This window comes from Hypanus sabinus, chromosome 23 (assembly GCF_030144855.1).
Source record: "Hypanus sabinus isolate sHypSab1 chromosome 23, sHypSab1.hap1, whole genome shotgun sequence".
Classification (NCBI taxonomy): Eukaryota; Metazoa; Chordata; class Chondrichthyes; order Myliobatiformes; family Dasyatidae; genus Hypanus; species Hypanus sabinus.
The window spans coordinates 54,218,902-54,507,259 of NC_082728.1; positions in this window are offsets into that span (position 1 = coordinate 54,218,902).

Sequence of the window (288,358 nt, forward strand, 5' to 3'; positions counted from 1 at the left end):
ATAACTACTATGTGCTAACATGATCTAAACATTGTTAGCACACTAACCATATGATTTAGAGTTGTCGGCAACCAATTTTATCAGTGTGCTACCTATGCTGCAGAAGTTACTTTCAGTAACATTACCTTCTCTACACAGTGGAACTTTAGCCTTTGCAGAACTAAACCAAGTCAATGGCTGTTCCACTGTAAATGGTACCAGGTAGGTTACTGAATTCAGCTTGCATTGGGGTGTTCCATTGCACTGAGCACTCCACATGCAATATCTATACAGTTCCAAACCACCCAGAGTAGTTATGTACATAACCTTACCACAGAATGCATTGAACAGAAAGTAATGCATTCAACTCAAAGGAGTGTACAGTTCAATTTTGCTGATAACTACTATGTGCTAACATTGTCTAAACATTGTTAGCACACTAACCATATGATTTAGAGTTGTCTGCAACCAATTTTATGAGTGTGCTACCTATTCTCCAGATGTTACTTTCAGTAACTTTACCTTCTCTACACAGTGGAACTACAGCCTTTGTAGAAGTAAACCAAGTCAATGGCTGTTCCACAGTAAATGGTACCAGTTAGGTTACTGAATTCAGCTTGCATTGGAGTATTCCATGGCACTGAGCGCTCTACATGCAATATCAATACAGTTCCAAACCACCCAGAGTAGTTATGTACACAATCTTAACACAGAATGCATTGAATAGAAAGAAATGCATTCAACTCAATGGAGTGTGCAGTTCAATTTTGCTGATAACTACTATGTGCTAACATGATCTATACATTGTTAGCACACTAACCATATGATTTAGAGTTGTCTGCAACCAGTTTTATGAAAGTGCTACCTATTCTACAGAAGTTACTTTCAGTAACATTACCTTCTCGACACAGTGGAACTTTAGCCTTTGCAGAAGTAAACCAAGTCAATGGCCGTTCCACTGTAAATGGTACCAGGTAGGTTACTGAACTCAGCTTGCATTGGAGTATTCCATGGCACTGAGCACTCTGAATTCAATATCTATTCAGTTCCAAACGACCCAGAGTAGTTATATACACAACCTTACCACAGAATGCATTCAATAGAAAGTAATGCATTCAACTCAAAGGTGTGTGCAGTTCAATTTTGCTGATAACTACTATGTGCTAACATGATGTAAATATTGTTAGCACACTAACAATATGATTTAGAGTTGTCTTGAACCAATTTTATGAGTGTGCTACCTATGCTGCAGAAGTTACTTTCAGTAACATTACCTTCTCTACACAGTGGAACTTTAGCCTTTGCAGAACTAAACCAAGTCAATGGCTGTTCCACTGTAAATGGTACCAGGTAGGTTACTGAATTCAGTTTGCATTGGAGTATACAATGGCACTGAGCACTCTACATGCAGTATCTATACAGTTCCAAACCACCCAGAGTAGTTATGTACACAACCTTACCTCAGAATGCTTTGAATAGAAAGTAATGCATTCAACACAATGGAGTTTACAGTTCAATTTTGCTGAAAACGACTATGTGCTAACATTGTCTAAACATTGTTGGCACACGAACCATAAGATTTAGAGTTGTCTGCAACCAATTTTATGAGTGTGCTACCTATTCTCCAGAAGTTACTTTCAGTAACATGACCTTCTCTACACAGTGGAACTATAGCATTTGCAGAAGTAACGCATGTCAGAGGCCGTTCCACTGTAAATGGTACCAGCTAGGTTACTGAATTCAGCCTGCATTGGAGTATTCCATGGCACTGAGCACTCTACATGCAATATCTATACAGTTCCAAACCACCCAGAGTAGTTATGTACATAACCTTACCACAAAATGCATTGAATAGAAAGTAATGCATTCAACTCAATGGAGTGTACAGTTCAATTTTGCTGATAACTACTATGTGCTAACATGATGTAAACATTGTTAGCACACTAACAATGTGATTTAGAGTTGTCAGCAACCAATTTTATGAGTGTGCTACCTATGCTGCAGAGGTTACTTTCAGTAACATTACCTTCTCGACACAGTGGAACTTTAGCCTTTGCAGAAGTAAACCAAGTCAATAGCCGTTCCACTGTAAATAGTACCAGGTAGGGTACTGAATTCAGCTTGCATTGGAGTATTCCATGGCACTGAGCACTCTGAATTCAATATCTATTCAGTTCCAAACGACCCAGAGTAGTTATATACACAACCTTACCACAGAATGCATTGAATAGAAAGTAATGCATTCAACTCAAAGGAGTGTACAGTTCAATTTTGCTGATAACTACTATGTGCTAACATGATCTAAACATTGTTAGCACACTAACCATATGATTTAGAGTTGTCTGCAACCAATTCTATGAGTGTGCTACCTATGCTGCCGAAGTTACTTTCAGTAACATTACCTTCTCGACACAGTGGAACTTTAGCCTTTGCAGAAGTAAACCATGTCAATGGCTGTACCACTGTAAATGGTACCAGGTAGGTTACTGAATTCACCTTGCATTGGAGTATTCCATGGCACTGAGCGCTCTACATGCAGTATCTATACAGTTCCAAACCACCCAGAGTAGTTATGTACACAACCTTACCTCAGAATGCATTGAATAGAAAGTAATGCATTCAACTCAATGGAGTTTACAGTTCAATTTTGCTGAAAACGACTATGTGCTAATATTGTCTAAACATTGTTAGCACACTAACCATAAGATTTAGAGTTGTCTGCAACCAATTTTATGAGTGTGCTACCTATTCTCCAGAAGTTACTTTCAGTAACATGACCTTCTCTACACAGTGGAACTATAACATTTGCAGAAGTAACGCATGTCAGAGGCCGTTCCACTGTAAATGGTACCAGCTAGGTTACTGAATTCAGCCTGCATTGGAGTATTCCATGGCACTGAGCACTCTACATGCAATATCTATACAGTTCCAAACCACCCAGAGTAGTTATGTACATAACCTTACCACAAAATGCATTGAATAGAAAGTAATGCATTCAACTCAATGGAGTGTACAGTTCAATTTTGCTGATAACTACTATGTGCTAACATGATGTAAACATTGTTAGCACACTAACAATGTGATTTAGAGTTGTCAGCAACCAATTTTATGAGTGTGCTACCTATGCTGCAGAAGTTACTTTCAGTAACATTACCTTCTCGACACAGTGGAACTTTAGCCTTTGCAGAAGTAAACCAAGTCAATAGCCGTTCCACTGTAAATGGTACCAGGTAGGGTACTGAATTCAGCTTGCATTGGAGTATTCCATGGCACTGAGCACTCTGAATTCAATATCTATTCAGTTCCAAACGACCCAGAGTAGTTATATACACAACCTTACCACAGAATGCATTGAATAGAAAGTAATGCATTCAACTCAAAGGAGTGTACAGTTCAATTTTGCTGGTACCTACTATGTGCTAACATGATGTAAACATTGTTAGCACACTAACCATATGATTTAGAGTTGTCTGCAACCAATTTCATGAGTGTCCTACCTATTCTCCAGAAGTTACTTTCAGTAACATGACCTTCTCTACACAGTGGAACTATAGCATTTGCAGAAGTAACGCATGTCAATGGCTGTTCCACTAGTAAATGGTACCAGGTAGGTTACTGAATTCAGCTTGCATTGGAGTATTCCATGGCACTGAGCACTCTACATGCAATATCTATACAGTTCCAAACCACCCAGAGTAGTTATGTACATAACCTTACCACAAAATGCATTGAATAGAAAGTAATGCATTCAACTCAATGGAGTGTACAGTTCAATTTTGCTGATAACTACTATGTGCTAACATGATGTAAACATTGTTAGCACACTAACAATGTGATTTAGAGTTGTCAGCAACCAATTTTATGAGTGAGGTACCTATTCTCCAGAAGTTACTTTCAGTAACATGACCTTCTCTACACAGTGGAACTATAGCCTTTGTAGAAGTAAACCAAGTCAATGGGTGTTCCACTGTAAATGGTACCAGGTAGGTTACTGAATTCAGCTTGCATTGGAGTATTCCATGGCACTGAGCACTCTACATGCAATATCTATACAGTTCCAAACCACCCAGAGTAGTTATGTACACAACCTTACCACAGAATGCATTGAATAGAAAGTAATGCATTCAACTCAAAGGAGTGTACAGTTCAATTTTGCTGATAACTACTATGTGCTAACATGATCTAAACATTGTTAGCACACTAACCATAAGATTTAGAGTTGTCTGCAACCAATTTCATGAGTGTCCTACCTATTCTCCAGAAGTTACTTTCAGTAACATGACCTTCTCTACACAGTGGAACTATAGCATTTGCAGAAGTAACGCATGTCAATGGCTGTTCCACTAGTAAATGGTACCAGGTAGGTTACTGAATTCACCTTGTATTGGAGTATTCCATGGCACTGAGCACTCTACATGCAAAATCTATACAGTTCCAAACCACCCAGAGTAGTTATATACACAACCTTACCACAGAATGAATTGAATAGAAAGTAATGCATTCAACTCAAAGGAGTATACAGTTCAATTTTGCTGGTACCTACTATGTGCTAACATGATGTAAACATTGTTAGCACACTAACCATATGATTTAGAGTTGTCTGCAACCAATTTTTATGAGTGAGGTACCTATTCTCCAGAAGTTACTTTCAGTAACATGACCTTCTCTACACAGTGGAACTATAGCCTTTGTAGAAGTAAACCAAGTCAATGGCTGTTCCACTGTAAATGGTACCAGTTAGGTTACTGAATTCAGCTTGCATTGGAGTATTCCATGGCACTGAGCGCTCTACATGCAATATCTATACAGTTCCAAACCACCCAGAGTAGTTATATACACAACCTTACCACAGAATGAATTGAATAGAAAGTAATGCATTCAACTCAAAGGAGTATACAGTTCAATTTTGCTGGTACCTACTATGTGCTAACTTGATGTAAACATTGTTAGCACACTAACCATATGATTTAGAGTTGTCTGCAACCAATTTTATGAGTGAGGTACCTATTCTCCAGAAGTTACTTTCAGTAACATGACCTTCTCTACACAGTGGAACTATAGCCTTTGTAGAAGTAAACCAAGTCAATGGGTGTTCCACTGTAAATGGTACCAGGTAGGTTACTGAATTCAGCTTGCATTGGAGTATTCCATGGCACTGAGCACTCTACATGCAATATCTATACAGTTCCAAACCACCCAGAGTAGTTATGTACACAACCTTACCACAGAATGCATTGAATAGAAAGTAATGCATTCAACTCAAAGGAGTATACAGTTCAATTTTGCTGGTACCTACTATGTGCTAACTTGATGTAAACATTGTTAGCACACTAACCATATGATTTAGAGTTGTCTGCAACCAATTTTATGAGTGAGGTACCTATTCTCCAGAAGTTACTTTCAGTAACATGACCTTCTCTACACAGTGGAACTATAGCCTTTGTAGAAGTAAACCAAGTCAATGGGTGTTCCACTGTAAATGGTACCAGGTAGGTTACTGAATTCAGCTTGCATTGGAGTATTCCATGGCACTGAGCACTCTACATGCAATATCTATACAGTTCCAAACCACCCAGAGTAGTTATGTACACAACCTTACCACAGAATGCATTGAATAGAAAGTAATGCATTCAACTCAAAGGAGTGTACAGTTCAATTTTGCTGATAACTACTATGTGCTAACATGATCTAAACATTGTTAGCACACTAACCATAAGATTTAGAGTTGTCTGCAACCAATTTCATGAGTGTCCTACCTATTCTCCAGAAGTTACTTTCAGTAACATGACCTTCTCTACACAGTGGAACTATAGCATTTGCAGAAGTAACGCATGTCAATGGCTGTTCCACTAGTAAATGGTACCAGGTAGGTTACTGAATTCACCTTGTATTGGAGTATTCCATGGCACTGAGCACTCTACATGCAAAATCTATACAGTTCCAAACCACCCAGAGTAGTTATATACACAACCTTACCACAGAATGAATTGAATAGAAAGTAATGCATTCAACTCAAAGGAGTATACAGTTCAATTTTGCTGGTACCTACTATGTGCTAACATGATGTAAACATTGTTAGCACACTAACCATATGATTTAGAGTTGTCTGCAACCAATTTTATGAGTGAGGTACCTATTCTCCAGAAGTTACTTTCAGTAACATGACCTTCTCTACACAGTGGAACTATAGCCTTTGTAGAAGTAAACCAAGTCAATGGCTGTTCCACTGTAAATGGTACCAGTTAGGTTACTGAATTCAGCTTGCATTGGAGTATTCCATGGCACTGAGCGCTCTACATGCAATATCTATACAGTTCCAAACCACCCAGAGTAGTTATGTCTTCAACCAATTTTATGAGTGTGCTACCTCTGCAGCAGAAGTTACTTTCAGTAACATTACCTTCTCTACACAATGGAAATTTAGACTTTGCAGAATTAAACCAAGTCAATGGCTGTTTCACTGTAAATGGTACCAGTTAGGTTAATGCATTCAGCTTGCATTGGAGTATTCCATGGCACTGAGCGCTCTACATGCAATATCTATACAGTTCCAAACCACCCAGAGTAGTTATGTACACAACCTTACCTCAGAATGCATTGAATAGAAAGTAATGCATTCAACTCAATGGAGTTTACAGATCAATTTTGCTGAAAACGACTATGTGCTAACATTGTCTAAACATTGTTAGCACACTAACCATAAGATTTAGAGTTGTCTGCAACCAATTTTATGAGTGTGCTACCTATTCTCCAGAAGTTACTTTCAGTAACATGACCTTCTCTACACAGTGGAACTACAGCATTTGCAGAAGTAACGCATGTCAATGGCTGTTACACTGTAAATGGTATCAGTTAGGTTTCTGAATTCAGCTTGCATTGGAGTATTCCATGGCACTGAGCACTCTGAATTCAATATCTATTCAGTTCCAAACGACCCAGAGTAGTTATATACACAACCTTACCACAGAATGCAATGAATAGAAAGTAATGCATTCAACTCAATGGAGTGTGCAGTTCAATTTTGCTGATAACTACTATGTGCTAACATGATGTAAATATTGTTAGCACACTAACCATATGATTTAGAGTTGTCTTGAACCAATTTTATGAGTGTGCTACCTATGCTGCAGAAGTTACTTTCAGTAACATTACCTTCTCTACACAGTGGAACTTTAGCCTTTGCAGAACTAAACCAAGTCAATGGCTCTTCCACTGTAAATGGTACCAGGTAGGTTACTGAATTCAGCTTGCATTGGAGTATTCCATGGCACTGAGCACTGTACATGCAATATCTATACAGTTCCAAAGCACCCAGACTAGTTATGTACAAAACATTTCCACAAAATGCATTGAATAGAAAGGAATGCATTCAACTCAAAGGAGTGTACAGTTCAATTTTGCTGATAACTACTATGTGCTAACATGATGTAAACATTGTTAGCACACTAACCATGTGATTTAGAGTTGTCAGCAACCAATTTTATGAGTGTGCTACCTATGCTGCAGAAGTTACTTTCAGTAACATTACCTTCTCGACACAGTGGAACTTTAGCCTTTGCAGAAGTAAACCAAGTCAATGGCCGTTCCACTCTAAATGGTACCAGGTAGGGTACTGAATTCAGCTTGCATTGGAGTATTCCATGGCACTGAGCACTCTACATGCAAAATCTATACAGTTCCAAACCACCCAGAGTAGTTATATACACAACCTTACCACAGAATGAATTGAATAGAAAGTAATGCATTCAACTCAAAGGAGTATACAGTTCAATTTTGCTGGTACCTACTATGTGCTAACATGATGTAAACATTGTTAGCACACTAAACATATGATTTAGAGTTGTCTGCAAACAATTTTATGAGTGAGGTACCTATTCTTCAGAAGTTACTTTCAGTAACATGACCTTCTCTACACAGTGGAACTATAGCATTTGCAGAAGTAACGCATGTCAATGGCTGTTCCACTAGTAAATGGTACCAGGTAGGTTACTGAATTCACCTTGTATTGGAGTATTCCATGGCACTGAGCACACTACATGCAAAATCTATACAGTTCCATACCACCCAGAGTAGTTATATACACAACCTTACCACAGAATGAATTGAATAGAAAGTAATGCATTCAACTCAAAGGAGTATACAGTTCAATTTTGCTGGTACCTACTATGTGCTAACATGATGTAAACATTGTTAGCACACTAACCATATGATTTAGAGTTGTCTGCAACCAATTTTATGAGTGAGGTACCTATTCTCCAGAAGTTACTTTCAGTAACATGACCTTCTCTACACAGTGGAACTATAGCCTTTGTAGAAGTAAACCAAGTCAATGGCTGTTCCACTGTAAATGGTACCAGTTAGGTTACTGAATTCAGCTTGCATTGGAGTATTCCATGGCACTGAGCGCTCTACATGCAATATCTATACAGTTCCAAACCACCCAGAGTAGTTATGTCTTCAACCAATTTTATGAGTGTGCTACCTCTGCTGCAGAAGTTACTTTCAGTAACATTACCTTCTCTACACAGTGGAACTTTAGCCTTTGCAGAACTAAACCAAGTCAATGGCTGTTCCAGTGTAAATGGTACCAGGTAGGTTACTGAATTCAGCTTGCATTGGGGTGTTCCATTGCACTGAGCACTCTACATGCAATATCTATACAGTTCCAAACCACCCAGAGTAGTTATGTACACAACCTTACCACAGAATGCATTGAACAGAAAGTAATGCATTCAACTCAAAGGAGTGTACAGTTCAAATTTGCTGATAACTACTATGTGCTAACATTGTCTAAACATTGTTAGCACACTAACCATATGATTTAGAGTTGTCTGCAACCAATTTTATGAGTGTGCTACCTATTCTCCAGATGTTACTTTCAGTAACTTTACCTTCTCTACACAGTGGAACTACAGCCTTTGTAGAAGTAAACCAAGTCAATGGCTGTTCCACTGTTAATGGTACCAGTTAGGTTACTGAATTCAGCTTGCATTGGAGTATTCCATGGCACTGAGCGCTCTACATGCAATATCAATACAGTTCCAAACCACCCAGAGTAGTTATGTACACAACCTTACCACAGAATGCTTTGAATAGAAAGAATGCTTTCAACTCAATGGAGTGCACAGTTCAATTTTGCTGATACCTACTATGTGCTAACATGATGTAAACATTGTTAGCACACTATCCATATGATTTAGAGTTGTCTGCAACCAATTTTATGAGTGTGCTACCTATGCTGCAGAAGTTACTTTCAGTAACATTACCTTCTCTACACAGTGGAACTTTAGCCTTTGCAGAACCAAACCAAGTCAATGGCTGTTCCACTGTAAATGGTACCAGATAGGTTACTGAATTCAGCTTGCATTGGAGTATTCCATGGCACTGAGCACTCTACATGCAATATCTATACAGTTCCAAACCACCCATAGTAGTTATGTACACAACATTTCCACAGAATGCATTGAATAGAAAGTAATGCATTCAACTCAAAGGAGTGTACAGTTCAATTTTGCTGATAACTAATATGTGCTAACATGATCTAAACATTGTTAGCAACACTAACCATATGATTTAGAGTTGTCTGCAACCAATTTTATGAGAGTGCTACCTATGCTGCAGAAGTTACTTTCAGTAACATTACCTTCTCTGCACAGTGGAACTTTAGCCTTTGCAGAAGTAAACCAAGTCAATGGCCGTTCCACTGTAAATGGTACCAGGTAGGTTACTGAATTCAGCTTGCATTGGAGTATTCCATCGCACTGAGCACTCTGAATTCAATATCTATTCAGTTCCAAACGACCCAGAGTAGTTATATACACAATCTTACCACAGAATGCATTGAATAGAAAGTAATGCATTCAACTCAAAGGAGTGTACAGTTCAATTTTGCTGATAACTACTATGTGCTAACATGATCTAAACATTGTTAGCACACGAACCATATGATTTAGAGTTGTCTGCAACCAATTTTATGAGTGTGCTTCCTATGCTGCAGAAGTTACTTTCAGTAACATTACCTTCTCTACACAGTGGAACCTTAGCCTTTGCAGAAGTAAACCAAGTCAATGGACGTTCCACTGTAAATGGTACCAGGTAGGTTACTGAATTCAGCTTGCATTGGAGTATTCCATGGCACTGAGCACTCTGAATTCAATATCTATTCAGTTCCAAACGACCCAGTGTAGTTATATACACAACCTTACCACAGAATGCATTGACTAGAAAGTAATGCATTCAACTCAAAGGAGTGTACAGTTCAATTTTCCTGATAACTAATATGTGCTAACATGATCTAAACATTGTTAGCACACTAACCATATGATTCAGAGTTGTCTGCAACCAGTTTTATGAGTGTGCTACCTATTCTCCAGAAGTTACTTTCAGTAACATTACCTTCTCTACACAGTGGAACTTTAGCCTTTGCAGAAGTAATCCAAGTCAATGGCCGTTCCACTGTAAATGGTACCAGCTCGGTTACTGAATTCAGCTTGCATTGGAGTATTCCATGGCACTGAGCACTGTACATGCAATATCTATACAGTTCCAAACCACCCAGAGTAGTTATGTACACAACCTTACCACAAAATGCATTGAATAGAAAGGAATGCATTCAACTCAAAGGAGTGTACAGTTCAATTTTGCTGATAACTACTATGTGCTAACATGATGTAAACATTGTTAGCTCACTATCCATGTGATTTAGAGTTGTCAGCAACCAATTTTATTAGTGTGCTACCTATGCTGCAGAAGTTACTTTCAGTAACATTACCTTCTCTACACAGTGGAACTTTAGCCTTTGCAGAACTAAACCAAGTCAATGGCTCTTCCACTGTAAATGGTACCAGGTAGGTTACTGAATTCAGCTTGCATTGGAGTATTCCATGGCACTGAGCACTCTACATGCAATATCTATACAGTTCCAAACCACCCATAGTAGTTATGTACACAACATTTCCACAGAATGCATTGAATAGAAAGTAATGCATTCAACTCAAAGGAGTGTACAGTTCAATTTTGCTGATAACTAATATGTGCTAACATGATCTAAACATTGTTAGCAACACTAACCATATGATTTAGAGTTGTCTGCAACCAATTTTATGAGTGTGCTACCTATGCTGCAGAATTTACTTTCAGTAACATTACCTTCTCTACACAGTGGAACCTTAGCCTTTGCAGAAGTAAACCAAGTCAAAGGACGTTCCACTGTAAATGGTACCAGGAAGGTTACTGAATTCAGCTTGCATTGGGGTGTTCCATTGCACTGAGCACTCTACATGCAATATCTATACAGTTCCAAACCACCCAGAGTAGTTATGTACACAACCTTACCACAGAATGCATTGAACAGAAAGTAATGCATTCAACTCAAAGGAGTGTACAGTTCAATTTTGCTGATAACTACTATGTGCTAACATTGTCTAAACATTGTTAGCACACTAACCATATGATTTAGAGTTGTCTGCAACCAATTTTATGAGTGTGCTACCTATTCTCCAGATGTTACTTTCAGTAACTTTACCTTCTCTACACAGTGGAACTACAGCCTTTGTAGAAGTAAACCAAGTCAATGGCTGTTCCACAGTAAATGGTACCAGTTAGGTTACTGAATTCAGCTTGCATTGGAGTATTCCATGGCACTGAGCGCTCTACATGCAATATCAATACAGTTCCAAACCACCCAGAGTAGTTATGTACACAATCTTAACACAGAATGCATTGAATAGAAAGAAATGCATTCAACTCAATGGAGTGTGCAGTTCAATTTTGCTGATAACTACTATGTGCTAACATGATCTATACATTGTTAGCACACTAACCATATGATTTAGAGTTGTCTGCAACCAGTTTTATGAAAGTGCTACCTATTCTACAGAAGTTACTTTCAGTAACATTACCTTCTCGACACAGTGGAACTTTAGCCTTTGCAGAAGTAAACCAAGTCAATGGCCGTTCCACTGTAAATGGTACCAGGTAGGTTACTGAACTCAGCTTGCATTGGAGTATTCCATGGCACTGAGCACTCTGAATTCAATATCTATTCAGTTCCAAACGACCCAGAGTAGTTATATACACAACCTTACCACAGAATGCATTCAATAGAAAGTAATGCATTCAACTCAAAGGTGTGTGCAGTTCAATTTTGCTGATAACTACTATGTGCTAACATGATGTAAATATTGTTAGCACACTAACAATATGATTTAGAGTTGTCTTGAACCAATTTTATGAGTGTGCTACCTATGCTGCAGAAGTTACTTTCAGTAACATTACCTTCTCTACACAGTGGAACTTTAGCCTTTGCAGAACTAAACCAAGTCAATGGCTGTTCCACTGTAAATGGTACCAGGTAGGTTACTGAATTCAGTTTGCATTGGAGTATACAATGGCACTGAGCACTCTACATGCAGTATCTATACAGTTCCAAACCACCCAGAGTAGTTATGTACACAACCTTACCTCAGAATGCTTTGAATAGAAAGTAATGCATTCAACACAATGGAGTTTACAGTTCAATTTTGCTGAAAACGACTATGTGCTAACATTGTCTAAACATTGTTGGCACACGAACCATAAGATTTAGAGTTGTCTGCAACCAATTTTATGAGTGTGCTACCTATTCTCCAGAAGTTACTTTCAGTAACATGACCTTCTCTACACAGTGGAACTATAGCATTTGCAGAAGTAACGCATGTCAGAGGCCGTTCCACTGTAAATGGTACCAGCTAGGTTACTGAATTCAGCCTGCATTGGAGTATTCCATGGCACTGAGCACTCTACATGCAATATCTATACAGTTCCAAACCACCCAGAGTAGTTATGTACATAACCTTACCACAAAATGCATTGAATAGAAAGTAATGCATTCAACTCAATGGAGTGTACAGTTCAATTTTGCTGATAACTACTATGTGCTAACATGATGTAAACATTGTTAGCACACTAACAATGTGATTTAGAGTTGTCAGCAACCAATTTTATGAGTGTGCTACCTATGCTGCAGAGGTTACTTTCAGTAACATTACCTTCTCGACACAGTGGAACTTTAGCCTTTGCAGAAGTAAACCAAGTCAATAGCCGTTCCACTGTAAATAGTACCAGGTAGGGTACTGAATTCAGCTTGCATTGGAGTATTCCATGGCACTGAGCACTCTGAATTCAATATCTATTCAGTTCCAAACGACCCAGAGTAGTTATATACACAACCTTACCACAGAATGCATTGAATAGAAAGTAATGCATTCAACTCAAAGGAGTGTACAGTTCAATTTTGCTGATAACTACTATGTGCTAACATGATCTAAACATTGTTAGCACACTAACCATATGATTTAGAGTTGTCTGCAACCAATTCTATGAGTGTGCTACCTATGCTGCCGAAGTTACTTTCAGTAACATTACCTTCTCGACACAGTGGAACTTTAGCCTTTGCAGAAGTAAACCATGTCAATGGCTGTACCACTGTAAATGGTACCAGGTAGGTTACTGAATTCACCTTGCATTGGAGTATTCCATGGCACTGAGCGCTCTACATGCAGTATCTATACAGTTCCAAACCACCCAGAGTAGTTATGTACACAACCTTACCTCAGAATGCATTGAATAGAAAGTAATGCATTCAACTCAATGGAGTTTACAGTTCAATTTTGCTGAAAACGACTATGTGCTAACATTGTCTAAACATTGTTAGCACACTAACCATAAGATTTAGAGTTGTCTGCAACCAATTTTATGAGTGTGCTACCTATTCTCCAGAAGTTACTTTCAGTAACATGACCTTCTCTACACAGTGGAACTATAACATTTGCAGAAGTAACGCATGTCAGAGGCCGTTCCACTGTAAATGGTACCAGCTAGGTTACTGAATTCAGCCTGCATTGGAGTATTCCATGGCACTGAGCACTCTACATGCAATATCTATACAGTTCCAAACCACCCAGAGTAGTTATGTACATAACCTTACCACAAAATGCATTGAATAGAAAGTAATGCATTCAACTCAATGGAGTGTACAGTTCAATTTTGCTGATAACTACTATGTGCTAACATGATGTAAACATTGTTAGCACACTAACAATGTGATTTAGAGTTGTCAGCAACCAATTTTATGAGTGTGCTACCTATGCTGCAGAAGTTACTTTCAGTAACATTACCTTCTCGACACAGTGGAACTTTAGCCTTTGCAGAAGTAAACCAAGTCAATAGCCGTTCCACTGTAAATGGTACCAGGTAGGGTACTGAATTCAGCTTGCATTGGAGTATTCCATGGCACTGAGCACTCTGAATTCAATATCTATTCAGTTCCAAACGACCCAGAGTAGTTATATACACAACCTTACCACAGAATGCATTGAATAGAAAGTAATGCATTCAACTCAAAGGAGTGTACAGTTCAATTTTGCTGGTACCTACTATGTGCTAACATGATGTAAACATTGTTAGCACACTAACCATATGATTTAGAGTTGTCTGCAACCAATTTCATGAGTGTCCTACCTATTCTCCAGAAGTTACTTTCAGTAACATGACCTTCTCTACACAGTGGAACTATAGCATTTGCAGAAGTAACGCATGTCAATGGCTGTTCCACTAGTAAATGGTACCAGGTAGGTTACTGAATTCAGCTTGCATTGGAGTATTCCATGGCACTGAGCACTCTACATGCAATATCTATACAGTTCCAAACCACCCAGAGTAGTTATGTACATAACCTTACCACAAAATGCATTGAATAGAAAGTAATGCATTCAACTCAATGGAGTGTACAGTTCAATTTTGCTGATAACTACTATGTGCTAACATGATGTAAACATTGTTAGCACACTAACAATGTGATTTAGAGTTGTCAGCAACCAATTTTATGAGTGAGGTACCTATTCTCCAGAAGTTACTTTCAGTAACATGACCTTCTCTACACAGTGGAACTATAGCCTTTGTAGAAGTAAACCAAGTCAATGGGTGTTCCACTGTAAATGGTACCAGGTAGGTTACTGAATTCAGCTTGCATTGGAGTATTCCATGGCACTGAGCACTCTACATGCAATATCTATACAGTTCCAAACCACCCAGAGTAGTTATGTACACAACCTTACCACAGAATGCATTGAATAGAAAGTAATGCATTCAACTCAAAGGAGTGTACAGTTCAATTTTGCTGATAACTACTATGTGCTAACATGATCTAAACATTGTTAGCACACTAACCATAAGATTTAGAGTTGTCTGCAACCAATTTCATGAGTGTCCTACCTATTCTCCAGAAGTTACTTTCAGTAACATGACCTTCTCTACACAGTGGAACTATAGCATTTGCAGAAGTAACGCATGTCAATGGCTGTTCCACTAGTAAATGGTACCAGGTAGGTTACTGAATTCACCTTGTATTGGAGTATTCCATGGCACTGAGCACTCTACATGCAAAATCTATACAGTTCCAAACCACCCAGAGTAGTTATATACACAACCTTACCACAGAATGAATTGAATAGAAAGTAATGCATTCAACTCAAAGGAGTATACAGTTCAATTTTGCTGGTACCTACTATGTGCTAACATGATGTAAACATTGTTAGCACACTAACCATATGATTTAGAGTTGTCTGCAACCAATTTTTATGAGTGAGGTACCTATTCTCCAGAAGTTACTTTCAGTAACATGACCTTCTCTACACAGTGGAACTATAGCCTTTGTAGAAGTAAACCAAGTCAATGGCTGTTCCACTGTAAATGGTACCAGTTAGGTTACTGAATTCAGCTTGCATTGGAGTATTCCATGGCACTGAGCGCTCTACATGCAATATCTATACAGTTCCAAACCACCCAGATTAGTTATATACACAACCTTACCACAGAATGAATTGAATAGAAAGTAATGCATTCAACTCAAAGGAGTATACAGTTCAATTTTGCTGGTACCTACTATGTGCTAACTTGATGTAAACATTGTTAGCACACTAACCATATGATTTAGAGTTGTCTGCAACCAATTTTATGAGTGAGGTACCTATTCTCCAGAAGTTACTTTCAGTAACATGACCTTCTCTACACAGTGGAACTATAGCCTTTGTAGAAGTAAACCAAGTCAATGGGTGTTCCACTGTAAATGGTACCAGGTAGGTTACTGAATTCAGCTTGCATTGGAGTATTCCATGGCACTGAGCACTCTACATGCAATATCTATACAGTTCCAAACCACCCAGAGTAGTTATGTACACAACCTTACCACAGAATGCATTGAATAGAAAGTAATGCATTCAACTCAAAGGAGTATACAGTTCAATTTTGCTGGTACCTACTATGTGCTAACTTGATGTAAACATTGTTAGCACACTAACCATATGATTTAGAGTTGTCTGCAACCAATTTTATGAGTGAGGTACCTATTCTCCAGAAGTTACTTTCAGTAACATGACCTTCTCTACACAGTGGAACTATAGCCTTTGTAGAAGTAAACCAAGTCAATGGGTGTTCCACTGTAAATGGTACCAGGTAGGTTACTGAATTCAGCTTGCATTGGAGTATTCCATGGCACTGAGCACTCTACATGCAATATCTATACAGTTCCAAACCACCCAGAGTAGTTATGTACACAACCTTACCACAGAATGCATTGAATAGAAAGTAATGCATTCAACTCAAAGGAGTGTACAGTTCAATTTTGCTGATAACTACTATGTGCTAACATGATCTAAACATTGTTAGCACACTAACCATAAGATTTAGAGTTGTCTGCAACCAATTTCATGAGTGTCCTACCTATTCTCCAGAAGTTACTTTCAGTAACATGACCTTCTCTACACAGTGGAACTATAGCATTTGCAGAAGTAACGCATGTCAATGGCTGTTCCACTAGTAAATGGTACCAGGTAGGTTACTGAATTCACCTTGTATTGGAGTATTCCATGGCACTGAGCACTCTACATGCAAAATCTATACAGTTCCAAACCACCCAGAGTAGTTATATACACAACCTTACCACAGAATGAATTGAATAGAAAGTAATGCATTCAACTCAAAGGAGTATACAGTTCAATTTTGCTGGTACCTACTATGTGCTAACATGATGTAAACATTGTTAGCACACTAACCATATGATTTAGAGTTGTCTGCAACCAATTTTATGAGTGAGGTACCTATTCTCCAGAAGTTACTTTCAGTAACATGACCTTCTCTACACAGTGGAACTATAGCCTTTGTAGAAGTAAACCAAGTCAATGGCTGTTCCACTGTAAATGGTACCAGTTAGGTTACTGAATTCAGCTTGCATTGGAGTATTCCATGGCACTGAGCGCTCTACATGCAATATCTATACAGTTCCAAACCACCCAGAGTAGTTATGTCTTCAACCAATTTTATGAGTGTGCTACCTCTGCAGCAGAAGTTACTTTCAGTAACATTACCTTCTCTACACAATGGAAATTTAGACTTTGCAGAATTAAACCAAGTCAATGGCTGTTTCACTGTAAATGGTACCAGTTAGGTTAATGCATTCAGCTTGCATTGGAGTATTCCATGGCACTGAGCGCTCTACATGCAATATCTATACAGTTCCAAACCACCCAGAGTAGTTATGTACACAACCTTACCTCAGAATGCATTGAATAGAAAGTAATGCATTCAACTCAATGGAGTTTACAGATCAATTTTGCTGAAAACGACTATGTGCTAACATTGTCTAAACATTGTTAGCACACTAACCATAAGATTTAGAGTTGTCTGCAACCAATTTTATGAGTGTGCTACCTATTCTCCAGAAGTTACTTTCAGTAACATGACCTTCTCTACACAGTGGAACTACAGCATTTGCAGAAGTAACGCATGTCAATGGCTGTTACACTGTAAATGGTATCAGTTAGGTTTCTGAATTCAGCTTGCATTGGAGTATTCCATGGCACTGAGCACTCTACATGCAATATCTATACAGTTCCAAACAACCCATAGTAGTTATGTACACAACATTTCCACAGAATGCATTGAATAGAAAGTAATGCATTCAACTCAATGGAGTTTACAGATCAATTTTGCTGAAAACGACTATGTGCTAACATTGTCTAAACATTGTTAGCACACTAACCATAAGATTTAGAGTTGTCTGCAACCAATTTTATGAGTGTGCTACATATTCTCCAGAAGTTACTTTCAGTAACTTTACCTTCTCTACACAGTGGAACTTTAGCCTTTGCAGAACTAAACCAAGTCAATGGCTGTTCCACTGTAAATGGTACCAGGTAGGTTACTGAATACACCTTGCATTAGAGTATTCCATCGCACTGAGCACTCTACATGCAAAATCTATACAGTTCCAAACCACCCAGATTAGTTATGTACACAACCTTACCACAAAATGCATTGAATAGAAAGGAATGCATTCAACTCAAAGGAGTGTACAGTTCAATTTTGCTGTTAACTACTATGTGCTAACATGATTTAAACATTGTTAGCATACTAACCATATGATTTAGAGTTGTCTGCAACCAATTTTATGAGTGTGCCACCTATTCTCCAGAAGTTATTTTCAGTAACATTACCTCTACACAGTGGAAATTTAGACTTTGCAGAATTAAACCAAGTCAATGGCTGTTTCACTGTAAATGGTACAAGGTAGGTTAACGAATGCAGCTTGCATTGGAGTATTCCATGGCACTGAGCACTCTACAAGCAATATCTATACAGTTCCAAACCACCCAGAGTAGTTATGTACACAACCTTACCTCAGAATGCTTTGAATAGAAAGTAATGCATTCAACACAATGGAGTTTCCAGTTCAATTTTGCTGAAAACGACTATGTGCTAACATGATGTAAACATTGTTAGCACACTAACCATGTGATTTAGAGTTGTCAGCAACCAATTTTATGAGTGTGCTACCTATTCTCCAGAAGTTACTTTCAGTAACATGACCTTCTCTACACAGTGGAACTATAGCATTTGCAGAAGTAACGCATGTCAGAGGCCGTTCCACTGTAAATGGTACCAGCTAGGTTACTGAATTCAGCCTGCATTGGAGTATTCCATGGCACTGAGCACTCTACATGCAATATCTATACAGTTCCAAACCACCCAGAGTAGTTATGTACACAACCTTACCACAAAATGCATTGAATAGAAAGGAATGCATTCAACTCAAAGGAGTGTACAGTTCAATTTTGCTGATAACTACTATGTGCTAACATGATGTAAACATTGTTAGCACACTAACCATGTGATTTAGAGTTGTCAGCAACCAATTTTATGAGTGTGCTACCTATGCTGCAGAAGTTACTTTCAGTAACATTACCTTCTCGACACAGTGGAACTTTAGCCTTTGCAGAAGTAAACCAAGTCAATGGCCGTTCCACTGTAAATGGTACCAGGTAGGTTACTGAACTCAGCTTGCATTGGAGTATTCCATGGCACTGAGCACTCTGAATTCAATATCTATTCAGTTCCAAACGACCCAGAGTAGTTATATACACAACCTTACCACAGAATGCATTGAATAGAAAGTAATGCATTCAACACAATGGAGTGTGCAGTTCAATTTTGCTGATAACTACTAAGTGCTAACATGATGTAAAGATTGTTAGCACACTAACCATATGATTTAGAGTTGTCTTTAAACAATTTTATGAGTGTGCTACCTATGCTGCAGAAGTTACTTTCAGTAACATTACCTTCTCTACACAGTGGAACTTTAGCATTTGCAGAAGTAACGCATGTCAATGGCTGTTCCACTAGTAAATGGTACCAGGTAGGTTACTGAATTCACCTTGTATTGGAGTATTCCATGGCACTGAGCACTCTACATGCAAAATCTATACAGTTCCAAACCACCCAGAGTAGTTATATACACAACCTTACCACAGAATGAATTGAATAGAAAGTAATGCATTCAACTCAAAGGAGTATACAGTTCAATTTTGCTGGTACCTACTATGTGCTAACATGATCTAAACATTGTTAGCAACACTAACCATATGATTTAGAGATGTCTGCAACCAATTTTATGAGTGAGGTACCTATTCTCCAGAAGTTACTTTCAGTAACATGACCTTCTCTACACAGTGGAACTATAGCCTTTGTAGAAGTAAACCAAGTCAATGGCTGTTCCACTGTAAATGGTACCAGTTAGGTTACTGAATTCAGCTTGCATTGGAGTATTCCATGGCACTGAGCGCTCTACACGCAATATCTATACAGTTCCAAACCTCCCAGAGTAGTTATGTCTTCAACCAATTTTATGAGTGTGCTACCTCTGCAGCAGAAGTTACTTTCAGTAACATTACCTTCTCTACACAATGGAAATTTAGACTTTGCAGAATTAAACCAAGTCAATGGCTGTTTCACTGTAAATGGTACCAGTTAGGTTAATGCATTCAGCTTGCATTGGAGTATTCCATGGCACTGAGCACTCTACAAGCAGTATCTATACAGTTCCAAACCACCCAGAGTAGTTATGTACACCACCTTACCTCAGAATGCATTGTATCGAAAATAATGCATTCAACACAATGGAGTTTACAGTTCAATTCTGCTGAAAACTACTATGTGCTAACATTGTCTAAACAGTTAGCACACTAACCATATGATTTAGAGTTGTCTGCAACCAATTTTATGAGTGTGCTACCTATTCTCCAGAAGTTAATTTCAGTAACATTACCTTCTCTACACAGTGGAACTTTAGCCTTTGTAGAAGTAAACCAAGCGAATGGTTGTTCCACTGTAAATGGTACCAGGTAGGTTACTGAATTCACCTTGCATTAGAGAATTCCATCGCACTGAGCTCTCTACATGCAAAATCTATACAGTTCCAAACCACCCAGAGTAGTTATGTACACAACCTTACCTCAGAATGCATTGAATACAAAGTAATGCATTCAACTCAATGGAGTTTACAGATCAATTTTGCTGAAAACGACTATGTGCTAACATTGTCTAAACATTGTTAGCACACTAACCATAAGATTTAGAGTTGTCTGCAAGCAATTTTATGAGTGTGCTACCTATTCTCCAGAAGTTACTTTCAGTAACATGACCTTCTCTACACAGTGGAACTATAGCATTTGCAGAAGTAACGCATGTCAATGGCTGTTCCACTGTAAATGGTATCAGTTAGGTTTCTGAATTCAGCTTGCATTGGAGTATTCCATGGCACTGAGCACTCTACATGCAATATCTATACAGTTCCAAACAACCCATAGTAGTTATGTACACAACATTTCCACAGAATGCATTGAATAGAAAGTAATGCATTCAACTCAAAGGAGTGTACAGTTCAATTTTGCTGATAACTAATATGTGCTAACATGATCTAAACATTGTTAGCAACACTAACCATATGATTTAGAGATGTCTGCAACCAATTTTATGAGTGAGGTACCTATTCTCCAGAAGTTACTTTCAGTAACATGACCTTCTCTACACAGTGGAACTATAGCCTTTGTAGAAGTAAACCAAGTCAATGGCTGTTCCACTGTAAATGGTACCAGTTAGGTTACTGAATTCAGCTTGCATTGGAGTATTCCATGGCACTGAGCGCTCTACACGCAATATCTATACAGTTCCAAACCACCCAGAGTAGTTATGTCTTCAACCAATTTTATGAGTGTGCTACCTCTGCAGCAGAAGTTACTTTCAGTAACATTACCTTCTCTACACAATGGAAATTTAGACTTTGCAGAATTAAACCGTCAATGGCTGTTTCACTGTAAATGGTACCAGTTAGGTTAATGCATTCAGCTTGCATTGGAGTATTCCATGGCACTGAGCACTCTACAAGCAGTATCTATACAGTTCCAAACCACCCAGAGTAATTATGTACACCACCTTACCTCAGAATGCATTGTATAGAAAATAATGCATTCAACACAATGGAGTTTACAGTTCAATTCTGCTGAAAACTACTATGTGCTAACATTGTCTAAACAGTTAGCACACTAACCATATGATTTAGAGTTGTCTGCAACCAATTTTATGAGTGTGCTACCTATTCTCCAGAAGTTAATTTCAGTAACATTACCTTCTCTACGCAGTGGAACTTTAGCCTTTGTAGAAGTAAACCAAGCGAATGGTTGTTCCACTGTAAATGGTACCAGGTAGGTTACTGAATTCACCTTGCATTAGAGAATTCCATCGCACTGAGCTCTCTACATGCAAAATCTATACAGTTCCAAACCACCCAGAGTAGTTATGTACACAACATTACCACAGAATGCATTGAATAGAAAGTAATGCATTCAACTCAATGGAGTGTACAGTTCAATTTTGCTGATAACTACTGTGTGCTAACATGATGTAAACATTGTTTGCACACGAACCATAAGATTTAGAGTTGTCTGCAACCAATTTTATGAGTGTGCTACCTATTCTCCAGAAGTTACTTTCAGTAACATGACCTTCTCTACACAGTGGAACTATAGCATTTGCAGAACTAAACCAAGTCAATGGCTGTTCCACTGTAAATGGTACCAGGTAGGTTACTGAATACACCCTGCATTAGAGTATTCCATCGCACTGAGCACTCTACATGCAAAATCTATACAGTTCCAAACCACCCAGATTAGTTATGTACACAACCTTACCACAAAATGCATTGAATAGAAAGGAATGCATTCAACTCAAAGGAGTGTACAGTTCAATTTTGCTGTTAACTACTATGTGCTAACATGATTTAAACATTGTTAGCATACTAACCATATGGTTTAGAGTTGTCTGCAACCAGTTTTATGAGTGTGCTACCTATGCTGCAGAAGTTACTTTCAGTAACATTACCTTCTCTACACAGTGGAACTTTAGCCTTTGTAAAGTAAACCATGTCAATGGCTGTTCCACTGTAAATGGTACCAGGTAAGTTACTGAATTTAGATTGCATTGGAGTATTCCATCGCACTGAGCACTCTACATGCAATATCTATACAGTTCCAAACCACCCAGATTAGTTATGTACACAACCTTACCACAGAATGCTTTGAATAGAAAGAATGCTTTCAACTCAATGGAGGGCACAGTTCAATTTTGCTGATAACTACTATGTGCTAACATGATGTAAACATTGTTTGCACACTAACAATATCATTTAGAGTTGTCTGCAACCAATTTTATGAGTGTGCTACCTATGCTGCAGAAGTTACTTTCAGTAACATTACCTCTACACAGTGGAAATTTAGACTTTGCAGAATTAAACCGTCAATGGCTGTTTCACTGTAAATGGTACAAGGTAGGTTAACGAATGCAGCTTGCATTGGTGTATTCCATGGCACTGAGCACTGTACATGCAATATCTACACAGTTCCAAACCACCCAGAGTAGTTATGTACACAACCTTACCACAAAATGCATTGAATAGAAAGGAAAGCATTCAACTCAAAGGAGTGTACAGTTCAATTTTGCTGATAACTACTATGTGCTAACATGATGTAAACATTGTTTGCACACTAACAATATCATTTAGAGTTGTCTGCAACCAATTTTATGAGTGTGCTACCTATGCTGCAGAAGTTACTTTCAGTAACATTACCTCTACACAGTGGAAATTTAGACTTTGCAGAATTAAACCAAGTCAATGGCTGTTTCACTGTAAATGGTACAAGGTAGGTTAACGAATGCAGCTTGCATTGGAGTATTCCATGGCACTGAGCACTCTACAAGCAATATCTATACAGTTCGAAACCACCCAGAGTAGTTATATACACAACCTTACCACAGAATGCATTGAAGAGAAAGTAATGCATTCAACTCAAAGGAGTGTACAGTTGAATTTTGCTGATAACTACTATGTGCTAACATGATCTAAACATTGTTAGCACACTAACCATATGATTTAGAGTTGTCTGCAACCAATTTTTTATGAGTGTGCTACCTATTCTCCAGAAGTTACTTTCAGTAACATGACCTTCTCTACACAGTGGAACTATAGCATTTGCAGAAGTAAACCATGTCAATGGCTGTACCACTGTAAATGGTACCAGGTAGGTTACTGAATTCACCTTGCATTGGAGTATTCCATGGCACTGAGCACTCTACATGCAATATCTATACAGTTCCAAATCACCCAGAGTAGTTATGTACACAACCTCACCACAAAATGCATTGAATAGAAAGTAATGCATTCAACTCAATGGAGTGTACAGTTCAATTTTGCTGATAACTACTATGTGCTAACATGATGTAAACATTGTTAGCACACTAACCATATGATTTAGAGTTGTCTGCAACCAATTTTATGAGTGTGCTACCTATTCTCCAGAAGTTATTTTCAGTAACATTACCTCTACACAGTGGAAATTTAGACTTTGCAGAATTAAACCAAGTCAATGGCTGTTTCACTGTAAATGGAACAAGGTAGGTTAACGAATGCAGCTTGCATTGGAGTATTCCATGGCACTGAGCACTCTACAAGCAATATCTATACAGTTCCAAACCACCCAGAGTAGTTATGTACACAACCTTACCTCAGAATGCTTTGAATAGAAAGTAATGCATTCAACACAATGGAGTTTACAGTTCAATTTTGCTGAAAAAGACTATGTGCTAACATTGTCTAAACATTGTTAGCACACGAACCATAAGATTTAGAGTTGTCTGCAACCAATTTTATGAGTGTGCTACCTATTCTCCAGAAGTTACTTTCAGTAACATGACCTTCTCTACACAGTGGAACTATAGCATTTGCAGAAGTAACGCATGTCAGAGGCCGTTCCACTGTAAATGGTACCAGCTAGGTTACTGAATTCAGCCTGCATTGGAGTATTCCATGGCACTGAGCACTCTACATGCAATATCTATACAGTTCCAAACCACCCAGAGTAGTTATGTACACAACCTTACCACAAAATGCATTGAATAGAAAGGAATGCATTCAACTCAAAGGAGTGTACAGTTCAATTTTGCTGATAACTACTATGTGCTAACATGATGTAAACATTGTTAGCACACTAACCATATGGTTTAGAGTTGTCTGCAACCAGTTTTATGAGTGTGCTACCTATGCTGCAGAAGTTACTTTCAGTAACATTACCTTCTCTAAACAGTGGAACTTTAGCCTTTGTAAAGTAAACCAAGTCAATGGCTGTTCCACTGTAAATGGTACCAGGTAAGTTACTGAATTTAGATTGCATTGGAGTATTCCATCGCACTGAGCACTGTACATGCAATATCTATACAGTTCCAAACCACCCAGATTAGTTATGTACACAACCTTACCACAGAATGCTTTGAATAGAAAGAATGCTTTCAACTCAATGGAGGGCACAGTTCAATTTTGCTGATAACTACTATGTGCTAACATGATGTAAACATTGTTTGCACACTAACAATATCATTTAGAGTTGTCTGCAACCAATTTTATGAGTGTGCTACCTATGCTGCAGAAGTTACTTTCAGTAACATTACCTCTACACAGTGGAAATTTAGACTTTGCAGAATTAAACCGTCAATGGCTGTTTCACTGTAAATGGTACAAGGTAGGTTAACGAATGCAGCTTGCATTGGTGTATTCCATGGCACTGAGCACTGTACATGCAATATCTACACAGTTCCAAACCACCCAGAGTAGTTATGTACACAACCTTACCACAAAATGCATTGAATAGAAAGGAAAGCATTCAACTCAAAGGAGTGTACAGTTCAATTTTGCTGATAACTACTATGTGCTAACATGATGTAAACATTGTTAGCACACTAACCATATGATTTAGAGTTGTCTGCAACCAATTTTTTATGAGTGTGCTACCTATTCTCCAGAAGTTACTTTCAGTAACATGACCTTCTCTACACAGTGGAACTATAGCATTTGCAGAAGTAAACCATGTCAATGGCTGTACCACTGTAAATGGTACCAGGTAGGTTACTGAATTCACCTTGCATTGGAGTATTCCATGGCACTGAGCACTCTACATGCAATATCTATACAGTTCCAAATCACCCAGAGTAGTTATGTACACAACCTCACCACAAAATGCATTGAATAGAAAGTAATGCATTCAACTCAATGGAGTGTACAGTTCAATTTTGCTGATAACTACTATGTGCTAACATGATGTAAACATTTTTAGCACACTAACCATATGATTTAGAGTTGTCTGCAACCAATTTTATGAGTGTGCTACCTATTCTCCAGAAGTTATTTTCAGTAACATTACCTCTACACAGTGGAAATTTAGACTTTGCAGAATTAAACCAAGTCAATGGCTGTTTCACTGTAAATGGAACAAGGTAGGTTAACGAATGCAGCTTGCATTGGAGTATTCCATGGCACTGAGCACTCTACAAGCAATATCTATACAGTTCCAAACCACCCAGAGTAGTTATGTACACAACCTTACCTCAGAATGCTTTGAATAGAAAGTAATGCATTCAACACAATGGAGTTTACAGTTCAATTTTGCTGAAAAAGACTATGTGCTAACATTGTCTAAACATTGTTAGCACACGAACCATAAGATTTAGAGTTGTCTGCAACCAATTTTATGAGTGTGCTACCTATTCTCCAGAAGTTACTTTCAGTAACATGACCTTCTCTACACACTGGAACTATAGCATTTGCAGAAGTAACGCATGTCAGAGGCCGTTCCACTGTAAATGGTACCAGCTAGGTTACTGAATTCAGCCTGCATTGGAGTATTCCATGGCACTGAGCACTCTACATGCAATATCTATACAGTTCCAAACCACCCAGAGTAGTTATGTACACAACCTTACCACAAAATGCATTGAATAGAAAGGAATGCATTCAACTCAAAGGAGTGTACAGTTCAATTTTGCTGATAACTACTATGTGCTAACATGATGTAAACATTGTTAGCACACTAACCATATGATTTAGAGTTGTCTGCAACCAATTTTATGAGTGTGCTACCTATGCTGCAGAAGTTACTTTCAGTAACATTACCTTCTCGACACAGTGGAACTTTAGCCTTTGCAGAAGTAAACCAAGTCAATGGCCGTTCCACTGTAAATGGTACCAGGTAGGTTACTGAACTCAGCTTGCATTGGAGTATTCCATGGCACTGAGCACTCTGAATTCAATATCTATTCAGTTCCAAACGACCCAGAGTAGTTATATACACAACCTTACCACAGAATGCATTGAATAGAAAGTAATGCATTCAACTCAATGGAGTGTGCAGTTCAATTTTGCTGATAACTACTAAGTGCTAACATGATGTAAAGATTGTTAGCACACTAACCATATGATTTAGAGTTGTCTTTAAACAATTTTATGAGTGTGCTACCTATGCTGCAGGTTACTTTCAGTAACATTACCTTCTCTGCACAGTGGAACTTAAGCCTTTGCAGAACTAAACCAAGTCAATGGCTGTTCCACTGTAAATGGTACCAGTCAGGTTACTGAATTCAGCTTGCATTGGGGTGTTCCATTGCACTGAGCACTCTACATGCAATATCTATACAGTTCCAAACCACCCAGACTAGTTATGTACACAACCTTACCACAGTATGCATTGAATAGAAAGTAATGCATTCAACTCAAAGGAGTGTACAGTTCAATTTTGCTGATAACTACTATGTGCTAACATTGTCTACACATTGTTAGCACACTAACCATATGATTTAGAGTTGTCTGCAACCAGTTTTATGACTGTGCTACCTATTCTCCAGAAGTTACTTTCAGTAACTTTACGTTCTCTACACAGTGGAACTACAGCCTTTGTAGAAGTAAACCAAGTCAATGGCTGTTCCACAGTAAATGGTACCAGTTAGGTTACTGAATTCAGCTTGCATTGGAGTATTCCATGGCACTGAGCGCTCTACATGGAATATCAATACAGTTCCAAACCACCCAGAGTAGTTATGTACACAATCTTAACACAGAATGCATTGAATAGAAAGAAATGCATTCAACTCAATGGAGTGTGCAGTTCAATTTTGCTGATAACTACTATGTGCTAACATGATCTAAACATTGTTAGCACACTAACCATATGATTTAGAGTTGTCTGCAACCAGTTTTATGAATGTGCTACCTATTCTACAGAAGTTACTTTCAGTAACATTACCTTCTCGACACAGTGGAACTTTAGCCTTCGCAGAAGTAAACCAAGTCAATGGCCGTTCCACTGTAAATGGTACCAGGTAGGTTACTGAACTCAGCTTGCATTGGAGTATTCCATGGCACTGAGCACTCTGAATTCAATATCTATTCAGTTCCAAACGACCCAGAGTAGTTATGTACACAACCTTACCACAGAATGCTTTGAATAGAAAGAATGCTTTCAACTCAATGGAGTGCACAGTTCAATTTTGCTGATACCTACAATGTGCTAACATGATGTAAACATTGTTAGCACACTAACCATATGATTTCGAGTTGTCTGCAACCAATTTTATGAGTTTGCTACCTATGCTGCAGAAGTTACTTTCAGTAACATTACCTTCTCTACACAGTGGAACTTTAGCCTTTGCAGAACTAAACCAAGTCAATGGCTGTTCCACTGTAAATGGTACCAGGTAGGTTACTGAATTCAGCTTGCATTGGAGTATTCCATGGCACTGAGCGCTCTACATGCAATATCTATACAGTTCCAAACCACCCAGAGTAGTTATGTCTTCAACCAATTTTATGAGTGTGCTACCTATGCAGCAGAAGTAACTTTCAGTAACATTACCTTCTCTACACAGTGGAAATTTAGACTTTGCAGAATTAAACCAAGTCAATGGCTGTTTCACTGTAAATGGTACCAGTTAGGTTAATGCATTCAGCTTGCATTGGATTATTCCATGGCACTGAGCACTCTACAAGCAATATCTATACAGTTCCAAACCACCCAGAGTAGTTATGTACACAACCTTACCTCAGAATGCATTGTATAGAAAATAATGCGTTCAACACAATGGAGTTTACAGTTCAATTCTGCTGAAAACTGCTATGTGCTAACATTGTCTAAACATTGTTAGCACACTAACCATATAATTTAGAGTTGTCTGCAACCAATTTTATGAGTGTGCTACCTATTCTCCAGAAGTTAATTTCAGTAACATTACCTTCTCTACACAGTGGAACTTTAGCCTTTGCAGAACTAAACCAAGTCAATGGTTGATCCACTGTAAATGGTACCAGGTAGGTTACTGAATTCAGCTTGCATTGGGGTATTCCATGGCACTGAGCACTCTACAAGCAATATCTATACAGTTCCAAACCACCCAGAGTAGTTATGTACACAACCTTACCACAGAATGCATTGAATAGAAAGTAATGCATTCAACTCAGTGGAGTGGGCAGTTCAATTTTGCTGATAGCTACTATGTGCTAACATGATGTAAACATTGTTAGCACACTAACCATGTGTTTTAGAGTTGTCAGCAACCAATTTTATGAGTGTGCTACCTATGCTGCAGAAGTTACTTTCAGTAACATTACCTTCTCGACACAGTGGAACTTTAGCCTTTGCAGAAGTAAACCAAGTCAATGGCCGTTCCACTGTAAATGGTACCAGGTAGGTTACTGAACTCAGCTTGCATTGGAGTATTCCATGGCACTGAGCACTCTGAATTCAATATCTATTCAGTTCCAAACGACCCAGAGTAGTTATATACACAAGCTTACCACAGAATGCATTGAATAGAAAGTAATGCATTCAACTCAATGGAGTGTGCAGTTCAATTTTGCTGATAACTACTATGTGCTAACATGATGTAAATATTGTTAGCACACTAACCATATGATTTAGAGTTGTCTTGAACCAATTTTATGAGTGTGCTACCTATGCAGCAGAAGTTACTTTCAGTAACATTACCTTCTCTACACAGTCGAACTTTAGCCTTGGCAGAACTAAACCAAGTCAATGGCTCTTCCACTGTAAATGGTACCAGGTAGGTTACTGAATTCACCTTGCATTGGAGTATTCCATGGCACTGAGCACTCTACATGCAAAATCTATACAGTTCCAAACCACCCAGAGTAGTTATGTACACAACCTTACCTCAGAATGCATTGTATAGAAAATAATGCATTCAACACAATGGAGTTTACAGTTCAATTCTGCTGAAAACTACTATGTGCTAACATTGTCTAAACATTGTTAGCACACTAACCATATGATTTAGAGTTGTCCGCAACCAATTTTATGAGTGTGCTACCTATTCTCCAGAAGTTAATTTCAGTAACATTACCTTCTCTACACAGTGGAACTTTAGCCTTTGCAGAACTAAACCAAGTCAATGGCTGTTCCAGTGTAAATTGTACCAGGTAGGTTACTGAATTCAGCTTGCATTGGGGTATTCCATGTCACTGAGCACTCTACATGCAATATCTATACAGTTCCAAACCACCCAGAGTAGTTATGTACACAACCTTACCACAGTATGCATTGAATAGAAAGTAATGCATTCAACTCAATCGAGTGTGCAGTTCAATTTTGCTGATAACTACTATGTGCTAACATGATGTAAACATTGATAGCACACTAACCATGTGTTTTAGAGTTGTCAGCAACCAATTTTATGAGTGTGCTACCTATGCTGCAGAAGTTACTTTCAGTAACATTACCTTCTCTACACAGTGGAACTTTAGCCTTTGCAGAACTAAACCAAGTCAATGGCTCTTCCACTGTAAATGGTACCAGGTAGGTTACTGAATTCAGCTTGCATTGGAGTATTCCATGGCACTGAGCACTGTACATGCAATATCTATACAGTTCCAAACCACCCAGAGTAGTTATGTACAAAACATTTCCACAAAATGCATTGAATAGAAAGGAATGCATTCAACTCAAAGGAGTGTACAGTTCAATTATGCTGATAACTACTATGTGCTAACATGATGTAAACATTGTTAGCACACTAATCACGTGATTTAGAGTTGTCAGCAACCAATTTTATGAGTGTGCTACCTATGCTGCAGAAGTTACTTTCAGTAACATTACCTTCTCGACACAGTGGAACTTTAGCCTTTGCAGAAGTAAACCAAGTCAATGGCCGTTCCACTCTAAATGGTACCAGGTAGGGTACTGAATTCAGCTTGCATTGGAGTATTCCATGGCACTGAGCACTCTGAATTCAATATCTATTCAGTTCCAAACGACCCAGAGTAGTTATATACACAACCTTACCACAGAATGCATTGAATAGAAAGTAATGCATTCAACTCAAAGGAGTGTACAGTTGAATTTTGCTGATAACTACTATGTGCTAACATGATCTAAACATTGTTAGCACACTAACCATATGATTTTGAGTTGTCTTTAAACAATTTTATGAGTGTGCTACCTATGCTGCAGAAGTTACTTTCAGTAACATTACCTTCTCTACACAGTGGAACTTTAGCCTTTGTAGAAGTAAACCAAGCGAATGGTTGTTCCACTGTAAATGGTACCCAGTAGGTTACTGAATTCACCTTGCATTAGAGAATTCCATCGCACTGAGCTCTCTACATGCAAAATCTATACAGTTCCAAACCACCCAGAGTAGTTATGTACACAACATTACCACAGAATGCATTGAATAGAAAGTAATGCATTCAACTGAATGGAGTGTACAGTTCAATTTTGCTGATAACTACTATGTGCTAACATGATGTAAACATTGTTAGCACACTAACCATATGATTTAGAGTTGTCTGCAACCAATTTTTTATGAGTGTGCTACCTATTCTCCAGAAGTTACTTTCAGTAACATGACCTTCTCTACACAGTGGAACTATAGCATTTGCAGAAGTAAACCATGTCAATGGCTGTACCACTGTAAATGGTACCAGGTAGGTTACTGAATTCACCTTGCATTGGAGTATTCCATGGCACTGAGCACTCTACATGCAATATCTATACAGTTCCAAATCACCCAGAGTAGTTATGTACACAACCTAACCACAAAATGCATTGAATAGAAAGTAATGCATTCAACTCAATGGAGTGTACAGTTCAATTTTGCTGATAACTACTATGTGCTAACATGATGTAAACATTGTTAGCACACTAACCATATGATTTAGAGTTGTCTGCAACCAATTTTATGAGTGTGCTACCTATTCTCCAGAAGTTATTTTCAGTTACATTACCTCTACACAGTGGAAATTTAGACTTTGCAGAATTAAACCAAGTCAATGGCTGTTTCACTGTAAATGGTACAAGGTAGGTTAACGAATGCAGCTTGCATTGGAGTATTCCATGGCACTGAGCACTCTACAAGCAATATCTATACAGTTCCAAACCACCCAGAGTAGTTATGTACACAACCTTACCTCAGAATGCTTTGAATAGAAAGTAATGCATTCAACACAATGGAGTTTACAGTTCAATTTTGCTGAAAACGACTATGTGCTAACATTGTCTAAACATTGTTAGCACACGAACCATAAGATTTAGAGTTGTCTGCAACCAATTTTATGAGTGTGCTACCTATTCTCCAGAAGTTACTTTCAGTAACATGACCTTCTCTACACAGTGGAACTATAGCATTTGCAGAAGTAACGCATGTCAGAGACCGTTCCACTGTAAATGGTACCAGCTAGGTTACTGAATTCAGCCTGCATTGGAGTATTCCATGGCACTGAGCACTCTACATGCAATATCTATACAGTTCCAAACCACCCAGAGTAGTTATGTACACAACCTTACCACAAAATGCATTGAATAGAAAGGAATGCATTCAACTCAAAGGAGTGTACAGTTCAATTTTGCTGATAACTACTATGTGCTAACATGATGTAAACATTGTTAGCACACTAACCATGTGATTTAGAGTTGTCAGCAACCAATTTTATGAGTGTGCTACCTATGCTGCAGAAGTTACTTTCAGTAACATTACCTTCTCGACACAGTGGAACTTTAGCCTTTGCAGAAGTAAACCAAGTCAATGGCCGTTCCACTGTAAATGGTACCAGGTAGGTTACTGAACTCAGCTTGCATTGGAGTATTCCATGGCACTGAGCACTCTGAATTCAATATCTATTCAGTTCCAAACGACCCAGAGTAGTTATATACACAACCTTACCACAGAATGCATTGAATAGAAAGTAATGCATTCAACTCAATGGAGTGTGCAGTTCAATTTTGCTGATAACTACTAAGTGCTAACATGATGTAAAGATTGTTAGCACACTAACCATATGATTTAGAGTTGTCTTTAAACAATTTTATGTGTGCTACCTATGCTGCAGAAGTTACTTTCAGTAACATTACCTTCTCTACACAGTGGAACTTTAGCCTTTGCAGAACTAAACCAAGTCAATGGCTGTTCCACTGTAAATGGTACCAGGTAGGTTACTGAATACACCTTGCATTAGAGTATTCCATCGCACTGAGCACTCTACATGCAAAATCTATACAGTTCCAAACCACCCAGATTAGTTATGTACACAACCTTACCACAGAATGCTTTGAATAGAAAGAATGCTTTCAACTCAATGGAGTGCACAGTTCAGTTTTGCTGATAACTACTATGTGCTAACATGATGTAAACGTTGTTAGCACACTAACCATATGATTTAGAGTTGTCTGCAACCAATTTTATGAGTGTGCTACCTATGCTGCAGAAGTTACCTTCAGTAACATTACCTTCTCGACACAGTGGAACTTTAGCCTTCGCAGAGGTAAACCAATTCAATGGCCGTTCCTCTGTAAATGGTACCAGGTAGGTTACTGAACTCAGCTTGCATTGGAGTATTCCATGGCACTGAGCACTCTGAATTCAATATCTATTCAGTTCCAAACGACCCAGAGTAGTTATGTACACAACCTTACCACAGAATGCTTTGAATAGAAAGAATGCTTTCAACTCAATGGAGTGCACAGTTCAATTTTGCTGATACCTACAATGTGCTAACATGATGTAAACATTGTTAGCACACTAACCATATGATTTCGAGTTGTCTGCAACCAATTTTATGAGTTTGCTACCTATGCTGCAGAAGTTACTTTCAGTAACATTACCTTCTCTACACAGTGGAACTTTAGCCTTTGCAGAACTAAACCAAGTCAATGGCTGTTCCACTGTAAATGGTACCAGGTAGGTTACTGAATTCAGCTTGCATTGGAGTATTCCATGGCACTGAGCGCTCTACATGCAATATCTATACAGTTCCAAACGACCCAGAGTAGTTATATACACAACCTTACCACAGAATGCATTGAATAGAAAGTAATGCATTCAACTCCATGGAGTGTGCAGTTCAATTTTGCTGATAACTACTATGTGCTAACATGATGTAAATATTGTTAGCACACTAACCATATGATTTAGAGTTGTCTTGAACCAATTTTATGAGTGTGCTACCTATGCTGCAGAAGTTACTTTCAGTAACATTACCTTCTCTACACAGTCGAACTTTAGCCTTGGCAGAACTAAACCAAGTCAATGGCTCTTCCACTGTAAATGGTACCAGGTAGGTTACTGAATTCACCTTGCATTGGAGTATTCCATGGCACTGAGCACTCTACATGCAAAATCTATACAGTTCCAAACCACCCAGAGTAGTTATGTACACAACCTTACCTCAGAATGCATTGTATAGAAAATAATGCATTCAACACAATGGAGTTTACAATTCAATTCTGCTGAAAACTACTATGTGCTAACATTGTCTAAACATTGTTAGCACACTAACCATATGATTTAGAGTTGTCTGCAACCAATTTTATGAGTGTGCTACCTATTCTCCAGAAGTTAATTTCAGTAACATTACCTTCTCTACACAGTGGAACTTTAGCCTTTGCAGAACTAAACCAAGTCAATGGCTGTTCCACTGTAAATTGTACCAGGTAGGTTACTGAATTCAGCTTGCATTGGGGTATTCCATGTCACTGAGCACTCTACATGCAATATCTATACAGTTCCAAACCACCCAGAGTAGTTATGTACACAACCTTACCACAGTATGCATTGAATAGAAAGTAATGCATTCAACTCAATGGAGTGTGCAGTTCAATTTTGCTGATAACTACTATGTGCTAACATGATGTAAACATTGATAGCACACTAACCATGTGTTTTAGAGTTGTCAGCAACCAATTTTATGAGTGTGCTACCTATGCTGCAGAAGTTACTTTCAGTAACATTACCTTCTCGACACAGTGGAACTTTAGCCTTTGCAGAAGTAAACCAAGTCAATGGCCGTTCCATTGTAAATGGTACCAGGTAGGTTACTGAACTCAGCTTGCATTGGAGTATTCCATGGCACTGAGCACTCTGAATTCAATATCTATTCAGTTCCAAACGACCCAGAGTAGTTATATACACAACCTTACCACAGAATGCATTGAATAGAAAGTAATGCATTCAACTCAATGGAGTGTGCAGTTCAATTTTGCGGATAACTACTATGTGCTAACATGATGTAAATATTGTTAGCACACTAACCATATGATTTAGAGTTGTCTTGAACCAATTTTATGAGTGTGCTACCTATGCTGCAGAAGTTACTTTCAGTAACATTACCTTCTCTACACAGTGGAACTTTAGCCTTTGCAGAACTAAACCAAGTCAATGGCTCTTCCACTGTAAATGGTACCATTTAGGTTACTGAATTCAGCTTGCATTGGAGTATTCCATGGCACTGAGCACTGTACATGCAATATCTATACAGTTCCAAACCACCCAGAGTAGTTATGTACAAAACATTTCCACAAAATGCATTGAATAGAAAGGAATGCATTCAACTCAAAGGAGTGTACAGTTCATTTTGCTGATAACTACTATGTGCTAACATGATGTAAACATTGTTAGCACACTAATCATGTGATTTAGAGTTGTCAGCAACCAATTTTATGAGTGTGCTACCTATGCTGCAGAAGTTACTTTCAGTAACATTACCTTCTCGACACAGTGGAACTTTAGCCTTTGCAGAAGTAAACCAAGTCAATGGCCGTTCCACTCTAAATGGTACCAGGTAGGGTACTGAATTCAGCTTGCATTGGAGTATTCCATGGCACTGAGCACTCTGAATTCAATATCTATTCAGTTCCAAACGACCCAGAGTAGTTATATACACAACCTTACCACAGAATGCATTGAATAGAAAGTAATGCATTCAACTCAAAGGAGTGTACAGTTGAATTTTGCTGATAACTACTATGTGCTAACATGATCTAAACATTGTTAGCACACTAACCATATGATTGTGAGTTGTCTTTAAACAATTTTATGAGTGTGCTACCTATGCTGCAGAAGTTACTTTCAGTAACATTACCTTCTCTACACAGTGGAACTTTAGCCTTTGTAGAAGTAAACCAAGCGAATGGTTGTTCCACTGTAAATGGTACCCAGTAGGTTACTGAATTCACCTTGCATTAGAGAATTCCATCGCACTGAGCTCTCTACATGCAAAATCTATACAGTTCCAAACCACCCAGAGTAGTTATGTACACAACATTACCACAGAATGCATTGAATAGAAAGTAATGCATTCAACTGAATGGAGTGTACAGTTCAATTTTGCTGATAACTACTATGTGCTAACATGATGTAAACATTGTTAGCACACTAACCATATGATTTAGAGTTGTCTGCAACCAATTTTTTATGAGTGTGCTACCTATTCTCCAGAAGTTACTTTCAGTAACATGACCTTCTCTACACAGTGGAACTATAGCATTTGCAGAAGTAAACCATGTCAATGGCTGTACCACTGTAAATGGTACCAGGTAGGTTACTGAATTCACCTTGCATTGGAGTATTCCATGGCACTGAGCACTCTACATGCAATATCTATACAGTTCCAAATCACCCAGAGTAGTTATGTACACAACCTAACCACAAAATGCATTGAATAGAAAGTAATGCATTCAACTCAATGGAGTGTACAGTTCAATTTTGCTGATAACTACTATGTGCTAACATGATGTAAACATTGTTAGCACACTAACCATATGATTTAGAGTTGTCTGCAACCAATTTTATGAGTGTGCTACCTATTCTCCAGAAGTTATTTTCAGTAACATTACCTCTACACAGTGGAAATTTAGACTTTGCAGAATTAAACCAAGTCAATGGCTGTTTCACTGTAAATGGTACAAGGTAGGTTAACGAATGCAGCTTGCATTGGAGTATTCCATGGCACTGAGCACTCTACAAGCAATATCTATACAGTTCCAAACCACCCAGAGTAGTTATGTACACAACCTTACCTCAGAATGCTTTGAATAGAAAGTAATGCATTCAACACAATGGAGTTTACAGTTCAATTTTGCTGAAAACGACTATGTGCTAACATTGTCTAAACATTGTTAGCACACGAACCATAAGATTTAGAGTTGTCTGCAACCAATTTTATGAGTGTGCTACCTATTCTCCAGAAGTTACTTTCAGTAACATGACCTTCTCTACACAGTGGAACTATAGCATTTGCAGAAGTAACGCATGTCAGAGACCGTTCCACTGTAAATGGTACCAGCTAGGTTACTGAATTCAGCCTGCATTGGAGTATTCCATGGCACTGAGCACTCTACATGCAATATCTATACAGTTCCAAACCACCCAGAGTAGTTATGTACACAACCTTACCACAAAATGCATTGAATAGAAAGGAATGCATTCAACTCAAAGGAGTGTACAGTTCAATTTTGCTGATAACTACTATGTGCTAACATGATGTAAACATTGTTAGCACACTAACCATGTGATTTAGAGTTGTCAGCAACCAATTTTATGAGTGTGCTACCTATGCTGCAGAAGTTACTTTCAGTAACATTACCTTCTCGACACAGTGGAACTTTAGCCTTTGCAGAAGTAAACCAAGTCAATGGCCGTTCCACTGTAAATGGTACCAAGCAGGTTACTGAATTCAGCTTGCATTGGGGTGTTCCATTGCACTGAGCACTCTACATGCAATATCTATACAGTTCCAAACCACCCAGAGTAGTTATGTACACAACCTTACCACAGTATGCATTGAATAGAAAGAAATGCATTCAACTCAATGGAGTGTGCAGTTCAATTTTGCTGATAACTACTATGTGCTAACATGATCTAAACATTGTTAGCACACTAACCATATGATTTAGAGTTGTCTGCAACCAATTTTATGAGTGTGCTACCTATTCTCCAGAAGTTAATTTCAGTAACATTACCTTCTCTACACAGTGGAACTTTAGCCTTTGCAGAAGTAAACCAAGTCAATGGCCGTTCCACTGTAAATGGTACCAAGCAGGTTACTGAATTCAGCTTGCATTGGGGTGTTCCATTGCACTGAGCACTCTACATGCAATATCTATACAGTTCCAAATCACCCAGAGTAGTTATGTACACAACCTAACCACAAAATGCATTGAATAGAAAGTAATGCATTCAACTCAATGGAGTGTACAGTTCAATTTTGCTGATAACTACTATGTGCTAACATGATGTAAACATTGTTAGCACACTAACCATATGATTTAGAGTTGTCTGCAACCAATTTTATGAGTGTGCTACCTATTCTCCAGAAGTTATTTTCAGTAACATTACCTCTACACAGTGGAAATTTAGACTTTGCAGAATTAAACCAAGTCAATGGCTGTTTCACTGTAAATGGTACAAGGTAGGTTAACGAATGCAGCTTGCATTGGAGTATTCCATGGCACTGAGCACTCTACAAGCAATATCTATACAGTTCCAAACCACCCAGAGTAGTTATGTACACAACCTTACCTCAGAATGCTTTGAATAGAAAGTAATGCATTCAACACAATGGAGTTTACAGTTCAATTTTGCTGAAAACGACTATGTGCTAACATTGTCTAAACATTGTTAGCACACGAACCATAAGATTTAGAGTTGTCTGCAACCAATTTTATGAGTGTGCTACCTATTCTCCAGAAGTTACTTTCAGTAACATGACCTTCTCTACACAGTGGAACTATAGCATTTGCAGAAGTAACGCATGTCAGAGACCGTTCCACTGTAAATGGTACCAGCTAGGTTACTGAATTCAGCCTGCATTGGAGTATTCCATGGCACTGAGCACTCTACATGCAATATCTATACAGTTCCAAACCACCCAGAGTAGTTATGTACACAACCTTACCACAAAATGCATTGAATAGAAAGGAATGCATTCAACTCAAAGGAGTGTACAGTTCAATTTTGCTGATAACTACTATGTGCTAACATGATGTAAACATTGTTAGCACACTAACCATGTGATTTAGAGTTGTCAGCAACCAATTTTATGAGTGTGCTACCTATGCTGCAGAAGTTACTTTCAGTAACATTACCTTCTCGACACAGTGGAACTTTAGCCTTTGCAGAAGTAAACCAAGTCAATGGCCGTTCCACTGTAAATGGTACCAAGCAGGTTACTGAATTCAGCTTGCATTGGGGTGTTCCATTGCACTGAGCACTCTACATGCAATATCTATACAGTTCCAAACCACCCAGAGTAGTTATGTACACAACCTTACCACAGTATGCATTGAATAGAAAGAAATGCATTCAACTCAATGGAGTGTGCAGTTCAATTTTGCTGATAACTACTATGTGCTAACATGATCTAAACATTGTTAGCACACTAACCATATGATTTAGAGTTGTCTGCAACCAGTTTTATGAATGTGCTACCTATTCTACAGAAGTTACTTTCAGTAACATTACCTTCTCGACACAGTGGAACTTTAGCCTTTGCAGAAGTAAACCAAGTCAATGGCCGTTCCACTGTAAATGGTACCAGGTAGGTTACTGAATTCAGCTTGCATTGGAGTATTCCATGGCACTGAGCACTGTACATGCAATATCTATACAGTTCCAAACCACCCAGAGTAGTTATGTACACAACCTTACCTCAGAATGCATTGTATAGAAAATAATGCATTCAACACAATGGAGTTTACAGTTCAATTCTGCTGAAAACTACTATGTGCTAACATTGTCTAAACATTGTTAGCACACTAACCATATGATTTAGAGTTGTCTGCAACCAATTTTATGAGTGTGCTACCTATTCTCCAGAAGTTAATTTCAGTAACATTACCTTGTCTACACAGTGGAACTTTAGCCTTTGCAGAACTAAACCAAGTCAATGGCTGTTCCACTGTAAATGGTACCAGGTAGGTTACTGAATTCAGCTTGCATTGGGGTATTCCATGGCACTGAGCACTCTACATGCAATATCTATACAGTTCCAAACCACCCAGAGAAGTTATGTACACAACCTTACCACAGAATGCATTGAATAGAAAGTAATGCATTCAACTCAATGGAGTGTGCAGTTCAATTTTGCTGATAACTACTATGTGCTAACATGATGTAAACATTGTTAGCACACTAACCATGTGTTTTAGAGTTGTCAGCAACCAATTTTATGAGTGTGCTACCTATGCTGCAGAAGTTACTTTCAGTAACATTACCTTCTCGACACAGTGGAACTTTAGCCTTTGCAGAAGTAAACCAAGTCAATGGCCGTTCCACTGTAAATGGTACCAGGTAGGTTACTGAACTCAGCTTGCATTGGAGTATTCCATGGCACTGAGCACTCTGAATTCAATATCTATTCAGTTCCAAACGACCCAGAGTAGTTATATACACAACCTTACCACAGAATGCATTGAATAGAAAGTAATGCATTCAACTCAATGGAGTGTGCAGTTCAATTTTGCTGATAACTACTATGTGCTAACATGATGTAAATATTGTTAGCACACTAACCATATGATTTAGAGTTGTCTTGAACCAATTTTATGAGTGTGCTACCTATGCTGCAGAAGTTACTTTCAGTAACATTACCTTCTCTACACAGTCGAACTTTAGCCTTTGCAGAACTAAACCAAGTCAATGGCTCTTCCACTGTAAATGGTACCAGGTAGGTTACTGAATTCAGCTTGCATTGGAGTATTCCATGGCACTGAGCACTCTGAATTCAATATCTATTCAGTTCCAAACGACCCAGAGTAGTTATATACACAACCTTACCACAGAATGCATTGATTAGAAAGTAATGCATTCAACTCAAAGGAGTGTGCAGTTCAATTTTGCTGATAACTACTAAGTGCTAACATGATGTAAAGATTGTTAGCACACTAACCATATGATTTAGAGTTGTCTTTAAACAATTTTATGAGTGTGCTACCTATGCTGCAGAAGTTACTTTCAGTAACATTACCTTCTCTACACAGTGGAACTTTAGCCTTTGCAGAACTAAACCAAGTCAATGGCTCTTCCACTGTAAATGGTACCAGGTAGGTTACTGAATACACCTTGCATTAGAGTATTCCATTGCACTGAGCACTCTACATGCAAAATCTATACAGTTCCAAACCACCCAGATTAGTTATGTACACAACCTGACCACAGAATGCTTTGAATAGAAAGAATGCTTTCAACTCAATGGAGTGTGCAGTTCAATTTTGCTGATAACTACTATGTGCTAACATGATGTAAACATTGTTAGCACACTAACCATATGATTTAGAGTTGTCTGCAACCAATTTTATGAGTGTGCTACCTATGCTGCAGAAGTTACTTTCAGTAACATTACCTTCTCTACACAGTGGAACTTTAGCCTTTGCAGAACTAAACCAAGTCAATGGCTGTTCCACTGTAAATGGTACCAGGCAGGTTACTGAATTCAGCTTGCATTGGGGTGTTCCATTGCACTGAGCACTCTACATGCAATATCTATACAGTTCCAAACCACCCAGAGTAGTTATGTACACAACCTTACCACAGTATGCATTGAATAGAAAGTAATGCATTCAACTCAAAGGAGTGTACAGTTCAATTTTGCTGATAACTACTATGTGCTAACATTGTCTAAACATTGTTAGCACACTAACCATATGATTTAGAGTTGTCTGCAACCAGTTTTATGAGTGTGCTACCTATTCTCCAGAAGTTACTTTCAGTAACTTTACCTTCTCTACACAGTGGAACTACAGCCTTTGTAGAAGTAAACCAAGTCAATGGCTGTTCCACAGTAAATGGTACCAGTTAGGTTGCTGAATTCAGCTTGCATTGGAGTATCCCATGGCACTGAGCGCTCTACATGCAATATCAATACAGTTCCAAACCACCCAGAGTAGTTATGTACACAATCTTAACACAGAATGCATTGAATAGAAAGAAATGCATTCAACTCAATGGAGTGTGCAGTTCAATTTTGCTGATAACTACTATGTGCTAACATGATCTAAACATTGTTAGCACACTAACCATATGATTTAGAGTTGTCTGCAACCAGTTTTATGAATGTGCTACCTATTCTACAGAAGTTACTTTCAGTAACATTACCTTCTCGACACAGTGGAACTTTAGCCTTTGCAGAAGTAAACCAAGTCAATGGCCGTTCCACTGTAAATGGTACCAGGTAGGTTACTGAATTCAGCTTGCATTGGAGTATTCCATGGCACTGAGCACTGTACATGCAATATCTATACAGTTCCAAACCACCCAGAGTAGTTATGTACACAACCTTACCTCAGAATGCATTGTATAGAAAATAATGCATTCAACACAATGGAGTTTACAGTTCAATTCTGCTGAAAACTACTATGTGCTAACATTGTCTAAACATTGTTAGCACACTAACCATATGATTTAGAGTTGTCTGCAACCAATTTTATGAGTGTGCTACCTATTCTCCAGAAGTTAATTTCAGTAACATTACCTTCTCTACACAGTGGAACTTTAGCCTTTGCAGAACTAAACCAAGTCAATGGCTGTTCCACTGTAAATGGTACCAGGTAGGTTACTGAATTCAGCTTGCATTGGGGTATTCCATGGCACTGAGCACTCTACATGCAATATCTATACAGTTCCAAACCACCCAGAGTAGTTATGTAGACAACCTTACCACAGAATGCATTGAATAGAAAGTAATGCATTCAACTCAATGGAGTGTGCAGTTCAATTTTGCTGATAACTACTATGTGCTAACATGATGTAAACATTGTTAGCACACTAACCATGTGTTTTAGAGTTGTCAGCAACCAATTTTATGAGTGTGCTACCTATGCTGCAGAAGTTACTTTCAGTAACATTACCTTCTCGACACAGTGGAACTTTAGCCTTTGCAGAAGTAAACCAAGTCAATGGCCGTTCCACTGTAAATGGTAACAGGTAGGTTACTGAACTCAGCTTGCATTGGAGTATTCCATGGCACTGAGCACTCTGAATTCAATATCTATTCAGTTCCAAACGACCCAGAGTAGTAATATACACAACCTTACCACAGAATGCATTGAATAGAAAGTAATGCATTCAACTCAATGGAGTGTGCAGTTCAATTTTGCTGATAACTACTATGTGCTAACATGATGTAAATATTGTTAGCACACTAACCATATGATTTAGAGTTGTCTTGAACCAATTTTATGAGTGTGCTACCTATGCTGCAGAAGTTACTTTCAGTAACATTACCTTCTCTACACAGTCGAACTTTAGCCTTTGCAGAACTAAACCAAGTCAATGGCTCTTCCACTGTAAATGGTACCAGGTAGGTTACTGAATTCAGCTTGCATTGGAGTATTCCATGGCACTGAGCACTCTGAATTCAATATCTATTCAGTTCCAAACGACCCAGAGTAGTTATATACACAACCTTACCACAGAATGCATTGAATAGAAAGTAATGCATTCAACTCAATGGAGTGTGCAGTTCAATTTTGCTGATAACTACTAAGTGCTAACATGATGTAAAGATTGTTAGCACACTAACCATATGATTTAGAGTTGTCTTTAAACAATTTTATGAGTGTGCTACCTATGCTGCAGAAGTTACTTTCAGTAACATTACCTTCTCTACACAGTGGAACTTTAGCCTTTGCAGAAGTAAACCAAGTCAATGGCCGTTCCACTCTAAATGGTACCAGGTAGGGTACTGAATTCAGCTTGCATTGGAGTATTCCATGGCACTGAGCACTCTGAATTCAATATCTATTCAGTTCCAAACGACCCAGAGTAGTTATATACACAACCTTACCACAGAATGCATTGAATAGAAAGTAATGCATTCAACTCAAAGGAGTGTACAGTTGAATTTTGCTGATAACTACTATGTGCTAACATGATCTAAACATTGTTAGCACACTAACCATATGATTTAGAGTTGTCTGCAACCAATTTTATGAGTGTGCTACCTATGCTGCAGAAGTTACTTTCAGTAACATTACCTTCTCTACACAGTGGAACTTTAGCCTTTGTAGAAGTAAACCAAGCGAATGGTTGTTCCACTGTAAATGGTACCAGGTAGGTTACTGAATTCACCTTGCATTAGAGAATTCCATCGCACTGAGCTCTCTACATGCAAAATCTATACAGTTCCAAACCACCCAGAGTAGTTATGTACACAACATTACCACAGAATGCATTGAATAGAAAGTAATGCATTCAACTGAATGGAGTGTACAGTTCAATTTTGCTGATAACTACGTGCTAACATGATGTAAACATTGTTAGCACACTAACCATATGATTTAGATTTGTCAGCAACCAATTTTTTATGAGTGCGCTACCTATTCTCCAGAAGTTACTTTCAGTAACATGACCTTCTCTACACAGTGGAACTATAGCATTTGCAGAAGTAAACCATGTCAATGGCTGTACCACTGTAAATGGTACCAGGTAGGTTACTGAATTCACCTTGCATTGGAGTATTCCATGGCACTGAGCACTCTACATGCAATATCTATACAGTTCCAAATCACCCAGAGTAGTTATGTACACAACCTCACCACAAAATGCATTGAATAGAAAGTAATGCATTCAACTCAATGGAGTGTACAGTTCAATTTTGCTGATAACTACTATGTGCTAACATGATGTAAACATTGTTAGCACACTAACCATATGATTTAGAGTTGTCTGCAACCAATTTTATGAGTGTGCTACCTATTCTCCAGAAGTTATTTTCAGTAACATTACCTCTACACAGTGGAAATTTAGACTTTGCAGAATTAAACCAAGTCAATCGCTGTTTCACTGTAAATGGTACAAGGTAGGTTAACGAATGCAGCTTGCATTGGAGTATTCCATGGCACTGAGCACTCTACAAGCAATATCTATACAGTTCCAAACCACCCAGAGTAGTTATGTACACAACCTTACCTCAGAATGCTTTGAATAGAAAGTAATGCATTCAACACAATGGAGTTTACAGTTCAATTTTGCTGAAAACGACTATGTGCTAACATTGTCTAAACATTGTTAGCACACGAACCATAAGATTTAGAGTTGTCTGCAACCAATTTTATGAGTGTGCTACCTATTCTCCAGAAGTTACTTTCAGTAACATGACCTTCTCTACACAGTGGAACTATAGCATTTGCAGAAGTAACGCATGTCAGAGGCCGTTCCACTGTAAATGGTACCAGCTAGGTTACTGAATTCAGCGTGCATTGGAGTATTCCATGGCACTGAGCACTCTACATGCAATATCTATACAGTTCCAAACCACCCAGAGTAGTTATGTACACAACCTTACCTCAGAATGCATTGTATAGAAAATAATGCATTCAACACAATGGAGTTTACAGTTCAATTCTGCTGAAAACTACTATGTGCTAACATTGTCTAAACATTGTTAGCACACTAACCATATGATTTAGAGTTGTCTGCAACCAATTTTATGAGTGTGCTACCTATTCTCCAGAAGTTAATTTCAGTAACATTACCTTCTCTACACAGTGGAACTTTAGCCTTTGCAGAACTAAACCAAGTCAATGGCTGTTCCACTGTAAATGGTACCAGGTAGGTTACTGAATTCAGCTTGCATTGGGGTATTCCATGGCACTGAGCACTCTACATGCAATATCTATACAGTTCCAAACCACCCAGAGTAGTTATGTAGACAACCTTACCACAGAATGCATTGAATAGAAAGTAATGCATTCAACTCAATGGAGTGTGCAGTTCAATTTTGCTGATAACTACTATGTGCTAACATGATGTAAACATTGTTAGCACACTAACCATGTGTTTTAGAGTTGTCAGCAACCAATTTTATGAGTGTGCTACCTATGCTGCAGAAGTTACTTTCAGTAACATTACCTTCTCGACACAGTGGAACTTTAGCCTTTGCAGAAGTAAACCAAGTCAATGGCCGTTCCACTGTAAATGGTAACAGGTAGGTTACTGAACTCAGCTTGCATTGGAGTATTCCATGGCACTGAGCACTCTGAATTCAATATCTATTCAGTTCCAAACGACCCAGAGTAGTAATATACAAAACCTTACCACAGAATGCATTGAATAGAAAGTAATGCATTCAACTCAATGGAGTGTGCAGTTCAATTTTGCTGATAACTACTATGTGCTAACATGATGTAAATATTGTTAGCACACTAACCATATGATATAGAGTTGTCTTGAACCAATTTTATGAGTGTGCTACCTATGCTGCAGAAGTTACTTTCAGTAACATTACCTTCTCTACACAGTCGAACTTTAGCCTTTGCAGAACTAAACCAAGTCAATGGCTCTTCCACTGTAAATGGTACCAGGTAGGTTACTGAATTCAGCTTGCATTGGAGTATTCCATGGCACTGAGCACTCTGAATTCAATATCTATTCAGTTCCAAACGACCCAGAGTAGTTATATACACAACCTTACCACAGAATGCATTGAATAGAAAGTAATGCATTCAACTCAATGGAGTGTGCAGTTCAATTTTGCTGATAACTACTAAGTGCTAACATGATGTAAAGATTGTTAGCACACTAACCATATGATTTAGAGTTGTCTTTAAACAATTTTATGAGTGTGCTACCTATGCTGCAGAAGTTACTTTCAGTAACATTACCTTCTCTACACAGTGGAACTTTAGCCTTTGCAGAAGTAAACCAAGTCAATGGCCGTTCCACTCTAAATGGTACCAGGTAGGGTACTGAATTCAGCTTGCATTGGAGTATTCCATGGCACTGAGCACTCTGAATTCAATATCTATTCAGTTCCAAACGACCCAGAGTAGTTATATACACAACCTTACCACAGAATGCATTGAATAGAAAGTAATGCATTCAACTCAAAGGAGTGTACAGTTGAATTTTGCTGATACCTACTATGTGCTAACATGATCTAAACATTGTTAGCACACTAACCATATGATTTAGAGTTGTCTGCAACCAATTTTATGAGTGTGCTACCTATGCTGCAGAAGTTACTTTCAGTAACATTACCTTCTCTACACAGTGGAACTTTAGCCTTTGTAGAAGTAAACCAAGCGAATGGTTGTTCCACTGTAAATGGTACCAGGTAGGTTACTGAATTCACCTTGCATTAGAGAATTCCATCGCACTGAGCTCTCTACATGCAAAATCTATACAGTTCCAAACCACCCAGAGTAGTTATGTACACAACATTACCACAGAATGCATTGAATAGAAAGTAATGCATTCAACTGAATGGAGTGTACAGTTCAATTTTGCTGATAACTACGTGCTAACATGATGTAAACATTGTTAGCACACTAACCATATGATTTAGATTTGTCAGCAACCAATTTTTTATGAGTGCGCTACCTATTCTCCAGAAGTTACTTTCAGTAACATGACCTTCTCTACACAGTGGAACTATAGCATTTGCAGAAGTAAACCATGTCAATGGCTGTACCACTGTAAATGGTACCAGGTAGGTTACTGAATTCACCTTGCATTGGAGTATTCCATGGCACTGAGCACTCTACATGCAATATCTATACAGTTCCAAATCACCCAGAGTAGTTATGTACACAACCTCACCACAAAATGCATTGAATAGAAAGTAATGCATTCAACTCAATGGAGTGTACAGTTCAATTTTGCTGATAACTACTATGTGCTAACATGATGTAAACATTGTTAGCACACTAACCATATGATTTAGAGTTGACTGCAACCAATTTTATGAGTGTGCTACCTATTCTCCAGAAGTTATTTTCAGTAACATTACCTCTACACAGTGGAAATTTAGACTTTGCAGAATTAAACCAAGTCAATGGCTGTTTCACTGTAAATGGTACAAGGTAGGTTAACGAATGCAGCTTGCATTGGAGTATTCCATGGCACTGAGCACTCTACAAGCAATATCTATACAGTTCCAAACCACCCAGAGTAGTTATGTACACAACCTTACCTCAGAATGCTTTGAATAGAAAGTAATGCATTCAACACAATGGAGTTTACAGTTCAATTTTGCTGAAAACGACTATGTGCTAACATTGTCTAAACATTGTTAGCACACGAACCATAAGATTTAGAGTTGTCTGCAACCAATTTTATGAGTGTGCTACCTATTCTCCAGAAGTTACTTTCAGTAACATGACCTTCTCTACACAGTGGAACTATAGCATTTGCAGAAGTAACGCATGTCAGAGGCCGTTCCACTGTAAATGGTACCAGCTAGGTTACTGAATTCAGCGTGCATTGGAGTATTCCATGGCACTGAGCACACTACATGCAATATCTATACAGTTCCAAACCACCCAGAGTAGTTATGTACACAACCTTACCACAAAATGCATTGAATAGAAAGGAATGCATTCAACTCAAAGGAGTGTACAGTTCAATTTTGCTGATAACTACTATGTGCTAACATGATGTAAACATTGTTAGCACACTAACCATGTGATTTAGAGTTGTCAGCAACCAATTTTATGAGTGTGCTACCTATGCTGCAGAAGTTACTTTCAGTAACATTACCTTCTCGACACAGTGGAACTTTAGCCTTTGCAGAAGTAAACCAAGTCAATGGCCGTTCCACTGTAAATGGTACCAGGTAGGTTACTGAACTCAGCTTGCATTGGAGTATTCCATGGCACTGAGCACTCTGAATTCAATATCTATTCAGTTCCAAACGACCCAGAGTAGTTATATACACAACCTTACCACAGAATGCATTGAATAGAAAGTAATGCATTCAACTCAATGGAGTGTGCAGTTCAATTTTGCTGATAACTACTATGTGCTAACATGATGTAAACATTGTTAGCACACTAACCATGTGATTTAGAGTTGTCAGCAACCAATTTTATGAGTGTGCTACCTATGCTGCAGAAGTTACTTTCAGTAACATTACCTTCTCGACACAGTGGAACTTTAGCCTTTGCAGAAGTAAACCAAGTCAATGGCCGTTCCACTCTAAATGGTACCAGGTAGGGTACTGAATTCAGCTTGCATTGGAGTATTCCATGGCACTGAGCACTCTGAATTCAATATCTATTCAGTTCCAAACGACCCAGAGTAGTTATATACACAACCTTACCACAGAATGCATTGAATAGAAAGTAATGCATTCAACTCAAAGGAGTGTACAGTTCAGTTTTGCTGATAACTACTATGTGCTAACATGATCTAAACATTGTTAGCACACTAACCATATGATTTAGAGTTGTCTGCAACCAATTTTTTATGAGTGTGCTACCTATTCTCCAGAAGTTACTTTCAGTAACATGACCTTCTCTACACAGTGGAACTATAGCATTTGCAGAAGTAAACCATGTCAATGGCTGTACCACTGTAAATGGTACCAGTTAGGTTACTGAATTCACCTTGCATTGGAGTATTCCATGGCACTGAGCACTCTACATGCAATATCTATACAGTTCCAAATCACCCAGAGTAGTTATGTACACAACCTCACCACAAAATGCATTGAATAGAAAGTAATGCATTCAACTCAATGGAGTGTACAGTTCAATTTTGCTGATAACTACTATGTGCTAACATGATGTAAACATTGTTAGCACAATAACCATATGATTTAGAGTTGTCTGCAACCAATTTTATGAGTGTGCTACCTATTCTCCAGAAGTTATTTTCAGTAACATTACCTCTACACAGTGGAAATATAGACTTTGCAGAATTAAACCAAGTCAATGGCTGTTTCACTGTAAATGGTACGGTAGGTTAACGAATGCAGCTTGCATTGGAGTATTCCATGGCACTGAGCACTCTACAAGCAATATCTATACAGTTCCAAACCACCCAGAGTAGTTATGTACACAACCTTACCTCAGAATGCTTTGAATAGAAAGTAATGCATTCAACACAATGGAGTTTACAGTTCAATTTTGCTGAAAACGACTATGTGCTAACATTGTCTAAACATTGTTAGCACACGAACCATAAGATTTAGAGTTGTCTGCAACCAATTTTATGAGTGTGCTACCTATTCTCCAGAAGTTACTTTCAGTAACATGACCTTCTCTACACAGTGGAACTATAGCATTTGCAGAAGTAACGCATGGCAGAGGCCGTTCCACTGTAAATGGTACCAGCTAGGTTACTGAATTCAGCCTGCATTGGAGTATTCCATGGCACTGAGCACTCTACATGCAATATCTATACAGTTCCAAACCACCCAGAGTAGTTATGTACACAACCTTACCACAAAATGCATTGAATAGAAAGGAATGCATTCAACTAAAAGGAGTGTACAGTTCAATTTTGCTGATAACTACTATGTGCTAACATGATGTAAACATTGTTAGCACACTAACCATGTGATTTAGAGTTGTCAGCAACCAATTTTATGAGTGTGCTACCTATGCTGCAGAAGTTACTTTCAGTAACATTACCTTCTCGACACAGTGGAACTTTAGCCTTTGCAGAAGTAAACCAAGTCAATGGCCGTTCCACTGTAAATGGTACCAGGTAGGTTACTGAACTCAGCTTGCATTGGAGTATTCCATGGCACTGAGCACTCTGAATTCAATATCTATTCAGTTCCAAACGACCCAGAGTAGTTATATACACAACCTTACCACAGAATGCATTGAATAGAAAGTAATGCATTCAACTCAATGGAGTGTGCAGTTCAATTTTGCTGATAACTACTAAGTGCTGACATGATGTAAAGATTGTTAGCACACTAACCATATGATTTAGAGTTGTCTTTAAACAATTTTATGAGTGTGCTACCTATGCTGCAGAAGTTACTTTCAGTAACATGACCTTCTCTACACAGTGGAACTTTAGCCTTTGCAGAACTAAACCAAGTCAATGGCTGTTCCACTGTAAATGGTACCAGGTAGGTTACTGAATACACCTTGCATTAGAGTATTCCATCGCACTGAGCACTCTACATGCAAAATCTATACAGTTCCAAACCACCCAGATTAGTTATGTACACAACCTTACCACAGAATGCTTTGAATAGAAAGAATGCATTCAACTCAAAGGAGTGTACAGTTCAATTTTGCTGATAACTACTATGTGCTAACATGATGTAAACATTGTTAGCACACTAACCATGTGATTTAGAGTTGTCAGCAACCAATTTTATGAGTGTGCTACCTATGCTGCAGAAGTTACTTTCAGTAACATTACCTTCTCGACACAGTGGAACTTTAGCCTTTGCAGAAGTAAACCAAGTCAATGGCCGTTCCACTGTAAATGGTACCAGGTAGGTTACTGAACTCAGCTTGCATTGGAGTATTCCATGGCACTGAGCACTCTGAATTCAATATCTATTCAGTTCCAAACGACCCAGAGTAGTTATATACACAACCTTACCACAGAATGCATTGAATAGAAAGTAATGCATTCAACTCAATGGAGTGTGCAGTTCAATTTTGCTGATAACTACTATGTGCTAACATGATGTAAATATTGTTAGCACACTAACCATATGATTTAGAGTTGTCTTGAACCAATTTTATGAGTGTGCTACCTATGCTGCAGAAGTTACTTTCAGTAACATTACCTTCTCTACACAGTCGAACTTTAGCCTTTGCAGAACTAAACCAAGTCAATGGCTCTTCCACTGTAAATGGTACCAGGTAGGTTACTGAATTCAGCTTGCATTGGAGTATTCCATGGCACTGAGCACTCTGAATTCAATATCTATTCAGTTCCAAACGACCCAGAGTAGTTATATACACAACCTTACCACAGAATGCATTGATTAGAAAGTAATGCATTCAACTCAAAGGAGTGTGCAGTTCAATTTTGCTGATAACTACTAAGTGCTAACATGATGTAAAGATTGTTAGCACACTAACCATATGATTTAGAGTTGTCTTTAAACAATTTTATGAGTGTGCTACCTATGCTGCAGAAGTTACTTTCAGTAACATTACCTTCTCTACACAGTGGAACTTTAGCCTTTGCAGAACTAAACCAAGTCAATGGCTCTTCCACTGTAAATGGTACCAGGTAGGTTACTGAATACACCTTGCATTAGAGTATTCCATTGCACTGAGCACTCTACATGCAAAATCTATACAGTTCCAAACCACCCAGATTAGTTATGTACACAACCTGACCACAGAATGCTTTGAATAGAAAGAATGCTTTCAACTCAATGGAGTGTGCAGTTCAATTTTGCTGATAACTACTATGTGCTAACATGATGTAAACATTGTTAGCACACTAACCATATGATTTAGAGTTGTCTGCAACCAATTTTATGAGTGTGCTACCTATGCTGCAGAAGTTACTTTCAGTAACATTACCTTCTCTACACAGTGGAACTTTAGCCTTTGCAGAACTAAACCAAGTCAATGGCTGTTCCACTGTAAATGGTACCAGGCAGGTTACTGAATTCAGCTTGCATTGGGGTGTTCCATTGCACTGAGCACTCTACATGCAATATCTATACAGTTCCAAACCACCCAGAGTAGTTATGTACACAACCTTACCACAGTATGCATTGAATAGAAAGTAATGCATTCAACTCAAAGGAGTGTACAGTTCAATTTTGCTGATAACTACTATGTGCTAACATTGTCTAAACATTGTTAGCACACTAACCATATGATTTAGAGTTGTCTGCAACCAGTTTTATGAGTGTGCTACCTATTCTCCAGAAGTTACTTTCAGTAACTTTACCTTCTCTACACAGTGGAACTACAGCCTTTGTAGAAGTAAACCAAGTCAATGGCTGTTCCACAGTAAATGGTACCAGTTAGGTTGCTGAATTCAGCTTGCATTGGAGTATCCCATGGCACTGAGCGCTCTACATGCAATATCAATACAGTTCCAAACCACCCAGAGTAGTTATGTACACAATCTTAACACAGAATGCATTGAATAGAAAGAAATGCATTCAACTCAATGGAGTGTGCAGTTCAATTTTGCTGATAACTACTATGTGCTAACATGATCTAAACATTGTTAGCACACTAACCATATGATTTAGAGTTGTCTGCAACCAGTTTTATGAATGTGCTACCTATTCTACAGAAGTTACTTTCAGTAACATTACCTTCTCGACACAGTGGAACTTTAGCCTTTGCAGAAGTAAACCAAGTCAATGGCCGTTCCACTGTAAATGGTACCAGGTAGGTTACTGAATTCAGCTTGCATTGGAGTATTCCATGGCACTGAGCACTGTACATGCAATATCTATACAGTTCCAAACCACCCAGAGTAGTTATGTACACAACCTTACCTCAGAATGCATTGTATAGAAAATAATGCATTCAACACAATGGAGTTTACAGTTCAATTCTGCTGAAAACTACTATGTGCTAACATTGTCTAAACATTGTTAGCACACTAACCATATGATTTAGAGTTGTCTGCAACCAATTTTATGAGTGTGCTACCTATTCTCCAGAAGTTAATTTCAGTAACATTACCTTCTCTACACAGTGGAACTTTAGCCTTTGCAGAACTAAACCAAGTCAATGGCTGTTCCACTGTAAATGGTACCAGGTAGGTTACTGAATTCAGCTTGCATTGGGGTATTCCATGGCACTGAGCACTCTACATGCAATATCTATACAGTTCCAAACCACCCAGAGTAGTTATGTAGACAACCTTACCACAGAATGCATTGAATAGAAAGTAATGCATTCAACTCAATGGAGTGTGCAGTTCAATTTTGCTGATAACTACTATGTGCTAACATGATGTAAACATTGTTAGCACACTAACCATGTGTTTTAGAGTTGTCAGCAACCAATTTTATGAGTGTGCTACCTATGCTGCAGAAGTTACTTTCAGTAACATTACCTTCTCGACACAGTGGAACTTTAGCCTTTGCAGAAGTAAACCAAGTCAATGGCCGTTCCACTGTAAATGGTAACAGGTAGGTTACTGAACTCAGCTTGCATTGGAGTATTCCATGGCACTGAGCACTCTGAATTCAATATCTATTCAGTTCCAAACGACCCAGAGTAGTAATATACACAACCTTACCACAGAATGCATTGAATAGAAAGTAATGCATTCAACTCAATGGAGTGTGCAGTTCAATTTTGCTGATAACTACTATGTGCTAACATGATGTAAATATTGTTAGCACACTAACCATATGATTTAGAGTTGTCTTGAACCAATTTTATGAGTGTGCTACCTATGCTGCAGAAGTTACTTTCAGTAACATTACCTTCTCTACACAGTCGAACTTTACCCTTTGCAGAACTAAACCAAGTCAATGGCTCTTCCACTGTAAATGGTACCAGGTAGGTTACTGAATTCAGCTTGCATTGGAGTATTCCCTGGCACTGAGCACTCTGAATTCAATATCTATTCAGTTCCAAACGACCCAGAGTAGTTATATACACAACCTTACCACAGAATGCATTGAATAGAAAGTAATGCATTCAACTCAATGGAGTGTGCAGTTCAATTTTGCTGATAACTACTAAGTGCTAACATGATGTAAAGATTGTTAGCACACTAACCATATGATTTAGAGTTGTCTTTAAACAATTTTATGAGTGTGCTACCTATGCTGCAGAAGTTACTTTCAGTAACATTACCTTCTCTACACAGTGGAACTTTAGCCTTTGCAGAAGTAAACCAAGTCAATGGCCGTTCCACTCTAAATGGTACCAGGTAGGGTACTGAATTCAGCTTGCATTGGAGTATTCCATGGCACTGAGCACTCTGAATTCAATATCTATTCAGTTCCAAACGACCCAGAGTAGTTATATACACAACCTTACCACAGAATGCATTGAATAGAAAGTAATGCATTCAACTCAAAGGAGTGTACAGTTGAATTTTGCTGATAACTACTATGTGCTAACATGATCTAAACATTGTTAGCACACTAACCATATGATTTAGAGTTGTCTGCAACCAATTTTATGAGTGTGCTACCTATGCTGCAGAAGTTACTTTCAGTAACATTACCTTCTCTACACAGTGGAACTTTAGCCTTTGTAGAAGTAAACCAAGCGAATGGTTGTTCCACTGTAAATGGTACCAGGTAGGTTACTGAATTCACCTTGCATTAGAGAATTCCATCGCACTGAGCTCTCTACATGCAAAATCTATACAGTTCCAAACCACCCAGAGTAGTTATGTACACAACATTACCACAGAATGCATTGAATAGAAAGTAATGCATTCAACTGAATGGAGTGTACAGTTCAATTTTGCTGATAACTACGTGCTAACATGATGTAAACATTGTTAGCACACTAACCATATGATTTAGATTTGTCAGCAACCAATTTTTTATGAGTGCGCTACCTATTCTCCAGAAGTTACTTTCAGTAACATGACCTTCTCTACACAGTGGAACTATAGCATTTGCAGAAGTAAACCATGTCAATGGCTGTACCACTGTAAATGGTACCAGGTAGGTTACTGAATTCACCTTGCATTGGAGTATTCCATGGCACTGAGCACTCTACATGCAATATCTATACAGTTCCAAATCACCCAGAGTAGTTATGTACACAACCTCACCACAAAATGCATTGAATAGAAAGTAATGCATTCAACTCAATGGAGTGTACAGTTCAATTTTGCTGATAACTACTATGTGCTAACATGATGTAAACATTGTTAGCACACTAACCATATGATTTAGAGTTGTCTGCAACCAATTTTATGAGTGTGCTACCTATTCTCCAGAAGTTATTTTCAGTAACATTACCTCTACACAGTGGAAATTTAGACTTTGCAGAATTAAACCAAGTCAATCGCTGTTTCACTGTAAATGGTACAAGGTAGGTTAACGAATGCAGCTTGCATTGGAGTATTCCATGGCACTGAGCACTCTACAAGCAATATCTATACAGTTCCAAACCACCCAGAGTAGTTATGTACACAACCTTACCTCAGAATGCTTTGAATAGAAAGTAATGCATTCAACACAATGGAGTTTACAGTTCAATTTTGCTGAAAACGACTATGTGCTAACATTGTCTAAACATTGTTAGCACACGAACCATAAGATTTAGAGTTGTCTGCAACCAATTTTATGAGTGTGCTACCTATTCTCCAGAAGTTACTTTCAGTAACATGACCTTCTCTACACAGTGGAACTATAGCATTTGCAGAAGTAACGCATGTCAGAGGCCGTTCCACTGTAAATGGTACCAGCTAGGTTACTGAATTCAGCGTGCATTGGAGTATTCCATGGCACTGAGCACTCTACATGCAATATCTATACAGTTCCAAACCACCCAGAGTAGTTATGTACACAACCTTACCTCAGAATGCATTGTATAGAAAATAATGCATTCAACACAATGGAGTTTACAGTTCAATTCTGCTGAAAACTACTATGTGCTAACATTGTCTAAACATTGTTAGCACACTAACCATATGATTTAGAGTTGTCTGCAACCAATTTTATGAGTGTGCTACCTATTCTCCAGAAGTTAATTTCAGTAACATTACCTTCTCTACACAGTGGAACTTTAGCCTTTGCAGAACTAAACCAAGTCAATGGCTGTTCCACTGTAAATGGTACCAGGTAGGTTACTGAATTCAGCTTGCATTGGGGTATTCCATGGCACTGAGCACTCTACATGCAATATCTATACAGTTCCAAACCACCCAGAGTAGTTATGTAGACAACCTTACCACAGAATGCATTGAATAGAAAGTAATGCATTCAACTCAATGGAGTGTGCAGTTCAATTTTGCTGATAACTACTATGTGCTAACATGATGTAAACATTGTTAGCACACTAACCATGTGTTTTAGAGTTGTCAGCAACCAATTTTATGAGTGTGCTACCTATGCTGCAGAAGTTACTTTCAGTAACATTACCTTCTCGACACAGTGGAACTTTAGCCTTTGCAGAAGTAAACCAAGTCAATGGCCGTTCCACTGTAAATGGTAACAGGTAGGTTACTGAACTCAGCTTGCATTGGAGTATTCCATGGCACTGAGCACTCTGAATTCAATATCTATTCAGTTCCAAACGACCCAGAGTAGTAATATACAAAACCTTACCACAGAATGCATTGAATAGAAAGTAATGCATTCAACTCAATGGAGTGTGCAGTTCAATTTTGCTGATAACTACTATGTGCTAACATGATGTAAATATTGTTAGCACACTAACCATATGATATAGAGTTGTCTTGAACCAATTTTATGAGTGTGCTACCTATGCTGCAGAAGTTACTTTCAGTAACATTACCTTCTCTACACAGTCGAACTTTAGCCTTTGCAGAACTAAACCAAGTCAATGGCTCTTCCACTGTAAATGGTACCAGGTAGGTTACTGAATTCAGCTTGCATTGGAGTATTCCATGGCACTGAGCACTCTGAATTCAATATCTATTCAGTTCCAAACGACCCAGAGTAGTTATATACACAACCTTACCACAGAATGCATTGAATAGAAAGTAATGCATTCAACTCAATGGAGTGTGCAGTTCAATTTTGCTGATAACTACTAAGTGCTAACATGATGTAAAGATTGTTAGCACACTAACCATATGATTTAGAGTTGTCTTTAAACAATTTTATGAGTGTGCTACCTATGCTGCAGAAGTTACTTTCAGTAACATTACCTTCTCTACACAGTGGAACTTTAGCCTTTGCAGAAGTAAACCAAGTCAATGGCCGTTCCACTCTAAATGGTACCAGGTAGGGTACTGAATTCAGCTTGCATTGGAGTATTCCATGGCACTGAGCACTCTGAATTCAATATCTATTCAGTTCCAAACGACCCAGAGTAGTTATATACACAACCTTACCACAGAATGCATTGAATAGAAAGTAATGCATTCAACTCAAAGGAGTGTACAGTTGAATTTTGCTGATAACTACTATGTGCTAACATGATCTAAACATTGTTAGCACACTAACCATATGATTTAGAGTTGTCTGCAACCAATTTTATGAGTGTGCTACCTATGCTGCAGAAGTTACTTTCAGTAACATTACCTTCTCTACACAGTGGAACTTTAGCCTTTGTAGAAGTAAACCAAGCGAATGGTTGTTCCACTGTAAATGGTACCAGGTAGGTTACTGAATTCACCTTGCATTAGAGAATTCCATCGCACTGAGCTCTCTACATGCAAAATCTATACAGTTCCAAACCACCCAGAGTAGTTATGTACACAACATTACCACAGAATGCATTGAATAGAAAGTAATGCATTCAACTGAATGGAGTGTACAGTTCAATTTTGCTGATAACTACGTGCTAACATGATGTAAACATTGTTAGCACACTAACCATATGATTTAGATTTGTCAGCAACCAATTTTTTATGAGTGCGCTACCTATTCTCCAGAAGTTACTTTCAGTAACATGACCTTCTCTACACAGTGGAACTATAGCATTTGCAGAAGTAAACCATGTCAATGGCTGTACCACTGTAAATGGTACCAGGTAGGTTACTGAATTCACCTTGCATTGGAGTATTCCATGGCACTGAGCACTCTACATGCAATATCTATACAGTTCCAAATCACCCAGAGTAGTTATGTACACAACCTCACCACAAAATGCATTGAATAGAAAGTAATGCATTCAACTCAATGGAGTGTACAGTTCAATTTTGCTGATAACTACTATGTGCTAACATGATGTAAACATTGTTAGCACACTAACCATATGATTTAGAGTTGACTGCAACCAATTTTATGAGTGTGCTACCTATTCTCCAGAAGTTATTTTCAGTAACATTACCTCTACACAGTGGAAATTTAGACTTTGCAGAATTAAACCAAGTCAATGGCTGTTTCACTGTAAATGGTACAAGGTAGGTTAACGAATGCAGCTTGCATTGGAGTATTCCATGGCACTGAGCACTCTACAAGCAATATCTATACAGTTCCAAACCACCCAGAGTAGTTATGTACACAACCTTACCTCAGAATGCTTTGAATAGAAAGTAATGCATTCAACACAATGGAGTTTACAGTTCAATTTTGCTGAAAACGACTATGTGCTAACATTGTCTAAACATTGTTAGCACACGAACCATAAGATTTAGAGTTGTCTGCAACCAATTTTATGAGTGTGCTACCTATTCTCCAGAAGTTACTTTCAGTAACATGACCTTCTCTACACAGTGGAACTATAGCATTTGCAGAAGTAACGCATGTCAGAGGCCGTTCCACTGTAAATGGTACCAGCTAGGTTACTGAATTCAGCGTGCATTGGAGTATTCCATGGCACTGAGCACACTACATGCAATATCTATACAGTTCCAAACCACCCAGAGTAGTTATGTACACAACCTTACCACAAAATGCATTGAATAGAAAGGAATGCATTCAACTCAAAGGAGTGTACAGTTCAATTTTGCTGATAACTACTATGTGCTAACATGATGTAAACATTGTTAGCACACTAACCATGTGATTTAGAGTTGTCAGCAACCAATTTTATGAGTGTGCTACCTATGCTGCAGAAGTTACTTTCAGTAACATTACCTTCTCGACACAGTGGAACTTTAGCCTTTGCAGAAGTAAACCAAGTCAATGGCCGTTCCACTGTAAATGGTACCAGGTAGGTTACTGAACTCAGCTTGCATTGGAGTATTCCATGGCACTGAGCACTCTGAATTCAATATCTATTCAGTTCCAAACGACCCAGAGTAGTTATATACACAACCTTACCACAGAATGCATTGAATAGAAAGTAATGCATTCAACTCAATGGAGTGTGCAGTTCAATTTTGCTGATAACTACTATGTGCTAACATGATGTAAACATTGTTAGCACACTAACCATGTGATTTAGAGTTGTCAGCAACCAATTTTATGAGTGTGCTACCTATGCTGCAGAAGTTACTTTCAGTAACATTACCTTCTCGACACAGTGGAACTTTAGCCTTTGCAGAAGTAAACCAAGTCAATGGCCGTTCCACTCTAAATGGTACCAGGTAGGGTACTGAATTCAGCTTGCATTGGAGTATTCCATGGCACTGAGCACTCTGAATTCAATATCTATTCAGTTCCAAACGACCCAGAGTAGTTATATACACAACCTTACCACAGAATGCATTGAATAGAAAGTAATGCATTCAACTCAAAGGAGTGTACAGTTCAGTTTTGCTGATAACTACTATGTGCTAACATGATCTAAACATTGTTAGCACACTAACCATATGATTTAGAGTTGTCTGCAACCAATTTTTTATGAGTGTGCTACCTATTCTCCAGAAGTTACTTTCAGTAACATGACCTTCTCTACACAGTGGAACTATAGCATTTGCAGAAGTAAACCATGTCAATGGCTGTACCACTGTAAATGGTACCAGTTAGGTTACTGAATTCACCTTGCATTGGAGTATTCCATGGCACTGAGCACTCTACATGCAATATCTATACAGTTCCAAATCACCCAGAGTAGTTATGTACACAACCTCACCACAAAATGCATTGAATAGAAAGTAATGCATTCAACTCAATGGAGTGTACAGTTCAATTTTGCTGATAACTACTATGTGCTAACATGATGTAAACATTGTTAGCACAATAACCATATGATTTAGAGTTGTCTGCAACCAATTTTATGAGTGTGCTACCTATTCTCCAGAAGTTATTTTCAGTAACATTACCTCTACACAGTGGAAATATAGACTTTGCAGAATTAAACCAAGTCAATGGCTGTTTCACTGTAAATGGTACGGTAGGTTAACGAATGCAGCTTGCATTGGAGTATTCCATGGCACTGAGCACTCTACAAGCAATATCTATACAGTTCCAAACCACCCAGAGTAGTTATGTACACAACCTTACCTCAGAATGCTTTGAATAGAAAGTAATGCATTCAACACAATGGAGTTTACAGTTCAATTTTGCTGAAAACGACTATGTGCTAACATTGTCTAAACATTGTTAGCACACGAACCATAAGATTTAGAGTTGTCTGCAACCAATTTTATGAGTGTGCTACCTATTCTCCAGAAGTTACTTTCAGTAACATGACCTTCTCTACACAGTGGAACTATAGCATTTGCAGAAGTAACGCATGGCAGAGGCCGTTCCACTGTAAATGGTACCAGCTAGGTTACTGAATTCAGCCTGCATTGGAGTATTCCATGGCACTGAGCACTCTACATGCAATATCTATACAGTTCCAAACCACCCAGAGTAGTTATGTACACAACCTTACCACAAAATGCATTGAATAGAAAGGAATGCATTCAACTAAAAGGAGTGTACAGTTCAATTTTGCTGATAACTACTATGTGCTAACATGATGTAAACATTGTTAGCACACTAACCATGTGATTTAGAGTTGTCAGCAACCAATTTTATGAGTGTGCTACCTATGCTGCAGAAGTTACTTTCAGTAACATTACCTTCTCGACACAGTGGAACTTTAGCCTTTGCAGAAGTAAACCAAGTCAATGGCCGTTCCACTGTAAATGGTACCAGGTAGGTTACTGAACTCAGCTTGCATTGGAGTATTCCATGGCACTGAGCACTCTGAATTCAATATCTATTCAGTTCCAAACGACCCAGAGTAGTTATATACACAACCTTACCACAGAATGCATTGAATAGAAAGTAATGCATTCAACTCAATGGAGTGTGCAGTTCAATTTTGCTGATAACTACTAAGTGCTGACATGATGTAAAGATTGTTAGCACACTAACCATATGATTTAGAGTTGTCTTTAAACAATTTTATGAGTGTGCTACCTATGCTGCAGAAGTTACTTTCAGTAACATGACCTTCTCTACACAGTGGAACTTTAGCCTTTGCAGAACTAAACCAAGTCAATGGCTGTTCCACTGTAAATGGTACCAGGTAGGTTACTGAATACACCTTGCATTAGAGTATTCCATCGCACTGAGCACTCTACATGCAAAATCTATACAGTTCCAAACCACCCAGATTAGTTATGTACACAACCTTACCACAGAATGCTTTGAATAGAAAGAATGCATTCAACTCAAAGGAGTGTACAGTTCAATTTTGCTGATAACTACTATGTGCTAACATGATGTAAACATTGTTAGCACACTAACCATGTGATTTAGAGTTGTCAGCAACCAATTTTATGAGTGTGCTACCTATGCTGCAGAAGTTACTTTCAGTAACATTACCTTCTCGACACAGTGGAACTTTAGCCTTTGCAGAAGTAAACCAAGTCAATGGCCGTTCCACTGTAAATGGTACCAGGTAGGTTACTGAACTCAGCTTGCATTGGAGTATTCCATGGCACTGAGCACTCTGAATTCAATATCTATTCAGTTCCAAACGACCCAGAGTAGTTATATACACAACCTTACCACAGAATGCATTGAATAGAAAGTAATGCATTCAACTCAATGGAGTGTGCAGTTCAATTTTGCTGATAACTACTATGTGCTAACATGATGTAAATATTGTTAGCACACTAACCATATGATTTAGAGTTGTCTTGAACCAATTTTATGAGTGTGCTACCTATGCTGCAGAAGTTACTTTCAGTAACATTACCTTCTCTACACAGTCGAACTTTAGCCTTTGCAGAACTAAACCAAGTCAATGGCTCTTCCACTGTAAATGGTACCAGGTAGGTTACTGAATTCAGCTTGCATTGGAGTATTCCATGGCACTGAGCACTCTGAATTCAATATCTATTCAGTTCCAAACGACCCAGAGTAGTTATATACACAACCTTACCACAGAATGCATTGATTAGAAAGTAATGCATTCAACTCAAAGGAGTGTGCAGTTCAATTTTGCTGATAACTACTAAGTGCTAACATGATGTAAAGATTGTTAGCACACTAACCATATGATTTAGAGTTGTCTTTAAACAATTTTATGAGTGTGCTACCTATGCTGCAGAAGTTACTTTCAGTAACATTACCTTCTCTACACAGTGGAACTTTAGCCTTTGCAGAACTAAACCAAGTCAATGGCTCTTCCACTGTAAATGGTACCAGGTAGGTTACTGAATACACCTTGCATTAGAGTATTCCATTGCACTGAGCACTCTACATGCAAAATCTATACAGTTCCAAACCACCCAGATTAGTTATGTACACAACCTGACCACAGAATGCTTTGAATAGAAAGAATGCTTTCAACTCAATGGAGTGTGCAGTTCAATTTTGCTGATAACTACTATGTGCTAACATGATGTAAACATTGTTAGCACACTAACCATATGATTTAGAGTTGTCTGCAACCAATTTTATGAGTGTGCTACCTATGCTGCAGAAGTTACTTTCAGTAACATTACCTTCTCGACACAGTGGAACTTTAGCCTTTGCAGAAGTAAACCAAGTCAATGGCCGTTCCACTGTAAATGGTACCAGGTAGGTTACTGAACTCAGCTTGCATTGGAGTATTCCATGGCACTGAGCACTCTGAATTCAATATCTATTCAGTTCCAAACGACCCAGAGTAGTTATATACACAACCTTACCACAGAATGCATTGAATAGAAAGTAATGCATTCAACTCAATGGAGTGTGCAGTTCAATTTTGCTGATAACTACTATGTGCTAACATGATGTAAACATTGTTAGCACACTAACCATGTGATTTAGAGTTGTCAGCAACCAATTTTATGAGTGTGCTACCTATGCTGCAGAAGTTACTTTCAGTAACATTACCTTCTCGACACAGTGGAACTTTAGCCTTTGCAGAAGTAAACCAAGTCAATGGCCGTTCCACTCTAAATGGTACCAGGTAGGGTACTGAATTCAGCTTGCATTGGAGTATTCCATGGCACTGAGCACTCTGAATTCAATATCTATTCAGTTCCAAACGACCCAGAGTAGTTATATACACAACCTTACCACAGAATGCATTGAATGGAAAGTAATGCATTCAACTCAAAGGAGTGTACAGTTCAGTTTTGCTGATAACTACTATGTGCTAACATGATCTAAACATTGTTAGCACACTAACCATATGATTTAGAGTTGTCTGCAACCAATTTTTTATGAGTGTGCTACCTATTCTCCAGAAGTTACTTTCAGTAACATGACCTTCTCTACACAGTGGAACTATAGCATTTGCAGAAGTAAACCATGTCAATGGCTGTACCACTGTAAATGGTACCAGTTAGGTTACTGAATTCACCTTGCATTGGAGTATTCCATGGCACTGAGCACTCTACATGCAATATCTATACAGTTCCAAATCACCCAGAGTAGTTATGTACACAACCTCACCACAAAATGCATTGAATAGAAAGTAATGCATTCAACTCAATGGAGTGTACAGTTCAATTTTGCTGATAACTACTATGTGCTAACATGATGTAAACATTGTTAGCACAATAACCATATGATTTAGAGTAGTCTGCAACCAATTTTATGAGTGTGCTACCTATTCTCCAGAAGTTATTTTCAGTAACATTACCTCTACACAGTGGAAATATAGACTTTGCAGAATTAAACCAAGTCAATGGCTGTTTCACTGTAAATGGTACGGTAGGTTAACGAATGCAGCTTGCATTGGAGTATTCCATGGCACTGAGCACTCTACAAGCAATATCTATACAGTTCCAAACCACCCAGAGTAGTTATGTACACAACCTTACCTCAGAATGCTTTGAATAGAAAGTAATGCATTCAACACAATGGAGTTTACAGTTCAATTTTGCTGAAAACGACTATGTGCTAACATTGTCTAAACATTGTTAGCACACGAACCATAAGATTTAGAGTTGTCTGCAACCAATTTTATGAGTGTGCTACCTATTCTCCAGAAGTTACTTTCAGTAACATGACCTTCTCTACACAGTGGAACTATAGCATTTGCAGAAGTAACGCATGGCAGAGGCCGTTCCACTGTAAATGGTACCAGCTAGGTTACTGAATTCAGCCTGCATTGGAGTATTCCATGGCACTGAGCACTCTACATGCAATATCTATACAGTTCCAAACCACCCAGAGTAGTTATGTACACAACCTTACCACAAAATGCATTGAATAGAAAGGAATGCATTCAACTAAAAGGAGTGTACAGTTCAATTTTGCTGATAACTACTATGTGCTAACATGATGTAAACATTGTTAGCACACTAACCATGTGATTTAGAGTTGTCAGCAACCAATTTTATGAGTGTGCTACCTATGCTGCAGAAGTTACTTTCAGTAACATTACCTTCTCGACACAGTGGAACTTTAGCCTTTGCAGAAGTAAACCAAGTCAATGGCCGTTCCACTGTAAATGGTACCAGGTAGGTTACTGAACTCAGCTTGCATTGGAGTATTCCATGGCACTGAGCACTCTGAATTCAATATCTATTCAGTTCCAAACGACCCAGAGTAGTTATATACACAACCTTACCACAGAATGCATTGAATAGAAAGTAATGCATTCAACTCAATGGAGTGTGCAGTTCAATTTTGCTGATAACTACTAAGTGCTGACATGATGTAAAGATTGTTAGCACACTAACCATATGATTTAGAGTTGTCTTTAAACAATTTTATGAGTGTGCTACCTATGCTGCAGAAGTTACTTTCAGTAACATGACCTTCTCTACACAGTGGAACTTTAGCCTTTGCAGAACTAAACCAAGTCAATGGCTGTTCCACTGTAAATGGTACCAGGTAGGTTACTGAATACACCTTGCATTAGAGTATTCCATCGCACTGAGCACTCTACATGCAAAATCTATACAGTTCCAAACCACCCAGATTAGTTATGTACACAACCTTACCACAGAATGCTTTGAATAGAAAGAATGCATTCAACTCAAAGGAGTGTACAGTTCAATTTTGCTGATAACTACTATGTGCTAACATGATGTAAACATTGTTAGCACACTAACCATGTGATTTAGAGTTGTCAGCAACCAATTTTATGAGTGTGCTACCTATGCTGCAGAAGTTACTTTCAGTAACATTACCTTCTCGACACAGTGGAACTTTAGCCTTTGCATAAGTAAACCAAGTCAATGGCCGTTCCACTCTAAATGGTACCAGGTAGGGTACTGAATTCAGCTTGCATTGGAGTATTCCATGGCACTGAGCACTCTGAATTCAATATCTATTCAGTTCCAAACGACCCAGAGTAGTTATATACACAACCTTACCACAGAATGCATTGAATAGAAAGTAATGCATTCAACTCAAAGGAGTGTACAGTTCAATTTTGCTGATAACTACTATGTGCTAACATGATCTAAACATTGTTAGCACACTAACCATATGATTTAGAGTTGTCTGCAACCAATTTTTTATGAGTGTGCTACCTATTCTCCAGAAGTTACTTACAGTAACATGACCTTCTCTACACAGTGGAACTATAGCATTTGCAGAAGTAAACCATGTCAATGGCTGTACCACTGTAAATGGTACCAGTTAGGTTACTGAATTCACCTTGCATTGGAGTATTCCATGGCACTGAGCACTCTACATGCAATATCTATACAGTTCCAAATCACCCAGAGTAGTTATGTACACAACCTCACCACAAAATGCATTGAATAGAAAGTAATGCATTCAACTCAATGGAGTGTACAGTTCAATTTTGCTGATAACTACTATGTGCTAACATGATGTAAACATTGTTAGCACAATAACCATATGATTTAGAGTTGTCTGCAACCAATTTTATGAGTGTGCTACCTATTCTCCAGAAGTTATTTTCAGTAACATTACCTCTACACAGTGGAAATATAGACTTTGCAGAATTAAACCAAGTCAATGGCTGTTTCACTGTAAATGGTACAAGGTAGGTTAACGAATGCAGCTTGCATTGGAGTATTCCATGGCACTGAGCACTCTACAAGCAATATCTATACAGTTCCAAACCACCCAGAGTAGTTATGTACACAACCTTACCTCAGAATGCTTTGAATAGAAAGTAATGCATTCAACACAATGGAGTTTACAGTTCAAGTTTGCTGAAAACGACTATGTGCTAACATTGTCTAAACATTGTTAGCACACGAACCATAAGATTTAGAGTTGTCTGCAACCAATTTTATGAGTGTGCTACCTATTCTCCAGAAGTTACTTTCAGTAACATGACCTTCTCTACACAGTGGAACTATAGCATTTGCAGAAGTAACGCATGGCAGAGGCCGTTCCACTGTAAATGGTACCAGCTAGGTTACTGAATTCAGCCTGCATTGGAGTATTCCATGGCACTGAGCACTCTACATGCAATATCTATACAGTTCCAAACCACCCAGAGTAGTTATGTACACAACCTTACCACAAAATGCATTGAATAGAAAGGAATGCATTCAACTCAAAGGAGTGTACAGTTCAATTTTGCTGATAACTACTATGTGCTAACATGATGTAAACATTGTTAGCACACTAACCATATGATTTAGAGTTGTCTGCAACCAATTTTATGAGTGTGCTACCTATGCTGCAGAAGTTACTTTCAGTAACGTTACCTTCTCGACACAGTGGAACTTTAGCCTTTGCAGAAGTAAACCAAGTCAATGGCCGTTCCACTGTAAATGGTACCAGGTAGGTTACTGAACTCAGCTTGCATTGGAGTATTCCATGGCACTGAGCACTCTGAATTCAATATCTATTCAGTTCCAAACGACCCAGAGTAGTTATATACACAACCTTACCACAGAATGCATTGAATAGAAAGTAATGCATTCAACTCAAAGGAGTGTACAGTTGAATTTTGCTGATAACTACTATGTGCTAACATGATCTAAACATTGTTAGCACACTAACCATATGATTTAGAGTTGTCTGCAACCAATTTTTTATGAGTGTGCTACCTATTCTCCAGAAGTTACTTTCAGTAACATGACCTTCTCTACACAGTGGAACTATAGCATTTGCAGAAGTAAACCATGTCAATGGCTGTACCACTGTAAATGGTACCAGGTAGGTTACTGAATTCACCTTGCATTGGAGTATTCCATGGCACTGAGCACTCTACATGCAATATCTATACAGTTCCAAATCACCCAGAGTAGTTATGTACACAACCTCACCACAAAATGCATTGAATAGAAAGTAATGCATTCAACTCAATGGAGTGTACAGTTCAATTTTGCTGATAACTACTATGTGCTAACATGATGTAAACATTGTTAGCACACTAACCATATGATTTAGAGTTGTCTGCAACCAATTTTATGAGTGTGCTACCTATTCTCCAGAAGTTATTTTCAGTAACATTACCTCTACACAGTGGAAATTTAGACTTTGCAGAATTAAACCAAGTCAATGGCTGTTTCACTGTAAATGGTACAAGGTAGGTTAACGAATGCAGCTTGCATTGGAGTATTCCATGGCACTGAGCACTCTACAAGCAATATCTATACAGTTCCAAACCACCCAGAGTAGTTATGTACACAACCTTACCTCAGAATGCTTTGAATAGAAAGTAATTCATTCAACTCAATGGTGGGTACAGTTCAATTTTGCTGATAACTACTATGTGCTAACATGATGTAAACATTGTTAGCACACTAACCATATGATTTAGAGTTGTCTGCAACCAATTTTATGAGTGTGCTACCTATTCTCCAGAAGTTACTTTCAGTAACATGACCTTCTCTACACATTGGAACTATAGCATTTGCAGAAGTAACGCATGGCAGAGGCCGTTCCACTGTAAATGGTACCAGCTAGGTTACTGAATTCAGCCTGCATTGGAGTATTCCATGGCACTGAGCACTCTACATGCAATATCTATACAGTTCCAAACCACCCAGAGTAGTTATGTACACAACCTTACCACAAAATGCATTGAATAGAAAGGAATGCATTCAACTCAAAGGAGTGTACAGTTCAATTTTGCTGATAACTACTATGTGCTAACATGATGTAAACATTGTTAGCACACTAACCATATGATTTAGAGTTGTCTGCAACCAATTTTATGAGTGTGCTACCTATGCTGCAGAAGTTACTTTCAGTAACGTTACCTTCTCGACACAGTGGAACTTTAGCCTTTGCAGAAGTAAACCAAGTCAATGGCCGTTCCACTGTAAATGGTACCAGGTAGGTTACTGAACTCAGCTTGCATTGGAGTATTCCATGGCACTGAGCACTCTGAATTCAATATCTATTCAGTTCCAAACGACCCAGAGTAGTTATATACACAACCTTACCACAGAATGCATTGAATAGAAAGTAATGCATTCAACTCAAAGGAGTGTACAGTTGAATTTTGCTGATAACTACTATGTGCTAACATGATCTGAACATTGTTAGCACACTAACCATATGATTTAGAGTTGTCTGCAACCAATTTTTTATGAGTGTGCTACCTATTCTCCAGAAGTTACTTTCAGTAACATGACCTTCTCTACACAGTGGAACTATAGCATTTGCAGAAGTAAACCATGTCAATGGCTGTACCACTGTAAATGGTACCAGGTAGGTTACTGAATTCACCTTGCATTGGAGTATTCCATGGCACTGAGCACTCTACATGCAATATCTATACAGTTCCAAATCACCCAGAGTAGTTATGTACACAACCTCACCACAAAATGCATTGAATAGAAAGTAATGCATTCAACTCAATGGAGTGTACAGTTCAATTTTGCAGATAACTACTATGTGCTAACATGATGTAAACATTGTTAGCACACTAACCATATGATTTAGAGTTGTCTGCAACCAATTTTATGAGTGTGCTACCTATTCTCCAGAAGTTATTTTCAGTAACATTACCTCTACACAGTGGAAATTTAGACTTTGCAGAATTAAACCAAGTCAATGGCTGTTTCACTGTAAATGGTACAAGGTAGGTTAACGAATGCAGCTTGCATTGGAGTATTCCATGGCACTGAGCACTCTACAAGCAATATCTATACAGTTCCAAACCACCCAGAGTAGTTATGTACACAACCTTACCTCAGAATGCTTTGAATAGAAAGTAATTCATTCAACTCAATGGTGGGTACAGTTCAATTTTGCTGATAACTACTATGTGCTAACATGATGTAAACATTGTTAGCACACTAACCATATGATTTAGAGTTGTCTGCAACCAATTTTATGAGTGTGCTACCTATGCTGCAGAAGTTACTTTCAGTAACATTTCCTTCTCTACACAGTGGAACTTTAGCCTTTGCAGAAGTAAACCAAGTCAATGGCCGTTCCACTGTAAATGGTACCAGGTAGGTTACTGAACTCAGCTTGCATTGGAGTATTCCATAGCACTGAGCACTCTGAATTCAATATCTATTCAGTTCCAAACCACCCAGAGTAGTTATGTACACAACCTTACCACAGTATGCATTGAATAGAAAGTAATGCATTCAACTCAAAGGAGTGTACAGTTCAATTTTGCTGAAAAAGACTATGTGCTAACATTGTCTAAACATTGTTAGCACACGAACCATAAGATTTAGAGTTGTCTGCAACCAATTTTATGAGTGTGCTACCTATTCTCCAGAAGTTACTTTCAGTAACATGACCTTCTCTACACAGTGGAACTATAGCATTTGCAGAAGTAACGCATGTCAGAGGCCGTTCCACTGTAAATGGTACCAGCTAGGTTACTGAATTCAGCCTGCATTTGAGTATTCCATGGCACTGAGCACTCTACATGCAATATCTATACAGTTCCAAACCACCCAGAGTAGTTATGTACACAACCTTACCACAAAATGCATTGAATAGAAAGGAATGCATTCAACTCAAAGGAGTGTACAGTTCAATTTTGCTGATAACTACTATGTGCTAACATGATGTAAACATTGTTAGCACACTAACCATATGATTTAGAGTTGTCTGCAACCAATTTTATGAGTGTGCTACCTATGCTGCAGAAGTTACTTTCAGTAACATTACCTTCTCTGCACAGTGGAACTTTAGCCTTTGCAGAACTAAACCAAGTCAATGGCTGTTCCACTGTAAATGGTTACAGGTAGGTTACTGAATACACCTTGCATTAGAGTATTCCATCGCACTGAGCACTCTAGATGCAAAATCTATACAGTTCCAAACCACCCAGATTAGTTATGTACACAACTTTACCACAGAATGCTTTGAATAGAAAGAATGCTTTCAACTCAATGGAGTGCACAGTTCAATTTTGCTGATAACTACTATGTGCTAACATGATGTAAACATTGTTAGCACACTATCCATATGATTTAGAGTTGTCTGCAACCAATTTTATGTCTGTGCTACCTATGCTGCAGAAGTTACTTTCAGTAACATTACCTTCTCTACACAGTGGAACTTTAGCCTTTGCAGAACTAAACCAAGTCAATGGCTGTTCCACTGTAAATGGTACCAGGCAGGTTACTGAATTCAGCTTGCATTGGGGTGTTCCATTGCACTGAGCACTCTACATGCAATATCTATACAGTTCCAAACCACCCAGAGTAGTTATGTACACAACCTTACCACAGTATGCATTCAATAGAAAGTAATGCATTCAACTCAAAGGAGTGTACAGTTCAATTTTGCTGATAACTACTATGTGCTAACATTGTCTAAACATTGTTAGCACACTAACCATATGATTTAGAGTTGTCTGCAACCAGTTTTATGAGTGTGCTACCTATTCTCCAGAAGTTACTTTCAGTAACTTTACGTTCTCTACACAGTGGAACTACAGCCTTTGAAGAAGTAAACCAAGTCAATGGCTGTTCCACAGTAAATGGTACCAGTTAGGTTACTGAATTCAGCTTGCATTGGAGTATTCCATGGCACTGAGCGCTCTACATGCAATATCAATACAGTTCCAAACCACCCAGAGTAGTTATGTACACAATCTTAACACAGAATGCATTGAATAGAAAGAAATGCATTCAACTCAATGGAGTGTGCAGTTCAATTTTGCTGATAACTACTATGTGCTAACATGATCTAAACATTGTTAGCACACTAACCATATGATTTAGAGTTGTCTGCAACCAATTTTATGTGTGTGCTACCTATGCTGCAGAAGTTACTTTCAGTAACATTACCTTCTCTACACAGTGGAACGTTAGCCTTTGCAGAACTAAACCAAGTCAATGGCTGTTCCACTGTAAATGGTACCAGGCAGGTTACTGAATTCAGCTTGCATTGGGGTGTTCCATTGCACTGAGCACTCTACATGCAATATCTATACAGTTCCAAACGACCCAGAGTAGTTATGTACACAACCTTACCACAGAATGCTTTGAATAGAAAGAATGCTTTCAACTCAATGGAGTGCACAGTTCAATTTTGCTGATATCTACTATGTGCTAACATGATGTAAACATTGTTAGCACACTAACCATATGATTTAGAGTTGTCTGCAACCAATTTTATGAGTGTGCTACCTATGCTGCAGAAGTTACTTTCAGTAACATTACCTTCTCTACACAGTGGAACTTTAGCCTTTGCAGAACTAAACAAAGTCAATGGCTGTTCCACTGTAAATGGTACCAGGTAGGTTACTGAATTCAGCTTGCATTGGAGTATTCCATGGCACTGAGCACTCTACATGCAATATCTATACAGTTCCAAACCACCCATAGTAGTTATGTACACAGCATTTCCACAGAATGCATTGAATAGAAAGTAATGCATTCAACTCAAAGGAGTGTACAGTTCAATTTTGCTGATAACTACTATGTGCTAACATGATCTAAACATTGTTAGCACACTAACCATCTGATTTAGAGTTGTCTGCAACCAATTTTATGAGTGTGCTACCTATGCTGCAGAAGTTACTTTCAGTAACATTACCTTCTCGACACAGTGGAACTTTAGCCTTTGCAGAAGTAAACCAAGTCAATGGCCGTTCCACTGTAAATGGTACCAGGTAGGTTACTGAATTCAGCTTGCATTGGAGTATTCCATGGCACTGAGCACTCTGAATTCAATATCTATTCAGTTCCAAACGACCCAGAGTAGTTATATACACAATCTTACCACAGAATGCATTGAATAGGAAGTAATGCATTCAACTCAAAGGAGTGTACAGTTCAATTTTGCTGATAACTACTATGTGCTAACATGATCTAAACATTGTTAGCACACTAACCATTTGATTTAGAGTTGTCTGCAATCAATTTTATGAGTGTGCTTCCTATGCTGCAGAAGTTACTTTCAGTAACATTACCTTATCTACACAGTGGAACTTTAGCCTTTGCAGAAGTAAACCAAGTCAATGGACGTTCCACTGTAAATGGTACCAGGTAGGTTACTGAATTCAGCTTGCATTGGAGTATTCCATGGCACTGAGCACTCTGAATTCAATATCTATTCAGTTCCAAACGACCCAGAGTAGTTATATACACAACCTTACCACAGAATGCATTGAACAGAAAGGAATGCATTCAACTCAAAGGAGTGTACAGTTCAATTTTGCTGATAACTACTATGTGCTAACATGATCTAAACATTGCTAGCACACTACCCATATGAAATAGAGTTGTCTGCAACCAATTTTATCAGTGTGCTACCTATGCTGCAGAAGTTACTTTCAGTAACATTACCTTCTCTACACAGTGGAACTTTAGCCTTTGCAGAACTAAACCAAGTCAATGGCTGTTCCACTGTAAATGGTACCAGGTAGGTTACTGAATTCAGCTTGCATTGGGGTGTTCCATTGCACTGAGCACTCTACATGCAATATCTATACAGTTCCAAACCACCCAGAGTAGTTATGTACACAAACTTACCACAGAATGCATTGAATAGAAAGTAATGCATTCAACTCAAAGGAGTGTACAGATCAATTTTGCTGATAACTACTATGTGCTAACATGATCTAAACATTGTTAGCACACTAACCATATGATTTAGAGTTGTCTGCAACCAATTTTATGAGTGTGCTACCTATTCTCCAGAAGTTACTTTCAGTAACTTTACCTTCTCTACACAGTGGAACTTTAGCCTTTGCAGAAGTAAACCAAGTCAATGGCCGTTCCACTGTAAATGGTACCAGGTAGGTTACTGAATTCAGCTTGCATTGGAGTATTCCATGGCACTGAGCACTCTGAATTCAATATCTATTCAGTTCCAAACGACCCAGAGTAGTTATATACACAATCTTACCACAGAATGCATTGAATAGAAAGTAATGCATTCAACTCAAAGGAGTGTACAGTTCAATTTTGCTGAAAAAGACTATGTGCTAACATTGTCTAAACATTGTTAGCACACGAACCATAAGATTTAGAGTTGTCTGCAACCAATTTTATGAGTGTGCTACCTATTCTCCAGAAGTTACTTTCAGTAACATGACCTTCTCTACACAGTGGAACTATAGCATTTGCAGAAGTAACGCATGTCAGAGGCCGTTCCACTGTAAATGGTACCAGCTAGGTTACTGAATTCAGCCTGCATTTGAGTATTCCATGGCACTGAGCACTCTACATGCAATATCTATACAGTTCCAAACCACCCAGAGTAGTTATGTACACAACCTTACCACAAAATGCATTGAATAGAAAGGAATGCATTCAACTCAAAGGAGTGTACAGTTCAATTTTGCTGATAACTACTATGTGCTAACATGATGTAAACATTGTTAGCACACTAACCATATGATTTAGAGTTGTCTGCAACCAATTTTATGAGTGTGCTACCTATGCTGCAGAAGTTACTTTCAGTAACATTACCTTCTCTGCACAGTGGAACTTTAGCCTTTGCAGAACTAAACCAAGTCAATGGCTGTTCCACTGTAAATGGTTACAGGTAGGTTACTGAATACACCTTGCATTAGAGTATTCCATCGCACTGAGCACTCTAGATGCAAAATCTATACAGTTCCAAACCACCCAGATTAGTTATGTACACAACTTTACCACAGAATGCTTTGAATAGAAAGAATGCTTTCAACTCAATGGAGTGCACAGTTCAATTTTGCTGATAACTACTATGTGCTAACATGATGTAAACATTGTTAGCACACTATCCATATGATTTAGAGTTGTCTGCAACCAATTTTATGTCTGTGCTACCTATGCTGCAGAAGTTACTTTCAGTAACATTACCTTCTCTACACAGTGGAACTTTAGCCTTTGCAGAACTAAACCAAGTCAATGGCTGTTCCACTGTAAATGGTACCAGGCAGGTTACTGAATTCAGCTTGCATTGGGGTGTTCCATTGCACTGAGCACTCTACATGCAATATCTATACAGTTCCAAACCACCCAGAGTAGTTATGTACACAACCTTACCACAGTATGCATTGAATAGAAAGTAATGCATTCAACTCAAAGGAGTGTACAGTTCAATTTTGCTGATAACTACTATGTGCTAACATTGTCTAAACATTGTTAGCACACTAACCATATGATTTAGAGTTGTCTGCAACCAGTTTTATGAGTGTGCTACCTATTCTCCAGAAGTTACTTTCAGTAACTTTACGTTCTCTACACAGTGGAACTACAGCCTTTGAAGAAGTAAACCAAGTCAATGGCTGTTCCACAGTAAATGGTACCAGTTAGGTTACTGAATTCAGCTTGCATTGGAGTATTCCATGGCACTGAGCGCTCTACATGCAATATCAATACAGTTCCAAACCACCCAGAGTAGTTATGTACACAATCTTAACACAGAATGCATTGAATAGAAAGAAATGCATTCAACTCAATGGAGTGTGCAGTTCAATTTTGCTGATAACTACTATGTGCTAACATGATCTAAACATTGTTAGCACACTAACCATATGATTTAGAGTTGTCTGCAACCAATTTTATGTGTGTGCTACCTATGCTGCAGAAGTTACTTTCAGTAACATTACCTTCTCTACACAGTGGAACGTTAGCCTTTGCAGAACTAAACCAAGTCAATGGCTGTTCCACTGTAAATGGTACCAGGCAGGTTACTGAATTCAGCTTGCATTGGGGTGTTCCATTGCACTGAGCACTCTACATGCAATATCTATACAGTTCCAAACGACCCAGAGTAGTTATGTACACAACCTTACCACAGAATGCTTTGAATAGAAAGAATGCTTTCAACTCAATGGAGTGCACAGTTCAATTTTGCTGATATCTACTATGTGCTAACATGATGTAAACATTGTTAGCACACTAACCATATGATTTAGAGTTGTCTGCAACCAATTTTATGAGTGTGCTACCTATGCTGCAGAAGTTACTTTCAGTAACATTACCTTCTCTACACAGTGGAACTTTAGCCTTTGCAGAACTAAACAAAGTCAATGGCTGTTCCACTGTAAATGGTACCAGGTAGGTTACTGAATTCAGCTTGCATTGGAGTATTCCATGGCACTGAGCACTCTACATGCAATATCTATACAGTTCCAAACCACCCATAGTAGTTATGTACACAGCATTTCCACAGAATGCATTGAATAGAAAGTAATGCATTCAACTCAAAGGAGTGTACAGTTCAATTTTGCTGATAACTACTATGTGCTAACATGATCTAAACATTGTTAGCACACTAACCATCTGATTTAGAGTTGTCTGCAACCAATTTTATGAGTGTGCTACCTATGCTGCAGAAGTTACTTTCAGTAACATTACCTTCTCGACACAGTGGAACTTTAGCCTTTGCAGAAGTAAACCAAGTCAATGGCCGTTCCACTGTAAATGGTACCAGGTAGGTTACTGAATTCAGCTTGCATTGGAGTATTCCATGGCACTGAGCACTCTGAATTCAATATCTATTCAGTTCCAAACGACCCAGAGTAGTTATATACACAATCTTACCACAGAATGCATTGAATAGGAAGTAATGCATTCAACTCAAAGGAGTGTACAGTTCAATTTTGCTGATAACTACTATGTGCTAACATGATCTAAACATTGTTAGCACACTAACCATTTGATTTAGAGTTGTCTGCAATCAATTTTATGAGTGTGCTTCCTATGCTGCAGAAGTTACTTTCAGTAACATTACCTTATCTACACAGTGGAACTTTAGCCTTTGCAGAAGTAAACCAAGTCAATGGACGTTCCACTGTAAATGGTACCAGGTAGGTTACTGAATTCAGCTTGCATTGGAGTATTCCATGGCACTGAGCACTCTGAATTCAATATCTATTCAGTTCCAAACGACCCAGAGTAGTTATATACACAACCTTACCACAGAATGCATTGAACAGAAAGGAATGCATTCAACTCAAAGGAGTGTACAGTTCAATTTTGCTGATAACTACTATGTGCTAACATGATCTAAACATTGCTAGCACACTACCCATATGAAATAGAGTTGTCTGCAACCAATTTTATCAGTGTGCTACCTATGCTGCAGAAGTTACTTTCAGTAACATTACCTTCTCTACACAGTGGAACTTTAGCCTTTGCAGAACTAAACCAAGTCAATGGCTGTTCCACTGTAAATGGTACCAGGTAGGTTACTGAATTCAGCTTGCATTGGGGTGTTCCATTGCACTGAGCACTCTACATGCAATATCTATACAGTTCCAAACCACCCAGAGTAGTTATGTACACAAACTTACCACAGAATGCATTGAATAGAAAGTAATGCATTCAACTCAAAGGAGTGTACAGATCAATTTTGCTGATAACTACTATGTGCTAACATGATCTAAACATTGTTAGCACACTAACCATATGATTTAGAGTTGTCTGCAACCAATTTTATGAGTGTGCTACCTATTCTCCAGAAGTTACTTTCAGTAACTTTACCTTCTCTACACAGTGGAACTTTAGCCTTTGCAGAAGTAAACCAAGTCAATGGCCGTTCCACTGTAAATGGTACCAGGTAGGTTACTGAATTCAGCTTGCATTGGAGTATTCCATGGCACTGAGCACTCTGAATTCAATATCTATTCAGTTCCAAACGACCCAGAGTAGTTATATACACAATCTTACCACAGAATGCATTGAATAGAAAGTAATGCATTCAACTCAAAGGAGTGTACAGTTCAATTTTGCTGAAAAAGACTATGTGCTAACATTGTCTAAACATTGTTAGCACACGAACCATAAGATTTAGAGTTGTCTGCAACCAATTTTATGAGTGTGCTACCTATTCTCCAGAAGTTACTTTCAGTAACATGACCTTCTCTACACAGTGGAACTATAGCATTTGCAGAAGTAACGCATGTCAGAGGCCGTTCCACTGTAAATGGTACCAGCTAGGTTACTGAATTCAGCCTGCATTTGAGTATTCCATGGCACTGAGCACTCTACATGCAATATCTATACAGTTCCAAACCACCCAGAGTAGTTATGTACACAACCTTACCACAAAATGCATTGAATAGAAAGGAATGCATTCAACTCAAAGGAGTGTACAGTTCAATTTTGCTGATAACTACTATGTGCTAACATGATGTAAACATTGTTAGCACACTAACCATATGATTTAGAGTTGTCTGCAACCAATTTTATGAGTGTGCTACCTATGCTGCAGAAGTTACTTTCAGTAACATTTCCTTCTCTACACAGTGGAACTTTAGCATTTGCAGAAGTAAACCAAGTCAATGGCCGTTCCACTGTAAATGGTACCAGGTAGGTTACTGAACTCAGCTTGCATTGGAGTATTCCATGGCACTGAGCACTCTGAATTCAATATCTATTCAGTTCCAAACGACCCAGAGTAGTTATATACACAACCTTACCACAGAATGCATTGAATAGAAAGTAATGCATTCAACTCAATGGAGTGTGCAGTTCAATTTTGCTGATAACTACTAAGTGCTAACATGATGTAAAGATTGTTAGCACACTAACCATATGATTTAGAGTTGTCTTTAAACAATTTTATGAGTGTGCTACCTATGCTGCAGAAGTTACTTTCAGTAACATTACCTTCTCTGCACAGTGGAACTTTAGCCTTTGCAGAACTAAACCAAGTCAATGGCTGTTCCACTGTAAATGGTTACAGGTAGGTTACTGAATACACCTTGCATTAGAGTATTCCATCGCACTGAGCACTCTACATGCAAAATCTATACAGTTCCAAACCACCCAGATTAGTTATGTACACAACTTTACCACAGAATGCTTTGAATAGAAAGAATGCTTTCAACTCAATGGAGTGCACAGTTCAATTTTGCTGATAACTACTATGTGCTAACATGATGTAAACATTGTTAGCACACTATCCATATGATTTAGAGTTGTCTGCAACCAATTTTATGTCTGTGCTACCTATGCTGCAGAAGTTACTTTCAGTAACATTACCTTCTCTACACAGTGGAACTTTAGCCTTTGCAGAACTAAACCAAGTCAATGGCTGTTCCACTGTAAATGGTACCAGGCAGGTTACTGAATTCAGCTTGCATTGGGGTGTTCCATTGCACTGAGCACTCTACATGCAATATCTATACAGTTCCAAACCACCCAGAGTAGTTATGTACACAACCTTACCACAGTATGCATTGAATAGAAAGTAATGCATTCAACTCAAAGGAGTGTACAGTTCAATTTTGCTGATAACTACTATGTGCTAACATTGTCTAAACATTGTTAGCACACTAACCATATGATTTAGAGTTGTCTGCAACCAGTTTTATGAGTGTGCTACCTATTCTCCAGAAGTTACTTTCAGTAACTTTACGTTCTCTACACAGTGGAACTACAGCCTTTGTAGAAGTAAACCAAGTCAATGGCTGTTCCACAGTAAATGGTACCAGTTAGGTTACTGAATTCAGCTTGCATTGGAGTATTCCATGGCACTGAGCGCTCTACATGCAATATCAATACAGTTCCAAACCACCCAGAGTAGTTATGTACACAATCTTAACACAGAATGCATTGAATAGAAAGAAATGCATTCAACTCAATGGAGTGTGCAGTTCAATTTTGCTGATAACAACTATGTGCTAACATGATCTAAACATTGTTAGCACACTAACCATATGATTTAGAGTTGTCTGCAACCAATTTTATGTGTGTGCTACCTATGCTGCAGAAGTTACTTTCAGTAACATTACCTTCTCTACACAGTGGAACGTTAGCCTTTGCAGAACTAAACCAAGTCAATGGCTGTTCCACTGTAAATGGTAGCAGGCAGGTTACTGAATTCAGCTTGCATTGGGGTGTTCCATTGCACTGAGCACTCTACATGCAATATCTATACAGTTCCAAACGACCCAGAGTAGTTATGTACACAACCTTACCACAGAATGCTTTGAATAGAAAGAATGCTTTCAACTCAATGGAGTGCACAGTTCAATTTTGCTGATATCTACTATGTGCTAACATGATGTAAACATTGTTAGCACACTAACCATATGATTTAGAGTTGTCTGCAACCAATTTTATGAGTGTGCTACCTATGCTGCAGAAGTTACTTTCAGTAACATTACCTTCTCTACACAGTGGAACTTTAGCCTTTGCAGAACTAAACAAAGTCAATGGCTGTTCCACTGTAAATGGTACCAGGTAGGTTACTGAATTCAGCTTGCATTGGAGTATTCCATGGCACTGAGCACTCTACATGCAATATCTATACAGTTCCAAACCACCCATAGTAGTTATGTACACAGCATTTCCACAGAATGCATTGAATAGAAAGTAATGCATTCAACTCAAAGGAGTGTACAGTTCAATTTTGCTGATAACTACTATGTGCTAACATGATCTAAACATTGTTAGCACACTAACCATCTGATTTAGAGTTGTCTGCAACCAATTTTATGAGTGTGCTACCTATGCTGCAGAAGTTACTTTCAGTAACATTACCTTCTCGACACAGTGGAACTTTAGCCTTTGCAGAAGTAAACCAAGTCAATGGCCGTTCCACTGTAAATGGTACCAGGTAGGTTACTGAATTCAGCTTGCATTGGAGTATTCCATGGCACTGAGCACTCTGAATTCAATATCTATTCAGTTCCAAACGACCCAGAGTAGTTATATACACAATCTTACCACAGAATGCATTGAATAGGAAGTAATGCATTCAACTCAAAGGAGTGTACAGTTCAATTTTGCTGATAACTACTATGTGCTAACATGATCTAAACATTGTTAGCACACTAACCATTTGATTTAGAGTTGTCTGCAACCAATTTTATGAGTGTGCTTCCTATGCTGCAGAAGTTACTTTCAGTAACATTACCTTATCTACACAGTGGAACTTTAGCCTTTGCAGAAGTAAACCAAGTCAATGGACGTTCCACTGTAAATGGTACCAGGTAGGTTACTGAATTCAGCTTGCATTGGAGTATTCCATGGCACTGAGCACTCTGAATTCAATATCTATTCAGTTCCAAACGACCCAGAGTAGTTATATACACAACCTTACCACAGAATGCATTGAACAGAAAGGAATGCATTCAACTCAAAGGAGTGTACAGTTCAATTTTGCTGATAACTACTATGTGCTAACATGATCTAAACATTGCTAGCACACTACCCATATGAAATAGAGTTGTCTGCAACCAATTTTATCAGTGTGCTACCTATGCTGCAGAAGTTACTTTCAGTAACATTACCTTCTCTACACAGTGGAACTTTAGCCTTTGCAGAACTAAACCAAGTCAATGGCTGTTCCACTGTAAATCGTACCAGGTAGGTTACTGAATTCAGCTTGCATTGGGGTGTTCCATTGCACTGAGCACTCTACATGCAATATCTATACAGTTCCAAACCACCCAGAGTAGTTATGTACACAAACTTACCACAGAATGCATTGAATAGAAAGTAATGCATTCAACTCAAAGGAGTGTACAGATCAATTTTGCTGATAACTACTATGTGCTAACATGATCTAAACATTGTTAGCACACTAACCATATGATTTAGAGTTGTCTGCAACCAATTTTATGAGTGTGCTACCTATTCTCCAGAAGTTACTTTCAGTAACTTTACCTTCTCTACACAGTGGAACTTTAGCCTTTGCAGAAGTAAACCAAGTCAATGGCCGTTCCACTGTAAATGGTACCAGGTAGGTTACTGAATTCAGCTTGCATTGGAGTATTCCATGGCACTGAGCACTCTGAATTCAATATCTATTCAGTTCCAAACGACCCAGAGTAGTTATATACACAATCTTACCACAGAATGCATTGAATAGAAAGTAATGCATTCAACTCAAAGGAGTGTACAGTTCAATTTTGCTGATAACTACTATGTGCTAACATGATCTAAACATTGTTAGCACACTAACCATATGATTTAGAGTTGTCTGCAACCAATTTTATGAGTGTGCTTCCTATGCTGCAGAAGTTACTTTCAGTAACATTACCTTCTCTACACAGTGGAACTTTAGCCTTTGCAGAACTAAACCAAGTCAATGGCTCTTCCACTGTAAATGGTACCAGGGAGGTTACTGAATTCAGCTTGCATTGGAGTATTCCATTGCACTGAGCACTCTACATGCAATATCTATACAGTTCCAAACCACCCATAGTAGTTATGTACACAACCTTACCACAGTATGCATTGAATAGAAAGTAATGCATTCAACTCAAAGGAGTGTACAGTTCAATTTTGCTGATAACTACTATGTGCTAACATTGTCTAAACATTGTTAGCACACTAACCATATGATTTAGAGTTGTCTGCAACCAGTTTTATGAGTGTGCTACCTATTCTCCAGAAGTTACTTTCAGTAACTTTACCTTCTCTACACAGTGGAACTTTAGCCTTTGCAGAACTAAACCAAGTCAATGGACGTTCCACTGTAAATGGTACCAGGTAGGTTACTGAATTCACCTTGCATTGGAGTATTCCATGGCACTGAGCACTCTGAATTCAATATCTATTCAGTTCCAAACGACCCAGTGTAGTTATATACACAACCTTACCACAGAATGCATTGAATAGAAAGTAATGCATTCAACTCAAAGGAGTGCACAGTTCAATTTTGCTGATAACTACTATGTGCTAACATGATCTAAACATTGCTAGCACACTACCCATATGAAATAGAGTTGTCTGCAACCAATTTTATCAGTGTGCTACCTATGCTGCAGAAGTTACTTTCAGTAACATTACCTTCTCTACACAGTGGAACTTTAGCCTTTGCAGAACTAAACCAAGTCAATGGCTGTTCCACTGTAAATGGTACCAGGTAGGTTACTGAATTCAGCTTGCATTGGGGTGTTCCATTGCACTGAGCACTCTACATGCAATATCTATACAGTTCCAAACCACCCAGAGTAGTTATGTACACAAACTTACCACAGAATGCATTGAATAGAAAGTAATGCATTCAACTCAAAGGAGTGTACAGATCAATTTTGCTGATAACTACTATGTGCTAACATGATCTAAACATTGTTAGCACACTAACCATATGATTTAGAGTTGTCTGCAACCAATTTTATGAGTGTGCTACCTATTCTCCAGAAGTTACTTTCAGTAACTTTACCTTCTCTACACAGTGGAACTTTAGCCTTTGCAGAAGTAAACCAAGTCAATGGCCGTTCCACTGTAAATGGTACCAGGTAGGTTACTGAATTCAGCTTGCATTGGAGTATTCCATGGCACTGAGCACTCTGAATTCAATATCTATTCAGTTCCAAACGACCCAGAGTAGTTATATACACAATCTTACCACAGAATGCATTGAATAGAAAGTAATGCATTCAACTCAAAGGAGTGTACAGTTCAATTTTGCTGATAACTACTATGTGCTAACATGATCTAAACATTGTTAGCACACTAACCATATGATTTAGAGTTGTCTGCAACCAATTTTATGAGTGTGCTTCCTATGCTGCAGAAGTTACTTTCAGTAACATTACCTTCTCTACACAGAGGAACTTTAGCCTTTGCAGAACTAAACCAAGTCAATGGACGTTCCACTGTAAATGGTACCAGGTAGGTTACTGAATTCACCTTGCATTGGAGTATTCCATGGCACTGAGCACTCTGAATTCAATATCTATTCAGTTCCAAACGACCCAGTGTAGTTATATACACAACCTTACCACAGAATGCATTGAACAGAAAGTAATGCATTCAACTCAAAGGAGTGTACTGTTTAATTTTGCTGATAACTACTATGTGCTAACATGATGTAAACATTGTTAGCACACTAACCATATGAAATAAAGTTGTCTGCAACCAATTTTATCAGTGTGCTACCTATGCTGCAGAAGTTACTTTCAGTAACATTACCTTCTCTACACAGTGGAACTTTAGCCTTTGCAGAACTAAACCAAGTCAATGGCTCTTCCACTGTAAATGGTACCAGGTAGGTTACTGAATTCAGCTTGCATTGGAGTATTCCATTGCACTGAGCACTCTACATGCAATATCTATACAGTTCCAAACCACCCATAGTAGTTATGTACACAACCTTACCACAGTATGCATTGAATAGAAAGTAATGCATTCAACTCAAAGGAGTGTACAGTTCAATTTTGCTGATAACTACTATGTGCTAACATTGTCTAAACATTGTTAGCACACTAACCATATGATTCAGAGTTGTCTGCAAACAGTTTTATGAGTGTGCTACCTATTCTCCAGAAGTTACTTTCAGTAACTTTACCTTCTCTACACAGTGGAACTACAGCCTTTGTAGAAGTAAACCAAGTCAATGGCTGTTCCACAGTAAATGGTACCAGTTAGGTTACTGAATTCAGCTTGCATTGGAGTATTCCATGGCACTGAGCGCTCTACATGCAATATCAATACAGTTCCAAACCACCCAGAGTAGTTATGTACACAATCTTAACACAGAATGCATTGAATAGAAAGAAATGCATTCAACTCAATGGAGTGTGCAGTTCAATTTTGCTGATAACTACTATGTGCTAACATGATCTAAACATTGTTAGCACACTAACCATATGATTTAGAGTTGTCTGCAACCAGTTTTATGAATGTGCTAGCTATTCTACAGAAGTTACTTTCAGTAACATTACCTTCTCGACACAGTGGAACTTTAGCCTTTGCAGAATTAAACCAAGTCAATGGCTGTTTCACTGTAAATGGTACAAGGTAGGTTAACGAATGCAGCTTGCATTGGAGTATTCCATGGCACTGAGCACTCTACAAGCAATATCTATACAGTTCCAAACCACCCAGAGTAGTTATGTACACAACCTTACCTCAGAATGCTTTGAATAGAAAGTAATTCATTCAACTCAATGGTGGGTACAGTTCAATTTTGCTGATAACTACTATGTGCTAACATGATGTAAACATTGTTAGCACACTAACCATATGATTTAGAGTTGTCTGCAACCAATTTTATGAGTGTGCTACCTATTCTCAGGAAGTTACTTTCAGTAACATGACCTTCTCTACACAGTGGAACTATAGCATTTGCAGAAGTAACGCATGTCAGAGGCCGTTCCACTGTAAATGGTACCATCTAGGTTACTGAATTCAGCCTGCATTTGAGTATTCCATGGCACTGAGCACTCTACATGCAATATCTATACAGTTCCAAACCACCCAGAGTAGTTATGTACACAACCTTACCACAAAATGCATTGAATAGAAAGGAATGCATTCAACTCAAAGGAGTGTACAGTTCAATTTTGCTGATAACTACTATGTGCTAACATGATGTAAACATTGTTAGCACACTAACCATATGATTTAGAGTTGTCTGCAACCAATTTTATGAGTGTGCTACCTATGCTGCAGATGTTACTTTCAGTAACATTTCCTTCTCTACACAGTGGAACTTTAGCCTTTGCAGAAGTAAACCAAGTCAATGGCCGTTCCACTGTAAATGGTACCAGGTAGGTTACTGAACTCAGCTTGCATTGGAGTATTCCATGGCACTGAGCACTCTGAATTCAATATCTATTCAGTTCCAAACGACCCAGAGTAGTTATATACACAACCTTACCACAGAATGCATTGAATAGAAAGTAATGCATTCAACTCAATGGAGTGTGCAGTTCAATTTTGCTGATAACTACTAAGTGCTAACATGATGTAAAGATTGTTAGCACACTAACCATATGATTTAGAGTTGTCTTTAAACAATTTTATGAGTGTGCTACCTATGCTGCAGAAGTTACTTTCAGTAACATTACCTTCTCTGCACAGTGGAACTTTAGCCTTTGCAGAACTAAACCAAGTCAATGGCTGTTCCACTGTAAATGGTTACAGGTAGGTTACTGAATACACCTTGCATTAGAGTATTCCATCGCACTGAGCACTCTACATGCAAAATCTATACAGTTCCAAACCACCCAGATTAGTTATGTACACAACTTTACCACAGAATGCTTTGAATAGAAAGAATGCTTTCAACTCAATGGAGTGCACAGTTCAATTTTGCTGATAACTACTATGTGCTAACATGATGTAAACATTGTTAGCACACTATCCATATGATTTAGAGTTGTCTGCAACCAATTTTATGTCTGTGCTACCTATGCTGCAGAAGTTACTTTCAGCAACATTACCTTCTCTACACAGTGGAACTTTAGCCTTTGCAGAACTAAACCAAGTCAATGGCTGTTCCACTGTAAATGGTACCAGGCAGGTTACTGAATTCAGCTTGCATTGGGGTGTTCCATTGCACTGAGCACTCTACATGCAATATCTATACAGTTCCAAACCACCCAGAGTAGTTATGTACACAACCTTACCACAGTATGCATTGAATAGAAAGTAATGCATTCAACTCAAAGGAGTGTACAGTTCAATTTTGCTGATAACTACTATGTGCTAACATTGTCTAAACATTGTTAGCACACTAACCATATGATTTAGAGTTGTCTGCAACCAGTTTTATGAGTGTGCTACCTATTCTCCAGAAGTTACTTTCAGTAACTTTACGTTCTCTACACAGTGGAACTACAGCCTTTGTAGAAGTAAACCAAGTCAATGGCTGTTCCACAGTAAATGGTACCAGTTAGGTTACTGAATTCAGCTTGCATTGGAGTATTCCATGGCACTGAGCGCTCTACATGCAATATCAATACAGTTCCAAACTACCCAGAGTAGTTATGTACACAATCTTAACACAGAATGCATTGAATAGAAAGTAATGCATTCAACTCAATGGAGTGTGCAGTTCAATTTTGCTGATAACTACTAAGTGCTAACATGATGTAAAGATTGTTAGCACACTAACCATATGATTTAGAGTTGTCTTTAAACAATTTTATGAGTGTGCTACCTATGCTGCAGAAGTTACTTTCAGTAACATTACCTTCTCTGCACAGTGGAACTTTAGCCTTTGCAGAACTAAACCAAGTCAATGGCTGTTCCACTGTAAATGGTTACAGGTAGGTTACTGAATACACCTTGCATTAGAGTATTCCATCGCACTGAGCACTCTACATGCAAAATCTATACAGTTCCAAACCACCCAGATTAGTTATGTACACAACTTTACCACAGAATGCTTTGAATAGAAAGAATGCTTTCAACTCAATGGAGTGCACAGTTCAATTTTGCTGATAACTACTATGTGCTAACATGATGTAAACATTGTTAGCACACTATCCATATGATTTAGAGTTGTCTGCAACCAATTTTATGTCTGTGCTACCTATGCTGCAGAAGTTACTTTCAGCAACATTACCTTCTCTACACAGTGGAACTTTAGCCTTTGCAGAACTAAACCAAGTCAATGGCTGTTCCACTGTAAATGGTACCAGGCAGGTTACTGAATTCAGCTTGCATTGGGGTGTTCCATTGCACTGAGCACTCTACATGCAATATCTATACAGTTCCAAACCACCCAGAGTAGTTATGTACACAACCTTACCACAGTATGCATTGAATAGAAAGTAATGCATTCAACTCAAAGGAGTGTACAGTTCAATTTTGCTGATAACTACTATGTGCTAACATTGTCTAAACATTGTTAGCACACTAACCATATGATTTAGAGTTGTCTGCAACCAGTTTTATGAGTGTGCTACCTATTCTCCAGAAGTTACTTTCAGTAACTTTACGTTCTCTACACAGTGGAACTACAGCCTTTGTAGAAGTAAACCAAGTCAATGGCTGTTCCACAGTAAATGGTACCAGTTAGGTTACTGAATTCAGCTTGCATTGGAGTATTCCATGGCACTGAGCGCTCTACATGCAATATCAATACAGTTCCAAACTACCCAGAGTAGTTATGTACACAATCTTAACACAGAATGCATTGAATAGAAAGAAATGCATTCAACTCAATGGAGTGTGCAGTTCAATTTTGCTGATAACTACTATGTGCTAACATGATCTAAACATTGTTAGCACACTAACCATATGATTTAGAGTTGTCTGCAACCAATTTTATGTGTGTGCTACCTATGCTGCAGAAGATACTTTCAGTAACATTACGTTCTCTACACAGTGGAACTACAGCCTTTGTAGAAGTAAACCAAGTCAATGGCTGTTCCACAGTAAATGGTACCAGTTAGGTTACTGAATTCAGCTTGCATTGGAGTATGCCATGGCACTGAGCGCTCTACATGCAATATCAATACAGTTCCAAACCACCCAGAGTAGTTATGTACACAATCGTAACACAGAATGCATTGAATAGAAAGAAATGCATTCAACTCAATGGAGTGTGCAGTTCAATTTTGCTGATAACTACTATGTGCTAACATGATCTAAACATTGTTAGCACACTAACCATATGATTTAGAGTTGTCTGCAACCAATTTTATGTGTGTGCTACCTATGCTGCAGAAGTTACTTTCAGTAACATTACCTTCTCTACACAGTGGAACGTTAGCCTTTGCAGAACTAAACCAAGTCAATGGCTGTTCCACTGTAAATGGTACCAGGCAGGTTACTGAATTCAGCTTGCATTGGGGTGTTCCATTGCACTGAGCACTCTACATGCAATATCTATACAGTTCCAAACCACCCAGAGTAGTTATGTACACAACCTTACCACAGTATGCATTGAATAGAAAGTAATGCATTCAACTCAAAGGAGTGTACAGTTCAATTTTGCTGATAACTACTATGTGCTAACATGATCTAAAGATTATTAGCACACTAACCATATGATGTAGAGTTGTCTGCAACCAGTTTTATAAATGTGCTACCTATTCTACAGAAGTTACTTTCAGTAACATTACCTTCTCGACACAGTGGAACTTTAGCCTTTGCAGAAGTACACCAAGTCAATGGCCGTTCCACTGTAAATGGTACCAGGTAGGTTACTGAACTCAGCTTGCATTGGAGTATTCCATGGCACTGAGCACTCTGAATTCAATATCTATTCAATTCCAAACGACCCAGAGTAGTTAAGTACACAACCTTACCACAGAATGCTTTGAATAGAAAGAATGCTTTCAACTCAAAGGAGTGTACAGTTCAATTTTGCTGATAACTACTATGTGCTAACATGATCTAAACATTGTTAGCACACTAACCATTTGATTTAGAGTTGTCTGCAACCAATTTTATGAGTGTGCTTCCTATGCTGCAGAAGTTACTTTCAGTAACATTACCTTCTCTACTCAGTGGAACTTTAGCCTTTGCAGAAGTAAACCAAGTCAATGGACGTTCCACTGTAAATGGTACCAGGTAGGTTACTGAATTCAGCTTGCATTGGAGTATTCCATGGCACTGAGCACTCTGAATTCAATATCTATTCAGTTCCAAACGACCCAGAGTAGTTATATACACAACCTTACCACAGAATGCATTGAACAGAAAGGAATGCATTCAACTCAAAGGAGTGTACAGTTCAATTTTGCTGATAACTACTATGTGCTAACATGATCTAAACATTGCTAGCACACTACCCATATGAAATAGAGTTGTCTGCAACCAATTTTATCAGTGTGCTACCTATGCTGCAGAAGTTACTTTCAGTAACATTACCTTCTCTACACAGTGGAACTTTAGCCTTTGCAGAACTAAACCAAGTCAATGGCTGTTCCACTGTAAATGGTACCAGGTAGGTTACTGAATTCAGCTTGCATTGGGGTGTTCCATTGCACTGAGCACTCTACATGCAATATCTATACAGTTCCAAACCACCCAGAGTAGTTATGTACACAAACTTACCACAGAATGCATTGAATAGAAAGTAATGCATTCAACTCAAAGGAGTGTACAGATCAATTTTGCTGATAACTACTATGTGCTAACATGATCTAAACATTGTTAGCACACTAGCCATATGATTTAGAGTTGTCTGCAACCAATTTTATGAGTGTGCTACCTATTCTCCAGAAGTTACTTTCAGTAACTTTACCTTCTCTACACAGTGGAACTTTAGCCTTTGCAGAAGTAAACCAAGTCAATGGCCGTTCCACTGTAAATGGTACCAGGCAGGTTACTGAATTCAGCTTGCATTGGGGTGTTCAATTGCACTGAGCACTCTACATGCAATATCTATACAGTTCCAAACCACCCAGAGTAGTTATGTACACAACCTTACCACAGTATGCATTGAATAGAAAGTAATGCATTCAACTCAAAGGAGTGTACAGTTCAATTTTGCTGATAACTACTATGTGCTAACATGATCTAAAGATTATTAGCACACTAACCATATGATGTAGAGTTGTCTGCAACCAGTTTTATAAATGTGCTAACTATTCTACAGAAGTTACTTTCAGTAACATTACCTTCTCGACACAGTGGAACTTTAGCCTTTGCAGAATTAAACCAAGTCAATGGCCGTTCCACTGTAAATGGTACCAGGTAGGTTACTGAACTCAGCTTGCATTGGAGTATTCCATGGCACTGAGCACTCTGAATTCAATATCTATTCAATTCCAAACGACCCAGAGTAGTTAAGTACACAACCTTACCACAGAATGCTTTGAATAGAAAGAATGCTTTCAACTCAATGGAGTGCACAGTTCAATTTTGCTGATATCTACTATGTGCTAACATGATGTAAACATTGTTAGCACACTAACCATATGATTTAGAGTTGTCTGCAACCAATTTTATGAGTGTGCTACCTATGCTGCAGAAGTTACTTTCAGTAACATTACCTTCTCGACACAGTGGAACTTTAGCCTTTGCAGAAGTAAACCAAGTCAATGGCCGTTCCACTGTAAATGGTACCAGGTAGGTTACTGAATTCAGCTTGCATTGGAGTATTCCATGGCACTGAGCACTCTGAATTCAATATCTATTCAGTTCCAAACGACCCAGAGTAGTTATATACACAATCTTACCACAGAATGCATTGAATAGGAAGTAATGCATTCAACTCAAAGGAGTGTACAGTTCAATTTTGCTGATAACTACTATGTGCTAACATGATCTAAACATTGTTAGCACACTAACCATTTGATTTAGAGTTGTCTGCAACCAATTTTATGAGTGTGCTTCCTATGCTGCAGAAGTTACTTTCAGTAACATTACCTTCTCTACTCAGTGGAACTTTAGCCTTTGCAGAAGTAAACCAAGTCAATGGACGTTCCACTGTAAATGGTACCAGGTAGGTTACTGAATTCAGCTTGCATTGGAGTATTCCATGGCACTGAGCACTCTGAATTCAATATCTATTCAGTTCCAAACGACCCAGAGTAGTTATATACACAACCTTACCACAGAATGCATTGAACAGAAAGTAATGCATTCAACTCAAAGGAGTGTACAGTTCAATTTTGCTGATAACTACTATGTGCTAACATGATCTAAACATTGCTAGCACACTACCCATATGAAATAGAGTTGTCTGCAACCAATTTTATCAGTGTGCTACCTATGCTGCAGAAGTTACTTTCAGTAACATTACCTTCTCTACACAGTGGAACTTTAGCCTTTGCAGAACTAAACCAAGTCAATGGCTGTTCCACTGTAAATGGTACCAGGTAGGTTACTGAATTCAGCTTGCATTGGGGTGTTCCATTGCACTGAGCACTCTACATGCAATATCTATACAGTTCCAAACCACCCAGAGTAGTTATGTACACAAACTTACCACAGAATGCATTGAATAGAAAGTAATGCATTCAACTCAAAGGAGTGTACAGATCAATTTTGCTGATAACTACTATGTGCTAACATGATCTAAACATTGTTAGCACACTAACCATATGATTTAGAGTTGTCTGCAACCAATTTTATGAGTGTGCTACCTATTCTCCAGAAGTTACTTTCAGTAACTTTACCTTCTCTACACAGTGGAACTTTAGCCTTTGCAGAAGTAAACCAAGTCAATGGCCGTTCCACTGTAAATGGTACCAGGTAGGTTACTGAATTCAGCTTGCATTGGAGTATTCCATGGCACTGAGCACTCTACATGCAATATCTATACAGTTCCAAACCACCCATAGTAGTTATGTACACAACCTTACCACAGTATGCATTGAATAGAAAGTAATGCATTCAACTCAAAGGAGTGTACAGTTCAATTTTGCTGATAACTACTATGTGCTAACATGATGTAAACATTGTTAGCACACTAACCATATGATTTAGAGTTGTCTTGAACCAATTTTATGAGTGTGCTACCTATGCTGCAGAAGTTACTTTCATTAACATTACCTTCTCTACACAGTGGAACTTTAGCCTTTGCAGAACTAAACCAAGTCAATGGCTCTTCCACTGTAAATGGTACCAGTTCGGTTACTGAATTCAGCTTGCATTGGAGTATTCCATGGCACTGAGCACTGTACATGCAATATCTATACAGTTCCAAACCACCCAGAGTAATTATGTACACAACATTACCACAGAATGCATTGAATAGAAAGTAATGCATTCAACTGAATGGAGTGTACAGTTCAATTTTGCTGATAACTACTATGTGCTAACATGATGTAAACATTGTTAGCACACTAACCATATGATTTAGAGTTGTCTGCAACCAATTTTTTATGAGTGTGCTACCTATTCTCCAGAAGTTACTTTCAGTAACATGACCTTCTCTACACAGTGGAACTATAGCATTTGCAGAAGTAAACCATGTCAATGGCTGTACTACTGTAAATGGTACCAGGTAGGTTACTGAATTCACCTTGCATTGGAGTATTCCATGGCACTGAGCACTCTACATGCAATATCTATACAGTTCCAAATCACCCAGAGTAGTTATGTACACAACCTCACCACAAAATGCATTGAATAGAAAGTAATGCATTCAACTCAATGGAGTGTACAGTTCAATTTTGCTGATAACTACTATGTGCTAACATGATGTAAACATTGTTAGCACACTAACCATATGATTTAAAGTTGTCTGCAACCAATTTTATGAGTGTGCTACCTATTCTCCAGATGTTATTTTCAGTAACATTACCTCTACACAGTGGAAATTTAGACTTTGCAGAATTAAACCAAGTCAATGGCTGTTTCACTGTAAATGGTACAAGGTAGGTTAACGAATGCAGCTTGCATTGGAGTATTCCATGGCACTGAGCTCTCTACAAGCAATATCTATACAGTTCCAAACCACCCAGAGTAGTTATGTACACAACCTTACCTCAGAATGCTTTGAATAGAAAGTAATGCATTCAACACAATGGAGTTTACAGTTCAATTTTGCTGAAAACGACTATGTGCTAACATTGTCTAAACATTGATAGCACACGAACCATAAGATTTAGAGTTGTCTGCAACCAATTTTATGAGTGTGCTACCTATTCTCCAGAAGTTACTTTCAGTAACATGACCTTCTCTACACAGTGGAACTATAGCATTTGCAGAAGTAACGCATGTCAGAGGCCGTTCCACTGTAAATGGTACCAGCTAGGTTACTGAATTCAGCCTGCATTGGAGTATTCCATGGCACTGAGCACTCTACATGCAATATCTATACAGTTCCAAACCACCCAGAGTAGTTATGTACACAACCTTACCACAAAATGCATTGAATAGAAAGGAATGCATTCAACTCAAAGGAGTGTACAGTTCAATTTTGCTGATAACTACTATGTGCTAACATGATGTAAACATTGTTAGCACACTAACCATATGATTTAGAGTTGTCTGCAACCAATTTTATGAGTGTGCTACCTATGCTGCAGAAGTTACTTTCAGTAACATTACCTTCTCGACACAGTGGAACTTTAGCCTTTGCAGAAGTAAACCAAGTCAATGGCCGTTCCACTGTAAATGGTACCAGGTAGGTTACTGAACTCAGCTTGCATTGGAGTATTCCATGGCACTGAGCACTCTGAATTCAATATCTATTCAGTTCCAAACGACCCAGAGTAGTTATATACACAACCTTACCACAGAATGCATTGAATAGAAAGTAATGCATTCAGCTCAATGGAGTGTGCAGTTCAATTTTGCTGATAACTACTAAGTGCTAACATGATGTAAAGATTGTTAGCACACTAACCATATGATTTAGAGTTGTCTTTAAACAATTTTATGAGTGTGCTACCTATGCTGCAGAAGTTACTTTCAGTAACATTACCTTCTCTACACAGTGGAACTTTAGCCTTTGCAGAACTAAACCAAGTCAATGGCTCTTCCACCCTAAATGGTACCAGGTAGGTTACTGAATACACCTTGCATTAGAGTATTCCATCGCACTGAGCACTCTACATGCAAAATCTATACAGTTCCAAACCACCCAGATTAGTTATGTACACAACCTTACCACAGAATGCTTTCAACTCAATGGAGTGCACAGTTCAATTTTGCTGATAACTCCTATGTGCTAACATGATGTAAACATTGTTAGCACACTAACCATATGATTTAGAGTTGTCTGCAACCAGTTTTATGAGTGTGCTACCTATTCTCCAGAAGTTACTTTCAGTAACTTTACCTTCTCTACACAGTGGAACTACAGCCTTTGCAGAAGTAAACCAAGTCAATGGCCGTTCCACTGTAAATGGTACCAGGTAGGTTACTGAACTCAGCTTGCATTGGAGTATTCCATGGCATTGAGCACTCTGAATTCAATATCTATTCAGTTCCAAACGACCCAGAGTAGTTATGTACACAACCTTACCACAGAATGCATTGAATAGAAAGTAATGCATTCAACTCAAAGGTGTGTGCAGTTGAATTTTGCTGATAACTACTATGTGCTAACATGATCTATACATTGTTAGCACACTAACCATATGATTTAGAGTTGTCTGCAACCAATTTTATGAGTGTGCTACCTATGCTGCAGAAGTTACTTTCAGTAACATTACCTTCTCTACACAGTGGAACTTTAGCCTTTGCAGAACTAAACCAAGTCAATGGCTGTTCCACTGTAAATGGTACCAGGTAGGTTACTGAATTCAGCTTGCATTGGAGTATTCCATGGCACTGAGCACTCTACATGCAATATCTATACAGTTCCAAACCACCCATAGTAGGTATGTACACAGCATTTCCACAGAATGCATTGAATAGAAAGTAATGCATTCAACTCAAAGGAGTGTACAGTTCAATTTTGCTGATAACTAATATGTGCTAACATGATCAAAACATTGTTAGCAACACTAACCATATGATTTAGAGTTGTCTGCAACCAATTTTATGAGTGTGCTACCTATGCTGCAGAAGTTACTTTCAGTAACATTACCTTCTCTACACAGTGGAACTTTAGCCTTTGCAGAAGTAAACCAAGTCAATGGCCGTTCCACTGTAAATGGTACCAGGTAGGTTACTGAATTCAGCTTGCATTGGAGTATTCCATGGCACTGAGCACTCTGAATTCAATATCTATTCAGTTCCAAACGACCCAGAGTAGTTATATACACAATCTTACCACAGAATGCATTGAATAGAAAGTAATGCATTCAACTCAAAGGAGTGTACAGTTCAATTTTGCTGATAACTACTATGTGCTAACATGATCTAAACATTGTTAGCACACTAACCATATGATTTAGAGTTGTCTGCAACCAATTTTATCAGTGTGCTACCTATGCTGCAGAAGTTACTTTCAGTAACATTACCTTCTCTACACAGTGGAACTTTAGCCTTTGCAGAACTAAACCAAGTCAATGGCTGTTCCACTGTAAATGGTACCAGGTAGGTTACTGAATTCAGCTTGCATTGGGGTGTTCCATTGCACTGAGCACTCTACATGCAATATCTATACAGTTCCAAACCACCCATAGTAGGTATGTACACAGCATTTCCACAGAATGCATTGAATAGAAAGTAATGCATTCAACTCAAAGGAGTGTACAGTTCAATTTTGCTGATAACTAATATGTGCTAACATGATCTAAACATTGTTAGCAACACTAACCATATGATTTAGAGTTGTCTGCAACCAATTTTATGAGTGTGCTTCCTATGCTGCAGAAGTTACTTTCAGTAACATTACCTTCTCTACACAGTGGAACTTTAGCCTTTGCAGAACTAAACCAAGTCAATGGCTGTTCCACTGTAAATGGTACCAGGTAGGTTACTGAATTCAGCTTGCATTGGGGTGTTCCATTGCACTGAGTACTCTACATGCAATATCTATACAGTTCCAAACCACCCAGAGTAGTTATGTACACAACCTTACCACAGAATGCATTGAATAGAAAGTAATGCATTCAACTCAAAGGAGTGTACAGTTCAATTTTGCTGATAACTACTATGTGCTAACATGATCTAAACATTGTTAGCACACTAACCATATGATTTAGAGTTGTCTGCAACCAATTTTATCAGTGGTGCTACCTATGCTGCAGAAGTTACTTTCAGTAACATTACCTTCTCTACACAGTGGAACTTTAGCCTTTGCAGAACTAAACCAAGTCAATGGCTGTTCCACTGTAAATGGTACCAGGTAGGTTACTGAATTCAGCTTGCATTGGGGTGTTCCATTGCACTGAGTACTCTACATGCAATATCTATACAGTTCCAAACCACCCAGAGTAGTTATGTACACAACCTTACCACAGAATGCATTGAATAGAAAGTAATGCATTCAACTCAAAGGAGTGTACAGTTCAATTTTGCTGATAACTACTATGTGCTAACATGATCTAAACATTGTTAGCACACTAACCATATGATTTAGAGTTGTCTGCAACCAATTTTATCAGTGGTGCTACCTATGCTGCAGAAGTTACTTTCAGTAACATTACCTTCTCTACACAGTGGAACTTTAGCCTTTGCAGAACTAAACCAAGTCAATGGCTGTTCCACTGTAAATGGTACCAGGTAGGTTACTGAATTCAGCTTGCATTGGGGTGTTCCATTGCACTGAGCACTCTACATGCAATATCTATACAGTTCCAAACCACCCAGAGTAGTTATGTACACAACCGTACCACAGAATGCATTGAACAGAAAGTAATGCATTCAACTCAAAGGAGTGTACAGTTCAATTTTGCTGATAACTACTATGTGCTAACATTGTCTAAACATTGTTAGCACACTAACCATATGATTTAGAGTTGTCTGCAACCAATTTTATGAGTGTGCTACCTATTCTCCAGAAGTTACTTTCAGTAACTTTACCTTCTCTACACAGTGGAACTTTAGCCTTTGCAGAAGTAAACCAAGTCAATGGCCGTTCCACTGTAAATGGTACCAGGTAGGTTACTGAATTCAGCTTGCATTGGAGTATTCCATGGCACTGAGCACTCTGAATTCAATATCTATTCAGTTCCAAACGACCCAGAGTAGTTATATACACAACCTTACCACAGAATGCATTGAACAGAAAGTAATGCATTCAACTCAAAGGAGTGTACAGTTCAATTTTGCTGATAACTACTATGTGCTAACATGATCTAAACATTGTTAGCACACTAACCATATGAAATAAAGTTGTCTGCAACCAATTTTATCAGTGTGCTACCTATGCTGCAGAAGTTACTTTCAGTAACATTACCTTCTCTACACAGTGGAACTTTAGCCTTTGCAGAACTAAACCAAGTCAATGGCTGTTCCACTGTAAATGGTACCAGGTAGGTTACTGAATTCAGCTTGCATTGGGGTGTTCCATTGCACTGAGCACTCTACATGCAATATCTATACAGTTCCAAACCACCCAGAGTAGTTATGTACACAACCGTACCACAGAATGCATTGAACAGAAAGTAATTCATTCAACTCAAAGGAGTGTACAGTTCAATTTTGCTGATAACTACTATGTGCTAACATTGTCTAAACATTGTTAGCACACTAACCATATGATTTAGAGTTGTCTGCAACCAATTTTATGAGTGTGCTACCTATTCTCCAGAAGTTACTTTCAGTAACTTTACCTTCTCTACACAGTGGAACTTTAGCCTTTGCAGAAGTAAACCAAGTCAATGGCCGTTCCACTGTAAATGGTACCAGGTAGGTTACTGAATTCAGCTTGCATTGGAGTATTCCATGGCACTGAGCACTCTGAATTCAATATCTATTCAGTTCCAAACGACCCAGAGTAGTTATATACACAACCTTACCACAGAATGCATTGAACAGAAAGTAATGCATTCAACTCAAAGGAGTGTACAGTTCAATTTTGCTGATAACTACTATGTGCTAACATGATCTAAACATTGTTAGCACACTAACCATATGATTTAGAGTTGTCTGCAACCAATTTTATCAGTGGGCTACCTATGCTGCAGAAGTTACTTTCAGTAACATTACCTTCTCTACTCAGTGGAACTTTAGCTTTGCAGAACTAAACCAAGTCAATGGCTGTTCCACTGTAAATGGTACCAGGTAGGTTACTGAATTCAGCTTGCATTGTGGTGTTCCATTGCACTGAGCACTCTACATGCCATATCTATACAGTTCCAAACCACCCAGAGTAGTTATGTACACAACCTTACCACAGAATGCATTGAACAGAAAGTAATGCATTCAACTCAAAGGAGTGTACAGTTCAATTTTGCTGATAACTACTATGTGCTAACATGATCTAAACATTGTTAGCACACTAACCATATCATTTAGAGTTGTCTGCAACCAGTTTTATGAATGTGCTACCTATTCTACAGAAGTTACTTTCAGTAACATTACCTTCTCGACACAGTGGAACTTTAGCCTTTGCAGAACTAAACCAAGTCAATGGCTGTTCCACTGTAAATGGTACCAGGTAGGTTACTGAATTCAGCTTGCATTGGGGTGTTCCATTGCACTGAGCACTCTACATGCAATATCTATACAGTTCCAAACCACCCATAGTAGGTATGTACACAGCATTTCCACAGAATGCATTGAATAGAAAGTAATGCATTCAACTCAAAGGAGTGTACAGTTCAATTTTGCTGATAACTACTATGTGCTAACATGATCTAAACATTGTTAGCACACTAACCATATGATTTAGAGTTGTCTGCAACCAATTTTATCAGTGTGCTACCTATGCTGCAGAAGTTACTTTCAGTAACATTACCTTCTCTACACAGTGGAACTTTAGCCTTTGCAGAACTAAACCAAGTCAATGGCTGTTCCACTGTAAATGGTACCAGGTAGGTTACTGAATTCAGCTTGCATTGGGGTGTTCCATTGCACTGAGCACTCTACATGCAATATCTATACAGTTCCAAACCACCCATAGTAGGTATGTACACAGCATTTCCACAGAATGCATTGAATAGAAAGTAATGCATTCAACTCAAAGGAGTGTACAGTTCAATTTTGCTGATAACTACTATGTGCTAACATGATCTAAACATTGTTAGCACACTAACCATATGATTTAGAGTTGTCTGCAACCAATTTTATCAGTGTGCTACCTATGCTGCAGAAGTTACTTTCAGTAACATTACCTTCTCTACACAGTGGAACTTTAGCCTTTGCAGAACTAAACCAAGTCAATGGCTGTTCCACTGTAAATGGTACCAGGTAGGTTACTGAATTCATCTTGCATTGGGGTGTTCCATTGCACTGAGCACTCTACATGCAATATCTATACAGTTCCAAACCACCCAGAGTAGTTATGTACACAACCTTACCACAGAATGCATTGAATAGAAAGTAATGCATTCAACTCAAAGGAGTGTACAGTTCAATTTTGCTGATAACTACTATGTGCTAACATGATCTAAACATTGTTAGCACACTAACCATATGATTTAGAGTTGTCTGCAACCAATTTTATCAGTGGTGCTACCTATGCTGCAGAAGTTACTTTCAGTAACATTACCTTCTCTACACAGTGGAACTTTAGCCTTTGCAGAACTAAACCAAGTCAAAGGCTGTTCCACTGTAAATGGTACCAGGTAGGTTACTGAATTCAGCTTGCATTGGGGTGTTCCATTGCACTGAGCACTCTACATGCAATATCTATACAGTTCCAAACCACCCAGAGTAGTTATGTACACAACCGTACCACAGAATGCATTGAACAGAAAGTAATGCATTCAACTCAAAGGAGTGTACAGTTCAATTTTGCTGATAACTACTATGTGCTAACATTGTCTAAACATTGTTAGCACACTAACCATATGATTTAGAGTTGTCTGCAACCAATTTTATGAGTGTGCTACCTATTCTCCAGAAGTTACTTTCAGTAACTTTACCTTCTCTACACAGTGGAACTTTAGCCTTTGCAGAAGTAAACCAAGTCAATGGCCGTTCCACTGTAAATGGTATCAGGTAGGTTACTGAATTCAGCTTGCATTGGAGTATTCCATGGCACTGAGCACCCTGAATTCAATATCTATTCAGTTCCAAACGACCCAGAGTAGTTATATACACAACCTTACCACAGAATGCATTGAACAGAAAGTAATGCATTCAACTCAAAGGAGTGTACAGTTTAATTTTGCTGATAACTACTATGTGCTAACATGATCTAAACATTGTTAGCACACTAACCATATGAAATAAAGTTGTCTGCAACCAATTTTATCAGTGTGCTACCTATGCTGCAGAAGTTACTTTCAGTAACATTACCTTCTCTACACAGTGGAACTTTAGCCTTTGCAGAACTAAACCAAGTCAATGGCTGTTCCACTGTAAATGGTACCAGGTAGGTTACTGAATTCAGCTTGCATTGGGGTGTTCCATTGCACTGAGGACTCTACATGCAATATCTATACAGTTCCAAACCACCCAGAGTAGTTATGTACACAACCTTACCACAGAATGCATTGAATAGAAAGTAATGCATTCAACTCAAAGGAGTGTACAGTTCAATTTTGCTGATAACTACTATGTGCTAACATGATCTAAACATTGTTAGCACACTAACCATATGATTTAGAGTTGTCTGCAACCAATTTTATCAGTGGGCTACCTATGCTGCAGAAGTTACTTTCAGTAACATTACCTTCTCTACTCAGTGGAACTTTAGCCTTTGCAGAACTAAACCAAGTCAATGGCTGTTCCACTGTAAATGGTACCAGGTAGGTTACTGAATTCAGCTTGCATTGGGGTGTTCCATTGCACTGAGCACTCTACATGCCATATCTATACAGTTCCAAACCACCCAGAGTAGTTATGTACACAACCTTACCACAGAATGCATTGAACAGAAAGTAATGCATTCAACTCAAAGGAGTGTACAGTTCAATTTTGCTGATAACTACTATGTGCTAACATGATCTAAACATTGTTAGCACACTAACCATATCATTTAGAGTTGTCTGCAACCAATTTTATGAGTGTGCTTCCTATGCTGCAGAAGTTACTTTCAGTAACATTACCTTCTCTACACAGTGGAACTTTAGCCTTTGCAGAAGTAAACCAAGTCAATGGCCGTTCCACTGTAAATGGTACCAGGTAGGTTACTGAACTCAGCTTGCATTGGAGTATTCCATGGCACTGAGCACTCTGAATTCAATATCTATTCAGTTCCAAACGACCCAGAGTAGTTATATACACAATCTTACCACAGAATGCATTCAATAGAAAGTAATGCATTCAACTCAAAGGAGTGTACAGTTCAATTTTGCTGATAACTACTATGTGCTAACATGATCTAAACATTGTTAGCACACTAACCATATGATTTAGAGTTGTCTGCAACCAATTTTATCAGTGTGCTACCTATGCTGCAGAAGTTACTTTCAGTAACATTACCTTCTCTACACAGTGGAACTTTAGCCTTTGCAGAACTAAACCAAGTCAATGGCTGTTCCACTGTAAATGGTACCAGGTAGGTTACTGAATTCATCTTGCATTGGGGTGTTCCATTGCACTGAGCACTCTACATGCAATATCTATACAGTTCCAAACCACCCAGAGTAGTTATGTACACAACCTTACCACAGAATGCATTGAATAGAAAGTAATGCATTCAACTCAAAGGAGTGTACAGTTCAATTTTGCTGATAACTACTATGTGCTAACATGATCTAAACATTGTTAGCACACTAACCATATGATTTAGAGTTGTCTGCAACCAATTTTATCAGTGGTGCTACCTATGCTGCAGAAGTTACTTTCAGTAACATTACCTTCTCTACACAGTGGAACTTTAGCCTTTGCAGAACTAAACCAAGTCAAAGGCTGTTCCACTGTAAATGGTACCAGGTAGGTTACTGAATTCAGCTTGCATTGGGGTGTTCCATTGCACTGAGCACTCTACATGCAATATCTATACAGTTCCAAACCACCCAGAGTAGTTATGTACACAACCGTACCACAGAATGCATTGAACAGAAAGTAATGCATTCAACTCAATGGAGTGTACAGTTCAATTTTGCTGATAACTACTATGTGCTAACATTGTCTAAACATTGTTAGCACACTAACCATATGATTTAGAGTTCTCTGCAACCAATTTTATGAGTGTGCTACCTATTCTCCAGAAGTTACTTTCAGTAACTTTACCTTCTCTACACAGTGGAACTTTAGCCTTTGCAGAAGTAAACCAAGTCAATGGCCGTTCCACTGTAAATGGTATCAGGTAGGTTACTGAATTCAGCTTGCATTGGAGTATTCCATGGCACTGAGCACCCTGAATTCAATATCTATTCAGTTCCAAACGACCCAGAGTAGTTATATACACAACCTTACCACAGAATGCATTGAACAGAAAGTAATGCATTCAACTCAAAGGAGTGTACAGTTCAATTTTGCTGAAAAAGACTATGTGCTAACATTGTCTAAACATTGTTAGCACACGAACCATAAGATTTAGAGTTGTCTGCAACCAATTTTATGAGTGTGCTACCTATTCTCCAGAAGTTACTTTCAGTAACATGACCTTCTCTACACAGTGGAACTATAGCATTTGCAGAAGTAACGCATGTCAGAGGCCGTTCCACTGTAAATGGTACCAGCTAGGTTACTGAATTCAGCCTGCATTGGAGTATTCCATGGCACTGAGCACTCTACATGCAATATCTATACAGTTCCAAACCACCCAGAGTAGTTATGTACACAACCTTACCACAAAATGCATTGAATAGAAAGGAATGCATTCAACTCAAAGGAGTGTACAGTTCAATTTTGCTGATAACTACTATGTGCTAACATGATGTAAACATTGTTAGCACACTAACCATATGATTTAGAGTTGTCTTTAAACAATTTTATGAGTGTGCTACCTATGCTGCAGAAGTTACTTTCAGTAACATTACCTTCTCTGCACAGTGGAACTTTAGCCTTTGCAGAACTAAACCAAGTCAATGGCTGTTCCACTGTAAATGGTTACAGGTAGGTTACTGAATACACCTTGCATTAGAGTATTCCATCGCACTGAGCACTCTACATGCAAAATCTATACAGTTCCAAACCACCCAGATTAGTTATGTACACAACTTTACCACAGAATGCTTTGAATAGAAAGAATGCTTTCAACTCAATGGAGTGCACAGTTCAATTTTGCTGATAACTACTATGTGCTAACATGATGTAAACATTGTTAGCACACTATCCATATGATTTAGAGTTGTCTGCAACCAATTTTATGTGTGTGCTACCTATGCTGCAGAAGTTACTTTCAGTAACATTACCTTCTCTACACAGTGGAACTTTAGCCTTTGCAGAACTAAACCAAGTCAATGGCTGTTCCACTGTAAATGGTACCAGGCAGGTTACTGAATTCAGCTTGCATTGGGGTGTTCCATTGCACTGAGCACTCTACATGCAATATCTATACAGTTCCAAACCACCCAGAGTAGTTATGTACACAACCGTACCACAGAATGCATTGAACAGAAAGTAATGCATTCAACTCAAAGGAGTGTACAGTTCAATTTTGCTGATAACTACTATGTGCTAACATTGTCTAAACATTGTTAGCACACTAACCATATGATTTAGAGTTCTCTGCAACCAATTTTATGAGTGTGCTACCTATTCTCCAGAAGTTACTTTCAGTAACTTTACCTTCTCTACACAGTGGAACTTTAGCCTTTGCAGAAGTAAACCAAGTCAATGGCCGTTCCACTGTAAATGGTATCAGGTAGGTTACTGAATTCAGCTTGCATTGGAGTATTCCATGGCACTGAGCACCCTGAATTCAATATCTATTCAGTTCCAAACGACCCAGAGTAGTTATATACACAACCTTACCACAGAATGCATTGAACAGAAAGTAATGCATTCAACTCAAAGGAGTGTACAGTTCAATTTTGCTGAAAAAGACTATGTGCTAACATTGTCTAAACATTGTTAGCACACGAACCATAAGATTTAGAGTTGTCTGCAACCAATTTTATGAGTGTGCTACCTATTCTCCAGAAGTTACTTTCAGTAACATGACCTTCTCTACACAGTGGAACTATAGCATTTGCAGAAGTAACGCATGTCAGAGGCCGTTCCACTGTAAATGGTAGCAGCTAGGTTACTGAATTCAGCCTGCATTGGAGTATTCCATGGCACTGAGCACTCTACATGCAATATCTATACAGTTCCAAACCACCCAGAGTAGTTATGTACACAACCTTACCACAAAATGCATTGAATAGAAAGGAATGCATTCAACTCAAAGGAGTGTACAGTTCAATTTTGCTGATAACTACTATGTGCTAACATGATCTAAACATTGTTAGCACACTAACCATATGATTTAGAGTTGTCTGCAACCAATTTTATGAGTGTGCTACCTATGCTGCAGAAGTTACTTTCAGTAACATTTCCTTCTCTACACAGTGGAACTTTAGCCTTTGCAGAAGTAAACCAAGTCAATGGCCGTTCCACTGTAAATGGTACCAGGTAGGTTACTGAACTCAGCTTGCATTGGAGTATTCCATGGCACTGAGCACTCTGAATTCAATATCTATTCAGTTCCAAACGACCCAGAGTAGTTATATACACAACCTTACCACAGAATGCATTGAATAGAAAGTAATGCATTCAACTCAATGGAGTGTGCAGTTCAATTTTGCTGATAACTACTAAGTGCTAACATGATGTAAAGATTGTTAGCACACTAACCATATGATTTAGAGTTGTCTTTAAACAATTTTATGAGTGTGCTACCTATGCTGCAGAAGTTACTTTCAGTAACATTACCTTCTCTGCACAGTGGAACTTTAGCCTTTGCAGAACTAAACCAAGTCAATGGCTGTTCCACTGTAAATGGTTACAGGTAGGTTACTGAATACACCTTGCATTAGAGTATTCCATCGCACTGAGCACTCTACATGCAAAATCTATACAGTTCCAAACCACCCAGATTAGTTATGTACACAACTTTACCACAGAATGCTTTGAATAGAAAGAATGCTTTCAACTCAATGGAGTGCACAGTTCAATTTTGCTGATAACTACTATGTGCTAACATGATGTAAACATTGTTAGCACACTATCCATATGATTTAGAGTTGTCTTGAACCAATTTTATGAGTGTGCTACCTATGCTGCAGAAGTTACTTTCAGTAACATTACCTTCTCTACACAGTGGAACTTTAGCCTTTGCAGAACTAAACCAAGTCAATGGCTCTTCCACTGTAAATGGTACCAGGTAGGTTACTGAATTCAGCTTGCATTGGAGTATTCCATGGCACTGAGCACTGTACATGCAATATCTATACAGTTCCAAACCACCCAGAGTAGTTATGTACAAAACATTTCCACAAAATGCATTGAATAGAAAGGAATGCATTCAACTCAAAGGAGTGTACAGTTCAATTATGCTGATAACTACTATGTGCTAACATTGTCTAAACATTGTTAGCACACGAACCATAAGATTTAGAGTTGTCTGCAACCAATTTTATGAGTGTGCTACCTATTCTCCAGAAGTTACTTTCAGTAACATGACCTTCTCTACACAGTGGAACTATAGCATTTGCAGAAGTAACGCATGTCAAAGGCCGTTCCACTGTAAATGGTACCAGCTAGGTTACTGAATTCAGCCTGCATTGGAGTATTCCATGGCACTGAGCACTCTGCATGCAATATCTATACAGTTCCAAACCACCCAGAGTAGTTATGTACACAACCTTACCACAAAATGCATTGAATAGAAAGGAATGCATTCAACTCAAAGGAGTGTACAGTTCAATTTTGCTGATAACTACTATGTGCTAACATGATGTAAACATTGTTAGCACACTAACCATGTGATTTAGAGTTGTCAGCAACCAATTTTATGAGTGTGCTACCTATGCTGCAGAAGTTACTTTCAGTAACATTACCTTCTCCTCACAGTGGAACTTTAGCCTTTGCAGAAGTAAACCAAGTCAATGGCTCTTCCACTGTAAATGGTACCAGGTAGGTTACTGAACTCTGCTTGCATTGGAGTATTCCATGGCACTGAGCACTCTGAATTCAATATCTATTCAGTTCCAAACGACCCAGAGTAGTTATATACACAACCTTACCACAGAATGCATTGAATAGAAAGTAATGCATTCAACTCAATGGAGTGTGCAGTTCAATTTTGCTGATAACTACTAAGTGCTAACATGATGTAAAGATTGTTAGCACACTAACCATATGATTTAGAGTTGTCTTTAAACAATTTTATGAGTGTGCTACCTATGCTGCAGAAGTTACTTTCAGTAACATTACCTTCTCTACACAGTGGAACTTTAGCCTTTGCAGAACTAAACAAAGTCAATGGCTCTTCCACTGTAAATGGTACCAGGTAGGTTACTGAATACACCTTGCATTAGAGTATTCCATCGCACTGAGCACTCTACATGCAAAATCTATACAGTTCCAAACCACCCAGCTTAGTTACGTACACAACCTTACCACAGAATGCTTTGAATAGAAAGAATGCTTTCAACTCAATGGAGTGCACAGTTCAATTTTGCTGATAACTACTAAGTGCTAACATGATGTAAAGATTGTTAGCACACTAACCATATGATTTAGAGTTGTCTTTAAACAATTTTATGAGTGTGCTACCTATGCTGCAGAAGTTACTTTCAGTAACATTACCTTCTCTACACAGTGGAACTTTAGCCTTTGCAGAACTAAACCAAGTCAAAGGCTGTTCCACTGTAAATGGTACCAGGCAGGTTACTGAATTCAGCTTGCATTGGGGTGTTCCATTGCACTGAGCACTCTACATGCAATATCTATACAGTTCCAAACCACCCAGAGTAGTTATGTACACAACCTTACCACAGTATGCATTGAATAGAAAGTAATGCATTCAACTCAAAGGAGTGTACAGTTCAATTTTGCTGATAACTACTATGTGCTAACATTGTCTAAACATTGTTAGCACACTAACCATATGATTTAGGGTTGTCTGCAACCAGTTTTATGAGTGTGCTACCTATTCTCCAGAAGTTACTTTCAGTAACTTTACGTTCTCTACACAGTGGAACTACAGCCTTTGTAGAAGTAAACCAAGTCAATGGCTGTTCCACAGTAAATGGTACCAGTTAGGTTACTGAATTCAGCTTGCATTGGAGTATCCCATGGCACTGAGCGCTCTACATGCAATATCAATACAGTTCCAAACCACCCAGAGTAGTTATGTACACAATCTTAACACAGAATGCATTGAATAGAAAGAAATGCATTCAACTCAATGGAGTGTGCAGTTCAATTTTGCTGATAACTACTATGTGCTAACATGATCTAAACATTGTTAGCACACTAACCATATGATTTAGAGTTGTCTGCAACCAATTTTATGTGTGTGCTACCTATGCTGCAGAAGTTACTTTCAGTAACATTACCTTCTCTACACAGTGGAACGTTAGCCTTTGCAGAACTAAACCAAGTCAATGGCTGTTCCACTGTAAATGGTACCAGGCAGGTTACTGAATTCAGCTTGCATTGGGGTGTTCCATTGCACTGAGCACTCTACATGCAATATCTATACAGTTCCAAACCACCCAGAGTAGTTATGTACACAACCTTACCACAGTATGCATTGAATAGAAAGTAATGCATTCCTCAAAGGAGTGTACAGTTCAATTTTGCTGATAACTACTATGTGCTAACATTGTCTAAACATTGTTAGCACACTAACCATATGATTTAGAGTTGTCTGCAACCAGTTTTATGAGTGTGCTACCTATTCTCCAGAAGTTACTTTCAGTAACTTTACGTTCTCTACACAGTGGAACTACAGCCTTTGTAGAAGTAAACCAAGTCAATGGCTGTTCCACAGTAAATGGTACCAGTTAGGTTACAGAACTCAGCTTGCATTGGAGTATTCCATGGCACTGAGCACTCTGAATTCAATATCTATTCAGTTCCAAACGACCCAGAGTAGTTATGTACACAACCTTACCACAGAATGCTTTGAATAGAAAGAATGCTTTCAACTCAATGGAGTGCACAGTTCAATTTTGCTGATACCTACTATGTGCTAACATGATGTAAACATTGTTAGCACACTAACCATATGATTTCGAGTTGTCTGCAACCAATTTTATGAGTTTGCTACCTATGCTGCCGAAGTTACTTTCAGTAACATTACCTTCTCTACACAGTGGAACTTTAGCCTTTGCAGAACTAAACCAAGTCAATGGCTGTTCCACTGTAAATGGTACCAGGTAGGTTACTGAATTCAGCTTGCATTGGAGTATTCCATGGCACTGAGCGCTCTACATGCAATATCTATACAGTTCCAAACCACCCAGAGTAGTTATGTCTTCAACCAATTTTATGAGTGTGCTACCTATGCAGCAGAAGTTACTTTCAGTAACATTACCTTCTCTACACAGTGGAAATTTAGACTTTGCAGAATTAAACCAAGTCAATGGCTGTTTCACTGTAAATGGTACCAGTTAGGTTAATGCATTCAGCTTGCATTGGATTATTCCATGGCACTGAGCACTCTACAAGCAATATCTATACAGTTCCAAACCACCCAGAGTAGTTATGTACACAACCTTACCTCAGAATGCATTGTATAGAAAATAATGCATTCAACACAATGGAGTTTACAGTTCAATTCTGCTGAAAACTGCTATGTGCTAACATTGTCTAAACATTGTTAGCACACTAACCATATGATTTAGAGTTGTCTGCAACCAATTTTATGAGTGTGCTACCTATTCTCCAGAAGTTAATTTCAGTAACATTACCTTCTCTACACAGTGGAACTTTAGCCTTTGCAGAACTAAACCAAGTCAATGGCTGTTCCACTGTAAATGGTACCAGGTAGGTTACTGAATTCAGCTTGCATTGGAGTATTCCATGGCACTGAGCACTCTGAATTCAATATCTATTCAGTTCCAAACGACCCAGAGTAGTTATATACACAAGCTTACCACAGAATGCATTGAATAGAAAGTAATGCATTCAACTCAATGGAGTGTGCAGTTCAATTTTGCTGATAACTACTATGTGCTAACATGATGTAAATATTGTTAGCACACTAACCATATGATTTAGAGTTGTCTTGAACCAATTTTATGAGTGTGCTACCTATGCTGCAGAAGTTACTTTCAGTAACATTACCTTCTCTACACAGTGGAACTTTAGCCTTTGCAGAACTAAACCAAGTCAATGGCTCTTCCACTGTAAATGGTACCAGGTAGCTTACTGAATTCAGCTTGCATTGGAGTATTCCATGGCACTGAGCACTGTACATGCAATATCTATACAGTTCCAAACCACCCAGAGTAGTTATGTACAAAACATTTCCACAAAATGCATTGAATAGAAAGGAATGCATTCAACTCAAAGGAGTGTACAGTTCAATTATGCTGATAACTACTATGTGCTAACATTGTCTAAACATTGTTAGCACACGAACCATAAGATTTAGAGTTGTCTGCAACCAATTTTATGAGTGTGCTACCTATTCTCCAGAAGTTACTTTCAGTAACATGACCTTCTCTACACAGTGGAACTATAGCATTTGCAGAAGTAACGCATGTCAGAGGCCGTTCCACTGTAAATGGTACCAGCTAGGTTACTGAATTCAGCCTGCAATGGAGTATTCCATGGCACTGAGCACTCTGCATGCAATATCTATACAGTTCCAAACCACCCAGAGTAGTTATGTACACAACCTTACCACAAAATGCATTGAATAGAAAGGAATACATTCAACTCAAAGGAGTGTACAGTTCAATTTTGCTGATAACTACTATGTGCTAACATGATGTAAACATTGTTAGCACACTAACCATGTGATTTAGAGTTGTCAGCAACCAATTTTATGAGTGTGCTACCTATGCTGCAGAAGTTACTTTCAGTAACATTACCTTCTCGACACAGTGGAACTTTAGCCTTTGCAGAAGTAAACCAAGTCAATGGCTCTTCCACTGTAAATGGTACCAGGTAGGTTACTGAACTCAGCTTGCATTGGAGTATTCCATGGCACTGAGCACTCTGAATTCAATATCTATTCAGTTCCAAACTACCCAGAGTAGTTATATACACAACCTTACCACAGAATGCATTGAATAGAAAGTAATGCATTCAACTCAATGGAGTGTGCAGTTCAATTTTGCTGATAACTACTAAGTGCTAACATGATGTAAAGATTGTTAGCACACTAACCATATGATTTAGAGTTGTCTTTAAACAATTTTATGAGTGTGCTACCTATGCTGCAGAAGTTACTTTCAGTAACATTACCTTCTCTACACAGTGGAACTTTAGCCTTTGCAGAACTAAACAAAGTCAATGGCTCTTCCACTGTAAATGGTACCAGGTAGGTTACTGAATACACCTTGCATTAGAGTATTCCATCGCACTGAGCACTCTACATGCAAAATCTATACAGTTCCAAACCACCCAGATTAGTTATGTACACAACCTTACCACAGAATGCTTTGAATAGAAAGAATGCTTTCAACTCAATGGAGTGCACAGTTCAATTTTGCTGATAACTACTATGTGCTAACATGATGTAAACATTGTTAGCACACTAACCATATGATTTAGAGTTGTCTGCAACCAATTTTATGTGTGTGCTACCTATGCTGCAGAAGTTACTTTCAGTAACATTACCTTCTCTACACAGTGGAACTTTAGCCTTTGCAGAACTAAACCAAGTCAATGGCTGTTCCACTGTAAATGGTACCAGGCAGGTTACTGAATTCAGCTTGCATTGGGGTGTTCCATTGCACTGAGCACTCTACATGCAATATCTATACAGTTCCAAACCACCCAGAGTAGTTATGTACACAACCTTACCACAAAATGCATTGAATAGAAAGTAATGCATTCAACTCAATGGAGTGTACAGTTCAATTTTGCTGATAACTACTATGTGCTAACATGATCTAAAGATTATTAGCACACTAACCATATGATTTAGAGTTGTCTGCAACCAGTTTTATGAATGTGCTACCTATTCTACAGAAGTTACTTTCAGTAACATTACCTTCTCGACACAGTGGAACTTTAGCCTTTGCAGAAGTAAACCAAGTCAATGGCCGTTCCACTGTAAATGGTACCAGGTAGGTTACTGAACTCAGCTTGCATTGGAGTATTCCATGGCACTGAGCACTCTGAATTCAATATCTATTCAATTCCAAACGACCCAGAGTAGTTATGTACACAACCTTACCACAGAATGCTTTGAATAGAAAGAATGCTTTCAACTCAATGGAGTGCACAGTTCAATTTTGCTGATACCTACTATGTGCTAACATGATGTAAACATTGTTAGCACACTAACCATATGATTTAGAGTTGTCTGCAACCAATTTTATGAGTGTGCTACCTATGCTGCAGAAGTTACTTTCAGTAACATTACCTTCTCTACACAGTGGAACTTTAGCCTTTGCAGAACTAAACCAAGTCAATGGCTGTTCCACTGTAAATGGTACCAGCTAGGTTACTGAATTCAGCCTGCATTGGAGTATTCCATGGCACTGAGCACTCTGCATGCAATATCTATACAGTTCCAAACCACCCAGAGTAGTTATGTACACAACCTTACCACAGAATGCTTTGAATAGAAAGAATGCTTTCAACTCAATGGAGTGCACAGTTCAATTTTGCTGATACCTACTATGTGCTAACATGATGTAAACATTGTTAGCACACTAACCATATGATTTAGAGTTGTCTGCAACCAATTTTATGAGTGTGCTACCTATGCTGCAGAAGTTACTTTCAGTAACATTACCTTCTCTACACAGTGGAACTTTAGCCTTTGCAGAAGTAAACCAAGTCAATGGCTGTTCCACTGTAAATGGTACCAGCTAGGTTACTGAATTCAGCCTGCATTGGAGTATTCCATGGCACTGAGCACTCTGCATGCAATATCTATACAGTTCCAAACCACCCAGAGTAGTTATGTACACAACCTTACCACAAAATGCATTGAATAGAAAGGAATGCATTCAACTCAAAGGAGTGTACAGTTCAATTTTGCTGATAACTACTATGTGCTAACATGATGTAAACATTGTTAGCACACTAACCATGTGATTTAGAGTTGTCAGCAACCAATTTTATGAGTGTGCTACCTATGCTGCAGAAGTTACTTTCAGTAACATTACCTTCTCCTCACAGTGGAACTTTAGCCTTTGCAGAAGTAAACCAAGTCAATGGCTCTTCCACTGTAAATGGTACCAGGTAGGTTACTGAATACACCTTGCATTAGAGTATTCCATCGCACTGAGCACTCTACATGCAAAATCTATACAGTTCCAAACCACCCAGATTAGTTATGTACACAACCTTACCACAGAATGCTTTGAATAGAAAGAATGCTTTCAACTCAATGGAGTGCACAGTTCAATTTTGCTGATAACTACTATGTGCTAACATGATGTAAACATTGTTAGCACACTAACCATATGATTTAGAGTTGTCTGCAACCAATTTTATGTGTGTGCTACCTATGCTGCAGAAGTTACTTTCAGTAACATTACCTTCTCTACACAGTGGAACTTTAGCCTTTGCAGAACTAAACCAAGTCAATGGCTGTTCCACTGTAAATGGTACCAGGCAGGTTACTGAATTCAGCTTGCATTGGGGTGTTCCATTGCAGTGAGCACTCTACATGCAATATCTATACAGTTCCAAACCACCCAGAGTAGTTATGTACACAACCTTACCACAGTATGCATTGAATAGAAAGTAATGCATTCAACTCAAAGGAGTGTACAGTTCAATTTTGCTGATAACTACTATGTGCTAACATTGTCTAAACATTGTTAGCACACTAACCATATGATTTAGAGTTGTCTGCAACCAGTTTTATGAGTGTGCTACCTATTCTCCAGAAGTTACTTTCAGTAACTTTACGTTCTCTACACAGTGGAACTACAGCCTTTGTAGAAGTAAACCAAGTCAATGGCTGTTCCACAGTAAATGGTACCAGTTAGGTTACTGAATTCAGCTTGCATTGGAGTATTCCATGGCACTGAGCGCTCTACATGCAATATCAATACAGTTCCAAACCACCCAGAGTAGTTATGTACACAATCTTAACACAGAATGCATAGAATAGAAAGAAATGCATTCAACTCAATGGAGTGTGCAGTTCAATTTTGCTGATAACTACTATGTGCTAACATGATCTAAACATTGTTAGCACACTAACCATATGATTTAGAGTTGTCTGCAACCAATTTTATGTGTGTGCTACCTATGCTGCAGAAGTTACTTTCAGTAACATTACCTTCTCTACACAGTGGAACGTTAGCCTTTGCAGAACTAAACCAAGTCAATGGCTGTTCCACTGTAAATGGTACCAGGCAGGTTACTGAATTCAGCTTGCATTGGGGTGTTCCATGGCACTGAGCACTCTACATGCAATATCTATACAGTTCCAAACCACCCAGAGTAGTTATGTACACAACCTTACCACAGTATGCATTGAATAGAAAGTAATGCATTCAACTCAAAGGAGTGTACAGTTCAATTTTGCTGATAACTACTATGTGCTAACATTGTCTAAACATTGTTAGCACACTAACCATATGATTTAGAGTTGTCTGCAACCAGTTTTATGAGTGTGCTACCTATTCTCCAGAAGTTACTTTCAGTAACTTTGCGTTCTCTACACAGTGGAACTACAGCCTTTGTAGAAGTAAACCAAGTCAATGGCTGTTCCACAGTAAATGGTACCAGTTAGGTTACAGAACTCAGCTTGCATTGGAGTATTCCATGGCACTGAGCACTCTGAATTCAATATCTATTCAGTTCCAAACGACCCAGAGTAGTTATGTACACAACCTTACCACAGAATGCTTTGAATAGAAAGAATGCTTTCAACTCAATGGAGTGCACAGTTCAATTTTGCTGATACCTACTATGTGCTAACATGATGTAAACATTGTTAGCACACTAACCATATGATTTCGAGTTGTCTGCAACCAATTTTATCAGTGTGCTACCTATGCTGCAGAAGTTACTTTCAGTAACATTACCTTCTCTACACAGTGGAACTTTAGCCTTTGCAGAACTAAACCAAGTCAATGGCTGTTCCACTGTAAATGGTACCAGGTAGGTTACTGAATTCAGCTTGCATTGGGGTGTTCCATTGCACTGAGCACTCTACATGCAATATCTATACAGTTCCAAACCACCCAGAGTAGTTATTTACACAACCTTACCACAGAATGCATTGAATAGAAAGTAATGCATTCAACTCAAAGGAGTGTACAGATCAATTTTGCTGATAACTACTATGTGCTAACATGATCTAAACATTGTTAGCACACTAACCATATGATTTAGAGTTGTCTGCAACCAATTTTATCAGTGTGCTACCTATTCTCCAGAAGTTACTTTCAGTAACTTTACCTTCTCTACACAGTGGAACTTTAGCCTTTGCAGAAGTAAACCAAGTCAATGGCCGTTCCACTGTAAATGGTACCAGGTAGGTTACTGAATTCAGCTTGCTTTGGAGTATTCCATGGCACTGAGCACTCTGAATTCTATATCTATTCAGTTCCAAACGACCCAGAGTAGTTATATACACAATCTTACCACAGAATGCATTGAATAGAAAGTAATGCATTCAACTCAAAGGAGTGTACAGTTCAATTTTGCTGATAACTACTATGTGCTAACATGATCTAAACATTGTTAGCACACTAACCATATGATTTAGAGTTGTCTGCAACCAATTTTATGAGTGTGCTTCCTATGCTGCAGAAGTTACTTTCAGTAACATTACCTTCTCTACACAGTGGAACTTTAGCCTTTGCAGAACTAAACCAAGTCAATGGACGTTCCACTGTAAATGGTACCAGGTAGGTTACTGAATTCACCTTGCATTGGAGTATTCCATGGCACTGAGCACTCTGAATTCATTATCTATTCAGTTCCAAACGACCCAGTGTAGTTATATACACAACCTTACCACAGAATGCATTGAACAGAAAGTAATGCATTCAACTCAAAGGAGTGTACAGTTCAATTTTGCTGATAACTACTATGTGCTAACATGATCTAAACATTGTTAGCACACTAACCATATGAAATAAAGTTGTCTGCAACCAATTTTATCAGTGTGCTACCTATTCTCCAGAAGTTACTTTCAGTAACTTTACCTTCTCTACACAGTGGAACTACAGCCTTTGTAGAAGTAAACCAAGTCAATGGCTGTTCCACAGTAAATGGTACCAGTTAGGTTACTGAATTCAGCTTGCATTGGAGTATTCCATGGCACTGAGCGCTCTACATGCAATATCAATACAGTTCCAAACCACCCAGAGTAGTTATGTACACAATCTTAACACAGAATGCATTGAATAGAAAGAAATGCATTCAACTCAATGGAGTGTGCAGTTCAATTTTGCTGATAACTACTATGTGCTAACATGATCTAAACATTGTTAGCACACTAACCATATGATTTAGAGTTGTCTGCAACCAGTTTTATGAATGTGCTAGCTATTCTACAGAAGTTACTTTCAGTAACATTACCTTCTCGACACAGTGGAACTTTAGCCTTTGCAGAACTAAACCAAGTCAATGGCCGTTCCACTGTAAATGGTACCAGGTAGGTTACTGAACTCAGCTTGCATTGGAGTATTCCATGCCACTGAGCACTCTGAATTCAATATCTATTCAGTTCCAAACGACCCAGAGTAGTTATGTACACAACCTTACCACAGAATGCTTTGAATAGAAAGAATGCTTTCAACTCAATGGAGTGCACAGTTCAATTTTGGTGATACCTACTATGTGCTAACATGATGTAAACATTGTTAGCACACTAACCATATGATTTAGAGTTGTCTTGAACCAATTTTATGAGTGTGCTACCTATGCTGCAGAAGTTACTTTCATTAACATTACCTTCTCTACACAGTGGAACTTTAGCCTTTGCAGAACTAAACCAAGTCAATAGCTCTTCCACTGTAAATGGTACCAGGTAGGTTACTGAATTCAGCTTGCATTGGAGTATTCCATGGCACTGAGCACTGTACATGCAATATCTATTCAGTTCCAAACGACCCAGAGTAGTTATATACACAATCTTACCACAGAATGCATTGAATAGAAAGTAATGCATTCAACTCAAAGGAGTGTACAGTTCAATTTTGCTGATAACTACTATGTGCTAACATGATCTAAACATTGTTAGCACACTAACCATATGATTTAGAGTTGTCTGCAACCAATTTTATGAGTGTGCTTCCTATGCTGCAGAAGTTACTTTCAGTAACATTACCTTCTCTACACAGTGGAACTTTAGCCTTTGCAGAACTAAACCAAGTCAATGGACGTTCCACTGTAAATGGTACCAGGTAGGTTACTGAATTCACCTTGCATTGGAGTATTCCATGGCACTGAGCACTCTGAATTCATTATCTATTCAGTTCCAAACGACCCAGTGTAGTTATATACACAACCTTACCACAGAATGCATTGAACAGAAAGTAATGCATTCAACTCAAAGGAGTGTACAGTTCAATTTTGCTGATAACTACTATGTGCTAACATGATCTAAACATTGTTAGCACACTAACCATATGAAATAAAGTTGTCTGCAACCAATTTTATCAGTGTGCTACCTATTCTCCAGAAGTTACTTTCAGTAACTTTACCTTCTCTACACAGTGGAACTACAGCCTTTGTAGAAGTAAACCAAGTCAATGGCTGTTCCACAGTAAATGGTACCAGTTAGGTTACTGAATTCAGCTTGCATTGGAGTATTCCATGGCACTGAGCGCTCTACATGCAATATCAATACAGTTCCAAACCACCCAGAGTAGTTATGTACACAATCTTAACACAGAATGCATTGAATAGAAAGAAATGCATTCAACTCAATGGAGTGTGCAGTTCAATTTTGCTGATAACTACTATGTGCTAACATGATCTAAACATTGTTAGCACACTAACCATATGATTTAGAGTTGTCTGCAACCAGTTTTATGAATGTGCTAGCTATTCTACAGAAGTTACTTTCAGTAACATTACCTTCTCGACACAGTGGAACTTTAGCCTTTGCAGAACTAAACCAAGTCAATGGCCGTTCCACTGTAAATGGTACCAGGTAGGTTACTGAACTCAGCTTGCATTGGAGTATTCCATGCCACTGAGCACTCTGAATTCAATATCTATTCAGTTCCAAACGACCCAGAGTAGTTATGTACACAACCTTACCACAGAATGCTTTGAATAGAAAGAATGCTTTCAACTCAATGGAGTGCACAGTTCAATTTTGGTGATACCTACTATGTGCTAACATGATGTAAACATTGTTAGCACACTAACCATATGATTTAGAGTTGTCTTGAACCAATTTTATGAGTGTGCTACCTATGCTGCAGAAGTTACTTTCATTAACATTACCTTCTCTACACAGTGGAACTTTAGCCTTTGCAGAACTAAACCAAGTCAATGGCTCTTCCACTGTAAATGGTACCAGGTAGGTTACTGAATTCAGCTTGCATTGGAGTATTCCATGGCACTGAGCACTGTACATGCAATATCTATTCAGTTCCAAACGACCCAGAGTAGTTATATACACAACCTTACCACAGAATGCATTGAATAGAAAGTAATGCATTCAACTCAAAGGAGTGTACAGTTGAATTTTGCTGATAACTACTATGTGCTAACATGATCTAAACATTGTTAGCACACTAACCATATGATTTAGAGTTGTCTGCAACCAATTTTATGAGTGTGCTACCTATGCTGCAGAAGTTACTTTCAGTAACATTACCTTCTCTACACAGTGGAACTTTAGCCTTTGTAGAAGTAAACCAAGCGAATGGTTGTTCCACTGTAAATGGTACCAGGTAGGTTACTGAATTCACCTTGCATTAGAGAATTCCATCGCACTGAGCTCTCTACATGCAAAATCTATACAGTTCCAAACCACCCAGAGTAATTACGTACACAACATTACCACAGAATGCATTGAATAGAAAGTAATGCATTCAACTGAATGGAGTGTACAGTTCAATTTTGCTGATAACTACTATGTGCTAACATGATGTAAACATTGTTAGCACACTAACCATATGATTTAGAGTTGTCTGCAACCAATTTTTTATGAGTGTGCTACCTATTCTCCAGAAGTTACTTTCAGTAACATGACCTTCTCTACACAGTGGAACTATAGCATTTGCAGAAGTAAACCATGTCAATGGCTGTACTACTGTAAATGGTACCAGGTAGGTTACTGAATTCACCTTGCATTGGAGTATTCCATGGCACTGAGCACTCTACATGCAATATCTATACAGTTCCAAATCACCCAGAGTAGTTATGTACACAACCTCACCACAAAATGCATTGAATAGAAAGTAATGCATTCAACTCAATGGAGTGTACAGTTCAATTTTGCTGATAACTACTATGTGCTAACATGATGTAAACATTGTTAGCACACTAACCATATGATTTAAAGTTGTCTGCAACCAATTTTATGAGTGTGCTACCTATTCTCCAGAAGTTAATTTCAGTAACATTACCTCTACACAGTGGAAATTTAGACTTTGCAGAATTAAACCAAGTCAATGGCTGTTTCACTGTAAATGGTACAAGGTAGGTTAACGAATGCAGCTTGCATTGGAGTATTCCATGGCACTGAGCACTCTACAAGCAATATCTATACAGTTCCAAACCACCCAGAGTAGTTATGTACACAACCTTACCTCAGAATGCTTTGAATAGAAAGTAATGCATTCAACACAATGGAGTTTACAGTTCAATTTTGCTGAAAACGACTATGTGCTAACATTGTCTAAACATTGATAGCACACGAACCATAAGATTTAGAGTTGTCTGCAACCAATTTTATGAGTGTGCTACCTATTCTCCAGAAGTTACTTTCAGTAACATGACCTTCTCTACACAGTGGAACTATAGCATTTGCAGAAGTAACGCATGTCAGAGGCCGTTCCACTGTAAATGGTACCAGCTAGGTTACTGAATTCAGCCTGCATTGGAGTATTCCATGGCACTGAGCACTCTACATGCAATATCTATACAGTTCCAAACCACCCAGAGTAGTTATGTACACAACCTTACCACAAAATGCATTGAATAGAAAGGAATGCATTCAACTCAAAGGAGTGTACAGTTCAATTTTGCTGATAACTACTATGTGCTAACATGATGTAAACATTGTTAGCACACTAACCATATGATTTAGAGTTGTCTGCAACCAATTTTATGAGTGTGCTACCTATGCTGCAGAAGTTACTTTCAGTAACATTACCTTCTCGACACAGTGGAACTTTAGCCTTTGCAGAAGTAAACCAAGTCAATGGCCGTTCCACTGTAAATGGTACCAGGTAGGTTACTGAACTCAGCTTGCATTGGAGTATTCCATGGCACTGAGCACTCTGAATTCAATATCTATTCAGTTCCAAACGACCCAGAGTAGTTATATACACAACCTTACCACAGAATGCATTGAATAGAAAGTAATGCATTCAACTCAATGGAGTGTGCAGTTCAATTTTGCTGATAACTACTAAGTGCTAACATGATGTAAAGATTGTTAGCACACTAACCATATGATTTAGAGTTGTCTTTAAACAATTTTATGAGTGTGCTACCTATGCTGCAGAAGTTACTTTCAGTAACATTACCTTCTCTACACAGTGGAACTTTAGCCTTTGCAGAACTAAACCAAGTCAATGGCTGTTCCACTGTAAATGGTACCAGGCAGGTTACTGAATTCAGCTTGCATTGGGGTGTTCCATTGCACTGAGCACTCTACATGCAATATCTATACAGTTCCAAACCACCCAGAGTAGTTATGTACACAACCTTACCACAGTATGCATTGAATAGAAAGTAATGCATTCAACTCAAAGGAGTGTACAGTTCAATTTTGCTGATAACTACTATGTGCTAACATTGTCTAAACATTGTTAGCACACTAACCATATGATTTAGAGTTGTCTGCAACCAGTTTTATGAGTGTGCTACCTATTCTCCAGAAGTTACTTTCAGTAACTTTACCTTCTCTACACAGTGGAACTACAGCATTTGCAGAAGTAAACCAAGTCAATGGCCGTTCCACAGTAAATGGTACCAGGTAGGTTACTGAACTCAGCTTGCATTGGAGTATTCCATGGCACTGAGCACTCTGAATTTAATATCTATTCAGTTCCAAACGACCCAGAGTAGTTATATACACAACCTTACCACAGAATGCATTGAATAGAAAGTAATGCATTCAACTCAATGGAGTGTGCAGTTCAATTTTGCTGATAACTACTAAGTGCTAACATGATGTAAAGATTGTTAGCACACTAACCATATGATTTAGAGTTGTCTTTAAACAATTTTATGAGTGTGCTACCTATGCTGCAGAAGTTACTTTCAGTAACATTACCTTCTCTACACAGTGGAACTTTAGCCTTTGCAGAACTAAACCAAGTCAATGGCTCTTCCACTGTAAATGGTACCAGGTAGGTTACTGAATACACCTTGCATTAGAGTATTCCATCGCACTGAGCACTCTACATGCAAAATCTATACAGTTCCAAACCACCCAGATTAGTTATGTACACAACCTTACCACAGAATGCTTTCAATAGAAAGAATGCTTTCAACTCAATGGAGTGCACAGTTCAATTTTGCTGATAACTACTATGTGCTAACATGATGTAAACATTGTTAGCACACTAACCATATGATTTAGAGTTGTCTGCAACCAGTTTTATGAGTGTGCTACCTATTCTCCAGAAGTTACTTTCAGTAACTTTACCTTCTCTACACAGTGGAACTACAGCCTTTGCAGAAATAAACCAAGTCAATGGCCGTTCCACTGTAAATGGTACCAGGTAGGTTACTGAACTCAGCTTGCATTGGAGTATTCCATGGCACTGAGCACTCTGAATTCAATATCTATTCAGTTCCAAACGACCCAGAGTAGTTATGTACACAACCTTACCACAGAATGCATTGAAAAGAAAGTAATGCATTCAACTCAAAGGTGTGTGCAGTTGAATTTTGCTGATAACTACTATGTGCTAACATGATCTATACATTGTTAGCACACTAACCATATGATTTAGAGTTGTCTGCAACCAATTTTATGAGTGTGCTACCTATGCTGCAGAAGTTACTTTCAGTAACATTACCTTCTCTACACAGTGGAACTTTAGCCTTTGCAGAACTAAACCAAGTCAATGGCTGTTCCACTGTAAATGGTACCAGGTAGGTTACTGAATTCAGCTTGCATTGGAGTATTCCATGGCACTGAGCACTCTACATGCAATATCTATACAGTTCCAAACCACCCATAGTAGGTATGTACACAGCATTTCCACAGAATGCATTGAATAGAAAGTAATGCATTCAACTCAAAGGAGTGTACAGTTCAATTTTGCTGATAACTAATATGTGCTAACATGATCTAAACATTGTTAGCAACACTAACCATATGATTTAGAGTTGTCTGCAACCAATTTTATGAGTGTGCTACCTATGCTGCAGAAGTTACTTTCAGTAACATTACCTTCTCTACACAGTGGATCTTTAGCCTTTGCAGAAGTAAACCAAGTCAATGGCCGTTCCACTGTAAATGGTACCAGGTAGGTTACTGAATTGAGCTTGCATTGGAGTATTCCATTGCACTGAGCACTCTACATGCAATATCTATACAGTTCCAAACGACCCAGAGTAGTTATATACACAATCTTACCACAGAATGCATTGAATAGAAAGTAATGCATTCAACTCAAAGGAGTGTACAGTTCAATTTTGCTGATAACTACTATGTGCTAACATGATCTAAACATTGTTAGCACACTAACCATATGATTTAGAGTTGTCTGCAACCAATTTTATGAGTGTGCTATCTATGCTGCAGAAGTTACTTTCAGTAACATTACCTTCTCTACACAGTGGAACTTTAGCCTTTGCAGAACTAAACCAAGTCAATGGCTGTTCCACTGTAAATGGTACCAGGTAGGTTACTGAATTCAGCTTGCATTGGAGTATTCCATGGCACTGAGCACTCTACATGCAATATCTATACAGTTCCAAACCACCCATAGTAGGTACGTACACAGCATTTCCACAGAATGCATTGAATAGAAAGTAATGCATTCAACTCAAAGGAGTGTACAGTTCAATTTTGCTGATAACTAATATGTGCTAACATTGTCTAAACATTGTTAGCACACGAACCATAAGATTTAGAGTTGTCTGCAACCAATTTTATGAGTGTGCTACCTATTCTCCAGAAGTTACTTTCAGTAACATGACCTTCTCTACACAGTGGAACTATAGCATTTGCAGAAGTAACGCATGTCAAAGGCCGTTCCACTGTAAATGGTACCAGCTAGGTTACTGAATACACCTTGCATTAGAGTATTCCATCGCACTGAGCACTCTACATGCAAAATCTATACAGTTCCAAACCACCCAGATTAGTTATGTACACAACCTTACCACAGAATGCTTTGAATAGAAAGAATGCTTTCAACTCAATGGAGTGCACAGTTCAATTTTGCTGATAACTACTATGTGCTAACATGATGTAAACATTGTTAGCACACTAACCATATGATTTAGAGTTGTCTGCAACCAATTTTATGTGTGTGCTACCTATGCTGCAGAAGTTACTTTCAGTAACATTACCTTCTCTACACAGTGGAACTTTAGCCTTTGCAGAACTAAACCAAGTCAATGGCTGTTCCACTGTAAATGGTACCAGGCAGGTTACTGAATTCAGCTTGCATTGGGGTGTTCCATTGCACTGAGCACTCTACATGCAATATCTATACAGTTCCAAACCACCCAGAGTAGTTATGTACACAACCTTACCACAGTATGCATTGAATAGAAAGTAATGCATTCAACTCAAAGGAGTGTACAGTTCAATTTTGCTGATAACTACTATGTGCTAACATTGTCTAAACATTGTTAGCACACTAACCATATGATTTAGAGTTGTCTGCAACCAGTTTTATGAGTGTGCTACCTATTCTCCAGAAGTTACTTTCAGTAACTTTACGTTCTCTACACAGTGGAACTACAGCCTTTGTAGAAGTAAACCAAGTCAATGGCTGTTCCACAGTAAATGGTACCAGTTAGGTTACTGAATTCAGCTTGTATTGGAGTATCCCATGGCACTGAGCGCTCTACATGCAATATCAATACAGTTCCAAACCACCCAGAGTAGTTATGTACACAATCTTAACACAGAATGCATTGAATAGAAAGAAATGCATTCAACTCAATGGAGTGTGCAGTTCAATTTTGCTGATAACTACTATGTGCTAACATGATCTAAACATTGTTAGCACACTAACCATATGATTTAGAGTTGTCTGCAACCAATTTTATGTGTGTGCTACCTATGCTGCAGAAGTTACTTTCAGTAACATTACCTTCTCTACACAGTGGAACGTTAGCCTTTGCAGAACTAAACCAAGTCAATGGCTGTTCCACTGTAAATGGTACCAGGCAGGTTACTGAATTCAGCTTGCATTGGGGTGTTCCATTGCACTGAGCACTCTACATGCAATATCTATACAGTTCCAAACCACCCAGAGTAGTTATGTACACAACCTTACCACAGTATGCATTGAATAGAAAGTAATGCATTCAACTCAAAGGAGTGTACAGTTCAATTTTGCTGATAACTACTATGTGCTAACATTGTCTAAACATTGTTAGCACACTAACCATATGATTTAGAGTTGTCTGCAACCAGTTTTATGAGTGTGCTACCTATTCTCCAGAAGTTACTTTCAGTAACTTTACGTTCTCTACACAGTGGAACTACAGCCTTTGTAGAAGTAAACCAAGTCAATGGCTGTTCCACAGTAAATGGTACCAGTTAGGTTACAGAACTCAGCTTGCATTGGAGTATTCCATGGCACTGAGCACTCTGAATTCAATATCTATTCAGTTCCAAACGACCCAGAGTAGTTATGTACACAACCTTACCACAGAATGCTTTGAATAGAAAGAATGCTTTCAACTCAATGGAGTGCACAGTTCAATTTTGCTGATACCTACTATGTGCTAACATGATGTAAACATTGTTAGCACACTAACCATATGATTTCGAGTTGTCTGCAACCAATTTTATGAGTTTGCTACCTATGCTGCAGAAGTTACTTTCAGTAACATTACCTTCTCTACACAGTGGAACTTTAGCCTTTGCAGAACTAAACCAAGTCAATGGCTGTTCCACTGTAAATGGTACCAGGTAGGTTACTGAATTCAGCTTGCATTGGAGTATTCCATGGCACTGAGCGCTCTACATGCAATATCTATACAGTTCCAAACCACCCAGAGTAGTTATGTCTTCAACCAATTTTATGAGTGTGCTACCTATGCAGCAGAAGTTACTTTCAGTAACATTACCTTCTCTACACAATGGAAATTTAGACTTTGCAGAATTAAACCAAGTCAATGGCTGTTTCACTGTAAATGGTACCAGTTAGGTTAATGCATTCAGCTTGCATTGGATTATTCCATGGCACTGAGCACTCTACAAGCAATATCTATACAGTTCCAAACCACCCAGAGTAGTTATGTACACAACCTTACCTCAGAATGCATTGTATAGAAAATAATGCATTCAACACAATGGAGTTTACAGTTCAATTCTGCTGAAAACTGCTATGTGCTAACATTGTCTAAACATTGTTAGCACACTAACCATATGATTTAGAGTTGTCTGCAACCAATTTTATGAGTGTGCTACCTATTCTCCAGAAGTTAATTTCAGTAACATTACCTTCTCTACACAGTGGAACTTTAGCCTTTGCAGAACTAAACCAAGTCAATGGCTGTTCCACTGTAAATGGTACCAGGTAGGTTACTGAATTCAGCTTGCATTGGAGTATTCCATGGCACTGAGCACACTGAATTCAATATCTATTCAGTTCCAAACGACCCAGAGTAGTTATATACACAAGCTTACCACAGAATGCATTGAATAGAAAGTAATGCATTCAACTCAATGGAGTGTGCAGTTCAATTTTGCTGATAACTACTATGTGCTAACATGATGTAAATATTGTTAGCACACTAACCATATGATTTAGAGTTGTCTTGAACCAATTTTATGAGTGTGCTACCTATGCTGCAGAAGTTACTTTCAGTAACATTACCTTCTCTACACAGTGGAACTTTAGCCTTTGCAGAACTAAACCAAGTCAATGGCTCTTCCACTGTAAATGGTACCAGGTAGCTTACTGAATTCAGCTTGCATTGGAGTATTCCATGGCACTGAGCACTGTACATGCAATATCTATACAGTTCCAAACCACCCAGAGTAGTTATGTACAAAACATTTCCACAAAATGCATTGAATAGAAAGGAATGCATTCAACTCAAAGGAGTGTACAGTTCAATTATGCTGATAACTACTATGTGCTAACATTGTCTAAACATTGTTAGCACACGAACCATAAGATTTAGAGTTGTCTGCAACCAATTTTATGAGTGTGCTACCTATGCTGCAGAAGTTACTTTCAGTAACATTACCTTCTCTACACAGTTGAACTTTAGCCTTTGCAGAACTAAACCAAGTCAATGGCTGTTCCACTGTAAATGGTACCAGGCAGGTTACTGAGTTCAGCTTGCATTTGGGTGTTCCATTGCACTGAGCACTCTACATGCAATATCTATACAGTTCCAAACCACCCAGAGTAGTTATGTACACAACCTTACCACAGTATGCATTGAATAGAAAGTAATGCATTCAACTCAAAGGAGTGTACAGTTCAATTTTGCTGATAACTACTATGTGCTAACATTGTCTAAACATTGTTAGCACACTAACCATATGATTTAGAGTTGTCTGCAACCAGTTTTATGAGTGTGCTACCTATTCTCCAGAAGTTACTTTCAGTAACTTTACCTTCTCTACACAGTGGAACTACAGCATTTGCAGAAGTAAACCAAGTCAATGGCCGTTCCACAGTAAATGGTACCAGGTAGGTTACTGAACTCAGCTTGCATTGGAGTATTCCATGGCACTGAGCACTCTGAATTCAATATCTATTCAGTTCCAAACGACCCAGAGTAGTTATGTACACAACCTTACCACAGAATGCTTTGAATAGAAAGAATGCTTTCAACTCAATGGAGTGCACAGTTCAATTTTGGTGATACCTACTATGTGCTAACATGATGTAAACATTGTTAGCACACTAACCATATGATTTAGAGTTGTCTTGAACCAATTTTATGAGTGTGCTACCTATGCTGCAGAAGTTACTTTCATTAACATTACCTTCTCTACACAGTGGAACTTTAGCCTTTGCAGAACTAAACCAAGTCAATGGCTCTTCCACTGTAAATGGTACCAGGTAGGTTACTGAATTCAGCTTGCATTGGAGTATTCCATGGCACTGAGCACTGTACATGCAATATCTATTCAGTTCCAAACGACCCAGAGTAGTTATATACACAACCTTACCACAGAATGCATTGAATAGAAAGTAATGCATTCAACTCAAAGGAGTGTACAGTTGAATTTTGCTGATAACTACTATGTGCTAACATGATCTAAACATTGTTAGCACACTAACCATATGATTTAGAGTTGTCTGCAACCAATTTTATGAGTGTGCTACCTATGCTGCAGAAGTTACTTTCAGTAACATTACCTTCTCTACACAGTGGAACTTTAGCCTTTGTAGAAGTAAACCAAGCGAATGGTTGTTCCACTGTAAATGGTACCAGGTAGGTTACTGAATTCTCCTTGCATTATCGAATTCCATCGCACTGAGCACTCTACAAGCAATATCTATACAGTTCCAAACCACCCAGAGTAGTTATGTACACAACCTTACCTCAGAATGCTTTGAATAGAAAGTAATGCATTCAACACAATGGAGTTTACAGTTCAATTTTGCTGAAAACGACTAGGTGCTAACATTGTCTAAACATTGATAGCACACGAACCATAAGATTTAGAGTTGTCTGCAACCAATTTTATGAGTGTGCTACCTATTCTCCAGAAGTTACTTTCAGTAACATGACCTTCTCTACACAGTGGAACTATAGCATTTGCAGAAGTAACGCATGTCAGAGGCCGTTCCACTGTAAATGGTACCAGCTAGGTTACTGAATTCAGCCTGCATTGGAGTATTCCATGGCACTGAGCACTCTACATGCAATATCTATACAGTTCCAAACCACCCAGAGTAGTTATGTACACAACCTTACCACAAAATGCATTGAATAGAAAGGAATGCATTCAACTCAAAGGAGTGTACAGTTCAATTATGCTGATAACTACTATGTGCTAACATGATGTAAACATTGTTAGCACACTAACCATATGATTTAGAGTTGTCTTGAACCAATTTTATGAGTGTGCTACCTATTCTCCAGAAGTTACTTTCAGTAACTTTACCTTCTCTACACAGTGGAACTACAGCCTTTGTAGAAGTAAACCAAGTCAATGGCTGTTCCACTGTAAATGGTACCAGGTAGGTTACTGAATTCAGCTTGCATTGGAGTATTCCATCGCACTGAGCACTCTACATGCAAAACCTATACAGTTCCAAACCACCCAGATTAGTTATGTACACAACCTTACCACAGAATGCTTTGAATAGAAAGAATGCTTTCAACTCAATGGAGTGCACAGTTCAATTTTGCTGATAACTACTATGTGCTAACATGATCTAAACATTGTTAGCACACTAACCATATGCAATAAAGTTGTCTGCAACCAATTTTATCAGTGTGCTACCTATGCTGCAGAAGTTACTTTCAGTAACATTACCTTCTCTACACAGTGGAACTTTAGCCTTTGCAGAACTAAACCAAGTCAATGGCTCTTCCACTGTAAATGGTACCAGGTAGGTTACTGAATTCAGCTTGCATTGGAATATTCCATGGCACTGAACACTCTACATGCAATATCTATACAGTTCCAAACCACCCATAGTAGTTATGTACACAACATTTCCACAGAATGCATTGAATAGAAAGTAATGCATTCAACTCAAAGGAGTGTACAGTTCAATTTTGCTGATAACTACTATGTGCTAACATGATCTAAACATTGTTAGCACACTAACCATATGATTTAGAGTTATCTGCAACCAATTTTATCAGTGTGCTACCTATGCTGCAGAAGTTACTTTCAGTAACATTACCTTCTCTACACAGTGGAACTTTAGCCTTTGCAGAACTAAACCAAGTCAATGGCTGTTCCACTGTAAATGGTACCAGGTAGGTTACTGAATTCAGCTTGCATTGGGGTGTTCCATTGCACTGAGCACTCTACATGCCATATCTATACAGTTCCAAACCACCCAGAGTAGTTATATACACAACCTTACCACAGAATGCATTGAACAGAAAGTAATGCATTCAACTCAAAGGAGTGTACAGTTCAATTTTGCTGATAACTACTATGTGCTAACATGATCTAAACATTGTTAGCACACTAACCATATCATTTAGCGTTGTCTGCAACCAGTTTTATGAATGTGCTACCTATTCTACAGAAGTTACTTTCAGTAACATTACCTTCTCGACACAGTGGAACTTTAGCCTTTGCAGAACTAAACCAAGTCAATGGCTGTTCAACTGTAAATGGTACCAGGTAGGTTACTGAATTCAGCTTGCATTGGAGTATTCCATGGCACTGAGCACTCTACATGCAATATCTATACAGTTCCAAACCACCCATAGTAGTTATGTACACAACATTTCCACAGAATGCATTGAATAGAAAGTAATGCATTCAACTCAAAGGAGTGTACAGTTCAATTTTGCTGATAACTACTATGTGCTAACATTGTCTAAACATTGTTAGCACACTAACCATATGATTTAGAGTTGTCTGCAACCAATTTTATGAGTGTGCTACCTATTCTCCAGAAGTTACTTTCAGTAACTTTACCTTCTCTACACAGTGGAACTTTGGCCTTTGCAGAAGTAAACCAAGTCAATGGCCGTTCCACTGTAAATGGTACCAGGTAGGTTACTGAACTCAGCTTGCATTGGAGTATTCCATGGCACTGAGCACTCTGAATTCAATATCTATTCAGTTCCAAACGACCCAGAGTAGTTATATACACAACCTTACCACAGAATGCATTGAATAGAAAGTAATCCATTCAACTCAATGGAGTGTGCAGTTCAATTTTGCTGATAACTACTATGTGCTAACATGATGTAAAGATTGTTAGCACACTAACCATATGATTTAGAGTTGTCTTGAACCAATTTTATGAGTGTGCTACCTATGCTGCTGAAGTTACTTTCAGTAACATTACCTTCTCTACACAGTGGAACTTTAGCCTTTGCAGAACTAAACCAAGTCAATGGCTGTTCCACTGTAAATGGTACCAGGTAGGTTACTGAATACACCTTGCATTAGAGTATTCCATCGCACTGAGCACTCTACATACAAAATCTATACAGTTCCAAACCACCCAGATTAGTTATGTACACAACCTTACCACAGAATGCTTTGAATAGAAAGAATGCTTTCAACTCAATGGAGTGCACAGTTCAATTTTGCTGATAACTAGTATGTGCTAACATGATGTAAACATTCTTTGCACATTAACCATATGATTTAGAGTTGTCTGCAACCAATTTTATGAGTGTGCTACCTATGCTGCAGAAGTTACTTTCAGTAACATTACCTTCTCTACACAGTGGAACTTTAGCCTTTGCAGAACTAAACCAAGTCAATGGCTCTTCCACTGTAAATGGTACCAGGTAGGTTACTGAATTCAGCTTGCATTGGAATATTCCATGGCACTGAACACTCTACATGCAATATCTATACAGTTCCAAACCACCCATAGTAGTTATGTACACAACATTTCCACAGAATGCATTGAATAGAAAGTAATGCATTCAACTCAAAGGAGTGTAGAGTTCAATTTTGCTGATAACTGATATGTGCTAACATGATCTAAACATTGTTAGCACACTAACCAAATGATTCAGAGTTGTCTGCAACCAATTTTATGAGTGTGCTACCTATTCTCCAGAAGTTACTTTCAGTAACATTACCTTCTCTACACAGTGGAACTTTAGCCTTTGCAGAAGTAAACCAAGTCAATGGCCGTTCCACTGTAAATGGTACCAGGTTGGTTACTGAACTCAGCTTGCATTGGAGTATTCCATGGCAATAAGCACTCTGAATTCAATATCTATTCAGTTCCAAACGACCCAGAGTAGTTATATACACAACCTTACCACAGAATGCATTGAATAGAAAGTAATGCATTCAACTCAATGGAGTGTGCAGTTCAATTTTGCTGATAACTACTATGTGCTAACATGATGTAAATATTGTTAGCACACTAACCATATGATTTAGAGTTGTCTTGAACCAATTTTATGAGTGTGCTACCTATTCTCCAGAAGTTACTTTCAGTAACTTTACCTTCTCTACACAGTGGAACTACAGCCTTTGTAGAAGTAAACCAAGTCAATGGCTGTTCCACTGTAAATGGTACCAGGTAGGTTACTGAATTCAGCTTGCATTGGAGTATTCCATCGCACTGAGCACTCTACATGCAAAACCTATACAGTTCCAAACCACCCAGATTAGTTATGTACACAACCTTACCACAGAATGCTTTGAATAGAAAGAATGCTTTCAACTCAATGGAGTGCACAGTTCAATTTTGCTGATAACTACTATGTGCTAACATGATCTAAACATTGTTAGCACACTAACCATATGAAATAAAGTTGTCTGCAACCAATTTTGTCAGTGTGCTACCTATGCTGCAGAAGTTACTTTCAGTAACATTACCTTCTCTACACAGTGGAACTTTAGCCTTTGCAGAACTAAACCAAGTCAAAGGCTGTTCCACTGTAAATGGTACCAGGTAGGTTACTGAATTCAGCTTGCATTGGGGTGTTCCATTGCACTGAGCACTCTACATGCAATATCTATACAGTTCCAAACCACCCAGAGTAGTTATGTACACAACCTTACCACAGAATGCATTGAATAGAAAGTAATGCATTCAACTCAAAGGAGTGTACAGTTCAATTTTGCTGATAACTACTATGTGCTAACATGATCTAAACATTGTTAGCACACTAACCATATGATTTAGAGTTGTCTGCAACCAATTTTATCAGTGTGCTACCTATGCTGCAGAAGTTACTTTCAGTAACATTACCTTCTCTACACAGTGGAACTTTAGCCTTTGCAGAACTAAACCAAGTCAATGGCTGTTCCACTGTAAATGGTACCAGGTAGGTTACTGAATACACCTTGCATTAGAATATTCCATCGCACTGAGCACTCTACATACAAAATCTATACAGTTCCAAACCACCCAGATTAGTTATGTACACAACCTTACCACAGAATGCTTTGAATAGAAAGAATGCTTTCAACTCAATGGAGTGCACAGTTCAATTTTGCTGATAACTAGTATGTGCTAACATGATGTAAACATTCTTTGCACATTAACCATATGATTTAGAGTTGTCTGCAACCAATTTTATGAGTGTGCTACCTATGCTGCAGAAGTTACTTTCAGTAACATTACCTTCTCTACACAGTGGAACTTTAGCCTTTGCAGAACTAAACCAAGTCAATGGCTCTTCCACTGTAAATGGTACCAGGTAGGTTACTGAATTCAGCTTGCATTGGAATATTCCATGGCACTGAACACTCTACATGCAATATCTATACAGTTCCAAACCACCCATAGTAGTTATGTACACAACATTTCCACAGAATGCATTGAATAGAAAGTAATGCATTCAACTCAAAGGAGTGTACAGTTCAATTTTGCTGATAACTAATATGTGCTAACATGATCTAAACATTGTTAGCACACTAACCATATGATTTAGAGTTGTCTGCAACCAATTTTATGAGTGTGCTACCTATTCTCCAGAAGTTACTTTCAGTAACATTACCTTCTCTACACAGTGGAACGTTAGCCTTTGCAGAAGTAAACCAAGTCAATGGCCGTTCCAATGTAAATGGTACCAGGTTGGTTACTGAACTCAGCTTGCATTGGAGTATTCCATGGCAATAAGCACTCTGAATTCAATATCTATTCAGTTCCAAACGACCCAGAGTAGTTATATACACAACCTTACCACAGAATGCATTGAATAGAAAGTAATGCATTCAACTCAATGGAGTGTGCAGTTCAATTTTGCTGATAACTACTATGTGCTAACATGATGTAAATATTGTTAGCACACTAACCATATGATTTAGAGTTGTCTTGAACCAATTTTATGAGTGTGCTACCTATGCTGCAGAAGTTACTTTCAGTAACATTACCTTCTCTACACAGTGGAACTTTAGCCTTTGCAGAACTAAACCAAGTCAATGGCTCTTCCACTGTAAATGGTACCAGGTAGGTTACTGAATTCAGCTTGCATTGGAATATTCCATGGCACTGAACACTCTACATGCAATATCTATACAGTTCCAAACCACCCATAGTAGTTATGTACACAACATTTCCACAGAATGCATTGAATAGAAAGTAATGCATTCAACTCAAAGGAGTGTACAGTTCAATTTTGCTGATAACTACTATGTGCTAACATGATCTAAACATTGTTAGCACACTAACCATATGATTTAGAGTTGTCTGCAACCAATTTTATCAGTGTGCTACCTATGCTGCAGAAGTTACTTTCAGTAACATTACCTTCTCTACACAGTGGAACTTTAGCCTTTGCAGAACTAAACCAAGTCAATGGCTGTTCCACTGTAAATGGTACCAGGTAGGTTACTGAATTCAGCTTGCATTGGGGTGTTCCATTGCACTGAGCACTCTACATGCCATATCTATACAGTTCCAAACCACCCAGAGTAGTTATATACACAACCTTACCACAGAATGCATTGAACAGAAAGTAATGCATTCAACTCAAAGGAGTGTACAGTTCAATTTTGCTGATAACTACTATGTGCTAACATGATCTAAACATTGTTAGCACACTAACCATATCATTTAGAGTTGTCTGCAACCAGTTTTATGAATGTGCTACCTATTCTACAGAAGTTACTTTCAGTAACATTACCTTCTCGACACAGTGGAACTTTAGCCTTTGCAGAACTAAACCAAGTCAATGGCTGTTCCACTGTAAATGGTACCAGGTAGGTTACTGAATTCAGCTTGCATTGGAGTATTCCATGGCACTGAGCACTCTACATGCAATATCTATACAGTTCCAAACCACCCATAGTAGTTATGTACACAACATTTCCACAGAATGCATTGAATAGAAAGTAATGCATTGAACTCAAAGGAGTGTACAGTTCAATTTTGCTGATAACTACTATGTGCTAACATTGTCTAAACATTGTTAGCACACTAACCATATGATTTAGAGTTGTCTGCAACCAATTTTATGAGTGTGCTACCTATTCTCCAGAAGTTACTTTCAGTAACTTTACCTTCTCTACACAGTGGAACTTTGGCCTTTGCAGAAGTAAACCAAGTCAATGGCCGTTCCACTGTAAATGGTACCAGGTAGGTTACTGAACTCAGCTTGCATTGGAGTATTCCATGGCACTGAGCACTCTGAATTCAATATCTATTCAGTTCCAAACGACCCAGAGTAGTTATATACACAACCTTACCACAGAATGCATTGAATAGAAAGTAATGCATTCAACTCAATGGAGTGTGCAGTTCAATTTTGCTGATAACTACTATGTGCTAACATGATGTAAAGATTGTTAGCACACTAACCATATGATTTAGAGATGTCTTGAACCAATTTTATGAGTGTGCTACCTATGCTGCTGAAGTTACTTTCAGTAACATTACCTTCACTACACAGTGGAACTTTAGCCTTTGCAGAACTAAACCAAGTCAATGGCTGTTCCACTGTAAATGGTACCAGGTAGGTTACTGAATACACCTTGCATTAGAGTATTCCATCGCACTGAGCACTCTACATACAAAATCTATACAGTTCCAAACCACCCAGATTAGTTATGTACACAACCTTACCACAGAATGCTTTGAATAGAAAGAATGCTTTCAACTCAATGGAGTGCACAGTTCAATTTTGCTGATAACTAGTATGTGCTAACATGATGTAAACATTCTTTGCACATTAACCATATGATTTAGAGTTGTCTGCAACCAATTTTATGAGTGTGCTACCTATGCTGCAGAAGTTACTATCAGTAACATTACCTTCTCTACACAGTGGAACTTTAGCCTTTGCAGAACTAAACCAAGTCAATGGCTCTTCCACTGTAAATGCTACCAGGTAGGTTACTGAATTCAGCTTGCATTGGAATATTCCATGGCACTGAACACTCTACATGCAATATCTATACAGTTCCAAACCACCCATAGTAGTTATGTACCCAACATTTCCACAGAATGCATTGAATAGAAAGTAATGCATTCAACTCAAAGGAGTGTACAGTTCAATTTTTCTGATAACTAATATGTGCTAACATGATCTAAACATTGTTAGCACACTAACCAAATGATTTAGAGTTGTCTGCAACCAATTTTATGAGTGTGCTACCTATTCTCCAGAAGTTACTTTCAGTAACATTACCTTCTCTACACAGTGGAACTTTAGCCTTTGCAGAAGTAAACCAAGTCAATGGCCGTTCCACTGTAAATGGTACCAGGTTGGTTACTGAACTCAGGTGCATTGGAGTATTCCATGGCAATAAGCACTCTGAATTCAATATCTATTCAGTTCCAAACGACCCAGAGTAGTTATATACACAACCTTACCACAGAATGCATTGAATAGAAAGTAATGCATTCAACTCAATGGAGTGTGCAGTTCAATTTTGCTGATAACTACTATGTGCTAACATGATGTAAATATTGTTAGCACACTAACCATATGATTTAGAGTTGTCTTGAACCAATTTTATGAGTGTGCTACCTATTCTCCAGAAGTTACTTTCAGTAACTTTACCTTCTCTACACAGTGGAACTACAGCCTTTGTAGAAGTAAACCAAGTCAATGGCTGTTCCACTGTAAATGGTACCAGGTAGGTTACTGAATTCAGCTTGCATTGGAGTATTCCATCGCACTGAGCACTCTACATGCAAAACCTATACAGTTCCAAACCACCCAGATTAGTTATGTACACAACCTTACCACAGAATGCTTTGAATAGAAAGAATGCTTTCAACTCAATGGAGTGCACAGTTCAATTTTGCTGATAACTACTATGTGCTAACATGATCTAAACATTGTTAGCACACTAACCATATGAAATAAAGTTGTCTGCAACCAATTTTATCAGTGTGCTACCTATGCTGCAGAAGTTACTTTCAGTAACATTACCTTCTCTACACAGTGGAACTTTAGCCTTTGCAGAACTAAACCAAGTCAATGGCCGTTCCACTGTAAATGGTACCAGGTAGGTTACTGAATTCAGCTTGCATTGGGGTGTTCCATTGCACTGAGCACTCTACATGCAATATCTATACAGTTCCAAACCACCCAGAGTAGTTATGTACACAACCTTACCACAGAATGCATTGAATAGAAAGTAATGCATTCAACTCAAAGGAGTGTACAGTTCAATTTTGCTGATAACTACTATGTGCTAACATGATCTAAACATTGTTAGCACACTAACCATATGATTTAGAGTTGTCTGCAACCAATTTTATCAGTGTGCTACCTATGCTGCAGAAGTTACTTTCAGTAACATTACCTTCTCTACACAGTGGAACTTTAGCCTTTGCAGAACTAAACCAAGTCAATGGCTGTTCCACTGTAAATGGTACCAGGTAGGTTACTGAATACACCTTGCATTAGAATATTCCATCGCACTGAGCACTCTACATACAAAATCTATACAGTTCCAAACCACCCAGATTAGTTATGTACACAACCTTACCACAGAATGCTTTGAATAGAAAGAATGCTTTCAACTCAATGGAGTGCACAGTTCAATTTTGCTGATAACTAGTATGTGCTAACATGATGTAAACATTCTTTGCACATTAACCATATGATTTAGAGTTGTCTGCAACCAATTTTATGAGTGTGCTACCTATGCTGCAGAAGTTACTTTCAGTAACTTTACCTTCTCTACACAGTGGAACTTTGGCCTTTGCAGAAGTAAACCAAGTCAATGGCCGTTCCACTGTAAATGGTACCAGGTAGGTTACTGAACTCAGCTTGCATTGGAGTATTCCATGGCACTGAGCACTCTGAATTCAATATCTATTCAGTTCCAAACGACCCAGAGTAGTTATATACACAACCTTACCACAGAATGCATTGAATAGAAAGTAATGCATTCAACTCAATGGAGTGTGCAGTTCAATTTTGCTGATAACTACTATGTGCTAACATGATGTAAACATTCTTTGCACATTAACCATATGATTTAGAGTTGTCTGCAACCAATTTTATGAGTGTGCTACCTATGCTGCAGAAGTTACTTTCAGTAACATTACCTTCTCTACACAGTGGAACTTTAGCCTTTGCAGAACTAAACCAAGTCAATGGCTCTTCCACTGTAAATGGTACCAGGTAGGTTACTGAATTCAGCTTGCATTGGAATATTCCATGGCACTGAACACTCTACATGCAATATCTATACAGTTCCAAACCACCCATAGTAGTTATGTACACAACATTTCCACAGAATGCATTGAATAGAAAGTAATGCATTCAACTCAAAGGAGTGTACAGTTCAATTTTTCTGATAACTAATATGTGCTAACATGATCTAAACATTGTTAGCACACTAACCAAATGATTTAGAGTTGTCTGCAACCAATTTTATGAGTGTGCTACCTATTCTCCAGAAGTTACTTTCAGTAACATTACCTTCTCTACACAGTGGAACTTTAGGCTTTGCAGAAGTAAACCAAGTCAATGGCCGTTCCACTGTAAATGGTACCAGGTTGGTTACTGAACTCAGGTGCATTGGAGTATTCCATGGCAATAAGCACTCTGAATTCAATATCTATTCAGTTCCAAACGACCCAGAGTAGTTATATACACAACCTTACCACAGAATGCATTGAATAGAAAGTAATGCATTCAACTCAATGGAGTGTGCAGTTCAATTTTGCTGATAACTACTATGTGCTAACATGATGTAAATATTGTTAGCACACTAACCATATGATTTAGAGTTGTCTTGAACCAATTTTATGAGTGTGCTACCTATTCTCCAGAAGTTACTTTCAGTAACTTTACCTTCTCTACACAGTGGAACTACAGCCTTTGTAGAAGTAAACCAAGTCAATGGCTGTTCCACTGTAAATGGTACCAGGTAGGTTACTGAATTCAGCTTGCATTGGAGTATTCCATCGCACTGAGCACTCTACATGCAAAACCTATACAGTTCCAAACCACCCAGATTAGTTATGTACACAACCTTACCACAGAATGCTTTGAATAGAAAGAATGCTTTCAACTCAATGGAGTGCACAGTTCAATTTTGCTGATAACTACTATGTGCTAACATGATCTAAACATTGTTAGCACACTAACCATATGAAATAAAGTTGTCTGCAACCAATTTTATCAGTGTGCTACCTATGCTGCAGAAGTTACTTTCAGTAACATTACCTTCTCTACACAGTGGAACTTTAGCCTTTGCAGAACTAAACCAAGTCAATGGCTGTTCCACTGTAAATGGTACCAGGTAGGTTACTGAATTCAGCTTGCATTGGGGTGTTCCATTGCACTGAGCACTCTACATGCAATATCTATACAGTTCCAAACCACCCAGAGTAGTTATGTACACAACCTTACCACAGAATGCATTGAATAGAAAGTAATGCATTCAACTCAAAGGAGTGTACAGTTCAATTTTGCTGATAACTACTATGTGCTAACATGATCTAAACATTGTTAGCACACTAACCATATGATTTAGAGTTGTCTGCAACCAATTTTCTGAGTGTGCTACCTATGCTGCAGAAGTTACTTTCAGTAACATTACCTTCTCTACACAGTGGAACTTTAGCCTTTGCAGAACTAAACCAAGTCAATGGCTGTTCCACTGTAAATGGTACCAGGTAGGTTACTGAATACACCTTGCATTAGAATATTCCATCGCACTGAGCACTCTACATACAAAATCTATACAGTTCCAAACCACCCAGATTAGTTATGTACACAACCTTACCACAGAATGCTTTGAATAGAAAGAATGCTTTCAACTCAATGGAGTGCACAGTTCAATTTTGCTGATAACTAGTATGTGCTAACATGATGTAAACATTCTTTGCACATTAACCATATGATTTAGAGTTGTCTGCAACCAATTTTATGAGTGTGCTACCTATGCTGCAGAAGTTACTTTCAGTAACATTACCTTCTCTACACAGTGGAACTTTAGCCTTTGCAGAACTAAACCAAGTCAATGGCTCTTCCACTGTAAATGGTACCAGGTAGGTTACTGTATTCAGCTTGCATTGGAATATTCCATGGCACTGAACACTCTACATGCAATATCTATACAGTTCCAAACCACCCATTGTAGTTATGTACACAACATTTCCACAGAATGCATTGAATAGAAAGTAATGCATTCAACTCAAAGGAGTGTACAGTTCAATTTTTCTGATAACTAATATGTGCTAACATGATCTAAACATTGTTAGCACACTAACCAAATGATTTAGAGTTGTCTGCAACCAATTTTATGAGTGTGCTACCTATTCTCCTGAAGTTACTTTCAGTAACATTACCTTCTCTACACAGTGGAACTTTAGCCTTTGCAGAAGTAAACCAAGTCAATGGCCGTTCCACTGTAAATGGTACCAGGTTGGTTACTGAACTCAGGTGCATTGGAGTATTCCATGGCAATAAGCACTCTGAATTCAATATCTATTCAGTTCCAAACGACCCATAGTAGTTATATACACAACCTTACCACAGAATGCATTGAATAGAAAGTAATGCATTCAACTCAATGGAGTGTGCAGTTCAATTTTGCTGATAACTACTATGTGCTAACATGATGTAAATATTGTTAGCACACTAACCATATGATTTAGAGTTGTCTTGAACCAATTTTATGAGTGTGCTACCTATTCTCCAGAAGTTACTTTCAGTAACTTTACCTTCTCTACACAGTGGAACTACAGCCTTTGTAGAAGTAAACCAAGTCAATGGCTGTTCCACTGTAAATGGTACCAGGTAGGTTACTGAATTCAGCTTGCATTGGAGTATTCCATCGCACTGAGCACTCTACATGCAAAACCTATACAGTTCCAAACCACCCAGATTAGTTATGTACACAACCTTACCACAGAATGCATTGAATAGAAAGTAATGCATTCAACTCAAAGGAGTGTACAGTTCAATTTTGCTGATAACTACTATGTGCTAACATGATCTAAACATTGTTAGCACACTAACCATATGATTTAGAGTTGTCTGCAACCAATTTTATCAGTGTGCTACCTATGCTGCAGAAGTTACTTTCAGTAACATTACCTTCTCTACACAGTGGAACTTTAGCCTTTGCAGAACTAAACCAAGTCAATGGCTCTTCCACTGTAAATGGTACCAGGTAGGTTACTGAATTCAGCTTGCATTGGAATATTCCATGGCACTGAACACTCTACATGCAATATCTATACAGTTCCAAACCACCCATAGTAGTTATGTACACAACATTTCCACAGAATGCATTGAATAGAAAGTAAAGCATTCAACTCAAAGGAGTGTACAGTTCAATTTTGCTGATAACTACTATGTGCTAACATGATCTAAACATTGTTAGCACACTAACCATATGATTTAGAGTTATCTGCAACCAATTTTATCAGTGTGCTACCTATGCTGCAGAAGTTACTTTCAGTAACATTACCTTCTCTACACAGTGGAACTTTAGCCTTTGCAGAACTAAACCAAGTCAATGGCTGTTCCACTGTAAATGGTACCAGGTAGGTTACTGAATTCAGCTTGCATTGGGGTGTTCCATTGCACTGAGCACTCTACATGCAATATCTATACAGTTCCAAACCACCCAGAGTAGTTATGTACACAACCTTACCACAGAATGCATTGAATAGAAAGTAATGCATTCAACTCAAAGGAGTGTACAGTTCAATTTTGCTGATAACTACTATGTGCTAACATGATCTAAACATTGTTAGCACACTAACCATATGATTTAGAGTTGTCTGCAACCAATTTTATCAGTGTGCTACCTATGCTGCAGAAGTTACTTTCAGTAACATTACCTTCTCTACACAGTGGAACTTTAGCCTTTGCAGAACTAAACCAAGTCAATGGCTCTTCCACTGTAAATGGTACCAGGTAGGTTACTGAATTCAGCTTGCATTGGAATATTCCATGGCACTGAACACTCTACATGCAATATCTATACAGTTCCAAACCACCCATAGTAGTTATGTACACAACATTTCCACAGAATGCATTGAATAGAAAGTAAAGCATTCAACTCAAAGGAGTGTACAGTTCAATTTTGCTGATAACTACTATGTGCTAACATGATCTAAACATTGTTAGCACACTAACCATATGATTTAGAGTTATCTGCAACCAATTTTATCAGTGTGCTACCTATGCTGCAGAAGTTACTTTCAGTAACATTACCTTCTCTACACAGTGGAACTTTAGCCTTTGCAGAACTAAACCAAGTCAATGGCTGTTCCACTGTAAATGGTACCAGGTAGGTTACTGAATTCAGCTTGCATTGGGGTGTTCCATTGCACTGAGCACTCTACATGCCATATCTATACAGTTCCAAACCACCCAGAGTAGTTATATACACAACCTTACCACAGAATGCATTGAACAGAAAGTAATGCATTCAACTCAAAGGAGTGTACAGTTCAATTTTGCTGATAACTACTATGTGCTAACATGATCTAAACATTGTTAGCACACTAACCATATCATTTAGAGTTGTCTGCAACCAGTTTTATGAATGTGCTACCTATTCTACAGAAGTTACTTTCAGTAACATTACCTTCTCGACACAGTGGAACTTTAGCCTTTGCAGAACTAAACCAAGTCAATGGCTGTTCAACTGTAAATGGTACCAGGTAGGTTACTGAATTCAGCTTGCATTGGAGCATTCCATGGCACTGAGCACTCAACGTGCAATATCTATACAGTTCCAAACCACCCATAGTAGTTATGTACACAACATTTCCACAGAATGCATTGAATAGAAAGTAATGCATTCAACTCAAAGGAGTGTACAGTTCAATTTTGCTGATAACTACTATGTGCTAACATTGTCTAAACATTGTTAGCACACTAACCATATGATTTAGAGTTGTCTGCAACCAATTTTATGAGTGTGCTACCTATTCTCCAGAAGTTACTTTCAGTAACTTTACCTTCTCTACACAGTGTAACTTTGGCCTTTGCAGAAGTAAACCAAGTCAATGGCCGTTCCACTGTAAATGGTACCAGGTAGGTTACTGAACTCAGCTTGCATTGGAGTATTCCATGGCACTGAGCACTCTGAATTCAATATCTATTCAGTTCCAAACGACCCAGAGTAGTTATATACACAACCTTACCACAGAATGCATTGAATAGAAAGTAATGCATTCAACTCAATGGAGTGTGCAGTTCAATTTTGCTGATAACTACTATGTGCTAACATGATGTAAATATTGTTAGCACACTAACCATATGATTTAGAGTTGTCTTGAACCAATTTTATGAGTGTGCTACCTATTCTCCAGAAGTTACTTTCAGTAACTTTACCTTCTCTACACAGTGGAACTACAGCCTTTGTAGAAGTAAACCAAGTCAATGGCTGTTCCACTGTAAATGGTACCAGGTAGGTTACTGAATTCAGCTTGCATTGGAGTATTCCATCGCACTGAGCACTCTACATGCAAAACCTATACAGTTCCAAACCACCCAGATTAGTTATGTACACAACCTTACCACAGAATGCTTTGAATAGAAAGAATGCTTTCAACTCAATGGAGTGCACAGTTCAATTTTGCTGATAACTACTATGTGCTAACATGATCTAAACATTGTTAGCACACTAACCATATGAAATAAAGTTGTCTGCAACCAATTTTATCAGTGTGCTACCTATGCTGCAGAAGTTACTTTCAGTAACATTACCTTCTCTACACAGTGGAACTTTAGCCTTTGCAGAACTAAACCAAGTCAATGGCTGTTCCACTGTAAATGGTACCAGGTAGGTTACTGAATTCAGCTTGCATTGGGGTGTTCCATTGCACTGAGCACTCTACATGCAATATCTATACAGTTCCAAACCACCCAGAGTAGTTATGTACACAACCTTACCACAGAATGCATTGAATAGAAAGTAATGCATTCAACTCAAAGGAGTGTACAGTTCAATTTTGCTGATAACTACTATGTGCTAACATGATCTAAACATTGTTAGCACACTAACCATATGATTTAGAGTTGTCTGCAACCAATTTTATCAGTGTGCTACCTATGCTGCAGAAGTTACTTTCAGTAACATTACCTTCTCTACACAGTGGAACTTTAGCCTTTGCAGAACTAAACCAAGTCAATGGCTCTTCCACTGTAAATGGTACCAGGTAGGTTACTGAATTCAGCTTGCATTGGAATATTCCATGGCACTGAACACTCTACATGCAATATCTATACAGTTCCAAACCACCCATAGTAGTTATGTACACAACATTTCCACAGAATGCATTGAATAGAAAGTAAAGCATTCAACTCAAAGGAGTGTACAGTTCAATTTTGCTGATAACTACTATGTGCTAACATGATCTAAACATTGTTAGCACACTAACCATATGATTTAGAGTTATCTGCAACCAATTTTATCAGTGTGCTACCTATGCTGCAGAAGTTACTTTCAGTAACATTACCTTCTCTACACAGTGGAACTTTAGCCTTTGCAGAACTAAACCAAGTCAATGGCTGTTCCACTGTAAATGGTACCAGGTAGGTTACTGAATTCAGCTTGCATTGGGGTGTTCCATTGCACTGAGCACTCTACATGCAATATCTATACAGTTCCAAACCACCCAGAGTAGTTATGTACACAACCTTACCACAGAATGCATTGAATAGAAAGTAATGCATTCAACTCAAAGGAGTGTACAGTTCAATTTTGCTGATAACTACTATGTGCTAACATGATCTAAACATTGTTAGCACACTAACCATATGATTTAGAGTTGTCTGCAACCAATTTTATCAGTGTGCTACCTATGCTGCAGAAGTTACTTTCAGTAACATTACCTTCTCTACACAGTGGAACTTTAGCCTTTGCAGAACTAAACCAAGTCAATGGCTCTTCCACTGTAAATGGTACCAGGTAGGTTACTGAATTCAGCTTGCATTGGAATATTCCATGGCACTGAACACTCTACATGCAATATCTATACAGTTCCAAACCACCCATAGTAATTATGTACACAACATTTCCACAGAATGCATTGAATAGAAAGTAAAGCATTCAACTCAAAGGAGTGTACAGTTCAATTTTGCTGATAACTACTATGTGCTAACATGATCTAAACATTGTTAGCACACTAACCATATGATTTAGAGTTATCTGCAACCAATTTTATCAGTGTGCTACCTATGCTGCAGAAGTTACTTTCAGTAACATTACCTTCTCTACACAGTGGAACCTTAGCCTTTGCAGAACTAAACCAAGTCAATGGCTGTTCCACTGTAAATGGTACCAGGTAGGTTACTGAATTCAGCTTGCATTGGGGTGTTCCATTGCACTGAGCACTCTACATGCCATATCTATACAGTTCCAAACCACCCAGAGTAGTTATATACACAACCTTACCACAGAATGCATTGAACAGAAAGTAATGCATTCAACTCAAAGGAGTGTACAGTTCAATTTTGCTGATAACTACTATGTGCTAACATGATCTAAACATTGTTAGCACACTAACCATATCATTTAGAGTTGTCTGCAACCAGTTTTATGAATGTGCTACCTATTCTACAGAAGTTACTTTCAGTAACATTACCTTCTCGACACAGTGGAACTTTAGCCTTTGCAGAACTAAACCAAGTCAATGGCTGTTCAACTGTAAATGGTACCAGGTAGGTTACTGAATTCAGCTTGCATTGGAGCATTCCATGGCACTGAGCACTCAACGTGCAATATCTATACAGTTCCAAACCACCCATAGTAGTTATGTACACAACATTTCCACAGAATGCATTGAATAGAAAGTAATGCATTCAACTCAAAGGAGTGTACAGTTCAATTTTGCTGATAACTACTATGTGCTAACATTGTCTAAACATTGTTAGCACACTAACCATATGATTTAGAGTTGTCTGCAACCAATTTTATGAGTGTGCTCCCTATTCTCCAGAAGTTACTTTCAGTAACTTTACCTTCTCTACACAGTGTAACTTTGGCCTTTGCAGAAGTAAACCAAGTCAATGGCCGTTCCACTGTAAATGGTACCAGGTAGGTTACTGAACTCAGCTTGCATTGGAGTATTCCATGGCACTGAGCACTCTGAATTCAATATCTATTCAGTTCCAAACGACCCAGAGTAGTTATATACACAACCTTACCACAGAATGCATTGAATAGAAAGTAATGCATTCAACTCAATGGAGTGTGCAGTTCAATTTTGCTGATAACTACTATGTGCTAACATGATGTAAAGATTGTTAGCACACTAACCATATGATTTAGAGTTGTCTTGAACCAATTTTATGAGTGTGCTACCTATGCTGCTGAAGTTACTTTCAGTAACATTACCTTCACTACACAGTGGAACTTTAGCCTTTGCAGAACTAAACCAAGTCAATGGCTGTTCCACTGTAAATGGTACCAGGTAGGTTACTGAATACACCTTGCATTAGAGTATTCCATCACACTGAGCACTCTACATACAAAATCTATACAGTTCCAAACCACCCAGATTAGTTATGTACACAACCTTACCACAGAATGCTTTGAATAGAAAGAATGCTTTCAACTCAATGGAGTGCACAGTTCAATTTTGCTGATAACTAGTATGTGCTAACATGATGTAAACATTCTTTGCACATTAACCATATGATTTAGAGTTGTCTGCAACCAATTTTATGAGTGTGCTACCTATGCTGCAGAAGTTACTTTCAGTAACATTACCTTCTCTACACAGTGGAACTTTAGCCTTTGCAGAACTAAACCAAGTCAATGGCTCTTCCACTGTAAATGGTACCAGGTAGGTTACTGAATTCAGCTTGCATTGGAATATTCCATGGCACTGAACACTCTACATGCAATATCTATACAGTTCCAAACCACCCATAGTAGTTATGTACACAACATTTCCACAGATTGCATTGAATAGAAAGTAATGCATTCAAATCAAAGGAGTGTACAGTTCAATTTTGCTGATAACTAATATGTGCTAACATGATCTAAACATTGTTAGCACACTAACCAAATGATTCAGAGTTGTCTGCAACCAATTTTATGAGTGTGCTACCTATTCTCCAGAAGTTACTTTCAGTAACATTACCTTCTCTACACAGTGGAACTTTAGCCTTTGCAGAAGTAAACCAAGTCAATGGCCGTTCCACTGTAAATGGTACCAGGTTGGTTACTGAACTCAGCTTGCATTGGAGTATTCCATGGCAATAAGCACTCTGAATTCAATATCTATTCAGTTCCAAACGACCCAGAGTAGTTATATACACAACCTTACCACAGAATGCATTGAATAGAAAGTAATGCATTCAACTCAATGGAGTGTGCAGTTCAATTTTGCTGATAACTACTATGTGCTAACATGATGTAAATATTGTTAGCACACTAACCATATGATTTAGAGTTGTCTTGAACCAATTTTATGAGTGTGCTACCTATTCTCCAGAAGTTACTTTCAGTAACTTTACCTTCTCTACACAGTGGAACTACAGCCTTTGTAGAAGTAAACCAAGTCAATGGCTGTTCCACTGTAAATGGTACCAGGTAGGTTACTGAATTCAGCTTGCATTGGAGTATTCCATCGCACTGAGCACTCTACATGCAAAACCTATACAGTTCCAAACCACCCAGATTAGTTATGTACACAACCTTACCACAGAATGCTTTGAATAGAAAGAATGCTTTCAACTCAATGGAGTGCACAGTTCAATTTTGCTGATAACTACTATGTGCTAACATGATCTAAACATTGTTAGCACACTAACCATATGAAATAAAGTTGTCTGCAACCAATTTTATCAGTGTGCTACCTATGCTGCAGAAGTTACTTTCAGTAACATTACCTTCTCTACACAGTGGAACTTTAGCCTTTGCAGAACCAAACCAAGTCAATGGCTGTTCCACTGTAAATGGTACCAGGTAGGTTACTGAATTCAGCTTGCATTGGGGTGTTCCATTGCACTGAGCACTCTACATGCAATATCTATACAGTTCCAAACCACCCAGAGTAGTTATGTACACAACCTTACCACAGAATGCATTGAATAGAAAGTAATGCATTCAACTCAAAGGAGTGTACAGTTCAATTTTGCTGATAACTACTATGTGCTAACATGATCTAAACATTGTTAGCACACTAACCATATGATTTAGAGTTGTCTGCAACCAATTTTTTCAGTGTGCTACCTATGCTGCAGAAGTTACTTTCAGTAACATTACCTTCTCTACACAGTGGAACTTTAGCCTTTGCAGAACTAAACCAAGTCAATGGCTGTTCCACTGTAAATGGTACCAGGTAGGTTACTGAATACACCTTGCATTAGAATATTCCATCGCACTGAGCACTCTACATACAAAATCTATACAGTTCCAAACCACCCAGATTAGTTATGTACACAACCTTACCACAGAATGCTTTGAATAGAAAGAATGCTTTCAACTCAATGGAGTGCACAGTTCAATTTTGCTGATAACTAGTATGTGCTAACATGATGTAAACATTCTTTGCACATTAACCATATGATTTAGAGTTGTCTGCAACCAATTTTATGAGTGTGCTACCTATGCTGCAGAAGTTACTTTCAGTAACATTACCTTCTCTACACAGTGGAACTTTAGCCTTTGCAGAACTAAACCAAGTCAATGGCTCTTCCACTGTAAATGGTACCAGGTAGGTTACTGAATTCAGCTTGCATTGGAATATTCCATGGCACTGAACACTCTACATGCAATATCTATACAGTTCCAAACCACCCATAGTAGTTATGTACACAACATTTCCACAGAATGCATTGAATAGAAAGTAATGCATTCAACTCAAAGGAGTGTACAGTTCAATTTTGCTGATAACTAATATGTGCTAACATGATCTAAACATTGTTAGCACACTAACCATATGATTTAGAGTTGTCTGCAACCAATTTTATGAGTGTGCTACCTATTCTCCAGAAGTTACTTTCAGTAACATTACCTTCTCTACACAGTGGAACTTTAGCCTTTGCAGAAGTAAACCAAGTCAATGGCCGTTCCACTGTAAATGGTACCAGGTTGGTTACTGAACTCAGCTTGCATTGGAGTATTCCATGGCAATAAGCACTCTGAATTCAATATCTATTCAGTTCCAAACGACCCAGAGTAGTTATATACACAACCTTACCACAGAATGCATTGAATAGAAAGTAATGCATTCAACTCAATGGAGTGTGCAGTTCAATTTTGCTGATAACTACTATGTGCTAACATGATGTAAATATTGTTAGCACACTAACCATATGATTTAGAGTTGTCTTGAACCAATTTTATGAGTGTGCTACCTATTCTCCAGAAGTTACTTTCAGAAACATTACCTTCTCTACACAGTGGAACTTTAGCCTTTGCAGAAGTAAACCAAGTCAATAGCTCTTCCACTGTAAATGGTACCAGGTAGGTTACTGAATTCAGCTTGCATTGGAGTATTCCATGGCACTGAGCACTCTACATGCAATATCTATACAGTTCCAAACCACCCATAGTAGTTATGTACACAACATTTCCTCAGAATGCATTGAATAGAAAGTAATGCATTCAACTCAAAGGAGTGTACAGTTCAATTTTGCTGATAACTAATATGTGCTGACATGATCTAAACATTGTTAGCACACTAGCCATATGATTTAGAGTTGTCTGCAAACACTTTTATGAATGTGCTACCTATTCTACAGAAGTTACTTTCAGTAACATTACCTTCTCGACACAGTGGAACTTTAGCCTTTGCAGAAGTAAACCAGGTCAATGGCCGTTCCACTGTAAATGGTACCAGGTAGGTTACTGAATACACCTTGCATTAGAGTATTCCATCGCACTGAGCAGTCTACATGCAAAATCTATACAGTTCCAAACCACCCAGATTAGGTATGTACACAACCTTACCACAGAATGCATTGAATAGAAAGTAATGCATTCAACTCAAAGGAGTGTACAGTTCAATTTTTCTGATAGCTACTATGTGCTAAAATTGTCTAAACATTGTTAGCACACTAACCATATGATTTAGAGTTGTCTGCAACCAATTTTATGAGTGTGCTACCTATTCTCCAGAAGTTACTTTCAGTAACTTTACCTTCTCTACACAGTGGAACTACAGCCTTTGTAGAAGTAAACCAAGTCAATGGCTGTTCCACTGTAAATGGACCAGGTAGGTTACTGAATTCAGCTTGCATTGGAGTATTCCATCGCACTGAGCACTCTACATGCAAAACCTATACAGTTCCAAACCACCCAGATTAGTTATGTACACAACATTTCCACAGAATGCATAGAAAAGAAAGTAATGCATTCAACTCAAAGGTGTGTACAGTTCAATTTTGCTGATAACTAATATGTGCTGACATGATGTAAACATTGTTTTGCACATTAACCATATGATTTAGAGTTGTCTGCAACCAATTTTATGAGTGTGCTACCTATGCTGCAGAAGTTACTTTCAGTAACATTACCTTCTCTACACAGTGGAACTTTAGCCTTTGCAGAACTAAACCAAGTCAATCGCTGTTCCACTGTAATGATTTAGAGTTGTCTGCAACCAATTTTATGAGTGTGCTACCTATTCTCCAGAAGTTACTTTCAGTAACTTTACCTTCTCTACACAGTGGAACTTTAGCCTTTGCAGAAGTAAACCAAGTCAATAGCCGTTCCACTGTAAATTGTACCAGGTAGGTTACTGAACTCAGCTTGCATTGGAGTATTCCATGGCACTGAGCACTCTGAATTCAATATCTATTCAGTTCCAAACGACCCAGAGTAGTTATGTACACAACATTTCTACAGAATGCATTGAATAGAAAGTAATGCATTCAACTCAAAGGAGTGTACAGTTCAATTTTGCTGATAACTACTATGTGCTAAAATTGTCTAAACATTGTTAGCACACTAACCATATGATTTAGAGTTGTCTGCAACCAATTTTATGAGTGTGCTACCTATTCTCCAGAAGTTACTTTCAGTAACTTTACCTTCTCTACACAGTGGAACTACAGGCTTTGTAGAAGTAAACCAAGTCAATGGCTGTTCCACTGTAAATGGTACCAGGTAGGTTACTGAATTCAGCTTGCATTGGAGTATTCCATCGCACTGAGCACTCTACATGCAAAACCTATACAGTTCCAAACCACCCAGATTAGTTATGTACACAACCTTACCACAGAATGCTTTGAATAGAAAGAATGCTTTCAACTCAATGGAGTGCACAGTTCAATTTTGCTGATAACTACTATGTGCTAACATGATGTAAACATTGCTTGCACACTAACCATATGATTTAGAGTTGTCTGCAACCAATTTTATGAGTGTGCTACCTATGCTGCAGAAGTTACTTTCAGTAACATTACCTTCTCTACACAGTGGAACTTTAGCCTTTGCAGAAGTAAACCAAGTCAATGGCTCTTCCACTGTAAATGGTACCAGGTAGGTTACTGAATTCAGCTTGCATTGTATTCCATGGCACTGAGCACTCTACATGCAATATCTATACAGTTCCAAACCACCCATAGTAGTTATGTACACAACATTTCCACAGAATGCATAGAAAAGAAAGTAATGCATTCAACTCAAAGGTGTGTACAGTTCAATTTTGCTGATAACTAATATGTGCTGACATGATGTAAACATTGTTTTGCACATTAACCATATGATTTAGAGTTGTCTGCAACCAATTTTATGAGTGTGCTACCTATGCTGCAGAAGTTACTTTCAGTAACATTACCTTCTCTACACAGTGGAACTTTAGCCTTTGCAGAAGTAAACCAAGTCAATGGCCGTTCCACTGTAAATGGTACCAGCTAGGTTACTGAATTCAGCTTGCATTGGAGTATTCCATGGCACTGAGCACTCTACATGCAATATCTATACAGTTCCAAACGACCCAGAGTAGTTATGTACACAACCTTACCACAGAATGCATTGAATAGAAAGTAATGCATTCAACTCAAAGGAGTGTACAGTTCAATTTTGCTGATAACTACTATGTGCTAAAATTGCCTAAACATTGTTAGCACACTAACCATATGATTTAGAGTTGTCTGCAACCAATTTTATGAGTGTGCTACCTATTCTCCAGAAGTTACTTTCAGTAACTTTACCTTCTCTACACAGTGGAACTACAGCCTTTGTAGAAGTAAACCAAGTCAATGGCTGTTACACTGTAAATGGTACCAGGTAGGTTACTGAATTCAGCTTGCATTGGAGTATTCCATCGCACTGAGCACTCTACATGCAAAATCTATACAGTTCCAAACCACCCAGATTAGTTATGTACACAACCTTACCACAGAATGCTTTGAATAGAAAGAATGCTTTCAACTCAATGGAGTGCACAGTTCAATTTTGCTGATAACTAATATGTGCTAACATTATCTAAACATTGTTAGCACACTAACCATATGATTTAGAGTTGTCTGCAACCAATTTTATGAGTGTGCTACCTATTTTCCAGAAGTTACTTTCAGTAACATTACCTTCTCTACACAGTGGAACTTTAGCCTTTGCAGAAGTAAACCAAGTCAATGGCCGTTCCACTGTAAATGGTACCAGGTAGGTTACTGAACTCAGCTTGCTTTGGAGTATTCCATGGCAATAAGCACTCTGAATTCAATATCTATTCAGTTCCAAACGACCCAGATTAGTTATGTACACAACCTTACCACAAAATGCATTGAATAGAAAGGAATGCATTCAACTCAAAGGAGTGTACAGTTCAATTTTGCTGTTAACTACTATGTGCTAACATGATTTAAACATTGTTAGCACTCTAACCATATGGTTTAGAGTTGTCTGCAACCAGTTTTATGAGTGTGCTACCTATGCTGCAGAAGTTACTTTCAGTAACATTACCTTCTCTACACAGTGGAACTTTAGCCTTTGCAGAACTAAACCAATTCAATGGCTGTTCCACTGTAAATGGTACCAGGTAGGTTACTGAACTCAGCTTGCATTGGAGTATTCCATGGCACTGAGCACTCTGAATTCAATATCTATTCAGTTCCAAACGACCCAGAGTAGTTATGTAAACAACCTTACCACAGAATGCATTGAATAGAAAGGAATGCATTCAACTCAAAGGAGTGTACAGTTCAATTTTGCTGATAACTACTATGTGCTAACATTGTCTAAACATTGTTAGCACACTAACCATATGATTTAGAGTTGTCTGCAACCAATTTTATGAGTGTTTACACTCCTTTGAGTTGAATGCATTACTTTCTATTCAATGCATTCTGTGGTAAGGTTGTGTATATAACTACTCTGGGTCGTTTGGAACTGAATACATATTGAATTCAGAGTGCTCAGTGCCATGGAATACTCCAATGCAAGCTGATTTCAGTAACCTAGCTGGTACCATTTACAGTGGAACGGCCATTGACTTGGTTTACTTCTGCAAAGGCTAAAGTTCCACTGTGTAGAGAAGGTAATGTTACTGAAAGTAACTTCTGGAGAATAGGTAGCACACTCATAAAATTGGTTGCAGACATCTCTAAATCATATGGTTAGTGTGCTAACAATGTTTAGACAATGTTAGCTCATAGTAGTTTTCAGCAAAATTGAACTGTACACTCCATTGAGTTGAATGCATTACTTTCTATTCAATGCATTCTGTGGTAAGTTTGTGTACATAACTACTCTGTGTCGTTTGGAACTGTATAGATATTGATTTCAGAGTGCTCAGTGCCATGGAATACTCCAATGCAAGCTGAATTCAGTAACCTAGCTGGTACCATTTACAGTGGAACGGCCATTGACTTGGTTTACTTCTGCAAAGGCTAAAGTTCCACTGTGTAGAGAAGGTAATGTTACTGAAAGTAACTTCTGCAACATAGGTAACACACTCATAAAATTGGTTGCAGACAACTCTAAATCATATGGTTAGTGTGCTAACAATGTTTACATCATGTAAGCACATAGTAGTTATCAGCAAAATTGAAAGGTACACCCCATTGAGTTGAATGCATTACTTTCTGTTCAATGCATTCTGTGGTAAGGTTGTGTACATAACTATTCTGGGTGGTTTGGAACTGTATAGATATTGCATGTAGAGTGCTCAGTGCCATGGAATACTCCAATGCAAGCTGAATTCAGTAACCTACCTTGTACCATTTACAGTTGAACGGCCATTGACTTGGTTTAATTCTGCAAAGGCCAAAGTTCCACTGTGTAGAGAAGGTAATGTTATTGAAAGTAACTTCTGCTGCATAGGTAGCACACTCATAAAATTGGTTGCAGACAACTCTAAATCATATGGTTAGTGTGCTAACAATGTTTACATCATGTTAGCACATAGTAGTTATCAGCAAAATTGAACTGTACACTCCTTTGAGTTGAATGCATTACTTTCTATTCAATGCATTCTGTGGTAAGGTTGTGTACATAACTAGTCTGGGTGGTCTGGAACTGTATAGATATTGCATGTAGAGTGCTCAGTGCCATGGAATACTCCAATGCAAGCTGAATTCAGTAACCTACCTGGTACCATTTACAGTGAAACAGCCATTGACTTGGTTTAATTCTGCAAAGGCTAAAGTTCCACTGTGTAGAGAAGGAAATGTTACTGAAAGTAACTTCTGCTGCATAGGTAGCACACTCATAAAATAGGTTGCAGACAACTCTACATCATATGGTTAGTGTGCTAACAATGTTTAGACAATGTTAGCACATAGTAGGTTTCAGCAAAATTGAACTGTACCCTCCATTGAGTTGAATGCATTACTTTCTATTCAATGCAGTCTGTGGTAGGTTTGTGTACATAACTACTCTGGGTCGTTTGGAACTGTATAGATATTGATTTCAGAGTGCTCAGTGCCATGGAATACTCCAATACAAGCTGAATGCAGTAACCTACCTGGTACCATTTACAGTGGAACGGCCATTGACTTGGTTTACTTCTGCAAAGGCTAAAGTTCCACTGTGTAGAGAAGGTAATGTTACTGAAAGTAACTTCTGCAGCATAGGTAGCACACTCATAAAATTGGTTGCAGACAACTCTAAATCATATGGTTAGTGTGCTAACAATGTTTACATCATGTTAGCACATAGTAGTTATCAGCAAAATTGAAAGGTACACTCCATTGAGTTGAATGCATTATTTTCTATTCAATGTATTCTGTGGTAAGGTTGTGTACATAACTACTCTGGGTGGTTTGGAACTGTATAGATATTGCATGTAGAGTGCTCAGTGCCATGGAATACTCCAATGCAAGCTGAGTTCAGTAACCTACCTGGTACCATTTACAGTGGAACAGCCATTGACTTGGTTTAATTCTGCAAAGGCTAAAGTTCCACTGTGTAGAGAAGGCAATGTTACTGAAAGTAACTTCTGCTGCATAGGTAGCACACTCATAACATTGGTTGCAGACAACTCTAAATCATATGGACAGAGTGCTACCAATGTTTACATCATGTCAGCACATAGTAGTTATCAGCAAAATTGAACTGTACACTCCAGTGAGTTGAATGCATTACTTTCTATTCAATGCATTCTGTGGTAAGGTTGTGTACATAACTAATCTGGGTGGTTTGGAACTGTATAGATATTGCATGTACAGTGCTCAGTGCCATGGAATACTCCAATGCAAGCTGAATTCAGTAACCAACCTGGTACCATTTACAGTGGAACAGCCATTGACTTGGATCAATTCTATAAAGGCTATAGTTCCACTGTGTAGAGAAGGTAATGTTACTGAAAGTAACTTCTGGAGAATAGGTAGCACACTCATAAAATTGGTTGCAGACAACTCTAAATCATATGGTTAATGTGCTATCAATGTTTACATCATGTTAGCACATAGTAGTTATAAGCAAAATTGAACTGCACACTCCATTGTGTTGAATGCATTTCTTTCTATTCAATGCATTCTGTGGTACGATTGTGTACATAACTACTCTGGGTGGTTTGGAACTGTATAGATATTGCATGTAGAGTGCTCAGTGCCATGGAATACTCCAATGCAAGCTGAATTCAGTAACCTACCTGGCACCTTTTACAGTGGAACAGCCATTGACTTGGTTCAATTCTGCAAAGGCTAAAGTTCCACTGTGTAGAGAAGGAAATGTTACTGAAAGTAACTTCTGGAGAATAGGTCGCACACTCATAAAAAATTGGTTGCAGACAACTCTAAATCATATGGTTAGTGTGCTAACAATGTTTACATCATGTTAGCACATAGTAGTTATCAGCAAAATTGAACTGTACACTCCATTGAGTTGAATGAATTACTTTCTATTCAATGCATTCTGTGGTAAGGTTGTGTACATAACTAGTCTGGGTGGTTTGGAACTGTATAGATATTGCATGTAGAGTGCTCAGTGCCATGAAATACTCCAATGCAAGCTGAATTCAGTAACCTACCTGGTACCATTTACAGTGAAACAGCCATTGACTTGGTTTAATTCTGCAAAGGCTAAAGTTCCACTGTGTAGAGAAGGATATGTTACTGAAAGTAAGTTCTGGAGAATAGGTAGCACACTCATAACATTGGTTGCAGACAACTCTAAATCATATGGACAGAGTGCTACCAATGTTTACATCATGTCAGCACATAGTAGTTATCAGCAAAATTGAACTGTACACTCCAGTGAGTTGAATGCATTACTTTCTATTCAATGCATTCTGTGGTAAGGTTGTGTACATAACTAGTCTGGGTGGTTTGGAACTGTATAGATATTGCATGTAGAGTGCTCAGTGCCATGGAATACTCCAATGCAAGCTGAATTCCGTAACCTACCTGGTACCATTTACAGTGAAACAGCCATTGACTTGGTTTAATTCTGCAAAGGCTAAAGTTCCACAGTGTAGAGAAGGTAATGTTACTGAAAGTAACTTCTGGAGAATAGGTAGCACACTCATAAAATAGGTTGCAGACAACTCTACATCATATGGTTAGTGTGCTAACAATGTTTAGACAATGTTAGCACATAGTAGGTTTCAGCAAAATTGAACTGTACACTCCATTGAGTTGAATGCATTACTTTCTATTCAATGCAGTCTGTGGTAGGTTTGTGTACATAACTACTCTGGGTCGTTTGGAACTGTATAGATATTGATTTCAGAGTGCTCAGTGCCATGGAATACTCCAATACAAGCTGAATGCAGTAACCTACCTGGTACCATTTACAGTGGAACGGCCATTGACTTGGTTTACTTCTGCAAAGGCTAAAGTTCCACTGTGTAGAGAAGGTAATGTTACTGAAAGTAACTTCTGCAGCATAGGTAGCACACTCATAAAATTGGTTGCAGACAACTCTAAATCATATGGTTAGTGTGCTAACAATGTTTACATCATGTTAGCACATAGTAGTTATCAGCAAAATTGAAAGGTACACTCCATTGAGTTGAATGCATTACTTTCTATTCAATGTATTCTGTGGTAAGGTTGTGTACATAACTACTCTGGGTGGTTTGGAACTGTATAGATATTGCATGTAGAGTGCTGAGTGCCATGGAATACTCCAATGCAAGCTGAGTTCAGTAACCTACCTGGTACCATTTACAGTGGAACAGCCATTGACTTGGTTTAATTCTGCAAAGGCTAAAGTTCCACTGTGTAGAGAAGGCAATGTTACTGAAAGTAACTTCTGCTGCATAGGTAGCACACTCATAACATTGGTTGCAGACAACTCTAAATCATATGGACAGAGTGCTACCAATGTTTACATCATGTCAGCACATAGTAGTTATCAGCAAAATTGAACTGTACACTCCAGTGAGTTGAATGCATTACTTTCTATTCAATGCATTCTGTGGTAAGGTTGTGTACATAACTACTCTGGGTGGTTTGGAACTGTATAGATATTGCATGTACAGTGCTCAGTGCCATGGAATACTCCAATGCAAGCTGAATTCAGTAACCCACCTGGTACCATTTACAGTGGAACAGCCATTGACTTGGATCAATTCTATAAAGGCTATAGTTCCACTGTGTAGAGAAGGTAATGTTACTGAAAGTAACTTCTGGAGAATAGGTAGCACACTCATAAAATTGGTTGCAGACAACTCTAAATCATATGGTTAATGTGCTATCAATGTTTACATCATGTTAGCACATAGTAGTTATAAGCAAAATTGAACTGCACACTCCATTGTGTTGAATGCATTTCTTTCTATTCAATGCATTCTGTGGTACGATTGTGTACATAACTACTCTGGGTGGTTTGGAACTGTATAGATATTGCATGTAGAGTGCTCAGTGCCATGGAATACTCCAATGCAAGCTGAATTCAGTAACCTACCTGGTTCCATTTACAGTGGAACAGCCATTGACTTGGTTTACTTCTACAAAGGCTATAGTTCCATTACGTAGAGAAGGTAATGTTACTGAAAGTAACTTCTGCAGCATAGGTAGCACACTCCTAAAATTGGTTGCAGACAACTCTAAATCATATGGTTAGTGTGCTATCAATGTTTACATCATGTTAGCACATAGTAGTTATAAGCAAAATTGAACTGCACACTCCATTGTGTTGAATGCATTTCTTTCTATTCAATGCATTCTATGGTAAGATTGTGTACTTAACTACTCTGGGTGGTTTGGAACTGTATAGATATTGCATGTAGAGTGCTCAGTGCCATGGAATACTCCAATGCAAGCTGAATTCAGTAACCTACCTGGCACCTTTTACAGTGGAACAGCCATTGACTTGGTTCAATTCTGCAAAGGCTAAAGTTCCACTGTGTAGAGAAGGAAATGTTACTGAAAGTAACTTCTGGAGAATAGGTCGCACACTCATAAAAAATTGGTTGCAGACAACTCTAAATCATATGGTTAGTGTGCTAACAATGTTTACATCATGTTAGCACATAGTAGTTATCAGCAAAATTGAACTGTACACTCCATTGAGTTGAATGAATTACTTTCTATTCAATGCATTCTGTGGTAAGGTTGTGTACATAACTAGTCTGGGTGGTTTGGAACTGTATAGATATTGCATGTAGAGTGCTCAGTGCCATGAAATACTCCAATGCAAGCTGAATTCAGTAACCTACCTGGTACCATTTACAGTGAAACAGCCATTGACTTGGTTTAATTCTGCAAAGGCTAAAGTTCCACTGTGTAGAGAAGGATATGTTACTGAAAGTAAGTTCTGGAGAATAGGTAGCACACTCATAACATTGGTTGCAGACAACTCTAAATCATATGGACAGAGTGCTACCAATGTTTACATCATGTCAGCACATAGTAGTTATCAGCAAAATTGAACTGTACACTCCAGTGAGTTGAATGCATTACTTTCTATTCAATGCATTCTGTGGTAAGGTTGTGTACATAACTACTCTGGGTGGTTTGGAACTGTATAGATATTGCATGTACAGTGCTCAGTGCCATGGAATACTCCAATGCAATCTGAATTCAGTAACCAACCTGGTACCATTTACAGTGGAACAGCCATTGACTTGGTTTATTTCTATAAAGGCTATAGTTCCACTGTGTAGAGAAGGTAATGTTCCTGAAAGTAACTTCTGGAGAATAGGTAGCACACTCATAAAATTGGTTGCAGACAACTCTAAATCATATGGTTAGTGTGCTAACAATGTTTAGTTCATGTTAGCACATAGTAGTTATCAGCAAAATTGAAAGGTACACTCCATTGAGTTGAATGCATTACTTTCTATTCAATGCATTCTGTGGCAAGGTTGTGTTCAAAACTACTCTGGGTGGTTTGGAACTGTATAGATATTGCATGTAGAGTGCTCAGTGCCATGGAATACTCCAATGCAAGCTGAATTCAGTAACCTACCTGGTACCATTTACAGTGGAACGGCCATTGACTTGGTTTACTTCTGCAAAGGCTAATGTTCCACTGTGTAGTGAAGGTAATGTTACTGAAAGTAACTTCTGCAGCATAGGTAGCACACTCCTAAAATTGGTTGCAGACAGCTCTAAATCATATGGTTAGTGTGCTAACAATGTTTACATCATGTTAGCACATTGTAGTTATCAGCAAAATTGAACTGTACACTCCATTGAATTGAATGCATTACTTTCTATTCAATGCATTCTGTGGTAAGGTTGTGTACATAACTAATCTGGGTGGTTTGGAACTGTATAGATATTGCATGTAGAGTGCTCAGTGCCATGGAATACTCCAATGCAAGCTGAATTCAGTAACCTACCTGGTTCCATTTACAGTGGAACAGCCATTGACTTGGTTTACTTCTACAAAGGCTATAGTTCCATTAAGTAGAGAAGGTCATGTTACTGAAAGTAACTTCTGGAGAATAGGTAGCACACTCATAAAAAACTGGTTGCAGACAACTCTAAATCATATGGTTAGTGTGCTAACAATGTTTACATCATGTTAGCACATAGAAGTTATCAGCAAAATTGAACTGTACACTCCATTGAGTTGAATGCATTACTTTCTATTCAATGCATTCTGTCGTTAGGTTCTGTGCATAACTAATCTGGGTGGTTTGGAACTGTATAGATATTGCTTGTAGAGTGCTCAGTGCCATGGAATACTCCAATGCAAGCTGAATTCAGTAAACTACCTAGTATCATTTACAGTGGAACAGCCATTGACTTGGTTTAATTCTGCAAAGGCTAAAGTTCCAATGTGTAGAGAAGGTAATGTTACTGAAAGTAACTTCTGCTGCATAGGTAGCACACTCATAACATTGGTTGCAGACAACTCTAAATCATATGGATAGAGTGCTAACAATGTTTACATCATGTCAGCACATAGTAGTTATCAGCAAAATTGAACTGTACACTCCATTGAGTTGAATGCATTACTTTCTATTCAATGCATTCTGTGGTAAGGTTGTGTACTTAACTACTCTGGGTGGTTTGGAATTGTATAGATATTGCATGTACAGTGCTAAGTGCCATGGAATACACCAATGCAAGCTGATTTCAGTAACCAAACTGGTACCATTTACAGTGGAACAGTCATTGACTTGGTTTACTTCTACTAAGGCTATAGTTCCACTGTGTAGAGAAGATCATGTTACTGAAAGTAACTTCTGTAGAAGAGGTAGCCCCCTCATAAAATTGGTTGCAGACAACTCTAAATCACATGGTTAGTGTGCTAACAATGTTTACATCATGTTAGCACATAGTAGTTATCAGCAAAATTGAACTGTACCCTCCATTGAGTTGAATGCATTACTTTGTATTCAATGCATTCTGTGGTAAGGTTGTGTACATAACTGCTCTGGGTGGTTTGGAACTGTATAGATATTGCATGTAGAGGGCTCAGTGCCATGGAATACTCCAATGCAAGCTGAATTCAGTAACCTACCTGGTACCATTTACGGTGGAACAGCCATTGACTTGGTTTACTTCTACAAAGGCTATAGTTCCATTGTGTAGAGAAGGTAATGTTACTCAAAGTAACTTCTGCAGCATAGGTAGCACACTCATAAAATTGGTTGCAGACAACTCTAAATCATATGGTTAGTGTGCTAACAATGTTTACATCATGTTAGCACATAGTGGTTATCAGCAAAATTGAACTGTACACTTCATTGAGTTGAATGCATTACTTTCTATTCAATGCATTCTGTGGTAAGGTTGTGTACATAACTAATCAGGGTGGTTTGGAACTGTATAGATTTTGCATGTAGAGTGCTCAGTGCGATGGAATACTCTAATGCAAGGTGTATTCAGTAACCTACCTGGTACCATTTACAGTGGAACAGCCATTGATTTGGTTTACTTCTACAAAGGCTATAGTTCCATTGTGTAGAGAAGGTCATGTTACTGAAAGTAACTTCTGGAGAATAGGTAGCACACTCATAAAATTGGTTGCAGACAACTCTAAATCATATGGTTAGTGTGCGAACAATGTTTAGACATTGTTAGCACATAGTAGTTTTCAGCAAAATTGAACTGTACACTCCATTGAGTTGAATGCATTACTTTCTATTGAATGCATTCTGTGGTAAGGTTGTGTACATAACTTCTCTGGGTGGTTAGGAGCTGTATAGATATTGCATGTAGAGTGCCCAGTGCCATGGAATACTCCAATGCAAGCTGAATTCAGTAACCTACCTGGTACCATTTACAGTGAAACAGCCATTGACTTGGTTTAATTCTGCAAAGGCTAAAGTTCCACTGTGTAGAGAAGGAAATGTTACTGAAAGTAACTTCTGCTGCATAGGTAGCACACTCATAATATTGGTTGCAGACAACTCTAAATCATATGGTTAGTGTGCTAACAATGTTTAGATCATGTTAGCACATAGTAGTTATCAGCAAAATTGAACTGCACACTCCATTGAGTTGAATGCATTTCTTTCTATTCAATGCATTCTGTGTTAAGATTGTGTACATAACTACTCTGGGTGGTTTGGAACTGTATTGATATTGCATGTAGAGCGCTCAGTGCCATGGAATACTCCAATGCAAGCTGAATTCAGTAACCTAACTGGTACCATTTACTGTGGAACAGCCATTGACTTGGTTGACTTCTACAAAGGCTGTAGTTCCACTGTGTAGAGAAGGTAATGTTACTGAAAGTAACTTCTGTAGAATAGGTAGCACATTCATAACATTGGTTGCAGACAACTCTAAATCATATGGACAGAGTGCTACCAATGTTTACATCATGTCAGCACATAGTAGTTATCAGCAAAATTGAACTGTACACTCCAGTGAGTTGAATGCATTACTTTCTATTCAATGCATTCTGTGGTAAGGTTGTGTACATAACTACTCTGGGTGGTTTGGAACTGTATAGATATTGCATGTACAGTGCTCAGTGCCATGGAATACTCCAATGCAAGCTGAATTCAGTAACCAACCTGGTACCATTTACAGTGGAACAGCCATTGACTTGGATCAATTCTATAAAGGCTATAGTTCCACTGTGTAGAGAAGGTAATGTTACTGAAAGTAACTTCTGGAGAATAGGTAGCACACTCATAAAATTGGTTGCAGACAACTCTAAATCATATGGTTAGTGTACTATCAATGTTTACATCATGTTAGCACATAGTAGTTATAAGCAAAATTGAACTGCACACTCCATTGTGTTGAATGCATTTCTTTCTATTCAATGCATTCTGTGGTAAGATTGTGTACATAACTACTCTGGGTGGTTTGGAACTGTATAGATATTGCATGTAGAGTGCTCAGTGCCATGGAATACTCCAATGCAAGCTGAATTCAGTAACCTACCTGGTACCATTAACAGTGGAACGGCCATTGACTTGGTTTACTTCTGCAAAGGCTAATGTTCCACTGTGTAGAGAAGGTAATGTTACTGAAAGTAACTTCTGCAGCATAGGTAGCACACTCCTAAAATTGGTTGCAGACAACTCTAAATCATATGGTTAGTGTGCTATCAATGTTTACATCATGTTAGCACATAGTAGTTATAAGCAAAATTGAACTGCACACTCCATTGTGTTGAATGCATTTCTTTCTATTCAATGCATTCTATGGTAAGATTGTGTACATAACTACTCTGGGTGGTTTGGAACTGTATAGATATTGCATGTAGAGTGCTCAGTGCCATGGAATACTCCAATGCAAGCTGAATTCAGTAACCTACCTGGCACCTTTTACAGTGGAACAGCCATTGACTTGGTTCAATTCTGCAAAGGCTAAAGTTCCACTGTGTAGAGAAGGAAATGTTACTGAAAGTAACTTCTGGAGAATAGGTCGCACACTCATAAAAAATTGGTTGCAGACAACTCTAAATCATACGGTTAGTGTGCTAACAATGTTTACATCATGTTAGCACATAGTAGTTATCAGCAAAATTGAACTGTACACTCCATTGAGTTGAATGAATTACTTTCTATTCAATGCATTCTGTGGGAAGGTTGTGTACATAACTAGTCTGGGTGGTTTGGAACTGTATAGATATTGCATGTAGAGTGCTCAGTGCCATGAAATACTCCAATGCAAGCTGAATTCAGTAACCTACCTGGTACCATTTACAGTGAAACAGCCATTGACTTGGTTTAATTCTGCAAAGGCTAAAGTTCCACTGTGTAGAGAAGGATATGGTACTGAAAGTAAGTTCTGGAGAATAGGTAGCACACTCATAACATTGGTTGCAGACAACTCTAAATCATATGGACAGAGTGCTACCAATGTTTACATTATGTCAGCACATAGTAGTTATCAGCAAAATTGAACTGTACACTCCAGTGAGTTGAATGCATTACTTTCTATTCAATGCATTCTGTGGTAAGGTTGTGTACATAACTACTCTGGGTGGTTTGGAACTGTATAGATATTGCATGTACAGTGCTCAGTGCCATGGAATACTCCAATGCAACCTGAATTCAGTAACCAACCTGGTACCATTTACAGTGGAACAGCCATTGACTTGGTTTATTTCTATAAAGGCTATAGTTCCACTGTGTAGAGAAGGTAATGTTCCTGAAAGTAACGTCTGGAGAATAGGTAGCACACTCATAAAATTGGTTGCAGACAACTCTAAATCTTATGGTTCGTGTGCTAACAATGTTTAGATCATGTTAGCACATAGTAGTTATCAGCAAAATTCAACTGTACACTCCTTTGAGTTGAATGCATTACTTTCTATTCAATGCATTCTGTGGTAAGGTTGTGTATATAACTACTCTGGGTCGTTTGGAACTGAATAGATATTGCATGTACAGTGCTCAGTGCCATGGAATACTCCAATGCAAGCTGAATTCAGTAACCTAGCTGGTACCATTTACAGTGGAACGGCCTCTGACATGCGTTACTTCTGCAAATGCTATAGTTCCACTGTGTAGAGAAGGTCATGTTACTGAAAGTAACTTCTGGAGAATAGGTAGCACACTCATAAAATTGGTTGCAGACAACTCTAAATCTTATGGTTCGTGTGCTATCAATGTTTAGACAATGTTAGCACATAGTCGTTTTCAGCAAAATTGAACTGTAAACTCCATTGTGTTGAATGCATTACTTTCTATTCAAAGCATTCTGAGGTAAGGTTGTGTACATAACTACTCTGGGTGGTTTGGAACTGTATAGATATTGCTTGTAGAGTGCTCAGTGCCATGGAATACTCCAATGCAAGCTGCATTCGTTAACCTACCTTGTACCATTTACAGTGAAACAGCCATTGACTTGGTTTAATTCTGCAAAGTCTAAATTTCCACTGTGTAGAGGTAATGTTACTGAAATTAACTTCTGGAGAATAGGTAGCACACTCATAAAATTGGTTGCAGACAACTTTAAATCATATGGTTAGTGTGCTAACAATGTTTACATCATGTTAGCACATAGTAGTTATCAGCAAAATTGAACTGTACACTCCATTGAGTTGAATGCATTACTTTCTATTCAATGCATTTTGTGGTGAGGTTGTGTACATAACTACACTGGGTGATTTGGAACTGTATAGATATTGCATGTAGAGTGCTCAGTGCCATGGAATACTCCAATGCAAGGTGAATTCAGTAACCTACCTGGTACCATTTACAGTAGTACAGCCATTGACATGGTTTACTTCTGCAAATGCTATAGTTCCACTGTGTAGAGAAGGTCATGTTACTGAAAGTAACTTCTGGAGAATAGGTAGCACACTCATAAAAAATTGGTTGCAGACAACTCTAAATCATATGGTTAGTGTGCTAACAATGTTTACATCATGTTAGCACATAGTAGTTATCAGCAAAATTGAACTGTACACTCCATTCAGTTGAATGCATTACTTTCTATTCAATGCATTCTGTGGTAATGTTGTGTACATAATTACTCTGGGTGGTTTGGAACTGTATAGATGTTGCATGTAGAGAGCTCAGTGCGATGGAATTCTCTAATGCAAGGTGAATTCAGTAACCTACCTGGTACCATTTACAGTGGAACAACCATTCGCTTGGTTTACTTCTACAAAGGCTAAAGTTCCACTGTGTAGAGAAGGTAATGTTACTGAAAGTAACTTCTGCAGCATAGGTAGCACACTCATAAAATTGGTTGCAGACAACTCTAAATCATATGGTTAGTGTGCTAACAATGTTTAGATCATGTTAGCACATAGTAGTTATCAGCAAAATTCAACTGTACACTCCTTTGAGTTGAATGCATTACTTTCTATTCAATGCATTCTGTGGTAAGGTTGTGTATATAACTACTCTGGGTCGTTTGGAACTGAATAGATATTGCATGTACAGTGCTCAGTGCCATGGAATACTCCAATGCAAGCTGAATTCAGTAACCTACCTGGTACCATTTACAGTGGAACGGCCATTGACTTGGTTTACTTCTGCAAAGGCTAATGTTCCACTGTGTAGAGAAGGTAATGTTACTGAAAGTAACTTCTGCAGCATAGGTAGCACACTCCTAAAATTGGTTGCAGACAGCTCTAAATCATATGGTTAGTGTGCTAACAATGTTTACATCATGTTAGCACATTGTAGTTATCAGCAAAATTGAACTGTACACTCCATTGAGTTGAATGCATTACTTTCTATTCAATGCATTCTGTGGTAAGGTTGTGTACATAAATAATCTGGGTGGTTTGGAACTGTATAGATATTGCATGTAGAGTGCTCAGTGCCATGGAATACTCCAATGCAAGCTGAATTCAGTAACCTACCTGGTACCATTTACGGTGGAACAGCCATTGACTTGGTTTACTTCTACAAAGGCTATAGTTCCATTGTGTAGAGAAGGTAATGTTACTCAAAGTAACTTCTGCAGCATAGGTAGCACACTCATAAAATTGGTTGCAGACAACTCTAAATCATATGGTTAGTGTGCGAACAATGTTTAGACATTGTTAGCACATAGTAGTTTTCAGCAAAATTGAACTGTACACTCCATTGAGTTGAATGCATTACTTTCTATTGAATGCATTCTGTGGTAAGGTTGTGTACATAACTTCTCTGGGTGGTTAGGAGCTGTATAGATATTGCATGTAGAGTGCTCAGTGCCATGGAATACTCCAATGCAAGCTGAATTCAGTAACCTACCTGGTACCATTTACAATGAAACAGCCATTGACTTGGTTTAATTCTGCAAAGGCTAAAGTTCCACTGTGTAGAGAAGGAAATGTTACTGAAAGTAACTTCTGCTGCATAGGTAGCACACTCATAATATTGGTTGCAGACAACTCTAAATCATATGGATAGAGTGCCAACAATGTTTACATCATGTCAGCACATATTAGTTATCAGCAAAATTGAACTGTACACTCCATTGAGTTGAATGCCTTACTTTCTATTCAATGCATTCTGTGGTAAGGTTGTGTACATAACTACTCTGGGTGGTTTGGAACTGTATAGATATTGCATGTACAGTGCTCAGTGCCATGGAATACTCCAATGCAAGCTGAATTCAGTAACCTACCTGGTACCATTTACAGTGGAACAGCCATTGACTTGGTTTACTTCTGCAAAGGCTAAAGTTCCACTGTGTCGAGAAGGTAATGTTACTGAAAGTAACTTCTGTAGAATAGGTAGCACATGCATAACATTGGTTGCAGACAACTCTAAATCATATGGACAGAGTGCTACCAATGTTTACATCATGTCAGCACATAGTAGTTATCAGCAAAATTGAACTGTACACTCCAGTTAGTTGAATGCATTACTTTCTATTCAATGCATTCTGTGGTAAGGTTGTGTACATAACTACTCTGGGTGGTTTGGAACTGTATAGATATTGCATGTACAGTGCTCAGTGCCATGGAATACTCCAATGCAAGCTGAATTCAGTAACCAACCTGGTATCATTTACAGTGGAACAGCCATTGACTTGGATCAATTCTATAAAGGCTATAGTTCCACTGTGTAGAGAAGGTAATGTTACTGAAAGTAACTTCTGGAGAATAGGTAGCACACTCATAAAATTGGTTGCAGACAACTCTAAATCATATGGTTAGTGTGCTATCAATGTTTACATCATGTTAGCACATAGTAGTTATAAGCAAAATTGAACTGCATACTCCATTGTGTTGAATGCATTTCTTTCTATTCAATGCATTCTGTGGTAAGATTGTGTACATAACTACTCTGGGTGGTTTGGAACTGTATAGATATTGCATGTAGAGTGCTCAGTGCCATGGAATACTCCAATGCAAGCTGAATTCAGTAACCTACCTGGTACCATTTACAGTGGAACGGCCATTGTCTTAGTTTACTTCTGCAAAGGCTAATGTTCCACTGTGTAGAGAAGGTAATGTTACTGAAAGTAACTTCTGCAGCATAGGTAGCACACTCCTAAAATTGGTTGCAGACAACTCTAAATCATATGGTTAGTGTGCTATCAATGTTTACATCATGTTAGCACATAGTAGTTATAAGCAAAATTGAACTGCACACTCCATTGTGTTGAATGCATTTCTTTCTATTCAATGCATTCTATGGTAAGATTGTGTACATAACTACTCTGGGTGGTTTGGAACTGTATAGATATTGCATGTAGAGTGCTCAGTGCCATGGAATTCTCCAATGCAAGCTGAATTCAGTAACCTACCTGGCACCTTTTACAGTGGAACAGCCATTGACTTGGTTCAATTCTGCAAAGGCTAAAGTTCCACTGTGTAGAGAAGGAAATGTTACTGAAAGTAACTTCTGGAGAATAGGTCGCACACTCATAAAAAATTGGTTGCAGACAACTCTAAATCATATGGTTAGTGTGCTAACAATGTTTACATCATGTTAGCACATAGTAGTTATCAGCAAAATTGAACTGTACACTCCATTGAGTTGAATGAATTACTTTCTATTCAATGCATTCTGTGGTAAGGTTGTGTACATAACTAGTCTGGGTGGTTTGGAACTGTATAGATATTGCATGTAGAGTGCTCAGTGCCATGAAATACTCCAATGCAAGCTGAATTCAGTAACCTACCTGGTACCATTTACAGTGAAACAGCCATTGACTTGGTTTAATTCTGCAAAGGCTAAAGTTCCACTGTGTAGAGAAGGATATGTTACTGAAAGTAAGTTCTGGAGAATAGGTAGCACACTCATAAAATTGGTTGCAGACAACTCTAAATCATATGGTTAGTGTGCTAACAATGTTTAGTTCATGTTAGCACATAGTAGTTATCAGCAAAATTGAAAGGTACACTCCATTGAGTTGAATGCATTAAGTTCTATTCAATGCATTCTGTGGCAAGGTTGTGTTCAAAACTACTCTGGGTGGTTTGGAACTGTATAGATATTGCATGTAGAGTGCTCAGTGCCATGGAATACTCCAATGCAAGCTGAATTCAGTAACCTACCTGGTACCATTTACAGTGGAACGGCCATTGACTTGGTTTACTTCTGCAAAGGCTAATGTTCCACTGTGTAGAGAAGGTAATGTTACTGAAAGTAACTTCTGCAGCATAGGTAGCACACTCCTAAAATTGGTTGCAGACAGCTCTAAATCATATGGTTAGTGTGCTAACAATGTTTACATCATGTTAGCACATTGTAGTTATCAGCAAAATTGAACTGTACACTCCATTGAGTTGAATGCATTACTTTCTATTCAATGCATTCTGTGGTAAGGTTGTGTACATAACTAATCTGGGTGGTTTGGAACTGTATAGATATTGCATGTAGAGTGCTCAGTGCCATGGAATACTCCAATGCAAGCTGAATTCAGTAACCTACCTGGTTCCATTTACAGTGGAACAGCCATTGACTTGGTTTACTTCTACAAAGGCTATAGTTCCATTACGTAGAGAAGGTCATGTTACTGAAAGTAACTTCTGGAGAATAGGTAGCACACTCATAAAAAACTGGTTGCAGACAACTCTAAATCATATGGTTAGTGTGCTAACAATGTTTACATCATGTTAGCACATAGTAGTTATCAGCAAAATTGAACTGTACACTCCATTGAGTTGAATGCATTACTTTCTATTCAATGCATTCTGTCGTTAGGTTCTGTGCATAACTAATCTGGGTGGTTTGGAACTGTATAGATATTGCTTGTAGAGTGCTCAGTGCCATGGAATACTCCAATGCAAGCTGAATTCAGTAAACTACCTAGTATCATTTACAGTGGAACAGCCATTGACTTGGTTTAATTCTGCAAAGGCTAAAGTTCCAATGTGTAGAGAAGGTAATGTTACTGAAAGTAACTTCTGCTGCATAGGTAGCACACTCATAACATTGGTTGCAGACAACTCTAAATCATATGGATAGAGTGCTAACAATGTTTACATCATGTCAGCACATAGTAGTTATCAGCAAAATTGAACTGTACACTCCATTGAGTTGAATGCATTACTTTCTATTCAATGCATTCTGTGGTAAGGTTGTGTACTTAACTACTCTGGGTGGTTTGGAATTGTATAGATATTGCATGTACAGTGCTAAGTGCCATGGAATACTCCAATGCAAGCTGATTTCAGTAACCAACCTGGTACCATTTACAGTGGAACAGTCATTGACTTGGTTTACTTCTACTAAGGCTATAGTTCCACTGTGTAGAGAAGGTCATGTTACTGAAAGTAACTTCTGGAGAAGAGGTAGCCCCCTCATAAAATTGGTTGCAGACAACTCTAAATCACATGGTTAGTGTGCTAACAATGTTTACATCATGTTAGCACATAGTAGTTATCAGCAAAATTGAACTGTACCCTACATTTAGTTGAATGCATTACTTTGTATTCAATGCATTCTGTGGTAAGGTTGTGTACATAACTGCTCTGGGTGGTTTGGAACTGTATAGATATTGCATGTAGAGGGCTCAGTGCCATGGAATACTCCAATGCAAGCTGCATTCAGTAACCTACCTGGTACCATTTACGGTGGAACAGCCATTGACTTGGCTTACTTCTACAAAGGCTATAGTTCCATTGTGTAGAGAAGGTAATGTTACTCAAAGTAACTTCTGCAGCATAGGTAGCACACTCATAAAATTGGTTGCAGACAACTCTAAATCATATGGTTAGTGTGCTAACAATGTTTACATCATGTTAGCACATAGTAGTTATCAGCAAAATTGAACTGTACACTCCATTGAGTTGAATGCATTACTTTCTATTCAATGCATTCTGTGGTAAGGTTGTGTACATAACTAATCAGGGTGGTTTGGAACTGTATAGAGTTTGCATGTAGAGTGCTCAGTTCGATGGAATACTCTAATGCAAGGTGTATTCAGTAAACTACCTGGTACCATTTACAGTGGAACAGCCATTGATTTGGTTTACTTCTACAAAGGCTATAGTTCCATTGTGTAGAGAAGGTCATGTTACTGAAAGTAACTTCTGGAGAATAGGTAGCACACTCATAAAATTGGTTGAAGACAACTCTAAATCATATGGTTAGTGTGCGAACAATGTTTAGACATTGTTAGCACATAGTAGTTTTCAGCAAAATTGAACTGTACACTCCATTGAGTTGAATGCATTACTTTCTATTGAATGCATTCTGTGGTAAGGTTGTGTACATAACTTCTCTGGGTGGTTTGGAATTGTATAGATATTGCATGTACAGTGCTAAGTGCCATGGAATACTCCAATGCAAGCTGATTTCAGTAACCAACCTGGTACCATTTACAGTGGAACAGTCATTGACTTGGTTTACTTCTACTAAGGCTATAGTTCCACTGTGTAGAGAAGGTCATGTTACTGAAAGTAACTTCTGGAGAAGAGGTAGCCCCCTCATAAAATTGGTTGCAGACAACTCTAAATCACATGGTTAGTGTGCTAACAATGTTTACATCATGTTAGCACATAGTAGTTATCAGCAAAATTGAACTGTACCCTCCATTTAGTTGAATGCATTACTTTGTATTCAATGCATTCTGTGGTAAGGTTGTGTACATAACTGCTCTGGGTGGTTTGGAACTGTATAGATATTGCATGTAGAGGGCTCAGTGCCATGGAATACTCCAATGCAAGCTGCATTCAGTAACCTACCTGGTACCATTTACGGTGGAACAGCCATTGACTTGGCTTACTTCTACAAAGGCTATAGTTCCATTGTGTAGAGAAGGTAATGTTACTCAAAGTAACTTCTGCAGCATAGGTAGCACACTCATAAAATTGGTTGCAGACAACTCTAAATCATATGGTTAGTGTGCTAACAATGTTTACATCATGTTAGCACATAGTAGTTATCAGCAAAATTGAACTGTACACTCCATTGAGTTGAATGCATTACTTTCTATTCAATGCATTCTGTGGTAAGGTTGTGTACATAACTAATCAGGGTGGTTTGGAACTGTATAGAGTTTGCATGTAGAGTGCTCAGTTCGATGGAATACTCTAATGCAAGGTGTATTCAGTAAACTACCTGGTACCATTTACAGTGGAACAGCCATTGATTTGGTTTACTTCTACAAAGGCTATAGTTCCATTGTGTAGAGAAGGTCATGTTACTGAAAGTAACTTCTGGAGAATAGGTAGCACACTCATAAAATTGGTTGAAGACAACTCTAAATCATATGGTTAGTGTGCGAACAATGTTTAGACATTGTTAGCACATAGTAGTTTTCAGCAAAATTGAACTGTACACTCCATTGAGTTGAATGCATTACTTTCTATTGAATGCATTCTGTGGTAAGGTTGTGTACATAACTTCTCTGGGTGGTTTGGAATTGTATAGATATTGCATGTACAGTGCTAAGTGCCATGGAATACTCCAATGCAAGCTGATTTCAGTAACCAACCTGGTACCATTTACAGTGGAACAGTCATTGACTTGGTTTACTTCTACTAAGGCTATAGTTCCACTGTGTAGAGAAGGTCATGTTACTGAAAGTAACTTCTGGAGAAGAGGTAGCCCCCTCATAAAATTGGTTGCAGACAACTCTAAATCACATGGTTAGTGTGCAAACAATGTTTACATCATGTTAGCACATAGTAGTTATCAGCAAAATTGAACTGTACCCTCCATTTAGTTGAATGCATTACTTTGTATTCAATGCATTCTGTGGTAAGGTTGTGTACATAACTGCTCTGGGTGGTTTGGAACTGTATAGATATTGCATGTAGAGGGCTCAGTGCCATGGAATACTCCAATGCAAGCTGCATTCAGTAACCTACCTGGTACCATTTACGGTGGAACAGCCATTGACTTGGTTTACTTCTACAAAGGCTATAGTTCCATTGTGTAGAGAAGGTAATGTTACTCAAAGTAACTTCTGCAGCATAGGTAGCACACTCATAAAATTGGTTGCAGACAACTCTAAATCATATGGTTAGTGTGCTAACAATGTTTACATCATGTTAGCACATAGTAGTTATCAGCAAAATTGAACTGTACACTCCATTGAGTTGAATGCATTACTTTCTATTCAATGCATTCTGTGGTAAGGTTGTGTACATAACTAATCAGGGTGGTTTGGAACTGTATAGATTTTGCATGTAGAGTGCTCAGTTCGATGGAATACTCTAATGCAAGGTGTATTCAGTAAACTACCTGGTACCATTTACAGTGGAACAGCCATTGATTTGGTTTACTTCTACAAAGGCTATAGTTCCATTGTGTAGAGAAGGTCATGTTACTGAAAGTAACTTCTGGAGAATAGGTAGCACACTCATAAAATTGGTTGAAGACAACTCTAAATCATATGGTTAGTGTGCGAACAATGTTTAGACATTGTTAGCACATAGTAGTTTTCAGCAAAATTGAACTGTACACTCCATTGAGTTGAATGCATTACTTTCTATTGAATGCATTCTGTGGTAAGGTTGTGTACATAACTTCTCTGGGTGGTTAGGAGCTGTATAGATATTGCATGTAGAGTGCTCAGTGCCATGGAATACTCCAATGCAAGCTGAATTCAGTAACCTACCTGGTACCATTTACAGTGAAACAGCCATTCACTTGGTTTAATTCTGCAAAGGCTAAAGTTCCACTGTGTAGAGAAGGAAATGTTACTGAAAGTAACTTCTGCTGCATAGGTAGCACGCTCATAATATTGGTTGCAGACAACTCTAAATCATATGGATAGAGTGCCAACAATGTTTACATCATGTCAGCACATATTAGTTATCAGCAAAATTGAACCGTACACTCCATTGAGTTGAATGCCTTACTTTCTATTCAATGCATTCTGTGGTAAGGTTGTGTACATAACTACTCTGGGTGGTTTGGAACTGTATAGATATTGCATGTACAGTGCTCAGTGCCATGGAATACTCCAATGCAAGCTGAATTCAGTAACCTACCTGGTACCATTTACAGTGGAACGGCCATTGACTTGGTTTACTTCTGCAAAGGCTAAAGTTCCACTGTGTCGAGAAGGTAATGTTACTGAAAGTAACTTCTGTAGAATAGGTAGCACATTCATAAAACTGGTTGCAGACAACTCTAAATCATATGGTTAGTGTGCTAACAATGTTCAGATCATGTTAGCACATAGTAGTTATCAGCAAAATTGAACTGCACACTCCATTGAGTTGAATGCATTTCTTTCTATTCAATGCATTCTGTGTTAAGATTGTGTACATAACTACTCTGGGTGGTTTGGAACTGTATTGATATTGCATGTAGAGCGCTCAGTGCCATGGAATACTCCAATGCAAGCTGAATTCAGTAACCTAACTGGTACCATTTACTGTGGAACAGCCATTGACTTGGTTGACTTCTACAAAGGCTGTAGTTCCACTGTGTAGAGAAGGTAAAGTTACTGAAAGTAACTTCTGGAGAATAGGTAGCACACTCATAAAACTGGTTGCAGACAACTCTAAATCATATGGTTAGTGTGCTAACAATGTTTACATCATGTTAGCACATTGTAGTTATCAGCAAAATTGAACTGTACACTCCATTGAGTTGAATGCATTACTTTCTATTGAATGCATTCTGTGGTAAGGTTGTGTACATAACTAATCTGGGTGGTTTGGAACTGTATAGATATTGCATGTAGAGTGCTCAGTGCCATGGAATACTCCAATGCAAGCTGAATTCAGTAACCTACCTGTTACCATTTACAGTGAAACAGCCATTGATTTGGTTTAATTCTGCAAAGGCTAAAGTTCCACTGTGTAGAGAAGGAAATGTTACTGAAAGTAACTTCTGCTGCATAGGTAGCACACTCATAACATTGGTTGCAGACAACTCTAAATCATATGGATAGAGTGCTAACAATGTTTACATCATGTCAGCACATAGTAGTTATCAGCAAAATTGAACTGTACACTCCATTGAGTTGAATGCATTACTTTCTATTCAATGCATTCTGTGGTAAGGTTGTGTACTTAACTACTCTGGGTGGTTTGGAATTGTATAGATATTGCATGTACAGTGCTAAGTGCCATGGAATACTCCAATGCAAGCTGATTTCAGTAACCAACCTGGTACCATTTACAGTGGAACAGTCATTGACTTGGTTTACTTCTACTAAGGCTATAGTTCCACTGTGTAGAGAAGGTCATGTTACTGAAAGTAACTTCTGGAGAAGAGGTAGCCCCCTCATAAAATTGGTTGCAGACAGCTCTAAATCATATGGTTAGTGTGCTAACAATGTTTACATCATGTTAGCACATTGTAGTTATCAGCAAAATTGAACTGTACACTCCATTGAGTTGAATGCATTACTTTCTATTCAATGCATTCTGTGGTAAGGTTGTGTACATAACTAATCTGGGTGGTTTGGAACTGTATAGATATTGCATGTAGAGTGCTCAGTGCCATGGAATACTCCAATGCAAGCTGAATTCAGTAACCTACCTGGTTCCATTTACAGTGGAACAGCCATTGACTTGGTTTACTTCTACAAAGGCTATAGTTCCATTACGTAGAGAAGGTCATGTTACTGAAAGTAACTTCTGGAGAATAGGTAGCACACTCATAAAAAACTGGTTGCAGACAACTCTAAATCATATGGTTAGTGTGCTAACAATGTTTACATCATGTTAGCACATAGTAGTTATCAGCAAAATTGAACTGTACACTCCATTGAGTTGAATGCATTACTTTCTATTCAATGCATTCTGTCGTTAGGTTCTGTGCATAACTAATCTGGGTGGTTTGGAACTGTATAGATATTGCTTGTAGAGTGCTCAGTGCCATGGAATACTCCAATGCAAGCTGAATTCAGTAAACTACCTAGTATCATTTACAGTGGAACAGCCATTGACTTGGTTTAATTCTGCAAAGGCTAAAGTTCCAATGTGTAGAGAAGGTAATGTTACTGAAAGTAACTTCTGCTGCATAGGTAGCACACTCATAACATTGGTTGCAGACAACTCTAAATCATATGGATAGAGTGCTAACAATGTTTACATCATGTCAGCACATAGTAGTTATCAGCAAAATTGAACTGTACACTCCATTGAGTTGAATGCATTACTTTCTATTCAATGCATTCTGTGGTAAGGTTGTGTACTTAACTACTCTGGGTGGTTTGGAATTGTATAGATATTGCATGTACAGTGCTAAGTGCCATGGAATACTCCAATGCAAGCTGATTTCAGTAACCAACCTGGTACCATTTACAGTGGAACAGTCATTGACTTGGTTTACTTCTACTAAGGCTATAGTTCCACTGTGTAGAGAAGGTCATGTTACTGAAAGTAACTTCTGGAGAAGAGGTAGCCCCCTCATAAAATTGGTTGCAGACAACTCTAAATCACATGGTTAGTGTGCTAACAATGTTTACATCATGTTAGCACATAGTAGTTATCAGCAAAATTGAACTGTACCCTACATTTAGTTGAATGCATTACTTTGTATTCAATGCATTCTGTGGTAAGGTTGTGTACATAACTGCTCTGGGTGGTTTGGAACTGTATAGATATTGCATGTAGAGGGCTCAGTGCCATGGAATACTCCAATGCAAGCTGCATTCAGTAACCTACCTGGTACCATTTACGGTGGAACAGCCATTGACTTGGCTTACTTCTACAAAGGCTATAGTTCCATTGTGTAGAGAAGGTAATGTTACTCAAAGTAACTTCTGCAGCATAGGTAGCACACTCATAAAATTGGTTGCAGACAACTCTAAATCATATGGTTAGTGTGCTAACAATGTTTACATCATGTTAGCACATAGTAGTTATCAGCAAAATTGAACTGTACACTCCATTGAGTTGAATGCATTACTTTCTATTCAATGCATTCTGTGGTAAGGTTGTGTACATAACTAATCAGGGTGGTTTGGAACTGTATAGAGTTTGCATGTAGAGTGCTCAGTTCGATGGAATACTCTAATGCAAGGTGTATTCAGTAAACTACCTGGTACCATTTACAGTGGAACAGCCATTGATTTGGTTTACTTCTACAAAGGCTATAGTTCCATTGTGTAGAGAAGGTCATGTTACTGAAAGTAACTTCTGGAGAATAGGTAGCACACTCATAAAATTGGTTGAAGACAACTCTAAATCATATGGTTAGTGTGCGAACAATGTTTAGACATTGTTAGCACATAGTAGTTTTCAGCAAAATTGAACTGTACACTCCATTGAGTTGAATGCATTACTTTCTATTGAATGCATTCTGTGGTAAGGTTGTGTACATAACTTCTCTGGGTGGTTTGGAATTGTATAGATATTGCATGTACAGTGCTAAGTGCCATGAAATACTCCAATGCAAGCTGATTTCAGTAACCAACCTGGTACCATTTACAGTGGAACAGTCATTGACTTGGTTTACTTCTACTAAGGCTATAGTTCCACTGTGTAGAGAAGGTCATGTTACTGAAAGTAACTTCTGGAGAAGAGGTAGCCCCCTCATAAAATTGGTTGCAGACAACTCTAAATCACATGGTTAGTGTGCTAACAATGTTTACATCATGTTAGCACATAGTAGTTATCAGCAAAATTGAACTGTACCCTCCATTTAGTTGAATGCATTACTTTGTATTCAATGCATTCTGTGGTAAGGTTGTGTACATAACTGCTCTGGGTGGTTTGGAACTGTATAGATATTGCATGTAGAGGGCTCAGTGCCATGGAATACTCCAATGCAAGCTGCATTCAGTAACCTACCTGGTACCATTTACGGTGGAACAGCCATTGACTTGGTTTACTTCTACAAAGGCTATAGTTCCATTGTGTAGAGAAGGTAATGTTACTCAAAGTAACTTCTGCAGCATAGGTAGCACACTCATAAAATTGGTTGCAGACAACTCTAAATCATATGGTTAGTGTGCTAACAATGTTTACATCATGTTAGCACATAGTAGTTATCAGCAAAATTGAACTGTACACTCCATTGAGTTGAATGCATTACTTTCTATTCAATGCATTCTGTGGTAAGGTTGTGTACATAACTAATCAGGGTGGTTTGGAACTGTATAGATTTTGCATGTAGAGTGCTCAGTTCGATGGAATACTCTAATGCAAGGTGTATTCAGTAAACTACCTGGTACCATTTACAGTGGAACAGCCATTGATTTGGTTTACTTCTACAAAGGCTATAGTTCCATTGTGTAGAGAAGGTCATGTTACTGAAAGTAACTTCTGGAGAATAGGTAGCACACTCATAAAATTGGTTGAAGACAACTCTAAATCATATGGTTAGTGTGCGAACAATGTTTAGACATTGTTAGCACATAGTAGTTTTCAGCAAAATTGAACTGTACACTCCATTGAGTTGAATGCATTACTTTCTATTGAATGCATTCTGTGGTAAAGTTGTGTACATAACTTCTCTGGGTGGTTAGGAGCTGTATAGATATTGCATGTAGAGTGCTCAGTGCCATGGAATACTCCAATGCAAGCTGAATTCAGTAACCTACCTGGTACCATTTACAGTGAAACAGCCATTCACTTGGTTTAATTCTGCAAAGGCTAAAGTTCCACTGTGTAGAGAAGGAAATGTTACTGAAAGTAACTTCTGCTGCATAGGTAGCACGCTCATAATATTGGTTGCAGACAACTCTAAATCATATGGATAGAGTGCCAACAATGTTTACATCATGTCAGCACATATTAGTTATCAGCAAAATTGAACCGTACACTCCATTGAGTTGAATGCCTTACTTTCTATTCAATGCATTCTGTGGTAAGGTTGTGTACATAACTACTCTGGGTGGTTTGGAACTGTATAGATATTGCATGTACAGTGCTCAGTGCCATGGAATACTCCAATGCAAGCTGAATTCAGTAACCTACCTGGTACCATTTACAGTGGAACGGCCATTGACTTGGTTTACTTCTGCAAAGGCTAAAGTTCCACTGTGTCGAGAAGGTAATGTTACTGAAAGTAACTTCTGTAGAATAGGTAGCACATTCATAAAACTGGTTGCAGACAACTCTAAATCATATGGTTAGTGTGCTAACAATGTTCAGATCATGTTAGCACATAGTAGTTATCAGCAAAATTGAACTGCACACTCCATTGAGTTGAATGCATTTCTTTCTATTCAATGCATTCTGTGTTAAGATTGTGTACATAACTACTCTGGGTGGTTTGGAACTGTATTGATATTGCATGTAGAGCGCTCAGTGCCATGGAATACTCCAATGCAAGCTGAATTCAGTAACCTAACTGGTACCATTTACTGTGGAACAGCCATTGACTTGGTTGACTTCTACAAAGGCTGTAGTTCCACTGTGTAGAGAAGGTAAAGTTACTGAAAGTAACTTCTGGAGAATAGGTAGCACACTCATAAAACTGGTTGCAGACAACTCTAAATCATATGGTTAGTGTGCTAACAATGTTTACATCATGTTAGCACATTGTAGTTATCAGCAAAATTGAACTGTACACTCCATTGAGTTGAATGCATTACTTTCTATTGAATGCATTCTGTGGTAAGGTTGTGTACATAACTAATCTGGGTGGTTTGGAACTGTATAGATATTGCATGTAGAGTGCTCAGTGCCATGGAATACTCCAATGCAAGCTGAATTCAGTAACCTACCTGTTACCATTTACAGTGAAACAGCCATTGATTTGGTTTAATTCTGCAAAGGCTAAAGTTCCACTGTGTAGAGAAGGAAATGTTACTGAAAGTAACTTCTGCTGCATAGGTAGCACACTCATAACATTGGTTGCAGACAACTCTAAATCATATGGATAGAGTGCTAACAATGTTTACATCATGTCAGCACATAGTAGTTATCAGCAAAATTGAACTGTACACTCCATTGAGTTGAATGCATTACTTTCTATTCAATGCATTCTGTGGTAAGGTTGTGTACTTAACTACTCTGGGTGGTTTGGAATTGTATAGATATTGCATGTACAGTGCTAAGTGCCATGGAATACTCCAATGCAAGCTGATTTCAGTAACCAACCTGGTACCATTTACAGTGGAACAGTCATTGACTTGGTTTACTTCTACTAAGGCTATAGTTCCACTGTGTAGAGAAGGTCATGTTACTGAAAGTAACTTCTGGAGAAGAGGTAGCCCCCTCATAAAATTGGTTGCAGACAACTCTAAATCACATGGTTAGTGTGCTAACAATGTTTACATCATGTTAGCACATAGTAGTTATCAGCAAAATTGAACTGTACCCTCCATTTAGTTGAATGCATTACTTTCTATTCAATGCATTCTGTGGTAAGGTTGTGTACATAACTAATCAGGGTGGTTTGGAACTGTATAGATTTTGCATGTAGAGTGCTCAGTTCGATGGAATACTCTAATGCAAGGTGTATTCAGTAACCTACCTGGTACCATTTACAGTGGAACAGCCATTGATTTGGTTTACTTCTACAAAGGCTATAGTTCCATTGTGTAGAGAAGGTCATGTTACTGAAAGTAACTTCTGGAGAATAGGTAGCACACTCATAAAATTGGTTGCAGACAACTCTAAATCATATGGTTAGTGTGCGAACAATGTTTAGACATTGTTAGCACATAGTAGTTTTCAGCAAAATTGAACTGTACACTCCATTGAGTTGAATGCATTACTTTCTATTGAATGCATTCTGTGGTAAGGTTGTGTACATAACTTCTCTGGGTGGTTAGGAGCTGTATAGATATTGCATGTAGAGTGCTCAGTGCCATGGAATACTCCAATGCAAGCTGAATTCAGTAACCTACCTGGTACCATTTACAGTGAAACAGCCATTGACTTGGTTTAATTCTGCAAAGGCTAAAGTTCCACTGTGTAGAGAAGGAAATGTTACTGAAAGTAACTTCTGCTGCATAGGTAGCACACTCATAATATTGGTTGCAGACAACTCTAAATCATATGGATAGAGTGCCAACAATGTTTACATCATGTCAGCACATATTAGTTATCAGCAAAATTGAACTGTACACTCCATTGAGTTGAATGCATTTCTTTCTATTCAATGCATTCTGTGTTAAGATTGTGTACATAACTACTCTGGGTGGTTTGGAACTGTATTGATATTGCATGTAGAGCGCTCAGTGCCATGGAATACTCCAATGCAAGCTGAATTCAGTAACCTAACTGGTACCATTTACTGTGGAACAGCCATTGACTTGGTTGACTTCTACAAAGGCTGTAGTTCCACTGTGTAGAGAAGGTAAAGTTACTGAAAGTAACTTCTGGAGAATAGGTAGCACACTCATAAAATTGGTTGCAGACAACTCTAAATCATATGGTTAGTGTGCTAACAATGTTTACATCATGTTAGCACATAGTAGTTATCAGCAAAATTGAACTGTACACTCCATTGAGTTGAATGCACTACTTTCTATTCAATGCATTCTCTGGTAAGGTTGTGTACATAACTGCTCTGGGTGGTTAGGAACTGTATAGATATTGCATGTAGAGTGCTCAGTGCCATGGAATACTCCAATGCAAGCTGAATTCAGTAACCTACCTGGTACCATTTACAGTGGAACAGCCATTGACTTGGTTTACTTCTACAAAGGCTTTAGTTCCATTGTGTCGAGAAGGTAATGTTACTGAAAGTAACTTCTGGAGAATAGGTAGCACACTCATAATATTGGTTGCAGACAACTCTAAATCATATGGATAGAGTGCTAACAATGTTTACATCATGTCAGCACATAGTAGTTATCAGCAAAATTGAACTGTACACTCCATTGAGTTGAATGCATTACTTTCTATTCAATGCATTCTGTGGTAAGGTTGTGTACATAACTACTCTGGGTGGTTTGGAACTGTATAGATATTGCATGTAGAGTGCTCAGTGTCATGGAATACTCCAATGCAAGCTGAATTCAGTAACCTACCTGGTACCATTTACAGTGGAACAGCCATTGACTTGGTTTACTTCTACAAAGGCTATAGTTCCACTGTGTAGAGAAGGTCATGTTACTGAAAGTAACTTCTGGAGAATAGGTAGCCCCCTCATAAAATTGGTTGCAGACAACTCTAAATCATATGGTTAGTGTGCTAACAATGTTTACATCATGTTAGCACATAGTAGTTATCAGCAAAATTGAACTGTACCCTCCATTGAGTTGAATGCATTACTTTCTATTCAATGCATTCTGTGGTAAGGTTGTGTACATAACTGCTCTGGGTGGTTTGGAACTGTATAGATATTGCATGTAGAGTGCTCAGTGCCATGGAATAATCCAATGCAAGCTGAATTCAGTAACCTACCTGGTACCATTTACAGTGGAACAGCCATTGACTTGGTTTACTTCTACAAAGGCTATAGTTCCATTGTGTAGAGAAGGTCATGTTACTGAAGGTAACTTCTGGAGAAGAGGTAGCACAGTCATAAAAAACTGGTTGCAGACAACTCTAAATCATATGGTTAGTGTGCTAACAATGTTTACATCATGTTAGCACATAGTAGTTATCAGCAAAATTGAACTGTACCCTCCATTGAGTTGAATGCATTACTTTCTATTCAATGCATTCTGTGGTAAGGTTGTGTACATAACTAATCTGGGTGGTTTGGAACTGTATAGATTTTGCATGTAGAGTGCTCAGTGCGATGGAATACTCTATTGCAAGGTGTATTCAGTAACCTACCTGGTACCATTTACAGTGGAACAGCCATTGATTTGGTTTACTTCGACAAAGGCTATAGTTCCATTGTGTAGAGAAGGTCATGTTACTGAAAGTAACTTCTGGAGAATAGGTAGCACACTCATAAAATTGGTTGCAGACAACTCTAAATCATATGGTTAGTGTGCGAACAATGTTTAGACAATGTTAGCACATGGTAGTTTTCAGCAAAATTGAACTGTACACTCCTTTGAGTTGAATGCATTACTTTCTATTCAATGCATTCTGTGGTAAGGTTGTGTACATAACTACTCTGGGTGGTTTGGAACTGTATAGATATTGCATGTAGAGTGCTCAGTGCCATGGAATACTCCAATGTTAGTTGAATTCAGTAACCTACCTGGTACCATTTACAGTGGAACCGCCATTGAATTGGTTTACTTCTACAAAGGCTATAGTTCCACTGTGTAGAGAAGGTAATGTTACTGAAAGTAACTTCTGGAGAATAGGTAGCACACTCATAAAAAAGTGGTTGCAGACAACTCTAAATCATATGGTTAGTGTGCTAACAATGTTTACATCATGTTAGCACATAGTAGTTATAAGCAAAATTGAACTGTACACTCCATTGAGTTGAATGCATTACTTTCTATTCAATGCATTCTGTGGTAAGGTTGTGTACATAACTAATCTGGGTGGTTTGGAACTGTATAGATATTGCATGTAGTGTGCTCAGTGCCATGGAATACTCCAATGCAAGCTGAATTCAGTAACCTACCTGGTACCATTTACAGTGGAACAGACATTGACTTGGTTTACTTCTACAAAGGCTATAGTTTCATTGTGTAGAGAAGGTAATGTTACTGAAAGTAACTTCTGGAGAATAGGTAGCACACTCATAAAAACGTGGTTGCAGACAACTCTAAATCACATGGGTAGTGTTCTAACAATGTTTACATCATGTTAGCACATAGTAGTTATAAGCAAAATTGAACTGTACACTCCATTGAGTTGAATGCATTACTTTCTATTCAATGCATTCTGTGGTAAGGTTGTGTACATAACTAATCTGGGTGGTTTGGAACTGTATAGATATTGCATGTAGAGTGCTCAGTGCCATGGAATACTCCAATGCAAGCTGAATTCAGTAACCTACCTGGTACCATTTACAGTGGAACAGCCATTGACTTGGTTTACTTCTACAAAGGCTATAGTTCCATTGTGTAGAGAAGGTAATGTTACTGAAAGTAACTTCTGGAGAATAGGTAGCACACTCATAAAATTGGTTGCAGACAACTGTAAATCATATGGTTAGTGTGCTAACAAAGTTTACATCATGTTAGCACATAGCAGTTATCAGCAAAATTGAACTGTACACTCAATTGAGTTGAATGCATTACTTTCTATTCAATGTATTCTGTGGTAAGGTTGTGTACATAACTACTCTGGGTGCTTTGGAACTGTATAGGTATTGCATGTAGAGTGCTCAGTGCCATGGAATACTCCAATGCAAGCTGAATTCAGTAACCTACCTGGTACCATTTACAGTGGAACAGCCATTGACTTGGTTTACTTCTACAAAGGCTATAGTTCCACTGTGCAGAGAAGGTAATGTTACTGAAAGTAATTTCTGGAGAATAGGTAGTACACTCATAAAATTGGTTGCAGACAACTCTAAATCACATGGTTAGTGTGCTAACAATGTTTACATCATGTTAGCACATAGTAGTTATCAGCAAAATTGAACTGTACCCTCCATTGAGTTGAATGAATTACTTTCTATTCAATGCATTCTGTGGTAAGGTTGTGTAGATAACTAATCTGGGTGGTTTGGAACTGTATAGTATTGGCATGTAGAGTGCTCAGTGCGATGGAATACTCTAATGCAAGGTGAATTCAGTAACCTACCTGGTACCATTTACAGTGGAACAGCCATTGACTTGGTTTACTTCTACAAAGGCTATAGTTCCACTGTGTAGAGAAGGTAATGTTACTGAAAGTAACTTCTGGAGAATAGGTAGCACACTGATAAAATTGGTTGCAGACAACTCTAAATCATATGGTTAGTGTGCTAACAATGTTTACATCATGTTAGCACATCGTAGTTATCAGCAAAATTGAACTGTACACTCCATTGAGTTGAATGCATTACTTTCTATTCAATGCATTCTGTGGTAAGGTTGTGTACATGACTAATCTAGGTGGTTTGGAACTGTATAGATATTGCATGTAGAGTGCTCAGTGCCATGGAATACTCCAATGCAAGGTGAATTCAGTAACCTACCTGGTACCATTTACAGTGGAACAGCCACTGACTTGGTTTATTTCTACAAAGGCTAGAGTTCCATTGTGTAGAGAAGGTCATGTTAATAAAAGTAACTTCTGGAGAATAGGTAGCACACTCATAAAATCGGTTGCAGACAACTCTAAATCATATGGATAGAGTGCTAACAATGTTTACATCATGTCAGCACATAGTAGTTATCAGCAAAATTGAACTGTACACTCCTTTGAGTTGAATGCATTACTTTCTATTCAATGCATTCTGTGGTAAGGTTGTGTACATAACTACTCTGGGTGGTTTGGAACTGTATAGGTATTGCATGTAGAGTGCTCAGTGCCATGGAATACTCCAATGCAAGCTGAATTCAGTAACCTACCTGGTACCATTTACAGTGAAACAGCCATTGACTTGGTTTACTTCTACAAAGTCTATAGTTCCACTGTGTAGAGAAGGTAATGTTACTGAAAGTAACTTCTGGAGAATAGGTAGCACACTCATAAAAAAGTGGTTGCAGACAACTGTAAATCATATGGTTAGTGTGCTAACAAAGTTTACATCATGTTAGCACATAGCAGTTATCAGCAAAATTGAACTGTACACTCAATTGAGTTGAATGCATTACTTTCTATTCAATGTATTCTGTGGTAAGGTTGTGTACATAACTACTCTGGGTGCTTTGGAACTGTATAGGTATTGCATGTAGAGTGCTCAGTGCCATGGAATACTCCAATGCAAGCTGAATTCAGTAACCTACCTGGTACCATTTACAGTGGAACAGCCATTGACTTGGTTTACTTCTACAAAGGCTATAGTTCCACTGTGCAGAGAAGGTAATGTTACTGAAAGTAATTTCTGGAGAATAGGTAGTACACTCATAAAATTGGTTGCAGACAACTCTAAATCACATGGTTAGTGTGCTAACAATGTTTACATCATGTTAGCACATAGTAGTTATCAGCAAAATTGAACTGTACCCTCCATTGAGTTGAATGAATTACTTTCTATTCAATGCATTCTGTGGTAAGGTTGTGTAGATAACTAATCTGGGTGGTTTGGAACTGTATAGTATTGGCATGTAGAGTGCTCAGTGCGATGGAATACTCTAATGCAAGGTGAATTCAGTAACCTACCTGGTACCATTTACAGTGGAACAGCCATTGACTTGGTTTACTTCTACAAAGGCTATAGTTCCACTGTGTAGAGAAGGTAATGTTACTGAAAGTAACTTCTGGAGAATAGGTAGCACACTGATAAAATTGGTTGCAGACAACTCTAAATCATATGGTTAGTGTGCTAACAATGTTTACATCATGTTAGCACATCGTAGTTATCAGCAAAATTGAACTGTACACTCCATTGAGTTGAATGCATTACTTTCTATTCAATGCATTCTGTGGTAAGGTTGTGTACATAACTAATCTGGGTGGTTTGGAACTGTATAGATATTGCATGTAGAGTGCTCAGTGCCATGGAATACTGCAATGCAAGGTGAATTCAGTAACCTACCTGGTACCATTTACAGTGGAACAGCCACTGACTTGGTTTATTTCTACAAAGGCTAGAGTTCCATTGTGTAGAGAAGGTCATGTTAATAAAAGTAACTTCTGGAGAATAGGTAGCACACTCATAAAATCGGTTGCAGACAACTCTAAATCATATGGATAGTGTGCTAACAATGTTTACATCATGTCAGCACATAGTAGTTATCAGCAAAATTGAACTGTACACTCCATTGAGTTGAATGCATTACTTTCTATTCAATGCATTCTGTGGTAAGGTTGTGTACATAACTACTCTGGGTGGTTTGGAACTGTATAGGTATTGCATGTAGAGTGCTCAGTGCCATGGAATACTCCAATGCAAGCTGAATTCAGTAACCTACCTGGTACCATTTACAGTGAAACAGCGATTGACTTGGTTTAATTCTGCAAAGGCTAAAGTTCCACTGTGTAGAGAAGGAAATGTTACTGAAAGTAACTTCTGCTGCATAGGTAGCACACTCATAATATTGGTTGCAGACAACTCTAAATCATATGGATAGAGTGCTAACAATGTTTACATCATGTCAGCACATAGTAGTTATCAGCAAAATAAAACTGTACACTCCTTTGAGTTGAATGCATTACTTTCTATTCAATGCATTCTGTGGTAAGGTTGTGTACATAACTACTCTGGGTGGTTTGGAACTGTATAGGTATTGCATGTAGAGTGCTCAGTGCCATGGAATACTCCAATGCAAGCTGAATTCAGTAACCTACCTGGTACCATTTACAGTGAAACAGCCATTGACTTGGTTTAATTCTGCAAAAGCTAAAGTTCCACTGTGTAGAGAAGGAAATGTTACTGAAAGTAACTTCTGGAGAATAGGTAGCACACTCATAAAACTGGTTGCAGACAACTCTAAATCATATGGTTAGTGTGCTAACAATGTTTACATCATGTTAGCACATTGTAGTTATCAGCAAAATTGAACTGTACACTCCATTGAGTTGAATGCATTACTTTCTATTCAATGCATTCTGTGGTAAGGTTGTGTACATAACTAATCTGGGTGGTTAGGAACTGTATAGATATTGCATGTAGAGTGCTCAGTGCCATGGAATACTCCAATGCAAGCTGAATTCAGTAACCTACCTGGTACCATTTACAGTGAAACAGCGATTGACTTGGTTTAATTCTGCAAAGGCTAAAGTTCCACTGTGTAGAGAAGGAAATGTTACTGAAAGTAACTTCTGCTGCATAGGTAGCACACTCATAATATTGGTTGCAGACAACTCTAAATCATATGGATAGAGTGCTAACAATGTTTACATCATGTCAGCACATAGTAGTTATCAGCAAAATTGAACTGTACACTCCATTGAGTTGAATGCATTACTTTCTATTCAATGCATTCTGTGGTAAGGTTGTGTACATAACTACTCTGGGTGGTTTGGAACTGTATAGATATTGCATGTAGAGTGCTCAGTGCCATGGAATACTCCAATGTTAGTTGAATTCAGTAACCTACCTGGTACCATTTACAGTGGAACCGCCATTGACTTGGTTTACTTCTACAAAGGCTATAGTTCCACTGTGTAGAGAAGGTAATGTTACTGAAAGTAACTTCTGGAGAATAGGTAGCACACTCATAAAAAAGTGGTTGCAGACAACTCTAAATCATATGGTTAGTGTGCTAACAATGTTTACATCATGTTAGCACATAGTAGTTATAAGCAAAATTGAACTGTAAACTCCATTGAGTTGAATGCATTACTTTCTATTCAATGCATTCTGTGGTAAGGTTGTGTACATAACTAATCTGGGTGGTTTGGAACTGTATAGATATTGCATGTAGTGTGCTCAGTGCCATGGAATACTCCAATGCAAGCTGAATTCAGTAACCTACCTGGTACCATTTACAGTGGAACAGCCATTGACTTGCTTTACTTCTACAAAGGCTATAGTTCCATTGTGTAGAGAAGGTAATGTTACTGAAAGTAACTTCTGGAGAATAGGTAGCACACTCATAAAAACGTGGTTGCAGACAACTCTAAATCACATGGGTAGTGTGCTAACAATGTTTACATCATGTTAGCACATAGTAGTTATCAGCAAAATTGAACTGTACCCTCCATTGAGGACTGAATTACTTTCTATTCAATGCATTCTGTGGTAAGTTTGTGTACATAACTAATCTGGGTGGTTTGGAACTGTATAGATTTTGCATGTAGAGTGCTCAGTGTGATGGAATACGCTAATGCAAGGTGAATTCAGTAACCTACCTGGTACCATTTACAGTGGAACAGCCATTGACTTGGTTTACTTCTACAAAGGCTATAGTTCCATTATGTAGAGAAGGTCATGTTACTGAAAGTAACTTCTGGAGAATAGGTAGCACACTCATAAAAAAGTGGTTGCAGACAACTCTAAATCATATGGTTAGTGTGCTAACAATGTTTACATCATGTTAGCACATAGTAGTTATAAGCAAAATTGAACTGTACACTCCATTGAGTTGAATGCATTACTTTCTATTCAATGCATTCTGTGGTAAGGTTGTGTACATAACTAATCTGGGTGGTTTGGAACTGTATAGATATTGCATGTAGTGTGCTCAGTGCCATGGAATACTCCAATGCAAGCTGAATTCAGTAACCTACCTGGTACCATTTACAGTGGAACAGCCATTGACTTGGTTTACTTCTACAAAGGCTATAGTTCCATTGTGTAGAGAAGGTAATGTTACTGAAAGTAACTTCTGGAGAATAGGTAGCACACTCATAAAAACGTGGTTGCAGACAACTCTAAATCACATGGGTAGTGTGCTAACAATGTTTACATCATGTTAGCACATAGTAGTTATCAGCAAAATTGAACTGTACCCTCCATTGAGTTCACTGAATTACTTTCTATTCAATGCATTCTGTGGTAAGGTTGTGTACATAACTAATCTGGGTGGTTTGGAACTGTATAGATATTGCATGTAGTGTGCTCAGTGCCATGGAATACTCCAATGCAAGCTGAATTCAGTAACCTACCTGGTACCATTTACAGTGGAACAGCCATTGACTTGGTTTACTTCTACAAAGGCTATAGTTCCATTGTGTAGAGAAGGTAATGTTACTGAAAGTAACTTCTGGAGAATAGGTAGCACACTCATAAAAACGTGGTTGCAGACAACTCTAAATCACATGGGTAGTGTGCTAACAATGTATACATCATGTTAGCACATAGTAGTTATCAGCAAAATTGAACTGTACCCTCCATTGAGTTGACTGAATTACTTTCTATTCAATGCATTCTGTGGTAAGGTTGTGTACATAACTAATCTGGGTGGTTTGGAACTGTATAGATTTTGCATGTAGAGTGCTCAGTGTGATGGAATACTCTAATGCAAGGTGAATTAGGTAACCTACCTGGTACCATTTACAGTGGAACAGCCATTGACTTGGTTTACTTCTACAAAGGCTATAGTTCCATTATGTAGAGAAGGTCATGTTACTGAAAGTAACTTCTGGAGAATAGGTAGCACACTCATAAAAAAGTGGTTGCAGACAACTCTAAATCATATGGTTAGTGTGCTAACAATGTTTACATCATGTTAGCACATAGTAGTTATAAGCAAAATTGAACTGTACACTCCATTGAGTTGAATGCATTACTTTCTATTCAATGCATTCTGTGGTAAGGTTGTGTACATAACTAATCTGGGTGGTTTGGAACTGTATAGATATTGCATGTAGTGTGCTCAGTGCGATGGAATACTCCAATGCAAGCTGAATTCAGTAACCTACCTGCTACCATTTACAGTGGAACAGCCATTGACTTGGTTTACTTCTACAAAGACTATAGTTCCATTGTGTAGAGAAGGTAATGTTACTGAAAGTAACTTCTGGAGAATAGGTAGCACACTCATAAAATTGGTTGCAGACAACTCTAAATCATATGGTTAGTGTGCGAACAATGTTTAGACAATGTTAGCACATGGTAGTTTTCAGCAAAATTGAACTGTACACTCCTTTGAGTTGAATGCATTACTTTCTATTCAATGCATTCTGTGGTAAGGTTGTGTACATAACTACTCTGGGTGGTTTGGAACTGTATAGGTATTGCATGTAGAGTGCTCAGTGCCATGGAATACTCCAATGCAAGCTGAATTCAGTAACCTACCTGGTACCATTTACAGTGAAACAGCCATTGACTTGGTTTAATTCTGCAAAAGCTAAAGTTCCACTGTGTAGAGAAGGAAATGTTACTGAAAGTAACTTCTTCTGCATAGGTAGCACACTCATAATATTGGTTGCAGACAACTCTAAATCATATGGATAGAGTGCTAACAATGTTTACATCATGTCAGCACATAGTAGTTATCAGCAAAATTGAACTGTACACTCCATTGAGTTGAATGCATTACTTTCTATTCAATGCATTCTGTGGTAAGGTTGTGTACATAACTACTCTGGGTGGTTTGGAACTGTATAGATATTGCATGTAGAGTGCTCAGTGCCATGGAATACTCCAATGTTAGTTGAATTCAGTAACCTACCTGGTACCATTTACAGTGGAACCGCCATTGACTTGGTTTACTTCTACAAAGGCTATAGTTCCACTCTGTAGAGAAGGTAATGTTACTGAAAGTAACTTCTGGAGAATAGGTAGCACACTCATAAAAAAGTGGTTGCAGACAACTCTAAATCATATGGTTAGTGTGCTAACAATGTTTACATCATGTTAGCACATAGTAGTTATAAGCAAAATTGAACTGTAAACTCCATTGAGTTGAATGCATTACTTTCTATTCAATGCATTCTGTGGTAAGGTTGTGTACATAACTAATCTGGGTGGTTTGGAACTGTATAGATATTGCATGTAGTGTGCTCAGTGCCATGGAATACTTCAATGCAAGCTGAATTCAGTAACCTACCTGGTACCATTTACAGTGGAACAGCCATTGACTTGGTTTACTTCTACAAAGGCTATAGTTCCATTGTGTAGAGAAGGTAATGTTACTGAAAGTAACTTCTGGAGAATAGGTAGCACACTCATAAAAACGTGGTTGCAGACAACTCTAAATCACATGGGTAGTGTGCTAACAATGTTTACATCATGTTAGCACATAGTAGTTATCAGCAAAATTGAACTGTACCCTCCATTGAGTTGACTGAATTACTTTCTATTCAATGCATTCTGTGGTAAGGTTGTGTACATAACTAATCTGGGTGGTTTGGAACTGTATAGATTTTGCATGTAGAGTGCTCAGTGTGATGGAATACGCTAATGCAAGGTGAATTCAGTAACCTACCTGGTACCATTTACAGTGGAACAGCCATTGACTTGGTTTACTTCTACAAAGGCTATAGTTCCATTATGTAGAGAAGGTCATGTTACTGAAAGTAACTTCTGGAGAATAGGTAGCACACTCATAAAAAAGTGGTTGCAGACAACTCTAAATCATATGGTTAGTGTGCTAACAATGTTTACATCATGTTAGCACATAGTAGTTATAAGCAAAATTGAACTGTACACTCCATTGAGTTGAATGCATTACTTTCTATTCAATGCATTCTGTGGTAAGGTTGTGTACATAACTAATCTGGGTGGTTTGGAACTGTATAGATATTGCATGTAGTGTGCTCAGTGCCATGGAATACTCCAATGCAAGCTGAATTCAGTAACCTACCTGGTACCATTTACAGTGGAACAGCCATTGACTTGGTTTACTTCTACAAAGGCTATAGTTCCATTGTGTAGAGAAGGTAATGTTACTGAAAGTAACTTCTGGAGAATAGGTAGCACACTCATAAAAACGTGGTTGCAGACAACTCTAAATCACATGGGCAGTGTGCTAACAATGTTTACATCATGTTAGCACATAGTAGTTATCAGCAAAATTGAACTGTACACTCCATTGAGTTGAATGCATTACTTTCAATTCAATGCATTCTGTGGTAAGGTTGTGTACATAACTACTCTGGGTGGTTTGGAACTGTATAGATATTGCATGTAGAGTGCTCAGTGCCATGGAATACTCCAATGTTCGTTGAATTCAGTAACCTACCTGGTACCATTTACAGTGGAACCGCCATTGACTTGGTTTACTTCTACAAAGGCTATAGTTCCACTGTGTAGAGAAGGTAATGTTACTGAAAGTAACTTCTGGAGAATAGGTAGCACACTCATAAAAAAGTGGTTGCAGACAACTCTAAATCATATGGTTAGTGTGCTAACAATGTTTACATCATGTTAGCACATAGTAGTTATAAGCAAAATTGAACTGTACACTCCATTGAGTTGAATGCATTACTTTCTATTCAATGCATTCTGTGGTAAGGTTGTGTACATAACTAATCTGGGTGGTTTGGAACTGTATAGATATTGCATGTAGTGTGCTCAGTGCCATGGAATACTCCAATGCAAGCTGAATTCAGTAACCTACCTGGTACCATTTACAGTGGAACAGCCATTGACTTGGTTTACTTCTACAAAGGCTATAGTTCCATTGTGTAGAGAAGGTAATGTTACTGAAAGTAACTTCTGGAGAATAGGTAGCACACTCATAAAAACGTGGTTGCAGACAATTCTAAATCACATGGGTAGTGTGCTAACAATGTTTACATCATGTTAGCACATAGTAGTTATCAGCAAAATTGAACTGTACCCTCCATTGAGTTGACTGAATTACTTTCTATTCAATGCATTCTGTGGTAAGGTTGTGTACATAACTAATCTGGGTGGTTTGGAACTGTATAGATTTTGCATATAGAGTGCTCAGTGCGATGGAATATTCTAATGCAAGGTGTATTCAGTAACCTACCTGGTACCATTTACAGTGGAACAGCCATTGATTTGGTTTACTTCTACAAAGGCTATAGTTCCATTGTGTAGAGAAGGTCATGTTACTGAAAGTAACTTCTGGAGAATAGGTAGCACACTCATAAAATTGCTTGCAGACAACTCTAAATCATATGGTTAGTGTGCGAACAATGTTTAGACAATGTTAGCACATAGTAGTTTTCAGCAAAATTCAACTCCATTGAGTTGAATGCATTACTTTCTATTCAATGCATTCTGTGGTAAGGTTGTGTACATAACTTCTCTGGGTGGTTTGGAGCTGTATAGATATTGCATGTAGAGTGCTCAGTGCCATGGAATACTCCAATGCAAGCTGAATTCAGTAACCTACCTGGTACCATTTACAGTGGAACAGCCATTGACTTGGTTTAATTCTGCAAAGGCTAAAGTTCCACTGTGTAGAGAAGGTAATGTTAATGAAAGTAACTTCTGCTGCATAGGTAGCACACTCATAACATTGGTTGCAGACAACTCTAAATCATATGGATAGTGTGCTAACAATTTTTTCATCAAGTCAGCACATAGTAGATATCAGCAAAATTGAACTGTACACTCAATTGAGTTGAATGCATTACTTTCTATTCAATGCATTCTGTGGTATGGTTGTGTACATAACTACTCTGGGTGCTTTGGAACTGTATAGGTATTGCATGTAGAGTGCTCAGTGCCATGGAATACTCCAATGCAAGCTGAATTCAGTAACCTACCTGGTACCATTTACAGTGAAACAGCCATTGACTTGGTTTAATTCTGCAAAGGCTAAAGTTCCACTGTGTAGAGAAGGAAATGTTACTGAAAGTAACTTCTGCTGCATAGGTAGCACACTCATAATATTGTTTGCAGACTACTCTAAATCATATGGATAGAGTGCTAACAATGTTTACATCATGTTAGCACATAGTAGTTATCAGCAAAATTGTACTGTACCCTCCATTGAGTTGAATGAATTACTTTCTATTCAATGCATTCTGTGGTAAGGTTGTGTACATAACTAATCTGGGTGATTTGGAACTGTATAGAATTTGCATGTAGAGTGCTCAGTGCGATGGAATACTCTAATGCAAGGTGAATTCAGTAACCTACCTGGTACCATTTACAGTGGAACAGCCATTGACTTGGTTTACTTCTACTAAGGCTATAGTTCCATTGTGTAGAGAAGGTCATGTTACTGAAAGTAACTTCTGGAGAATAGGTAGCAGACTCATAAAAAACTGGTTGCAGACAAATCTAAATCATATGGTTAGTGTGCTAACAATGTTTACATCATGTTAGCACATAGTAGTTATCAGCAAAATTGAACTGTACACTCCATTGAGTTGAATGCATTACTTTCTATTCAATGCATTCTGTGGTAAGGTTGTGTACATAACTAATCTGGGTGGTTTGGAACTGTATAGATATTCAATGTAGAGTGCTCAGTGCCATGGAATACTACAATGCATGCTGAATTCAGTAACCTACCTGGTACCATTTACAGTGGAACAGCCATTGACTTGGTTTAATTCTGCAAAGGCTAAAGTTCCACTGTGTAGAGAAGGTAATGTTACTGAAAGTAACTTCTGCTGCATAGGTAGCACACTCATAACATTGGTTGCAGACAACTCTAAATCATATGGATAGAGTGCTAACAATGTTTACATCATGTCAGCACATAGTAGTTATCAGTAAAATTGAACTGTACACTCCATTGAGTTGAATGCATTACTTTCTATTCAATGCATTCTGTGGTAAGGTTGTGTACATAACTACTCTGGGTGGTTTGGAACTGTATAGATATTGCATGTAGAGTGCTCAGTGCCATTGAATACTCCAATGCAAGCTGAATTCAGTAACCTACCTGGTACCATTTACAGTGGAACAGCCATTGACTTGGTTTACTTCTACAAAGGCTATAGTTCCACTGTGTAGAGAAGGTAATGTGACGGAAGTAACTTCTGGAGAATAGGTAGCACACTCATAAAAAAGTGGTTGCAGACAACTCTAAATCACATGGGTAGTGTGCTAACAATGTTTACATCATGTTAGCACATAGTAGTTATCAGCAAAATTGAACTGTACACTCCATTGAGTTGAATGCATTACTTTCTATTCAATGCATTCTGTGGTAAGGTTGTGTACATAACTAATCTGGGTGGTTTGGAACTGTATAGTATTGGCATGTAGAGCGCTCAGTGCGATGGAATACTCTAATGCAAGGTGAATTCAGTAACCTACCTGGTACCATTTACAGTGGAACAGCCATTGACTTGGTTTACTTCTACAAAGGCTATAGTTCCACTGTGTAGAGAAGGTAATGTTACTGAAAGTAACTTCTGGAGAATAGGTAGCACTCTGATAAAATTGGTTGCAGACAACTCTAAATCATATGGTTAGTGTGCTAACAATGTTTACATCATGTTAGCACATCGTCGTTATCAGCGAAATTGAACTGTACACTCCATTGAGTTGAATGCATTACTTTCTATTCAATGCATTCTGTGGTAAGGTTGTGTACATAACTAATCTGGGTGGTTTGGAACTGTATAGATATTGCATGTAGAGTGCTCAGTGCCATGGAATACTCCAATGCAATGTGAATTCAGTAACCTACCTGGTACCATTTACAGTGGAACAGCCACTGACTTGGTTTATTTCTACAAAGGCTAGAGTTCCATTGTGTAGAGAAGGTCATGTTAATAAAAGTAACTTCTGGAGAATAGGTAGCACACTCATAAAATCGGTTGCAGACAACTCTAAATCATATGGATAGTGTGCTAACAATGTTTACATCATGTCAGCACATAGTAGTTATCAGCAAAATTGAACTGTACACTCCATTGAGTTGAATGCATTACTTTCTATTCAATGCATTCTGTGGTAAGGTTGTGTACATAACTACTCTGAGTGGTTTGGAACTGTATAGGTATTGCATGTAGAGTGCTCAGTGCCATGGAATACTCCAATGCAAGCTGAATTCAGTAACCTACCTGGTACCATTTACAGTGAAACAGCCATTGACTTGGTTTAATTCTGCAAAGGCTAAAGTTCCACTGTGTAGAGAAGGAAATGTTACTGAAAGTAACTTCTGCTGCATAGGTAGCACACTCATAATATTGGTTGCAGACAACTCTAAATCATATGGATAGAGTGCTAACAATGTTTACATCATGTCAGCACATAGTAGTTATCAGCAAAATTGAACTGTACACTCCATTGAGTTGATTGCATTACTTTCTATTCAATGCATTCTGTGGTAAGGTTGTGTACATAACTACTCTGGGTGGTTTGGAACTGTACAGATATTGCATGTAGAGTGCTCAGTGCCATGGAATACTCCAATGTTAGTTGAATTCAGTAACCTACCTGGTACCATTTACAGTGGAACCGCCATTGACTTGGTTTACTTCTACAAAGGCTATAGTTCCACTGTGTAGAGAAGGTAATGTTACTGAAAGTAACTTCTGGAGAATAGGTAGCACACTCATAAAAAAGTGGTTGCAGACAACTCTAAATCATATGGTTAGTGTGCTAACAATGTTTACATCATGTTAGCACATAGTAGTTATAAGCAAAATTGAACTGTACACTCCATTGAGTTGAATGCATTACTTTCTATTCAATGCATTCTGTGGTAAGGTTGTGTACATAACTAATCTGGGTGGTTTGGAACTGTATAGATTTTGCATGTAGAGTGCTCAGTGTGATGGAATACGCTAATGCAAGGTGAATTCAGTAACCTACCTGGTACCATTTACAGTGGAACAGCCATTGACTTGGTTTACTTCTACAAAGGCTATAGTTCCATTATGTAGAGAAGGTAATGTTACTGAAAGTAACTTCTGGAGAATAGGTAGCACACTCATAAAAAAGTGGTTGCAGACAACTCTAAATCATATGGATAGAGTGCTAACAATGTTTACATCATGTCAGCACATAGTAGTTATCAGCAAAATTGAACTGTACACTCCATTGAGTTGAATGCATTACTTTCTATTCAATGCATTCTGTGGTAAGGTTGTGTACATAACTACTCTGGGTGGTTTGGAACTGTATAGATATTGCATGTAGAGTGCTCAGTGCCATGGAATACTCCAATGTTAGTTGAATTCAGTAACCTACCTGGTAGCATTTACAGTGGAAACGCCATTGACTTGGTTTACTTCTACAAAGGCTATAGTTCCACTGTGTAGAGAAGGTAATGTTACTGAAAGTAACTTCTGGAGAATAGGTAGCACACTCATAAAAAAGTGGTTCCAGACAACTCTAAATCATATGGTTAGTGTGCTAACAATGTTTACATCATGTTAGCACATAGTAGTTATAAGCAAAATTGAACTGTACACTCCATTGAGTTGAATGCATTACTTTCTATTCAATGCATTCTGTGGTAAGGTTGTGTACATAACTAATCTGGGTGGTTTGGAACTGTATAGATATTGCATGTAGTGTGCTCAGTGCCATGGAATACTCCAATGCAAGCTGAATTCAGTAACCTACCTGGTACCATTTACAGTGGAACAGCCATTGACTTGGTTTACTTCTACAAAGGCTATAGTTCCATTGTGTAGAGATGTAATGTTACTGAAAGTAACTTCTGGAGAATAGGTAGCACACTCATAAAAACGTGGTTGCAGACAACTCTAAATCACATGGGTAGTGTGCTAACAATGTTTACATCCTGTTAGCACATAGTAGTTATCAGCAAAATTGAACTGTACCCTCCATTGAGTTGACTGAATTACTTTCTATTCAATGCATTCTGTGGTAAGGTTGTGTGCATAACTAATCTGGGTGGTTTGGAACTGTATAGATTTTGCATGTAGAGTGCTCAGTGTGATGGAATACTCTAATGCAAGGTGAATTCAGTAACCTACCTGGTACCATTTACAGTGGAACAGCCATTGACTTGGTTTACTTCTACAAAGGCTATAGTTCCATTATGTAGAGAAGGTCATGTTACTGAAAGTAACTTCTGGAGAATAGGTAGCACACTCATAAAAAAGTGGTTGCAGACAACTCTAAATCATATGGTTAGTGTGCTAACAATGTTTACATCATGTTAGCACATAGTAGTTATAAGCAAAATTGAACTGTACACTCCATTGAGTTGAATGCATTACTTTCTATTCAATGCATTCTGTGGTAAGGTTGTGTACATAACTAATCTGGGTGGTTTGGAACTGTATAGATTTTGCATATAGAGTGCTCAGTGCGATGGAATATTCTAATGCAAGGTGTATTCAGTAACCTACCTGGTACCATTTACAGTGGAACAGCCATTGATTTGGTTTACTTCTTCAAAGGCTATAGTTCCATTGTGTAGAGAAGGTCATGTTACTGAAAGTAACTTCTGGAGAATAGGTAGCACACTCATAAAATTGCTTGCAGACAACTCTAAATCATATGGTTAGTGTGCGAACAATGTTTAGACAATGTTAGCACATAGTAGTTTTCAGCAAAATTCAACTCCATTGAGTTGAATGCATTACTTTCTATTCAATGCATTCTGTGGTAAGGTTGTGTACATAACTTCTCTGTGTGGTTTGGAGCTGTATAGATATTGCATGTAGAGTGCTCAGTGCCATGGAATACTCCAATGCAAGCTGAATTCAGTAACCTACCTGGTACCATTTACAGTGGAACAGCCATTGACTTGGTTTAATTCTGCAAAGGCTAAAGTTCCACTGTGTAGAGAAGGTAATGTTAATGAAAGTAACTTCTGCTGCATAGGTAGCACACTCATAACATTGGTTGCAGACAACTCTAAATCATATGGATAGTGTGCTAACAATTTTTTCATCAAGTCAGCACATAGTAGATATCAGCAAAATTGAACTGTACACTCAATTGAGTTGAATGCATTACTTTCTATTCAATGCATTCTGTGGTATGGTTGTGTACATAACTACTCTGGGTGCTTTGGAACTGTATAGGTATTGCATGTAGAGTGCTCAGTGCCATGGAATACTCCAATGCAAGCTGAATTCAGTAACCTACCTGGTACCATTTACAGTGAAACAGCCATTGACTTGGTTTAATTCTGCAAAGGCTAAAGTTCCACTGTGTAGAGAAGGAAATGTTACTGAAAGTAACTTCTGCTGCATAGGTAGCACACTCATAATATTGTTTGCAGACTACTCTAAATCATATGGATAGAGTGCTAACAATGTTTACATCATGTTAGCACATAGTAGTTATCAGCAAAATTGAACTGTACCCTCCATTGAGTTGAATGAATTACTTTCTATTCAATGCATTCTGTGGTAAGGTTGTGTACATAACTAATCTGGGTGATTTGGAACTGTATAGAATTTGCATGTAGAGTGCTCAGTGCGATGGAATACTCTAATGCAAGGTGAATTCAGTAACCTACCTGGTACCATTTACAGTGGAACAGCCATTGACTTGGTTTACTTCTACAAAGGCTATAGTTCCATTGTGTAGAGAAGGTCATGTTACTGAAAGTAACTTCTGGAGAATAGGTAGCAGACTCATAAAAAACTGGTTGCAGACAAATCTAAATCATATGGTTAGTGTGCTAACAATGTTTACATCATGTTAGCACATAGTAGTTATCAGCAAAATTGAACTGTACACTCCATTGAGTTGAATGCATTACTTTCTATTCAATGCATTCTGTGGTAAGGTTGTGTACATAACTAATCTGGGTGGTTTGGAACTGTATAGATATTCAATGTAGAGTGCTCAGTGCCATGGAATACTACAATGCATGCTGAATTCAGTAACCTACCTGGTACCATTTACAGTGGAACAGCCATTGACTTGGTTTACTTCTACTAAGGCTATAGTTCCATTGTGTAGAGAAGGTCATGTTACTGAAAGTAACTTCTGGAGAATAGGTAGCAGACTCATAAAAAACTGGTTGCAGACAAATCTAAATCATATGGTTAGTGTGCTAACAATGTTTACATCATGTTAGCACATAGTAGTTATCAGCAAAATTGAACTGTACACTCCATTGAGTTGAATGCATTACTTTCTATTCAATGCATTCTGTGGTAAGGTTGTGTACATAACTAATCTGGGTGGTTTGGAACTGTATAGATATTCAATGTAGAGTGCTCAGTGCCATGGAATACTACAATGCATGCTGAATTCAGTAACCTACCTGGTACCATTTACAGTGGAACAGCCATTGACTTGGTTTAATTCTGCAAAGGCTTAAGTTCCACTGTGTAGAGAAGGTAATGTTACTGAAAGTAACTTCTGCTGCATAGGTAGCACACTCATAACATTGGTTGCAGACAACTCTATATCATATGGATAGAGTGCTAACAATGTTTACATCATGTCAGCACATAGTAGTTATCAGTAAAATTGAACTGTACACTCCATTGAGTTGAATGCATTACTTTCTATTCAATGCATTCTGTGGTAAGGTTGTGTACATAACTACTCTGGGTGGTTTGGAACTGTATAGATATTGCATGTAGAGTGCTCAGTGCCATTGAATACTCCAATGCAAGCTGAATTCAGTAACCTACCTGGTACCATTTACAGTGGAACAGCCATTGACTTGGTTTACTTCTACAAAGGCTATAGTTCCACTGTGTAGAGAAGGTAATGTTACGGAAGTAACTTCTGGAGAATAGGTAGCACACTCATAAAAAAGTGGTTGCAGACAACTCTAAATCACATGGGTAGTGTGCTAACAATGTTTACATCATTTTAGCACATAGTAGTTATCAGCAAAATTGAACTGTACCCTCCATTGAGTTGAATGAATTACTTTCTATTCAATGCATTCTGTGGTAAGGTTGTGTACATAACTAATCTGGGTGGTTTGGAACTGTATAGATATTGCATGTAGAGTGCTCAGTGCCATGGAATACACCAATGCAAGCTGAATTCAGTAACCAACCTGGTACCATTTACAGTGGAACAGCCATTGACTTGGTTTACTTCTACAAAGTCTATAGTTCCATTATGTAGAGAAGGTCATGTTACTGAAAGTAACTTCTGGAGAATAGTTAGCACACTCATAAAAAAGTGGTTGCAGACAACTCTAAATCATATGGTTAGTGTGCTAACAATGTTTACATCATGTTAGCACATAGTAGTTATAAGCAAAATTGAACTGTACACTCCATTGAGTTGAATGCATTACTTTCTATTCAATGCATTCTGTGGTAAGGTTGTGTACATAACTAATCTGGGTGGTTTGGAACTGTATAGATATTGCATGTAGTGTGCTCAGTGCCATGGAATACTCCAATGCAAGCTGAATTCAGTAACCTACCTGGTACCATTTACAGTGGAACAGCCATTGACTTGGTTTACTTCTACAAAGGCTATAGTTCCACTGTGCAGAGAAGGTAATGTTACTGAAAGTAATTTCTGGAGAATAGGTAGTACACTCATAAAATTGGTTGCAGACAACTCTAAATCACATGGTTAGTGTGCTAACAATGTTTACATCATGTTAGCACATAGTAGTTATCAGCAAAATTGAACTGTACCCTCCATTGAGTTGAATGAATTACTTTCTATTCAATGCATTCTGTGGTAAGGTTGTGTACATAACTAATCTGGGTGGTTTGGAACTGTATAGTATTGGCATGTAGAGTGCTCAGTGCGATGGAATACTCTAATGCAAGGTGAATTCAGTAACCTACCTGGTACCATTTACAGTGGAACAGCCATTGACTTGGTTTACTTCTACAAAGGCTATAGTTCCACTGTGTAGAGAAGGTAATGTTACTGAAAGTAACTTCTGGAGAATAGGTAGCACACTGATAAAATTGGTTGCAGACAACTCTAAATCATATGGTTAGTGTGCTAACAATGTTTACATCATGTTAGCACATCGTAGTTATCAGCAAAATTGAACTGTACACTCCATTGAGTTGAATGCATTACTTTCTATTCAATGCATTCTGTGGTACGGTTGTGTACATAACTAATCTGGGTGGTTTGGAACTGTATAGATATTGCATGTAGAGTGCTCAGTGCCATGGAATACTCCAATGCAAGGTGAATTCAGTAACCTACCTGGTACCATTTACAGTGGAACAGCCACTGACTTGGTTTATTTCTACAAAGGCTAGAGTTCCATTGTGTAGAGAAGGTCATGTTACTGAAAGTAACTTCTGGAGAATAGGTAGCACACTCATAAAAACGTGGTTGCAGACAACTCTAAATCACATGGGTAGTGTGCTAACAATGTTTACATCATGTTAGCACATAGTAGTTATCAGCAAAATTGAACTGTACCCTCCATTGAGTTGACTGAATTACTTTCTATTCAATGCATTCTGTGGTAAGGTTGTGTACATAACTAATCTGGGTGGTTTGGAACTGTATAGATTTTGCATATAGAGTGCTCAGTGTGATGGAATACTCTAATGCAAGGTGAATTCAGTAACCTACCTGGTACCATTTACAGTGGAACAGCCATTGACTTGGTTTACTTCTACAAAGGCTATAGTTCCATTATGTAGAGAAGGTCATGTTACTGAAAGTAATTTCTGGAGAATAGGTAGTACACTCATAATATTGTTTGCAGACTACTCTAAATCATATGGATAGAGTGCTAACAATGTTTACATCATGTCAGCACATAGTAGTTATCAGCAAAATTGAACTGTACACTCCATTGAGTTGAATGCATTACTTTCTATTCAATGCATTCTGTGGTAAGGTTGTGTACATAACTACTCTGGGTGGTTTGGAACTGTATAGATATTGCATGTAGAGTGCTCAGTGCCATGGAATACTCCAATGCAAGCTGAATTCAGTAACCTACCTGGTACCATTTACAGTGGAACAGCCATTGACTTGGTTTACTTCTACAAAGGCTATAGTTCCACTGTGTAGAGAAGGTAATGTTACTGAAAGTAACTTCTGGAGAATAGGTAGCACAGTCATAAAAAACTGGTTGCAGACAACTCTAAATCACATGGTTAGTGTGCTAACAATGTTTACATCATGTTAGCACATAGTAGTTATCAGCAAAATTGAACTGTACACTCCATTGAGTTGAATGCATTACTTTCTATTCAATGCATTCTGTGGTAAGGTTGTGTACATAACTAATCTGGGTGGTTTGGAACTGTATAGATATTCAATGTAGAGTGCTCAGTGCCATGGAATACTACAATGCATGCTGAATTCAGTAACCTACCTGGTACCATTTACAGTGGAACAGCCATTGACTTGGTTTAATTCTGCAAAGGCTAAAGTTCCACTGTGTAGAGAAGGTAATGTTACTGAAAGTAACTTCTGCTGCATAGGTAGCACACTCATAACATTGGTTGCAGACAACTCTAAATCATATGGATAGAGTGCTAACAATGTTTACATCATGTCAGCACATAGTAGTTATCAGCAAAATTGAACTGTACACTCCATTGAGTTGAATGCATTACTTTCTATTCAATGCATTCTGTGGTAAGGTTGTGTACATAACTACTCTGGGTGGTTTGGAACTGTATAGATATTGCATGTAGAGTGCTCAGTGCCATTGAATACTCCAATGCAAGCTGAATTCAGTAACCTACCTGGTACCATTTACAGTGGAACAGCCATTGACTTGGTTTACTTCTACAAAGGCTATAGTTCCACTGTGCAGAGAAGGTAATGTTACTGAAAGTAATTTCTGGAGAATAGGTAGTACACTCATAAAATTGGTTGCAGACAACTCTAAATCACATGGTTAGTGTGCTAACAATGTTTACATCATGTTAGCACATAGTAGTTATCAGCAAAATTGAACTGTACCCTCCATTGAGTTGAATGAATTACTTTCTATTCAATGCATTCTGTGGTAAGGTTGTGTACATAACTAATCTGGGTGGTTTGGAACTGTATAGTATTGGCATGTAGAGTGCTCAGTGCGATGGAATACTCTAATGCAAGGTGAATTCAGTAACCTACCTGGTACCATTTACAGTGGAACAGCCATTGACTTGGTTTACTTCTACAAAGGCTATAGTTCCACTGTGTAGAGAAGGTAATGTTACTGAAAGTAACTTCTGGAGAATAGGTAGCACACTGATAAAATTGGTTGCAGACAACTCTAAATCATATGGTTAGTGTGCTAACAATGTTTACATCATGTTAGCACATCGTAGTTATCAGCAAAATTGAACTGTACACTCCATTGAGTTGAATGCATTACTTTCTATTCAATGCATTCTGTGGTACGGTTGTGTACATAACTAATCTGGGTGGTTTGGAACTGTATAGATATTGCATGTAGAGTGCTCAGTGCCATGGAATACTCCAATGCAAGGTGAATTCAGTAACCTACCTGGTACCATTTACAGTGGAACAGCCACTGACTTGGTTTATTTCTACAAAGGCTAGAGTTCCATTGTGTAGAGAAGGTCATGTTACTGAAAGTAACTTCTGGAGAATAGGTAGCACACTCATAAAAACGTGGTTGCAGACAACTCTAAATCACATGGGTAGTGTGCTAACAATGTTTACATCATGTTAGCACATAGTAGTTATCAGCAAAATTGAACTGTACCCTCCATTGAGTTGACTGAATTACTTTCTATTCAATGCATTCTGTGGTAAGGTTGTGTACATAACTAATCTGGGTGGTTTGGAACTGTATAGATTTTGCATATAGAGTGCTCAGTGCGATGGAATATTCTAATGCAAGGTGTATTCAGTAACCTACCTGGTACCATTTACAGTGGAACAGCCATTGATTTGGTTTACTTCTACAAAGGCTATAGTTCCATTGTGTAGAGAAGGTCATGTTACTGAAAGTAACTTCTGGAGAATAGGTAGCACACTCATAAAATTGCTTGCAGACAACTCTAAATCATATGGTTAGTGTGCGAACAATGTTTAGACAATGTTAGCACATAGTAGTTTTCAGCAAAATTCAACTCCATTGAGTTGAATGCATTACTTTCTATTCAATGCATTCTGTGGTAAGGTTGTGTACATAACTTCTCTGGGTGGTTTGGAGCTGTATAGATATTGCATGTAGAGTGCTCAGTGCCATGGAATACTCCAATGCAAGCTGAATTCAGTAACCTACCTGGTACCATTTACAGTGGAACAGCCATTGACTTGGTTTAATTCTGCAAAGGCTAAAGTTCCACTGTGTAGAGAAGGTAATGTTAATGAAAGTAACTTCTGCTGCATAGGTAGCACACTCATAACATTGGTTGCAGACAACTCTAAATCATATGGATAGTGTGCTAACAATTTTTTCCTCAAGTCAGCACATAGTAGATATCAGCAAAATTGAACTGTACACTCAATTGAGTTGAATGCATTACTTTCTATTCAATGCATTCTGTGGTATGGTTGTGTACATAATTACTCTGGGTGCTTTGGAACTGTATAGGTATTGCATGTAGAGTGCTCAGTGCCATGGAATACTCCAATGCAAGCTGAATTCAGTAACCTACCTGGTACCATTTACAGTGAAACAGCCATTGACTTGGTTTAATTCTGCAAAGGCTAATGTTCCACTGTGTAGAGAAGGAAATGTTACTGAAAGTAACTTCTGCTGCATAGGTAGCACACTCATAATATTGTTTGCAGACTACTCTAAATCATATGGATAGAGTGCTAACAATGTTTACATCATGTCAGCACATAGTAGTTATCAGCAAAATTGAACTGTACACTCCATTGAGTTGAATGCATTACTTTCTATTCAATGCATTCTGTGGTAAGGTTGTGTACATAACTACTCTGGGTGGTTTGGAACTGTATAGATATTGCATGTAGAGTGCTCAGTGCCATGGAATACTCCAATGCAAGCTGAATTCAGTAACCTACCTGGTACCATTTACAGTGGAACAGCCATTGACTTGGTTTACTTCTACAAAGGCTATAGTTCCACTGTGTAGAGAAGGTAATGTTACTGAAAGTAACTTCTGGAGAATAGGTAGCACAGTCATAAAAAACTGGTTGCAGACAACTCTAAATCACATGGTTAGTGTGCTAACAATGTTTACATCATGTTAGCACATAGTAGTTATCAGCAAAATTGAACTGTACACTCCATTGAGTTGAATGCATTACTTTCTATTCAATGCATTCTGTGGTAAGGTTGTGTACATAACTAATCTGGGTGGTTTGGAACTGTATAGATATTCAATGTAGAGTGCTCAGTGCCATGGAATACTACAATGCATGCTGAATTCAGTAACCTACCTGGTACCATTTACAGTGGAACAGCCATTGACTTGGTTTAATTCTGCAAAGGCTAAAGTTCCACTGTGTAGAGAAGGTAATGTTACTGAAAGTAACTTCTGCTGCATAGGTAGCACACTCATAACATTGGTTGCAGACAACTCTAAATCATATGGATAGAGTGCTAACAATGTTTACATCATGTCAGCACATAGTAGTTATCAGCAAAATTGAACTGTACACTCCATTGAGTTGAATGCATTACTTTCTATTCAATGCATTCTGTGGTAAGGTTGTGTACATAACTACTCTGGGTGGTTTGGAACTGTATAGATATTGCATGTAGAGTGCTCAGTGCCATTGAATACTCCAATGCAAGCTGAATTCAGTAACCTACCTGGTACCATTTACAGTGGAACAGCCATTGACTTGGTTTACTTCTACAAAGGCTATAGTTCCACTGTGCAGAGAAGGTAATGTTACTGAAAGTAATTTCTGGAGAATAGGTAGTACACTCATAAAATTGGTTGCAGACAACTCTAAATCACATGGTTAGTGTGCTAACAATGTTTACATCATGTTAGCACATAGTAGTTATCAGCAAAATTGAACTGTACCCTCCATTGAGTTGAATGAATTACTTTCTATTCAATGCATTCTGTGGTAAGGTTGTGTACATAACTAATCTGGGTGGTTTGGAACTGTATAGTATTGGCATGTAGAGTGCTCAGTGCGATGGAATACTCTAATGCAAGGTGAATTCAGTAACCTACCTGGTACCATTTACAGTGGAACAGCCATTGACTTGGTTTACTTCTACAAAGGCTATAGTTCCACTGTGTAGAGAAGGTAATGTTACTGAAAGTAACTTCTGGAGAATAGGTAGCACACTGATAAAATTGGTTGCAGACAACTCTAAATCATATGGTTAGTGTGCTAACAATGTTTACATCATGTTAGCACATCGTAGTTATCAGCAAAATTGAACTGTACACTCCATTGAGTTGAATGCATTACTTTCTATTCAATGCATTCTGTGGTACGGTTGTGTACATAACTAATCTGGGTGGTTTGGAACTGTATAGATATTGCATGTAGAGTGCTCAGTGCCATGGAATACTCCAATGCAAGGTGAATTCAGTAACCTACCTGGTACCATTTACAGTGGAACAGCCACTGACTTGGTTTATTTCTACAAAGGCTAGAGTTCCATTGTGTAGAGAAGGTCATGTTACTGAAAGTAACTTCTGGAGAATAGGTAGCACACTCATAAAAACGTGGTTGCAGACAACTCTAAATCACATGGGTAGTGTGCTAACAATGTTTACATCATGTTAGCACATAGTAGTTATCAGCAAAATTGAACTGTACCCTCCATTGAGTTGACTGAATTACTTTCTATTCAATGCATTCTGTGGTAAGGTTGTGTACATAACTAATCTGGGTGGTTTGGAACTGTATAGATTTTGCATATAGAGTGCTCAGTGCGATGGAATATTCTAATGCAAGGTGTATTCAGTAACCTACCTGGTACCATTTACAGTGGAACAGCCATTGATTTGGTTTACTTCTACAAAGGCTATAGTTCCATTGTGTAGAGAAGGTCATGTTACTGAAAGTAACTTCTGGAGAATAGGTAGCACACTCATAAAATTGCTTGCAGACAACTCTAAATCATATGGTTAGTGTGCGAACAATGTTTAGACAATGTTAGCACATAGTAGTTTTCAGCAAAATTCAACTCCATTGAGTTGAATGCATTACTTTCTATTCAATGCATTCTGTGGTAAGGTTGTGTACATAACTTCTCTGGGTGGTTTGGAGCTGTATAGATATTGCATGTAGAGTGCTCAGTGCCATGGAATACTCCAATGCAAGCTGAATTCAGTAACCTACCTGGTACCATTTACAGTGGAACAGCCATTGACTTGGTTTAATTCTGCAAAGGCTAAAGTTCCACTGTGTAGAGAAGGTAATGTTAATGAAAGTAACTTCTGCTGCATAGGTAGCACACTCATAACATTGGTTGCAGACAACTCTAAATCATATGGATAGTGTGCTAACAATTTTTTCCTCAAGTCAGCACATAGTAGATATCAGCAAAATTGAACTGTACACTCAATTGAGTTGAATGCATTACTTTCTATTCAATGCATTCTGTGGTATGGTTGTGTACATAATTACTCTGGGTGCTTTGGAACTGTATAGGTATTGCATGTAGAGTGCTCAGTGCCATGGAATACTCCAATGCAAGCTGAATTCAGTAACCTACCTGGTACCATTTACAGTGAAACAGCCATTGACTTGGTTTAATTCTGCAAAGGCTAATGTTCCACTGTGTAGAGAAGGAAATGTTACTGAAAGTAACTTCTGCTGCATAGGTAGCACACTCATAATATTGTTTGCAGACTACTCTAAATCATATGGATAGAGTGCTAACAATGTTTACATCATGTCAGCACATAGTAGTTATCAGCAAAATTGAACTGTACACTCCATTGAGTTGAATGCATTACTTTCTATTCAATGCATTCTGTGGTAAGGTTGTGTACATAACTACTCTGGGTGGTTTGGAACTGTATAGATATTGCATGTAGAGTGCTCAGTGCCATGGAATACTCCAATGCAAGCTGAATTCAGTAACCTACCTGGTACCATTTACAGTGGAACAGCCATTGACTTGGTTTACTTCTACAAAGGCTATAGTTCCACTGTGTAGAGAAGGTAATGTTACTGAAAGTAACTTCTGGAGAATAGGTAGCACACTGATAAAATTGGTTGCAGACAGCTCTAAATCATATGGTTATTGTGCTAACAATGTTTACATCATGTTAGCACATAGTAGTTATCAGCAAAATTGAACTGTACCCTCCATTGAGTTGAATGAATTACTTTCTATTCAATGCATTCTGTGCTAACATTGTGTACATAACTAGTCTGGGTGGATTGGAACTGTATAGATATTGCATGTAGAGTGCTCAGTGCCATGGAATACTCTAATACAAGGCGAATTCAGTAACCTACCTGTTACCATTTACAGTGGAACAACCATTGACTTGGTTTACTTCTACAAAGGCTATAGTTCCATTGTGTTGAGAAGGTCATGTTACTGAAAGTAACTTCTGGAGAATAGGTAGCACACTCATAAAAAACTGGTTGCAGACAACTCTAAATCATATGGTTAGTGTGCTAACAATGTTTACATCATGTTAGCACATCGTAGTTATCAGCAAAATTGAACTGTACACTCCATTGAGTTGAATGCATTACTTTCTATTCAATGCATTCTGTGGTAAGGTTGTGTACATAACTAATCTGGGTGGTTTGGAACTGTATAGATATTGCATGTAGAGTGCTCAGTGCCATGGAATACACCAATGCAAGCTGAATTCAGTAACCAACCTGGTACCATTTACAGTGGAACAGCCATTGACTTGGTTTACTTCTACAAAGGCTATAGTTCCACTGTGTAGAGAAGGTAATGATACTGAAAGTAACTTCTGGAGAAGAGGTAGCACTCTCATAAAATTGGTTGCAGACAACTCTAAATCACATGGTTAGTGTGCTAACAATGTTTACATCATGTTAGCACGTAGTAGTTATCAGCAAAATTGAACTGTACCCTCCATTGAGTTGAATGAATTACTTTTTATTCAATGCATTCTGTGGTAAGGTTGTGTACATAACTAATTTGGGTGGTTTGGAACTGTATAGATTTTGCATGTAGAGTGCTCAGTGCGATGGAATACTCTAATGCATGGTGAATTCAGTAACCTACCTGGTACCATTTACAGTGGAACAGCCATTGACATGGTTTTCTTCTACAAAGGCTGTAGTTCCATTGTGTAGAGAAGGTCATATTACTGAAAGTAACTTCTGGAGAATAGGTAGCACACTCATAAAAAACTAGTTGCAGACAACTCTAAATCATATGGTTAGTTTGCTAACAATGTTTACATCATGTTAGCACATAGTAGTTATCAGCAAAATTGAACTGTACACTCCATTGAGTTGAATGCATTACTTTCTATTCAATTCATTCTGTGGTAAGGTTGTGTACATAACTAATCTGGGTGGTTTGGAACTGTATAGATTTTGCATGTAGAGTGCTCAGTGTGATGGAATACTCTAATGCAAGGTGAATTCAGTAACCTACCTGTTACCATTTACAGTGGAACAACCATTGACTTGGTTTACTTCTACAAAGGCTATAGTTCCATTGTGTAGAGAAGGTCATGTTACTGAAAGTAACTTCTGGAGAATAGGTAGCACACTCATAAAAAACTGGTTGCAGACAACTCTAAATCATATGGTTAGTGTGCTAACAATGTTTACATCATGTTAGCACATCGTAGTTATCAGCAAAATTGAACTGTATACTCCATTGAGTTGAAAGCATTACTTTCTATTCAATGCATTCTGTGGTAAGGTAGTGTACATAACTAATCTGGGTGGTTTGGAACTGTATAGATATTGCATGTAGAGTGCTCAGTGCCATGGAATACTCCAATGCAAGCTGAATTCAGTAACCTACTTGGAACCATTTACAGTGGAACAGCCATTGACTTGGTTTACTTCTATAAAGGCTATAGTTCCACTGTGTAGAGAAGGTAATGTTACTGAAAGTAAATTCTGGAGAAAAGGTAGCACACTCATAAAATTGGTTGCAGACAACTCTAAATCACATGGATAGTGTGCTAACAATGTTTACATCATGTTAGCACATAGTAGTTATCAGCAAAATTGAACTGTACCCTCCATTGAGTTGAATGAATTACTTTCTATTCAATGCATTCTGTGGTAAGGTTGTGTACATAACTAATCTGGGTGGTTTGGAACTGTATAGATTTTGCATGTAGAGTGCTCAGTGTGATGGAATATTCTAATGCAAAGTGAATTCAGTAACCTACCTGTTACCATTTACAGTGGAACAACCATTGACTTGGTTTACTTCTACAAAAGCTATAGTTCCATTGTGTAGAGAAGGTTATGTTACTGAAAGTAACTTCTGCAGCATAGGTAGCACACTCATAAAGAACTGGTTGCAGACAACTCTAAATCATATGGTTAGTGTCCTACCAATGTTTACATCATGTTAGCACATCGTAGTTATCAGCAAAATTGAACTGTACACTCCATTGAGTTGAATGCATTACTTTCTATTCAATGCATTCTGTGGTAAGGTTGTGTACATAACTAATCTGGGTGGTTTGGAACTGTATAGATATGGCATGTAGAGTGCTCAGTGCCATGGAATACTCCAATGCAAGCTGAATTCAGTAACATACCTGGTACCATTTACAGTGGAACAGCCATTGACTTGGTTTACTTCTACAAAGGCTATAGTTCCACTGTGTAGAGAAGGTAATGTTACTGAAAGTAATTTCTGGAGAATATGTAGCACACTCATAAAATTGGTTGCAGACAACTCTAAATCATATGGTTAGTGCGCTAATAATGTTTACATCATGTTAGCACATAGTAGTTATCAGCAAAATTGAACTGTACACTCCATTGAGTTGAATGCATTACTTTCTATTCAATGCATTCTGTGGTAAGGTTGTGTACATAACTACTCTGGGTGGTTTGGAACTGTATAGATATTGCATGTAGAGTGCTCAGTGCCATGGAATACTCCAATGCAAGCTGAATTCAGTAACCAACCTGGTACCATTTACAGTGGAACAGCCATTGACTTGGTTTACTTCTACAAAGGCTATTGTTCCACTGTGTAGAGAAGGTAATGTTACTGAAAGTAACTTCTGGAGAATAGGTAGCACACTGATAAAATTGGTTGCAGACAGCTCTAAATCATATGGTTATTGTGCTAACAATGTTTACATCATGTTAGCACATAGTAGTTATCAGCAGAATTGAACTGTACCCTCCATTGAGTTGAATGAATTACTTTCTATTCAATGCATTCTGTGCTAACATTGTGTACATAACTAGTCTGGGTGGATTGGAACTGTATAGATATTGCATGTAGAGTGCTCAGTGCCATGGAATACTCTAATACAAGGCGAATTCAGTAACCTACCTGTTACCATTTACAGTGGAACAACCATTGACTTGGTTTACTTCTACAAAGGCTATAGTTCCATTGTGTTGAGAAGGTCATGTTACTGAAAGTAACTTCTGGAGAATAGGTAGCACACTCATAAAAAACTGGTTGCAGACAACTCTAAATCATATGGTTAGTGTGCTAACAATGTTTACATCATGTTAGCACATCGTAGTTATCAGCAAAATTGAACTGTACACTCCATTGAGTTGAATGCATTACTTTTTATTCAATGCATTCTGTGGTAAGGTTGTGTACATAACTAATCTGGGTGGTTTGGAACTGTATAGATATTGCATGTAGAGTGCTCAGTGCCATGGAATACACCAATGCAAGCTGAATTCAGTAACCAACCTGGTACCATTTACAGTGGAACAGCCATTGACTTGGTTTACTTCTACAAAGGCTATAGTTCCACTGTGTAGAGAATGTAATGATACTGAAAGTAACTTCTGGAGAAGAGGTAGCACTCTCATAAAATTGGTTGCAGACAACTCTAAATCACATGGTTAGTGTGCTAACAATGTTTACATCATGTTAGCACGTAGTAGTTATCAGCAAAATTGAACTGTACCCTCCATTGAGTTGAATGAATTACTTTTTATTCAATGCATTCTGTGGTAAGGTTGTGTACATAACTAATTTGGGTGGTTTGGAACTGTATAGATTTTGCATGTAGAGTGCTCAGTGCGATGGAATACTCTAATGCATGGTGAATTCAGTAACCTACCTGGTACCATTTACAGTGGAACAGCCATTGACATGGTTTTCTTCTACAAAGGCTGTAGTTCCATTGTGTAGAGAAGGTCATATTACTGAAAGTAACTTCTGGAGAATAGGTAGCACACTCATAAAAAACTAGTTGCAGACAACTCTAAATCATATGGTTAGTTTGCTAACAATGTTTACATCATGTTAGCACATAGTAGTTATCAGCAAAATTGAACTGTACACTCCATTGAGTTGAATGCATTACTTTCTATTCAATTCATTCTGTGGTAAGGTTGTGTACATAACTAATCTGGGTGGTTTGGAACTGTATAGATTTTGCATGTAGAGTGCTCAGTGTGATGGAATACTCTAATGCAAGGTGAATTCAGTAACCTACCTGTTACCATTTACAGTGGAACAACCATTGACTTGGTTTACTTCTACAAAGGCTATAGTTCCATTGTGTAGAGAAGGTCATGTTACTGAAAGTAACTTCTGGAGAATAGGTAGCACACTCATAAAAAACTGGTTGCAGACAACTCTAAATCATATGGTTAGTGTGCTAACAATGTTTACATCATGTTAGCACATCGTAGTTATCAGCAAAATTGAACTGTACACTCCATTGAGTTGAAAGCATTACTTTCTATTCAATGCATTCTGTGGTAAGGTAGTGTACATAACTAATCTGGGTGGTTTGGAACTGTATAGATATTGTATGTAGAGTGCTCAGTGCCATGGAATACTCCAATGCAAGCTGAATTCAGTAACCTACTTGGAACCATTTACAGTGGAACAGCCATTGACTTGGTTTACTTCTATAAAGGCTATAGTTCCACTGTGTAGAGAAGGTAATGTTACTGAAAGTAAATTCTGGAGAAAAGGTAGCACACTCATAAAATTGGTTGCAGACAACTCTAAATCACATGGTTAGTGTGCTAACAATGTTTACATCATGTTAGCACATAGTAGTTATCAGCAAAATTGAACTGTACCCTCCATTGAGTTGAATGAATTACTTCCTATTCAATGCATTCTGTGGTAAGGTTGTGTACATAACTAATCTGGGTGGTTTGGAACTGTATAGATTTTGCATGTAGAGTGCTCAGTGTGATGGAATATTCTAATGCAAAGTGAATTCAGTAACCTACCTGTTACCATTTACAGTGGAACAACCATTGACTTGGTTTACTTCTACAAAAGCTATAGTTCCATTGTGTAGAGAAGGTTATGTTACTGAAAGTAACTTCTGCAGCATAGGTAGCACACTCATAAAGAACTGGTTGCAGACAACTCTAAATCATATGGTTAGTGTCCTACCAATGTTTACATCATGTTAGCACATCGTAGTTATCAGCAAAATTGAACTGTACACTCCATTGAGTTGAATGCATTACTTTCTATTCAATGCATTCTGTGGTAAGGTTGTGTACATAACTAATCTGGGTGGTTTGGAACTGTATAGATATGGCATGTAGAGTGCTCAGTGCCATGGAATACTCCAATGCAAGCTGAATTCAGTAACATACCTGGTACCATTTACAGTGGAACAGCCATTGACTTGGTTTACTTCTACAAAGGCTATAGTTCCACTGTGTAGAGAAGGTAATGTTACTGAAAGTAATTTCTGGAGAATAGGTAGCACACTCATAAAATTGGTTGCAGACAACTCTAAATCATATGGTTAGTGCGCTAATAATGTTTACATCATGTTAGCACATAGTAGTTATCAGCAAAATTGAACTGTACACTCCATTGAGTTGAATGCATTACTTTCTATTCAATGCATTCTGTGGTAAGGTTGTGTACATAACTACTCTGGGTGGTTTGGAACTGTATAGATATTGCATGTAGAGTGCTCAGTGCCATGGAATACTCCAATGCAAGCTGAATTCAGTAACCAACCTGGTACCATTTACAGTGGAACAGCCATTGACTTGGTTTACTTCTACAAAGGCTATAGTTCCACTGTGCAGAGAAGGTAATGTTACTGAAAGTAACTTCTGGAGAATTGGTAGCACACTCATAAAATTGGTTGCAGACAACTCTAAATCACATGGTTAGTGTGCTAGCAATGTTTACATCATGTTAGCACATAGTAGTTATCAGCAAAATTGAACTGTACCCTCCATTGAGTTGAATGAATTACTTTCTATTGAATGGTTTTTGTTATGGTTGTGTACATAACTAATCTGGGTGGTTTGGAACTGTATAGATTTTGCATGTAGAGTGCTCAGTGCGATGGAATACTCTAATGCAAGGTGAATTCAGTAACCTACCTGTTACCATTTACAGCGGAACAACCATTGACTTGGTTTACTTCTACAAAGGCTATAGTTCCATTGTGTAGAGAAGGTCATGTTACTGAAAGTAACTTCTGGAGAATAGGTAGCACACTCATAAAAAACTGGTTGCAGACAACTCTAAATCATATGTTTAGTGTGCTAACAATGTTTACATCATGTTAGCACATCGTAGTTATCAGCAAAATTGAACTGTACACTCCATTGAGTTGAATGCATTACATTCTATTCAATGCATTCTGTGGTAAGGTTGTGTACATAACTAATCTGGGTGGTTTGGAACTGTATAGATATTGCATGTAGAGTGCTCAGTGCCATGGAATACTCCAATGCAAGGTGAATTCAGTAAACTACCTGGTACCATTTACAGTGGAACAGCCATTGACTTGGTTTACTTCTACAAAGGCTATAGATCCACTGTGTAGAGAAGGTAATGTTACTGAAAGTAAATTCTGGAGAAAAGGTAGCACACTCATAAAATTGGTTGCAGACAACTCTAAATCACATGGTTAGTGTGCTAACAATGTTTACATCATGTTAGCACATAGTAGTTATCACCAAAATTGAACTGTACCCTCCATTGAGTTGAATGCATTACTTTCTATTCAATGCATTCTGTGGTAAGGTTGTGTACATAACTAATCTGGGTGGTTTGGAACTGTATAGATATTGCATGTAGAGTGCTCAGTGCCATGGAATACTCTAATGCAAGGTGAATTCAGTAACCTACCTGTTACCATTTACTGTGGAACAACCATTGACTTGGTTTACTTCTACAAAGGCTATAGTTCCATTGTGTTGAGAAGGTCATGTTACTGAAAGTAACTTCTGTAGAATAGGTAGCACACTCATAAAAAACTGTTTGCCGACAACTCTAAATCATATGGTTAGTGTGCTAACAATGTTTACATCTTTTTAGCACATCGTAGTTATCAGCAAAATTGAACTGTACACTCCATTGAGTTGAATGCATTACTTTGTATTCAATGCATTCTGTGGTAAGGTTGTGTACATAACTAATCTGGGTGGTTTGGAACTGTATAGATATTGCATGTAGAGTGCTCAGTGCCATGGAATACTCCAATGCAAGCTGAATTCAGTAACCAACCTGGTACCATTTACAGTGGAACAGCCATTGACTTGGTTTACTTCTACAAAGGCTATAGTTCCACTGTGTAGAGAAGGTAATGTTACTGTAAGTAACTTCTGGAGAATTGGTAGCACACTCATAAAATTGGTTGCAGACAACTCTAAATCACATGGTTAGTGTGCTAGCAATGTTTACATCATGTTAGCACATAGTAGTTATCAGCAAAATTGAACTGTACCCTCCATTGAGTTGAATGAATTACTTTCTATTGAATGGTTTTTGTTATGGTTGTGTACATAACTAATCTGGGTGGTTTGGAACTGTATAGATTTTGCATGTAGAGTGCTCAGTGCGATGGAATACTCTAATGCAAGGTGAATTCAGTAACCTACCTGTTACCATTTACAGCGGAACAACCATTGACTTGGTTTACTTCTACAAAGGCTATAGTTCCATTGTGTAGAGAAGGTCATGTTACTGAAAGTAACTTCTGGAGAATAGGTAGCACACTCATAAAAAACTGGTTGCAGACAACTCTAAATCATATGGTTAGTGTGCTAACAATGTTTACATCATGTTAGCACATAGTAGTTATCAGCAAAAATGAACTGTACACTCCATTCAGTTGAATGCATTACTTTCTATTCAATGCATTCTGTGGTAAGGTTGTGTACATAACTAATCTGGGTGGTTTGGAACTGTATAGATATTGCATGTAGAGTGCTCAGTGCCATGGAATACTCCAATGCAAGCTGAATTCAGTAACCAACCTGGTACCATTTACAGTGGAACAGCCATTGACTTGGTTTACTTCTACAAAGGCTATAGTTCCACTGTGTAGAGAAGGTAATGTTACTGAAAGTAACTTCTGGAGAATTGGTAGCACACTCATAAAATTGGTTGCAGACAACTCTAAATCACATGGTTAGTGTGCTAGCAATGTTTACATCATGTTAGCACATAGTAGTTATCAGCAAAATTGAAATGTACCCTCCATTGAGTTGAATGAATTACTTTCTATTGAATGGTTTTTGTTATGGTTGTGTACATAACTAATCTGGGTGGTTTGGAACTGTATAGATTTTGCATGTAGAGTGCTCAGTGCGATGGAATACTCTAATGCAAGGTGAATTCAGTAACCTACCTGTTACCATTTACAGCGGAACAACCATTGACTTGGTTTACTTCTACAAAGGCTATAGTTCCATTGTGTAGAGAAGGTCATGTTACTGAAAGTAACTTCTGGAAAATAGGTAGCACACTCATAAAAAACTGGTTGCAGACAACTCTAAATCATATGTTTAGTGTGCTAACAATGTTTACATCATGTTAGCACATTGTAGTTATCAGCAAAATTGAACTGTACACTCCATTGAGTTGAATGCATTACATTCTATTCAATGCATTCTGTGGTAAGGTTGTGTACATAACTAATCTGGGTGGTTTGGAACTGTATAGATATTGCATGTAGAGTGCTCAGTGCCATGGAATACTCCAATGCAAGCTGAATTCAGTAAACTACCTGGTACCATTTACAGTGGAACAGCCATTGACTTGGTTTACTTCTACAAAGGCTATAGATCCACTGTGTAGAGAAGGTAATGTTACTGAAAGTAAATTCTGGAGAAAAGGTAGCACACTCATAAAATTGGTTGCAGACAACTCTAAATCACATGGTTAGTGTGCTAACAATGTTTACATCATGTTAGCACATAGTAGTTATCACCAAAATTGAACTGTACCCTCCATTGAGTTGAATGAATTACTTTCTATTCAATGCATTCTGTGGTAAGGTTGTGTACATAACTAATCTGGGTGGTTTGGAACTGTATAGATATTGCATGTAGAGTGCTCAGTGCCATGGAATACTCTAATGCAAAGTGAATTCAGTAACCTACCTGGTACCATTTACAGTGGAACAGCCATTGACTTGGTTTACTTCTACAAAGGCTATAGTTCCATTGTGTAGAGAAGGTCATGTTACTGAAAGTAACTTCTGGAGAATAGGTAGCACACTCATAAAAAACTGGTTGCAGACAACTCTAAATCATATGGTTAGTGTGCTAACAATGTTTACATCATGTTAGCACATAGTAGTTATCAGCAAAAATGAACTGTACACTCCATTCAGTTGAATGCATTACTTTCTATTCAATGCATTCTGTGGTAAGGTTGTTTACATAACTAATCTGGGTGGTTTGGAACTGTATAGATATTGCATGTAGAGTGCTCAGTGCCATGGAATACTCTAATGCAAGGTGAATTCAGTAACCTACCTGTTACCATTTACTGTGGAACAACCATTGACTTGGTTTACTTCTACAAAGGCTATAGTTCCATTGTGTTGAGAAGGTCATGTTACTGAAAGTAACTTCTGTAGAATAGGTAGCACACTCATAAAAAACTGTTTGCCGACAACTCTAAATCATATGGTTAGTGTGCTAACAATGTTTACATCTTTTTAGCACATCGTAGTTATCAGCAAAATTGAACTGTACACTCCATTGAGTTGAATGCATTACTTTGTATTCAATGCATTCTGTGGTAAGGTTGTGTACATAACTAATCTGGGTGGTTTGGAACTGTATAGATATTGCATGTAGAGTGCTCAGTGCCATGGAATACTCCAATGCAAGCTGAATTCAGTAACCAACCTGGTACCATTTACAGTGGAACAGCCATTGACTTGGTTTACTTCTACAAAGGCTATAGTTCCACTGTGTAGAGAAGGTAATGTTACTGAAAGTAACTTCTGGAGAATTGGTAGCACACTCATAAAATTGGTTGCAGACAACTCTAAATCACATGGTTAGTGTGCTAGCAATGTTTACATCATGTTAGCACATAGTAGTTATCAGCAAAATTGAACTGTACCCTCCATTGAGTTGAATGAATTACTTTCTATTGAATGGTTTTTGTTATGGTTGTGTACATAACTAATCTGGGTGGTTTGGAACTGTATAGATTTTGCATGTAGAGTGCTCAGTGCGATGGAATACTCTAATGCAAGGTGAATTCAGTAACCTACCTGTTACCATTTACAGCGGAACAACCATTGACTTGGTTTACTTCTACAAAGGCTATAGTTCCATTGTGTAGAGAAGGTCATGTTACTGAAAGTAACTTCTGGAGAATAGGTAGCACACTCATAAAAAACTGGTTGCAGACAACTCTAAATCATATGGTTAGTGTGCTAACAATGTTTACATCATGTTAGCACATAGTAGTTATCAGCAAAAATGAACTGTACACTCCATTCAGTTGAATGCATTACTTTCTATTCAATGCATTCTGTGGTAAGGTTGTTTACATAACTAATCTGGGTGGTTTGGAACTGTATAGATATTGCATGTAGAGTGCTCAGTGCCATGGAATACTCTAATGCAAGGTGAATTCAGTAACCTACCTGTTACCATTTACTGTGGAACAACCATTGACTTGGTTTACTTCTACAAAGGCTATAGTTCCATTGTGTTGAGAAGGTCATGTTACTGAAAGTAACTTCTGTAGAATAGGTAGCACACTCATAAAAAACTGTTTGCCGACAACTCTAAATCATATGGTTAGTGTGCTAACAATGTTTACATCTTTTTAGCACATCGTAGTTATCAGCAAAATTGAACTGTACACTCCATTGAGTTGAATGCATTACTTTGTATTCAATGCATTCTGTGGTAAGGTTGTGTACATAACTAATCTGGGTGGTTTGGAACTGTATAGATATTGCATGTAGAGTGCTCAGTGCCATGGAATACTCCAATGCAAGCTGAATTCAGTAACCAACCTGGTACCATTTACAGTGGAACAGCCATTGACTTGGTTTACTTCTACAAAGGCTATAGTTCCACTGTGTAGAGAAGGTAATGTTACTGAAAGTAACTTCTGGAGAATTGGTAGCACACTCATAAAATTGGTTGCAGACAACTCTAAATCACATGGTTAGTGTGCTAGCAATGTTTACATCATGTTAGCACATAGTAGTTATCAGCAAAATTGAAATGTACCCTCCATTGAGTTGAATGAATTACTTTCTATTGAATGGTTTTTGTTATGGTTGTGTACATAACTAATCTGGGTGGTTTGGAACTGTATAGATTTTGCATGTAGAGTGCTCAGTGCGATGGAATACTCTAATGCAAGGTGAATTCAGTAACCTACCTGTTACCATTTACAGCGGAACAACCATTGACTTGGTTTACTTCTACAAAGGCTATAGTTCCATTGTGTAGAGAAGGTCATGTTACTGAAAGTAACTTCTGGAGAATAGGTAGCACACTCATAAAAAACTGGTTGCAGACAACTCTAAATCATATGTTTAGTGTGCTAACAATGTTTACATCATGTTAGCACATCGTAGTTATCAGCAAAATTGAACTGTACACTCCATTGAGTTGAATGCATTACATTCTATTCAATGCATTCTGTGGTAAGGTTGTGTACATAACTAATCTGGGTGGTTTGGAACTGTATAGATATTGCATGTAGAGTGCTCAGTGCCATGGAATACTCCAATGCAAGCTGAATTCAGTAAACTACCTGGTACCATTTACAGTGGAACAGCCATTGACTTGGTTTACTTCTACAAAGGCTATAGATCCACTGTGTAGAGAAGGTAATGTTACTGAAAGTAAATTCTGGAGAAAAGGTAGCACACTCATAAAATTGGTTGCAGACAACTCTAAATCACATGGTTAGTGTGCTAACAATGTTTACATCATGTTAGCACATAGTAGTTATCACCAAAATTGAACTGTACCCTCCATTGAGTTGAATGAATTACTTTCTATTCAATGCATTCTGTGGTAAGGTTGTGTACATAACTAATCTGGGTGGTTTGGAACTGTATAGATATTGCATGTAGAGTGCTCAGTGCCATGGAATACTCTAATGCAAAGTGAATTCAGTAACCTACCTGGTACCATTTACAGTGGAACAGCCATTGACTTGGTTTACTTCTACAAAGGCTATAGTTCCATTGTGTAGAGAAGGTCATGTTACTGAAAGTAACTTCTGGAGAATAGGTAGCACACTCATAAAAAACTGGTTGCAGACAACTCTAAATCATATGGTTAGTGTGCTAACAATGTTTACATCATGTTAGCACATAGTAGTTATCAGCAAAAATGAACTGTACACTCCATTCAGTTGAATGCATTACTTTCTATTCAATGCATTCTGTGGTAAGGTTGTTTACATAACTAATCTGGGTGGTTTGGAACTGTATAGATATTGCATGTAGAGTGCTCAGTGCCATGGAATACTCTAATGCAAGGTGAATTCAGTAACCTACCTGTTACCATTTACTGTGGAACAACCATTGACTTGGTTTACTTCTACAAAGGCTATAGTTCCATTGTGTTGAGAAGGTCATGTTACTGAAAGTAACTTCTGTAGAATAGGTAGCACACTCATAAAAAACTGTTTGCCGACAACTCTAAATCATATGGTTAGTGTGCTAACAATGTTTACATCTTTTTAGCACATCGTAGTTATCAGCAAAATTGAACTGTACACTCCATTGAGTTGAATGCATTACTTTGTATTCAATGCATTCTGTGGTAAGGTTGTGTACATAACTAATCTGGGTGGTTTGGAACTGTATAGATATTGCATGTAGAGTGCTCAGTGCCATGGAATACTCCAATGCAAGCTGAATTCAGTAACCTACCTGGTACCATTTACAGTGGAACAGCCATTGACTTGGTTTACTTCTACAAAGGCTATAGATCCACTGTGTAGAGAAGGTAATGTTACTGAAAGTAAATTCTGGAGAAAAGGTAGCACACTCATAAAATTGGTTGCAGACAACTCTAAATCACATGGTTAGTGTGCTAACAATGTTTACATCATGTTAGCACATAGTAGTTATCACCAAAATTGAACTGTACCCTCCATTGAGTTGAATGAATTACTTTCTATTCAATGCATTCTGTGGTAAGGTTGTGTACATAACTAATCTGGGTGGTTTGGAACTGTATAGATATTGCATGTAGAGTGCTCAGTGCCATGGAATACTCTAATGCAAAGTGAATTCAGTAACCTACCTGGTACCATTTACAGTGGAACAGCCATTGACTTGGTTTACTTCTACAAAGGCTATAGTTCCATTGTGTAGAGAAGGTCATGTTACTGAAAGTAACTTCTGGAGAATAGGTAGCACACTCATAAAAAACTGGTTGCAGACAACTCTAAATCATATGGTTAGTGTGCTAACAATGTTTACATCATGTTAGCACATAGTAGTTATCAGCAAAAATGAACTGTACACTCCATTCAGTTGAATGCATTACTTTCTATTCAATGCATTCTGTGGTAAGGTTGTTTACATAACTAATCTGGGTGGTTTGGAACTGTATAGATATTGCATGTAGAGTGCTCAGTGCCATGGAATACTCCAATGCAAGCTGAATTCAGTAACCAACCTGGTACCATTTACAGTGGAACAGCCATTGACTTGGTTTACTTCTACAAAGGCTATAGTTCCACTGTGTAGAGAAGGTAATGTTACTGTAAGTAACTTCTGGAGAATTGGTAGCACACTCATAAAATTGGTTGCAGACAACTCTAAATCACATGGTTAGTGTGCTAGCAATGTTTACATCATGTTAGCACATAGTAGTTATCAGCAAAATTGAACTGTACCCTCCATTGAGTTGAATGAATTACTTTCTATTGAATGGTTTTTGTTATGGTTGTGTACATAACTAATCTGGGTGGTTTGGAACTGTATAGATTTTGCATGTAGAGTGCTCAGTGCGATGGAATACTCTAATGCAAGGTGAATTCAGTAACCTACCTGTTACCATTTACAGCGGAACAACCATTGACTTGGTTTACTTCTACAAAGGCTATAGTTCCATTGTGTAGAGAAGGTCATGTTACTGAAAGTAACTTCTGGAGAATAGGTAGCACACTCATAAAAAACTGGTTGCAGACAACTCTAAATCATATGGTTAGTGTGCTAACAATGTTTACATCATGTTAGCACATAGTAGTTATCAGCAAAAATGAACTGTACACTCCATTCAGTTGAATGCATTACTTTCTATTCAATGCATTCTGTGGTAAGGTTGTGTACATAACTAATCTGGGTGGTTTGGAACTGTATAGATATTGCATGTAGAGTGCTCAGTGCCATGGAATACTCCAATGCAAGCTGAATTCAGTAACCAACCTGGTACCATTTACAGTGGAACAGCCATTGACTTGGTTTACTTCTACAAAGGCTATAGTTCCACTGTGTAGAGAAGGTAATGTTACTGAAAGTAACTTCTGGAGAATTGGTAGCACACTCATAAAATTGGTTGCAGACAACTCTAAATCACATGGTTAGTGTGCTAGCAATGTTTACATCATGTTAGCACATAGTAGTTATCAGCAAAATTGAAATGTACCCTCCATTGAGTTGAATGAATTACTTTCTATTGAATGGTTTTTGTTATGGTTGTGTACATAACTAATCTGGGTGGTTTGGAACTGTATAGATTTTGCATGTAGAGTGCTCAGTGCGATGGAATACTCTAATGCAAGGTGAATTCAGTAACCTACCTGTTACCATTTACAGCGGAACAACCATTGACTTGGTTTACTTCTACAAAGGCTATAGTTCCATTGTGTAGAGAAGGTCATGTTACTGAAAGTAACTTCTGGAAAATAGGTAGCACACTCATAAAAAACTGGTTGCAGACAACTCTAAATCATATGTTTAGTGTGCTAACAATGTTTACATCATGTTAGCACATTGTAGTTATCAGCAAAATTGAACTGTACACTCCATTGAGTTGAATGCATTACATTCTATTCAATGCATTCTGTGGTAAGGTTGTGTACATAACTAATCTGGGTGGTTTGGAACTGTATAGATATTGCATGTAGAGTGCTCAGTGCCATGGAATACTCCAATGCAAGCTGAATTCAGTAAACTACCTGGTACCATTTACAGTGGAACAGCCATTGACTTGGTTTACTTCTACAAAGGCTATAGATCCACTGTGTAGAGAAGGTAATGTTACTGAAAGTAAATTCTGGAGAAAAGGTAGCACACTCATAAAATTGGTTGCAGACAACTCTAAATCACATGGTTAGTGTGCTAACAATGTTTACATCATGTTAGCACATAGTAGTTATCACCAAAATTGAACTGTACCCTCCATTGAGTTGAATGAATTACTTTCTATTCAATGCATTCTGTGGTAAGGTTGTGTACATAACTAATCTGGGTGGTTTGGAACTGTATAGATATTGCATGTAGAGTGCTCAGTGCCATGGAATACTCTAATGCAAAGTGAATTCAGTAACCTACCTGGTACCATTTACAGTGGAACAGCCATTGACTTGGTTTACTTCTACAAAGGCTATAGTTCCATTGTGTAGAGAAGGTCATGTTACTGAAAGTAACTTCTGGAGAATAGGTAGCACACTCATAAAAAACTGGTTGCAGACAACTCTAAATCATATGGTTAGTGTGCTAACAATGTTTACATCATGTTAGCACATAGTAGTTATCAGCAAAAATGAACTGTACACTCCATTCAGTTGAATGCATTACTTTCTATTCAATGCATTCTGTGGTAAGGTTGTTTACATAACTAATCTGGGTGGTTTGGAACTGTATAGATATTGCATGTAGAGTGCTCAGTGCCATGGAATACTCTAATGCAAGGTGAATTCAGTAACCTACCTGTTACCATTTACTGTGGAACAACCATTGACTTGGTTTACTTCTACAAAGGCTATAGTTCCATTGTGTTGAGAAGGTCATGTTACTGAAAGTAACTTCTGTAGAATAGGTAGCACACTCATAAAAAACTGTTTGCCGACAACTCTAAATCATATGGTTAGTGTGCTAACAATGTTTACATCTTTTTAGCACATCGTAGTTATCAGCAAAATTGAACTGTACACTCCATTGAGTTGAATGCATTACTTTGTATTCAATGCATTCTGTGGTAAGGTTGTGTACATAACTAATCTGGGTGGTTTGGAACTGTATAGATATTGCATGTAGAGTGCTCAGTGCCATGGAATACTCCAATGCAAGCTGAATTCAGTAACCAACCTGGTACCATTTACAGTGGAACAGCCATTGACTTGGTTTACTTCTACAAAGGCTATAGTTCCACTGTGTAGAGAAGGTAATGTTACTGAAAGTAACTTCTGGAGAATTGGTAGCACACTCATAAAATTGGTTGCAGACAACTCTAAATCACATGGTTAGTGTGCTAGCAATGTTTACATCATGTTAGCACATAGTAGTTATCAGCAAAATTGAACTGTACCCTCCATTGAGTTGAATGAATTACTTTCTATTGAATGGTTTTTGTTATGGTTGTGTACATAACTAATCTGGGTGGTTTGGAACTGTATAGATTTTGCATGTAGAGTGCTCAGTGCGATGGAATACTCTAATGCAAGGTGAATTCAGTAACCTACCTGTTACCATTTACAGCGGAACAACCATTGACTTGGTTTACTTCTACAAAGGCTATAGTTCCATTGTGTAGAGAAGGTCATGTTACTGAAAGTAACTTCTGGAGAATAGGTAGCACACTCATAAAAAACTGGTTGCAGACAACTCTAAATCATATGGTTAGTGTGCTAACAATGTTTACATCATGTTAGCACATAGTAGTTATCAGCAAAAATGAACTGTACACTCCATTCAGTTGAATGCATTACTTTCTATTCAATGCATTCTGTGGTAAGGTTGTTTACATAACTAATCTGGGTGGTTTGGAACTGTATAGATATTGCATGTAGAGTGCTCAGTGCCATGGAATACTCTAATGCAAGGTGAATTCAGTAACCTACCTGTTACCATTTACTGTGGAACAACCATTGACTTGGTTTACTTCTACAAAGGCTATAGTTCCATTGTGTTGAGAAGGTCATGTTACTGAAAGTAACTTCTGTAGAATAGGTAGCACACTCATAAAAAACTGTTTGCCGACAACTCTAAATCATATGGTTAGTGTGCTAACAATGTTTACATCTTTTTAGCACATCGTAGTTATCAGCAAAATTGAACTGTACACTCCATTGAGTTGAATGCATTACTTTGTATTCAATGCATTCTGTGGTAAGGTTGTGTACATAACTAATCTGGGTGGTTTGGAACTGTATAGATATTGCATGTAGAGTGCTCAGTGCCATGGAATACTCCAATGCAAGCTGAATTCAGTAACCAACCTGGTACCATTTACAGTGGAACAGCCATTGACTTGGTTTACTTCTACAAAGGCTATAGTTCCACTGTGTAGAGAAGGTAATGTTACTGAAAGTAACTTCTGGAGAATTGGTAGCACACTCATAAAATTGGTTGCAGACAACTCTAAATCACATGGTTAGTGTGCTAGCAATGTTTACATCATGTTAGCACATAGTAGTTATCAGCAAAATTGAAATGTACCCTCCATTGAGTTGAATGAATTACTTTCTATTGAATGGTTTTTGTTATGGTTGTGTACATAACTAATCTGGGTGGTTTGGAACTGTATAGATTTTGCATGTAGAGTGCTCAGTGCGATGGAATACTCTAATGCAAGGTGAATTCAGTAACCTACCTGTTACCATTTACAGCGGAACAACCATTGACTTGGTTTACTTCTACAAAGGCTATAGTTCCATTGTGTAGAGAAGGTCATGTTACTGAAAGTAACTTCTGGAGAATAGGTAGCACACTCATAAAAAACTGGTTGCAGACAACTCTAAATCATATGTTTAGTGTGCTAACAATGTTTACATCATGTTAGCACATCGTAGTTATCAGCAAAATTGAACTGTACACTCCATTGAGTTGAATGCATTACATTCTATTCAATGCATTCTGTGGTAAGGTTGTGTACATAACTAATCTGGGTGGTTTGGAACTGTATAGATATTGCATGTAGAGTGCTCAGTGCCATGGAATACTCCAATGCAAGCTGAATTCAGTAAACTACCTGGTACCATTTACAGTGGAACAGCCATTGACTTGGTTTACTTCTACAAAGGCTATAGATCCACTGTGTAGAGAAGGTAATGTTACTGAAAGTAAATTCTGGAGAAAAGGTAGCACACTCATAAAATTGGTTGCAGACAACTCTAAATCACATGGTTAGTGTGCTAACAATGTTTACATCATGTTAGCACATAGTAGTTATCACCAAAATTGAACTGTACCCTCCATTGAGTTGAATGAATTACTTTCTATTCAATGCATTCTGTGGTAAGGTTGTGTACATAACTAATCTGGGTGGTTTGGAACTGTATAGATATTGCATGTAGAGTGCTCAGTGCCATGGAATACTCTAATGCAAAGTGAATTCAGTAACCTACCTGGTACCATTTACAGTGGAACAGCCATTGACTTGGTTTACTTCTACAAAGGCTATAGTTCCATTGTGTAGAGAAGGTCATGTTACTGAAAGTAACTTCTGGAGAATAGGTAGCACACTCATAAAAAACTGGTTGCAGACAACTCTAAATCATATGGTTAGTGTGCTAACAATGTTTACATCATGTTAGCACATAGTAGTTATCAGCAAAAATGAACTGTACACTCCATTCAGTTGAATGCATTACTTTCTATTCAATGCATTCTGTGGTAAGGTTGTTTACATAACTAATCTGGGTGGTTTGGAACTGTATAGATATTGCATGTAGAGTGCTCAGTGCCATGGAATACTCTAATGCAAGGTGAATTCAGTAACCTACCTGTTACCATTTACTGTGGAACAACCATTGACTTGGTTTACTTCTACAAAGGCTATAGTTCCATTGTGTTGAGAAGGTCATGTTACTGAAAGTAACTTCTGTAGAATAGGTAGCACACTCATAAAAAACTGTTTGCCGACAACTCTAAATCATATGGTTAGTGTGCTAACAATGTTTACATCTTTTTAGCACATCGTAGTTATCAGCAAAATTGAACTGTACACTCCATTGAGTTGAATGCATTACTTTGTATTCAATGCATTCTGTGGTAAGGTTGTGTACATAACTAATCTGGGTGGTTTGGAACTGTATAGATATTGCATGTAGAGTGCTCAGTGCCATGGAATACTCCAATGCAAGCTGAATTCAGTAACCAACCTGGTACCATTTACAGTGGAACAGCCATTGACTTGGTTTACTTCTACAAAGGCTATAGTTCCACTGTGTAGAGAAGGTAATGTTACTGAAAGTAACTTCTGGAGAATTGGTAGCACACTCATAAAATTGGTTGCAGACAACTCTAAATCACATGGTTAGTGTGCTAGCAATGTTTACATCATGTTAGCACATAGTAGTTATCAGCAAAATTGAACTGTACCCTCCATTGAGTTGAATGAATTACTTTCTATTGAATGGTTTTTGTTATGGTTGTGTACATAACTAATCTGGGTGGTTTGGAACTGTATAGATTTTGCATGTAGAGTGCTCAGTGCGATGGAATACTCTAATGCAAGGTGAATTCAGTAACCTACCTGTTACCATTTACAGCGGAACAACCATTGACTTGGTTTACTTCTACAAAGGCTATAGTTCCATTGTGTAGAGAAGGTCATGTTACTGAAAGTAACTTCTGGAGAATAGGTAGCACACTCATAAAAAACTGGTTGCAGACAACTCTAAATCATATGGTTAGTGTGCTAACAATGTTTACATCATGTTAGCACATAGTAGTTATCAGCAAAAATGAACTGTACACTCCATTCAGTTGAATGCATTACTTTCTATTCAATGCATTCTGTGGTAAGGTTGTTTACATAACTAATCTGGGTGGTTTGGAACTGTATAGATATTGCATGTAGAGTGCTCAGTGCCATGGAATACTCTAATGCAAGGTGAATTCAGTAACCTACCTGTTACCATTTACTGTGGAACAACCATTGACTTGGTTTACTTCTACAAAGGCTATAGTTCCATTGTGTTGAGAAGGTCATGTTACTGAAAGTAACTTCTGTAGAATAGGTAGCACACTCATAAAAAACTGTTTGCCGACAACTCTAAATCATATGGTTAGTGTGCTAACAATGTTTACATCTTTTTAGCACATCGTAGTTATCAGCAAAATTGAACTGTACACTCCATTGAGTTGAATGCATTACTTTGTATTCAATGCATTCTGTGGTAAGGTTGTGTACATAACTAATCTGGGTGGTTTGGAACTGTATAGATATTGCATGTAGAGTGCTCAGTGCCATGGAATACTCCAATGCAAGCTGAATTCAGTAACCAACCTGGTACCATTTACAGTGGAACAGCCATTGACTTGGTTTACTTCTACAAAGGCTATAGTTCCACTGTGTAGAGAAGGTAATGTTACTGAAAGTAACTTCTGGAGAATTGGTAGCACACTCATAAAATTGGTTGCAGACAACTCTAAATCACATGGTTAGTGTGCTAGCAATGTTTACATCATGTTAGCACATAGTAGTTATCAGCAAAATTGAAATGTACCCTCCATTGAGTTGAATGAATTACTTTCTATTGAATGGTTTTTGTTATGGTTGTGTACATAACTAATCTGGGTGGTTTGGAACTGTATAGATTTTGCATGTAGAGTGCTCAGTGCGATGGAATACTCTAATGCAAGGTGAATTCAGTAACCTACCTGTTACCATTTACAGCGGAACAACCATTGACTTGGTTTACTTCTACAAAGGCTATAGTTCCATTGTGTAGAGAAGGTCATGTTACTGAAAGTAACTTCTGGAGAATAGGTAGCACACTCATAAAAAACTGGTTGCAGACAACTCTAAATCATATGTTTAGTGTGCTAACAATGTTTACATCATGTTAGCACATCGTAGTTATCAGCAAAATTGAACTGTACACTCCATTGAGTTGAATGCATTACATTCTATTCAATGCATTCTGTGGTAAGGTTGTGTACATAACTAATCTGGGTGGTTTGGAACTGTATAGATATTGCATGTAGAGTGCTCAGTGCCATGGAATACTCCAATGCAAGCTGAATTCAGTAAACTACCTGGTACCATTTACAGTGGAACAGCCATTGACTTGGTTTACTTCTACAAAGGCTATAGATCCACTGTGTAGAGAAGGTAATGTTACTGAAAGTAAATTCTGGAGAAAAGGTAGCACACTCATAAAATTGGTTGCAGACAACTCTAAATCACATGGTTAGTGTGCTAACAATGTTTACATCATGTTAGCACATAGTAGTTATCACCAAAATTGAACTGTACCCTCCATTGAGTTGAATGAATTACTTTCTATTCAATGCATTCTGTGGTAAGGTTGTGTACATAACTAATCTGGGTGGTTTGGAACTGTATAGATATTGCATGTAGAGTGCTCAGTGCCATGGAATACTCTAATGCAAAGTGAATTCAGTAACCTACCTGGTACCATTTACAGTGGAACAGCCATTGACTTGGTTTACTTCTACAAAGGCTATAGTTCCATTGTGTAGAGAAGGTCATGTTACTGAAAGTAACTTCTGGAGAATAGGTAGCACACTCATAAAAAACTGGTTGCAGACAACTCTAAATCATATGGTTAGTGTGCTAACAATGTTTACATCATGTTAGCACATAGTAGTTATCAGCAAAAATGAACTGTACACTCCATTCAGTTGAATGCATTACTTTCTATTGAATGCATTCTGTGGTAAGGTTGTTTACATAACTAATCTGGGTGGTTTGGAACTGTATAGATATTGCATGTAGAGTGCTCAGTGCCATGGAATACTCTAATGCAAGGTGAATTCAGTAACCTACCTGTTACCATTTACTGTGGAACAACCATTGACTTGGTTTACTTCTACAAAGGCTATAGTTCCATTGTGTTGAGAAGGTCATGTTACTGAAAGTAACTTCTGTAGAATAGGTAGCACACTCATAAAAAACTGTTTGCCGACAACTCTAAATCATATGGTTAGTGTGCTAACAATGTTTACATCTTTTTAGCACATCGTAGTTATCAGCAAAATTGAACTGTACACTCCATTGAGTTGAATGCATTACTTTGTATTCAATGCATTCTGTGGTAAGGTTGTGTACATAACTAATCTGGGTGGTTTGGAACTGTATAGATATTGCATGTAGAGTGCTCAGTGCCATGGAATACTCCAATGCAAGCTGAATTCAGTAACCAACCTGGTACCATTTACAGTGGAACAGCCATTGACTTGGTTTACTTCTACAAAGGCTATAGTTCCACTGTGTAGAGAAGGTAATGTTACTGAAAGTAACTTCTGGAGAATTGGTAGCACACTCATAAAATTGGTTGCAGACAACTCTAAATCACATGGTTAGTGTGCTAGCAATGTTTACATCATGTTAGCACATAGTAGTTATCAGCAAAATTGAACTGTACCCTCCATTGAGTTGAATGAATTACTTTCTATTGAATGGTTTTTGTTATGGTTGTGTACATAACTAATCTGGGTGGTTTGGAACTGTATAGATTTTGCATGTAGAGTGCTCAGTGCGATGGAATACTCTAATGCAAGGTGAATTCAGTAACCTACCTGTTACCATTTACAGCGGAACAACCATTGACTTGGTTTACTTCTACAAAGGCTATAGTTCCATTGTGTAGAGAAGGTCATGTTACTGAAAGTAACTTCTGGAGAATAGGTAGCACACTCATAAAAAACTGGTTGCAGACAACTCTAAATCATATGGTTAGTGTGCTAACAATGTTTACATCATGTTAGCACATAGTAGTTATCAGCAAAAATGAACTGTACACTCCATTCAGTTGAATGCATTACTTTCTATTCAATGCATTCTGTGGTAAGGTTGTTTACATAACTAATCTGGGTGGTTTGGAACTGTATAGATATTGCATGTAGAGTGCTCAGTGCCATGGAATACTCTAATGCAAGGTGAATTCAGTAACCTACCTGTTACCATTTACTGTGGAACAACCATTGACTTGGTTTACTTCTACAAAGGCTATAGTTCCATTGTGTTGAGAAGGTCATGTTACTGAAAGTAACTTCTGTAGAATAGGTAGCACACTCATAAAAAACTGTTTGCCGACAACTCTAAATCATATGGTTAGTGTGCTAACAATGTTTACATCTTTTTAGCACATCGTAGTTATCAGCAAAATTGAACTGTACACTCCATTGAGTTGAATGCATTACTTTGTATTCAATGCATTCTGTGGTAAGGTTGTGTACATAACTAATCTGGGTGGTTTGGAACTGTATAGATATTGCATGTAGAGTGCTCAGTGCCATGGAATACTCCAATGCAAGCTGAATTCAGTAACCAACCTGGTACCATTTACAGTGGAACAGCCATTGACTTGGTTTACTTCTACAAAGGCTATAGTTCCACTGTGTAGAGAAGGTAATGTTACTGAAAGTAACTTCTGGAGAATTGGTAGCACACTCATAAAATTGGTTGCAGACAACTCTAAATCACATGGTTAGTGTGCTAGCAATGTTTACATCATGTTAGCACATAGTAGTTATCAGCAAAATTGAACTGTACCCTCCATTGAGTTGAATGAATTACTTTCTATTGAATGGTTTTTGTTATGGTTGTGTACATAACTAATCTGGGTGGTTTGGAACTGTATAGATTTTGCATGTAGAGTGCTCAGTGCGATGGAATACTCTAATGCAAGGTGAATTCAGTAACCTACCTGTTACCATTTACAGCGGAACAACCATTGACTTGGTTTACTTCTACAAAGGCTATAGTTCCATTGTGTAGAGAAGGTCATGTTACTGAAAGTAACTTCTGGAGAATAGGTAGCACACTCATAAAAAACTGGTTGCAGACAACTCTAAATCATATGTTTAGTGTGCTAACAATGTTTACATCATGTTAGCACATCGTAGTTATCAGCAAAATTGAACTGTACACTCCATTGAGTTGAATGCATTACATTCTATTCAATGCATTCTGTGGTAAGGTTGTGTACATAACTAATCTGGGTGGTTTGGAACTGTATAGATATTGCATGTAGAGTGCTCAGTGCCATGGAATACTCCAATGCAAGCTGAATTCAGTAAACTACCTGGTACCATTTACAGTGGAACAGCCATTGACTTGGTTTACTTCTACAAAGGCTATAGATCCACTGTGTAGAGAAGGTAATGTTACTGAAAGTAAATTCTGGAGAAAAGGTAGCACACTCATAAAATTGGTTGCAGACAACTCTAAATCACATGGTTAGTGTGCTAACAATGTTTACATCATGTTAGCACATAGTAGTTATCACCAAAATTGAACTGTACCCTCCATTGAGTTGAATGAATTACTTTCTATTCAATGCATTCTGTGGTAAGGTTGTGTACATAACTAATCTGGGTGGTTTGGAACTGTATAGATTTTGCATGTAGAGTGCTCAGTGCGATGGAATACTCTAATGCAAGGTGAATTCAGTAACCTACCTGGTACCATTTACAGTGGAACAGCCATTGACTTGGTTTACTTCTACAAAGGCTATAGTTCCATTGTGTAGAGAAGGTCATGTTACTGAAAGTAACTTCTGGAGAATAGGTAGCACACTCATAAAAAACTGGTTGCAGACAACTCTAAATCATATGGTTAGTGTGCTAACAATGTTTACATCATGTTAGCACATAGTAGTTATCAGCAAAAATGAACTGTACACTCCATTCAGTTGAATGCATTACTTTCTATTCAATGCATTCTGTGGTAAGGTTGTTTACATAACTAATCTGGGTGGTTTGGAACTGTATAGATATTGCATGTAGAGTGCTCAGTGCCATGGAATACTCTAATGCAAGGTGTATTCAGTAACCTACCTGTTACCATTTACTGTGGAACAACCATTGACTTGGTTTACTTCTACAAAGGCTATAGTTCCATTGTGTTGAGAAGGTCATGTTACTGAAAGTAACTTCTGTAGAATAGGTAGCACACTCATAAAAAACTGTTTGCCGACAACTCTAAATCATATGGTTAGTGTGCTAACAATGTTTACATCTTTTTAGCACATCGTAGTTATCAGCAAAATTGAACTGTACACTCCATTGAGTTGAATGCATTACTTTGTATTCAATGCATTCTGTGGTAAGGTTGTGTACATAACTAATCTGGGTGGTTTGGAACTGTATAGATATTGCATGTAAAGTGATCAGTGCCATGGAATACTCCAATGCAAGCTGAATTCAGTAACCTACCTGGTACCATTTACAGTGGAACAGCCATTGACTTAGTTTACTTCTACAAAGGCTATAGTTCCACTGTGTAGAGAAGGTAATGTTACTGAAAGTAACTTCTGGAGAATAGGTAGCACACTCATAAAATTGGTTGCAGACAACTCTAAATCATATGGTTAGTGTGCTAACAATGTTTACATCATGTTAGCACATAGTAGTTATCAGCAAAATTGAACTGTACACTCCATTGAGTTGAATGCATTACTTTCTATTCAATGCATTCTGTGGTAAGGTTGTGTACATAACTAATCTGGGTGGTTTGGAACTGTATAGATATTCAATGTAGAGTGCTCAGTGCCATGGAATACTCCAATGCATGCTGAATTCAGTAACCTACCTGGTACCATTTACAGTGGAACAGCCATTGACTTGATTTACTTCTACAAAGGCTATAGTTCCATTGTGTAGAGAAGGTCATGTTACTGAAAGTAACTTCTGGAGAATAGGTAGCACACTCATAAAATTGGTTGCAGACAACTCTAAGTGATATGGTTAGTGTGCTAACAATGTTTACATCATGTTAGCACATAGTAGTTATCAGCAAAATTGAACTGTACACTCCATTGAGTTGAATGCATTACTTTCTATTCAATGCATTCTGTGGTAAGGTTGTGTACATAACTAATCAGGGTGGTTTGGAACTGTATAGATATTCAATGTAGAGTGCTCAGTGCCATGGAATACTCCAATGCATGCTGAATTCAGTAACCTACCTGGGACCATTTACAGTGGAACAGCCATTGACTTGGTTTAATTCTGCAAAGACTAAAGTTCCACTGTGTAGAGAAGGTAATGTTACTGAAAGTAACTTCTGCTGCATAGGTAGCACACTCATAACATTGGTTGCGGACAACTCTAAATCATATTGATAGAGTGCTAACAATGTTTACATCATGTCAGCACATAGTAGTTATCAGCAAAATTGAACTGTACACTCCATTGTGTTGAATGCATTACTTTCTATTCAATCCATTCTGTGGTAAGGTTGTGTACATAACTACTCTGGGTGGTTTGGAACTGTATAGATATTGCATGTACAGTGCTCAGTGCCATGGAATACTCCAATGCAAGCTGAATTCAGTAACCAACCTGGTACCATTTACAGTGGAACAGCCATTGACTTGGTTTACTTCTACAAAGGCTATAGTTCCACTGTGTAGAGAAGGTAATGTTACTGAAAGTAACTTCTGGAGAATTGGTAGCACACTCATAAAATTGGTTGCAGACAACTCTAAATCACATGGTTAGTGTGCTAACAATGTTTACATCATGTTAGCACATAGTAGTTATCAGCAAAATTGAACTGTACCCTCCATTGTGTTGAATGAATTACTTTCTATTCAATGGATTCTGTGGTAAGGTTGTGTACATAACTAATCTGGGTGGTTTGGAACTGTATAGATTTTGCATGTAGAGTGCTCAGTGCGATGGAATACTCCAATGCATGCTGAATTCAGAAACCTACCTGGTACCATTTACAGTGGAACAGCCATTGACTTGGTTTAATTCTGCAAAGACTAAAGTTCCACTGTGTAGAGAAGGTAATGTTACTGAAAGTAACTTCTGCTGCATAGGTCGCACACTCATAACATTGGTTGCGGACAACTCTAAATCATATGGATAGAGTGCTAACAATGTTTACATCATGTCAGCACATAGTAGTTATCAGCAAAATTGAACTGTACACTCCATTGAGTTGAATGCATTACTTTCTATTCAATGCATTCTGTGGTAAGGTTGTGTACATAACTACTCTGGGTGGTTTGGAACTGTATAGATATTGCATGTAGAGTGCTCAGTGCCATGGAATACTCTAATGCAAGGTGAATTCAGTAACCTACCTGGTACCGTTTACAGTGGAACAGCCATTGACTTGGTTTACTTCTACAAAGGCTAGAGTTCCATTGTGTAGAGAAGGTCATGTTACTGAAAGTAACTTCTGGAGAATAGGTAGCACACTCATAAAAAACTGGTTGCAGACAACTCTAAATCATATGGTTAGTGTGCTAACAATGTTTACATCATGTTAGCACATAGTAGTTATCAGCAATATTGAACTGTACACTCCATTGAGTTGAATGCATTACTTTCTATTCAATGCATTCTGTGGTAAGGTTGTGTACATAACTAATCTGGGTGGTTTGGAACTGTATAGATTTTGCATGTAGAGTGCTCAGTGCGATGGAATACTCTAATGCAAGGTGAATTCATTAACCTACCTGGTACCGTTTACAGTGGAACAGCCATTGACTTGGTTTACTTCTACAAAGGCTATAGTTCCATTGTGTAGAGAAGGTAATGTTACTGAAAGTAACTTCTGCTGCATAGGTAGCACACTCATAAAAAACTGGTTGCAGACAACTCTAAATCATATGGTTAGTGTGCTAATAATGTTTACATCATGTTAGCACATAGTAGTTATCAGCAAAATTGAACTGTACACTCCATTGAGTTGAATGCATTACTTTCTATTCAATGCATTCTGTGGTAAGGTTGTGTACATAACTAATCTGGGTGGTTTGGAACTGTATAGATTTTTCATGTAGAGTGCTCAGTGTGATGGAATACTCTAATGCAAGGTGAATTCAGTAACCTACCTGTTACCATTTACAGTGGAACAACCATTGACTTGGTTTACTTCTACAAAGGCTATAGTTCCATTGTGTAGAGAAGGTCATGTTACTGAAAGTAACTTCTGGAGAATAGGTAGCACACTCATAACAAACTGGTTGCAGACAACTCTAAATCATATGGGTAGTGTGCTAACAATGTTTACATCATGTTAGCACATCGTAGTTATCAGCAAAATTGAACTGTACACTCCATTGAGTTGAATGCATTACTTTCTATTCAATGCATGCTGTGCTAACATTGTGTACATAACTAGTCTGGGTGGTTTGGAACTGTATAGATATTGCATGTAGAGTGCTCAGTGCCATGGAATACTCGAATACAAGGTGAATTCAGTAACCTACCTGTTACCATTTACAGTGGAACAACCATTGACTTGGTTTACTTCTACAAAGGCTATAGTTCCATTGTGTTGAGAAGGTCATGTTAGAGAAAGTAACTTCTGGAGAATAGGTAGCACACTCATAAAAAACTGGTTGCAGACAACTCTAAATCATATAGGTAGTGTGCTAACAATGTTTACATCATGTTAGCACATCGTAGTTATCAGCAAAATTGAACTGTACACTCCATTGAGTTGAATGCATTACTTTCTATTCAATGCATTCTGTGGTAAGGTTGTGTACATAACTAATCTGGGTGGTTTGGAACGGTACAGATATTGCATGTAGAGTGCTCAGTGCCATGGAATACTCCAATGCAAGCTGAATTCAGTAACCTACCTGGTACCATTTACAGTGGAACAGCCATTGACTTGGTTTAATTCTGCAAAGGCTAAAGTTCCACTGTGTAGAGAAGGTAATGTTACTGAAAGTAACGTCTGCTGCATAGGTAGCACACTCATAACATTGGTTGCAGACAACTCTAAAACATATGGATAGAGTGCTAACAATGTTTACATCATGTCAGCACATAGTAGTTATCAGCAAAATTGAACTGTACACTCCATTGAGTTGAATGCATTACATTCTATTCAATGCATTCTGTGGTAAGGTTGTGTACATAACTAATCTGGGTGGTTTGGAACTGTATAGATATTGCATGTAGAGTGCTCAGTGCCATGGAATACTCCAATGCAAGCTGAATTCAGTAAACTACCTGGTACCATTTACAGTGGAACAGCCATTGACTTGGTTTACTTCTACAAAGGCTATAGATCCACTGTGTAGAGAAGGTAATGTTACTGAAAGTAAATTCTGGAGAAAAGGTAGCACACTCATAAAATTGGTTGCAGACAACTCTAAATCACATGGTTAGTGTGCTAACAATGTTTACATCATGTTAGCACATAGTAGTTATCACCAAAATTGAACTGTACCCTCCATTGAGTTGAATGAATTACTTTCTATTCAATGCATTCTGTGGTAAGGTTGTGTACATAACTAATCTGGGTGGTTTGGAACTGTATAGATTTTGCATGTAGAGTGCTCAGTGCGATGGAATACTCTAATGCAAGGTGAATTCAGTAACCTACCTGGTACCATTTACAGTGGAACAGCCATTCACTTGGTTTACTTCTACAAAGGCTATAGTTCCATTGTGTAGAGAAGGTCATGTTACTGAAAGTAACTTCTGGAGAATAGGTAGCACACTCATAAAAAACTGGTTGCAGACAACTCTAAATCATATGGTTAGTGTGCTAACAATGTTTACATCATGTTAGCACATAGTAGTTATCAGCAAAAATGAACTGTACACTCCATTCAGTTGAATGCATTACTTTCTATTCAATGCATTCTGTGGTAAGGTTGTTTACATAACTAATCTGGGTGGTTTGGAACTGTATAGATATTGCATGTAGAGTGCTCAGTGCCATGGAATACTCTAATGCAAGGTGTATTCAGTAACCTACCTGTTACCATTTACTGTGGAACAACCATTGACTTGGTTTACTTCTACAAAGGCTATAGTTCCATTGTGTTGAGAAGGTCATGTTACTGAAAGTAACTTCTGTAGAATAGGTAGCACACTCATAAAAAACTGTTTGCCGACAACTCTAAATCATATGGTTAGTGTGCTAACAATGTTTACATCTTTTTAGCACATCGTAGTTATCAGCAAAATTGAACTGTACACTCCATTGAGTTGAATGCATTACTTTGTATTCAATGCATTCTGTGGTAAGGTTGTGTACATAACTAATCTGGGTGGTTTGGAACTGTATAGATATTGCATGTAAAGTGATCAGTGCCATGGAATACTCCAATGCAAGCTGAATTCAGTAACCTACCTGGTACCATTTACAGTGGAACAGCCATTGACTTAGTTTACTTCTACAAAGGCTATAGTTCCACTGTGTAGAGAAGGTAATGTTACTGAAAGTAACTTCTGGAGAATAGGTAGCACACTCATAAAATTGGTTGCAGACAACTCTAAATCATATGGTTAGTGTGCTAACAATGTTTACATCATGTTAGCACATAGTAGTTATCAGCAAAATTGAACTGTACACTCCATTGAGTTGAATGCATTACTTTCTATTCAATGCATTCTGTGGTAAGGTTGTGTACATAACTAATCTGGGTGGTTTGGAACTGTATAGATATTCAATGTAGAGTGCTCAGTGCCATGGAATACTCCAATGCATGCTGAATTCAGTAACCTACCTGGTACCATTTACAGTGGAACAGCCATTGACTTGATTTACTTCTACAAAGGCTATAGTTCCATTGTGTAGAGAAGGTCATGTTACTGAAAGTAACTTCTGGAGAATAGGTAGCACACTCATAAAATTGGTTGCAGACAACTCTAAGTGATATGGTTAGTGTGCTAACAATGTTTACATCATGTTAGCACATAGTAGTTATCAGCAAAATTGAACTGTACACTCCATTGAGTTGAATGCATTACTTTCTATTCAATGCATTCTGTGGTAAGGTTGTGTACATAACTAATCAGGGTGGTTTGGAACTGTATAGATATTCAATGTAGAGTGCTCAGTGCCATGGAATACTCCAATGCATGCTGAATTCAGTAACCTACCTGGGACCATTTACAGTGGAACAGCCATTGACTTGGTTTAATTCTGCAAAGACTAAAGTTCCACTGTGTAGAGAAGGTAATGTTACTGAAAGTAACTTCTGCTGCATAGGTAGCACACTCATAACATTGGTTGCGGACAACTCTAAATCATATTGATAGAGTGCTAACAATGTTTACATCATGTCAGCACATAGTAGTTATCAGCAAAATTGAACTGTACACTCCATTGTGTTGAATGCATTACTTTCTATTCAATCCATTCTGTGGTAAGGTTGTGTACATAACTACTCTGGGTGGTTTGGAACTGTATAGATATTGCATGTACAGTGCTCAGTGCCATGGAATACTCCAATGCAAGCTGAATTCAGTAACCAACCTGGTACCATTTACAGTGGAACAGCCATTGACTTGGTTTACTTCTACAAAGGCTATAGTTCCACTGTGTAGAGAAGGTAATGTTACTGAAAGTAACTTCTGGAGAATTGGTAGCACACTCATAAAATTGGTTGCAGACAACTCTAAATCACATGGTTAGTGTGCTAACAATGTTTACATCATGTTAGCACATAGTAGTTATCAGCAAAATTGAACTGTACCCTCCATTGTGTTGAATGAATTACTTTCTATTCAATGGATTCTGTGGTAAGGTTGTGTACATAACTAATCTGGGTGGTTTGGAACTGTATAGATTTTGCATGTAGAGTGCTCAGTGCGATGGAATACTCCAATGCATGCTGAATTCAGAAACCTACCTGGTACCATTTACAGTGGAACAGCCATTGACTTGGTTTAATTCTGCAAAGACTAAAGTTCCACTGTGTAGAGAAGGTAATGTTACTGAAAGTAACTTCTGCTGCATAGGTCGCACACTCATAACATTGGTTGCGGACAACTCTAAATCATATGGATAGAGTGCTAACAATGTTTACATCATGTCAGCACATAGTAGTTATCAGCAAAATTGAACTGTACACTCCATTGAGTTGAATGCATTACTTTCTATTCAATGCATTCTGTGGTAAGGTTGTGTACATAACTACTCTGGGTGGTTTGGAACTGTATAGATATTGCATGTAGAGTGCTCAGTGCCATGGAATACTCTAATGCAAGGTGAATTCAGTAACCTACCTGGTACCGTTTACAGTGGAACAGCCATTGACTTGGTTTACTTCTACAAAGGCTAGAGTTCCATTGTGTAGAGAAGGTCATGTTACTGAAAGTAACTTCTGGAGAATAGGTAGCACACTCATAAAAAACTGGTTGCAGACAACTCTAAATCATATGGTTAGTGTGCTAACAATGTTTACATCATGTTAGCACATAGTAGTTATCAGCAATATTGAACTGTACACTCCATTGAGTTGAATGCATTACTTTCTATTCAATGCATTCTGTGGTAAGGTTGTGTACATAACTAATCTGGGTGGTTTGGAACTGTATAGATTTTGCATGTAGAGTGCTCAGTGCGATGGAATACTCTAATGCAAGGTGAATTCATTAACCTACCTGGTACCGTTTACAGTGGAACAGCCATTGACTTGGTTTACTTCTACAAAGGCTATAGTTCCATTGTGTAGAGAAGGTAATGTTACTGAAAGTAACTTCTGCTGCATAGGTAGCACACTCATAAAAAACTGGTTGCAGACAACTCTAAATCATATGGTTAGTGTGCTAATAATGTTTACATCATGTTAGCACATAGTAGTTATCAGCAAAATTGAACTGTACACTCCATTGAGTTGAATGCATTACTTTCTATTCAATGCATTCTGTGGTAAGGTTGTGTACATAACTAATCTGGGTGGTTTGGAACTGTATAGATTTTTCATGTAGAGTGCTCAGTGTGATGGAATACTCTAATGCAAGGTGAATTCAGTAACCTACCTGTTACCATTTACAGTGGAACAACCATTGACTTGGTTTACTTCTACAAAGGCTATAGTTCCATTGTGTAGAGAAGGTCATGTTACTGAAAGTAACTTCTGGAGAATAGGTAGCACACTCATAACAAACTGGTTGCAGACAACTCTAAATCATATGGGTAGTGTGCTAACAATGTTTACATCATGTTAGCACATCGTAGTTATCAGCAAAATTGAACTGTACACTCCATTGAGTTGAATGCATTACTTTCTATTCAATGCATGCTGTGCTAACATTGTGTACATAACTAGTCTGGGTGGTTTGGAACTGTATAGATATTGCATGTAGAGTGCTCAGTGCCATGGAATACTCGAATACAAGGTGAATTCAGTAACCTACCTGTTACCATTTACAGTGGAACAACCATTGACTTGGTTTACTTCTACAAAGGCTATAGTTCCATTGTGTTGAGAAGGTCATGTTAGAGAAAGTAACTTCTGGAGAATAGGTAGCACACTCATAAAAAACTGGTTGCAGACAACTCTAAATCATATAGGTAGTGTGCTAACAATGTTTACATCATGTTAGCACATCGTAGTTATCAGCAAAATTGAACTGTACACTCCATTGAGTTGAATGCATTACTTTCTATTCAATGCATTCTGTGGTAAGGTTGTGTACATAACTAATCTGGGTGGTTTGGAACGGTACAGATATTGCATGTAGAGTGCTCAGTGCCATGGAATACTCCAATGCAAGCTGAATTCAGTAACCTACCTGGTACCATTTACAGTGGAACAGCCATTGACTTGGTTTAATTCTGCAAAGGCTAAAGTTCCACTGTGTAGAGAAGGTAATGTTACTGAAAGTAACGTCTGCTGCATAGGTAGCACACTCATAACATTGGTTGCAGACAACTCTAAAACATATGGATAGAGTGCTAACAATGTTTACATCATGTCAGCACATAGTAGTTATCAGCAAAATTGAACTGTACACTCCATTGAGTTGAAAGCATTACTTTCTATTCAATGCATTCTGTGGTAAGGTTGTGTACATAACTACTCTGGGTGGTTTGGAACTGTATAGATATTGCATGTAGAGTGCTCAGTGCCATGGAATAATCCAATGCAAGCTGAATTCAGTAACCAACCTGGTACCATTTACAGTGGAACAGCCATTGACTTGGTTTACTTCTACAAAGGCTATAGTTCCACTGTGTAGAGAAGGTAATGTTACTGAAAGAAACTTCAGGAGAAAAGGTAGCACTCTCATAAAATTGGTTGCAGACAACTCTAAATCACATGGTTAGTGTGCTAACAATGTTTACATCATGTTAGCACATAGTAGTTATCAGCAAAATTGATCTGTACCCTCCATTGAGTTGAATGAATTACTTTCTATTCAATGCATTCTGTGGTAAGGTTGTGTACATAACTACTCTGGGTGGTTTGGAACTGTATAGATATTGCATGTAGAGTGCTCAGTGCGATGGAATACTCTAATGCAAGGTGAATTCATTAACCTACCTGGTACCGTTTACAGTGCAACAGCCATTGACTTGGTTTACTTCTACAAAGGCTATATTTCCATTGTGTAGAGAAGGTAATGTTACTGAAAGTAACTTCTGCTGCATAGGTAGCACACTCATAAAAAACTGGTTGCAGACAACTCTAAATCATATGGTTAGTGTGCTAATAATGTTTACATCATGTTAGCACATAGTAGTTATCAGCAAAATTGAACTGTACACTCCATTAGGTTGAATGCATTACTTTCTATTCAATGCATTCTGTGGTAAGGTTGTGTACATAACTAATCTGGGTGGTAAGGAACTGTATAGATTTTTCATGTAGAGTGCTCAGTGTGATGGAATACTCTAATGCAAGGTGAATTCAGTAACCTACCTGTTACCATTTACAGTGGAACAACCATTGACTTGGTTTACTTCTACAAAGGCTATAGTTCCATTGTGTAGAGAAGGTCATGTTACTGAAAGTAACTTCTGCTGCATAGGTAGCACACTCATAAAAAACTGCTTGCAGACAACTCTAAATCATATGGGTAGTGTGCTAACAATGTTTACATCATGTTAGCACATCGTAGTTATCAGCAAAATTGAACTGTACACTCCATTGAGTTGAATGCATTACTTTCTATTCAATGCATTCTGTGGTAAGGTTGTGTACATAACTAATCAGGGTGGTTTGGAACTGTATAGATATTCAATGTAGAGTGCTCAGTGCCATGGAATACTCCAATGCATGCTGAATTCAGTAACCTACCTGGGACCATTTACAGTGGAACAGCCATTGACTTGGTTTAATTCTGCAAAGACTAAAGTTCCACTGTGTAGAGAAGGTAATGTTACTGAAAGTAACTTCTGCTGCATAGGTAGCACACTCATAACATTGGTTGCGGACAACTCTAAATCATATTGATAGAGTGCTAACAATGTTTACATCATGTCAGCACATAGTAGTTATCAGCAAAATTGAACTGTACACTCCATTGTGTTGAATGCATTACTTTCTATTCAATCCATTCTGTGGTAAGGTTGTGTACATAACTACTCTGGGTGGTTTGGAACTGTATAGATATTGCATGTACAGTGCTCAGTGCCATGGAATACTCCAATGCAAGCTGAATTCAGTAACCAACCTGGTACCATTTACAGTGGAACAGCCATTGACTTGGTTTACTTCTACAAAGGCTATAGTTCCACTGTGTAGAGAAGGTAATGTTACTGAAAGTAACTTCTGGAGAATTGGTAGCACACTCATAAAATTGGTTGCAGACAACTCTAAATCACATGGTTAGTGTGCTAACAATGTTTACATCATGTTAGCACATAGTAGTTATCAGCAAAATTGAACTGTACCCTCCATTGTGTTGAATGAATTACTTTCTATTCAATGGATTCTGTGGTAAGGTTGTGTACATAACTAATCTGGGTGGTTTGGAACTGTATAGATTTTGCATGTAGAGTGCTCAGTGCGATGGAATACTCCAATGCATGCTGAATTCAGAAACCTACCTGGTACCATTTACAGTGGAACAGCCATTGACTTGGTTTAATTCTGCAAAGACTAAAGTTCCACTGTGTAGAGAAGGTAATGTTACTGAAAGTAACTTCTGCTGCATAGGTAGCACACTCATAACATTGGTTGCGGACAACTCTAAATCATATGGATAGAGTGCTAACAATGTTTACATCATGTCAGCACATAGTAGTTATCAGCAAAATTGAACTGTACACTCCATTGAGTTGAATGCATTACTTTCTATTCAATGCATTCTGTGGTAAGGTTGTGTACATAACTACTCTGGGTGGTTTGGAACTGTATAGATATTGCATGTAGAGTGCTCAGTGCCATGGAATACTCTAATGCAAGGTGAATTCAGTAACCTACCTGGTACCGTTTACAGTGGAACAGCCATTGACTTGGTTTACTTCTACAAAGGCTAGAGTTCCATTGTGTAGAGAAGGTCATGTTACTGAAAGTAACTTCTGGAGAATAGGTAGCACACTCATAAAAAACTGGTTGCAGACAACTCTAAATCATATGGTTAGTGTGCTAACAATGTTTACATCATGTTAGCACATAGTAGTTATCAGCAAAATTGAACTGTACACTCCATTGAGTTGAATGCATTACTTTCTATTCAATGCATTCTGTGCTAACATTGTGTACATAACTAGTCTGGGTGGTTTGGAACTGTATAGATATTGCATGTAGAGTGCTCAGTGCCATGGAATACTCTAATACAAGGTGAATTCAGTAACCTACCTGTTACCATTTACAGTGGAACAACCATTGACTTGGTTTACTTCTACAAAGGCTATAGTTCCATTGTGTTGAGAAGGTCATGTTAGAGAAAGTAACTTCTGGAGAATAGGTAGCACACTCATAAAAAACTGGTTGCAGACAACTCTAAATCATATGGGTAGTGTGCTAACAATGTTTACATCATGTTAGCACATCGTAGTTATCAGCAAAATTGAACTGTACACTCCATTGAGTTGAATGCATTACTTTCTATTCAATGCATTCTGTGGTAAGGTTGTGTACATAACTAATCTGGGTGGTTTGGAACGGTACAGATATTGCATGTAGAGTGCTCAGTGCCATGGAATACTCCAATGCAAGGTGAATTCATTAACCTACCTGGTACCGTTTACAGTGGAACAGCCATTGACTTGGTTTACTTCTACAAAGGCTATAGTTCCATTGTGTAGAGAAGGTAATGTTACTGAAAGTAACTTCTGCTGCATAGGTAGCACACTCATAAAAAACTGGTTGCAGACAACTCTAAATCATATGGTTAGTGTGCTAATAATGTTTACATCATGTTAGCACATAGTAGTTATCAGCAAAATTGAACTGTACACTCCATTGAGTTGAATGCATTACTTTCTATTCAATGCATTCTGTGGTAAGGTTGTGTACATAACTAATCTGGGTGGTTTGGAACTGTATAGATTTTTCATGTAGAGTGCTCAGTGTGATGGAATACTCTAATGCAAGGTGAATTCAGTAACCTACCTGTTACCATTTACAGTGGAACAACCATTGACTTGGTTTACTTCTACAAAGGCTATAGTTCCACTGTGTAGAGAAGGTAATGTTACTGAAAGTAACTTCTGGAGAATTGGTAGCACACTCATAAAATTGGTTGCAGACAACTCTAAATCACATGGTTAGTGTGCTAACAATGTTTACATCATGTTAGCACATAGTAGTTATCAGCAAAATTGAACTGTACCCTCCATTGTGTTGAATGAATTACTTTCTATTCAATGGATTCTGTGGTAAGGTTGTGTACATAACTAATCTGGGTGGTTTGGAACTGTATAGATTTTGCATGTAGAGTGCTCAGTGCGATGGAATACTCCAATGCATGCTGAATTCAGAAACCTACCTGGTACCATTTACAGTGGAACAGCCATTGACTTGGTTTAATTCTGCAAAGACTAAAGTTCCACTGTGTAGAGAAGGTAATGTTACTGAAAGTAACTTCTGCTGCATAGGTAGCACACTCATAACATTGGTTGCGGACAACTCTAAATCATATGGATAGAGTGCTAACAATGTTTACATCATGTCAGCACATAGTAGTTATCAGCAAAATTGAACTGTACACTCCATTGAGTTGAATGCATTACTTTCTATTCAATGCATTCTGTGGTAAGGTTGTGTACATAACTACTCTGGGTGGTTTGGAACTGTATAGATATTGCATGTAGAGTGCTCAGTGCCATGGAATACTCTAATGCAAGGTGAATTCAGTAACCTACCTGGTACCGTTTACAGTGGAACAGCCATTGACTTGGTTTACTTCTACAAAGGCTAGAGTTCCATTGTGTAGAGAAGGTCATGTTACTGAAAGTAACTTCTGGAGAATAGGTAGCACACTCATAAAAAACTGGTTGCAGACAACTCTAAATCATATGGTTAGTGTGCTAACAATGTTTACATCATGTTAGCACATAGTAGTTATCAGCAAAATTGAACTGTACACTCCATTGAGTTGAATGCATTACTTTCTATTCAATGCATTCTGTGCTAACATTGTGTACATAACTAGTCTGGGTGGTTTGGAACTGTATAGATATTGCATGTAGAGTGCTCAGTGCCATGGAATACTCTAATACAAGGTGAATTCAGTAACCTACCTGTTACCATTTACAGTGGAACAACCATTGACTTGGTTTACTTCTACAAAGGCTATAGTTCCATTGTGTTGAGAAGGTCATGTTAGAGAAAGTAACTTCTGGAGAATAGGTAGCACACTCATAAAAAACTGGTTGCAGACAACTCTAAATCATATGGGTAGTGTGCTAACAATGTTTACATCATGTTAGCACATCGTAGTTATCAGCAAAATTCAACTGTACACTCCATTGAGTTGAATGCATTACTTTCTATTCAATGCATTCTGTGGTAAGGTTGTGTACATAACTAATCTGGGTGGTTTGGAACGGTACAGATATTGCATGTAGAGTGCTCAGTGCCATGGAATACTCCAATGCAAGGTGAATTCATTAACCTACCTGGTACCGTTTACAGTGGAACAGCCATTGACTTGGTTTACTTCTACAAAGGCTATAGTTCCATTGTGTAGAGAAGGTAATGTTACTGAAAGTAACTTCTGCTGCATAGGTAGCACACTCATAAAAAACTGGTTGCAGACAACTCTAAATCATATGGTTAGTGTGCTAATAATGTTTACATCATGTTAGCACATAGTAGTTATCAGCAAAATTGAACTGTACACTCCATTGAGTTGAATGCATTACTTTCTATTCAATGCATTCTGTGGTAAGGTTGTGTACATAACTAATCTGGGTGGTTTGGAACTGTATAGATTTTTCATGTAGAGTGCTCAGTGTGATGGAATACTCTAATGCAAGGTGAATTCAGTAACCTACCTGTTACCATTTACAGTGGAACAACCATTGACTTGGTTTACTTCTACAAAGGCTATAGTTCCATTGTGTAGAGAAGGTCATGTTACTGAAAGTAACTTCTGGAGAATAGGTAGCACACTCATAACAAACTGGTTGCAGACAACTCTAAATCATATGGGTAGTGTGCTAACAATGTTTACATCATGTTAGCACATCGTAGTTATCAGCAAAATTGAACTGTACACTCCATTGAGTTGAATGCATTACTTTCTATTCAATGCATGCTGTGCTAACATTGTGTACATAACTAGTCTGGGTGGTTTGGAACTGTATAGATATTGCATGTAGAGTGCTCAGTGCCATGGAATACTCGAATACAAGGTGAATTCAGTAACCTACCTGTTACCATTTACAGTGGAACAACCATTGACTTGGTTTACTTCTACAAAGGCTATAGTTCCATTGTGTTGAGAAGGTCATGTTAGAGAAAGTAACTTCTGGAGAATAGGTAGCACACTCATAAAAAACTGGTTGCAGACAACTCTAAATCATATAGGTAGTGTGCTAACAATGTTTACATCATGTTAGCACATCGTAGTTATCAGCAAAATTGAACTGTACACTCCATTGAGTTGAATGCATTACTTTCTATTCAATGCATTCTGTGGTAAGGTTGTGTACATACCTAATCTGGGTGGTTTGGAACGGTACAGATATTGCATGTAGAGTGCTCAGTGCCATGGAATACTCCAATGCAAGCTGAATTCAGTAACCTACCTGGTACCATTTACAGTGGAACAGCCATTGACTTGGTTTAATTCTGCAAAGGCTAAAGTTCCACTGTGTAGAGAAGGTAATGTTACTGAAAGTAACGTCTGCTGCATAGGTAGCACACTCATAACATTGGTTGCAGACAACTCTAAAACATATGGATAGAGTGCTAACAATGTTTACATCATGTCAGCACATAGTAGTTATCAGCAAAATTGAACTGTACACTCCATTGAGTTGAAAGCATTACTTTCTATTCAATGCATTCTGTGGTAAGGTTGTGTACATAACTACTCTGGGTGGTTTGGAACTGTATAGATATTGCATGTAGAGTGCTCAGTGCCATGGAATTATCCAATGCAAGCTGAATTCAGTAACCAACCTGGTACCATTTACAGTGGAACAGCCATTGACTTGGTTTACTTCTACAAAGGCTATAGTTCCACTGTGTAGAGAAGGTAATGTTACTGAAAGAAACTTCAGGAGAAAAGGTAGCACTCTCATAAAATTGGTTGCAGACAACTCTAAATCACATGGTTAGTGTGCTAACAATGTTTACATCATGTTAGCACATAGTAGTTATCAGCAAAATTGATCTGTACCCTCCATTGAGTTGAATGAATTACTTTCTATTCAATGCATTCTGTGGTAAGGTTGTGTACATAACTAATCTGGGTGGTTTGGAACTGTATAGATATTGCATGTACAGTGCTCAGTGCCATGGAATACTCTAATGCAAGGTGAATTCAGTAACCTACCTGGTACCGTTTACAGTGGAACAGCCATTGACTTGGTTTACTTCTACAAAGGCTAGAGTTCCATTGTGTAGAGAAGGTCATGTTACTGAAAGTAACTTCTGGAGAATAGGTAGCACACTCATAAAAAACTGGTTGCAGACAACTCTAAATCATATGGTTAGTGTGCTAACAATGTTTACATCATGTTAGCACATAGTAGTTATCAGCAAAATTGAACTGTACACTCCATTGAGTTGAATGCATTACTTTCTATTCAATGCATTCTGTGGTAAGGTTGTGTACATAACTAATCTGGGTGGTTTGGAACTGTATAGAGTTTGCATGTAGAGTGCTCAGTGCGATGGAATACTCTAATGCAAGGTGAATTCATTAACCTACCTGGTACCGTTTACAGTGCAACAGCCATTGACTTGGTTTACTTCTACAAAGGCTATATTTCCATTGTGTAGAGAAGGTAATGTTACTGAAAGTAACTTCTGCTGCATAGGTAGCACACTCATAAAAAACTGGTTGCAGACAACTCTAAATCATATGGTTAGTGTGCTAATAATGTTTACATCATGTTAGCACATAGTAGTTATCAGCAAAATTGAACTGTACACTCCATTGAGTTGAATGCATTACTTTCTATTCAATGCATTCTGTGGTAAGGTTGTGTACATAACTAATCTGGGTGGTAAGGAACTGTATAGATTTTTCATGTAGAGTGCTCAGTGTGATGGAATACTCTAATGCAAGGTGAATTCAGTAACCTACCTGTTACCATTTACAGTGGAACAACCATTGACTTGGTTTACTTCTACAAAGGCTATAGTTCCATTGTGTAGAGAAGGTCATGTTACTGAAAGTAACTTCTGGAGAATAGGTAGCACACTCATAAAAAACTGGTTGCAGACAACTCTAAATCATATGGGTAGTGTGCTAACAATGCTTACATCATGTTAGCACATCGTAGTTATCAGCAAAATTGAACTGTACACTCCATTGAGTTGAATGCATTACTTTCTATTCAATGCATTCTGTGGTAAGGTTGTGTACATAACTAATCAGGGTGGTTTGGAACTGTATAGATATTCAATGTAGAGTGCTCAGTGCCATGGAATACTCCAATGCATGCTGAATTCAGTAACCTACCTGGGACCATTTACAGTGGAACAGCCATTGACTTGGTTTAATTCTGCAAAGACTAAAGTTCCACTGTGTAGAGAAGGTAATGTTACTGAAAGTAACTTCTGCTGCATAGGTAGCACACTCATAACATTGGTTGCGGACAACTCTAAATCATATTGATAGAGTGCTAACAATGTTTACATCATGTCAGCACATAGTAGTTATCAGCAAAATTGAACTGTACACTCCATTGTGTTGAATGCATTACTTTCTATTCAATCCATTCTGTGGTAAGGTTGTGTACATAACTACTCTGGGTGGTTTGGAACTGTATAGATATTGCATGTACAGTGCTCAGTGCCATGGAATACTCCAATGCAAGCTGAATTCAGTAACCAACCTGGTACCATTTACAGTGGAACAGCCATTGACTTGGTTTACTTCTACAAAGGCTATAGTTCCACTGTGTAGAGAAGGTAATGTTACTGAAAGTAACTTCTGGAGAATTGGTAGCACACTCATAAAATTGGTTGCAGACAACTCTAAATCACATGGTTAGTGTGCTAACAATGTTTACATCATGTTAGCACATAGTAGTTATCAGCAAAATTGAACTGTACCCTCCATTGTGTTGAATGAATTACTTTCTATTCAATGGATTCTGTGGTAAGGTTGTGTACATAACTAATCTGGGTGGTTTGGAACTGTATAGATTTTGCATGTAGAGTGCTCAGTGCGATGGAATACTCCAATGCATGCTGAATTCAGAAACCTACCTGGTACCATTTACAGTGGAACAGCCATTGACTTGGTTTAATTCTGCAAAGACTAAAGTTCCACTGTGTAGAGAAGGTAATGTTACTGAAAGTAACTTCTGCTGCATAGGTAGCACACTCATAACATTGGTTGCGGACAACTCTAAATCATATGGATAGAGTGCTAACAATGTTTACATCATGTCAGCACATAGTAGTTATCAGCAAAATTGAACTGTACACTCCATTGAGTTGAATGCATTACTTTCTATTCAATGCATTCTGTGGTAAGGTTGTGTACATAACTACTCTGGGTGGTTTGGAACTGTATAGATATTGCATGTAGAGTGCTCAGTGCCATGGAATACTCTAATGCAAGGTGAATTCAGTAACCTACCTGGTACCGTTTACAGTGGAACAGCCATTGACTTGGTTTACTTCTACAAAGGCTAGAGTTCCATTGTGTAGAGAAGGTCATGTTACTGAAAGTAACTTCTGGAGAATAGGTAGCACACTCATAAAAAACTGGTTGCAGACAACTCTAAATCATATGGTTAGTGTGCTAACAATGTTTACATCATGTTAGCACATAGTAGTTATCAGCAAAATTGAACTGTACACTCCAGTGAGTTGAATGCATTACTTTCTATTCAATGCATTCTGTGCTAACATTGTGTACATAACTAGTCTGGGTGGTTTGGAACTGTATAGATATTGCATGTAGAGTGCTCAGTGCCATGGAATACTCTAATACAAGGTGAATTCAGTAACCTACCTGTTACCATTTACAGTGGAACAACCATTGACTTGGTTTACTTCTACAAAGGCTATAGTTCCATTGTGTTGAGAAGGTCATGTTAGAGAAAGTAACTTCTGGAGAATAGGTAGCACACTCATAAAAAACTGGTTGCAGACAACTCTAAATCATATGGGTAGTGTGCTAACAATGTTTACATCATGTTAGCACATCGTAGTTATCAGCAAAATTGAACTGTACACTCCATTGAGTTGAATGCATTACTTTCTATTCAATGCATTCTGTGGTAAGGTTGTGTACATAACTAATCTGGGTGGTTTGGAACGGTACAGATATTGCATGTAGAGTGCTCAGTGCCATGGAATACTCCAATGCAAGCTGAATTCAGTAACCTACCTGGTACCATTTACAGTGGAACAGCCATTGACTTGGTTTAATTCTGCAAAGGCAAAAGTTCCACTGTGTAGAGAAGGTAATGTTACTGAAAGTAACGTCTGCTGCATAGGTAGCACACTCATAACATTGGTTGCAGACAACTCTAAAACATATGGATAGAGTGCTAACAATGTTTACATCATGTCAGCACATAGTAGTTATCAGCAAAATTGAACTGTACACTCCATTGAGTTGAAAGCATTACTTTCTATTCAATGCATTCTGTGGTAAGGTTGTGTAAATAACTACTCTGGGTGGTTTGGAACTGTATAGATATTGCATGTAGAGTGCTCAGTGCCATGGAATAATCCAATGCAAGCTGAATTCAGTAACCAACCTGGTACCATTTACAGTGGAACAGCCATTGACTTGGTTTACTTCTACAAAGGCAATAGTTCCACTGTGTAGAGAAGGTAATGTTACTGAAAGAAACTTCAGGAGAAAAGGTAGCACTCTCATAAAATTGGTTGCAGACAACTCTAAATCACATGGTTAGTGTGCTAACAATGTTTACATCATGTTAGCACATAGTAGTTATCAGCAAAATTGAACTGTACCCTCCATTGAGTTGAATGAATTACTTTCTATTCAATGCATTCTGTGGTAAGGTTGTGTACATAACTAATCTGGGTGGTTTGGAACTGTATAGATTTTGCATGTAGAGTGCTCAGTGCGATGGAATACTCTAATGCAAGGTGAATACAGTAACCTACCTGGTACCATTTACAGTGGAACAGCCATTGACTTGGTTTACTTCTACAAATGCTATAGTTCCATTGTGTAGAGAAGGTAATGTTACTGAAAGTAACTTCTGGAGAATTGGTAGCACACTCATAAAATTGGTTGCAGACAACTCTAAATCACATGGTTAGTGTGCTAACAATGTTTACATCATGTCAGCACATAGTAGTTATCAGCAAAATTGAACTGTACACTCCATTGAGTTGAATGCATTACTTTCTATTCAATGCATTCTGTGGTAAGGTTGTGTACATAACTACTCTGGGTGGTTTGGAACTGTATAGATATTGCATGTACAGTGCTCAGTGCCATGGAATACTCTAATGCAAGGTGAATTCAGTAACCTACCTTGTACCGTTTACAGTGGAACAGCCATTGACTTGGTTTACTTCTACAAAGGCTAGAGTTCCATTGTGTAGAGAAGGTCATGTTACTGAAAGTAACTTCTGCTGCATAGGTAGCACACTCATAAAAAACTGGTTGCAGACAACTCTAAATCATATGGTTAGTGTGCTAATAATGTTTACATCATGTTAGCACATAGTAGTTATCAGCAAAATTGAACTGTACACTCCATTCAGTTGAATGCATTACTTTCTATTCAATGCATTCTGTGGTAAGGTTGTGTACATAACTAATCTGGGTGGTTTGGAACTGTATAGATTTTTCATGTAGAGTGCTCAGTGTGATGGAATACTCTAATGCAAGGTGAATTCAGTAACCTACCTGTTACCATTTACAGTGGAACAACCATTGACTTGGTTTACTTCTACAAAGGCTATAGTTCCATTGTGTAGAGAAGGTCATGTTACTGAAAGTAACTTCTGGAGAATAGGTAGCAGACTCATAAAAAACTGGTTGCAGACAACTCTAAATCATATGGGTAGTGTGCTAACAATGTTTACATCATGTTAGCACATCGTAGTTATCAGCAAAATTGAACTGTACACTCCATTGAGTTGAATGCATTACTTTCTATTCAATGCATTCTGTGCTAACATTGTGTACATAACTAGTCTGGGTGGTTTGGAACTGTATAGATATTGCATGTAGAGTGCTCAGTGCCATGGAATACTCTAATACAAGGTGAATTCAGTAACCTACCTGTTACCATTTACAGTGGAACAACCATTGATTTGGTTTACTTCTACAAAGGCTATAGTTCCATTGTGTTGAGAAGGTCATGTTAGAGAAAGTAACTTCTGGAGAATAGGTAGCACACTCATAAAAAACTGGTTGCAGACAACTCTAAATCATATGGGTAGTGTGCTAACAATGTTTACATCATGTTAGCACATCGTAGTTATCAGCAAAATTGAACTGTACACTCCATTGAGTTGAATGCATTACTTTCTATTCAATGCATTCTGTGGTAAGGTTGTGTACATAACTAATCTGGGTGGTTTGGAACGGTACAGATATTGCATGTAGAGTGCTCAGTGCCATGGAATACTCCAATGCAAGCTGAATTCAGTAACCTACCTGGTACCATTTACAGTGGAACAGCCATTGACTTGGTTTAATTCTGCAAAGGCTAAAGTTCCACTGTGTAGAGAAGGTAATGTTACTGAAAGTAACGTCTGCTGCATGGGTAGCACACTCATAACATTGGTTGCAGACAACTCTAAAACATATGGATAGAGTGCTAACAATGTTTACATCATGTCAGCACATAGTAGTTATCAGCAAAATTGAACTGTACACTCCATTGAGTTGAAAGCATTACTTTCTATTCAATGCATTCTGTGGTAAGGTTGTGTACATAACTACTCTGGGTGGTTTGGAACTGTATAGATATTGCATGTAGAGTGCTCAGTGCCATGGAATAATCCAATGCAAGCTGAATTCAGTAACCAACCTGGTACCATTTACAGTGGAACAGCCATTGACTTGGTTTACTTCTACAAAGGCTATAGTTCCACTGTGTAGAGAAGGTAATGTTACTGAAAGAAACTTCAGGAGAAAAGGTAGCACTCTCATAAAATTGGTTGCAGACAACTCTAAATCACATGGGTAGTGTGCTAACAATGTTTACATCATGTTAGCACATAGTAGTTATCAGCAAAATTGAACTGTACCCTCCATTGAGTTGAATGAATTACTTTCTATTCAATGCATTCTGTGGTAAGGTTGTGTACATAACTAATCTGGGTGGTTTGGAACTGTATGGATTTTGCATGTAGAGTGCTCAGTGCGATGGAATACTCTAATGCAAGGTGAATACAGTAACCTACCTGGTACCATTTACAGTGGAACAGCCATTGACTTGGTTTACTTCTACAAATGCTATAGTTCCATTGTGTAGAGAAGGTAATGTTACTGAAAGTAACTTCTGGAGAATTGGTAGCACACTCATAAAATTGGTTGCAGACAACTCTAAATCACATGGTTAGTGTGCTAACAATGTTTACATCATGTTAGCACATAGTAGTTATCAGCAAAATTGAACTGTACCCTCCATTGAGTTGAATGAATTACTTTCTATTCAATGGATTCTGTGGTAAGGTTGTGTACAGAACTAATCTGGGTGGTTTGGAACTGTATAGATTTTGCATGTAGAGTGCTCAGTGCGATGGAATACTCCAATGCATGCTGAATTCAGTAACCTACCTGGTACCATTTACAGTGGAACAGCCATTGACTTGGTTTAATTCTGCAAAGACTAAGGTTCCACTGTGTAGAGAAGGTAATGTTACTGAAAGTAACTTCTGCTGCATAGGTAGCACACTCATAACATTGGTTGCGGACAACTCTAAATCATATGGATAGAGTGCTAACAATGTTTACATCATGTCAGCACATAGTAGTTATCAGCAAAATTGAACTGTACACTCCATTGAGTGGAATGCATTACTTTCTATTCAATGCATTCTGTGGTAAGGTTGTGTACATAACTACTCTGGGTGGTTTGGAACTGTATAGATATTGCATGTAGAGTGCTCAGTGTGATGGAATACTCTAATGCAAGGTGAATTCAGTAACCAACCTGTTACCATTTACAGTGGAACAACCATTGACTTGGTTTACTTCTACAAAGGCTATAGTTCCATTGTGTAGAGAAGGTCATGTTACTGAAAGTAACTTCTGGAGAATAGGTAGCACACTCATAAAAAACTGGTTGCAGACAACTCTAAATCATATGGGTAGTGTGCCAACAATGTTTACATCATGTTAGCACATCGTAGTTATCAGCAAAATTGAACTGTACCCTCCATTGAGTTGAATGAATTACTTTCTATACAATGGATTCTGTGGTAAGGTTGTGTACAGAACTAATCTGGGTGGTTTGGAACTGTATAGATTTTGCATGTAGAGTGCTCAGTGCGATGGAATACTACAATGCATGCTGAATTCAGTAACCTACCTGGTACCATTTACAGTGGAACAGCCATTGACTTGGTTTAATTCTGCAAAGACTAAGGTTCCACTGTGTAGAGAAGGTAATGTTACTGAAAGTAACTTCTGCTGCATAGGTAGCACACTCATAACATTGGTTGCGGACAACTCTAAATCATATGGATAGAGTGCTAACAATGTTTACATCATGTCAGCACATAGTAGTTATCAGCAAAATTGAACTGTACACTCCATTGAGTTGAATGCATTACTTTCTATTCAATGCATTCTGTGGTAAGGTTGTGTACATAACTACTCTGGGTGGTTTGGAACTGTATAGATATTGCATGTACAGTGCTCAGTGTGATGGAATACGCTAATGCAAGGTGAATTCAGTAACCTACCTGGTACCATTTACAGTGGAACAGCCATTGACTTGGTTTACTTCTACAAAGGCTATAGTTCCATTATGTAGAGAAGGTCATGTTACTGAAAGTAACTTCTGGAGAATAGGTAGCACACTCATAAAAAAGTGGTTGCAGACAACTCTAAATCATATGGTTAGTGTGCTAACAATGTTTACATCATGTTAGCACATAGTAGTTATAAGCAAAATTGAACTGTACACTCCATTGAGTTGAATGCATTACTTTCTATTCAATGCATTCTGTGGTAAGGTTGTGTACATAACTAATCTGGGTGGTTTGGAACTGTATTGATATTGCATGTAGTGTGCTCAGTGCCATGGAATACTCCAATGCAAGCTGAATTCAGTAACCTACCTGGTACCATTTACAGTGGAACAGCCATTGACTTGGTTTACTTCTACAAAGGCTATAGTTCCATTGTGTAGAGAAGGTAATGTTACTGAAAGTAACTTCTGGAGAATAGGTAGCACACTCATAAAAACGTGGTTGCAGACAACTCTAAGTCACATGGGTAGTGTGCTAACAATGTTTACATCATGTTAGCACATAGTAGTTATCAGCAAAATTGAACTGTACCCTCCATTGAGTTGACTGAATTACTTTCTATTCAATGCATTCTGTGGTAAGGTTGTGTACATAACTAATCTGGGTGGTTTGGAACTGTATAGATTTTGCATGTAGAGTGCTCAGTGTGATGGAATACGCTAATGCAAGGTGAATTCAGTAACCTACCTGGTACCATTTACAGTGGAACAGCCATTGACTTGGTTTACTTCTACAAAGGCTATAGTTCCATTATGTAGAGAAGGTCATGTTACTGAAAGTAACTTCTGGAGAATAGGTAGCACACTCATAAAAAAGTGGTTGCAGACAACTCTAAATCATATGGTTAGTGTGCTAACAATGTTTACATCATGTTAGCACATAGTAGTTATAAGCAAAATTGAACTGTACACTCCATTGAGTTGAATGCATTACTTTCTATTCAATGCATTCTGTGGTAAGGTTGTGTACATAACTAATCTGGGTGGTTTGGAACTGTATAGATATTGCATGTAGTGTGCTCAGTGCCATGGAATACTCCAATGCAAGCTGAATTCAGTAACCTACCTGGTACCATTTACAGTGGAACAGCCATTGACTTGGTTTACTTCTACAAAGGCTATAGTTCCATTGTGTAGAGAAGGTAATGTTACTGAAAGTAACTTCTGGAGAATAGGTAGCACACTCATAAAAACGTGGTTGCAGACAACTCTAAATCACATGGGTAGTGTGCTAACAATGTTTACATCATGTTAGCACATAGTAGTTATCAGCAAAATTGAACTGTACCCTCCATTGAGTTGACTGAATTACTTTCTATTCAATGCATTCTGTGGTAAGGTTGTGTACATAACTAATCTGGGTGGTTTGGAACTGTATAGATTTTGCATGTAGAGTGCTCAGTGTGATGGAATACTCTAATGCAAGGTGAATTCAGTAACCTACCTGGTACCATTTACAGTGGAACAGCCATTGACTTGGTTTACTTCTACAAAGGCTATAGTTCCATTATGTAGGGAAGGTCATGTTACTGAAAGTAACTTCTGGAGAATAGGTAGCACACTCATAAAAAAGTGGTTGCAGACAACTCTAAATCATATGGTTAGTGTGCTAACAATGTTTACATCATGTTAGCACATAGTAGTTATAAGCAAAATTGAACTGTACACTCCATTGAGTTGAATGCATTACTTTCTATTCAATGCATTCTGTGGTAAGGTTGTGTACATAACTAATCTGGGTGGTTTGGAACTGTATAGATATTGCATGTAGTGTGCTCAGTGCCATGGAATACTCCAATGCAAGCTGAATTCAGTAACCTACCTGGTACCATTTACAGTGGAACAGCCATTGACTTGGTTTACTTCTACAAAGGCTATAGTTCCATTGTGTAGAGAAGGTAATGTTACTGAAAGTAACTTCTGGAGAATAGGTAGCACACTCATAAAAACGTGGTTGCAGACAACTCTAAATCACATGGGTAGTGTGCTAACAATGTTTACATCATGTTAGCACATAGTAGTTATCAGCAAAATTGAACTGTACCCTCCATTGAGTTGACTGAATTACTTTCTATTCAATGCATTCTGTGGTAAGGTTGTGTACATAACTAATCTGGGTGGTTTGGAACTGTATAGATTTTGCATGTAGAGTGCTCAGTGTGATGGAATACTCTAATGCAAGGTGAATTCAGTAACCTACCTGGTACCATTTACAGTGGAACAGCCATTGACTTGGTTTACTTCTACAAAGGCTATAGTTCCATTATGTAGAGAAGGTCATGTTACTGAAAGTAACTTCTGGAGAATAGGTAGCACACTCATAAAAAAGTGGTTGCAGACAACTCTAAATCATATGGTTAGTGTGCTAACAATGTTTACATCATGTTAGCACATAGTAGTTATAAGCAAAATTGAACTGTACACTCCATTGAGTTGAATGCATTACTTTCTATTCAATGCATTCTGTGGTAAGGTTGTGTACATAACTAATCTGGGTGGTTTGGAACTGTATAGATATTGCATGTAGTGTGCTCAGTGCCATGGAATACTCCAATGCAAGCTGAATTCAGTAACCTACCTGCTACCATTTACAGTGGAACAGCCATTGACTTGGTTTACTTCTACAAAGGCTATAGTTCCATTGTGTAGAGAAGGTAATGTTACTGAAAGTAACTTCTGGAGAATAGGTAGCACACTCATAAAATTGGTTGCAGACAACTCTAAATCATATGGTTAGTGTGCGAACAATGTTTAGACAATGTTAGCACATGGTAGTTTTCAGCAAAATTGAACTGTACACTCCTTTGAGTTGAATGCATTACTTTCTATTCAATGCATTCTGTGGTAAGGTTGTGTACATAACTACTCTGGGTGGTTTGGAACTGTATAGGTATTGCATGTAGAGTGCTCAGTGCAATGGAATACTCCAATGCAAGCCGAATTCAGTAACCTACCTGGTACCATTTACAGTGAAACAGCCATTGACTTGGTTTAATTCTGCAAAAGCTAAAGTTCCACTGTGTAGAGAAGGAAATGTTACTGAAAGTAACTTCTGCTGCATAGGTAGCACACTCATAATATTGGTTGCAGACAACTCTAAATCATATGGATAGAGTGCTAACAATGTTTACATCATGTCAGCACATAGTAGTTATCAGCAAAATTGAACTGTACACTCCATTGAGTTGAATGCATTACTTTCTATTCAATGCATTCTGTGGTAAGGTTGTGTACATAACTACTCTGGGTGGTTTGGAACTGTATAGATATTGCATGTAGAGTGCTCAGTGCCATGGAATACTCCAATGTTAGTTGAATTCAGTAACCTACCTGGTACCATTTACAGTGGAACCGCCATTGACTTGGTTTACTTCTACAAAGGCTATAGTTCCACTGTGTAGAGAAGGTAATGTTACTGAAAGTAACTTCTGGAGAATAGGTAGCACACTCATAAAAAAGTGGTTGCAGACAACTCTAAATCATATGGTTAGTGTGCTAACAATGTTTACATCATGTTAGCACATAGTAGTTATAAGCAAAATTGAACTGTACACTCCATTGAGTTGAATGCATTACTTTCTATTCAATGCATTCTGTGGTAAGGTTGTGTACATAACTAATCTGGGTGGTTTGGAACTGTATAGATATTGCATGTAGTGTGCTCAGTGCCATGGAATACTCCAATGCAAGCTGAATTCAGTAACCTACCTGGTACCATTTACAGTGGAACAGCCATTGACTTGGTTTACTTCTACAAAGGCTATAGTTCCATTGTGTAGAGAAGGTAATGTTACTGAAAGTAACTTCTGGAGAATAGGTAGCACACTCATAAAAACGTGGTTGCAGACAACTCTAAATCACATGGGTAGTGTGCTAACAATGTTTACATCATGTTAGCACATAGTAGTTATCAGCAAAATTGAACTGTACCCTCCATTGAGTTGACTGAATTACTTTCTATTCAATGCATTCTGTGGTAAGGTTGTGTACATAACTAATCTGGGTGGTTTGGAACTGTATAGATTTTGCATGTAGAGTGCTCAGTGTGATGGAATACTCTAATGCAAGGTGAATTCAGTAACCTACCTGGTACCATTTACAGTGGAACAGCCATTGACTTGGTTTACTTCTACAAAGACTATAGTTCCATTATGTAGAGAAGGTCATGTTACTGAAAGTAACTTCTGGAGAATAGGTAGCACACTCATAAAAAAGTGGTTGCAGACAACTCTAAATCATATGGTTAGTGTGCTAACAATGTTTACATCATGTTAGCACATAGTAGTTATAAGCAAAATTGAACTGTACACTCCATTGAGTTGAATGCATTACTTTCTATTCAATGCATTCTGTGGTAAGGTTGTGTACATAACTAATCTGGGTGGTTTGGAACTGTATAGATATTGCATGTAGTGTGCTCAGTGCCATGGAATACTCCAATGCAAGCTGAATTCAGTAACCTACCTGGTACCATTTACAGTGGAACAGCCATTGACTTGGTTTACTTCTACAAAGGCTATAGTTCCATTGTGTAGAGAAGGTAATGTTACTGAAAGTAACTTCTGGAGAATAGGTAGCACACTCATAAAAACGTGGTTGCAGACAACTCTAAATCACATGGGTAGTGTGCTAACAATGTTTACATCATGTTAGCACATAGTAGTTATCAGCAAAATTGAACTGTACCCTCAATTGAGTTGACTGAATTACTTTCTATTCAATGCATTCTGTGGTAAGGTTGTGTACATAACTAATCTGGGTGGTTTGGAACTGTATAGATTTTGCATATAGAGTGCTCAGTGCGATGGAATATTCTAATGCAAGGTGTATTCAGTAACCTACCTGGTACCATTTACAGTGGAACAGCCATTGATTTGGTTTACTTCTACAAAGGCTATAGTTCCATTGTGTAGAGAAGGTCATGTTACTGAAAGTAACTTCTGGAGAATAGGTAGCACACTCATAAAATTGCTTGCAGACAACTCTAAATCATATGGTTAGTGTGCGAACAATGTTTAGACAATGTTAGCACATAGTAGTTTTCAACAAAATTCAACTCCATTGAGTTGAATGCATTACTTTCTATTCAATGCATTCTGTGGTAAGGTTGTGTACATAACTTCTCTGGGTGGTTTGGAGCTGTATAGATATTGCATGTAGAGTGCTCAGTGCCATGGAATACTCCAATGCAAGCTGAATTCAGTAACCTACCTGGTACCATTTACAGTGGAACAGCCATTGACTTGGTTTAATTCTGCAAAGGCTAAAGTTCCACTGTGTAGAGAAGGTAATGTTAATGAAAGTAACTTCTGCTGCATAGGTAGCACACTCATAACATTGGTTGCAGACAACTCTAAATCATATGGATAGTGTGCTAACAATTTTTTCATCAAGTCAGCAAATAGTAGATATCAGCAAAATTGAAATGTACACTCAATTGAGTTGAATGCATTACTTTCTATTCAATGCATTCTGTGGTATGGTTGTGTACATAACTACTCTGGGTGCTTTGGAACTGTATAGGTATTGCATGTAGAGTGCTCAGTGCCATGGAATACTCCAATGCAAGCTGAATTCAGTAACCTACCTGGTACCATTTACAGTGAAACAGCCATTGACTTGGTTTAATTCTGCAAAGGCTAAAGTTCCACTGTGTAGAGAAGGAAATGTTACTGAAAGTAACTTCTGCTGCATAGGTAGCACACTCATAATATTGTTTGCAGACTACTCTAAATCATATGGATAGAGTGCTAACAATGTTTACATCATGTTAGCACATAGTAGTTATCAGCAAAATTGAACTGTACCCTCCATTGAGTTGAATGAATTACTTTCTATTCAATGCATTCTGTGGTAAGGTTGTGTACATAACTAATCTGGGTGATTTGGAACTGTATAGAATTTGCATGTAGAGTGCTCAGTGCCATGGAATACTCTAATGCAAGGTGAATTCAGTAACCTACCTGGTACCATTTACAGTGGAACAGCCATTGACTTGGTTTACTTCTACAAAGGCTATAGTTCCATTGTGTAGAGAAGGTCATGTTACTGAAAGTAACTTCTGGAGAATAGGTAGCAGACTCATAAAAAACTGGTTGCAGACAAATCTAAATCATATGGTTAGTGTGCTAACAATGTTTACATCATGTTAGCACATAGTAGTTATCAGCAAAATTGAACTGTACACTCCATTGAGTTGAATGCATTACTTTCTATTCAATGCATTCTGTGGTAAGGTTGTGTACATAACTAATCTGGGTGGTTTGGAACTGTATAGATATTCAATGTAGAGTGCTCAGTGCCATGGAATACTACAATGCATGCTGAATTCAGTAACCTACCTGGTACCATTTACAGTGGAACAGCCATTGACTTGGTTTAATTCTGCAAAGGCTAAAGTTCCACTGTGTAGAGAAGGTAATGTTACTGAAAGTAACTTCTGCTGCATAGGTAGCACACTCATAACATTGGTTGCAGACAACTCTAAATCATATGGATAGAGTGCTAACAATGTTTACATCATGTCAGCACATAGTAGTTATCAGTAAAATTGAACTGTACACTCCATTGAGTTGAATGCATTACTTTCTATTCAATGCATTCTGTGGTAAGGTTGTGTACATAACTACTCTGGGTGGTTTGGAACTGTATAGATATTGCATGTAGAGTGCTCAGTGCCATTGAATACTCCAATGCAAGCTGAATTCAGTAACCTACCTGGTACCATTTACAGTGGAACAGCCATTGACTTGGTTTACTTCTACAAAGGCTATAGTTCCACTGTGTAGAGAAGGTAATGTTACTGAAAGTAACTTCTGGAGAATAGGTAGCACACTGATAAAATTGTTTGCAGACAACTCTAAATCATATGGTTAGTGTGTTAACAATATTTACATCATGTTAGCACATCGTAGTTAACAGCAAAATTGAACTGTACACTCCATTGAGTTGAATGCATTACTTTCTATTCAATGCATTCTGTGGTAAGGTTGTGTACATAACTAATCTGGGTGGTTTGGAACTGTATAGATATTGCATGTAGAGTGCTCAGTGCCATGGAATACACCAATGCAAGCTGAATTCAGTAACCAACCTGGTACCATTTACAGTGGAACAGCCATTGACTTGGTTTACTTCTACAAAGGCTATAGTTCCACTGTGCAGAGAAGGTAATGTTACTGAAAGTAATTTCTGGAGAATAGGTAGTACACTCATAAAATTGGTTGCAGACAACTCTAAATCACATGGTTAGTGTGCTAACAATGTTTACATCATGTTAGCACATAGTAGTTATCAGCAAAATTGAACTGTACCCTCCATTGAGTTGAATGAATTACTTTCTATTCAATGCATTCTGTGGTAAGGTTGTGTACATAACTAATCTGGGTGGTTTGGAACTGTATAGTATTGGCATGTAGAGTGCTCAGTGCGATGGAATACTCTAATGCAAGGTGAATTCAGTAACCTACCTGGTACCATTTACAGTGGAACAGCCATTGACTTGGTTTACTTCTACAAAGGCTATAGTTCCACTGTGTAGAGAAGGTAATGTTACTGAAAGTAACTTCTGGAGAATAGGTAGCACACTGATAAAATTGGTTGCAGACAACTCTAAATCATATGGTTAGTGTGCTAACAATGTTTACATCATGTTAGCACATCGTAGTTATCAGCAAAATTGAACTGTACACTCCATTGAGTTGAATGCATTACTTTCTATTCAATGCATTCTGTGGTAAGGTTGTGTACATAACTAATCTGGGTGGTTTGGAACTGTATAGATTTTGCATATAGAGTGCTCAGTGCGATGGAATATTCTAATGCAAGGTGTATTCAGTAACCTACCTGGTACCATTTACAGTGGAACAGCCATTGATTTGGTTTACTTCTACAAAGGCTATAGTTCCATTGTGTAGAGAAGGTCATGTTACTGAAAGTAACTTCTGGAGAATAGGTAGCACACTCATAAAATTGCTTGCAGACAACTCTAAATCATATGGTTAGTGTGCGAACAATGTTTAGACAATGTTAGCACATAGTAGTTTTCAGCAAAATTCAACTCCATTGAGTTGAATGCATTACTTTCTATTCAATGCATTCTGTGGTAAGGTTGTGTACATAACTTCTCTGGGTGGTTTGGAGCTGTATTGATATTGCATGTAGAGTGCTCAGTGCCATGGAATACTCCAATGCAAGCTGAATTCAGTAACCTACCTGGTACCATTTACAGTGAAACAGCCATTGACTTGGTTTAATTCTGCAAAGGCTAATGTTCCACTGTGTAGAGAAGGAAATGTTAATGAAAGTAACTTCTGCTGCATAGGTAGCACACTCATAACATTGGTTGCAGACAACTCTAAATCATATGGATAGTGTGCTAACAATTTTTTCCTCAAGTCAGCACATAGTAGATATCAGCAAAATTGAACTGTACACTCAATTGAGTTGAATGCATTACTTTCTATTCAATGCATTCTGTGGTATGGTTGTGTACATAACTACTCTGGGTGCTTTGGAACTGTATAGGTATTGCATGTAGAGTGCTCAGTGCCATGGAATACTCCAATGCAAGCTGAATTCAGTAACCTACCTGGTACCATTTACAGTGAAACAGCCATTGACTTGGTTTAATTCTGCAAAGGCTAATGTTCCACTGTGTAGAGAAGGAAATGTTACTGAAAGTAACTTCTGCTGCATAGGTAGCACACTCATAATATTGTTTGCAGACTACTCTAAATCATATGGATAGAGTGCTAACAATGTTTACATCATGTCAGCACATAGTAGTTATCAGCAAAATTGAACTGTACACTCCATTGAGTTGAATGCATTACTTTCTATTCAATGCATTCTGTGGTAAGGTTGTGTACATAACTACTCTGGGTGGTTTGGAACTGTATAGATATTGCATGTAGAGTGCTCAGTGCCATGGAATACTCCAATGCAAGCTGAATTCAGTAACCTACCTGGTACCATTTACAGTGGAACAGCCATTGACTTGGTTTACTTCTACAAAGGCTATAGTTCCACTGTGTAGAGAAGGTAATGTTACTGAAAGTAACTTCTGGAGAATAGGTAGCACAGTCATAAAAAACTGGTTGCAGACAACTCTAAATCACATGGTTAGTGTGCTAACAATGTTTACATCATGTTAGCACATAGTAGTTATCAGGAAAATTGAACTGCACCCTCCAGTGAGTTGAATGAATTACTTTCTATTCAATGCATTCTGTGGTAAGGTTGTGTACATAACTAATCTGGGTGATTTGGAACTGTATAGAATTTGCATGTAGAGTGCTCAGTGCGATGGAATACTCTAATGCAAGGTGAATTCAGTAACCTACCTGGTACCATTTACAGTGGAACAGCCATTGACTTGGTTTACTTCTACAAAGGCTATAGTTCCATTGTGTAGAGAAGGTCATGTTACTGAAAGTAACTTCTGGAGAATAGGTAGCAGACTCATAAAAAACTGGTTGCAGACAAATCTAAATCATATGGTTAGTGTGCTAACAATGTTTACATCATGTTAGCACATAGTAGTTATCAGCAAAATTGAACTGTACACTCCATTGAGTTGAATGCATTACTTTCTATTCAATGCATTCTGTGGTAAGGTTGTGTACATAACTAATCTGGGTGGTTTGGAACTGTATAGATATTCAATGTAGAGTGCTCAGTGCCATGGAATACTACAATGCATGCTGAATTCAGTAACCTACCTGGAACCATTTACAGTGGAACAGCCATTGACTTGGTTTAATTCTGCAAAGGCTAAAGTTCCACTGTGTAGAGAAGGTAATGTTACTGAAAGTAACTTCTGCTGCATAGGTAGCACACTCATAACATTGATTGCAGACAACTCTAAATCATATGGATAGAGTGCTAACAATGTTTACATCATGTCAGCACATAGTAGTTATCAGCAAAATTGAACTGTACACTCCATTGAGTTGAATGCATTACTTTCTATTCAATGCATTCTGTGGTAAGGTTGTGTACATAACTACTCTGGGTGGTTTGGAACTGTATAGATATTGCATGTAGAGTGCTCAGTGAAAATTGAATACTCCAATGCAAGCTGAATTCAGTAACCTACCTGGTACCATTTACAGTGGAACAGCCATTGACTTGGTTTACTTCTACAAAGGCTATAGTTCCACTGTGTAGAGAAGGTAATGTTACGGAAGTAACTTCTGGAGAATAGGTAGCACACTCATAAAAAAGTGGTTGCAGACAACTCTAAATCACATGGGTAGTGTGCTAACAATGTTTACATCATGTTAGCACATAGTAGTTATCAGCAAAATTGAACTGTACCCTCCATTGAGTTGAATGAATTACTTTCTATTCAATGCATTCTGTGGTAAGGTTGTGTACATAACTAATCTGGGTGGTTTGGAACTGTATAGATTTTGCATGCACAGAGCTCAGTGCGATGGAATACTACAATGCAAGCTGAATTCAGTTACCTACCTGGTACCATTTACAGTGGAACAGCCATTGACTTGGTTTACTTCTACAAAGGCTATAGTTCCACTGTGTAGAGAAGGTAATGTTACTGAAAGTAACTTCTGGAGAATAGGTAGCACACTGATAAAATTGTTTGCAGACAACTCTAAATCAAATGGTTAGTGTGCTAACAATATTTACATCATGTTAGCACATCGTAGTTAACTGCAAAATTGAACTGTACACTCCATTGAGTTGAATGCATTACTTTCTATTCAATGCATTCTGTGGTAAGGTTGTGTACATAACTAATCTAGGTGGTTTGGAACTGTATAGATATTGCATGTAGAGTGCTCAGTGCCATGGAATACTCCAATGCAAGGTGAATTCAGTAACGTAGCTGTTACCATTTACAGTGGAACAACCATTGACTTGGTTTACTTCTAGAAAGGCTATAGTTCCATTGTGTAGAGAAGGTCATGTTACTGAAAGTAACTTCTGGAGAATAGGTAGCACACTCATAAAAAACTGGTTGCAGACAACTCTAAATCATATGGTTAGTGTGCTAACAATGTTTACATCATGTTAGCACATAGTAGTTATCAGCAAAATTGAACTGTACCCTCCATTGAGTTGAATGAATTACTTTCTATTCAATGCATTCTGTGGTAAGGTTGTGTACATAACTACTCTGGGTGCTTAGGAACTGTATAGGTATTGCATGTAGAGTGCTCAGTGCCATGGAATACTCCAATGCAAGCTGAATTCAGTAACCTACCTGGTACCATTTACAGTGAAACAGCCATTGACTTGGTTTAATTCTGCAAAGGCTAAAGTTCCACTGTGTAGAGAAGGAAATGTTACTGAAAGTAACCTCTGCTGCATAGGTAGCACACTCATAATATTGGTTGCAGACTACTGTAAACCATATGGATAGAGTGCTAACAATGTTTACATCATGTCAGTACATAGTAGTTATCAGCAAAATTGAACTGTACACTCCATTGAGTTGAATGCATTACTTTCTATTCAATGCATTCTGTGGTAAGGTTGTGTACATAACTACTCTGGGTGGTTTGGAACTGTATAGATATTGCATGTAGAGCGCTCAGTGCCATGGAATACTCCAATGCAAGCTGAATTCAGTAACCTACCTGGTACCATTTACAGTGGAACAGCCATTGACTTGGTTTACTTCTACAAAGGCTATAGTTCCATTATGTAGAGAAGGTCATGTTACTGAAAGTAACTTCTGGAGAATAGGTAGCACACTCATAAAAAAGTGGTTGCAGACAACTCTAAATCATATGGTTAGTGTGCTAACAATGTTTACATCATGTTAGCACATAGTAGTTATAAGCAAAATTGAACTGTACACTCCATTGAGTTGAATGCATTACTTTCTATTCAATGCATTCTGTGGTAAGGTTGTGTACATAACTAATCTGGGTGGTTTGGAACTGTATAGATATTGCATGTAGTGTGCTCAGTGCCATGGAATACTCCAATGCAAGCTGAATTCAGTAACCTACCTGGTACCATTTACAGTGGAACAGCCATTGACTTGGTTTACTTCTACAAAGGCTATAGTTCCATTGTGTAGAGAAGGTAATGTTACTGAAAGTAACTTCTGGAGAATAGGTAGCACACTCATAAAAACGTGGTTGCAGACAACTCTAAATCACATGGGTAGTGTGCTAACAATGTTTACATCATGTTAGCACATAGTAGTTATCAGCAAAATTGAACTGTACCCTCCATTGAGTTGACTGAATTACTTTCTATTCAATGCATTCTGTGGTAAGGTTGTGTACATAACTAATCTGGGTGGTTTGGAACTGTATAGATTTTGCATATAGAGTGCTCAGTGCGATGGAATATTCTAATGCAAGGTGTATTCAGTAACCTACCTGGTACCATTTACAGTGGAACAGCCATTGATTTGGTTTACTTCTACAAAGGCTATAGTTCCATTGTGTAGAGAAGGTCATGTTACTGAAAGTAACTTCTGGAGAATAGGTAGCACACTCATAAAATTGGTTGCAGACAACTCTAAATCATATGGTTAGTGTGCGAACAATGTTTAGACAATGTTAGCACATAGTAGTTTTCAGCAAAATTCAACTCCATTGAGTTGAATGCATTACTTTCTATTCAATGCATTCTGTGGTAAGGTTGTGTACATAACTTCTCTGGGTGGTTTGGAGCTGTATAGATATTGCATGTAGAGTGCTCAGTGCCATGGAATACTCCAATGCAAGCTGAATTCAGTAACCTACCTGGTACCATTTACAGTGGAACAGCCATTGACTTGGTTTAATTCTGCAAAGGCTAAAGTTCCACTGTGTAGAGAAGGTAATGTTAATGAAAGTAACTTCTGCTGCATAGGTAGCACACTCATAACATTGGTTGCAGACAACTCTAAATCATATGGATAGTGTGCTAACAATTTTTTCATCAAGTCAGCACATAGTAGATATCAGCAAAATTGAACTGTACACTCAATTGAGTTGAATGTATTACTTTCTATTCAATGCATTCTGTGGTATGGTTGTGTACATAACTACTCTGGGTGCTTTGGAACTGTATAGGTATTGCATGTAGAGTGCTCAGTGCCATGGAATACTCCAATGCAAGCTGAATTCAGTAACCTACCTGGTACCATTTACAGTGAAACAGCCATTGACTTGGTTTAATTCTGCAAAGGCTAAAGTTCCACTGTGTAGAGAAGGAAATGTTACTGAAAGTAACTTCTGCTGCATAGGTAGCACACTCATAATATTGTTTGCAGACTACTCTAAATCATATGGATAGAGTGCTAACAATGTTTACATCATGTCAGCACATAGTAGTTATCAGCAAAATTGAACTGTACACTCCATTGAGTTGAATGCATTACTTTCTATTCAATGCATTCTGTGGTAAGGTTGTGTACATAACTAATCTGGGTGATTTGGAACTGTATAGAATTTGCATGTAGAGTGCTCAGTGCCATGGAATACTACAATGCATGCTGAATTCAGTAACCTACCTGGTACCATTTACAGTGGAACAGCCATTGACTTGGTTTAATTCTGCAAAGGCTAAAGTTCCACTGTGTAGAGAAGGTAATGTTACTGAAAGTAACTTCTGCTGCATAGGTAGCACACTCATAACATTGGTTGCAGACAACTCTAAATCATATGGATAGAGTGCTAACAATGTTTACATCATGTCAGCACATAGTAGTTATCAGCAAAATTGAACTGTACACTCCATTGAGTTGAATGCATTACTTTCTATTCAATGCATTCTGTGGTAAGGTTGTGTACATAACTACTCTGGGTGGTTTGGAACTGTATAGATATTGCATGTAGAGTGCTCAGTGCCATTGAATACTCCAATGCAAGCTGAATTCAGTAACCTACCTGGTACCATTTACAGTGGAACAGCCATTGACTTGGTTTACTTCTACAAAGGCTATAGTTCCACTGTGTAGAGAAGGTAATGTTACGGAAGTAACTTCTGGAGAATAGGTAGCACACTCATAAAAAAGTGGTTGCAGACAACTCTAAATCACATGGGTAGTGTGCTAACAATGTTTACATCATGTTAGCACATAGTAGTTATCAGCAAAATTGAACTGTACCCTCCATTGAGTTGAATGAATTACTTTCTATTCAATGCATTCTGTGGTAAGGTTGTGTACATAACTAATCTGGGTGTTTTGGAACTGTATAGATTTTGCATGCACAGAGCTCAGTGCGATGGAATACTCCAATGCAAGCTGAATTCAGTTACCTACCTGGTACCATTTACAGTGGAACAGCCATTGACTTGGTTTACTTCTACAAAGGCTATAGTTCCACTGTGTAGAGAAGGTAATGTTACTGAAAGTAACTTCTGGAGAATAGGTAGCACACTGATAAAATTGTTTGCAGACAACTCTAAATCATATGGTTAGTGTGCTAACAATATTTACATCATGTTAGCACATCGTAGTTAACAGCAAAATTGAACTGTATACTCCATTGAGTTGAATGCATTACTTTCTATTCAATGCATTCTGTGGTAAGGTTGTGTACATAACTAATCTGGGTGGTTTGGAACTGTATAGATATTGCATGTAGAGTGCTCAGTGCCATGGAATACACCAATGCAAGCTGAATTCAGTAACCAACCTGGTACCATTTACAGTGGAACAGCCATTGACTTGGTTTACTTCTACAAAGGCTATAGTTCCATTATGTAGAGAAGGTCATGTTACTGAAAGTAACTTCTGGAGAATAGGTAGCACACTCATAAAAAAGTGGTTGCAGACAACTCTAAATCATATGGTTAGTGTGCTAACAATGTTTACATCATGTTAGCACATAGTAGTTATCAGCAAAATTGAACTGTACCCTCCATTGAGTTGAATGCATTACTTTCTATTCAATGCATTCTGTGGTAAGGTTGTGTACATAACTACTCTGGGTGGTTTGGAACTGTATAGGTATTGCATGTAGAGTGCTCAGTGCCATGGAATACTCCAATGCAAGCTGAATTCAGTAACCTACCTGGTACCATTTACAGTGAAACAGCCATTGACTTGGTTTAATTCTGCAAAGGCTAAAGTTCCACTGTGTAGAGAAGGAAATGTTACTGAAAGTAACTTCTGCTGCATAGGTAGCACACTCATAACATTGGTTGCAGACAACTCTAAATCATATGGATAGTGTGCTAACAATTTTTTCATCAAGTCAGCACATAGTAGATATCAGCAAAATTGAACTGTACACTCAATTGAGTTGAATGTATTACTTTCTATTCAATGCATTCTGTGGTATGGTTGTGTACATAACTACTCTGGGTGCTTTGGAACTGTATAGGTATTGCATGTAGAGTGCTCAGTGCCATGGAATACTCCAATGCAAGCTGAATTCAGTAACCTACCTGGTACCATTTACAGTGAAACAGCCATTGACTTGGTTTAATTCTGCAAAGGCTAAAGTTCCACTGTGTAGAGAAGGAAATGTTACTGAAAGTAACTTCTGCTGCATAGGTAGCACACTCATAATATTGTTTGCAGACTACTCTAAATCATATGGATAGAGTGCTAACAATGTTTACATCATGTCAGCACATAGTAGTTATCAGCAAAATTGAACTGTACACTCCATTGAGTTGAATGCATTACTTTCTATTCAATGCATTCTGTGGTAAGGTTGTGTACATAACTAATCTGGGTGATTTGGAACTGTATAGAATTTGCATGTAGAGTGCTCAGTGCCATGGAATACTACAATGCATGCTGAATTCAGTAACCTACCTGGTACCATTTACAGTGGAACAGCCATTGACTTGGTTTAATTCTGCAAAGGCTAAAGTTCCACTGTGTAGAGAAGGTAATGTTACTGAAAGTAACTTCTGCTGCATAGGTAGCACACTCATAACATTGGTTGCAGACAACTCTAAATCATATGGATAGAGTGCTAACAATGTTTACATCATGTCAGCACATAGTAGTTATCAGCAAAATTGAACTGTACACTCCATTGAGTTGAATGCATTACTTTCTATTCAATGCATTCTGTGGTAAGGTTGTGTACATAACTACTCTGGGTGGTTTGGAACTGTATAGATATTGCATGTAGAGTGCTCAGTGCCATTGAATACTCCAATGCAAGCTGAATTCAGTAACCTACCTGGTACCATTTACAGTGGAACAGCCATTGACTTGGTTTACTTCTACAAAGGCTATAGTTCCACTGTGTAGAGAAGGTAATGTTACGGAAGTAACTTCTGGAGAATAGGTAGCACACTCATAAAAAAGTGGTTGCAGACAACTCTAAATCACATGGGTAGTGTGCTAACAATGTTTACATCATGTTAGCACATAGTAGTTATCAGCAAAATTGAACTGTACCCTCCATTGAGTTGAATGAATTACTTTCTATTCAATGCATTCTGTGGTAAGGTTGTGTACATAACTAATCTGGGTGTTTTGGAACTGTATAGATTTTGCATGCACAGAGCTCAGTGCGATGGAATACTCCAATGCAAGCTGAATTCAGTTACCTACCTGGTACCATTTACAGTGGAACAGCCATTGACTTGGTTTACTTCTACAAAGGCTATAGTTCCACTGTGTAGAGAAGGTAATGTTACTGAAAGTAACTTCTGGAGAATAGGTAGCACACTGATAAAATTGTTTGCAGACAACTCTAAATCATATGGTTAGTGTGCTAACAATATTTACATCATGTTAGCACATCGTAGTTAACAGCAAAATTGAACTGTATACTCCATTGAGTTGAATGCATTACTTTCTATTCAATGCATTCTGTGGTAAGGTTGTGTACATAACTAATCTGGGTGGTTTGGAACTGTATAGATATTGCATGTAGAGTGCTCAGTGCCATGGAATACACCAATGCAAGCTGAATTCAGTAACCAACCTGGTACCATTTACAGTGGAACAGCCATTGACTTGGTTTACTTCTACAAAGGCTATAGTTCCATTATGTAGAGAAGGTCATGTTACTGAAAGTAACTTCTGGAGAATAGGTAGCACACTCATAAAAAAGTGGTTGCAGACAACTCTAAATCATATGGTTAGTGTGCTAACAATGTTTACATCATGTTAGCACATAGTAGTTATCAGCAAAATTGAACTGTACCCTCCATTGAGTTGAATGCATTACTTTCTATTCAATGCATTCTGTGGTAAGGTTGTGTACATAACTACTCTGGGTGGTTTGGAACTGTATAGGTATTGCATGTAGAGTGCTCAGTGCCATGGAATACTCCAATGCAAGCTGAATTCAGTAACCTACCTGGTACCATTTACAGTGAAACAGCCATTGACTTGGTTTAATTCTGCAAAGGCTAAAGTTCCACTGTGTAGAGAAGGAAATGTTACTGAAAGTAACTTCTGCTGCATAGGTAGCACACTCATAATATTGGTTGCAGACAACTCTAAATCATATGGATAGAGTGCTAACAATGTTTACATCATGTCAGCACATAGTAGTTATCAGCAAAATTGAACTGTACACTCCATTGAGTTGAATGCATTACTTTCTATTCAATGCATTCTGTGGTAAGGTTGTGTACATAACTACTCTGGGTGGTTTGGAACTGTATAGATTTTGCATATAGAGTGCTCAGTGCGATGGAATATTCTAATGTAAGGTGTATTCAGTAACCTACCTGGTACCATTTACAGTGGAACAGCCATTGATTTGGTTTACTTCTACAAAGGCTATAGTTCCATTGTGTAGAGAAGGTCATGTTACTGAAAGTAACTTCTGGAGAATAGGTAGCACACTCATAAAATTGGTTGCAGACAACTCTAAATCATATGGTTAGTGTGCGAACAATGTTTAGACAATGTTAGCACATAGTAGTTTTCAGCAAAATTCAACTCCATTGAGTTGAATGCATTACTTTCTATTCAATGCATTCTGTGGTAAGGTTGTGTACATAACTACTCTGTGTGCTTTGGAACTGTATAGGTATTGCATGTAGATTGCTCAGTGCCATGGAATACTCCAATGCAAGCTGAATTCAGTAACCTACCTGGTACCATTTACAGTGAAACAGCCATTGACTTGGTTTAATTCTGCAAAGGCTAAAGTTCCACTGTGTAGAGAAGGAAATGTTACTGAAAGTAACCTCTGCTGCATAGGTAGCACACTCATAATATTGGTTGCAGACTACTGTAAACCATATGGATAGAGTGCTAACAATGTTTACATCATGTCAGCACATAGTAGTTATCAGTAAAATTGAACTGTACACTCCATTGAGTTGAATGCATTACTTTCTATTCAATGCATTCTGTGGTAAGGTTGTGTACATAACTACTCTGGGTGGTTTGGAACTGTATAGATATTGCATGTAGAGCGCTCAGTGCCATGGAATACTCCAATGCAAGCTGAATTCAGTAACCTACCTGGTACCATTTACAGTGGAACAGCCATTGACTTGGTTTACTTCTACAAAGGCTATAGTTCCATTATGTAGAGAAGGTCATGTTACTGAAAGTAACTTCTGGAGAATAGGTAGCACACTCATAAAAAAGTGGTTGCAGACAACTCTAAATCATATGGTTAGTGTGCTAACAATGTTTACATCATGTTAGCACATAGTAGTTATAAGCAAAATTGAACTGTACACTCCATTGAGTTGAATGCATTACTTTCTATTCAATGCATTCTGTGGTAAGGTTGTGTACATAACTAATCTGGGTGGTTTGGAACTGTATAGATATTGCATGTAGTGTGCTCAGTGCCATGGAATACTCCAATGCAAGCTGAATTCAGTAACCTACCTGGTACCATTTACAGTGGAACAGCCATTGACTTGGTTTACTTCTACAAAGGCTATAGTTCCATTGTGTAGAGAAGGTAATGTTACTGAAAGTAACTTCTGGAGAATAGGTAGCACACTCATAAAAACGTGGTTGCAGACAACTCTAAATCACATGGGTAGTGTGCTAACAATGTTTACATCATGTTAGCACATAGTAGTTATCAGCAAAATTGAACTGTACCCTCCATTGAGTTGACTGAATTACTTTCTATTCAATGCATTCTGTGGTAAGGTTGTGTACATAACTAATCTGGGTGGTTTGGAACTGTATAGATTTTGCATATAGAGTGCTCAGTGCGATGGAATATTCTAATGCAAGGTGTATTCAGTAACCTACCTGGTACCATTTACAGTGGAACAGCCATTGATTTGGTTTACTTCTACAAAGGCTATAGTTCCATTGTGTAGAGAAGGTCATGTTACTGAAAGTAACTTCTGGAGAATAGGTAGCACACTCATAAAATTGGTTGCAGACAACTCTAAATCATATGGTTAGTGTGCGAACAATGTTTAGACAATGTTAGCACATAGTAGTTTTCAGCAAAATTCAACTCCATTGAGTTGAATGCATTACTTTCTATTCAATGCATTCTGTGGTAAGGTTGTGTACATAACTTCTCTGGGTGGTTTGGAGCTGTATAGATATTGCATGTAGAGTGCTCAGTGCCATGGAATACTCCAATGCAAGCTGAATTCAGTAACCTACCTGGTACCATTTACAGTGGAACAGCCATTGACTTGGTTTAATTCTGCAAAGGCTAAAGTTCCACTGTGTAGTGAAGGTAATGTTAATGAAAGTAACTTCTGCTGCATAGGTAGCACACTCATAACATTGGTTGCAGACAACTCTAAATCATATGGATAGTGTGCTAACAATTTTTTCATCAAGTCAGCACATAGTAGATATCAGCAAAATTGAACTGTACACTCAATTGAGTTGAATGTATTACTTTCTATTCAATGCATTCTCTGGTAAGGTTGTGTACATAACTACTCTGGGTGGTTTGGAACTGTATAGATATTGCATGTAGAGTGCTCAGTGCCATGGAATACTCCAATGCAAGCTGAATTCAGTAACCTACCTGGTACCATTTACAGTGGAACAGCCATTGACTTGGTTTACTTCTACAAAGGCTATAGTTCCACTGTGTAGAGAAGGTAATGTTACTGAAAGTAACTTCTGGAGAATAGGTAGCACAGTCATAAAAAACTGGTTGCAGACAACTCTACATCACATGGTTAGTGTGCTAACAATGTTTACATCATGTTAGCACATAGTAGTTATCAGCAAAATTGAACTGTACCCTCCATTGAGTTGAATGAATTACTTTCTATTCAATGCATTCTGTGGTAAGGTTGTGTACATAACTAATCTGGGTGATTTGGAACTGTATAGAATTTGCATGTAGAGTGCTCAGTGCGATGGAATACTCTAATGCAAGGTGAATTCAGTAACCTACCTGGTACCATTTACAGTGGAACAGCCATTGACTTGGTTTACTTCTACAAAGGCTATAGTTCCATTGTGTAGAGAAGGTCATGTTACTGAAAGTAACTTCTGGAGAATAGGTAGCAGACTCATAAAAAACTGGTTGCAGACAAATCTAAATCATATGGTTAGTGTGCTAACAATGTTTACATCATGTTAGCACATAGTAGTTATCAGCAAAATTGAACTGTACACTCCATTGAGTTGAATGCATTACTTTCTATTCAATGCATTCTGTGGTAAGGTTGTGTACATAACTAATCTGGGTGGTTTGGAACTGTATAGATATTCAATGTAGAGTGCTCAGTGCCATGGAATACTACAATGCATGCTGAATTCAGTAACCTACCTGGTACCATTTACAGTGGAACAGCCATTGACTTGGTTTAATTCTGCAAAGGCTAAAGTTCCACTGTGTAGAGAAGGTAATGTTACTGAAAGTAACTTCTGCTGCATAGGTAGCACACTCATAACATTGGTTGCAGACAACTCTAAATCATATGGATAGAGTGCTAACAATGTTTACATCATGTCAGCACATAGTAGTTATCAGCAAAATTGAACTGTACACTCCATTGAGTTGAATGCATTACTTTCTATTCAATGCATTCTGTGGTAAGGTTGTGTACATAACTACTCTGGGTGGTTTGGAACTGTATAGATATTGCATGTAGAGTGCTCAGTGCCATTGAATACTCCAATGCAAGCTGAATTCAGTAACCTACCTGGTACCATTTACAGTGGAACAGCCATTGACTTGGTTTACTTCTACAAAGGCTATAGTTCCACTGTGTAGAGAAGGTAATGTTACGGAAGTAACTTCTGGAGAATAGGTAGCACACTCATAAAAAAGTGGTTGCAGACAACTCTAAATCACATGGGTAGTGTGCTAACAATGTTTACATCATGTTAGCACATAGTAGTTATCAGCAAAATTGAACTGTACCCTCCATTGAGTTGAATGAATTACTTTCTATTCAATGCATTCTGTGGTAAGGTTGTGTACATAACTAATCTGGGTGGTTTGGAACTGTATAGATTTTGCATGCACAGAGCTCAGTGCGATGGAATACTCCAATGCAAGCTGAATTCAGTTACCTACCTGGTACCATTTACAGTGGAACAGCCATTGACTTGGTTTACTTCTACAAAGGCTATAGTTCCACTGTGTAGAGAAGGTAATGTTACTGAAAGTAACTTCTGGAGAATAGGTAGCACACTGATAAAATTGTTTGCAGACAACTCTAAATCATATGGTTAGTGTGCTAACAATATTTACATCATGTTAGCACATCGTAGTTAACAGCAAAATTGAACTGTATACTCCATTGAGTTGAATGCATTACTTTCTATTCAATGCATTCTGTGGTAAGGTTGTGTACATAACTAATCTGGGTGGTTTGGAACTGTATAGATATTGCATGTAGAGTGCTCAGTGCCATGGAATACACCAATGCAAGCTGAATTCAGTAACCAACCTGGTACCATTTACAGTGGAACAGCCATTGACTTGGTTTACTTCTACAAAGGCTATAGTTCCATTATGTAGAGAAGGTCATGTTACTGAAAGTAACTTCTGGAGAATAGGTAGCACACTCATAAAAAAGTGGTTGCAGACAACTCTAAATCATATGGTTAGTGTGCTAACAATGTTTACATCATGTTAGCACATAGTAGTTATCAGCAAAATTGAACTGTACCCTCCATTGAGTTGAATGCATTACTTTCTATTCAATGCATTCTGTGGTAAGGTTGTGTACATAACTACTCTGGGTGGTTTGGAACTGTGTAGGTATTGCATGTAGAGTGCTCAGTGCCATGGAATACTCCAATGCAAGCTGAATTCAGTAACCTACCTGGTACCATTTACAGTGAAACAGCCATTGACTTGGTTTAATTCTGCAAAGGCTAAAGTTCCACTGTGTAGAGAAGGAAATGTTACTGAAAGTAACTTCTGCTGCATAGGTAGCACACTCATAATATTGGTTGCAGACAACTCTAAATCATATGGATAGAGTGCTAACAATGTTTACATCATGTCAGCACATAGTAGTTATCAGCAAAATTGAACTGTACACTCCATTGAGTTGAATGCATTACTTTCTATTCAATGCATTCTGTGGTAAGGTTGTGTACATAACTACTCTGGATGGTTTGGAACTGTATAGATATTGCATGTAGAGTGCTCAGTGCCATGGAATACTCCAATGTTAGTTGAATTCAGTAACCTACCTGGTACCATTTACAGTGGAACCGCCATTGACTTGGTTTACTTCTACAAAGGCTATAGTTCCACTGTGTAGAGAAGGTAATGTTACTGAAAGTAACTTCTGGAGAATAGGTAGCACACTCATAAAAAAGTGGTTGCAGACAACTCTAAATCATATGGTTAGTGTGCTAACAATGTTTACATCATGTTAGCACATAGTAGTTATAAGCAAAATTGAACTGTACACTCCATTGAGTTGAATGCATTACTTTCTATTCAATGCATTCTGTGGTAAGGTTGTGTACATAACTAATCTGGGTGGTTTGGAACTGTATAGATATTGCATGTAGTGTGCTCAGTGCCATGGAATACTCCAATGCAAGCTGAATTCAGTAACCTACCTGGTACCATTTGCAGTGGAACAGCCATTGACTTGGTTTACTTCTACAAAGGCTATAGTTCCATTGTGTAGAGAAGGTAATGTTACTGAAAGTAACTTCTGGAGAATAGGTAGCACACTCATAAAAACGTGGTTGCAGACAACTCTAAATCACATGGGTAGTGTGCTAACAATGTTTACATCATGTTAGCACATAGTAGTTATCAGCAAAATTGAACTGTACCCTCCATTGAGTAGACTGAATTACTTTCTATTCAATGCATTCTGTGGTAAGGTTGTGTACATAACTAATCTGGGTGGTTTGGAACTGTATAGATTTTGCATGTAGAGTGCTCAGTGTGATGGAATACTCTAATGCAAGGTGAATTCAGTAACCTACCTGGTACCATTTACAGTGGAACAGCCATTGACTTGGTTTACTTCTACAAAGGCTATAGTTCCATTATGTAGAGAAGGTCATGTTACTGAAAGTAACTTCTGGAGAATAGGTAGCACACTCATAAAAAAGTGGTTGCAGACAACTCTAAATCATATGGTTAGTGTGCTAACAATGTTTACATCATGTTAGCACATAGTAGTTATAAGCAAAATTGAACTGTACACTCCATTGAGTTGAATGCATTACTTTCTATTCAATGCATTCTGTGGTAAGGTTGTGTAGATAACTAATCTGGGTGGTTTGGAACTGTATAGATATTGCATGTAGTGTGCTCAGTGCCATGGAATACTCCAATGCAAGCTGAATTCAGTAACCTACCTGGTACCATTTACAGTGGAACAGCCATTGACTTGGTTTAATTCTGCAAAGGCTAAAGTTCCACTGTGTAGAGAAGGTAATGTTAATGAAAGTAACTTCTGCTGCATAGGTAGCACACTCATAACATTGGTTGCAGACAACTCTAAATCATATGGATAGTGTGCTAACAATTTTTTCATCAAGTCAGCACATAGTAGATACCAGCAAAATTGAACTGTACACTCAATTGAGTTGAATGCATTACTTTCTATTCAATGCATTCTGTGGTATGGTTGTGTACATAACTACTCTGGGTGCTTTGGAACTGTATAGGTATTGCATGTAGAGTGCTCAGTGCCATGGAATACTCCAATGCAAGCTGAATTCAGTAACCTACCTGGTACCATTTACAGTGAAACAGCCATTGACTTGGTTTAATTCTGCAAAGGCTAATGTTCCACTGTGTAGAGAAGGAAATGTTACTGAAAGTAACTTCAGCTGCATAGGTAGCACACTCATAATATTGTTTGCAGACTACTCTAAATCATATGGATAGAGTGCTAACAATGTTTACATCATGTCAGCACATAGTAGTTATCAGCAAAATTGAACTGTACACTCCATTGAGTTGAATGCATTACTTTCTATTCAATGCATTCTGTGGTAAGGTTGTGTACATAACTATTCTGGGTGGTTTGGAACTGTATAGATATTGCATGTAGAGTGCTCAGTGCCATGGAATACTCCAATGCAAGCTGAATTCAGTAACCTACCTGGTACCATTTAAAGTGGAACAGCCATTGACTTGGTTTACTTCTACAAAGGCTATAGTTCCACTGTGTAGAGAAGGTAATGTTACTGAAAGTAACTTCTGGAGAATAGGTAGCACAGTCATAAAAAACTGGTTGCAGACAACTCTAAATCACATGGTTAGTGTGCTAACAATGTTTACATCATGTTAGCACATAGTAGTTATCAGCAAAATTGAACTGTACCCTCCATTGAGTTGAATGAATTACTTTCTATTCAATGCATTCTGTGGTAAGGTTGTGTACATAACTAATCTGGGTGATTTGGAACTGTATAGAATTTGCATGTAGAGTGCTCAGTGCGATGGAATACTCTAATGCAAGGTGAATTCAGTAACCTACCTGGTACCATTTACAGTGGAACAGCCATTGACTTGGTTTACTTCTACAAAGGCTATAGTTCCATTGTGTAGAGAAGGTCATGTTACTGAAAGTAACTTCTGGAGAATAGGTAGCAGACTCATAAAAAACTGGTTGCAGACAAATCTAAATCATATGGTTAGTGTGCTAACAATGTTTACATCATGTTAGCACATAGTAGTTATCAGCAAAATTGAACTGTACACTCCATTGAGTTGAATGCATTACTTTCTATTCAATGCATTCTGTGGTAAGGTTGTGTACATAACTAATCTGGGTGGTTTGGAATTGTATAGATATTCAATGTAGAGTGCTCAGTGCCATGGAATACTACAATGCATGCTGAATTCAGTAACCTACCTGGTACCATTTACAGTGGAACAGCCATTGACTTGGTTTAATTCTGCAAAGGCTAAAGTTCCACTGTGTAGAGAAGGTAATGTTACTGAAAGTAACTTCTGCTGCATAGGTAGCACACTCATAACATTGGTTGCAGACAACTCTAAATCATATGGATAGAGTGCTAACAATGTTTACATCATGTCAGCACATAGTAGTTATCAGCAAAATTGAACTGTACACTCCATTGAGTTGAATGCATTACTTTCTATTCAATGCATTCTGTGGTAAGGTTGTGTACATAACTACTCTGGGTGGTTTGAAACTGTATAGATATTGCATGTAGAGTGCTCAGTGCCATTGAATACTCCAATGCAAGCTGAATTCAGTAACCTACCTGGTACCATTTACAGTGGAACAGCCATTGACTTGGTTTACTTCTACAAAGGCTATAGTTCCACTGTGTAGAGAAGGTAATGTTACGGAAGTAACTTCTGGAGAATAGGTAGCACACTCATAAAAAAGTGGTTGCAGACAACTCTAAATCACATGGGTAGTGTGCTAACAATGTTTACATCATGTTAGCACATAGTAGTTATCAGCAAAATTGAACTGTACCCTCCATTGAGTTGAATGAATTACTTTCTATTCAATGCATTCTGTGGTAAGGTTGTGTACATAACTAATCTGGGTGGTTTGGAACTGTATAGATTTTGCATGCACAGAGCTCAGTGCGATGGAATACTCCAATGTAAGCTGAATTCAGTAACGTACCTGTTACCATTTACAGTGGAACAACCATTGACTTGGTTTACTTCTACAAAGGCTATAGTTCCATTGTGTAGAGAAGGTCATGTTACTGAAAGTAACTTCTGGAGAATAGGTAGCACACTCATAAAAAACTGGTTGCAGACAACTCTAAATCATATGGTTAGTGTGCTAACAATGTTTACATCATGTTAGCACATCGTAGTTATCAGCAAAATTGAACTGTACACTCCATTGAGTTGAATGCATTACTTTCTATTCAATGCATTCTGTGGTAAGGTTGTGTACATAACTAATCTGGGTGGTTTGGAACTGTATCGATATTGCATGTAGAGTGCTCAGTGCCATGGAATACTCCAATGCAAGCTGAATTCAGTAACCTACCTGGTACCATTTACAGTGGAACAGCCATTGACTTGGTTTACTTCTACAAAGGCTATGGTTCCACTGTGTAGAGAAGGTAATGTTACTGAAAGTAACTTCTGGAGAATAGGTAGCACACTGATAAAATTGGTTGCAGACAGCTCTAAATCATATGGTTAGTGTGCTAACAATGTTTACATCATGTTAGCACATAGTAGTTATCAGCAAAATTGAACTGTACCCTCCATTGAGTTGAATGAATTACTTTCTATTCAATGCATTCTGTGGTAAGGTTGTGTACATAACTACTCTGGGTGCTTTGGAACTGTATAGGTATTGCATGTAGAGTGCTCAGTGCCATGGAATACTCCAATGCAAGCTGAATACAGTAACCTACCTGGTACCATTTACAGTGAAACAGCCATTGACTTGGTTTAATTCTGCAAAGGCTAAAGTTCCACTGTGTAGAGAAGGAAATCTTACTGAAAGTAACTTCTGCTGCATAGGTAGCACACTCATAAAATTTGTTGCAGACAACTCTAAATCATATGGTTAGTGTGCTAACAATGTTTACATCATGTTAGCACATAGTAGTTATCAGCAAAATTGAACTGTACCCTCCATTGAGTTGAATGAATTACTTTCTATTCAATGCATTCTGTTGTAAGGTTGTGTACATAACTAATCTGGGTGGTTTGGAACTGTATAGAATTTGCATGTAGAGTGCTCAGTGCGATGTAGTACTCCAATGCAAGGTGAATTCAGTAACCTACCTGGTACCATTTACAGTGGAACAGCCATTGACTTGGTTTACTTCTACAAAGGCTATAGTTCCATTGTTTAGAGAAGGTCATGTTAATGAAAGTAACTTCTGGAGAATAGGTAGCACATAAAAAACTGGTTGCAGACAACTCTAAATCAGATGGTTAGTGTGCTAACAATGTTTACATCATGTTAGCACATAGTAGTTATCAGCAAAATTGAACTGTACACTCCATTGAGTTGAATGCATTACTTTCTATTCAATGCATTCTGTGGTAAGGTTGTGAACATAACTAATCTGGGTGGTTTGGAACTGTATAGATATTGCATGTAGAGTGCTCAGTGCCATGGAATACTCCAATGCAAGGTGAATTCAGTAACCTACCTGGTACCATTTACAGTGGAACAGCCATTGACTTGGTTTACTTCTACAAAGGCTATAGTTCCATTATGTAGAGAAGGTCATGTTACAGAAAGTAACTTCTGGAGAATAGGTAGTACACTCATAAAATTGGTTGCAGACAACTCTAAATCACATGGTTAGTGTGCTAACAATGTTTACATCATGTTAGCACATAGTAGCTATCAGCAAAATTGAACTGTACCCTCCATGGAGTTGAATGAATTACTTTCTATTGAATGCATTCTGTGGTAAGGTTGTGTACATAACTAATCTGGGTGGTTTGGAACTGTATAGATTTTGCATGTAGAGTGCTCAGTGTGATGGAATACTCTAATGCAAGGTGAATTCAGTAACCTACCTGGTACCATTTACAGTGGAACAGCCATTGACTTGGTTTACTTCTACAAAGGCTATAGTTCCATTATGTAGAGAAGGTCATGTTACTGAAAGTAACTTCTGGAGAATAGGTAGCACAGTCATAAAAAAGTGGTTGCAGACAACTCTAAATCATATGGTTAGTGTGCTAACAATGTTTACATCATGTTAGCACATAGTAGTTATAAGCAAAATTGAACTGTACCCTCCATTGAGTTGAATGAATTACTTTCTATTCAATGCATTCTGTTGTAAGGTTGTGTACATAACTAATCTGGGTGGTTTGGAACTGTATAGAATTTGCATGTAGAGTGCTCAGTGCGATGGAGTACTCCAATGCAAGGTGAATTCAGTAACCTACCTGGTACCATTTACAGTGGAACAGCCATTGACTTGGTTTACTTCTACAAAGGCTATAGTTCCATTGTTTAGAGAAGGTCATGTTAATGAAAGTAACTTCTGGAGAATAGGTAGCACATAAAAAACTGGTTGCAGACAACTCTAAATCAGATGGTTAGTGTGCTAACAATGTTTACATCATGTTAGCACATAGTAGTTATCAGCAAAATTGAACTGTACACTCCATTGAGTTGAATGCATTACTTTCTATTCAATGCATTCTGTGGTAAGGTTGTGAACATAACTAATCTGGGTGGTTTGGAACTGTATAGATATTGCATGTAGAGTGCTCAGTGCCATGGAATACTCCAATGCAAGGTGAATTCAGTAACCTACCTGGTACCATTTACAGTGGAACAGCCATTGACTTGGTTTACTTCTACAAAGGCTATAGTTCCATTATGTAGAGAAGGTCATGTTACAGAAAGTAACTTCTGGAGAATAGGTAGTACACTCATAAAATTGGTTGCAGACAACTCTAAATCACATGGTTAGTGTGCTAACAATGTTTACATCATGTTAGCACATAGTAGTTATCAGCAAAATTGAACTGTACCCTCCATGGAGTTGACTGAATTACTTTCTATTGAATGCATTCTGTGGTAAGGTTGTGTACATAACTAATCTGGGTGGTTTGGAACTGTATAGATTTTGCATGTAGAGTGCTCAGTGTGATGGAATACTCTAATGCAAGGTGAATTCAGTAACCTACCTGGTACCATTTACAGTGGAACAGCCATTGACTTGGTTTACTTCTACAAAGGCTATAGTTCCATTATGTAGAGAAGGTCATGTTACTGAAAGTAACTTCTGGAGAATAGGTAGCACAGTCATAAAAAAGTGGTTGCAGACAACTCTAAATCATATGGTTAGTGTGCTAACAATGTTTACATCATGTTAGCACATAGTAGTTATAAGCAAAATTGAACTGTACCCTCCATTGAGTTGAATGAATTACTTTCTATTCAATGCATTCTGTTGTAAGGTTGTGTACATAACTAATCTGGGTGGTTTGGAACTGTATAGAATTTGCATGTAGAGTGCTCAGTGCGATGGAGTACTCCAATGCAAGGTGAATTCAGTAACCTACCTGGTACCATTTACAGTGGAACAGCCATTGACTTGGTTTACTTCTACAAAGGCTATAGTTCCATTGTTTAGAGAAGGTCATGTTACTGAAAGTAACTTCTGGAGAATAGGTAGCACATAAAAAACTGGTTGCAGACAACTCTAAATCAGATGGTTAGTGTGCTAACAATGTTTACATCATGTTAGCACATAGTAGTTATCAGCAAAATTGAACTGTACACTCCATTGAGTTGAATGCATTACTTTCTATTCAATGCATTCTGTGGTAAGGTTGTGAACATAACTAATCTGGGTGGTTTGGAACTGTATAGATATTGCATGTAGAGTGCTCAGTGCCATGGAATACTCCAATGCAAGGTGAATTCAGTAACCTACCTGGTACCATTTACAGTGGAACAGCCATTGACTTGGTTTACTTCTACAAAGGCTATAGTTCCATTATGTAGAGAAGGTCATGTTACAGAAAGTAACTTCTGGAGAATAGGTAGTACACTCATAAAATTGGTTGCAGACAACTCTAAATCACATGGTTAGTGTGCTAACAATGTTTACATCATGTTAGCACATAGTAGTTATCAGCAAAATTGAACTGTACACTCCATTGAGTTGAATGCATTACTTTCTATTCAATGCATTCTGTGGTAAGGTTGTGTACATAACTAATCCGGGTGGTTTGGAACTGTATAGATATTGCATGTAGTGTGCTCAGTGCCATGGAATACTCCAATGCAAGCTGAATTCAGTAACCTACCTGGTACCATTTACAGTGGAACAGCCATTGACTTGGTTTACTTCTACAAAGGCTATAGTTCCATTGTGTAGAGAAGGTAATGTTACTGAAAGAAACTTCTGGAGAATAGGTAGCACACTCATAAAATTGGTTGCAGAGAACTCTAAATCATATGGTTAGTGTGCTAACAAAGTTTACATCATGTTAGCACATAGCAGTTATCAGCAAAATTGAACTGTACACTCAATTGAGTTGAATGCATTACTTTCTATTCAATGCATTCTGTGGTAAGGTTGTGTACATAACTACTCTGGGTGGTTTGGAACTGTATAGATTTTGCATATAGAGTGCTCAGTGCGATGGAATATTCTAATGCAAGGTGTATTCAGTAACCTACCTGGTACCATTTACAGTGGAACAGCCATTGATTTGGTTTACTTCTACAAAGGCTATAGTTCCATTGTGTAGAGAAGGTCATGTTACTGAAAGTAACTTCTGGAGAATAGGTAGCACACTGATAAAATTGGTTGCAGACAACTCTAAATCATATGGTTAGTGTGCGAACAATGTTTAGACAATGTTAGCACATAGTAGTTTTCAGCAAAATTCAACTCCATTGAGTTGAATGCATTACTTTCTATTCAATGCATTCTGTGGTAAGGTTGTGTACATAACTACTCTGGGTGCTTTGGAACTGTATAGGTATTGCATGTAGAGTGCTCAGTGCCATGGAATACTCCAATGCAAGCTGAATTCAGTAACCTACCTGGTACCATTTACAGTGAAACAGCCATTGACTTGGTTTAATTCTGCAAAGGCTAAAGTTCCACTGTGTAGAGAAGGAAATGTTACTGAAAGTAACCTCTGCTGCATAGGTAGCACACTCATAATATTGGTTCAGACTACTCTAAACCATATGGATAGAGTGCTAACAATGTTTACATCATGTCAGCACATAGTAGTTATCAGCAAAATTGAACTGTACACTCCATTGAGTTGAATGCATTACTTTCTATTCAATGCATTCTGTGGTAAGGTTGTGTACATAACTACTCTGGGTGGTTTGGAACTGTATAGATATTGCATGTAGAGCGCTCAGTGCCATGGAATACTCCAATGCAAGCTGAATTCAGTAACCTACCTGGTACCATTTACAGTGGAACAGCCATTGACTTGGTTTACTTCTACAAAGGCTATAGTTCCACTGTGTAGAGAAGGTAATGTTACTGAAAGTAACTTCTGGAGAATAGGTAGCACACTGATAAAATTGGTTGCAGACAACTCTAAATCATATGGTTAGTGTGCTAACAATGTTTACATCATGTTAGCACATCGTAGTTAACAGCAAAATTGAACTGTACACTCCATTGTGTTGTATGTATTACTTTCTATTCAATGCATTCTGTGGTAAGGTTGTGTACATAACTAATCTGGGTGGTTTGGAACTGTATAGATATTGCATGTAGAGTGCTCAGTGCCATGGAATACTCCAATGCAAGGTGAATTCAGTACCCTACCTGGTACCATTTACAGTGGAACAGCCATTGACTTGGTTTACTTCTACAAAGGCTATAGTTCCATTATGTAGAGAAGGTCATGTTACTGAAAGTAACTTCTGGAGAATAGGTAGCACACTCATAAAAAAGTGGTTGCAGACAACTCTAAATCATATGGTTAGTGTGCTAACAATGTTTACATCATGTTAGCACATAGTAGTTATAAGCAAAATTGAACTGTACACTCCATTGAGTTGAATGCATTACTTTCTATTCAATGCATTCTGTGGTAAGATTGTGTACATAACTAATCTGGGTGGTTTGGAACTGTATAGATTTTGCATGTAGAGTGCTCAGTGTGATGGAATACTCTAATGCAAGGTGAATTCAGTAACCTACCTGTTACCATTTACAGTGGAACAACCATTGACTTGGTTTACTTCTACAAAGGCTATAGTTCCATTGTGTAGAGAAGGTCATGTTACTGAAAGTAACTTCTGGAGAATAGGAAGCACTCTCATAAAAACTGGTTGCAGACAACGGTAAATCATATGGTTAGTGTGCTACCAATGTTTACATCATGTTAGCACATCGTAGTTATCAGCAAAATTGAACTGTACACTCCATTGAGTTGAATGCATTACTTTCTATTCAATGCATTCTGTGGTAAGGTTGTGTACATAAC